Here is a 241,734-nt window from a genome sequence, read left to right as displayed (position 1 = left end):
CGGGATTCATTTTTCTTAACGTAAAAAGCCTTTTCATTGCACAAAAGAAAGTGCTAGGGCTTGGAGGGGAAATGAAGCAATGGGGTGGGTTTTGTTTTTTTCTCGCCGCATTCCTGTGTACAAAGAGATCCAACTTCCGAATCAGTTCAGCCGCTCCCTCTCCAGGAGTTGGCTCCGAAACTCCTGGCTTCTTCTTTCTTTTCTTTTAAGGGGGAAAGGAGAGGGGCAGGAGTGAAAACTACCTTCGCTGGTTAATTGCGCACCCAAGCGCCAACGAGGACCAGACCAGGGCCAGCACCCCCTGGGAGTGACCCGCTACGGTGTAGCCGCTGTGCAAAATTTTGCTCATGAAGTCCTCCCCTCAAACGCCCGTCCCCAGCTCGCCTGCTTTCTGTTCTGTCCCCGGGCGCTGCGGTGTTTGCTTCCTAGTCCCTTTTATTTTAGCTTCTGGGATAGAGTGCCCAGTACCCCCCATTCGATCACGTTTACTCCCTTCCGACACCCCCACCCTGACTTCCTGGGAAGGGGGAGGCTTATCCCTGGGAGATAGAGAGGAGGGGGCTGAGGATTGAACTGGGGGTGGGGGGTGGAGAGAAAGACGCCGGAGGGATGAACTACTTCGAGCCAAGAGACAGCTGCTAACCCAGGGGGAGAGAGTGAGGAGCCCCTGGGCCTGTGGCTTTTTCACAGAGACCCCTCGAATGTGGGAGAGGAGGACGCCTCCAGGATTGCTGAGTTCAGTGTTTCCCAATCTTTTCACCAAGACCCCACAATAGCAAATCAATTTTACCTCAGACCTGTCGGCACCTTCATCTGTATATAAGCGAAACAATAGTTTCACAAAACAATACTTACCCTTATGACCTGTGATTGCACTCTGATATTTTCTGTTCTATTTGTTTTGTTTCATTTTGCTTTTTAATACTGATTGTGAACCACTAAATTGCTCTGTTAAATGTACCAAATGAGTTGCAAATTGCAGTTGGAAAGACCTCACCCTGGCCACTCTGCCAAAAAGAGATGAGCAAATCCTGGAGAAGCAGAAACAAATCTCTAGGTCACACAGCCCCGTACATGGCAACTAGAACCAGCAGCCCAGCCCTTGACCCCCAGCTCCTGACAGCCCGCTCAGTACTCTCTCCAGGGCCTCATGCTACTCTGGAGCCTCAGCTGTCTGTCCCCGGAGCCCAGCTGGGAAGGGCCAGCCCCTGAAACAGCTTCACTTGCTCCCAGAAGTCAGGACTCCACTGCGTTTCCTGCAGACAGAGAGGAAACATATGCATTTGTTCCACAAGCATTTATCAAGGGCCCACTGTGTGCCGGGCCAGTTGCCTAGGTCCCCTGCACCAGTGATGATGAAAAGGAGTGTGCTGGGAACACCCCCTCCAGCGGCTTCACTCTGGACGTGTGCCTTCCTTGCCCCAGCACATCCAAGGGTCCATGTCCTTCCTCTCCTAAGATTCAAACGGAGGGTTCCATAACGGCCAAGGTCTGACAGCCCGGAAGTGGAGGTCAGGCCTATCTTGCCCAAAGCACCTGCCACTGGTTCCCCCTTCACCCCCAGGTCAGGAGTGCTCTGAGCCTCTGTCCCTCCACCAATCGGGAGCACTCAGAGGTGGGGAGAGCAACCACCATCTGGCTGAGAAGCCCTGGGAGTGATGCCCCAGCAGCCTCCTGCCACACACACACTGCCTCTGGATGCTCCTCCGGACCACGGCACCCATCCCATGTTCCCAGAGGAGACACCCCTGGGCTCCAGACCCCCTGTCACCTGCCTCTTAGAAATTATCTCCACTGGAAGTACTTTTATGCATCTGGGTTCTAAAGTAGAGTTTGTTTAAAGAAAGGTTCAGTTGGTTAAAAAACAATAAAATGTAAGAAACTGATGATACAGCTGCAGTGAGTTCATGCCCCCCTTGTGTTTCCTCATCACCCACATGATCAAATCTACGGGACTTAGCTCAGCACATCAGACTCTGTCTCCCCATCCAGCCCTTGGCAGGCACAAACATTGCTGCTCCAGAATGGTTCTGTGAACTGCGCAGACTGACTCTCATGGGCCTGGGATTGAGGCCCAGTTCTGCCACTTTACCAGAGGCTGGTCTCCCAGCCTCTATTTCCATACGTTAAAGGGGGAGGATACCTTCCAACACGTGGGGGCAGTGGGATAAAGCCGTCAGTACGGCACCACCCCCCACCCCAGCCCCTCCCACCCCACAGCCCCCAGTTAAGAAGGACTGAGTGCGTTCAACCTCGTTTCCCCAGGACCACATCCACTCCCACTCCACCACTTCCCGCTTGCTATTCCCATGGTCAGAAGGAACTCTCCTTCCTTGATGCCCAGAGCAGCAATCTTTTAAGTCTTATTATGAAATATTTTCAGAAATAAGATTACATTTAAAATAATAGATCGAAAAGAGAGTTAGTGCCCTATACCTGTCTTCCAACTTTGTCAAATCTTCATATTTTGCAAAATTTAGTTCCAACATATATTTTTTTTAACTAAACAATTCAGCTAAAAAATGAAAAAAAAAATTCAGTTGAGGTTCCTTATGTGGGTGCGTGCGTGCTGAGTTGCTTCAGTTCTGTCCGGCTCTTTGCAACCCTGTGGGCTGTAGTCAGGCTCCTCTGTCCCTACATACACCTCCCCCCTCTACCCCGGGCCAGGCCGTGCCCCAGCTCTCCCTTCCCCCTCCAGAGAGAACCCTGATTTGGGAATGTTGTTTCCTGCAGTTTTCACGCTTGAAAAGGTACGGATGCATCCATAAACAGTGTACGCTCTCTCTCCGCAGGGCTTTACACTTTGAATAAATAGTGTCACCCCGCGTGTATCCTCTGGCACATGGAGCAGGGTGACAGCCCACTTCCTGCCCACATCGCGATTTGTTTGTCTGTTGGTCGGTGGCCACGAGAGCCGTGTCTCCGTCTGGGCTGCTACAGCCGTGTTGCACTGGACATTCCTGTCTCCTTGTGCAAATGCTTGAGTGTCTCTAGGGCAGTGTGGGTCACACTATGGGCTCAGACATACTCGTGAGTCCTGAAATCAACTGAAAGGGTAAAGATCAGCACTTTCTAGAACTCAGAATTGATTAGGAAATAACCGGCATCACATGTCTTCAGGGTCACCATTACAGTGACAGTCCTGTGTCGTGAGTGGCATGCGGATTCTGGATCTCAGCGTGGGTCTCCTGACGATACCTGTTCAAAAGTGACCTAAAAACTCTACTCCGGAGTGAGAACTCAGAAGATGAACTTGCTGGATCTCAGGGAAGGTGCAGTTCGACCTCCTAGGAGTTGATGAATTACACTCCAAAGTGTCCTTTCTAAATCACCTTCTCATGGGTCACTAGAAGTATGTCTGCTGAGCCATGGCCCCACCAACACTTGCTGTTGTCAGGCTTCTTAGCCTGAAATTTCTTTGTTTCCCCACTCTCAGAGACCAGATTGGGGCCATCTTGAATTGTAATCCTCTCTTTCCTTTTTGGCCTTCCCCCTTAGACCATGAGTTCCTAGATAGACGAGGCTGTGTCTGAGTTAATTTGTGTCCCCACCAGGCCTGGCATGTAGCGAGTGTTCACAAAATCTACTCAGATTTGAACTCTCAAAGACTAGGAGGATGGGGAGAGTACAAAAATTATTGCAGGCGGGCTTCTCCGGTGGCTCAGTGGTAAAGAATCTGCCTGCTGCTGCAGGAGACACGGATTTGATCCCTGGTCCAGGAAGACCCTACGTGTCATGGAGCAACGAAGCCCGTGTGCCACAATTATTGAGCCTGTGCTCTAGAGCCCGGGAACTGCAACTCCTGAGCCCACGCATCGCAGCGATTAAAGCCCGCACACCCTAGAAGCTGTGCAAGAGCTGCCGCCGCGGTGAGAAGCCCGAGCACCGCAAGGAAGAGGAGCCCCTGCTCTCCACAGCCAGAGAAAGCCTGCTCACAGCAAAGAAGACCCAGGGCAGCCAGAATAAATAAAAACTTTTACATAAATAAATAAATAAATAATCCTGAGAAATAACAGGAGACTGTGGGAGCCCTGGCTCAAGGTATCAGACCCCCGGGTCCCAAGGCAGGAGGTGGGAGCTTCCAGGGATGCTGTAAGTGGTTGGAAAGGAGAACTGATGGGCCTGACCCCTCCTGAGAGGCTTCAGTGGGATGACCTGAAGCTGGGACAAAGATCAAGCCCAGGAAGGAGGCTGCCTCCATCCTCTGGGCAACTGGTTTGCCTGGTTCAGGCCCTAACCTCCATGGCTGGGTTCCTCCAGCACCACCTCCCAAGGGATCCTCTTCTAGAAGAAAAACAGAGAGGACGGGACACTCGGGTCAGAAAGCCCAAACTCAGGATTCGCAGGGAGCCAGTGACTGTAGGCGCCTCCTGGAGGGGAAACTGAGGCACTGAGCCTAGATTGAGGGGGGTGGGGAATTCCTTGTTAGCATATATTTTTTACCTTTTGAATTTTGGACCATGTGGATGTTTAACCTATAACCAAAACTAAAGATGCTCAAATTCTTACCCCTTTAGTTGCAAGCTCCAAGTCCCCTCAGAAAGACCTCCAGGAACCCACCTCCATCCTCCATCCAATCCAGACCTGAGGAGTCCAGGGAAGACAGGAGGTGGTGCTCAGACCCTCCCCCCGACTCAGAAGGAACTCCAGGCATGTGCTGAGGGAAGGGGCCACTAGGTCCGACTCCTAGGCCCTGTCACCAGCGTGCTCCCCGCCTCCCTGCCACCACACCTGCCTTTCTAGGCTTCTCCCCAGCTCTGCCATGTGACTCTGCAGAGAGTCCAGACCTCTGTGAGTCTCGGGTTCCTTCTTGTAGCCAGAGTTCACACCACCTTCCCAGACCTCACCCCTGGTGTTGACTGTTCTTGCAGCTTTCACTGGTCCTCCCTGACGGGGCCTGCGAGGTGCAGGACGGCCACCCCCATGCTGGCAGTGCCATCTCAGGGTTTGGGGCTGATAAGAGGCCGTCTGCAGGGCTTCCTCGGCCCTCGCCCCTGACGTAGCAGCCGGGCCGGGAGGGGAGGCAGAGTTGGGCCAGAAGGGCTGACTCAGTGCAGCAGCCACCCTGCCGGGTCAGCCGGGCACCCCACCCACCGCCTGCCGGGGTTCCCAGAGAATTCCTTCCCCATGCCATAAGCTGCCCTGGGCGGGCACCCCAGCCCTCAGCAACCACTCAGCCACAGCCAGGGCTGTCCGCCCGGCCAGACTTCGCGCACACACACACATACACTCACACGCTCAACCTCCCAGGGCGCCTGGAAGGAGACAGAACTTGTTCTGTTGGTCATCCTCCACCCCCACCTCCCAGCCTTCAGTATTATATCTATTCATTTCAGACATTTGCTGACCAGTGACCACAGGCAAGGAGAGGAAACGGACAGAGGAATGCAGCCAGCTAACCCGAACGCGCGGTCCCCGCCTGGGGAAGAAGGAGATCAAAGAGCCTGTGGCTGCCCGTCCCCCGGTCCCACAAGAGAGAGTCATCCCCTCCTTCCGCTCAACTGCCTCTTGAGAGCCAAGCCCCTGGTTCTGAAGTCCTGAATCCCGGGGCCTGATCTTTCCTCCTCCTCTGCCCTGAGGGGTCGCGAGCAGATAAGGCGACCCCTCCCTGGACAGACTGTGAAAAGCAGAAGTCCTGAAGCAAAGTCCTGGCCCCAGGCAGTGCTCTGCAGAGACGCTAGCCCTCCTCTCTGGACTTCAGTGTCTCTGTGTGTGGAGTAAGAATAGAGAGCTGTGTTCATGAGATCCTGGCAGGAAACTGGCCCCACGTCCCCAGTGGGTGATTAAAGAGAGGTTAGTGAGTGGACGGACTTGCAGAGAGCGGTGTGGACAGGGTTCAGGGCCCAGCCAGAGGTGGTGCAGCTCCCGGGAGCTAGTGACTGGGGAGAGTCCAGGCCTGGAAAGCAGCCAGTGGATCAATCACTGACCCTCTCCCCCTTCCCGTGCTCTGGTCTCTTTCCAGTGCCTCCCGCTGGCTCCGAGGACAAGGGAGCCTGGGTAACTCAAGCCACAGAGGCCAGCCTCTCAGTACACGGAGCAAGCATGGAACAGTGGACAGTGGATCCAGAGCGGGGCAATGAATGGAGAGTATCTGTTGACAACATAAGTAAGTACTTTGTGAAACATTTAGCTCAAGCAGCAAATATCTCTATAATTTCCCTTGTTGGCATAGTCCTCAGGGTTCTCAATAAAGAGAAATACCAATAAATCTAAAGAAATGACAACCTAATAGTGGAATTTCGTTTAATAGGATGACCAAAGAAGGGACTTTTTCTTAAAAAATGTATTTATTTTTAATCGGTGGTTTCTGCCATACATCAGGGCTTCCCAGGAGGCACTAGTGGTGAAGAACACGCCTGCCAACGCAGGAGATGTAATAGATGCGGGTTTGATCCCTGGGTCAGGAAGATCCGCTGGAGGAGGGCATGGCAACCCAGTCCAGTATTCTTGCGTGGAGAATCCCATGGACAGAGGGGTCTGGTGGGCCACAGTCCACGGGTCGCACCGTCAGACACTCGTCTGAAGCGACGGAGCACGCACACACGCCATGTCGACATGAATTTTTAGGAGGAGAGACGTTTATGAGACAGAAGATTTTATCCACAAAGCAGACATCCGTGTCCCCTCCCCAGTAGAATAATCAGCTGTTGAGTAGCCACTGGCCAGAGGAGGAAGTAATGGGTGCAGGGCTGGGCTGCACTCGCCCCCTACCCATTCTGAGTCAGAACTGGGGGGTGGTGGAGGCACCAGGGGAGGCTGATTACAGCTCCCCATTACCCTCTGAGGATGCCCTATCTTGGTGCCCGGGTCAGGACCTTGGCAGGAGCCCCGGAGAAGAGGGAGGCCTCTGGCCGTTCTTCATCTTTCCAGGCTCAGGGAAGGGGGCCCTGCCCTGTGAGGGGAAACTGTCCAGGCCCCTACGCTCCACCTGCCAGCAAGGGAAGCAGATCTGGAGAGGTGAGCTCACGTCAACACTGTGAGCCTGTTGAGAAAGGAGCTTAAAACCCTCCAGGGACCAGCCCCAGACAGGAGGGTGACAGCGGGGTGATGTCAAGTCCCTGCCTCCAGCTGCGCCCCACACCCACCTCGGCAGGACGGAGGCCTGGGGGCCGGGGATCCACAGCTCCAAACGGCCAAACGGCCGAGGGCTGAACCTGGCAGACAGGACCCACTCCTGCACCGGGCTTGCCACCCTTTGTCTCTGGAGCATTCAGAAGAGGTCGCGCAGCGAGGTGGGTGCCATGCCCTCTGGAGGGGGCGGGGAGAGGTCATGGTCGAGGCACTCCGCTCTAGGGGGAGAGGGAGAGAAAGGCTTGCTGTTTGCCCAGGAAGGCAACAGACACTGGGGCCCTTGTCCTGGGGCAGCGGGGGAGCTGCTGGCCAGATGGAGAGCGGCTGGGGGCTGGGGCGGGGGAGAGGAGGGATTCCAGGCCCAGCCATCAGCCTCTTCCTCCCAGCCCCCACCCAGCTCCCAGGCCTGCCCGAGACCCAAGGAAGGGCAGCCCCCACTCCCACCCAGATACAGAACCTCCAAAGGCAGTCCTGGGGCTGAGGCCTCAACGCTGCAGAAACCCCCCGCGTTTGGGCCATTGACGCTGGGCAGGCTTCTCCCTGGAGAGGCTCTCCTGGTCTGTGCCCACGCACACTCAGTCGTGTCCGACTCTTTTCGACCCCACGGACTGTAGCCCCCCAGGCTCCTCTGTGCACGGGATTCTCCAGGCAAGAATACTGGAGGGGGTTGAAACGCCCTCCTCCAGGGGATCTCCCTGACCCAGGGATCAAACCTGCGTCTCCTGCGTTGGCAGCCAGTCTCCTGGTTGGCAGTGAATAAACCCAGCCTCGGGCCTTCGGAGCAGTTTTCTGGTGAGGAGGGTTGAGTCCGGGACCCGACAAACACTGATGAAATCTGTGCTGCGTGCAGGGCCCTGCACAGGGCGGGAGAGTGAGAGCCCCCTGCGGGCCTGAGAAGCCTGGTCACCAGGCACCTGGCTCCCACCCAGCCCCTGACCCCCAGCAGACAAAGGGCTGGGCCTGGCAGAACCAAGCCCAGCAGCTCCCTCTCGGCCTGGCACTGCTGTTGTTCTACACCCTCTTTGTAAACGTAGCCACTCCCAGGAGTGTCCCCAGCACCTCAGCCAGCCCTCAGCCCTCGTCCAGGGTTGGCTTGGGGCGCAGTGAGGAAGGCCCGCCAAGGCCAGGCTCTTGGAGCAGGAGGAGCAGGGGCGGCAGTGTGGGGTGCGCCCGGGCAGAAAGAGAAACGAAAACCACCACCCACCGCTGACCTCTCGCGTCCACCCCTAGGTGGCGCTCTGGGTGCACTAGAGCACTTAGCTTGCGCGTGCATGGTAGCCGCTCGGTGGATTCCGACTCTGCGACCCCACGAACTGTAGACCTTCAGGCTTCTCTGTCCATGGGATTCTCCAAGCAAGAAGACTGGAGTGGGTTGCCATTCCCTTCTTAGCCTGCCATCCTCCTTTTGTAGGTGAGGAGTCTGCGGCTCACCGTAGCTAAGGAGACAATTAGCTGATGGACAGGGAGGGGAAACTCCGCTACTGAACAGGTCGTTAAAGGTTGCACAGCCAATAAGGTGTCTCCGTTTCTCAGATGAAGAAAGTTCAGGGAGGTGAAGAGATCCACCGAAAGTCACACAGCTAGCAAGTGCCAGAAGTGGGGCTTGCACTCAGGCCGGCCTGGCCCGGGAGCCCACGGCTCCGTCTTCAGGCTGCAGAGGGCCCCAGAGAGGGAGCCTGGAAGGATTCTGTTCTCGAAGATTCCTGGCAGAGGGCGGCTCCTCTGCCCTCGTAGACCTTGCCCCAAACCCCTCCTCAGTGGTAGCCGGGGAACCCTTGCAGTTGGGACAGGGACTCCACCAAGGCCTGTGCCTCCAGCCTCCACCTCCGGCTGCCACTTAGTTCTTTCCTCCGACTCCACCTTCGAGGGGCCCAGCCTGGCTCCCTCCATCCTGGGCCAGCCAGGCCTCTGCACCAGGGCCAGGTTGCCTCTGGGCACCACCGTCCACGGGCCACACACAGGCTGCACCTGCCCTGATTCCAGCAGCTTCCAGCGCCAACCACCATGATTCATTAGCTTCCTCTTGTCCCAGCAGACAAAATGCACAGCAGGAGGGAAATAGGTCAGACAGCAGGGAGGACTTCCAGGTTGTAAGGAATGAGAGATTCGAGAATTGGGAGCCAGAGGAGGTGGGGTCCTTTAAAAAAGGAATATGCTAGGCTGCCTGAGTGAGAATCCAAATTCAGGGGTTCCGGACTAATCCGCTTCCTCTGGCTCCTCCAGCTTCCTCCCCTCTGGGCCCGAGTGCTGGAGTGGGAGCTGGAAGCTTGCCTCCAGAACCTGTTCAGACCTGCAGCCAGGCCTGTACCTGCAGCAAACGCTGGTCCCGTTCAGCAGCAGAAAGAATGAGCACTCGCTGAACACGTACTACGGTCCCTCTCTGTCTCTGTCAGCTCATGTCACCTTCAGATGCCCCTAAGAAAGCTATGGTCCTCATGTCCACTTGACAGCAAGGAAACCGAGGCTCCAGGCCTTTTCTGGGATTCCCCATCTCCCCAAGATCTGTTCGTCCTTCAAGGTGAAGTTTAAACGCCCCACTTCTTGCCCAGGACCTCTGCCCTCTGCGGGGCTGCCCACAGGGACCACTGCCAATCAGAGCCCCGGCTCTCCCAGGCCAACCTGCCATTTCCTAGCTCTTGACCTGGAACAAATGACTTCCCTAGATCTGTTTGCTTACCTGCCAAGGGAAATGATGAAGCACCAAACAACAGAGGATGGCGGCGAGCGTTCAGTGAGGTAACAGACATAGGACCCTGCAACCAGTCCCTGGCACAGAGGGCGCTTAACAGAGGCAGGCTGCCATTGCTGATTTTATTTCATATGCTCTCTTATTGGTTCCTCATCGTCTTAACTCTGTAAGTTCAGCGAGGCCTCGCCTGGACATCTCAGCCTTGGTTTGGGTTCCCCAGACACAGAGATTCAAGGGCACACACATACATGGGGGTGACCAGAGTGAACCCCAACAGAGGACGGGAGAGGCGAGGCAGGGAGGGACACAGGCAGGCACAGCGGCGATGCCGACCAGCTCCCACTATGGAGCCCAGCCCCGCTGGGGAGCTCGGGGAGCCGGGTCAGGCTCTGATGTGCCCTTCTCACCCTCGCTGGCCTCAAGCCCCAGCCACGCGCCAGGCCCGTTTCCTGCACCTCTGAGCCCTGCTGACGGACCATCCTGGGCTCCTGCCTTGTTCAGCTAACAGACGGGGACAGGAGGCCAGGCCTTGGAGGCAGGGGTGCCAGAGGCTGAGGGCTGAGCCTGGGTGAGAGCCAGCTGGGCACGGAGATAGGCATCAAGAATACTCTGTGTATGTGAACGTGCTCAGTCGCTCAGTCGTGTCCAACTCTTTGTGACCCCGTGGACTGTAGCCCACAGATTCCATGGGGGCTCTGAAGCCCCCTCAGTCCATGGGGATTCTCCAGGCAAGAATACTGGAGTGGGTTGCCATGCCCTCCTTTGGGGGATCTTCCCAAACCAGGGATCAAACCCATGTCTCCCTCATTGCAGGCGGATTCTTTACCGTCTGAGCCACGAGGGAAGCCCTTGTCCTGGCCAAACAGGAGGGACTCAGTGGAGGTGCCGCTCGGAGGCTCACAATCAGAGCTTGGCAGGTCACTGCCATCAGGCACAGGAAGCGCTCCCCGGGCAGGGGGGCGGAGGGTGGGCAGCCTGACCCAGCTCCCCCTGCATTCTCAGAACCCAAGCCGCCATCTCTGAAGGCTCTAAGTCCAGTCCAGGCGGGTTCAGCCTAAGAGACAAACTGGGGAGAGGACTAAGGGGAGAATCGAGAAATATTTGGGGACAATGTTCTAGTGACTGCTACCTAACAAATCCTCCAAAACTTGGTCGTGTGACACAATGGCCATTTCATTTTGCTCAAAGTTCTGTGAGTCAGGGATTCAGGAAGTGCCTGGCTTCCCGAAGGTGGGTCTTGCTGGGGGTCTGCCGTGTGATTGCCGTCAGATGCCAGCTGGGGCTGGAGTCATCGCAAGGCTCCTGGGCTGGTGGTGCACGACGGCTGCTCCTGGCACGGCCAGCAGGGGGCGCCCCTGAGCTGCAGATGGGACCCCGTCCACGTGGCTCCTGACTTCTTACAGGGGGGCTGCTTGATCCAAAGAGAAGAGGTGGAACCTGGGTGGTCTTCTCTAACTCAGCCTCAGCAGTCACAGAGCATCACTCTCACGGTACCTGACGAGGGAGGCAGTCACGGCCCTTCCAGAACCAAGGGGAGAAGGACACAGTTCCCCTCTCCCTGGGAAGAGAGCCAAAGGGGCCATGATTTAGACTGAGCTCAGGTGACATCTCAGAGCAGGTCCCTCTCCCCGTGCTGCCTGGGATCTCACAGGTCACAGGCCCGGGGGACCCCAGGAGACCTCGAGGCAGCATCCCTCCCACAGATTCAAAGACTGGGGCTCTGAGATTGTGGAGCCTGGGCCCCTGCCTCAGCTCCATCTGGCCCATCTGCGACGGTGAAGGCCAAGGAGCCCTTGGGCCCTGAGCCCCAGGGTGGGTGAGCAACCTGGAGGGGTCTGTGTGGTGGTGGAGCGCGTGACCGGCGGTGTTTGAGTGCGAGTGTGTGTGCCCGCAAGGACACGTGCACGAGGCTGGAGCGGGGAGGGTCACTCCCCTCCCTGGAAGAAACTGCTCCATCCCTCCCTGAGGACCCGGGCTCTGCAGGGGTGACAGGAAGTCAAGGCAGCGCCACGGGGAGGACAGGGCTTCAGGGGGAGGGGCTGAGAGTCAGATCCTGGGGTCTTGGGGTTCAGGGCTCTCAAGAGGAGGGTGACAATCATCAGAAACCATGGACAGCTTCCTGGCGGCACAGTCAACCACGGAGACACCTGCAGAGACGGGGAGGGGGCGTGGGGGGCCAGGGAAGCCAGGTAAACACGTCATCTCCAGCTCCTCCCCCTGAGCCAAGAAGTAAAATGCCCCCCAGCACCCCGCCCGCCCCACAGTCCCCAGGGCAAAGTGCCCCAGGCAGGCCAGCACCCCAGGTGTGACAGCCTGTCACCAGCCTCTGCCCTCCCTCACCCATGCCCGCCAGGGCCCCTGCTCACAGGTGTGCACCCGCACCCGACAGGCTCTCAAGGGACTTCCGCTGAAGGAACGGGGCGAGGTGCGTGCTGGGGCTGGCTGTGGGCAGGGGTCCCCCCGCCCACTGCCCTCACTCCTCTGCTGGGCCTCTGGGCAGGGTGGCTGCTGCAGCAACCAGTGCCCACTCCAGGGGCCCACCCAGGCCTCAGGCACTTCCTGAGCAGCAGGACGTATCCTGGCCTGAGTGCCCCTGGAAGGAGGCAGCTTATCAAAGGGGAAAGGACACTTTGTTCAGGCCTGGTCACTTGCCCAGACTGGGGTGGCGTGTTCGGGGCCTGGCGGGTAGGGCAGCACACTGCCAGCGGGAGGGTCCCAGCCAGCGGGCTGGGGCGGGAGGTCTAGGGAGGGCGGATGCGCCGGCTCCACACTCCAGGCGGTGCCAGGACCTTGGCCCTTCCAGAAACGCGTTTGGGCGCCCCCTTCCCCTTCACAGTCCTGCCTTCTCTCCATTCCCGTCCTACCTCTCTGAGTTCTGCAGGGGCTTGGCATGCACTCCATTCATTCATTTAAGCAATGTGTAAGGGTACTTGGAAGGTACTAGTAAGGCTCTAGACCCTGGGGACAGAGCAGCAAACGAAACAGGCCACAGTGCCTGCCCTCGTGAAGCTCAGGTTCCAGTTGAGAGGCCATAAGCACGTAAACAAACTAAATATATGTGTCAGATGATGGAAGTGCTCTGAAGAAAAATGAAGCAGGGGAGGGGCACAGAGAGGGAGTGGGCTGGAGGACAGAGATGTTTTTTCTTTACATGGGGTGATTAAGAAGGCGACAGATGACAGCAAAGGACAGACGTCAAGTAGGTAAAGAAGTGAGTCATGTAAATTCCTAGGAGCAAAGCCGGGGAACACAGCGGGAACAGCAAGTGCAAAGGCCCTGAGGCAGGAGTGCGCTGAGCAAGCGCAGGAAACAGCAGGGGCCGGCCTGGCCTGAGCACAAGAGACAGCAGGAGGGCGGACGGGTGAGGGACGGGTGAGGCTGGAGACAGGGCCCAGGCGGCAAGCGGCCGTGGGAGGACTTGGCTCTCACTTGGGCGATGGAGATGCAGTGTAGGGCTTTCAACAGAGGAATTATTTATTATTAATATTAACTGTTTAGCTGTCTTTTTAACTATTTTTTTAAAGTCTTTTTTAAGCATTTATGTTTTAAAATAACAGTAGCTCAGGAATTCACTGGAAGTCCAGCGGTTAGGACTCAGCGCTTTTCACTGCTGGGGCCCAGGTTCAATCTCTGACCTGATCCGGGAAATAAGACTCTGCAAGCCGCACAGTGTGGCTAACAAGGAAAAAGCAACAGTAACTCATGTTACCTAGTGCTTAATACATATCAGCCACTCTTCAAAACAGTGAACATGTATTAGCCCATTTACTCTTCCCAATAATCTTCATTAAAGATGAGCACACACTGATACTAGGGAGGTCTCCACCATGAGATGCTGGCAGCGCCCCACCCCATGCTGTCACAAACGGGGGGCCGGGGGGGGGAATGTCGAATGTTCCTGGGCAGACAGAATGGCCCCGGGTGAGAAGCACTGCCTGAGGGTCTCCCGGCCCCCCCGCCTGCCTCTGTCCCAGCTCAGCCCCGCACCTCTCCCTACAACAAGTGTAACAGCCCCTACCTGCCCCTGCCTCCTCCACCGCAAGCCTCCTCCTAGATGCCACGACAGAGCCGCTCCCCATTCTATGGCCCTCGACGGCTCCCACCGCCCTGAGGATGCACAGCAAGCTGCTGAGGTTGGCACCGTGGCCCTGTGTAACCCGCCCCTACAGCTGCAGCTCTGTCCTCGAGGCCCTCGTGCCGCTGCCCTCCCTCCCTCGCCCAGTCTGGTAACTTGCGCTTATCCCGCTCTGTGCCGGCCACCGTGCTGGGCACGCAGACCTGGGGACAAAGCCCCTGGGGGCCTGCCTTCACGATGCGTCTGTCCAGGGGAGGGGGGAGCAGGGAAACGCATGGATCCCATTAGTTCCGTAGCCAGGGAGCTGTGAGGGCCCTGGAAGGGGAGGTGCCAGAGTCGAGCTGTATAGGATGGGCAGGGCTGTGAGAAGGAGCAGGGATGATCTGGGGCTGTGAGGGGCTCGGAACGAGTGGCTGTGATCTGGGCCCAGCCAAGGCACGAGATCGCACGTGTACAGAGAGACGGTCGGCAGGCAGGGAGCCAAGGACTGAGTTCACACACCGGCGGACTGAACAGGGAGACCAGGGAGAGGGGAGACCAGGGCGGTTCTGTCTGGGTCAGAGAGGCAGACAGCGGGGCCCCGGTGCCGGCTGGACACTCCCCGCATCCCCGGCGGGTCCCCCTGGCAGGCATGCCCTCTCCCCTTACTTCACCTGTCAATTCCCTCCTGCTCCTGCAAGCCCAAGTCACAGTCGGTGCCTCCTCCTCTTTGAGGCCTTCTAGGTTCCTCCCTGATGGAATCACTAGCTCCTTCCTCTGCTTTCCAAACCTGTGTTATAGCAACATCTTGCTCTGATTTTCATTACGGGGTTGCCCTGACCCCACGTGCCCACTGTGAATTTCCCGAGTACAGGGAGGCAGTCGTTTCTGCTTGGTCCCTGGACAGGTGAAATCGAACTGCCTTCAGCAGAGGCAGCCCCAGCCCTCCGCCACCCGGGGATCCGGGGGTGGGGGGTGAGGGGGACATGGAAATACCCACCGTTGGGCATCTGGCCCAGGAGCGCACCTTCGCGGGCGGGGGCACCCTCGGATGGAGGGGGAGGCCAGGACGCATTGGCGGGGCCTGAGCGCGCACAGGCCCTGCTGAGGCGCCGTCGCCCACGGTGGCCGGCAGGCCCTCCTCCGACTGCACACCCTGAGGCTGACTCTGCCCACCCGGAGGCGGCGGCGGGGGTGCGGCTGAGAGACTGCGCGCGGAGAGGGCCCGGCTGACCGCCGAGGACCGGCGGCGCCCCCTGGTGGTGGAGCCCCTCCGGTACTCCTCACGGCCCATTTCAGCGCCGCCCCGCGGCCCCCCCTCACAGCAGCCGCCAGCGAGGAACTCACCCCCCACCCCAGCAACCTCCTGCGCGGCATCCCCCCGCCTCACCCCCGCTCGCCCCTACGGTCTCTTCCCTATGCAGCCGCCAAGGGGGCCTTTTAAAATGTTAACCACTGGGCACTCGCTCTGATAAGCTTAAACCCCTCAAGGGACTTCCCTGGTGGAAGTGGCTAAGACTCCCAATTCAGGGGGCGGGGGTTCGATCCCTGGTCAGAGAATTAGATGCTGCAAACTTCAGTTAAAGACCCTGCCTGCTGCGGCTAAGACCTGCCACAGACAGATAAAGACAAACTTTTAAGATAAATAAAAATAAACTCTCAAAACCCGGATCAACAAAGGATGTGATCTCCTTCCTTTCTGATCTCACTCCCTCTCTGGCCACCCAGGTCTGCTTCCGGTGCCTCACACGCCCCAGGCCTGCTCCTGCCTCAGGGCGTCTGCCCCTGCTGCTCCCAGCCGGGCCATTCCCTGACGTCCCTGCCCTCCCTTCCTGGTGGCCCCTGCGTCCATAGGACCTCCTGAGAGAGTCCTCCCTGTCCCACCGTCTGAGACAGCTGCCCAGCAGCTTCCTTACAGCACCTGCCATGCCCGGATCCAGTCTCTGTTCAGCTTATCCTGCTAGCAATCCTAAGCGCTCAAAAAATGGAGGTTCAGAGTGTCTTGTTCAAGGCTCCCACCCCCCCGCACCCCCCACCCCGCCACGTGCCCTCAGAATGGATCCAGGGGCTGTTTCTCACCTCTGTCCCCCCCCAGATATACAGTAAGAGAGAGAGAAACAGAGGCCCATGTGCAGCTACCAGCAGTGAGACGTGGCGGAAGATGAGGGGTGAAGGAGACGGACGTCGGCACTGGGCAGCGGCCTGCAAGTTCTGACGCTCAGCTCGACGTGGACCTGACTAGGGCACCGCCAGCCTGACTGGTCCCTTTGCGCATATGAGAAAGAGGCAGGTCTCGGGGTTTCAGAGCCCCTCACCCCGAGCCAAGCCCCTGGTACAGGACCCAATCTGCAAGCGGTGCGCAGCCGCCCTCCCCTCGCTGTCTGCACACCAGGGACGGCAGGCTGGGTCTTAATCCCCAGACCAGGGATCAAACCTGTGCCCCCTGCAGTGGAAGCACGGTGTCCTCAACACTGGACTTCCACACAAGTCCTGGGAAGACAGCTTTCAGTGCTGCCCAGGCCTCGGGTCAGACCCACAGATGCATCGGCAGCATTCCCCGAAAGCCTTTCGGACACACCTGCCTGGCCCCTGGCCCCTTGCAGGGTGGACCTGTGCCTGGCCCCCTGCACGCGCACCCCAGGCCTTCCCCCACAGCAGGTCCCTGGGGCTTGTCACCCCTGCCTTCCCCGCTCATGAGCGTCAAGCCAGGCCCGTCCACAGAAGCTGGCCAAGGACCGTCTAGGCCCGGGGAGAGGCCTTCAAGCCTGCGTTGACTCAGACCCCGTTTCTGCTCCCAGCCTCACTGACCTTCCTCCCTGGGGTTCACAGGAACCCAGGGAGCTGGGTGGACCACACGGTGCCAGGACCCTCACTTTGACAGAGTGGGAAACAGAGGAGCAGGGAGCGGGGGTCCAAGGCTGAGATGCTCCCCAAAACTTAGTGCCACTTGGCTCAGGCGAGCAGCCAAGGAGCCTGAGCTGCCCGCAGGGCCCAACCTACCCTGACCCACCATGGTGCCCGCCTATGCCCAGGGGCCACTGCTGCTGCCCAAAGACACCGGGGGAGGGGGCACGGGGGCGTCTGGACTCCTCTGCGCCTCGGGGTCTCCCTCCAGCCTGGGCATGGCTGGCACCAGGTTTGGGGGCCTCCCAGGAAGGGGGAAGGCAGAGAAGCACCCTCTTCATGGGGTCTGTCCGTGAGGAGGGCTGCATCCATGCGGGAGACACCGAGGAGCCCATGGGCCGCCCTCCAAGGCCCCACGCTTCCCACCAGCCAACACCCTGGAGGAAGGAATCAGGGCCCAGGTGAGTCATCTGATCACAAGGCCACCTCCCAGCTGACTCAGGGGGACAGTCCACATGGCCCCACCCACCGGCCCCAGCTCAGGGCCTGAGTCAAGGATTCCAGGGGGTGGGCAGCCTGCCTGGGAAGCCCCGGCCCACTTGTGAATCACTAGCCATCTTGTCTCCAAGCCCCGCTCTGAGCCCCGGCTGGGGGTGGGAGGCAGGGCGCTCACCTTCACTGCTGGTCGGGTTGCTGGCCGCCCCTCACTGGCCCCCCCTGCACTCCCACCTGACAGCTGCTGTTAGCAATCACAATAATTACTCAACCAGCGGCCGTGTTCTGACACTGATCTTTAGCTCTGTACAGGCCTTGGGCTGGATCCAGTGGGAGCCCCGTGGAGAAGGCCAGACGTGTGTCTGTAAATAGCAGTGTTGTTGATAAGCGTTGGGGAGGTGTGAGCTCTCACGTGAACATGGGGCTGAGAGCCCGGACCCCAACAGGAGACTATGAACCAGCATCCCACAGGCAACCAGCCAGCCCTCCTGGCAAACAGCACCTCCTGGTGTCCAAACTGCACCTAGCCCTCCCCCACATTGGATGCCCACGAAGCCAGGGATGAAGGTGTGCATCCCACGAGTAACTCAACCCCACTTTCGCTTCTGGAATTCAGTAGAGCTGGAGAAATGTCTTCTTCTAGATATCTGGACCTCCCTGCACCCAGGGTCCCCAGAGGTACCCAGCAGTCCGCTTGGCAGAGTGGGCCCCGACCAGGGCAGCAGCGTGGGGCCCTGGCCCCGCACCCCTGTGGTACAGCTCCACTTACCCAGGGGCCCCTCTCCCGCCCCCAGCCCGGCCCCACGGTCTGCTTCCCTGGCTTTGTCCTGGGCCGGCTGGGCAGGGACTTCCTGCTGGAGAATTCCCGGATCCTCCCAGGAGGCCCCATGCTGGGCCTGGGAACTCAAGAGGAAGGGAGGTCAGGGCCTGCAGGCCTTGTGGCCCCGGGTCCTTCCCCACCGCAGTCAGGTGCACCAGACTCACTGTCTTCCAGCTCAGATGGGGCCCGCGGCTCTGCAGCTGGGGTGGCCTGGGCCTCTGGGGCCCGACGAGAATGAGACCAGACCCCAGGTACCCCGGGTACGCTGGGCTTGTTCCCGGTGCAGGACGAGGGGCGGGCTCCGCAGACAGACAGCCAAGGAGCCCAATGCCAAACTGAGTTTTATTAGTAATGTGACAGGCCTGACTTTGACGAGTGGGAGCAGTCTGCCAGGCAGGCCCACCCTGCAGATGTGCAGACACAGGTTATCTTGAGACTCCTTGGCCCCAGGGGCTCCTGGAGGTGCCCTGAGAAGCGGGGCTCCGTCCCTCCGCGCCTGCAGGGACCCCGGGCGGCGCTGGCTTCACTCTGGAGGCCAGTTTCCCATCTTGTCCATCTCCTCCAGAAGCAGGTGCTGGGGGTTGCAAGTGGGTGAATGCGGAGGCTTTGGCATCTCTGAGCTCTCCTCTCCCTGCTCGGTGTCCCCAGAACGTCCCACCTGTGCCTCCAGAGACAAGCACCCCAAGGCCACATTTCTGAAGCTGCCCCCAGGGGCCCGACCTCCCTGCGGCCTGGTGGGGAGCAGCCCCGGGTGGCCCGAACCCTCCCTCACCTCTGTCCTGGAAACCACGACGAGGGGCCTCGGCACCCCTCCCCCAGGGCCCCAGCATTCCCCAAAGGCTGGGGCTCGGCTTCTTTTCCCCCTCAGCCTGGTGTCCCTGAGGGCAGACAAAGAGAGGGGGGTGGTGATGAGGACAGGCCCCCTCGACACGCCCCCAGCAGGCTGCCCAGCCCCCAGTGAGGCGCCGGCCCGGGCCACCATCCAGAAACCCCCTGATGGCCTGCGGTGTGCTCAGGCCACCATAGGACTGCACCGCCCGGGACAGGGCAGGCCAGCTCAGGGGGCGGCCCTGGAGGGCGCAGGGGAGGAGAGGTCCCTTCAGCAGGAAAAGGCAAAAAAGCAGGAGCCCTACCAGAGCCAGGACTTGTGTGGTGTAGGGTGAGGCTCCCCAGAGCACCCAGGGACACCTGGCATGGCCTAAGGCTCAGGACGAGGGGTAGGCAAGGGTTCCTGGTGTTCATGACCCTCGAGGGGTGAGTCATAATCCCTGACACTGGAGTGCCCTTTGCAGTTGGCTGCCACACACTCTTCAGTTCATCTCATCTTCCAATGGCCACCTTTCCAGGTGAAAACACCAAAGCCCATATTCAAAGTCACAGAGCAAGGCAGGCCGCAGCAGAGACTCCGACTACAGACTTTGCTCCTTCCCTTTGTGAACTGCACAGTCTGCAGGGGGCAGAGGTCCACTGAAAGAAAGGGTGAGCTGATGAATGAATGGAAATTAACCCAGAAAGGAAATCGACACATTTTTGTCATCAACAGGTCTATCAGTGTGCACTCCCAGAAGCCTGGACAGGCCTAACCTTTAAGGCCAATGTCAAAGAGGGTGGGCTGGGGGTGGTCCCCATTGTTACCCCTGGCAACTCCCCTGCCACCTGTGTGTGTTTGTGGGAGGAGGTGTGGATGTGAATGGGAGACAGACTCCCTCCTCTTGGAGATGAGGAAACTGAGTCCCAGGGAGGGGGAGGGACTTGCCCGGAACCACACAGCAAGTGCGCGGCAGTGACGCCTTAGCAACGGGCCCTGGGCTAAGTGAGAGCCAGCCAGATGGAGAAGCGTGTGCTTAGGAGGTTGGGGTCCTGCTCTCGGAGAGACCACCATGGAGGAGGACTTGCGCCCTTCCTGCCCAGCAGGGTGCAGGGGTGGCTGGGGCCTGGGCCCGCAGCCTACAGAGAGGGGAGTTCTCCAGCCCCAGACTCCTGGTGCCCGCAGGCAGAGCGGGGTGGTGGGTGGGTGGGTGTACCTGGCCATCCACAACACCCGCCTCCTCCAGGGTGATCTCTGGCTGGGTCAGCAGCTCCTGGCCGTTGTAGCCGCCTGTCTTCCAGAGGCGGGACTCCAGCTGAACGACCAGAAGCTTCTTTAGCTCCACCTCCACAAAACCTGAGAGCCAGAGAGAGAAGGGCATGGGACAGGCAGGAGGGGGCAGCTGCAGCCTGCTGGGGATCTGAGGAAGATGAAGTGGCCCCAGCTCCCCAAACCCCACCCTGCCCTGCGTGGCCCCTGGTCACCCCCAGTCGGGCCCCTAGAGCCTGCCAGACTCCACCTCTCCACCGCCCAGCCTGTCCCAGGACTCTCACTGGGCTCCCTGCTCCCACCCTGAGTGTGAATCTCTTTACCTGCCTCTCGGGGGACAGTGTTCATTCCAGGGGCAGACATCTGCTCCACCCTGCCCCGCCTCCTCCAGCCATCAACTCCAGCGTTCCAATCCGGAGTAACACAAACCACGGGGGTTCAAGCCCCAGCTCTGCCACTGAGCAGTGAGGTGATCGTGGACAAATTACTTAACCCCTCTGGGCCCCAGTGATCTCACAGGGAAGCGGAGACAGTATAACAGGACTGACCCCAGAGTCAGAATGCAGTATTTCATGAAAAGTGCTTAGGAGAGGGTTTGGCCCGTGGTAAGGAAAATGTCAACGGAGACTTTACTGGAGGCTGTCATTCATTACCACTAAGCCGTCTGCTCGCCCCACCAGTGCAGTGAGGCGGCTGCAATGGGAGCGGGGCCCTGGGTACCGCCACAGCAAGTGCACATCTGACAGGAGCACTGGGGGTGCAGGGGGCGCCGCTGAAGGAGTCACAGTTCTGGGCTGGGAAAGGGTGCTGCTCGAGGAGCCACGGTCCCGGTCGCAAGCCGCCCCCCACGCCTCAAGCCTCCCCCGCCTCCCCGGCGCACACCCAGCTCCTTCTGCGGACCGGCGCCCGCGGGTCAGCCGGCCGGGGCGATCATTTTAGGTCCTGTGGTTCCCCCTGGTGGTCTTAACTGGTGTCGCATCCGAGAGCGGCTCCATCAAAGCGGGGCTGGGGGCGGGGTGGGGGGGGGTACGGGCGGCACACCCACCTGCTGTGTCCGTTGACCTGAAGGCCTTATGCAGCGGGGACTGGAGGGTGACGATGCCCGGGACGCAGAGCTTGAGGGCGCTGTCTTCCTCCGCTGCCGCCTCCTCTTCCTCGCCTGGCTCTTCTCGGGGCAGGCCTTCCTTGAGAGGAAACTGAGGCTGGACAGCCACCCCACAGGTGAGGGGGCAGCTGAGCCCGGCCCCCGAGCAGAAAGCAGGAGCGGGTGAGAGGGGCGCGCTCTCCCGCACCCCGCCCCGCCTCGGGCCGGGGCCCCACGGACCTTGGCCATGGCCCCTTTCTGGAGCCGCTTGTACAAGCCGAGGAGGCGGTTCCAGGGAGCTGCCCCCACCTTGGAGGAGGCCAGTCTTGGGTCACCTGTGGAGGGCAGTGGTCACTGGGAGCCCACAGCCAAAGGTGGAGAGATCGTCTCACTTAATCCTTGCTAATGCCCTCTGACAGAGATGCTATCATGCTCCCGTTCTACAGATGATGAAACTGAGATGCACGAAGGCTGAGTGACTTGCCGCCCTCACACCGCCTGCCGCGAGTGGAGCTGGGATCCAGCTCCGCTCAGACTGCCCTTCGTCCCCTACCCCCCCATCCACCCCGGGCCCGATGCCCTGGCTGTCCCCTGGGGCCTGTGGCCACCGCACTCACCATTGACCAGACATTCCTCTTCCCTTGTGAAGGCCTCGGGGCTGAACTCCAGTGGCCCCACGGCCCTCCGCGCGCATCCTGGCTCCACCGCCGAGGCCTGGGCAGAGTGGCCCCTGACCCCAAAGCACAGTCAGATGGGGGCGGCAGGTGGGGCCCGAGAGGTGGTGAAGGTCCCAAATCCCTGCCGAGGCTCTGCTCAGCTCCTCCACCCCCCTGCTCCCCATTGCTCCCTGCTCTGCCCTCTGGGGTCTGCATCACAGAGGGGGATGATCCCCCCAAAAGTAGGGTGAGGGCCGTGAGGAGGGGAGGGGCCCAGCAAGGAGCTGGGAAGTGATGGGAGGCCCAGCTCACCCCACACGCACCCTTCCTAGTCCCTGGCCTGTGCCCTTGGCCTTTTGGTGCCCCTATGCACTACCCCTCACTTGAGGAGGAGCCCTGTCTCTGCCTCCCTCTGCCTCTCCAGGTTCCTCTCCACCCTTGATGTGAACGACCATGCCCACCCAGTCCTCTGCCCACCCGAGGAGTCCGTTCCTGATAGTGAAATTCGCTCAGTTGTGTCCGACTCTACAACCCCATGGACTTTACAGTCTATGGAATTCTCAAGGCCAGCATACCAGAGTGGGTAGCCGTTCCCTTCTCCAGGGGATCTTCCCAACACAGGGATCTAACCCAGGTCTCCCACACTGCAGGTGGATTCTTTACCGGCTGAGCCACAAGGGAAGCCCAAGAAGACTGGAGTGGGTAGCCTATCCCTTCTCCAGCGGATATTTCCGGACCCAGGAATCAGACTGGGGTCTCCTGCCTTGCAGGTGGGTTCTTTAGCAGCTGAGCTACCAGGGAAGCCCCTGGTCCCTCCCCAGTTTCGGGTCCTCAAAGCTCAGGCCCACGTCCCCCTCCCTCCTGACACCCTGGCTTCCCCCAGCTCCTCCATCCTTGGCCCAGCCCCTCACCTTTCTGAGGTCCCCGTATTCCCTGAGGCCTCCCCTGTGGCCGCCTCTTCCCTCTCCTCCAGCTCAGACAAGTGGCCCAGCACCTCCTGGCTTCCTCTGGGCAGGACTGGCTTCACCTCTACGCCCTGAGCCATGACCTCCGCGGGGGGGCAGGTCTGGGCCCCCGGGTCCCCCATCTCCAGCCCCGAGGAGGGGCTGGGCTGCGGCAGGGCCCCAGGGCGGGCGAAGGGCAGCGTGGCGGGAGGCCTGGACTCCCTCCTCCCAGCTTGTCCCTGACGGTCGGGCATCACGGGGACGGCGTCCTGCCCCCCCAGGGGCCACGACCAGCCCCTCCGCAAGGCCTGGCCTGAGCTCTCCCGGCCGCACTTGCTGCCTACCAAGCTCCAGGAAAAGCAGAACATGGGGGAGCGGCCCAAAATTCGGGGCCGAGGGCTTGAAGCAGCGGCCTCCATCCCGAGAGGGTCCCTGACTCAGAGGGAGGGGCCGCAGCAGCCACCGCAGGACCAACTGCTTAAGAACAGAAGGAGGTTTCCAGTTGGAAACTTCCAGGAGTTCTAGAAGGCAGAAGGGGGGGAGGGGGGATTCGCTGGGCGCAGAGAGGGCAGGGGTTTGACAAGGCCTAGGGAGCCAGCTGGGGTGGGAGGGCTTGAGGGTTTGGGGAGGCCCCAGGAGACAGTGGGGGGGGCAGGCAGAGGAGTCCAGAGGAACCCCAGCTCTGAGGATGGGGTGGTGGCCCAGGGCTCTCTCCTCGCTGCCTGTCCTTCCCCTGCAGCCGCTTCTGTCCTTGGGAAGCACTCATTCCCCAGCAGCTGCCCTCCCCCTTCCCTCCCTTCTCAGCATCCAGCTGGCACGGGCCCACTGTGCCCCCCTTTCTGCGTACCTGCCCGGCAGATTCAGGGGGACGTCACATTTCCTCTGTGGAAACAACCAAGGTAGGTGCCTGGTGTGCACACTGAATCTCAATTTAGTATTATTCCTGGAGACCTGATTATAAACCCATCTCAGTGACCTTGGGAGAGGCTCCTTAAACCAGCTGAGTCTCAGTCTGATCCCCTGAAAGATGGGTGTGGCCCACTGCACCAACTTCCCAGGGTTGTTCCAAAGTGCGCTTATTTTTAAAATATTTTTTATTTATCTGCACTGTGTCTGAGTTGCAGCAAGTGAACTCTTGGTCGCTACGTGTGGGCTCTAGTTCCCTGACCAAGGATCGAACCCAGATCTCCCTGTGTTGGGAGGACAGAGTCTTAGCCACTGGACCACCAAGGAAGTCCGTCCAAAGGGCTTTTAAAGTGCCTGGCACAGAGTGGGGCTCAAGGAACCGCCCCATCCTGGCTGTTTTGCTGGCACTGATGGAAGGGAGCAGGGGACAGATCAAGAATTAGGGCTGGGAACCAGGGTGGGGGAAAAGCCGTGGGGGAGGAGGAGGGAAGCCACTTTCTCTTGCAGAGCCCAGACCCGCCTCAGGCCACGGGCTGCGGCTTCGCATCCGGCGGCCACCGAGCGACTTCCTCTAGAGGGAGCTGATGGGAGCCGGGAGCCGCCGGCGCCTCTATGATCGCCGCAGCCCCGTGGGTCCCCCAGAGCCGCGTTGGGACCGGCAGAGGCTGCACTCCAGACATCAGGGATCCACTGACTCCCCTTCCTGGAAGCCAGGCGTGGGGACACAACCCTGGGAACAGCCCCTGACCCCTCAGGATCTCTGACCTCCGCCCCGCTGGGCCATCCCGGGCCTGGGCCAGGGTCCGGGGAGGTAAGCCGGGAGAGTCTTGCCCATGCCCCCCTCCCTGGGCAGCCCCAGGCCCAGGGTGAGGTAGGGAGCCCCTGGGGAGCCCGCTGGGGAGGGGGACGCCACTGCGAAGCTTGCCTGGGCGGCTCCACCAACCCTTGACGGTGGGCCGATCCAGATCCAGCCAGGGCTCCCTTGGGCTGCCCCTGAGGCGGCGTCCCCTCTTGCCCTGGCCCTGGCTACCCGAGAATCGCGTGCCAAAGAGCCAGGTCCTTTAGCAGTCTGGGGGATGGGAGTGGAGGTCAGAGTCAAGGTCAAGGGCAGCAGGAGACCGTTCACAGTGCTTCCTGCTGCCCCAGGAGTCCTAAGACCAGGTCAGGATCTGCCCCCTCCTCCCCCCAACTCCAGCAGCATCCTGGGCCTGGCAAACCCAAAAGGTGGGCACAGCGGACTCTCCCCACCAGGAAGTCAGGCCACTTGGATGGGGGCAGAGGAAGTCCCAGGTCAGCTCAGGCCTCTGGCTCTGGGGCGGGTTCCAAGGCTCCACCTCATCCCCAGCCGTGAGCCCCAGGGGTAGTGGGAGAGGGAGTCGAGGTGCAGTTAGCATCCTTCAGCCCTGATGTCCTGGGGGGCACCGTGTTTGGGTACCAAGGGAGGGAGAAAGGCGCCTTGTTTGGGAAGCAGCTTCTAGGATGCGGGGTGCCAGGCTAAGGTCTGTCTTAAGCAGGCGGGGGACCGCAGGCTGCAGGAGGGGCGAGTCCCTTCTCCCTGTCCCTGCCCCCTCGACAGGGAAGGGGTGGGGCGCACAGGTGGGCCCTCCCCACCCTTCTCCTGAGGCCCTTTGGAAAATGGCCCCAGGCCTGGGAGAGGTGGGGTATACAGGCCCTCCCAGGAAGGAGGCGGAACACAGGCCCTCCGGGCGTGTGCTGGGGCCCAGGCTGACCCTCCCGAGGGGGAGGAGAGGGGCTTCCGCCTGGGCGATGGAGGCAGCTTTGGGGTGCGGGGAAATGAGGAGGGTGCAAACTGAAAGTGAAACAGCTTACGTCCAGGAAATACTCACTCTGCCCAGGGCTCACTGAGCTGCCGGGGGTTGTGGCCAGAACCCAGCAAAGGAAGAAAACGGGCCGGAGACAGGAGGGCGAGGGGGGCACGTGGTTTCCTCAGCCGCCTGCTAGGCAGGTGGGGCAAGGGCAGAGGCCGCCGCCGGCAACCGGGAAGCAAGCCTGACAGGAGCGCTGAGGAGAGCACGGACGCGTGTGGAAATTCAGTCACCCTGATGGCTTGACCAGCCCTGTGGCCTGGAGCGTTCCCCGAGCCTCAGTTTTCCCACCTGTGCAGTGGGCATGATGGTGCCTGCCCTGCCATGCTACCCCCGCGTCCCACACCTCCTCCCGCATGTGTGAGGAGGACACCACAGGCGCTCGGGATGTGTGTGGCTAACAGGCCCGAGTTGGAAAACAGGTGTGCTCTGACTAGCTGGGGGGAAGTGGGGCCTTCGGGGACGGCCTTCACGGGTCACTGGTTGGAAGGTAGCGAGTCTGTGGTGGATGTGGACCGGATAGGGTGCAGAGGGCCCCAGCGGCAGCAGAAGGAAACTCCGCCTCTGAAACTCACCTCCCCGGCCCAGGAACGGGGTAACGTGACTAGACAGCCGCTTGGGCACCACTGTGGCCTCCCCACCCCGGGGCCTGCGCTGGTCCCCGGCGGGGGCAGTCTTGGCTGCCTGGCCTTTCTCAGTCCCAGTCTTTCTTGAAGAGCCGCTAGTGAAGTGATAAGTTCCTGGGTCAGTGGGTCTTTCGGGAGGGGGCCCTCCCCGCCTCCATGGGCCGCCAGAGCCCCTGGCCCCATCTCTGCTTTCCCATCTGCCCCCAACACAATCTGAAGCTGCTTTTCTCCCCAGGACCTGAGGAATGGCTTCGGGACAAGGTCCAGGTCCCCCTGGGCAGGGCTGCGATGAGCCTGACCCCTCCTCCGCATCGGGTAAGGGTCTGTCTGCCCCCTCACCCACCTCATGACCACCGGGGCCAGCTGGGGGGTTGGCGAGAGCAGACCTGGACAGCCCCAGGGGCCCGCCTTAGTTTACCCGCCTTGCGCAAAGGAGAGAGCACCTCCCCACCCAGTGCTGGCAGCCCACCGGCTCAGCAGCTGGGGTGCAGGCAAGACCGAGCCCCAAGAGCAGCGCGGGGAAGGACACGTGGAGGCCGAGGGAGGGGGCGGTGAGCCTGCGGAGGACACCCTGCCCTCCCCGGGCAGCCGGGCGGGATGGGTGAGCAGGAGGGAAGGCATGGGGCGCGGCTGTCTTATCCCAGGCTGGAGAAATAAGGAAGTGAGGCAGCTTATCACCCGATCAGGGCTGCTCAACTGGGAGACGGGCTGTTAAGACTCTGGGGAGGAAGGAAGAGAGTGCCCTCATCCAAGGGGACCACCCGGAAGGCTGGCAGCTCTGCCACCCAGCACAGGCTGCTTCCTGGACTTGGGGTTCCGTCTCAGGCCACTCACCATGTCCCAATGTGACTTTCCTGGGCTGCAATTTCAAACTCTGTTTCCCACGTTCCCTAAGCCAAGCCATACGGCCGGGTGCCTTGGACACGAAAAGCCAGAGAGCCAGGCGCCCGGGAATCTGTCCTGGCCACGCTGTTCACTCCAGCCGCGTGACCTTGCGCAGGTTACGCAAACACCGTGCCTCAGTTTCCCCATCTGTAAGCGGGGTAGTCGCCTCCACGAGGCTGCTGTGAGAAGACAGCTCTACTCAGAGTCAGCCCTAGGTGTCACCCGAGGGCTAGAGGAGGGACAGGTGTGTCCCCCAGCAGAGGGAACCCTCCTCCCCAGAGCACTTCCTCCCTGACTCCCGGCTTTGGTCCCCAGAGGAGCAGGTAGCCCGGGATACCGAGGAGGTCTTCCGCAGCTACGTCTTTTACCGCCATCGGCAGGAGCAGGAGGCCGAGGGGGCGGCTGCGCCTACTGACCCAGAGATGGTCACCTTGCACCCAGAGCCTACCAGGTGAGCTGCGGCCTCCTAGACGTGCTGAGAGAAGCAGAGACTCATGCAGGGTCACCGTGCTGGCCCTGGCAGCTGAGCAAGCCTGGGGGCTTCTTCCGCTGCTGCCCTTTTGCATTTGGGTCACCGCTCCCATCCCAGAACCAGCACCCTTTTCAGCACAGCCTGCCCCTTGTGCCCGGGCCCAGCCCTCATGTCTGAGCACACAGTCAGGACTTCCCAGGAGCGGCGCCTGAGGCCAGGGCATCTCGGGCAGGAGCGCTTTGCTGCCAGCCCGAGCCCCAACTCACTGGCCGCCTCCTGATCCTCCAGCACCATGGGGCAGGTGGGCCGCCAGCTCGCCGTCATCGGGGATGACATCAACCGGCGCTACGACACAGAGTTCCAGGCCATGCTGCAGCACCTGCAGCCGACGGCAGACAACGCCTACGAGTACTTCACCAAGATCGCGTCCAGGTAGCCCCGGCCACCGCCCCTCCATGGCGCTGTCCCCACCGCACCAGGCCCTCCCCGTGAAACGGGAGACAGCTTCTCTGCTGGTGTTGGGAGATGTGTTTTCTTTCCCTGCCTCTGCTGTTAACTCACGCGTGGCCTTGGGCCCCTGTCTTTCTCTTCCTAAGCCCAGGCTCCTCATCTTTGTACACAAGGGCACAGCCTTCATGAGCCCTGACACCAACATGAGCTGGTAGATCAGGACTGTGTGTGGGGCGGGGGGCTCGCAGTGGGGTTGTTCCCAGACGTCCCAAGCACTGCTGGGACACAGCTGTCATTCTGATTTGGAGCTACATTTCACACCAAAGATGATTGTTGGACCTGGCTTCAGCCTACCAGGTCCTGAAAATGACTTCCTGATGCTGAGATCTGGCCTCAAGAGACCAGCAGCCTGGGCGAATCCTAGCTTCGCCATTTACTGGCTTCGTGACACATCCTAGCCTTTAGTTTCCTGGTCCGTAAACTAGGGCAAATATGCTTAGGATTGCATGCACTCTTAAAGGTGTCAGCCATTGTCACCATCTGGATTAAGGGAGTCAGTCTCGAGGTAGATTTGAGGCTGAGGGTGAAGGCAGGAACAGGAGATGGAATCAGTGCTCAGAGCTGAACACCCTGCCTGTGTCCTTAGAGGCCACTGCCCACTCCGCTGTGATTCCAAGACTGTCCTAACCTCCTCTTCTGTCCTTTTCTCTCCGCCGTCCCGGGCTGCCAGGCCAGCAGCAGCGCCCACAGGTAATCTCCCCGCTGCCTCCACCCGTCTGCTCTGCCCTCCACGCTCTGCCTTTGTGCCCCAACAGCAGCGCCCCACTCATCTGCCCTCCAAGCTTTCTCCTTTCACAGGGACGCGGGCTCTTCCTGGATCAAGGCCAGGCTGGGGCAGCCTCTGCCCCACCAGTTCACAGCTAAGCCATTTCTGCTTTCCAGCAGGGAAGGGCTAGGGGTGGGGCAGTCCAAAGGGATGGGAGGGGGAGGGAAGTCAAAGAGCCCCCCAGGGGTCTCCAGCAACGGTGTCTCCCCTGCCTGCAGCCTGTTTGAGAGCGGCATCAACTGGGGCCGCGTGGTGGCTCTGCTGGGCTTCGGCTACCGCCTGGCCCTCCACGTCTACCAGCGGGGCCTGACCGGCTTCCTGGGCCAGGTGACCCGCTTCGTGGCCGACTTCGTGCTGCGTCGCTCCATCGCCCGGTGGATCGCGCAGAGGGGTGGCTGGGTGAGTGCCTGAGCATCCGTCAACCCTCCCTGCCGCTGGAGCCGCCCCTCCCAGCCCCACCCCAGGCCCCGGGAGCCACCAGCACCCTCCGCCCATGACCCTTCCTTCTCTCCCGGCAGGTGGCAGCCCTGGACTTGGGGAACGCCCCCATCAAGAACGTAGCCATAGTTCTGGCTGTGGTTTTGTTGGGCCAGTTTGTGGTACGAAGATTCTTCAAGTCATGACTCCTGGAGGGGCCCTTCGGGGTCCTGAGACCCCTGTGTGGACTTTGGCCCCGGCTTGTCCCCTCACCTCCTCTCCAGCAGGGGTGTCCCTCTGCCCCCCATTAAGAGCACAGAAGCTTTAGTAAGTGGGCACTCCAGCTTTGGAGGGCCCCTGCCCAGGGGCATCCATCAGACTGTTGGGTACTCTAACATTGCATGGTGCTAACGGGCCCCCTCTCAGAGGGGGGCGGTGGCCTCTCCCTTAGCTCTCTGGGACCCCCTCAGCCCTGTCTGCTCGGTGCTGGGGAGACTGATAACTTGGGGAAGCAAGAGGCTGGGAACCACTTCTCCCAAGTCGCCGTTAACGATTTTAGCTTTTTATAATACCCTTAGGAGGGCACTCCTCCTTCCCACCACTCTGCCCAAAGCCAGGACGTCTGGGCTGTGGGGGTTAGTAGCTCTACCCTTCCCCAGAATTCAGCAGTTCTGGGAGGTTGAGCTTGAAAGCTGGGCCTGGAGCCCAGTCCTGGCCCTTCCTAAGCACCACATTCCCAGGGAACAGGACTGGGGTGGTGGGGCGGGGGACAAGGTGCTGCTCGGCTCCCGCCCAGTCCCTGCTACCCTCTTCCCCACCTCCGGCCGGCCCATACTGACTTTGCAGGTGGACTCTCAGGGATTCAGGGTGGGGTGGAGTGGGGTGCAGGCCAGAGCTCCTGAGGGCCTCTGTCCCCCCACGTTACCACTTGCTCCCACTCGTCACTACAAGCGCAGCTCGCCACACACCCCCACTCCAGGTAAGGAAGGGAGGGGTCTCGGCTGAGCACACTGCCCCGGCCCCTACCTCACCTGGACTACAGGGTTTAGGACTGCGGCTTGTCATTGTCAGGGAAAGGAGGGGTAGGGAGCGCATCTTGAAGTTTCTGAGTGAGAGAAGGGCTAGAAACACCACTAGGAACCCCAGGGTTGGGGCCCTCCCTTCTGGCCTGGGCACAGTGTAATCTGGGGGTATGCACAGGGGAACTGAGAATACTTGAACCCCACCCCCAACCTCTACCCTCCGAACCCCACACCTGCCTGAGCCCCTCCTGATGGTGAGGTCAAGTGCCTTGTCTATCTTGCACAGCTGAGGGATTCAGAGGTCAGGGGAAAGTTCTTGATTAAACCAAATGCAGGGAGGGGATGCAGAGGGAGCTGCCTGGCCACCTCCCACCCTCTGAGTGTGTCTGAAAATAAACTGCAACCCCCACTCAGACTTGATCCCTTTTGTCTTCTCCACTACCCTCTCTTCATCAGGCTGACTGGGGGAACCTGGGCATGAGTGACTTTCACCTGGTTTGTACTGACGGGTCTCCTCTGGAACCCCCAAAACCCTGTGGAGGGCTGGGTGTGTTTCTCCAGAAGGCTTTGGCCCCTTCCCACTCGCTACCCCCTTCTCCAGGAACTTTCCTCATTTCTTGGGGTTCCAGGCGAGTTTCCCATTCCCACAAGAAGTCAGGGGTCCCCAAACTGCTAGGCTCTGGCTGCAGAGCTGGTGGAGCAGCTGCCCTTGCCTGGGGACCCCCACAGGCCTCGTCTGAACTCTCCCTTCCGGGGACCACCACCCACGCTTGGCTCCACCTGGGACGCAGCATCGCGGCTCCCTCTTCGGCCTGTCCCCCACAGCTCGCACACACACAAGGCTTTTCATTCTAGGAGTTCTCTGCTGCATGGGAGTCCCTATGGGGAGGCAGCCAGGGGTGATAAAAATAACAAGCACGGAGGCGTTTAAATGTTCCAAACCAAGGAAGTCTTTCCAGTCCCGGGCACCCTGGTCTGTTTTCTGACACCTTTCCAAAAGTGGTCACACGCAAGTCCTAAAGGACTCGGGCTTCTCCTTCACTGCCCGAGGGCATCTTGCCAATCCCCTGGGCCCTCCGACTTGGTCTTCAAAGAGCCCATGTTCTGCCCGCAGTCGTTGAGAGGGGACCCTTGCGAGCTGTGGTGGCTGGAAGTGTGGTGGCGACAAGGCCCCTTGCAATTTCCTGCAGGAAAAGCTCGTAGACAGTTTTTATGGAACGCACTCTGCGGAGCTTTATCCCGAGAATTTATCATGCGTGCCCAACAATCAGCAGGTATAGCTATGGTGAGGAGGGTTGTTAAACTCCCATTTTACAGATAAGGAAACTGAGGTACCTGCCCAGAGTCACCGGGTAGAAAGGGCGGGGAGCTGGCACTGGCCATCAGGACACTGCCTCGAGGTTTCACGTGGAGCCCGGAGGGGTAAGGGCCGGGGCCGTTGGTCTCGAGCACAGGTCAGCCACGGGGCGAGGCGGGGAGGCAGGGATAGCCTTATCTGCTGCGCAGGCGGGAACCACGCGACCGCTGAGGACTCCGGGAGGCGTGCGGACTGCCAGGATCAAAGATGGCCGTGGCCGCCTCGGGCGCGCAAGCGTGCCCTCTAGTGGGCGGTGCCTCGGAGCGCACCGCCCACCCAATCCCGGAGGAAAGTTGGAATAAAGGTGGGCGGTGGCGGCTGCTGCGTGGTCTCCACGCTCTCCTGAAAGGCCTGGAGCGCAGCCCGGAAAGGTCATTTGGCCTGTGTCTAGGCTTCCATGGCACCCCGTATTCTTTCAAGATGAAAATGCCAAAAAAGAAATATAAATAACATTCTTAGGGGGGCTCTGGGGGTACAGGGAGCAGATGGGCTTTGTAGGTATTTAAGGGAAGTTAAATTCTTCTCAAGATTTGTGGTTCTTCTGAAACTGTTGCTTCGTCTCCTCCGGAGAGGTCTAGACTCCTTGGTCTGTGGTACCAATGAGATGAGGCAGTGGAGCCTGCCCACGGAAGGAAAAACTCACCTGCTCAGTTGTGCAGGGTCAGTATACATTCCTGCCCCGCCTTGCACCAGCGCCACCTCGCCCCCATCCTGAGCGTACCTTCATGAGTTTGCTAATTTACCTTCACCAATGGCTGATTCATGTCAATGTATGGCAAAACCACTACAATACTGTGATTAGCCTCCAATTAAATAAATTTTTTTTTTAAAATAAAGAAGGTTTATTTTAGGTCACTGGCGGTCCATCCAAATGAGAAAATCCTTCCTTTGCCCAAATCACTTGGTACGTTGTTTGCACAACTTTTTATGGCCTAACCATCTGTGTGTGTGTGTGCGGGCGTGCACCTAGTTGCTCAGTCGAGTTGGACTCTTTGCAACCCCATGGACTGCAGCCCACCAGGCTCCTCATGTCCATGGAATTCTCCATGCAAGAATACTGGAGTGGGTTGCCATGCCCTCCTCCAGGGGATCTTCCCAACCCAGGAATAGATGTAGTCATGTATGGATGTGAGAGTTAGACTGTGAAGAAAGCTGAGCGCCGAAGAATTTGATGCTTTTGAACTGTGGTGTTGGAGAAGACTCTTGAGAGCCCCTTGGACTGCAAGGAGATCCAACCAATCCATCTTAAAGGAGATCAGTCCTGGGTGTTCATTGGAAGGACTGATGCTGAAGCCGAAACTCCAATACTTTGGCCACCTCATGCAAAGAGTTGACTCACTGGAAAAGACCCTGATGATGGGAAGAATTGGGGGCAGGAGGAGAAGGGGATGACAGAGGATGAGATGGCTGGATGGGATCACTGACTCGATGGACATGAGTTTGGGTAAACTCTGGGAGTTGATGAAGGACAGGGAGAGCTGGCGTGCTGCATTTCATGGGGTCGCAAAGAGTCGGACACGACTGAGTGACTGAACTGACTGAACTGAGGTCTCCTGCACTTCAGGAGGATTCTTTACCCTCTGAGCCACCAGAGAAGCCCAACCATCTGAATGGCATTAAAATTAATTCATTAGTTAATTAAAATAAATAAAACAACCATATCCTGCTCCAGTTGTGCACACCAAGGATGTAGAGGCCCAGATCAAAGACACTTGTAAATCTGATTTAGTTCAATCTAAGCAGAACAGATTGTGTGTGTGTGTGTGTGTGTGTGTGTGTGTGTGTGTGAGAGAGAGAGAGAGAGAGAGAGAGTGGCATTATGCGAGATTGCAGGAGGTTTTTAAATGTCCAGGACCAAAAAATCAGCAAAACCCAGGTTATGGGATGTGATCACCAATTGCCAAACACATTAGAAAGGTGAACACCAGACTACTGGGGTATAAACATGGGGGAAGATGAGGGGTTCAGTCCACCAGGTATTAGGAACAAAAAGAAGCAGTCTGGGCTGTGGAGCCCCTGACCGGAAGCAGATCCCTGGCAAAGTGTATAAATGAATCAAAAGAAGAGCAGCCTCACAAGACCAAGATCAAGTGATGGGAAGAAATTGGACTTTTCTGAAAAAGTCAGTAGCTGAAGAGACGAAAGCCACAGAATCCCCCTCCACCAGGAGGGTGGGATTTGGCAACGGATGTAAGCAGGCACCGGTGGATGCCTATGAGTATGTGAGTGTGCTCCTGTGCTTGGGGGCGGGGTAACACGGGAATGGGCATCCATGTTGAAATCAGCATGGAAATGAACATACCACTCAGCTCCACTTAACCAACTCTTCCTTCGCAGTCTTGGAGTCATTCCTGGTGCCCAGTGCCTGAGGTTTTCTGCAGTCTGGCTAAGAAGACAGTTCTTCAAAGGTTTCTGCTCCATCACAGCACTTTTGTAATGACTGGCTGCATGGAAGCTGGGCTCACCAGCCTTCTCATATTTTGACTTGACTCCTCTTTGACCTGACCTCTGACCCTACGGAGAGCAATTTCTCCAAATCATTTCTAGCAGACTGTTGGGCTTCCTCAAGAGTGAGAACATTTTCGTGTTTAATCCCCAGGAGGACCCCACCAGCTGAATCTGGCATGGCCAGCATCTCTGAACTGTGGCTGTTGTGAATCCAGGCACAGGCAGCACTGGGCTGGGCTCTGGGAGGTGGGTTCCCATGTCTACTGAAAAAGATTTCCAGGAACCTAAGTAACACAGCTAGTAGGCTGTGTGCGAGAAGAGATGAGTGCAGGCTAAATCCAAATCCAATCCTGGTGAGGTGGGGGAGTCCGCTGGTTGTGATGTGTAGTGTAACGGACAAGATTATTTTCACATGACCTTGGCTGGCCTGAACAATGGAACTGGCTTGAATTAACCCCCTCCTTCCTTCTGCCAGTGACAGGAGCCACACCCAAGCTCAGCTGACCACTGGACTGGGGGCTAATCAGAGTATTCTGTGCTCCCCTCCTTGGCTGGTTAGGGACATGGTAATATTCACAGGCCAGAGGTATCCAGTTACCGGCATCCTCAGACAATTCCTGTAATGGGCTGGCTCCCTGAATCTAGATTGCGTGTGGTGCCAAGCAGCCTGGTGTTCCTTCATTGACAAGGCTGCTTTCCCATGCCAGCTCTGTACAAAGGCAGACTGATGGCATGAAGCCCTTTGGCTGGAGTGCACACTGTAAGGCAGGACCAGCTACCGCCAGCCTGGCTCACCTCCTCTTGATGAGGTGAGGGTCAGGGGGTGTGGCTGCTTCTCTTATTGACCTTGTTTTCTCTTTCCCCGGCAAAGTTGTGTGTCCTACAGTTTAACTCAAATCTGGCACTTGTCTGCCTGGAGAAAGCATCACATCCCACAAGTTAAGGGCTGAGCCCCTGAAGACTACTCTGACCCCCACCTCAAAGGCCAGTTGCAAGTTCAGATGCTTCTGACAGACCAGCTATAGATCAGAAGCTCCAACAACCCCTTTCTCTGGTTTGATCCATTTGCTAGAATGGTTCAGCGAAGAGCTTGCTTACTAGATTAGTTTAGGGACTTCTGTGGTGGTCCTGTGGCTAAGACACCAGGCTCCCAAAGCAGGCGGCCCAGGTTCAATCCCTGGTCAGGGAACTAGATTCCGCATGCTACAACTAAAAATTTGTACGTCTCACCTAAAGATCCCGTATGCAGTAACTAAGACCTGGGGCAGTCCAATAAATGATGCTTTTTTAAAAAAGAATTCATTTTTTAAAAATGGATTCCTAGTTTATTACAAAGGATATTAAAAGATACAAATGGGGACTTTCCTGGTGGTCCAGTGGCTAAGATGCCACACTCCTAATGCAGGGTGTCTGGCTTCAATCCCTGGTCAGGGAACTGGATCCCACACGCTGCAACTGAACATAGCATGCCGCAACTAAGGTAGAAGGTCCCGCCTCCTGCAAAGAAGTCCTGACTCAGCCAAGTAAGTAAATATTTAAAAATAAAAGGTTCAAGTGAACAAGCAGATGAAGAGATACTTGGGGCCAGGTCTAGAAAAGTCCAGGGCACAAGAGCTTCTGTCCCCGTGGAGTTTGGGGTGTGCCACCCTCCTGGCAGGTGGTCACCAACCAGGAAGCTTTCCCAAACCTCACGGCTCAGAAATTCTTATGGAAGCTTCATTACACGACTACTTGACTAATTTAACCTCCAACCCCTCTCCCCTTCTCCAGAGTGGGAGGATGGGGTTGAAAGTTCTAACTCTCCAATCAAGGTTGGTTCCCCTGGCAACCTGCCCCCATCTGTAGGGGCTTCCCAAAAGTCACCTGATTAACATAAACTCAGATGTGGCTGAAAGGGCCTTGTTATGAATAATAAAATGCAACTTTAAAAAAATGCACCTTAGTATATCGCTCTTATACTACTTAGGAAATGTCAAGGGTTTTAGGTGTTCAGTGCCAGGAATAAGGACAAAAACCAAAGATGTATTTCTTATTATAAATCACAATATCAGAAACCCAATTTCCACACTGTGTGATGCTATGGGATTTTTCTCGGCCTCGGTGCCTATCAGGGGGAGACCCAGAAGGATTTTGTCCATGAGAGACGCCTATTCCCTGCTGCCCAGGGCCCTCCAGGCACACAGCTTCGTCTGTGGGAGGCCCCCAGGCCCATGGCTGCCCTGAGTCAGCACCACGCCTGGAGCATCTCTGCTCCTCACCGCCCCATCTCTGCCTTCCCAGTCCCACTGCCACGGCCTGGGGTGTATCCTCCATGTTCCAGCTTTAGCTAGTGGCCCTTCCTTGGGTTCTACCCTGCTCAATCCCACCACCGCACTTCACAAAACACTGTCTTCACCATGTCGAATCCCCACTTCAAATCCACTGGATCCGCTCTGCTCATCACACAGGCCTCCTCTTTTGCCAATCCCTGGTGGAGGCACTGGGAAGTCAGTGTCTCTCTATCCCCAGGAGCTTCCACGCAAAGGAGGAGGTGCCAAGCAGTGATGATGACTCAAGTGAGAAGTGCCAGGGCAGGGCCGTGGGGTCCCGGAGGAGGTGCTTCAAGCCAGGTCTGGGGGCAAGCCAAGGAGGCTTCTCAGAGGAGGGAACAGACAGGCGTTTGAGACCTTCCCTTTCCTCTGACTCCTACCTGATGGTCCCAGTGCTGTGGGCTTCAAAGCCCCTCCCACTTCCTCCCTGTGCCCCAGTCCACATTTCACAGGGTCTGCTCCCCACCCACCTCCTCTCTGTTTCAACACGCTTCTTCAGACTCTGACATCAGAAGGGCAGCAGAATGTGCTGCTTCAAAATATGACACTTTGGTATTTTGAGCTGTCGTCATTTGAAAAACAGCAAGTACAGGGAAAGGGTTTCTCTGAATCCCCCCCTTCTGTCTAAAGACAGATCCTCCTTTAGGTGAACTGTCATAGATTCCCTTCCCAGGAGTTTCGTCAACCAGAGAAGACTTATTTCTCTTCAAAAAGGAGGCTCGAAGTCCACGTTGTATCAGACAAACTTTGTCACAAACTGTCGTATCTCCCATCTCTTCTCATAAGGGCCCGTTTACCTTCCTTAAAAGTCCTTTACTCTCCCCTGAGAGGCCTATATAAGCCCTCTCTATTAAGATGCCATTTAGGGACTTCCCTGGTGATCCAGTGGCCAAGACTCTGAGCCACAGTGCAGGGGGCCCAGGTTTGATCCCTGCTCAGAGAACTAAAGCCTGCATGCCACAACCAAAATCGAAATTCCAGCATGCTGAAGCTAAGACCTGACACAGCCAAAGAAATAAATTATTTTTTAAAAAATTTAATAAACTTATGAGATGGTATTTAATCCTGAATTGTAAGCTAAATCAGGAAGTTACTCATTTTTCCTTGGTTTATCTCTCAGGTATATAGGGGGTATATATAGATCTCCAGTTCTTCGGATCTTATGGTTAATGTTTTAACCATTAGGTTTTTAACCACTAGTTAGGAAATACATTTAAGTTTTGGGATCTGGGTATAAGTCTTCAGTCTGCTTCTTACATAGCTTTTGGGCCAGTCTCTTTAAATGTAAAACAAAATAAAAATGCATGCTTTCTTTCACTCACTCAACAAACATTTACTGAGTACCAGGAAGGCTCTATAAACCAGAATGGAATGGAATTTAGCTTGAGTATTTGTATTTGTCTTGTCATGTATAGGATTTAAGGGTAGAAACTTTTGAGTTGAAGCTACTGAATTTCATCAATATTGCTAATCAAAACATAGGACCTCATTGTAATCTTCAAAAATATTCTATTATTAATAATAAAATCTGAGTTTTTATTATGTCTGATACATTGCTGTTGCTGTTCAGTTGTTAAGTCATGTTCAACTCTCTGTAACCCCACGGACTGCAGCATGCCAGGCTTCTCTGTCCTCTACTGTCTCCCGGAGTTTGCTCAAATTCATGTTCACTGAGTTGGTGATGCTATCTAAACATCTTATCCTCTGACCCACTTCTCCTTTTGCCTTCAATCTCTCCCAGCATCAGGGGCTTTTCCAATGAGTTCAGCTCTTCACAGCAGGTGGCCAAACTATTAAAGCTTCAGCTTCAGCATTAGCCCTTTCAGTGAATATTCAGGATTGATTTCCTTTAGGATTGACTGGTTGGATCTCCTTGCAGTCCAAGGGACTCTCAAGTATTCTCCAGCACCACAGTTCAAAAGCATCAATTCTTTGGCGTTCAGCCTTCTTTATGGTCCAACTCTCACACCCATACACGACTACTAGAAAAACCATAGCTTTGTATATAGATCCTTGTCAGCAAAATGATGTCTCTGCTTTTTAATACACTGTCTAGGTTTGCCACAGACAAACCTAGGTTTGCTTCTTTCAAGGAGCAAATGTCTTTTAATATCATGTCTGCAGTCACTGTTCACAGTGATTTTGGAGCCCAAGAAAATATAATCTGTCACTGCTTCCACTTTGTCCCTTTCTATTTGCCATGAAGTGATGGGGCCAAAATACATATTATATGTACATGTACATACTATACTCTTTATGTAGTTTATCTTGTTTAATTTTCACAACTTTATGAAATATGCCCATTTAGCAGATAGAGAAATTGAGGTTTAGGATGGTTAAGTAACTCCCAGAGTCTGAGTGAAAAAAACAAGTGTAAATAAAACCCAAATCTGTTTTGTAATTGTCAGCTACAACCTAGCCCTTGCCAAGGGTATTTGCCAGCGACTGAACAAGGGCATCGATCGTCCGCCTCTGCAGAGACCGAACCCTGTGCTGCTGTGGCTGCTGACTTTCAGCGCACCCTGAAGGGAGTTCAGCGTCGACAGTGAGGCACGTTGTGCTCCAGAGAAACTGGTGAAACAGGCTTCAGATAGTTACATATTCTCAGGAACTGATTTCCCCTTGCAGCTCCTCATTTGGGCTTCCCTCATAGCTCAGCTGGTAAAGAATCTGCCTGCAATGCAGGAGACCAGGGTTTGATCCCTGGGCTGGGAAGAACACCTGAAGAAGGAAATGGCAACCCACTCCAGTGTTCTTCCCTAGAGAATCCCATAGACAGAGGAGCCGGGCAGGCCACAGTCAACGGGGTTGCAAGAGTCCAAGAGTCAGACACGACTTAGGGACTAACCCACCACCATGTTCTCAGGCCCTGATGTCATGACCGTTAGGCAGGCTGGTCGGCTCAATGAGGTGCATAACAGCACCGGGGACCTGAGTCATGTTTCCCGTTTTCTTGAAGAACATTCCTTAACCAAATAAGGAAAAATTTCTATACGCGATAGCATAAGGAAGGCGTTGCATGAGCTCATTCTGCCTGTCCAATCAGGTATCGCCAAGTACCCTGTAACTGAGACAAAGAGCTGACTGTATATGAACCGCCATACTGCTTCGTTCGGGGCTCTCCTCTGATTCCGCTGCGTCGGATGAGGCTTGAGCCCTAGCGCGCTAGAAATAAAAAATTCCCTTCTTGCCTTTGCATTACTGAGGTGGACTTGTTCGCTCTCTCCGTCGGTTCGGAGATACGGGCTCGGTGCATAACAATGACCCTCTTACATCTCCTCATATCTGGAGAAGCACTAAATCCCTTCATGACGACATCAGCTCCCCGTGATTAGCAGACAACTTTTTGTACTAATAAAATAAGTGCTTGATTGTATTGGACTCTCCCTTAACCAAAATCATATATATTGCCTTTCCATCACTACCTCTTTGGAGCAGTTTCTCAGAGCTATCTGGGGTGCTGTCGGCTGCAGTCCTCATTCTGAACCAAATAAAACTTAACTTGTAACTCTCACTTTTATGCACTTTTTTAGTTAACATATTAGAACCTAAGATTTCTCTGAGGTCTATGATCTTTACCATTATGTTATTCTGCTTTCTTTTTATTATAACTGGGAAATAGAGTTATTAGGGATAATAGAAGAAAAAACTAAAAATCACCACAATTCACTTTTCTTAACATTTGCCTAGTCCTTTCCCAATCTCTAAAAAATGTACATCCATAACCAATAACCATGTATCAGTTAGTTATTGCTATGTAACAAAACTATCCCAAAGCTTAGCAACTTAAAACAAAAATCATCTATTACTTCTGTGGGAAATATTGATTATTTTCCACAGATTATGGTGGAAGTGGACAATTCTGCTGACTGGGCCAGGCTTGGCTGCTCATGGTTGGGTACATCTGCGCCTTCATCATCAACCGGCAGGCCTGCTGCCGTCTGGCTTGTCTAAGATAATCTCAGCTGGGCCGACTCAGTTTCCTTCGTGTCTCATTCATGTCCCTCCGGCAGCTTAAGCTTGGCATGACCTCGTGTTCACATGTTCTTATGGTGGTCACAGAGGACCGAAAGAAGTAGCAGAATCACACTTTTTCTAGCCTTTACTTAGGTCAAGTCGGCTAACACTACAATGGCCACAGCAGGTCACATGGCTAAATTCTAAGTCTTCAGGAGGTTGGGGAGGGACTTTCCTGGTGGTCCACTGGCTAAGACTCCATACTCACCATGCAGGGGGTATGGGTTCGATCCCTGATCAGGGAACTAGATCTTGCATGCTGCAACTACAGGTCTCACACGCCACAGCAAAGACCAAAGACGCTGAGTGCAACAACTAAGGCCTGTCAAATAAATAAACATTTTCATTTATTTTATATATTTTTATAAATATACAATATATATTTTATATAAAATACATATTTTAAATAAAGGTGCAGTCAAATAAATAAATAAATATTTTTCAAAAAAGAGTGTGGAGAAATTGACTCTGCTTCTGTTACACAAACGCGAGAGTTAATTCTTAGGTTGATAAGGAGTCCTGGGCTCTCCAGAATGGGGTTCGGAGGAGAAAAGGACAAACTTTCTTTTCTGCATTGCTTTGTCTTAGTCACTTAAGACATTATTTTCTTGAAGCCCAGAGCTGATGATTACACAACAAAACTCATCTTTCCCAAGGGTATGCTTTTCCTTAAGTTCTGTGCTAACGATTATACAATAACAATGTATCTTGTTTGAGGCCATGTTTCTCCTTCTTAACAAGAACCTTCTGACTAATCTTGTTATCTTAAGACCTATGTTGTGGGAGCGGGTCTGGTCAAAGTATATAAGGCCTTGATAAGGGCGCCACTCTCCGTCCCCCTTCTGACGTCTATGTCAGAAGCTTTCTTGGTCCTTTTTCACTTTGAGGCATCCATCATGACATTAATCCCAAGGTCCAGGATCTTGTGAGCTACATCAGGTCTGAATGCAGTTCTTGAATGGAATGCCTATGATCTAAAAAGGCAAGTTAGTTATCTCATACACACCCAAAATACCATGGTGAGTCTGGACCAGAATAATCACAATAGACACTCCTCTGAAGAAGAATAAGGAAGAATAGTTGGTATACAGAAGTCACTGGCCCAGAACACAGCTGAAACTGTGGCAGGGAAGGGCCATTTCTGACTCCAGGGTGGATCTGTTTCTTTAACCTTTTTTTTTTTCCTTTGGTGCTTTTGTTATTACAATCATATATAATGGACTGCCTCAGGGAATCCTGCCCCTCTGCCAGACTGTTAAACTAAAAGTGCCTTTGTTCAGCTCACAGGCAGATCTGACAGGTGCCCACCTGTGATGGCTACAAGAATGAAGAGATTAACACATCCCCTCCTTGAAGTTAAACATTCCAAGAGATCAGTTCAGTCCGACTCTTCGCAACCCCATGGAGTGCAGCACTCCTTGTCCATCACCAAGTCCCAGAGCCTGCTCAAACTCATGTCCATTGAGTCAGTGATGCCATCCACACCATCTCATCCTCTGTCGTCCCCTTCTGCCTTCAATCTTTCCTAGCATCAGGGTCTTTTCAAATGAGTTAGCTCTTTGAATCAGGTGGCCAAATTATTGGAGCTTCAGCTTCAGCATCAGTCCTTCCAATGAATATTCAGGACTGATTTCCTTTAGGACTGACTGGTTTGATCTTGCAGTCCAAGGGGCTCTCAAGAGTCTTCTCCAACACCACAGTTCAAAAGCATCAATTCTTCGGTGCTCAGTCTTCTTTATGGTCCAACTCTCACATCCATACATGACCACTGGAAAAACCATAGCTTTGACTAGATGGACCTTTGTTGACAAAGTAATGTCTCTGCTTTTTAATATGCTGTCTAGGTTTGTCATAGCTTTTCTTCCAAGGAGCAAGTGTCTTTTAATTTCATGGCTGCAATCACCATCTGCAGTGATTTTGGAGCCCAGAAAAATAAAGTCTGTCACTGTTTCCATTGTTTCCCCATCTATTTGCCATGAAGTGATGAGACTGGATGCCATGATCTTTGTTTTTGGAATGTTGAGCTTTAAGTCAGCTTTTTCACTCTCGTCTTTCACTTTCATCAAAAGGCTCTTCAGTTCTTCGCTTTCTGCCCTAAGGGTGGTGTCATCTGCATATCTGAGGTTATTGATATTTCTCCTGGCAGTCTTGAGTTCAGCTTGTGCTTCATCCAGCCTGGAATTTCACATAATGTACTATATATAAGTTAAATAAGCAGGGTGACCATATACAGACATATACTCCTTTCCTGATTTGGAACCAGTCTGTCTGTTCCAAGTCTGGTTCTAACTGTTGCTTCTTGACCTGCACACAGATATCTCAGAAGGCAGGTAAGGTGGTCTGGTATTCTCATCTGTTTAAGAATTTTCTACAGTTTGTTGTGATCCACACAGGATTCCAGGAGATACTTGCAAGATAATGGCCTTTTAACTTTACTTCCTCAACTCCTCCCCCTCTCTGTTCTATAAAAGAAACTGGCATCCAGACCTCGACAAGATGATTATTTTGAAACATTAGCCTGCCATCTTTACGTCAGCTGACTTTTCGAATAAAGTCATTTTCTGTCCTAAACACCGCATCTCTCAGATTCATTGGCCTGTTGTGCAGTGAGCAGAGTGAGCTTGGACTTGGTAACAAAATCAGCTAGGCAAATATAGCCAGGTCCCCCTTCTCTGGGGATGGGGAATATTCCTTGATGAGACCTGGTTTTTCTCCTTCAGAGTGGCTCCCTAATCTGTTGCAGGAAGTGAACTACTTCCAGGGCCTAAGAGTGGGCTCTTGTCTAACAATCAAAAGACATGCAGAAAAAGCAAAAGACTTTATTGCGAAGGGGTGCCCTGGGAAGATAGCAGCAGGGCGAGGGAATCCAGGAGAACTGCTCTGCCACGTGGCTCACAGTCTTGGGTTTTATGGCGATGGGGTTGGCCTTGTAACAGGAGAGAAAAGGGCGGGGCACAACTTTTGAAAGAATGGCATAGCCCAAGGACACAATATAAACCGATTCGAATCAGGTGAGTCCAAGCTGCCAGAGAAGTCTTTGAACCTCAACCGGCAAGCTAATGACACGCCACAACAGCTCCAAAAGTGAAAGCGAAAGTCATACCCAACTCTTTGTGGTCCATGGACTATACCATGGAATTCTCTAGGCCAGAATACTGAGTGGGTAGCCATTCCCTTCTCCAGGGAATCTTCCCAACCCAGGGATTAAACCCAAGTCTCCCGCCTTGCAGGTGGATTCTTTGCCATCTGAGCCACCAGGGGAGCCCAAGAATAGTGCAGTTGGTAGCCTAACCCTTCTCCAGTGGATCTGCCCGACCCAGGAATCAAACCAGGGTCTCCTGCATGGCAGGTGGATTCTTTACCAGCTGAGCTACCAGGGAAGCCCTATGACAGTTCCAAGGTGCTGTCAAAAGACCAGGGAGTGGGTGGTGGCCCAGTTGCTGGAAATCTCTACCCCTTCCCCCAAACAATTGGAATATTCCTCCCACTTATTAGCAGATGAAGTTAACTAGCCCATAAAAACTAGCCATGCCACATTTTGTGGCTTCACTCGCCCTCTGCGATGGCCCACACTGTCTGCGGAGTGTGCTTCCCTCTGAATCCTAATAAACCCACTTCTTACCTATCACTTTGTCTCTCACTGAATTCTTTCTGTGATGAGATGTCAAGAACCTGGGCTTCACTAGGGCCTGAAACCATGGGCTTTGGCTGGGTTTGCATCCCAGCACAAGGGTTCAGGTCCCAGTCTGAGGTAGGCGGTTTCAGTTTCTGGGTTGTCTATGGCCAATGACTCCAACTCAGTGTCCTTCCTGGTGGCACGCGTCACTCATCCAGGATGGAGTCCAGTGAGAATGATTCTGGGAATTTGGTAAGACGTGTGGACTGGAGTCTCCTCTCCCCTTCTGCCCTTTCTTGAATGCTTCTGTTCTTGATAGCATTGGGCTCTACTTTCACCACCAGACATATCCACAACAGAGCATCATTTCCACTTTGGCCCAGTTGCTTCATTCTTTCTGGAGCCATTAATAATTGCTCTACACTCTTCCCCAGAAGCATACTGGACACTTTCCAACCTGGGGGGCTCATCTTCTGGTGTTATATCTTTTTGCCTTTTCGCACTGTCCAGAGGGTTCTCTAAGCAAGAATACTGGAGTGGGTTGCCATTTCCTCCTTCAGGGAACCACGTTTTGTCAGAACTCTTCACTGTGACTCATCTTGGGAGGCCCTGCATGTCAGGGTTCATAGCTTCATTGAGTTATGCAAGCCCCATTGCCACGACAAGACCGTGATCCATAAAGGGGAAATTGGACGTTGTCAAGCAGGAGATGGCAAGAGTGAACATCAGCTTCTTAAGGATCAGTGAGCTAAAATGGATGAGAATAGGCGAATTTAATTCAGACAACCAATATATCTACTCCTGTGGGCAAGAATCCCTTAGAAAAAATGGAGTAGACCTCATAGTCAACGAGAGTTCAAAACACAGTCCTTGGATGAAATCTCAAAAATGACAGAATAATCTGAGTTCATTTCCAAGGCAAACCATTCAACAGCACAGTAATCCAAATCTGTACCCCAACCATTGATGCCAAAGAAACTGCAGTTGATTGGTTCTGTGAAGACCTACAACACCCTCTAGAACTAATACCAAAAAAGATATCCTTTTCATCATAGAGGGTTGAAATGCAAAAGTAAGAAGTCAAGAGATACCTGGAATAACAGGCTATTTTGGCCTTGGAGTACAAAATGAAGCAGGGCAAAGACCAACAGTTTTGCCAAGAGAACACACCGGTCATATCAAACATCTTTTTCAACAACAAAAGAGATGACTCTACACATGGACATCACCAGACGGTCAATACCAAAATCAGACTGCTTATGTTCTTTGAGTCAAAGGTGGAGAAGCTCCATACAGTCAGCAGAAACAAGACCTGGAGTTGACTGTGGCTCAGATCATGAGCTCCTTATTGCAAAATTCAGGCTTCAATTGAAGAAAGTAGGGAAAACCATTAGGCCATTCAGGGATGACCTCAATCAAATCCCTATGATTATACAGTGGAGGTGACCAATAGATTCAAGGGATTAGATCTGGTAGACAGAGTGCCTGGAGAACTGTGGATGGAGGTTCATGATACTGTACAGGAGGCAGTACCTAAACTGTCCCAAATAAAAAGAAGTGTAAGAAGGCAAAGTGGTTGTCTGAGGAGGCTTTACAAATAGCTGAGGAAAGAAGGGAGGTGAAAGGCAAGGGAGAAAGGCAAAGATATACCCAGCTGAATGTAGAGTTCCAGAGAATAGCCAAGAGAGATAAGAAGGCCTTCCTAAAGGAACAATGCAAAAAAATAATCAAATGGGAAAGACTAGAGATCTCGTCAAGAAAATTAGAGATAGGAAGGAAATATTTCATGCAAGGATGGGCACAATAAAGGACAGAATTGGTAAGGACCTAAAAGAAGAAGAAGAGATTAAGAAGAGGTGGCCAGAATACACAAAACTATTCAAAAAAGGTCTTAATGAACTGGACAACCACAACTATGTGGTCACTCACCTAGAGCCAGACGAAACAAAGTTAGCAGAGGTGATGGAATTCCAGCTGAGCTACTTTTTTCCTTTTTTTTCCTTCTATTTTGGGCTGAGCTATTTAAAATCTTAAAAGATGATGCTGTTGAAGTGCCCCACTCCATATGTCAGCACATTTGGAAAACTCAGCAGTGGCCACAGACTGGAAAAAGTCAGTTTTTGTTCCAATCCCAAAGAAGGGTAATACAAAGAATATTCAAACTACACTGTAATTGTGCTCATTTCACATGCTAGCAAAGTTATGTTCACAATCCTTCAAGCTAGGCTTCAGCAGTACATGAACTGAGAACTTCCTGATGTACAAGCTGGGTTTCAAGGAGGCAGAGAAAACAGAGATCAAATTGCTAACACTCATTGGATCATGGAGAAAGCAAGGAAGTTCCAGAAAAACATGTACTTCTGCTTCATTGACTACGCTAAAGCCTTTGACTGTGTGTATCACAACAAACTGTGGAAAATTCCCAAAGAGATGGGAGTGCCAGACCACCTTATCTGTCTCCTAAGAAATCTGTACATGGGTCAAGAGGCAACAGTTAGAACTGGACATGGAACATCCTACTGGTTCCAAATTGGGGGAAAGAAGTACGTCAAAACTGTATATTGTCAGCCTGCTTGTTTAACTTATATGCAGAGTACATCATGTAAAATGCTGGGCTGGATGAATCACAAGCTGGAATCAAGATTGCTGGGAGAAATATCAACAACTTCAGATATGCAGATGACACCACCCTTATGGCAGAAAGTGAAGAGGAACTAAAGAGCCTCTTGATGAAGGTGAAAGAAGAAAATAGAAAAAAATGGCTTGAAACTCAGTATGAAAAACTAAGATTATAGCATCCAGTCCCACCACTTTTCAGCAAATAAAAGGGAAAAAAGTAGAAGCAGTGACAGATTTTACTTTCTTGAGTTTCAGAATCACTGCTTACAGTGACTGCCATGAAATTAAAAAAGACACTTGCTCCTTGAAAGGAAAGCTATGACAAACCTAGACAGTGTATTAAAAACCAGGGGCTTCACTTTGCTGTCAGGGGTCTGTATAGTCAAAGCTATGGTTTGGATGTGAAAGTTGGACCATAAAGAAGGCTGAGCGCCAAATAATTGATTCTTTCTAACTATGGTGCTGGAGAGGACTCTTGAGAGTCCCTTGGACTGCAAGGAGATCAAACTAGTCCATCCTAAAGGAAATCAGTCCTGAATATTCACTGGAAGAACTGATGCTGGAGCTGAAGCTCTACTATTTTGGCCACCTGATTCGAAGAGCTGACTCACTGGAAAAGCCCCTGATGCTGGGAAAGATTGAAGGCAAAAGGAGAAGGGGATGGCAGAGGATGAGATGGTTGGATCGCATCACCGACTCAATGGACCTGAGTTTGAGCAAACTTCAGGAGATAGAAGAGGACAGAGGAGCTTGGGGTGGACATGACTTAGAGACTGAACAACAACAAAACTTTATCTTAGGCTTGTGATTTGAAGTTGAAAGTTTTTAGATAATTTGATTACATTTGTCAACGGTACTGAAATCTTGACGATAACTTGACTTCCACATGTAGACTCTTGAATTAATACGTTTGGGGGAATTATTACATGATTAAGAAGATTTTTTTCTTGCTTGACTTGTAAATCTGTCCTATGAGGCATTTGAAGTGCTTGAAAAAAAGCAAGTATATTAAATTTGTAAATGTAGTTTAAATATTTAAGAGAAGCTAATTAACTAACTTTGTAAATGGCATGATTAATGTTCAAGCAAATCTAATATGTCAAATCCACTGACTAATTGAACATTAATCAAGGAACAAGCTCTTGCTCTAATTTTTACACAAAAATTATAACATTTCTAAATAGAACATCAAAGTTAGGTAAGTTAAACTTAAGAAAATTTGTTTGTAAATTTACAACTTTAATTAATTGAAAATTAATTTAAACAGAACCAACTACAGTCTTTTCTGCTCTCAGATGTGTCCCTAGGATACCCGCCTCCTTGGCACTCGACTACCTCCGTCTCTCAGTGTTGCCCTTCACCTGATCTGTGACAGCCCTTATTACTGGGAACACTTTCACTGGGCCCTGTCCTTTATGGTTATGTAACTTTTATCACAATGCACATTTGTGCGTTTGGAGAGCAGGACTAACGTGAGGAGTTTGACAAGTATCTGACTTTGAATAAACTCTAAAAAAATGTGACATCTCCCCCTCACCTTCATCATCTCTCTATCTGGAAGCATCCACAAGCCTCAAGAAATACTCACTGAGGACTTCCCTAGGGGTCCAGTGGTTAAGAATCCACCTGCCAGTGCAGGGGACATAGGTTCCATCCCCGGCCCAGGAAGATCTCACATGCCACATGGCAACTCACATGCCACATGGCAACTAAGCCCGTGTGCCCCAACTACTGAGCCTGTGTCCTAGGGCCCAGGAGCTGCCACTACTGAAACCGGGCACCTAGAGCCCATACTCCACAACAAGAGAAGCCACTGCAAAAATAAGCCCACAAATTGCAACTAGAGAGTAGGCCCTGCTTAGCACAACTAGAGAAAGACTGTGCTCAGCAACAAAGACCCAGCACTGCCAAAAATAAATGAATGAATAAATAAACAATTTTAAAATTTAGTTTTAAAAAAATGAAATATTCGTTGAATATCTTTTATCTTGACGCAGCATCTTCTAAGAGTTTGGCTTACAGAAAAACCTTATTAGAAAAAGCACTTTATCGTCAAAAATGTTTATCTGTGACAGAATTTCAAAGAGTTAAATATTAGAACTGTCTATTTCAACACTAGGGAATTGTTGAGCATTTTTAATTATTCCTTTATATAATGCTGCTGCTAAGTCGCTTCAGTCGTGTCCGACTATGCGACCCTGTGGACAGCAGCCCACCAGGCTCCTCTGTCCACAGGATTCTCCAGGCAAGAACACTGGAGTGGGGTGCCATTGCCTTCTCCCCTTTATGTACTACCTTGTTTCAAAAGGGCGCACAGAAGGCTAAGGAGGACAAGTCCGCCCAGGCAGTGGTGTAAGGGTGACCGGACGTCTGGATACCCCAGTCCTCTTCTTTCTCCATTCCTGGGCTGAAGGAAACATCTGAACATGTGGAATCCCAATGCTGGGCAGCCAGGACCATATCCACACCCGCCTAACGCTGGGTATCCTGGAGGTTGCAATCCTGCCCATCCACCACCTGCCAACCCTCCCTTTCCTCCAGGCCCTTTTCCCACTCCCCCAGGAGCACCGCAGGGGAATCCAGCCTTTCCCCCTGGTGGGCCCTGTCATCCTGTGCCACAGCCAGGATATCCAGGATGCCAGCCCTCAGGTCCCTACCCCCCTCCATATCCACCACCTGGCCCTGGCATGTGTCCTGTGAATCCATTGGTTCCTGGTGTAGTAGGACCAGGAATAGTGATTGACAAGAAGGTGCACAAGAAAATGAAGAAAGCTCATAAAAAGAAGCAGAAACACCATAAGCATGGCAAGCATTCCTCCTCCTCCTCCTCTTCCAGCAGTGACTCTGACTGAATACAGGGCCTGGACCCTTCCCTCAAGTCTCTCCAGTTCAGCTGTCCCATCAAGCTTCAGATGCCATCTTGTACTGGGGGAAATTAACTCTTACTACCCCTTCCCCTCAACCCCTGCAATCTAAGCCTCATTCTGCTGTTCAGCATTAACTAGCTAGGACAAATCAGAAAAGAATTGCCACGGGCTAACAAAGGCCATCTTCTCACTGCTTGGATAGAACTTTTAGCTGATGAGTTTGACAGAACTGTTTTTTGAAGATGGTAAGATTTGAGCTAAAATACTAAAGACAAGTCTAAGATCTGTAAAACGTGATTTTTTTTTTTTACTTTCTTTTGTAATACTTATGATTGAGGAGATGCTGTGGACCTTGAGTTATGGAAATGAAAAACGACCTGTACCTTTCTTATAATTGTAGCATGCTTGGGTGATTCAGTGGCAAATAAACATTTCCCAGAAAAAAAAAAAAACAAAAGGGCGCACAGCAGCCTAAACCAAAGAAAAAGGTAAAATATGCTTAAGGGCCTTCCTGGTGGCTCAGTGGTAAAGAATCCACCTGCCAATGCAGGAGACGGGATCCCTGGTCGGGGATGCCATGTGGTGACTAAGCCTGTAGGCCACAACTGTTGAGCCTGCGCTCTAGAGCCTGGGAGCCGAAAATACTGAGCCCACAGGCATCAGCTAGTGCAGGCCATACACCTAGACCCTCTGCTCCACGCCAAGAGAAGCCGCTGCTATAAGTGTGCACACTGCAAGGAAGAGTAGCCCCTGCTCGCTGCAACCAGAGAGAGTCTGTGGGGAGCAATGAAGGCCCAGCACAGCCAAAAACAAGTAAATAAATAATTTTTTAAAAACCCCACTTAAAACAAACAAGAAGTATAAGGCAAAAGGATAAAAAACAAAATCCACAAAGCGGGAGAAGGGCTAAGACTACCACTCAGTTCAGTTCAGTCGCTCAGTCGTGTCCGACTCTGCGACCGCATGAATCGCAGCGCGCCAGGCCTCCCTGTCCATCACCAACTCCCGGAGTTCACTCAGACTCACGTCCATCGAGTCCGTGATGCCGTCCAGCCATCCCATCCTCTGTCATCCCCTTCTCCTCCTGCCTCCAATCCCTCCCAGCATCAGAGTCTTTTCCAATAAGTCAACTCTTCTCATGAGGTGGCCAAAGTACTGGAGTTTCAGCTTTAGCAATACAAAAAATACATGTGCTAAAGTCGTATATCCTTGATCCAGAAGACTTGCTTTACGCTTTCTAGCAGCCAACATAACTCAAATTCAAAACTCAAAGGATCCACATGTCCAAAACTAACGTATTGCTTTAGAAAAGTTAAACTCTTCTGGAAAGCTAGATGATAAGAAGGTCCACCTTTGAGTAGAGAGAGGCCAAGTAAGAACTGGCGCCATCCTCAAGAGCTTTATGGAGAAAACACACTACCGAGCTTGAGCACCAAGCAGAAGACAGGTGAACAAACTCAGTGCCAGCACTCTAAAGATGGCTGGCACTCCCAGATCAGTCCAGGCGATCTGACACAGAATGAGTGAATAAAGGAGGTTCAGCTCAGCTCAGCTCAGTTCTCAGTCGTGTCCAACTCCTTGTGACCCCATGAGCCCCAGCACGCCAGGCCTCCCTGCCCATCACCAACTCCCGGAGTTCACCCAAACCCATGTCCATTGAGTCGGTGATGTTATCCAACCCTCTCATCCTCTGTCATCCCCTTCTCCTCCTGCCCCCAATCCCTCCCAGCATCAGGGTCTTTTCCAATGAGTCAGCTCTTTGCATGAGGTGGCCAAAGTACTGGAGTTTCAGCTTTAGCATCATTCCTTCCAAAGAACACCCAGGGCTGATCTCCTTCAGAATGGACTGGTTGGATCTCCTTGCAGTCCAAGGGACTCTCAAGAGTCTTCTCCAACACCACAGTTCAAAAGCATCAGTTCTTCGGCACTCAGCTTTCTTTATAGTCCAACTCTCACATCCATACATGACCACAGGAAAAACCATAGCCTTGACTAGACATATCTTTGTTGGCAAAGTAATGTCTATGCTTTTCAATATGCTGTCTATGTTGGTCATAGCTTTCCTTCCAAGGAGTAAGCATCTTTTAATTTCATGGCTGCAATCACCATCTGCAGTGATTTTGGAGCCCAGAAAAATAAAGTCTGACACTGTTTCCACTGTTTCCCCATCTATTTCCCATGAAGTGATGGGACCAGATGCCATGATCTTCGTTTTCTGAATGTTGAGCTATAAGCCAACTTTTTCATTCTCTTCTTTCACTTTCATCAAGAGGCTCTTTAGTTCTTCTTCACTTTCTGCCATAAGGGTGGTGTCATCTGCATATCTGAGGTTATTGATATTTCTCCCAGCAATCTTGATTCCAGCTTGTGCTTCTTCCGGTCCAGCATTTCTCATGATGTACTCTGCATAGAAGTTAAATAAGCAGGGTGACAATATACAGCCTTGACGTACTCCTTTTCCTATTTGGAACCAGTCTGTTGGTCCATATCCAGTTCTAACTGTTGCTTCCTGACCTGCACACAGGTTTCTCAAGAGGCAGGGCAGGTGGTCTGGTATTCCCATCTCTTTCAGAATTTTCTACAGTTTACTGTGATCCACACAGTCAAAAGCTTTGGCATAGTTAATAAAACAGAAATAGATGTTTTTCTCGAACTCTCTTGCTTTTCAGTCCAGCAGATGCTGGCAATTTGATCTCTGGTTCCTTTGCCTTTTCTAAAACCAGCTTGAACATCTGGATCACGGTTCACGTACTGCTGAAGCCTGGCTTGGAGAATTTTAAGCATTACTTTACTAGCATGTGAGATGAGTGCAATTGTGTGGTAGTTTGAGCATTCTTTGGCATTGCCTTTCTTCGGAATTGGAATGAAAACTGATCGTTTCCAGTCCTGTGGCCACTGCTGAGTTTTCCAAATTTGTTGGCATATTGAGTGCAGCACTTTCACAGCGTCATCTTTCAGGATTTGAAATAGCTCCACTGGAATTCCATCACCTCCACTAGCTTTGTTCGTAGTGATGCTTCCGAGGGCCCACTTGACTTCACATTCCAGGTTGTCTGGCTCTAGGTGAGGAATTACACCATCGTGATTATCTGGGTCGTGAAGATGTTTTTTGTACAGTTCTGCTGTGTACAAACGATGATGATCCAGTAAATGGGCAATTATTACTTGGGTCACAGAATGGGGTGTGGAGAAGGAGTGCTCCAGTGAAAGAATTAAGTGGGAAACTGGAGATGACAAAAACACAAAAACATCAAACTATGTGTAGAATATCATCAGTGTAAAATTCACTACGATAACATACGTTATTTCTGTATGTTAGGGATATCATTGCTGTTTTTTTAGGTGTCCAGTGGGAATGACACTGGGTAAAAGTATTTTGAAAGATGACTTACTTAAAATGTGACTAGGCCAAGCCTTGCAGCAGCGTCCGGGCAGCACGTTTCAGGTTAAGGCCCGGACTGCGGTACCCACGCATCCCACGCCACCCACAGATTCTCAGGGTCTTCCACACACCCCAGGGAGGACCGGAAGTCGGCTGGGGGCAGAGCCCAAGGTGGTCGGCTGGTAACACCACGTTTGACAGCTGGACAGGCATTGATAGAATCCGTGCAGAGGACATGCTGGCTGCATTCTACCCTCCTGTGCCCCCCTTGACCTCGCCTCCCAATGCTGCCTCTGCCCCAGGTGACAGTGGGTGTGGGTCCTGAGCCCCCAGGCTTGGGGTCACCAGGGTTCTGCCCCTTCGGTGGCCCCTGTCCATCTCCCACTTCTCAAGTTTCCAACCCTGCTGATCCTTGGTGAAGCAGGTGAAGGGATGACCCTGGGCCATACTGGACAAACCTCCAGTTCCAGGAGACTGACCTTGGATGGTGTAGCCATGGGCTTCAGATACAAAGGGTGGAAGCATCTGGACTCCCCTCAAGAGGCCCTCTACATAGACTTGAAGCCCAAGAATTTTGGAATTGTTATCACACTGAGTAAGGACTTTCCTCTGACCCACAGTTGGTCTAACTGGAAGGCTTAACTGCTTGTTTTCTAATGGATCTTCCTTCTGCCTTCCCCTTCTCCTGTGCTATGAAATGTTTCAGGGACTGGAAAGCTTCCAGAATGTGTCCAAGTAGATCTCTGAGCTCAAGTTTCTAATTTTTCTTTTTTCGGTCTGCATTTGTTTTTTCTGTCTGTATTTCTTTTCTGCTTTATATGTCAGGCAAAAGGCTTGGAATTTGCCAGTGTCCCTTACTGACTTCCCTGGTGGCTCAGTGGGAAAGACTCTGCCTGCCATTGCGAGAGAGGAGGGTTTGATCACTGGGGCGCGAAGATCCCCTAGAGCAGGAAATGGCAACCGGCTTCACAACTGAGCACGCACGCACACTTACTCTGGTGAGAGTGTTGCTGGCTGAAGCCGTACGTTTCTTGATCCCCCAGGAATGACAGAAACCATTGAGGGGCTCCTTGGCCCTGAGACAAGATATTTCTGCTCCTCAACTCATGTCTCCAGATTCTTATCTGTTAAAAGTGTGCAGTTTTTGAGCATTCTCAGTTACTGCCTTTCTTATACCTGCAGTTCTTTATAAACAGGATCACAGGCCTGGGACCAACTGGTAGGTTTCTAGGGTGCTGTCCACTGCAGTTGTCTTTCATGTCATCCCAAGCACACAAAGAGCTTCCCAGGTGACTCACTGGGTAAAGAGTCCACCTGCAATGCAGAAGATGCGGGTTGGATCCCTGGGTCGGGAAGATCCCCCGAAGGAGGGCATGGCAATCCATTCCAGTATTCTTGCCTGGAGAATCCCATGGACAGAGGAGCCTGGTGGGCTACAGTCCTTAGAGTTAAAAAAGAGTTGGACACAACTGAGCTACTGAACGCACGTGCACACAGGCATACAAAAAAGATGTGCTCACCAGGACCACACTGGTTTCCTGGTCTCAGTATATTCTGACTCCCCAGAGAAAGCATATTTCTCCAAATTCCCAAAATATAATAGATGTATGCTGGAAACTCCTTGGCTGTCCACTGTTTAGGACTCTGTGCTTCCATTACAGGGGGCACAGTTTTGATCACTGGTCAGGGAACTAAGATCCTGCAAGCTGTGTGGCATAGCCGAAAAAAGGAAAACAAAATGAGTCCTTAGTGCCTTTTGTTACTGTAATCATGTAACAGAATGATTTAATTAGACTAGATTGAGGGGGGACATTAAGAAGGAAGACTCCCTTGCGAGTCCCTCTTACTGTGAGTTCCCACGCCAAGAGTTGGAGAAAGTAGTTAAGAATGGAGTGATAAGAGATTCCCAGGACAGCATCTTAAAAAAGGAAAATTGGGAACTTCCCTGGTTGTCCAGTGGCTAAGACTCTGAGCTCCCAATGCAAGGGGCCTGGGTCCGATCTCTGATCAGGGAACTGGATCCCACATGCCACAACTAAGACCCAGGGCAGCCAAGTAAATAAATAAATGAAAACCAGAAATTCCGTAGACCTTTGAACAACATGGGTTTGATTCATTTATAAGCCAGTTCTTTCCTTAAATACCTCTTGCAGTACTTCTTGATCCGTGGTTGGTTGAATACGCAGATGCGGAACCATGGGTAGTGTGGCCTCACTCTACAGTTATAGGGGATTTTTGACTCTCAGAGAATTGGTGCCCCTAATGCCATGTTCAAGGGTCAACCATATAGACAAGACTTTATCTACCCGTTGTCTGTATTTCCATAGTGACCAGCAGAAAATTTTTATCTAAGAAGATTTTTTAGGTGAGAGTGGACGGCAGAAAAGCCAAAATCTGCAAAGTCTTCAGCTTGTTCTGCAGAGAAAGGACAGAAGGAAGGAAGTGAGTATCTAGAGCCTGCAGGAAGGAGCCAGCGGCAGGGACAAAGAGGAGGACAGTCTTCTTAATTGGGGCCCTGGGATCAGGGGGCTCCCCAGCAGAGTTGCCCTGATACCCTGATTTCTTGACATACTGACCATTTTCCTTGCTCACAAATAGGGTTTGAAGTTTATAAACCTGAAGTGTTAAGGCATTTGGAAAAAGGGGAGGCCTTGTGTGTCTGGGCTGGACAAAGAACCTGAACCCGATGGGTGAGTGCAGGAAGGTCCTGGGGCCACTGATCTGCCCTGCCTTCAACTTGAGCTGGTTATAGTAAGTAATTCCAAAGCAACATGAGTTCCATTGTTAAGGATATAGGCTCATTCTAAGAACATAGGATCCTCCTGGTTGATTTTACGATTGCCAGTGATTATCCAGCCTTTCTCTCTCAAGTCTCACTCTGGTTCACGGTTCCTATGAAGGAAGACTCAAGGCGGGGTCTCTTAACACCTTCATCAGGGCCCAATGGACTTAGGATTTCTAAGTGAGCAGAATGTAGCATGTAGTTTTTGCGTGCTCTGTTTCGAAGTTGCATCGTCAGTTTCCTTTGGAAATGGAAGCAGAGTTGAGAATGGCTCTTGGATCGAGAATCCCCACATTCTCAGAACCTCCATGTTCAAATAAGCTGCTGGTTCTGAATCCACTGGTCTCTGTTCTGACCCTGGACTGAGAATAGGTGTCTGCCTGGTGGTGACGGGACCTCTAACAGTCTTCCTCACCTCCGTCCTCTTGGTGAAGCTGAGGCAGAAGACAGGTGGACCCCAGGCTGGGCAGCCACAGTTTGTGAACAGATACTCCAAAACAGCAGGAGTGAGAGAAGAGCTCAGCCCTGCCCAGTTAAGAGGTGAAAGGCCACATAGTCCTCATTCTTGACGTCAAGGAGGCCTTCCTGACTACACATGCGCAGAAAGGCTCCTTGGTGGTCGAAAAGGGAGAGAGCGGCACCTTGAGTAAGTGATGTCAGCCTACTCCCAGGCCTCTGCGCTGGAGTCCGCCTGGGCTGAGACGTGTGTGCACACACGGAGGGCCCCTGAGATATACTAAATATGGACTTAGAACCAGGCAAAGCAAGATGACTGCCCAGAAGAAACCTGGAAGCAACGCCCCACGGAAGCGAGTCAAATACCCACAAGGGCGAGTCTCTTCTCTCTTGGCCGACCTGTGTGTCTGTCTACCCGTACTGCCCACCTCTGTGAGATTCATTTCCACACATTTGATGGGTCACGGCCTTGTCACTGACCACTGGTCCCTGTGGCCCCGTGATCAGGATCTGTTCCTCTCACTGCCGCAGCCTGACGTCGATCTCTGAACGGGAACCGAAATCTTGTTTCCAGGGGAAGGGGAAGAGGACTGGAAAGTTCTCTCAACAGGAAAGGCTGTTTTGGCCTTTGAAGATGGAGACCTTCCCTGGCTTCGTGGAGGACCAAGAGCCCTTGCCTGTTTAAGGCACTCCTGGTTGCTGAGGAGTTGGCCCTGGCTGTAGTGCAGGACAGATGTGCCCCTGTGCAGGACAGACAACTTGGGTTCACCCTCCCGACGGGTTTCCTAAAGGTGAAAGGATAACTCTAGCCACCAGACATTTAACAGCTGTAGCTTTATTGCTGATAAGGTTAACCTAAACATTAGACTTACACTGATTAGACTTTGGGGACTTCCCTGGTGGCCCAGCGGCTAAGACTCCCACCCCCAGTGCAGGGGGCCTGGGTTCGATCCCTGGTCAGGGAACTAGATTCCACAAGCCCCCAACTAAGAGTTTGCACGCTGCAGCTAAAGACTCCACGTGCCACAGCTGGAAGATCAAAGATCCTGTGTGCAGCAACTAAGACCTGGAGCAGCCAAATAAATAAATAAAAATAAATGTTTTTTAAAAGTGATCAGACTTTTGTTTAACAACTAAATCTAATAAAGTTATTGTTTTTATTAATTTTTGTCTCCACAGTCTTATGAGTAGAGGAGGTTGCCAACACTGACCCTTTCCTGGCTTAAGAATGAAAATCACACCTTCCAGAAAACCTTGTGTATCTGTTTAACTAGTGCCTCCAGCACTACAAATTATCAAGTAACCAATCAGAATCAGAAACTTTAAAAGTTAAAGATCACTTTCCCAGGATATATTAATAGTAACAATATCTGAGGTCCAGGGGTCTTGAAAAACTACTTAACAATAACCTTGGCAAAAGCAGCTTTATAATACTGAATAGTATTTGCTTTTCAGCAGCTATAGGAGAACAGAGAGACTTTTTTCCCCTTGCTGAGACTTTTTCACCAGCAAAGTCAGACTTGGAATTCTGGTAGTTCTGGTAGTTAGGACAGGAGGACAGAAAAGAAAGGCAAATCTGAGAAGCTCAAACTTCACCACCAAGAAAGGAAAAGGGCTGAATAGGATAATTATCAAACGGAACGTGGGGATGTAATGGAACCCTGTTTTCCATCTGTCAAATGTGGAGGATTCTTGTTAGGTAGAACGCACATCAAACTGAAGTCCCCGCTGATCCCAGCCATTCACAAGCTCTTCAGGTCTGCACTCATGACCGCTTCTCTCACTGCTGTACCAGTGGGTTTTGAGCCAGTGGCTGACCCGTAAGCCCTGGGTCTAGTGAGGAAAGGGGAGCAGAGGCTGGCTCATGGGGTGGCCCTTGGCCCGCTGAGTCCATGTGGAGCTTCTGCTCAGACCCTCTCCTGCCCTCCCCCAGGCTGGTATGGGGTCAGGAATCTCAGGAGGGACCAAGGGACTGGGAGCCAGAGATCAGCTCGTCTCTGTTGCCTTTCCCTTCTGTCCAGGATGTCCAGAGAGGGAGGTCCCAAACTTGTGTGCAGTCGGACCTTGAAATAGGTCTTCTGAGTTATTTACTTAAGACCCAGTGTTTTGAAGAGAACTCTTCCTGCCACCTAAGTAGACAGTTTTGGTAAAGAATATGCCTGCCAATGCAGGGGACCCAGGTTCGATTCCTGGTCCAGGAGGATCTCACATACCACAGGGCTAAGCCCAGCTGCCAAAACCACTGAAACCTCTGTGCCCTAAAGCCCATGCTCTACAAGAGAAACCACTGCGATGAGAAACCTGAGCACTACAACCAAGAATAGATCCAGCTCATTGCAGCTAGAGAAAGCCTGCGAGCAGCAGCAATGACCCAGCGCCGCCAGTAAATGAATTAATTTACAGAAATGAAGAGCAAAAGGAGTTGAATTATAACATACCATTGTAAATCAACTATACATCAGTCAATCAGTCAATAAGTAGACTGAATTGAGGTACTTCTGGGCAGTCCCCCGTCCCCAGGGAGCCATAACCCCTCACCAATTTGTCCGATTCCAGCTGCTTCACTCACATTCACCTTTACAGCCTAAAGAATTGCGAATTTGCCAACTCAGCTCTAAGCTTCCTTTTCTGTCTGTTACCTGTTGTTCACAGGAGGGAGAAGCCTGCTGGTCTCTCGGCCTGGTTTGACAAGCGGGGTCCCCCCAGGTGAGACAGACTGGCGTATCCGCACAACTATGCAATTTTCATTTCAGCGCTACCCACTAATCATTGCTGAGCAGCGCCCACCTGCCCTGGGCTGCTCTAAGTGAAGGATTTACCTGTCTGGATAACCTTAACGGGGAGGTGCTTTTATCCCTATTTTACAGTTAAAGTAATTGGCACGGAGAGGTTGATTATCTTGCCTAAAGGTCATCCAAACGATAATTTTTAAAAACATCGCTGCTTCTTTTCTGATTGAGGAAGTAATTCTTGTTCATGACAGAAAATGTGGAAAATACACAAAAACAAAGACATACGTTTATAAAATTACAAAATAACACGAATCATCTCTAACTGCACCCTGAGACATAACCCCATGTTAGTAAGGTTCTACCAGGTTTTTTCTTCTCTGAGTATATATATTTTTAAACATAGCTGGGATCATTTGGTACATCTGTTTTATAACCTGATTTTCTAAACATCCTCATTTGTGAACATTTTCCCATGGCAGTATCTACTCTTTTACGTCATGTTTTTTAATGCCTGCATTGCCTTATATATGTGCACTATAATGAATTTTGTTCTTAACTGATTCCCTATTGTTGGACATTTATGTAACTTCCAAGCTGTTATAGTTCACCAACTTGCAGATTTACAATGAGAAATATATCTGGCAAGCAAACAAGACTATTTCTGCAAGTTGGTCACACATCTTTTCCCTCTAAGAAAGTATGTGGAAAATCAAACTATATCACTGAATTCAGAAAGGGGGCTTTGGCCTTAATAAGCAGGGTCAGCAAGCCAGGTGGTAGCCTGTTAAAACCTGTTTGGATAAGACTGTCTACACTGCAGCCTTCCAAGCTACATCAAAGACCATGGATGTCAGGGTCTCCTCATCCATACTTTTGCTGACTAGTACACAGGGGTTTGTCTTCCTTCTACATAGTAGATCGTTTCCAGGTGAAGAGCTGGCATTTCCCCTAGGATTCTGTATTTCTAACAAAGTATCACATTTCAAAGGCTTTGAAGAGCTTTCTGCAAGTGGTATCCGGTGACTCCCGCTTTCTTCTCATGGCCAGAACCATACCCTGGAACCAGCTCTGACATGGGAGAGACTGGGAGATGTGGTCTTTTTATTTTAAAAATTTATTTACTTAGTTTTTGGCTGTGCTGGGTCTTTGTTGCTATGAGCAGGCGCTACTCTCCAGTTGCGGCGTGTGGGCTTCTCACTGCGGTGGCTCTGTGGAGCTCGGGCTCCAGCGCACGAAGATTTCAGTAGCTGTGGTGCATGAGCAAACCCGGGTCCGCTGCGTTGGCAGGTGGATTCCTAACCACCGGACTGCCGGAAAAGTCCCAGATGTGGTCTTTTTAGGTGAGCACTTGCTCACCCTGAATGCAATGTGTTTCTGTTAGTGTGAAAGGAGAGAGTGGTATTAGTAGGTGACTCAGATCACATTGGAAACTTAAAAAAGATTGTCCCATTAATAGTTGCAGTTCATTTTTGGTAGAAAGCGCAATTTCCACTGCCTTTCCACTATAGAAATATTTTCCCAAGGATGTTTTCCATGAAACCAAAATAACTGTAATATTAAGTGATGGACCTTAGCATTCTCCCTGGCTACAAAGTCTCTTTCCTAGAGTTTCCTATTCTGATTTATGAAAAAAGTGGCCTTTAGGAGGGGCCAAGGTGAGCTAAGAGAGACCAGCTCTTCTGCGTGGCTTCGCTTATATGCTTTTCTTTTACATTCAGCCTGTAATGTTATTTTTCTTTTTTTTAAAACCCTCCTGGATGCTTTATTTATTCTATTTTTTTTACTGCACTTCAGAGCTTGCAGGATTTTAGTTCCCTGACCAGAGATTGAACATGTGCCCCCGACAGTGGAAGTGTGGGGTCCTAGGCACTGGACCACCAGGGGATTTCCTGTGATGCTGTTTTAACTCCAGATACGAAGATCGAATACCTTGTAGATTTATGCCTATGTCAATATAAAGAACAAAAAAAAAATCTCCAAGATCCTGATCCAGCTGCAAGAAATCTTTTTGAGATATTCTCAGTCATCAAGACCTGGTAGATGGGGACCACCGCAGTGGTCCGATGGTTGAGGCTCCACACTTGCAGGGTAAGAGGCACAGGCTCAGTGTCTGGTTAGGGAACGAAGATCCCACATGCCAAAAAGAGAGAAAGATCTGGTAAATGAAATAAGAATGGCAAAATGTTTATTGCTGCAGTTAAATTTTCCGTGCAAAAGTCTTTTTTGGAAGTCTTTAAAAATTGAAAGATATTCAGAACATATAAAGTACTCCTACAATCCAACAACAAAAAAGCTCCATTAAAAAAAAAATGGCTAAAGGACTCCAAAAGAAGATATGCAAATAACTAATAAGCACATGAAAAGGAGCTAAACATCACTAATCATTAGGGGAATGCAAATCAAAACCACAATGAGATACCACTTCACACCCATTACGATGGCTATTAGGGAAAAATAGAAAATAGCGAGTGGTGGCGAGGCTGTGGAGAAATTGGAACCCTGAGCAGCGCTAGTGCAGCTGTTGCGGAAAATGGTATGGCAGTTCTTCTAAAAAAGTAAAGATAGAACTACCATATGATCCAGCAATTCTACTTGTTGGTAGATACCCAAAAGAACTGAAAACAGGGGTTCCGGTAGATAACTGCACACCCATGTTCATAGCACCGTCTTCAAAATAGCCAAGAGGTGAAAGCAACCCAGGTAGCCAACAGGTGACTGGATAAACAGTGTGATATACATATGCATAAACCGACAAACAAAAAAAGCGGAATGTTATTTGGGCTTAAAAATGAAGGAAATTGTGATACACGCTAGAGCACGGAGGAACCTCGAGGACATTGTGCTCTTGAAATAAGACGATCACAAAAGGACAAATCCTGTTTGATTCCACTTACATGAGTTACCTAGAGGAATCAAATTTTTTGAGACACAACATAGAATTGTTAGGGGAAGCACCCTGGCTGCCACCCAGCCACCCTAGCCAGGCACCCTAGTAACCATTTGCATGAGTTGCTTTACGACAGGAGATCCTGGTAAAGAACACGGAGCAAATAAGCCGCCACCAGCTGGAAGAGTCAGAAAAGTCTAAAGGAGACACCATATGTCCGACCACCTCCCCGAATCCTTCTCGCTGGCATCCATCTTGGCTGAACAAGGCATGCACCACCAGGAAGGACGCTGACTCAGAATGATTGGCTAAGGTCAACCCATAAACGAATCCCATCATGATAAAACCCGAATCTGTGAGCCAGCGGCACAGCAGTCCTCCTGGGTCCCCTCACCCCACTGCTCTCTGCCCAGGCGCCCCTTCCCAATAAAGCCTCTTGCTTTGTAGGCTCATGTGTCTCCTCCGACAATTCATTTCCAAGTGTTACATAAGAGCCCAGTTTCAGGCCCTGGAAGGGGTCCCCCTTCCTGCAACAGAATGGTGGTTACCAGGGACTCAGAATGATAGGAACAAATTGGTGATTAAGATTAAGTAGTTAATCCCACTGCTGCTGCTGCTGCTGCTAAGTCGCTTCAGTCGTGTCCAACTCTGTGCAACCCCATAGACAGCAGCCCACCAGGCTCCCTTGTCCGTGGGATTCTCCAGGCAAGAACACTGGAGTGGGTTGCCATTTCTTTCTCCAATGCATGAAAGTGAAAAGTGAAAGTGAAGTCGCTTAGTTGTGTCCAACTCCTAGCGACCCCATGGACTGCAGCCTACCAGGCTCCTCCATCCATGGGATTTTCCAGGCAAGAGTACTGGAGTGGGGTGCCATTGCCTTCTCCAAGTTAATCTCACTAGGGAATTGTAAGCAGAAAAAATATGGGAGACCCCTGTAAGTTAATGATTACTTAAGAAATCAGGTTTGCTTAACCACAAAACCATACAGGCTTGCTTAGCAACAAAACTAAGTGAGAGAAGCATGAGATACGCACCAAAACAATAAAACATTGGTGGCATGAGGCCCACACGCTGCCCGTGAGCTCAGCAAGTTAGTGATCCTAGGACACACTCCCTGCATACATTAGAAAAACAATAATGTGTGGATCTAGCTTGACCATGTAGGAACAAGAAAATTTCCCTGCCCAGCCTGGAGAAGGAGCTGATGGTGGAAGCATGATGTCTACTCAAGAAAGACAAAGGTCTTCTCCTCCACTGCACTTATCCTTTGATTATAAAACTGTAGCCCAGTAAGTTCTACCAGCCGGCTTTGTAAGCCTCAGTTCAGTTCAGCTCAGTCGTGTCCGACTCTTTGCAACCCCATGAATCGCAGCACGCCAGGCCTCCCTGTCCATCATTAACTCCCGGAGTTCACTCAGACTGACGTCCATCGAGTCAGTGATGCCATCCAGCCATCTCATCCTCTGTCGTCCCCTTCTCCTCCTGCCCCCAATCCCTCCCAGCATCAGAGTCTTTTCCAATGAGTCAGCTGTTCGCATGAAGTGGCCAAAGTACTGGAGTTTCAGATTTAGCATCATTTCTTCCAAAGAACACCCAGGGCTGATCTCCTTCAGAGTGGACTGGTTGGATCTCCTTGCAGTCCAAGGGACTCCCAAGAGTCTTCTCCAACACCAAGGTTCAAAAGCATCAATTCTTTGGTGCTCAGCTTTCTTCACAGTTCAACTCCCACATCTATACATGACCACTGGAAAAAACCATAGCCTTGACTAGACAGACCTTTGTTGGCAAAGTAATGTCTATGCTTTTCAATATGCTATCTAGGTTGGTCATAAATTTTCTTCCAAGGAGTAAGCATCTTTTAATTTCATGGCTGCAATCACCATCTGCAGTGATTTTGGAGCCCAGAAAAATAAAGTCTGACACTGTTTCCACTGTTTCCCCATCTACTTCCCATGAAGTGATGGGACCAGATGCCATGATCTTCGTTTTCTGAATGTTGAGCTTTAAGCCAACTTTTTCACTCTCTTCTTTCACTTTCATCAAGAGGCTTTTTAGTTCCTCTTCACTTTCTGCCATAAGGGTGGTGTCATCTGCATATCTGAGGTTATTGATATTTCTTCTGGCAATCTTGATTCCAGCTGGTGCTTCTTCCAGCCCAGCATTTCCCATGATGTACTCTGCATAGAAGTTAAATAAGCAGGGTGACAATATACAGCCTTGACATACTCCTTTTCCTATTTGGAACCAGTCTGTTGTTCCATGTCCAGTTCTAACTGTTGCTTCCTGACCTTCATACAGGTTTCTCAAGAGGCAAGCCTCACCAGTGTCCTATTCTAATAAATCACTTATCTACAAATCTGCTGCTCATTTAATTCTTTTCTGTGCTGAGACATAAAGGACTATGGTATCAGAGCTCTTCAGAGCGCCCCCCCCCCAATGACACCCAATCAGTTTCAAGAAGAAAAAGGGATGAGGAATTATTGCTTAATGAATAAGGCATTTCCGTTTGGGAAGATGAAGAAATTCTATGGAGACTGGATGGTGGTGATGGTTCAATAGCAGTGCAAATGCACCTGATGCCCCTTAACTGTGCACTGAAACATCATAAAAATGGTAAATACATTTTGCCACAACTTTTTCAAAAAGAGTGATCACTGGTTGGGTTCAACCATGAGAAAGTCTTCTTTGGGACTGTTCTTTCAGCGTGGATGCTGTGGAGCAAAGTCATAGCCAATTACAGCCCTCATGTGATATGACTGAGAAATCAATATTTGCTGCCATTTAAAAAGTAAATATATTTCATGTTATATTTTTTAACACCTTCAAAAATATTTATTATTTATTTGGCTGCACCGAGTCATTTGTTATAGTACATGGGATCTAGTTTCCTGACCAGGGACGGTACCCTGGGCCCTCTGTGTTGGGAGCTTGGAGTCTTAGCCACTGGACCACCAAGGAAATCCCGATGTTTTTATTTTACTATAATAAAAATATTTGAAACAAAACTTTTTTTTTAAGGAATGTAATACAGTTTTTGTGGGGTTTTTTTGCCAAGCTGTGTGGCTTGTGGAATCTTAGTTCCTCAACCAGATATTGAAACTGAGCCTTCAGCAGTGAAAATGCCAAGTTCTACCTACTGGACCGCCAGAGAATATCCATGAAAATAGTACAGGTTCTTTGTGTTTTTTTAAAAAAATGTTGAAAGGAAATACTTCTCTCAATCCTTCCCAGGAGTTTAGAATAAATTCATCCAGATTTTATATATGAATATATATTTTGTAGAAGGACCAACCTGAACCTTGTTTTTCCCCTTGCAGCAACTTCCTGCATCGTGAAAAGATTTCCAAGTCTTTCTATAGAGATCTACTTTATTCTCTTCATAGTGCTTGATATTTCACTAGGTAGATATGCCATATCTATTTGACCGATGGAGGTTTATCCTTTCTGATACTTTTGTTTACTTGTTTAGCGGCCCGAGTTAGGCTGGTTAGGGCGTATGCAGATAGATTTAAAAATTCTGAAAGAGTGAAGCCTGCCTGACTTATTCTCCCACTTGAGGGAGGTGGGAGGCGTTGTCACCCTTAAGAGTTTGGTTTCTGAAGTGGGTTTGGGTGCAGTTTCAGAACTGCAGGGCTGTGCACACTCCTCCCCAGCCCCACCCCCATAAACATTTCTGCTTTGTGTGTGTGAGCCCTCCCTGGTCATGGGAGTTGGTCGGTGTACAAAGCAGGGGGACTGCTTTTTTTTTTTTCATGCAAACTTTTGCTGCGGCCTCTGCCAGTCCTGACCCCAAAGTGCCCACCTCCCCTCTGCTCATGGCAGCTCCCCCCTCTAGCACTTGGGTCTGGGAAGCCTTGTTTCTGTGGTTTCTTTCCCAAAACCTTGCCATGCCACTCAACCAAGGTTTGCATTCCTTCTTGTGCTTAGAATATATTTGGCTTTGGGGCCCGGTTCCTAGCAGAGAAATCTCTAAGCGTTGGAATTTCCTGATTGATAGGAGTATCTTTTGTTAGCTTGAAGGGAGCCCCTTTTGAGCACACTGGAGTTTATGCTAATAAGGTGACTTAGGGTGGGGCCCCTAGATGGCCTCAGGATGAGGCTAGACCCCAGAAAGACCAAGCGATTAGGTCACACCTCTGAGAAGGGGGTGGTGCTAGATCTTAGGCTTCGTTAAAACCCTTGGACAGTGAGATGTGATGAGCTCTTCGGAGCAGGTGAACAAGAAGGCACCCATGTGCCAGGAGGGCGGCTCGGCTGAGGTCTACATGGGGCAGAAGCGCCTGCGCTCTGCCTATGTATCTTGTCTCTTATCTTTTAACGCCCTTTACTGTTTTTCTGAGTTCCAAGAACTGCTCTAGCAAATTAACCCAACCTCTCCCCTTCCCTCTTTCTTTCCTCTCCTTAACCCTTCCTATCCTTCCCTGTTTTTCTAGTCCCCCGGCCTGGACGCAGGAATCTGGTCGAAGGGCCCTCAGTCTGAGCTGAGGATTGGAGACTGATCACCTCCTCTTGGCAGAGAACTCGAATTCTGGTTCTGGTCTGGTCTGATTTCTGGTAGGGCTGAGTTCCAGTCCTCCCTTCTCTGGAGGCCCAGGGAAAAGTCCCATAACGCCTGGGCATCTGTAGGGGGCAGGAGACATCTGTAAGGCCACCCCTTTCGCCCCCCCTCTCCCGCCTCCTCCCCCTTCTTTCAACCTGGCTTCCTTTCCTCCCTTGAAATCTTTGATGTTAGTACTTGGATCTGAAGTTCTGTGTCTCTATAGGAGGTTTTCTAAGAGATTGTATTCTTATATTTAAGGGCTTCCCTGGTGGTGCAGAGGTTAAAGCGTCTGCCTGCAATGTGGGAGACATGGGTTCAATTCCTGGGTCGGGAAGATCCCCTGGAGAAGGAAATGGCAACTCCAGTATTCTTGCTTGGAGAATCCCATGGACGGAGGAGCTTGGTGGGCTACAGTCCACGGGTGTCGGAAGAGGAGGAGGTCTTCTGGGACAGAGCCCTTGACCTCTTGACCTGTCCCAAGTAGAGGAAGTGTCAGAACTGAGATAAACTGTGGGGTGAGAACTGCTTGGCACAGGAACACCCCACTCCACCCAATCCTCCCCTCCCCCACACACACACCTGGCGACCAGCAGTGTTGAGAACAGAGAAGGAAAACAGAATTTTTGCCTTGACCTTCCTTTGCTGTGCTGACCGCACAGACCTGACAGTGGCCCTCTCTGTGGGAGAGTCTTCCTAGATGTGAGCCCCGGCTTTTTGTAGCAGAGTTCCTCTTGCTCATCAGACACAAACAAGAGACTCAGTGCCACCCCCTACTCTGCTGAATCTGGCTGTGCCCCTCAGGCATCTTCCCCCTGGTGTGGTAGAAACCACGTGCGTCAGGATCATCTGAGGAAGTGGGGCCGTGGCCATAACGCTCCACGCATGAGGACGGGCACTGACCCCTCTGAGAAGAACCTCCATCAGGACGTGATGGAGACTCAGAGGAATGTGGTCTGACTCAGTTCATCCCTTGCTAACCAAGTCTTTGCTGCCACCCATGTGTCAGTGATGTGGTCTGAAGTGTCCGTTTAGTTGGTTTAGCTTCTGACGCCTTGCAGGCGGCGTGGTCCCTTCTGATGAGGGTGGGCTGTTTCTGCTTCTCCCTCATGTTCTGCTCAGATGTTTCCTCACTGGGGCGGGCAGCTCTCCTGTGCTCTGAGTGTGCCCTCACCTCCCTGGCACTCAAGTCATCGGCCTTTGTATTGAAGACCCTGCCCCTGGGAGTCTTACTTCTGTTGGTTCCTCCAGCCACATCAGGTTCCCGCTGACAGAAGGGTTAAGGCTGGTCATGATCCATTATCTCCCCTTTCCTGTTTTCAGTGCTATGAATGGAATTTTGGGTTTTTTTCCAACCTAAACTGATCATCCTCCTGGGAGAAGGGGAAGCACCCTGGGTGCTACACCTGCAGGCAGCTCAGGATGGAAAGCCTCACTCACAGGTGAGGGGGGAGTCTGCTAGACCCCCATGTTGTGGCAGCTCCTTCCCTTGGGCCATTTACAATGTTGAGGAACCCAGCGTGGAGCGCTAATTCAGATGAGTCTCTGTCTCCGCTTGGTCTCTAAGCCAGCAGGTGGGAATCTGATGGACCCCTCCACAGAAACACCTCGCCATGCGTTCCCCTCCTCTGGGTTAGCTGCCTGCACAGAGGGGACAGTGGCCCCTGGTCAGTCTGCAGGTGGTGAAGACGCCAAGGACGGCTTTGGCTCCCAGCCAGTCTCCTTTCCTGCTGGGAGCGGACTTGACTTCTGCATATCTGCTAACATCCCTGTTTCTTCCCCATGTGTTTCGTCCTGTCCTTTGTCTCCTCCCTCTTATTCTTCAAGTAGCACCACTACACGCTGTCTGTGGGTTCTTGGAGGTTTCCGTTTTGGCCCCATTCCCTGTCCTTACTAGTCAGGGTTGTGAAGATGCGTGCTGAAGCTGTCATTATTCTCTCTTGGTTGTACTTGATTATTCTGTTCTTCTCACATTGATTTTTGCTCAGGATCAGGATCAAGTCATGTGTTATTTGTCAGATGGTGAGAGAGGACCAGTAATAAGGCAGGGTGTTTCTGAGGACACAAGGCCTGAAGGGGAGGCATCAGGAGGACCCCTAGAAGCAAGGCCCCAGAGGGCTAATTTTGTTGAATCTCATGGATCCCAAGAAACCACAAAAGCTCTTAGAAGAAAGGATTCTGCAAATACAGTGTGTACAGTTAGGGATCCACTAGGAAGCCACCACTTGCTGCCTGGCAGAGAAGCTTCACTGGAGAGAGGTTTGTTTGTAGCTGTTCCTGCAGCCCAGAGGACTTCCACTGGCAAAGAGTCCTGTAGATGTGAGCAGTGTGAGAAAGCGCTGAGAAACAGACATGTGTTCTCACATCTGAGTGCTCACGCCAGAGAGAAACCCCACACCTGCACCCAGTGTGGAGAATGTTTCCAGGCTAGTGGTGTGATTGTCCCCTGCAGAGTAAAGAGTGTGAGTAATGTGGCAGAACCGTAGCCCTGGTCCCCAGCCTACACCGTGTGGGGACAAGTCTGAGTGCTGAAGGTGCGGAGGAAGCCACCACTCAAGCTGCCCATCCATGCTTCACAACAGAGAAAGCTCACAGGGGTCACAAGTGTGAAAGAACCTTCTGAGACATGAGGCCCTTTCTTCTCATCAACGAGCACACGGGATTATTGCTCAGTCACTCAGTTGTGTTTGACTCTTTGCGACCCCATGGACTGCAGCTTGCCAGGCTTCCCTGTCCTTCACTATCTCCCAGAGTTTGTTCAAACTTATATCCATTGAGTCAATGATGCCATCCAACCATTTCATCCTCTGTCATCCCCCTCTCCTCCTGCCTTCCATCTTTCCCAGCATCAGAGTCTTTTCTAATGAGTCGGCTCTTCTCATCAGGTGGCCAAAGTATTGGAGCTTCAGCTTCAGCATCAGTTGTTCCGATGAAGACTCAGGGTTAATATCCTTTAGGATTGACTGGTTTGATCTAAGGAAGTCTCAAGAGTCTTCTCTAGCACCACAGTTTGAAAACATCAGTTCTTCGTTGCTCAGCCTTCTGGGAAGGAATATATCTGCCAGGAGGGCCTTTCCTCAGGAGGTCACTCTAATTGTTGGTCAAACAGTCCACACAAGAGAGAAGCTGAACAGAACATAAAGAGTGTAGGAGAGATTTCAGAGAGAGATCACATCTCATCACACACCCATGTCCACACCCCAAGTAGGCCATGTGCATATCACAGGTGTGGAGGAGCTGTCATGTATATCATACTAACCTCTGGTCACTGCAGTTCACAGGAGAGAGAGGCCCCATGCGTGCAAAAGCTCCCAATGCTTGGTTTTTCTGAGTGTTCACTCTGAGGAAAGCCTTGCATGCATGGTGAGTAGGGAAAGCCCTTTGGGGATCGACCCCATGGCATTGCCCACCAGAGAATTTATACTATAAAGAAGCCTTAAGAATGGTGTAGAAAAGCCCTCAGCCAAAACTGGACTCTTGGGGCCCACCAGAGAGTCCACCAGGAGAGAATCCTGGAAGAGCAGACGTGGTCAGACACCTGCCTGATGGATCATCAAAGACTCCACTCTGGGGAGAGGCATCAGCCAAGAGGGAAGAGGGTGCAAAGGTCATCAGTAATCACGGAGACCTTCACTGACACGGCAGGATTCACGTCTCCCATGAGTTCAAATCCCACGAGGGTGATGAGCAGGGAAGGGGAAGAACGTTGAACCTTCCTCTAGCCAAGAACTGATGTCGGAGACGGCAGGACAGACAGAACAAGGAGTGGGAAGCCTCCACTGTGGCTCACCTGTCCCAGAGCAGACCAGTGAGCTCAGCAAAGGGCCAGCGAGCGAGCACGCTAGGCCCGTGGGCTCTGCCATTGGAGCGTGGAAGCCGCCAGACGGTCAGTACACGGACGAGTGTGGCTGCATTCCAGGAAAACTACAGAAACAGGCAGCCAGCCAGATGGCCCACAGGTCGTACTTTGCCAGCCCGTGATGTAGAGAAAGCCTTTGAGAAGCCTTAATGATCCAAAGGTGGAGTCATGCTTGACTGGTTCCTTCTGCAGAGAAATCCTACAAGAGCCTGATGAGCGGAGCAGAACCTTCCCAGAAGGGGTTCGGGGTCAGCAGGCCACATGTGGACGATCCTACCACCTGGGTTCTACCACAGAATCGCTGAAGGGCTGGTGTCCAAGGGCTTGTCAGAGAAGAGCAAGACAGGATATCTAAAAGTGCTTTCAAAATGAATGTGGTAACCACATAAAAATGGCGATTTATGTGAAAAGACCCACTCTTCAAGGATTTTTCTCTTTTTCCAGCTTTGTTATTTTTTGGATTTTGGTTTTTTTGGCTGCAATGTGTACAGTCTTGCAGTCTTAGTTCCCTGACCAGGGACTGAACCTGAGCAATGGTAGGGAAAGCCCAGAACCCTAACCACTAAGCAGCCAGGGAACCCCCTCCAAGTAGTTTTTGAGCCCCTACTCTGTGCCAAGCTCCTGCCGAGGTAAGTTTGGAAGAGTCATCATGCAGATAGTTTTAGAGTCAGGGACTGGGTGCTTTTACCAAGGGCATTAAAAAAAAAAAATTTACACTATTTATTTGGCTGTGCCAGATCTTTGTTGCAGCATGTGGGACCTAACTCCACGACCAAGCATCAAACCCTGGCCTCCTGCATGGGAGTGCAGAGTCTTAGCCACTGGACCACCTGGGAAGTCTCTCACTGAGGGGATGCACGAAAGCTTAGCTGGGGACCTCCAACATTTAGAAGTCAGGATGAGGAAATGAGGGAACCAGCGTGAAAGATTGTGAAAGTGTCCTGTGGAGTCGGGAAGCAGAGTGAAGGGAGTGTCTGAAGGCTGGGATGCTCACCCCCAAGTGCTGCCATCGAGTGGCTCAGGGCAGGACGTGGACTGGGACACCGGGTTTGTCAAAGGGTAGTATATTAGTTCCCTGGGGCCACCGTGACAGATCGCTACCAGCTGGTGTCTTAACGAGAATTTATCTTCACCATTCTGGAGGCCGGGTGTCCAAGACCAAGGGGCCAGCAGGGCCGGGCTCCTGCCGAGGCTCTAGGGGATCTCACTCTGCCTCCTTCAGCACCTGGAGGCTCCAGGTGTCCCTTGGTGTATGGCTGTAGAGCTCCGTTCTCCTCCTCCTCCTTCACAAGGCCGTCTATTCTTTCTTTCACTTATTTCTGGCTGCACTGGGCCTTCGTTTCTGTGCACTGGCTTTCTCTGGTTGGGGTGAGCAGGGGCTCCTCTTTCGTTACAGAATGTGGGCTCTAGATTACTCGGGCTCAGTAATTGTGGGGCGCAGGCTTAGTTGCCCTGTGGCACGTGAGATCCTCCCAGACCAGGGATGGAACCTGTGTCCCCTGCGTTGGCAGGGGGATTCTTAACCACTGGACCGCCAGGGAAGTCCCAACAGGGCCCTTTCTTCTGCCTGTGCCTCTCATGTGTCTCTTGGGACACTCACCATTGGATTCAGAGATCACCCAATAATCCAGGACAATCTCAAGATTCTTAATTATATCTGCAAACACCTTTTTTCCCCCCAATTAGTTAACATTCATAGGTTTCTGGGGTCGGGATGTGGAGGCATCTTTTGCAGGGCACCATTCAACCCACTCACTACAGGTTGTGTCAGTGCAAGGATGGTAGTGAAGCATGTGAGCTGTTCCAGAGAGAACGGGGGCAGAGGGAGTGCAGACGGCGCGCGTGTGTAGAGCTAGAGGCTAAGACTGAGTCACGCCTGCCTGATGAAAGCAAGGATCCTGTCTCACCCACCTCTCAGTGTCGGATGCGGTGCCCACACACACACACACACACACACGCGTTCTCAGGAGGAGGAGAAGGAGGCGGCGGGGAGGCAGTTGTGGCGCGGTGTTCCTGTTGCACAGCCGTGGCCTTTCTGGAATCAGCCACTGCAGTGGGCGTCAGGTCTCTAGACACCTGGAAGCCACACGAGCTTGGCTGGGGGTTGGGAGACAGCATTGGCAGGGCAGGTGGGCAGGAGCTAGAAGAGAACAAAGGTATAATGTGCCGGAGCTCCTGTGAGCACCTTGGGAAGCCCTGAAGCCTATGCTGAAGGCTTGCAGAGACTATACTGCCTTCGGTACTGAGGCGGTCATCCATAAAATAGATTGCATGTCCTCCTGCAGCCACAGAGACTTGTCCTTCCAGCCTACACCCACTTCCCCGGCTTCCAGGAGAAAGAGATGGTCTTACTTGCAGGACATCTACACTAGGTTTTGGATTCAGGCCAGTGTCCAGATCCCCAGTGGTAGAAGCCCACCCTGGATCTTTTGCACAGGATTGCTTAGACAGGGACTCAAACAGTGGTGCCCTTTGGGAAATGGTAATGTGACTCTCAGCCTTGAACAGGAGAGAATAGCAGGTCTTAAGGGGCCGTGGCCAGAGTAGGCCAGGTTGTGATGTGCAAAGATGGTGATGCCAGGATAAAATGACTCACTGGAAAGGGATAGCACCTGGAGGAAAATGGCTTGTGGGGAAAAATGTATTTCAAGTTGGTTGAAATGTAATTTTTTCAAAAAGATTTTCTGAGGCACACCCCCAAGTAAGTTGCATACCTTGTTCTTTCAATTCACTTGCTTGGGGCCCACCATCAGGGTTTGAAGGTAACTCCATGATGACAAGGATTGGCCACCATCCTGTCTAATACAGCTGATGGAACAAACTGGAGGAGAAAGGAAGGGAGAAACAATCGGCTTTCTTCTGCATCTTTGTTCTGAGCAGTTGCTAGGTGATGTCTAGGAGAACCACTGCCACCAGCTAGCTGCAGGAGCTGTCCTGTGAGCTCCGGCCCCTGCACAGCACCGGGCGGGGGTGGGGAGACACAGACGGAGGGTGTCTGGCCCTATTGGACTCTCTGACGATGGGCTGCATGCCGTCTTCCGGCCACAGGTTTGCCTTGCCGGTTTCTACCATCCCCAGCCATTGCTTGCCACCTCCCAGCTCTTCCCCTTCTCTGTCCTCATTCCCAGCCCGAGGGATGCCAAACTGAAAGGTGTCCTTTGAGTCCCCTCTCCCCTCAGTTTTCTCTTCTGTCCCTTTCAGCCAGCCCGAGCTGAAGAAATGCTGCAGGGACTGGTGGCATGTCACCTCCAGTACCAGCGCCAGCCCCGTGACCTCCTTCCATCCTCCCATCTTCAGATACACTGCAAGCCATGAGATGGATACAAACACTTCTACTTATTAAGAAACGGACTATTTCCTGTCATAGTAGTAAACAGAGATGTCACAGTCATCAGCGCTTCCAGCCCTTCAGGGCACTCAGGAAGGAGAAGAATACCTGCGTGATCGAGCAGTCATCAGCTGCAGCCACTCCCTACGGAACTCAGGACGTGAAAAATCACAGGATACTGGCCCCAGATAGCTGAGATGCACGTGAAAGGAATGATTTCAGTGAGCCCAGACTCTTGCATCTTCCCATACATAGAAAAGTGCTAAATTCCTTAATATTTAAGGAATATTAAGGTATCTGGTTTTCTTTAATTCATAAAAATGCTTTTGATGTTCAGACTACCTGCCCTTTGTAACAAACTTCTATATAACCTGATTCCTCCCCTCGCCTCCTGGGAGCAGTTCTCCCATGGTTACTTGAAATGCTGACTCCTGGGCTTGAAATCATAAAAATCCCCACTGAATAAAATGTAACTCTCGACATTCAGGTTGTGACTATTTTTAAAGTCAACCTCCTGTTATATACACTTCTTACTGAGGATAAGATAGGCCAGGCACTCAACTCTAATGTGTGAGCAGAGCATTAGGTCTCTGCTCAGCTGATCGTCCCATAATGAACATCAATTTCTTTTGGAACTGAATAGGACACACAAAGTCCACATGACTGGTAAAGCACAGATTTTAAAAAGATGTATAACCTATTTTTGGCTAAAGAAAGGGTGTAGAAAAATATCTATTTTTAATAGATAAATATCTAATCAAATAGTTACTTTATAAAGATCAAAGCCTAGCTCTAACCATGTCTTTTGAGAAGAAAAACAATGAGAGGAGAGTTGGCCTAAAGATATCAAGACTTTTCATGAAGCCACAAAATTCAGACAATGTTGAACTGGTACAGAGACAAATGGCCATCGAAACAGATCCACGCGTATGAACGCCTGATATAAGAGGTGGTATTGCAGAGAAATTGAGGAAAGGTGAATGTTTTGGTAAATAGTGCAGGGAAGAATGGCATTCACATAAAAATAACTTAAAATGAATCCCTACCCCACACCAAACTCAGAATTAATTCCAGGTGGACTAAAAATCTAAGGATTTTTCATCCATGGATGAAAAGCAAACCTACCAGGATCTTAGAAGACAATATAGGAGAATATGCTTATGATCTAGGAAGAAGGACTCATCTAAAAATTCACATAAAAGCATCAACCATAAAGGGGAAAACTCATGAATTAGACTACGTTAAAGTAAAGAATTTCTATATGAAACCAAAAAGAAAATGAAAAGAGAAGCCATAAATGAGAAAAGACAATTGCAATTCATGTAATAAAGAACGGGAATCCAGAATGTGTAAAAAGCTCCAATAAGTTAGAGAGTAAATAATTTGTTGTTATCGCTGTTAAGTCACTAAGTCGCGTCTGACTCTTGTGCCACCCCATGGACTGTAGCCCACCAAATTCCTCTGTTGATGGGATTTCCCAGGCAAGAATACAGGAGTGGGTTGTCATGTCCTTCTCCAGGGGAATCTTCCAGACCCAGGGATCAAACCCAGGTCTCCTGCAGTGCGGGCAGCTTCTTTATCAGCTGAGATACCAGGGAAGACTTCACTGCTAGTGCCACCTTGTTGTCATTCAGTAACTTAGTCGTGTCCGACTCTTTGAGACTCACGGACTGCAGCACTCCAGGCTTCCTTGTCCTTCACCATCACCCTGAGCTTGCTCAAACCCATGTCCATTGAGTCAGAGATGCCATCCAACCATCTCATCCTCTGTTGCCCTCTTCTCCTCCTGCTTTCAATCTTTCCCAGCAACAGGGTCTTTTCCAAGGAGTTAGTTCTTCATATCAAGTGGCCAAAGTATTGGAGTTTCAGCTTCAGTATCAGTCCTTCCAATGAATATTCAGGACTGATTATCTTTAGGATGGACTGGTTGGATCTCCTTGCAGTCCTAGGGACTCTCAAGTCTTCTCCAAAACCGCAGTTCAAAAGCATCAATTCTTCGGAGCTCAGCCTTCTTTATGGTCCAACTCAAACAACCATACATGACCACTAGAAAAACCATAGCTTTGACTAGACGGACCTTTGTGGGAAAGTAATGTCTCTGCTTTTTAATATGCTGCTCAGGTTTGTCATAGCTTTTCTTCCAAGAAGCAGGTGTCTTTTAATTTCATGGCTGCAGTCACCAACCACAGTGATTTTGGAGCCCAAGGATATAAAATCCGTCACTGTTTCATTGTTTCCCAATCTATTTGCCATGAAGTGCCAATAGTGCCACCTGGGAAGCCCTAAGAAGACTTGATCATATCTTTAAATATATAAAAAAGTGGCCAATAAGCATAAAGAAAGACGGTAGCTAAACTCTTCAGTAATCAAGGAAATACAAAGTAAAATCATCAGATACAAAAGCACATCCATCACTTAGCAAAAACTAAAAAGCCTTATCAGAGAAGGTGATGGCACCCCACTCCAGTACTCTTGCCTGGAAAATCCCATGGACGGAGGAGCCTGGTAGGCTACAGTCCATGGGGTCGCTAAGAGTCAGACACGACTGAGTGACTTCACTTCTTCTTTTCACCTTCATGCATTGGAGAAGGAAATGGCAACCCACTCCAGTGTTCTTGCCTGGAGAATCCCAGGGACAGGGGAGCCTGGTGGGCTATGGGGTCGCACAGAGTCGCACAGAGTCGGACATGACTAAAGCGACTTAGCAGCAGTAGCAAAAAGCCTTATAATACCTGCTGAATTAAAACTTTTATTATTGCATTTTTTTAAGAAGGTGTATAGCCTTGGAATATTTGAGAAGTATACATTTCATTGCTGACTGATATACCAATTGCAAAGTTTTTTCTAAGTGATGCTCCTTTGCTAGTTGGGGAGAGAGGAGAAAGTCCCACAGTCACTTTTAGGACTTGTCTCCAGAAGTGGAGTGGACTTCTTCATAACGCAGGGTTTTGTTGGTATGACGCTGCATTCGGCATGGCCTCCAAGTGATGCCCCAGGATCCTGTGACCCTCTCAACTCATGGTACCAAATATGTTATCTGAAAATAAAAATGAGGATGGTTCCTGTTTTATATACAATTTGAGATGAAAACCCTTGAAACGGGACCAGTCCTTTTAAAAATCAGACTTTGCCCCTTAAATTTCTTGGATCGTGGTTCTGTTCCTTACTCTATAAATGCTGACATATTTGATTTTTAATTTTTTTTTATTTTTTTACAATACTGTATTGGTTTTGCCATACATTGACATGAATCTGCCACGGGTGTACATGAGTTCCCAATCCTGAGGCCCCCTCCCACCGCCCTCCCCATATCATCTCTCTGGGTCATCCCAGTGCACCAGCCCCAAGCATCCTGTACCCTGTATCGAACCTTGTGAAATATATTTGATTTATAATGTTGCATTAATTACTGCTGTATAGCAAAGTGATTCAGTTATAGATACATTCTTTTTAAAAAAAATTATTATTATTTTTTTAATGTTTATTTATTTGGCTGTGTTGGGTCTTCGTAGTGGCATGCAGAATCTTTTGTTACGGTATGTAGTATCCAGTTCCCTGACCAGGGATGGAACCCAGGCCTCTGCATTAGGAACAAGAAGTCTTAGCCACAGGACTACCAAGGAAGTTCCTATACATTCTTTTTAAAAATATTCTTTTCTGTTATGGTTTATCACGTGTGTTAGTCGCTCAGTCTTTGCCCACCCCATGGACTGTGGCCCACCAGGCTCTTCTGTCCATGGAACTCTCCAGGCAGGAGTGCTGGAGTGAGTAACCATTCCCTTCTCCAGGGGATCTTTCCAACCCAGGGACAGAACCCACCTCTCCGCATTGGCAGGCTGAGAAGCCCGTATCCACCACACCAGCTGCTTAAATATTTTGAGGGGTGGTATTAAAGACTGAGTTTTTTGAAAGCAGGGATCCATTCTTAGTCATCTTGTATCCTCAGCACTTCATGTGAAGTCCCTGATTGAATGAGGGGCTGAGTGAGCCAGGAGCTTTCACGTGGGCCATGAAGCACCAACCAGGTGCCTGCTCCTGGGAGGAGTCAGACCTTCCTGCCCGCCCTCCAGCGCCCCCGGCCCCCTAACAGTGAGGGCGGTGCCTGAATCAAGCCGGTGCGATGGGCTGAGCGCACCTCAGCCCGCCACCCCGCACCAGGGAGCTGGGATGCTGGCTGGAAGGAGGACAAAGAAGCACCTTGAACCCGAGGAGTTGGGAGAAAGTTTACAAGTGTATTAAAAGTGACCTTTTAATACAAGGATGGGAGGAAGGGCTTCCCTCAGAGGAAAAAGGAGAAAACCTAGGTTTGAAACAAAGCACTCATCATCACCCCTACCCACGTAACCAGAGGGGCCCCGGAAGGCTGATCTCCAACCGCAGACGGTGGGTCAGGGAGCACCGGACCGCCCCTAAAATGCAGGCGGCGCCAGCCTCGAGCCGCGGAAGAAGCAGGTTTACGAGCCTTGAAACCCTGTGAGATAAGATGATATCCATAAAATCCAGGATTGCTAGAAAGTCAGAGTCTTTCTTCTCCAGACTGCCGAAAATAGAAAGTAGGAAGTGAAATTAACAGCGCTGGAAATGAGAGACGAACAAGGCCAGGCGCGCTTGTCTTTAAAGCGCCTTCTGCACACATTCCATTCCAGGTGCTGAACGAAGCAGTTTTCACTTCTTGTGTCACTTCATCCTCATAACAACCCAAGGAGATGGGTGCCCCAATCTTGTTTGACCGATGAGGAAATTCTGTTAGGTTGAGTAATTTGCCCAGAGTCGCCTGGCTGACTTAAGAGGACTGATTTAATCACTATGCCAGTAACTTTTAAACTTTTTGGGATGACCTTCAGTAAGAGATGTATTTTAGATCCAGAACACATATGTGTAACTGAAAGGAAATTTTATGAAACATGTACCCTTGCTAGCTACAGTGCTCTCTGATTCTATCCTTTCCATGTTATGTAAAAGCAAACACTGGTCCCGACCTGCTTAATGAGTTTCATAATTCATTAAAGGCACAGGGACACCCCTCCTGCCCCCACCCCTCCCAATGGAGAAACACTGTATTACTGCCTCCCAGAAGCAGAGAGGCTGGACTCTGAAGAGGGCTTTGCCAGGCTACCGATTGCTGGTCTGAAGTGTAAATACCCTCCTCAGATAAACAGTGAAGACTGTAAGTCTTCTTGAATCTCCTGGCCCTGATGAATTACATCCCAGCAGAGTGAGAGAACTGCCTCAGAGATCTTGGAGGAATTGCCACCAACAAAACTGGCAGTGGATTATGAACAAACCATTAATAAGCACTTATAAAGGGGCACTGCATACATTCACAAGGAACAGGTCTCTGTCCTGGTGGAAATACTTCTGCTGTTACTGTAGACACTTGAACTTCAGCAGAGCGTTGGACTAATATCCTAACAGCCCTCAGGGGAACATGAGAAATGTGGGATGGCTGGATTCCCCTGGAGATATAGTCACTAAGACTCTGTGCTCCTAACACAGGGGCCCCGGGTTTGACCCTGGGTTGGGAAACTAGATCCCCCATGCCGCAACTGAAAGATCCTGAATGCTGCAAGGAAGACCTGGCGCAGCCAAGTACATAAATATATTCTTAAAAAATAAAATCAGGCTTTTCTGGTGGCTCAGTGGTGAAGAATCCGCCTGTAGGAGACACAGGTTTAGACCCCTGATTGAGGAAGATTCCACATGCCACAGAACTAAGCCCGCGCACCACACCTACTGAGCCTGTGCTCTAGAGCCTGGGGGCCGCAGCCACCGCAGCCTGCACGCCCCAGAGCCCGTGCTCCGCGACAAGAGAAGCCACGGCAGTGAGAGGCCCGGGCACCCCACTAGAGAGCAGCCCCCACCCACTGCAACCAGAGAAAGGCCTGTGCAGCAACGAAGACCCAGCACAGCCAGAAAGACATAAATAAAGTTAGATTTAAAAACAAAACATTAAAAAATAAAATCTTTTAATACACAAAGAAATGTATTCCCAGTTGGCTGCCTATCCCAAACAGGGCTCAAAAGAGATAGTCCTTGCAGGGAGTTCTATGTAAAACCAAAAGTACCAAACAAGTGTGTTTGAATTTATATTTTTCATTTTTAACAAAAGCTTTATTTATGTATTTATTTCTGACTGTGCTGGGTCCTCATCATTACATGGGGTTTTCTCTAGTTGTGGCAAGTGGGGGGTTACTCTTTGTTGTGATGAATGGGCTTCTCATTCCGGTGGCGTCTCTTGTTGAGGAGCACAGGTTCTAGGCGCGCAGGCTTCAGTAATTGTGGGCCAGTAGTTGCAGCTCCCGGGCACTAGAGCACAAGCTCAGTAGTTGTGGCCCATGGGCTTAGCTGTTCTGCAGCATGTGGGATCTTCCCAGACCAGGCATCGAACCCAAGTCTCCTGCATTGGCAGGCGGATTCTTTACCACTGAGCCACCAGGGATGCCCAGAATGTATACCATATTTAAATGCATCTGTCTCCTCCACTAGAATGTGAACCCTCTGAGAGTGGAGAACTTATTTCATTTGCCACCTTTGTATTCTCGGGGCTTAGCCCAGACTCAGGTATTCATTTATTCGTTTATATTAATTTTTCAAACATAGTTGATTTACAATGTTGTATTGGTTTCTGCTGGACAGCAAAGTGAGTTAGTTATGCATATACATATATCCATTCTTTTTTTAAAGAGCAGACTCAGGCATTGAGATGCTTGTCAGTCATTCTTGGTGGAATGTGACCATCAATTGATCAATAGCTGCCTGAAAGAGAACTCCAGGGACATGGTCCAGGGCTCTGGCCCGAATCCTCTCATGTTCTACATTCTCACCAGTTACTTGGACGTGGGAATGGATGACATATTTATCAAAGTTTCAGGTGGCACAAAACTGGGACAGCCAAAGCACCGGATGACAGAATCAGGGCCCAAAAATAACTCAGCAGCCTGGAATGGTGGGCTGAATCAGGATGAAAAATAATAGAGATCTGTATTCTGCTTGAAGGTCTAAAACTTAACTTCCTAAACCCAGGATCTGGTTTAACAGCAACACATGTGAGGGACATGGGGGGTTTATGGGAAGCTAACAAATGAAGCAGCAACGCAGTGAGGTTGCTGACACTGCAGATTCAGCTTGGTCAACACCACAGAGAAGTCAGCGCCCCTCTACATGGTGCAGGTCAAAGGAGGCTGGAGGAACCGGCTTGGTCTAAACAGTCATGAAGGATGAGACAGACACAACTCTAGAGGCGGACAGTAGAGAAATTCTGCCCACGTCAAAATCCAAGATTTTGTTTAGTGAAGGACACCATCAAGGTACTGACTAGATGGAGGGCAGATTAGAAAAACATATATTAAACGGAATGAATACCTAGAGTATTTAAGGAACACTTGCAAATCAACAAGAGGAAGGCAGGAGGCCAAGAGAAAAGAGGGCATTTCACAGAAGAGGAAACTTGAACTGCTACCAGCTTCAGAAGAGATGCTGGGATGCACCACTAATCAAAGAAATGCAAATTAGAGCAACAGGATTTCTCTTTCTGGTAATAGCAGGATAACGCTCTCCAGCCATCCTCCTGCTGAAAACAACTAAGTAAACGATTCATGGGGTTGCAAAGAGTCGGACACGACTGAAAAAAAAAAAAAAAAAGCTGGACAAGATGTTGAAAACATCCCCTGTAAAGAACTGACAAGGAGGACAGCATCAATCTGTAGGTCACCAGTACCAAGGTAGGAGGAGCCCAGAGGCTGCTGTCCTGCTAAGGAAGGGCCTTTGTCCACTAAGGGAGGGCTGACCTTCCCTTCTGATGACATCTTAAGAAGAATGGGTCTCCATCACAGCCCAGGGCCTGCCCAGTGGGAAGTCAAACAGGAGACCCTTTCCCCCGAATAAGGCAGGATGAGGGTAAACTATTTAGAAGTGGACCAGCCTGCCAGAAAGACAGCCTGGTTCTGTTTACCTGGGTTACCCAGGATATCCCAAGCCTTGACTTTGTGTGGCTCAGTATTGACAAGGTACCCAGGGTCCTGGAAGAAGCAAAACAAATTCTCTATGGAAGAAATTACCTTCATCCTGGTGCTCAAATTATCCCTACAAACAATTCTTCCAATATAATGACTAGCATATAGTCAAAAATAACTTAGGGCACAAGGAAATCAGGCTCCAGCCTGTTGCCCTAGAAGCCCAAGTTCTGCTGGACTCCAAACCAGACACCTCGGGCACAGGTGGCACAGAGTGCTTGGCCATCAGCAAATGTGTCCAGAACCCAGGGACTGGTGAGGGGGTCACAGTGTGGGTGCATGTGTATGCCACAGAATGCAGCAAAGTTCCACCTGGAGGAGCTGGTCAGGTTTTCTGATAATCTTCTCACTTTCCCAAAAGTGTGCTTGAAGAAAAGTGAAAGTGTTAGGCACTCGGTCGTGTCCGACTCTTTGCAACCCCATGGACTCTAGCCTGCCAGGCTCCACTGTCCATGGAATTCTCCAGGCAAGAATACTGGAGTGGGTAGCCATTTCCTTCTTCAGGGAATCTTCCCAACCCAGGAATTGAGCCAGGGTCTCCTGAACTGCAGGCAGATTCTTTACCATCTGAGCCATGAAGACCACATGCTTGAAGAAGGGCCACTTTTTCTAATTTGCTTAAAGGTATCCTGTGGCCTAGGGGCAGCCCCATGCAAAGACTTTACACATTGAAACTATCTTATACAGGCTGTAAAATAATGAAGTGTATGATCTTAAAGAAATAGGTTGAACACATCTGCGAGAAATAGAAAACTAGAAAAAGATATGGCGGGTTTGAAAAAGAACCAAGCGGGACTTCTAGAAATGATAAATGCAGTAAATGAAATGAGAAATCATTCCAGTGAGATAACCACTACACCAATCAGAGAGACAAGTCCGATGGGAAGGAAATATTTAACACTGGCTAGGATTCGGGGAACTCAGATCCTTGGCCAGTGCTTGAATAGGAAACTACCTTTTGGAGAGGCACCTGGAATGCTTCGTGCAGTGGCACATATATGCCCTGTCACCTAACAGTACTAACCCCGGGGTCAGAGCTCAGAGAAACCCTTGCGTAAATTACGCCAGTGCGTAAATGACCTTGAGGGCCACCACCCCAGCCTCACACAGGCTGCAAGCAGCTGGGATGTGGCCCTCATGTGGCTGGCGGGGGCTGTATTAAGGCAGGTGTGGAAAGCAGGTTTTCATTTGGGATAAGTGATACTATAGCCTGTAGAAATTGAAAAAGGAAGAGGCTTATTTTTTTTTGCCATGCCACATGGCATGTGGGATCTTAGTTCACAGACCAGGGATCAAACCCACACCACTTGCCTTAGAAATGCAGTCTTAAGCACTGGACCACCAGGAAAGTCCCAAGAAGGCTTATCTTTAAGGGATTCTGACTAAATAGGAAGCCAAGGTGATTTTTTAAATTGAAATGATTACAAAATTCAATTTTAAAAATATTTTATTTGTATTGCTGTCATAGTATTAAAATCATCTGATTTGTTTTGTTAAAGTCAGTACACATTTGTTATAGAAAAAACAATCCAGATTATATGGCATGGCTCTTTTAGAAAAATAAAATGTCAGTACTTTTTTTTTTTTGGAATGGTGGTTGATCTTCTCAGAGTCTGGCAAAAATAAACTCATAGCCAAAAAGGAAATCTGACCAATTAGTTCCAGAGAGTTAACCTCCCAGGACTCTACTTATTTACATACATCATCTGTTTTTGCTAAATACATTAACAAAATCATCTTTCCATTCTTCTGTGTATACATTTGCAAAGTTAATGATTAACTTTAATTATTTAGTTAATTATTTAACAGCATTAAACATTTTAAAGTCCTTATAATAAAATGTAACCTACAGCCAAATCTGAGATGTGAAGATTACATATTAAATTTTTTTTAACTCTTTTTCTTGGTTGCACAGCATATTGGATCTTAGTTCCTAAAGCAGGGATTGAACCTGTGCCCCCTACAATGGAAGCACAGAATCTTAACCACTGGACCACCAGAGAAGTCCCTGAATCAAGTTTATATCAAATGACAAGTACCAACCAGTAACAAATAATCGGTCGGTGGATTGTTGATTAAATCCAGAGACCAAGACTAGTACCTTAAATAAACTCATACCACATATTTTAAATAGTGAATTGAGTCTACCTTATTAAAATCAAATCACCTAACTCCAAATGCTAGGTGCAATTAATGTTGACAATATTTAAAACAGTTGGTAATTCCTGAATATCCTGGCTCTTCCTTGGTAGATGATCCTGGAAAGAGCTTGACAGACAAGACGGGCAGACCCAGAACCTAACTTTCCTAGTAGGCACATCCCATCAGCCTGTCTGGGGCCGGGTAACATACACTGAAATATGTTGGCACCAACCGGCTTTAATGCTGCCTAGCTTCTTGATGTAAAATAATATATGTTGAGACTATGTTGGAAATTCCTTATTCAGGAATTAAATTCATACTTGTTTGCTTTGTTGGGTTTGGAATGCTCAGCTCAGATATCTTTTTATTAGATTCTCGGAGCTGTAGGTATTTCTCATAAGTAAGCTTCTTGTTGATTGCCTTTTTTTGTACATAAATGAAATCCCAAATTGGAAAAATGAATACTAATTTTTTTCTACTTAAAATGTAATTCTTTTCTAGTTTTATGTATTCTTTTCCCCTTTTCATTAACTATTTAACACATTTAATGATCCATAGGGGTAACTGGCCTGAACTGAAATTGGGAAAAAAAAAAAAAAACATATGTAGTACAAATGATTATTTTTTTCTCTAAAAATTGTTTTGAGAAATAATGGAGTGAATTTAAAAGAGCATGAACTTTACAATCATTGCGACCTGGGTCTTAACTGGGGTTCCCCAATCAGCCATAAATTAATGACCCTGTTGCCATTTCTGTTCCATAAAATGGAATATCACTGTCCTTATAGTTGTTATCAAGTGTAAAGCTAATGTGAGTAAAGCGCTTGGTGTCTGGGAGCGGGTTTTTGATATTATTCCCTTGTGTGATTCTTGCCAGGGTTTGATGGCTTAAGCATGTAACTCTAGTGGATTTTTTATTTTGTTTATTTTTAGACAGCATGATCTGGTGGATCATTCTGGCCCTTTAATCTATTCTTTTCAACATGATTTCATTTTCACCTGTACTAGAGACATACCATCATGAGTTAATTTATCCAATCTTCACAATAGCCTATGAAGGTCTGTCTCAAGGCCATCAACATAAGCTCACAATCCAAAATTAGAAAACCCACAAGGAAATAATCCACAGTGAATAAGAGTTTGCCTACATAAGAAACAGCAGGATTAGACTCTCAAAACACAGACAGCAGAGTTACAAGATTCAAGCTATAAGTATGATAAAAACAATTAGTCATAAAACAGAAATCAAATGCATGAAATAAACAGAATATTATAAAAAGATTAACTAGGTATCAATGATTACAAATAACTAATATAATTCAATATATAAATATAAACTCAATGGATGGGTTAAACAGGTTAGAAGTAGCTGAGATTAGAATTGGGCACTAGAAGATAAATCTGACCAAAGTGTCTAAAATGTAGACAAGAAAGATAAAGAGATGAAAAATGTGTAAAGGAGAGGAGGAGGCATGTGGATAGAATGAAATGTTCTAACAAATATCTGAAAAGAATTTGAGTAGGAGAGAATAGAGAGAATGAGGGGGAGCGGGGAAAAATGCTCACTTATTTACAAATGCATTCAACCACTATTTATAAGCACCTAATACGTGCCAGCACTATTAATACGGCTCTTAAAACAGATAATAAGATGATGAGAACAAATCATGATTGATCAACATCCAGAACTGATTTTGCAAAAGAATTCTCTCAGTCTCAGGAAATAAGTCTCAAGATATACTAAATCCTCACCCAGATATATCAGAAAGAAACTAAAGAACTCAAAGACAGGGGGATGGGGGGATATTTTAAAAGAAACAGGAAAGAAAACATGTGTTCCACAAGCAATGAATCCAGGACAAATAGCAAATTTCTCAACAGCAACTATAGAAACAAGAAGACAGGGCACTACTGCCTTCCTAGGTCTCAGACGAAATATCTGGCAACTTACACCATTACACCCAGGTAAACTACCATCTGAGAATAAAGATGACTTGAACAAACCCCCAGTATACAGTCGACTCCTTTTCAGGTTTACCTAAATCCTTACTGATCTTTTTAGACAGCTGGAGAAATATGAATATAGATTTAGTATTAGATGGTATAAAAAATTATTATTTTATTAGTGATAAGGAAGTTGTGGTTAAGTAGGAAATGTCTATTTTTATAAGATAAATACTCAAGAATTTAGAAGCAAAATGTCATGATATGTGTAATAACTTTTAAAAAATTACAATGAGATCTTATTTTACATAATGATATTGGCAAAAGTAAAAAAAAAAAAAGAAAAATCTGCAAATACCGAGCACTGAGGAAAACAAATGTCTAGATGCTGGTGGTAGAGGAGTAAATGGTCTAGTTGGAGAGTAACTTGGTATCAAGGTAATTTGATATAGCTGAAGATGCAATTTCCTCCTACCAAGTCAGATTTGTATCATAGAAAAATTCTCCCACCTGTGCAGAAGCCTATTCCAAGTGGTCCCAACGCATGCTAGTTAGAAGCTAAATGTATGTGCCCGCTACCTTTACCGTACATTTTTCCAGCCCTCTTCCCAGTCTCTTGTTTACTGTATCCTGACTGAAACCTATCACACAGATCTGTCTAGAAAAAGTCTAGAGCAAATTATTAACAAAGAACACAATCTTAGCATATAACTATGTACAGGAATACTTATATAACAGAAGAATAAGTAAGATATTATTGTCTTCTGATAGAATATTGCATCACCTGTAATGTGATCTAGTCAATTAAGTTTGATTTAAATCTAAACAAGCCTTTGGATCTAACTTGCAGTTTAAAGGAAATCTAGAGGAAAGAGAAACACGCTAAACACCCCTTTATGGAAGCAATCAGAGGCAGAAAGTGGGCTCTTTCATAGGAAAGCCAGCCCTGTCAATTTAGTTAATCAGTGTCATGAGAAAAGGGACAGTTCAACACTAAAAGAAGCTTAAGGGATACAATAAAGAAACTAATGCAGTATGTGGTTCTCGATTGGATCTGATTGGAAAACCAGATATTACTGGGATAATTGAGAAAATCAGAATATGGAATGGATACTAGGTGACACTAAGAAATCACTGTTTACTTTGTTAGATATGTTAACATTAATTTGGCTATGTAAGCAAAAGTTGTTTTTAAAATGTAGACACAAACATTTAAGATTAGAATATCAAGACATCTAAATTACGGATTTTTAAAATATAAAGTAAGTTAATTTTTTATTGAAGTATAGTTGATTTACAACATTTCAGGTGAACAGCAAAGTGATTCAGTTATACATATATATTTTAAAATATTTTTCTCCATTATAGATTATTATAAGATTGAATATAGTTCCCTGTGCTATACAGTAGGAACTTGCTGTTTATCTTATATATAATTGTGTGTATCGGTTAATCCCGAATTCCTCATTTATCCCTCCCCTTGCTTTTTGCTTTTGGTAACCATAAGTTTGTTTTCTATATTGGTGATTCAGTTTTGTAAACAAGTTCATTTGTATCTTAGATTTCATGGTAAATTAATTTTTTAAGTGAGGGTGAAATAAAGTCACTATGAGAAAAACTCAATGTTTATCACTTACGCAGTCTCAGTGCAAGATTCCTAAGGGATATATTTCAGGATGAAGGAAATAGAACACTGAAATGCAAGAGAGAAGAGCTTACAAATAAGGACTTTACATTTAAACAGATACTGATTGCATAAAGCAATAATAACATCAATATGGAGGATCTAAAAATAAGCCGTATCTGAATGCTGGACATATTAATGTACCATATGGAAGGGAGAGGGTCAGTGTAGTAGCAATCAGAGGCCCCTTTACTGTTATGGAAAAAGGTACATAAATAACCTCCTTTAGACTGTCAAGTATGCACATTAAAATAGAAAAGAACTTACTAAAAGAATAGAAGAAATAGGAAGTATAACTTCCAAACCATTAGAGAAGTAATAAAGGAAAAAGAGAAAATACAATCATTTCAAATGCAAGCAGGAAAGCAGAAAGTAGCAATTTAGGAAAATCACAATATAAAATATTCATTATAAGATAGTAACAAATCCAGATATATAACTAATTGCAATAAATATAATTTTCCATTTTCCAAGGATTGTTGTATTTAATGATTTTTAAATATAGAGCTATATAGTAAAGATATCCTTTTCATCATAGGGGACTGGAATGCAAAAGTAGGAAGTCAAGAGATACCTGGAATAACAGGCAAGTTTGGCCTTGGAGTACAAAATGAAGCAAGACAAAGGCTAACAGAGTTTTGTTCTTTTAAAATTTATTTATCTGGCTGCACTAGATCTTAGTTGTTGTGTGGGATCTAGTTTCCTGACCAAGGATTAAACCCAGGCCCCCTGAATTCAGAACATGGAGTCTTAGCCGCTGGACCACCAGGGAAATCCCACTAACAGGGTTTTGTCAAGAGAACACGCTAGTCATAGCAAACACCTTTCTACCCACCCAAGAGATGACTCTACACATGGACATCACCAGGTTAATACTGGAATCAGGTTGATTACGTTCTTTGCAGCCAAAGATGGAGAAGCTCTATACAGTCAGCAAAAACAAGACCGGGAGCTGACTGTGGCTCAGATCATGAGCTCCTTATTGCAAAATTCAGGCTTAAATTGAAGAAAGGAGGGAAAACCATTAGACCATTCAGATATGACCTCAAATACCTTATGATTATACAGTAGAGGTGACGAATAGATTCAAGAGATTAGATCTGGTAGACAGAGTGCCTGAAGAACTATGGAGAGAGGTTCATAACACTGTACAGGAGGCAGTGACCTAAACTGTCCCAAATAAAAAGAAATGTAAGAAGGCAAAGTGGTTGTCTGACGAGGCTTTACAAATAGTTAAGAACAAAGAGAAACAAAAGGCAAAGGAGAAACATACCCAATAGAAGGCAGAGTTCCAGAGAAAAGCAATGAGAGATAAGAAGGCCCTCCTAAAGGAACAATGCAAAGAAACAGAGAAAAACAATAGAATGGGAAAGACTAGAGATCTCTTCAAGAAAATCAGAGATACAAAGGGAATAGACCATGCAAGGGACAGAAATAGTAAGGACCTAAGAGAAACAGAAGAGATTAAGAAGAGGTAGCAAGAATACGCAGAAGAACTGTGCAAAAAAGGTCTTAATGACTGGGATAAACATGATGGAGTGGTCACTCAACTACAGCTGGACATCCTAGAGTGTGAAGTCAAGTGGGCCTTAGGAAGCATGACTACTAACAAAGCTAGCAGAGATGATGAAATTCCATCTGAGCTATTGAAAGTCCTAATGTTGTTAAAGTGCTGCACTCAATATGTCAGCAAATTTAGAAAAGTCAGCAGTGGCCACAGGACTAGAAAACGTCAGTTTTCATTCCAATACCAAAGAAGGACAATGCCAAAGAATGCTCAGACTACTGTACATTTGCACTCATTTCACATGCCAGCAAGGTTATACTCAAAATCCTCCAAGCGAGGCTTCAGAAGTATATGAACTGAGAACTTCCAGGTGTGCAAACTGAGTTTCAAAGAGGTAGAGAAACCAGAGATCAAATTGCCTACATTCATTGGATCAAGGAAAAAGCAAGGGAGTTCCAGAAAAACATCTATTTCTGCTTTATTGACTATGCTAAAGCCTTTGACTATGTGGATCGCAACAAACTAGAAAACTTAAAGAGATGGGAATACCAAACCACCTTACCTGTCTTCTGAGAAACTTGTATGTGGGTCAAGAAGCCACAATTAGAACCAAACATGGAACATCTGACTGGTTCCAAATTGGGAAAGGAGTATGACAAGGCTGTATATTATCACCCTGCTTATTTAACTTATATGTAGAGTATATCACGTGAAATACCAGGCTGGACGAATCACAGCTGGAATCAAGATTGCAGAGAGAAGTATCAACAATCACAGATATGCAGATGATACCACTCTAGTGGCAGAAAGTGAAGAGGAACTAAAGAGCCTCTTGATGAGTGTGAAAGATGAGAGTAAAAAAGGTGGCTTGAAATTCAACATTCAAAAAACTAAGATCATGGCATCTGGTCGGTATCATCATGTCATGGCAAATAGAAGGGGAAAAAGTGGAGGCAGTGACAGATTTTATTTTCTTGGGCTCTGAAATCACTACAGACAGTGACTGCAGCCATGAAATTGAAAGACACTTGCTCCTTCAAAGGAAAGTTACGACAAACCTCAGTTCAGTTCAGTTCAATTGCTCAGTCGTGTTTGACTCTTTGCAACCCCATGGATTGCAGCACGTCAGGCTTTCCTGTCCATCACCAACTCCTGGAGCTTGCTCAAACTCATGTCCATCAAGTCAGTGATGTCATCCAGCCATCTCATCCTCTGTCGTTCCCTTCTCCTCCTGCCTTCAATCTTTTCCAGTATCAGGGTCTTTTCCAAGGAGTCATTTCTTCGCATGAGGTGGCCAAAGTATTGAAGCTTAGCATCAGTCCTTCCAATGATTATTCAGGACTGATTTCCTTTAGGATTGACTAGTTTGATCTCCTTGCAGTCCAAGGGACTTTCAAGAATCTTCTCCAACACCACAGTTCAAAAGCATCAATTCTTCGGCGCTCAGCTTTCTTTATGGTCCATTGGCTATATTCCTTGTGTTGTATAATATATCCTTTTAGCTTATTTATTTTAGATATAGTACTTTATACCACTTAATCCCCTATCCCAACTTGACCCTTCCCCCTTCCCCCTTGTCACTGGTAACTACTAGTTTGTCTTTGTATCTGTGAGTCTGTGTCTTTACTAGAGTCATCAGTTTGATTTTTCAGATTCCACATTTAAGTGATATCATATAGTATTTGTCTTTACTCTGTTGTAAACAAAAGTGCTGTCACCCAGGCTTTGTTATTCCATTCATAGAGCATAGGTAGAAAAAATTTAGCACAATACTTAAGGGCCTTATGGTTTTTAGAAGGGCAAATGAGCACTGGCTTCAAATTAAAGTCACCAGTTGCACCAGCCCCTAACAAGAGTCACCCTGTTCTTTGAAACTTTGAAGCCAGGCACTGACTTCTCCTCTCCAGCTATAAAAATCCTAGATGGATTTCTTCTTCCAGTGTAAGGGTATTCGTCTACACTGAAAAGGCTATTCATTTAGCACAGCCATTTCTATGAATTAGCTAGAGCTTGTGCAAATCTTCCTTCAGCTTCTCCATCAGCACTTGCTGCTTCACCTAACACTTTTATGTCATGCAGATGGCTTCTTTTCTGAAACCTCATGAACCAACCTCTGCTGGCTTCAAGCTTCAGCTTCCTCACCTCTCTCAGCTTTCACAGAACTGAAGAGAGTTAGGGCTTTGCTGAGGATTAGGCTTTGGTTTAAGGGAATGCTATAGCTGGTTTGATCTTTTGAGACCACTAAAGCTTTCTCCACATCAGCAATAACATTTATCATGTCCAGAATTATTGGACTCCTAATTATGCACCAATATGAGATACCCTTGAATCTGTATTTAGTTAATCTCTTCACTTCCTGTATACTTGTATCTTATGGCAGCGTCCAGGGTACTTCTTACTCCCTGGTGTAAGATGTTTTCAGTTTAGAGGATTAGTATAATATTCTGGAGAATATCCAGATAATCAAGGTCATGTTAGCCTATATTGTGACAGAGAGAGCATGAGGGGGTGCAAGGGAGGAGCCCTGTTTGAAGGACCACGACTGGACACCAAAGTCTATTCTATGTGAATGTAAACTGTTTCTGATCTTCCTTGCTGATAGAGATAGGAAAAAATATAATTATGAGGTCAAAAGCCATATACTAGGGCTTCCCTGGTGGCTTAGTGGTGAAGAATCTGCCTGCCAGTGCAGGGACACAGGTTCAATCCCTGATCTGGGAAGAACCCCACACGCCTCAAAGCAACTAAGTCTGTGCTCTAGCGTCCAGTAGCCACAACTATTGAGCCCATGTGCTGCAACTACTGAAGCCCTTCCACCCTAGAGCCTGTGCTTTGCAACAAGAGAAATCACTGCACTCGAAAGCCCGTGCACCACAACTAGAGGGTAGCCCCTGCTCTGCAACTGGAGAAAAGCTCGCACAGCAACAGCACCGCCAGATCCAGCAGAGTCATAAATAAATGAAAATACTTAAAGATAAAGGCAATATACCAAGAGCCAGAGGCGATGTTGGATTATCAAATAGTCTACCACCATCCGCCATAGTCAATCTGATTTTTGCAGGAGCCATTAAAGTTACAGTTCAATTACTCAGTCATGTCCAACTCTTTGTGACCCCACGGACTACAGCATGCCAGGCTTCCCTGTCCATCACCAACTCCCAGAGCTTGCTCAAACTCACGTCCATCAGTGGTGCCATCCAACCATCTCATCCTGTTGTTCCCTTCTCCTCCTGCCTTCAATCTTTCGCAGCATCAGGGTCTTTTCCATGAGTCATTTCTTTCATCAGGCGGCCAAAGTATTGGAATTTCGGCTTCAGCATCAGTCCTTCCAATGAATAGGAACCATAGAAGTGAAAAAAATAAAAGGAAATATAACCATATAACCACCACATTCTTTGAAGTTATTTGAGGACGATATTAATCTCTGCCACTCTATGTAGGATGCAAAACTACTTCTAATTGATCTTGGCTTGTTAGGGGTAGACGATACTGTTTGGGGCACTTTTACTTGTCTTTTCCTACCATTATGGCTCTTACTCCATAGATCAGGGAACTGCTAGGAGGGTTCTACCAGAGTCTAAATAGGTCCTTTCTAACTATGCTCTTGGGAATTACTGATATCATCAGAGGATTTTGCCATAGACCCATGAGACTTACTGTGAGAAATACTTAGGCCAGGACTCCATTTATTACTCAGCTTCCCTATACCACTTACTACAGGTGCCATGATGTTGCTTTGGTATCTCAATACCACTGTTAGTTCAGATTCTAAAATCCACATCTCTTAAAAGATCCTGTTGTTCCTCCTTTTTCCTATGTACAGTTCCTTTAATAAATTACAATAGGTCCCATTAGGATTAGAGGAACTTCTAGTATGTTGTCATAGAGTTTTTTCTCAAGATAATTCAGTCTTCTCTGGGTCTGAGAACTGGCTTTGATCTGTCAGTTGAGTGAGGGATCATGATTCTTCTCTTCAGTAGCAAACATCACCCTTTGGCTCATTCACTCTTGATCTTTTTGTTTTGGCTATGTAGGTTGCGTAATGTCCTACCTGACTATCTACCTTGCAGCGGGAAAACCCTGACCTATTAGCTGTTGACACAGACCTCTATCTGCCTCTTCCCTCTAGTTTCCATCATGCTTTGCTGCCTATCATGGTAATTACACCTGCCTTGCCCCTGACAATTAAGTCAGGGCCTCTACTCTTTCAAAATTGTATCTCTCTATTGACACTGGGGACTCCAGTTCCACATCAGCCTCCTCTGGAATGAATCCTAGCTTTCAAAGAACAGTTACTACCGATAATCTCAACAATGTCAGTGCTCATCTCTAGCAGATTTCTTATTGCTTTATTGAGGGGAGTGGCCTCTGGCCTCCAGGAAACACACTCAACTGATGAGTTCTTTTTTTAAATTTCCATTTCTGATTGCTGACAAAGCAGCGCTTTTTTGTTTTAGTTATTTTTGACCATGCTCCATGGTATGCAGGATCAAATTTCCCTGACCAGGGATCAAACCCTCCCCCTGCACTGGAAGCCCAAAATCTTAACACTGGACTGCCAGAGAAGTCCTACGTTCTCTGACAGTAAAGCAAATTTATTCTAGCATGTCTACGTTTTAACTTTTCCAAGGAAGTTCTAGCATCTCCTCCTCTCTCACTATGGGGTGCTGCCTTCCCGAGTCTTCAAGGAGCTTTCTCAGTGATGTACTAGGATCAGTTCCAGGTGTCTTTGCCAAGATATTAAATCCTAAGTCACAGGAGAGTGTTTTTTAATTAACATATCCTTCCTTATCCAGTCTTATATTCCAGTCTTCTTGTTTCAGCGCCCTTAAGATCCCCTTTCCTTGGTACATGCTCCCAATTCCTACTGGTACGTATTAGCCAGGTCCTGCAACTCTTCTGGTGAAGAATTTCCTTTCTTCCAAAGTAGAGTCAGTGTTTCCCCAGCTGGGCCATAATAAAAGATCCACATTTTTAGCCTAGAAGTCATGTAGGAAGTTGCAGGGAAATCTTGAAGAGGGCAGGTATCACTTACAAGGCGCCTGTCTCAGATGCTGAAAGTGAAGGCTAAGAAAGAGTTGTAAATGGCCTGGTTAGACACTGAAGTTTTCTCAAGCCACAGCCAGCCTAAAAAGACCTAGTGAGTAATTTTCATTTTCTGGTTTATTTTTGTTGTTGTTGTTACCCATAATTATCAAGGTACCCAGTTTTCAGAACTTCCCTGGAAGTCGAGTGGTTAAGACTCTACACTTCCAAGGCGGGGGGCATGGATTTGATCCCCGGTTAGGGAACTAAGATCCCACCTGCCTGCAGCATGGCTACATGTCTTTAACGTACTGTTTCACTGTTCCTTACGTTACTGTACACATTTGTTACAGTTTAAAGGAAAACATGATTTGTACCCTAAAGGTTACTGCACAAAGTCATTAATGAGTTAATTCAGTGTTGAACAATTAGAGAGCTGGTGTTTTAAAGGCTTTATCTTAAGCAGAAAACCTGGTTGATTGTTATATACATATATGTATTAGAGTGTTTCAAGTACTGAAAGAAATTGGTTGGGGCTTCTAGATGTGCTGGGAATATATATACATATGTTTTTCTGTTTAGAACAATGATGTACAGACTCCCCCTGCCTAAAAATTCACTATCTAACATGTTTTTAGGAATGGATTAAATCCTCTGAGGGATGCCTCAACTAGAATATGAGATACTAAGAAGAATAAAATCATATTGTTATTACCTTGCTGTGAATATTGCAGTCCATTAGAGACACATGCTCAGCCACTGGTGATACTAAGATTGATCATCTGATATACAATTAATGCTCTCCCTCTTGAGATTGGAAAGTTATCTCTGTGGTGGCTCTATATGAATGTTTACTACAATCAATCATCTGGTTTTAAAACCAGTTGATAATCCTTGCCTGAATCAACAATTTCATTGGAGTTTGTTAAATTATGTTTTTCTGATTGTTTCCTTCACACTGTTTAGAAGAATTCTGTGAAGGTTTTCTTCATTAACTGGGACTATGTGGTTTTCTTAAAATAAACTTTTACTGGAAGAGCAAAATAATGCTTAATAGTCTCCCTTCGGACTTCCCACGTGTCTCAGAGGTAAAGAATCCACTTGTCAACCAAAAGATACAGGTTTGATCCTTGGGTTGGGAAGATCCGAAGAGAAGGAAATGGCAACCCACTCCAATATTCCTGCCTGGGAAATCCCATGGACAGAGGAGCCTGGTGGGCTACAGTCGATGGGGTTGCAAACAGTCAGACATGACTTAGCGACTAAACAATAACAATTTTCCCTTTAATTACCAATTTTCAAAGCAAAAGTTTTAAAAGTTACCCCAAATGGCAATGAGTGAAGAGTTCTTGATTTATTCTCATTTTGAGTATTACCATAAAATAATGAATTTCATTCAACCAATGTGTTCAATTTGATCATTATTCTTTTAGTTACTGAGATTGTGATAACTTTGTTCAGTGGGGACATGTTCATGTAGGCTCCTGGGTTCTTCTGACATGACAAACTTTTATCTTCTAAAGTTTTCTTGCTTCCTAACATAAAAAGGTGTCCCAGGTGCACTTTGAAAAATGCCTACTTCTAGATGTGGAAACAGCAATTTCTTCAACAAGCCATGCTTTATTTTAGTAGGCACTAGGGTTGCTCATTGTTTCTAGTCCATTTCAGTGGACAAGACCAGAAAAGATATATTTGAAAACTCGTAATTTCCTCCTGATTTTTCATTTTAAACATTATTACGTTTTCAGTGGGTTTCCTTGGTTATATAATTGTGTATCTTTTCTCTTACACTAAAAGCATCGATTCCTCAGGGGCTTCCCCAGTGGTCCAGTGATTAAGAATGCACCTGCCAATGCAGGGGACATGGGTTTGATCCCTGAAGGTTTCACATGCTGCAGGGCAACAAAGCCCAATTTCCACAACTACTGTGTGCCTACAGCCTGGGCTGTGCAACAAGAAGCTGCAGCAATTAAGAATCCTGCAAACTGCAAGGAAGAATAGCCCCTGCTTGGAGCAACTAGAGAAAACCCTCACACAGCAATGAAGACCCATCATAGCCCAAAATAAACAAATAAAAACACTGATTGCTCCTACTTTTAATATAACCATGTCTTTTGACCTATTTATTGGAAAATACTTTATTTTTAAAATTCCTGTATTGATAATACTTCAAACAACATAATTTCAGAGACAAGTTTAAAGCTTAAGAAAATTCACATATAAGGGCTTAAAAGTTTAAAATTTTAGTTAGGGATTTTTTTGTCCTTAAGAGTACATCCCATTAAGGATGGAAAGTCTTCAGAACTAACTCTCTTTGTGATTATATTGCCAAGTTGATAGGGTTCAGTCCATTTGTTCTCAAATTGAAAGAATTAAAAAATTTTTTTTGATTAGGTAATTAAATTACATAATTCAAAAACACACAGGCACTTCCCTGGTGGTCCAGTGGTTAAGACTGTGGTCCAGTGGTTAAGACTCCATGTTCCCAAAGCAAGGGGCCCAGGTTTGATCCCTGGTCAGGGAACTAGATCCTGCATGCCAAAACTAAAAAAAAACAAAAGAAAGATCCTGCATGCCAAAGCTAAAAACAAAAACAAAAACAAAAGAAAGATCCTGAATGCCACAGCTAAAACCCCACAGAGCAAAACAAAAGCAAAAAACCCCAAAGTACACCTACAGGAGTCTTAAAGCACATATGGTCATTTCTGTCCTTACCTCAACTTCTTTTCCCATTTTTACTGTTTTCTTATTTATCCTAGGAGTGCTTACTTTTGCAAACATAAGCAAATATTATACCTTTTTTATTTCCTCTCAGTTCAGTTCAGTTCAGTTCAGTCTTTCAGTCGTGTCCGACTCTTTGTGACCCCATGAATTGCAGCATGCCAGGCCTCCCTGTCCATCACCAACTCCTCGAGCTCACTCAGACTCACGTCCATTGAGTCAGTGATGCCATCCAGCCATCTCATCCTCTGTCGTCCCCTTCTCCTCCTGCCCCCAATCCCTCCCAACATCAGTCTTTTCAAATGAGCCATCTCTTCACATGAGGTGGCCAAAGTACTGGAGTTTCAGCTTTAGCATCATTCCTTCCAATGAACACCCAGGACTGATCTCCTTCAGAATGGACTGGTTGGATCTCCTTGCAGTCCAAGGGATTCTCGAGTCTCCTCCAACACCACAGTTCAAAAGCATCAATTCTTGGGCGCTCAGCTTTCTTCACAGTCCAACTCTCACATCCATACATGACCACTGGAAAAACCATAGCCTTGACTAGACGGACCTTTGTTGGCCAAGCAATGTCTCTGTTTACTGTCTCTCATACAAAACATAGCATGTTCTGTATTCATGTACTGCACTTTGCTTTTTACACTCAGCAATATATGCTGGAGATCACTCTAAATCAATAAAGAGAGCAATGAATTATTTTAGAGTCAAGTAGAAAGTTTTATTAACTTTGACCAGAACACCAACCAGAATGTGCTCGTAAAACAAGATTCTTGACTCAGTTCAGTTCAGTCACTCAGTTGTGTCCAACTCTCTGCAACCCCATGGACTGCAGCATGCCAGGCTTTCCTGCCCATCACCAATTCCCAGAGCTTGTTCAAACTCATGTCATCAAGTTGGTGATTGATTAGATGCTCTTAATGTGCATTAACTATTTCCAAATTTATTTCTCAATCTTTTAAAAAAGTGACTATATATACAAAAATTATAATTAATACAATTCTCTAGAATACATATGTATATTTGGCATTTTTATTCAGTCTACATCTATGGATACATGCATTTTTCTGTAAATAACCAAAGAAAGGCTCCCTCTTTTTTTAAACTCACAATAGCATTATCACAACTAAATTTTTAACAATAATTTCTGATATCTTCAAATGTCAGTTGTCTCATAAAGGTGATAATATATTTTTTTAAATCTTAAAAAATAAAAAACCATGATCCAAACAAGGCCCACACATTACGATTACTTAGTCTTTTAAAATCTTTTAAACAGCAGGTTTCCTTCCATCCCTTTTTTCCCCTTGCAATTTTTTAAGAAAACTAGTTGTCTAATCCCCAGAGTCTCGTACAGTCTTAATTTTGCTGACTGCATCACTGTGGTATGGCTTAACATGTTTCCCTGCCTTCTGCATCATCTGTGAATTGGTAGTTGTATCTTGAGGTTTGATCATATTCAGGTTCCATACTTTGGGTTAGACTAATAGGTGGTGGTAGTGTTCTCCAAAAGCAACATATTATACATATACATGGAATTTAGAAAGATGGTAACAATAACCTTATAGGCGAGATAGCAAAAGAGACACAGATGTATAGAACAGTCTTTTGAAAGTGAAAGAGGAGAGTGAAAAAGTTGGCTTAAAGCTCAATATTCAGAAAACTAAGATCATGGCATCTGGTCCCATCACTTCATGGGAAATAGATGGGGAAACAGTGGAAACAGTGTCAGACTTTATTTTGGGGGGCTCCAAAATCACTGCAGATGGTGACTGCAGCCATGAAATTAAAAGAGGCTTATCCTTGGAAGGAAAGTTATGACCAACCTAGATAGCATATTGAAAAGCAGAGACATTACTTTGCCAACAAAGGTCCATCTAGTCAAGGCTATGGTTTTTCTAGTAGTCATGTATGGATGTGAGAGTTGGGCTGTGAAGAAAGCTGAGCACCGAAGAATTGTTGCTTTTGAACTGTGGTGTTGGAGAAGACTTGAGAGTCCCATGGACTGCAAGGAGATCCAACCAGTCCATTCTAAAGGAGATCAGTCCTGGGGTTCTTTGGAAGGAATGATGCTAAAGCTGAAACGCCAGTACTTTGGCCACCTCATGCAAAAAGTTGACTCATTGGAAAAGACTCTGATGCTGGGAGGGATTAGGGGCAGGAGGAAAAGCAGACAACAGAGGATGAGATGGCTGGATGGCATCACTGACTCGATGGACGTGAGTTTGAGTGAACTCCAGGAGTTGGTGATGGACAGGGAGGCCTGGCGTGCTGCGATTCATGGGGTCGCAAAGAGTCGGACACAACTGAGCAACTGAACTGAACTGAACTTGGACTCTGTGGGAGAGGGTGAGGGCAGGATGATATGAGAAAATAGCATTGAAACATGTATATTATCATATATGAAACAGTTCGCCAGTCCAGGTTTGATGCATGAGACAGGGTGCTCAAGGCTGGTGCACTGGGATGACCCAGAGGGATGGGATGGGATGGGAGGGAGGCGGGAGGGGCGTTCAGGATGGGGAACACATGTACACCCGTGGTGGATTCCCGTCAATGTTTGGCAAAACCACTACAATATTGTAAAGTAATTAGCCTCCAACTAAAATAAATAATTTTTTTTAAAAAGCAATATATTTTTATTGTCTGGTTGTTTCTTTTTTTATGGTATTAGCCACCACTGACGCTCAATGTCTAGATCCATTAGCTCACTAAGGGTTCATTTACTTTTTATTGTGGCTAATATACCTAACAAAATTTACAATTTAAGCCATTTTTAAGTGTACAGTGGCATTAAATAATTCACGTTGTTGTGAAACCATCACCACTATCAATCTGCAGAACATTTCTCATCTATCCAAACTGAAACTAGGTACCCATTTAACAATAATTCCCCTTTCCTGCTCTCCCCAGCCTCTAGCAACCACCATTATACTTTCTGTCTCTATGAACTTGACTGCTCTAAGTCCCTCATATAAGTGGAATCATAACAGTATTTTTCCTTTTGTTCCTGGCTTATTTCACTTAGCATAGCGTCTTCAAGGCTCACCTATCTTGGAGCATGTGTCAGGATTTCCTTCCTTTTTTAAGGTCAAGTAACATTCCACTGTATATAAATACCTCTTTTTGTTCATCCACACATTAATCAGTGGACAGGCTGTAGACGTGGTACCATTTCTTAAAAGGCAAAAAGAGCTTATATGGAAACATATCAATAAACCTCAGCAAAATCATTAAAGTTGTCTGAATCGCAGGTAGAGTCAAGAACAAGAAGCAAGATCTCCACCCTCACACAAATTTGCAACAGATACATATTCTGAACTCAAACTATGGTTCCAACAATATTTTTCAGACCTCAGTGCAAGTGCAAAGGAAATTCCTATATTTCATTTAACTGTACAGTTGGAGAGCCTCCACCTATCCTTCAATTGGATGTGCTTAATTGGCAATGTGGAAAACAGTGAAAAATTCTTAAAGAGATGGGAATACCAGACCACCTGACCTGCCTCCTAAGAAATCTGTATGCAGGTCAGGAAGCAACAGTTAGAACTGGAATTGGAACAACAGACTGGTTCCGAATTGGGAAAGGAGTATGTCAAGGCTGTATATTGTAACCTTGCTTATTTAACTTACATGCAGAGTACATCATACGAAATGCCAGACTGGATAAAGTACAAGCTGGAATCAATATTGCTGGGAGAAATATCAATAACCTCAGATATGTAGATAACACCACCCATATGGCAGAAAGCAAAGAGGAACTAAAGAGCCTCTTGATCAAAAGTGAAAGAGGGGAGTGAAAAAGCTGGTTTAAAACTCAACATTCAAAAAACTAAGATCATGACATCCAGTTCCATCACCTAATGGCAAATATACGGGGAAACAATGGAAACAGTGACAGACTTTATTTTCTTGAGCTCCAAAATCACTCCAGATAGTGACTACAACCGTGAAATTAAAAGACGCTTGCTTCTTGGAAGAAAAGCTATGACAAACCTAGACAGCATATTAAAAAACAGACATTACTTTGCCGACAAAGGTCCATATAGTCAAAGCGATGTTTTTTCCAGTAGTCATGTATAGATGTGAGAGTTGGGCCATAAAGAAGGCTGAGCGCCGAAGAATTGACGCTTTTGAACTGTGCTGTTGGAAAAGACTCAAGTCTCTTGGACTGCAAGAAGATCCACCAGTCAATCCTAAAAGAAATCAGTCCTGAATATTCATTAGAAGGACTGATGCTGAAGCTGAAACTCCAATACTTTGGCCACCAGATGCGAAGAACTGACTTACTGGAAAAGACCTTGATGCTGGGAAAGACTGAAGGCAGGAGAAGAGACAACAGAGGAAGAGACGGTTGGATGGCTCACCAACTCGATGGACAGGAGTTTGAGCAAACTCCGGCAGTTAGTCATGGACTGGGAAGCCTGTCGTGCTGCAGTCCGTGGGGCTGCAAACACTCGGACACAACTTGAGCGACTAAACTGAACTGAATTGACAATGTAATGATATGATAAAAGGCGAGTATCTAGAGAATATAAATGATAGAACTCTATAAATGCCTTTCAAGTGATGAATATGCTCAATTAAAATCACATGCTCTTAGACTGATACCAGTTCTGGCAGTATTACCTGTGTGAAGACATTTTCAAAGATCAAATATAAAAAATCTCATTACAGATCAGCACTAACAGATGAACATTTGCAGTTGATTATAATGATAGGAAACACTGCTTGTAATTTTTTTTTTAGCTGCACCATGCAGCACATGGGACCTTGGTTCCCCAACCAGGGGTTGAATCCATGTCCTCTGCACTGGAAGCACAGTCTTAACCACCAGATCACCCCGGGGAAGTCCTAGGAAACAGTAATTTTGATCCCCAATTCAGCAGCTGACTTGTACAACAAAAATTTGTACTCAATTATTTTGAATGTTGTTAATAAATACAAAGAAATTGTGGAAATTTGTTTTCCTTAATTTACGTATCTATATATCCTTGATTTTGCCTCTTGGCATGTAAAGCCTGCTATTTACTATGCGATCCCTTATAGAATAAGTTTGCCACCCCCTTGTCTAGAAGAACACTTGTCAATACATCCAGCTGCTTGTGATCACTCCCAAGTTCTATTCCTGTCTCCCACTCATTAAATGGCCTCTAACTCAAGCCAAAACTCTAGAAATCATCCTTGGTATTTTACTTTCCCACAATCTCTGTATTAAGCTGTTAAAATGCTGTGTGTCAGTCCTACCTCGAAAAACAGTAACTTTAATCCATCTCCTTCTCTCCGTATCTGCTTTTACTGACTTCTTGTCTGCACTAATGAAATAGCCTAATTGGTCTCCCTGCTCCCGCTCTTGCCCTCTGTATAAAATTTATTTTTGGCTTCATTGAGTCTTCGTTGTTGCATTCTGGCTTTCTCTGAGGTGCACGGTCTTCTCATCGCCGTGGCTTCTCTTGCTGCTGAGCGCAGGCTCAATAGTTGCAGCACACAGGCTTAGCTACACCGAGGCCTGTGGGATCTTCCTGGACGGATGGAAGCCATGTCCACTGCATTGGCAGATGGATTCTTTACCACTGGACCACCAGGGAAGTCCAGTGAAAGTGTGAAGTCACTCACTCATGTCCAACTCTTTGCAATCCCAGGGACTGAAGCCCACAAGGCTTCTCTGTCCATGGAATTCTCCAGGCAAGAATACTGGAGTGGGTACTCATTCCCTTCTCCAGGGGATCTTCCTGACCCAGGGATCGAACCCGAGTCTCTTGCATTGCAGGCAGATTCTTTACCATCTGAGGCACCAGGGAAGCTACTTTACATTCCTTATTGCCTTCTCAATGCATTTAGGATCAAATCCAAATTCCTTATCATAATCAAGGCTCCATATAGTCCAGTCCACCTCTTCAATAACATCTGCAATGAACTGAATGTTTATGCTTGCAAAATTCATATTAAAATCCTATCCCCAAAGTGGTGTTATTAGAAGGCTGGGCATTGGTGAGATTAGGTCATGAAGGTGAAGACCTCATGAATGGGATTAGTGCCCTTTAAAAAAAGAGACTTCAGAGAGCTCCCTTCCCTTTCCATTGTGTGAAGATACAGCAAGATATATGAGTCAGGAAGCAGGTCATCATGACACCAAATCTTCTGGCACTTGATCTTCAGACTCCAGCCTCCAGAAGTGTGAGAAATGATTCTTTTGTTTATAAGCCACCACATCTGTGGTATTGTTAGAGATGCCAGAATGGACTAAGACAACATCTCATTCCTCTCCAGGTCCCCACTCTCATCAAATACACTTCCTAGCTCTTCCTTGGCCTTTACATCTGCTGAACACTTAACTGGAACCACTCTCCTTGGCCTGTTTTGCATGTCTGGTGTAGTGGGAATTCCTAATAATGTATTTTCACAGCCTTGAGAAATTTCACAGAAATAGTACCTGGAAAAACAGCATGTATTAAGAAACTATATTGATGATTATTTTTCATGTCTTTCTTAGAATTACAGCCTTGTTACAAACCCCAGGTTCAGACCCAGAAGGGATTATGACTGGGATCGTGAACGCATGGACCTTGGAATGCCTAGTCCGCATTAGGCACGAACGCTGCCCGTGCACTTGCTAATGGCTCCCGAGACCAGGAAGGGAATGGCCTGGGGTAAACACAAGATCTGGACTGTGTCAGTGTAGTCCGTGATGTTTAGGAATATGTGATTGATACGGCATGTGTGTTGAGAAAGATAAGATCTGAGAAAGTCTTGTAGTCTGCAGTTACGAATAAAAGCTGGACTCAGAGTAGACTCTGCACCTCAGTCCAGTAGAGGCCACAGGTCCCCTGACCCCTTGCACCAGATTTCATGTTCTGTCTTCATTCTTGTCACTCGCTCCTGGACCATTAGGGCAACAGTCTGGGTCTTTCTTTTGCTTTGCATACTAGATAAATATGTATAGTATACCTTCCTTTCCTGTTGCTCTCCATCTTATTGCCTGTTGTATTTCCTTTCATCTATGGAGTATGTACACGATGGTTTAAACATCTGTCTCTTAAAGCGAAAACACAGGCCCAAGTCCTTGTGATACTTTCTGCTTTCCTCATCAGTACCCAGTACACAGTAGACGCTTATTGTTGAAGGAATAAAGAGGGAAGAATCTAAGTGGTTTGGGGGTTAGGAAAACTGGATATATAAAACTAAGGGTCACCAGTATTTAAATGCTTTAACTCAAGAAAAGTGGATAAAAATCATCCAGGAGTGTATCAAGTTAGAAGACAGGGGAAGAGCCCTGAAAAACTAGCATTTATGAGAAAGGCAGTAATTAAAATGATAACACCTAATCCTTACCGAGTGCTGTATGCCTCATTTCCCTTTTAGTTGAAAACACTTTCCCTTTATGGATGTAAATGCTCCCTGAGAGAACTGATCCGAGTGTGGGGAACTGACGCTCTCAGTCTATAATAACAGCTGACATTTATTGAGTTTACTAAGGACAAGGCACTGTTTTAAGCATTTTACATGTATTAATTCTCACAATCCCATGAACATATTAACTATTAATGAGAAACTAGAGACAGAAGAGTGAAGACATGGAATAGAGAGGATAATTAAAAGAGCAAAGGCTCTGGCAAGGGGCCTAGCCACGGACAGTAGAAGGGACATGTCCTCCACTATAAAGAGGATAAGACAGAGGCAGAGAAGTGCATGTTTAAGTGAGTTTAAACCAAAACCTTTCACCACGGAACTCAATTTCTCTATAATTCTAATAACTTGATAAAAAAAATTCTAACATGGAGTTTTAATGGGCTTCATAGGAAGTAATAAAGAGCTGTGTGGAATAAGGAGCGGGAGGAGGCAATTCTGTCGTACGTCTAGACATCTATCAAGTGCCAGGTATACCTGAAGCTTTACAGATCCCGAGATGGGCAACATGTGGAGACTGTATGTGTGGACCTCTGTTCTTGGGTGGGCCCCCTTCCCCACTCTTCTGTCCCAGAACTTCAATTTACCCTTGAGGATTCCAGGACTTGTTGCCTCAGTGAAATGCATGGTCACAGTGCTCTTGCCGGAGGGTGGCCCTGAGGCAGAGTCCACTCCTGGAAATTTCATCTTAAGACAAGAGACACGAGACATAAGACTGATTGGGTCTTCCTAAAACATATGACCTGAAGAAACCCCCCGTTTCTGCTCCCTGAAGCCCCGGAGCTGACCCAGGTGTCATCCTTCCAAAGGCTGGTCTTTTAGCCCTTCTGTTCCAGGAGCCACTCTACATCCTTCAGACTCCTGTTTTGATAAGGCTAGTCAGAGCCAGCTTCCATTACTTGCAATCCAAGGATCCTGGCCAACAGATACACCCACTTACAGAATGTGCGCCAAAGAATGACAGGTGGGTGGCATGGCAGTAGATCCAAGGGTGGCAGCCTCCATCCCTGACCCTGTACCCAGTGTGGTCACAGTCCTAATAGTGGGGATGGCTCTTTAGAAAGACTGACAGATCCCAGCTAGAACTCACCTTCTCAGCCACAGTCATAGTTGTAGCCCCTTTAGGCTCCATACCTACTAACTTCCGAGGTACCTGCTTTGGCAAAGGCTGCCAGTCTTGCCTCTACGGTTCTCATGCTCACCATTTCCACATCAATTCGGCCACCTATCCCCACTGCCACACTCTGGCAACGGAGGTCTTTGTGAAACCTCTGGTGATCTATAATAGGTTCTTTACTCAGCTTCCTTTGTGCCACTACAGTAGCTTGTACTGTCCCCCATCATGGACTTACTATACCACACTGTCATTATGTCTAGCTTTGGTAGTAGCTGCAAACTCTTCAAGGTTAAGAGTGTAAGTCAGGGTTGAGTACAGTGCTTTGCAATAAATGTTGAACAAACCAAACAATACACATAATATATGAGGTCAGGAGGCAACATTATAAAATCATGTGAACAATCTCTAAAATAATAAACAAAAAACAAAGAACCAGTTAGAAGGTACATAACACCCCACCCCTCAAAACAAAAAAGGCAGGTGAGGACTGAGAATCTGGTCCACCAATGTCCAGGATTGTGTTCTCTGCATCAGCATGAAACTATCTGGTTCTTCCCCCACTGACATAACCCAGCTGCATAAGGAAGACATCCAGGTCTTCGCAACTCTTTTCACATGTTCTCTCCCATATAAATGACTCAATTCAGTTCATAGTTAGCTTAGATTTCATGGCAAAGTTTATTTGAAGAAATAAAACTACGACAATCTCCCCATTCCAATATCTACCCTTCTGTGTGTGGACCAAGGGGCTGTAATGTGGGTGAGGATGGACAGGGAGGAGGTATGGTCCCACTGTGCAGTTATTTCTCTAGTTTTCAGCATGTGCCATCTCAGCCCTGAGTCCCTCTAACCTCGGCCTCTTGTTCAGAGCAGTGGCACTACCCTGAGAGTATTTTATTTTTAGGTCAATGGCCATCTCCTGAGTTCACTGATCACACTTCAGTCCCTGTGATCAATATGAGTGATAAGTGGTGGTCAAAGGTAGACAAGAGGCACAGACTGTGGAGGGAATACCTCTATTAAAGAGGGTTCTAAGTGACTCATGGAATTCTCAGTTTGTTAAAGCGCTCAACTACAACATACAAAATAAAGGTGTTGAAAAAGTACCTACTGGTGAGAAAGTAATTTATAGACTGAAGGGTTTCCAGAAAATCATAACAAAAGAAAAGTATATAAGACCTTTACTCATAAAATTTCAGCAATGATGAGGGAAAAGTAAAGCTTAGAGCTTAGTCTCTGGATTACTAGAACTCTGAATCAAACACATCTCTAGATGGAGACCAGCTCCCTTAACTTCTCATAGAGACTGAATTAAACATTTATCATAATTTTTCTTGCTCTAACTCCTCTCTCATCAAATAAAACTTCTAATCTGAAATTTAATCCAGTTTCCTGTATGAAAGGATCGATTACAGGCAACTGATCAGTATATCTAGGGCCTGTAAACCAGTCTCCCGGAGGATAGTTAGCAAAAACCTGGAGATGAGAAATCAAGTTTTCAAATCTGTCAGGTTGAGGCCCACATCCAAGAAGAGATCCATAATATATCTATCCTTGTGGAATAACTAACAAGATATGACGTTGCTGCTAGTCCAGTGGTTAGGACTCTGCACTGTCTACTGCAGGGGTGCAGGTTCAATCCCTGGTGGCATGCTACGAGGTATGGCCAAGAAAAAACCACCAACACCAACATCAAGATACAGGATTAGGGTACTGTGGTAGTGAGGGGTAATAAGTATCCATCAGCAGTAGTGGCTCCCTTGTCCTGAAAGTTAGCATATGGCCTTAGCAATCACTTGTAAGTCCAGTGAGCAGTGGCCCAGCCCTGACCCTTGCAGAGGTCCCTATGGCGAAGGAAACAGGCATGGACTCTGAACCGGCGACCACAGTGAGGACAGGCATGTAGGGCTCCAGCATGCGTCTTCATATGCTCTGTCAGGTGGTGCTTCAGCTTGAAACGCTTGTTGCAGATGCCACAGCCAAAGGGTCGAAGGCTGAAGGTCAGCATGATGTGCCGGTCACGCTTTGGCTTCACTGCAAAGCGTTTCCCACACAAACAACCAAAGCGTTTTCCATCTGCAGGGGGAGCGCCACCTAGCTTCACAGGCCCATGCACAGCCTGCCCTACTCCCCCAGGTCCCGCACCCCCTGATAGGATTTCATTCCCATGAAGATCCACTGGTTTCCAGGATGGATCACCTCCTCCAGATGTTGTCCCTGCTCCTGAGGGCAGCAGGAACCCTAGTTCTCCATTCTCTTCAGTGTTCCCTGCTGGAAACACTTTGGTCTCCTCCTTTGCTCCTACAGACTGACTTCCGCCTCCAGCTATCTCCTCCTTGGACTCAAAGGGTTCCTGCTTGATGTAGAAGATTTTGGGGGGCAATGCAGTATGAGGAGCAGGAGGCTCAGGTGGGGCACTCTTGCCCTCTGGAACTCTGCAAGGAATAGTGGATGTGGGCAGGGGGTAGGATATAGGAGGGGGAGGAAAACTCCCTGATCCTCTCTGAGGCTGAGGAGTCTGACAGGGTGCTGCTGACCCTTGGTCTTCCTCATCTTCTTCCTCATCTTCCTCTTCAACCTGAAGCTGTAATATATCTCCCAGTTCACTCCCCTCCCCTCCAATCGAGCTCTGGTTAGAAGCAGAAGACTGTGCCGGGGTCTGGAAAGGAGAAGAGCGGATGGACCAGCCTCCTGTGGTGGAAAGAAGTGTGTGGAAAGGGGCTACTCCTCGGGACGAAATCCCACCACCTGCGTTTTCCAGTTCTCTAAGGATCTCTGAGCACTGATCTACCACTTGCCACATCTGCAGGCCACTGGCCACAAGAAGGTGCGCAGGGAGAGCATCCAGGGGCAGACGGAGGTGCCCCGAATAAATGAGCTGGAGCAGCCCCTCGAAGGCATCGGCTTCGATAACGCTGGGTAGGGTGAGACGCGGTGCATCCCCCAGAAGTAGTTTGTCGTGGAAGTAAGGAGAAGCGGCGGCCAACACTGCTTTGTGGGCCCTCAGTTCGCGGCCCTGCACCAGGAGAGAGACGTCACAGAACTTTCCCTCCAGCCTGTGGCGGTTCAGGGCCTCCAGCAGCAAAGAACTGTGCTGGGGGAACTCGATCTGGATCGTCCGTGGGGCTGGGTTGCAGGCTGGGGAGGGGGCTACAGGAGGCAAAGGCGTCGAGGTATCCATGGCCTCCTGGGGAAGAAAGAGATCCCAGAGGGTCGGGTACAGGAGGTGAGAGGGCGGGGGAGAGCCCCTGCGCGACGAGGGCTGTGGAGGAAAGAAGGGGTCACAGAAGCTGTGGATAAAGACAATCGTATCTCCCCAAGCAACGTCCGCCTCCGCTGCACCCCAACGTGTGGAACTTTTCGGTAGCCGGTGGTTCGGGCAGAACAGTCCCACACACTCCCCCGCCAAGAAAACGAAAACAAACCACAACAAAACACCAACCGGGGATTGAACTTGAAGGGCCTGTGGCGAGGAGGAGGTCCTTCAGCCGCGAGCCGGATCCCGCCGGCCCGGTCGGCTTCTTCCCACCGTTCCGCTCCCCAACTCACGTGCCCGCAGAGTCCAACTCCCTGGCAGGTACCCGGGGACCGCGAGCGCCAGCCACTTGGCCCTTCCTGTCGCCACGCCCCCACGGGTACACACGCGGTCCTGCGTCCAGAGCGGCTCTGCAGCAACCGCGCCGCCTCGGCCGGAAGCCGCCTCCTCCCCGCCGGAAGCGGACCCCCGGGGAGTTGGGCGGGGCCAGGGAGGCAGCCAATCGGAGGGCGCCGGCCTACAAGCCTCACGTCGATTGGTCATGCCGGCGAGAAGGCGGTCCTGGCGGGAGGCAGTACACCCGGCTGGGGCCGCAGAAGGGATGAGAATGCGCAGGCGGTACCGAGGGTGCCACCAGTGAGCCGTGCCAGTGATTAAATGTAACGCCTGCCCCCGATGGATGCTGAGATTAAGAGGACACCTAGCGTATTAGGTATTGTTCATATCACCTTCTATCCCACGCCCCCTCCCCCGACCCGCCACCAGCGAGGTAGGAGTTCCCATCCTTTCCTCAGGGGAAGCCGAGACGGCAAGTGCTGGCTCAGGGGCCGACTCCACAAGGCTGAGGCACCAAGTTCTTTCCTCCGTTCCGTACGGGAGCACTTTAACCAACAATGAAATAATCTTCTCTTCTAGGTAATTACTTTTAAGGGACATGTAGATGTACACTTGTTATTTTTTATCAGATACTGCTGCTGTTCCTTAACCTCTTTTCTCTTGGGGTTAAGTGGCGCAATGGTGAGACACATGGGGGAAATTTGGCCTGTGCAAAAACCCCTACTCAAAACAATCTTGCTAGTTGGGAGAGCGATATTCTAGGGCCAAGACTATGGCGTCACACAAGGATACAGAATTTCTCCCAAGCTGTCAGCTTCCTCAAAAAGCAGTTCCTGTCACCATGCTGATCCTCCGGGAGGTCCTAGACTAGGAAAGTCAGCACCGCGGTAAAAGAACAATCTCCGTTTATTAAACATGATTTTTCTGTTTCACCACACACTCCAGAAAAAAAGGAAATGGGGCTGGGAGTGGAAGGGGCAGTGGTGGGGGAGAGAGTAGGCTGGGGGTGGGGTGGGGTGGGGAGGGAGAACGAGAAAACAAAATAAAACAGGTAGGAAGAACATCTCCCTACCCTTATTGGGGGAGAGGGAATCGTGGTGGGGAGGGGGCCAGGAAGCGCTGTACAGAGGGGTTGCCCCCAGCCCACACACACACACCCCGGATATGTACAGTACAAATCCCAGATAATTACAACAGCCAAAGAAGAGAGGAAAGGAGGTCCAGGGGTAGGGTCTGAGGTTGGGAAAGCAAGGAAGGGCACAGGGATAAAATTTCACATATTTACAACTTTTATATAAGTATAAATTTGGCCCCGGCTGGGTGTCTGTATGTAGGGGTATGGGACTGAAGGGGAACTGTCCATACAAAAGAAAGAAGGGTGGAGTCTGAGAAGTCTCAATACCAAACGCAAGAAGGGATGAGGGGGCAAGGCTGGGTAGAGGACAGCAGTCAGGGAAGAGGGGGTGCCAAGGAGGACCTTCTCTCCTCCTATGACTGACCCACCCCAAACCCCATCCATCCTACCTCCCCTATCCCGCCAGAGAGCTATGTACAGAGAAACACCGAAAAATTGTGGAGCTGGCGCTGGCGGGAGGGAGAGACGTGGAGGGAGATTGGGGGGGTGGGGAGGATGAGAGGGAAGCCCAGCCCTGTCCTACCTCCCCCAGGGGACAGAGTCATGGAAGGGGGCCCCCAACACCCCTCCTCCAACACAGGTCCCCCTGCCCTGGGGGAGAGAGACATGGCTTTTCCTAGAGTAAGTTCCCCCCTCCCCCTGGGAGTAGAGACCAAGAGGTGGGGGGCAGGGGGGCTGTGTGTGTCAGGGTAGGGCAGATCAGCTAGTCTGTCCTCCCCAACATACACCCCACTCCTAAACCCTAACCCCTCCCCTGAACCTCAGTTCCACCCCACCCAACACACTGGGGGAGGGGGGGGCCTGAGCCCCCTCACCCCGCTCTGGGACCAGCCAAGAGCAGATCAGGTATGGGAAGAAAGGGAGACAAGTCCCATTCCCCCTTTGCCGCCCCCTCCCTGCCCGGCGGCCCCTCCACCCCATCTGGGTTCTGGGTGGGGAGGGAGAGTATTTGAGAGTGGTAGGAGGAGAAGGAGTTTGTGCGTGCTGAGCCCCCCCAGACGCTCCTGAGAAATCAAGGGGTAATAGGACCCCCTCACCTGGGGCCCCTCCCCATAACAAGGGGGACAGGGGAGGCCAAAATGGGGCGGTGGAGGGGAGTTAGATTGTCAGCTCTGGTTACTGCTAAAAAATCACCCTGAAGTTGAAAGTTTGGAGGTGCCGCACCCCCAGGGTGGGGGTGAGGGTCTGTCCCCCAGTGCTCAGGGGAACGATGAGGCAGAGGATGGGGATAGCACCCCGGAGTGAAGGGGTCTGTGTCCTGGGGCAAGGGTCCTGGGGGTCACAGGGGACAGCACCCCAGCAGGAAGGAAAAGGGGGCAGCTGAGGGTCCCCGCTCTCCCTCCCAGAAATGGTGCAGTGCGGGTGGGGGACTGGTGCCCCACAAGGAGGCGTTCAGGGAGGCGATCCCGCTGTCCCTCGGCGACGTCCAGTCCTGGTGGTCGGTGCCGTTCCAGGGTGGGGTGCACAAGGAGGGAGGAGGAAGTCTGAGATGCTGGGTGGGCTAGTGGTCTGCGGTGTTTCGGAACTCGCCGTTCTCAGTGATCTGCAGCCGGGGTGGGGGAGGTGGGGCTGGGGGGGCCAGGCCGTTCCAAGGTGGGGCCAGCGTCACACGCGGGTTTGTTGGACCCAAGGGGGGAAGCTGCCTCTCCTGCAAGATACCAAAGAGGAGAGCGCGGACTTATTGAGACGCTTCGCGGGGGCCTGGCTGCCAGCCCCCAAGCAGTGGCCTCCCCCAAGAGCTGGCCCACTCCACCAACTGTCCCACCCCCTTCCCCCAGGAGACCCCTCCCACCCACATCCTCCTCATTGGTTCTCACCTGCAGGAGAAGGTACATCTTCTGGAATCAGGGAGAAGAGACTCTCACCCCGACTCCTAACTGGGGCCTTCAACCCCAGGAGTCACACCAGGAACCCATTTCAAAAGAGGTCAGTTTCCTCTCTCACCCCCAAGCTAACCCTGGCACGTTCCGCTGCCAGGGGCCCCTCCCAGGCCACCGCCAACCTGAGGTGGGAACTTAGTGCAGAGGGAACAAGGAAAGGCAGTACAGCAAAACCTCATTAATCCAAACCCCCATGGACTGGAATTTTTTCATAATTTGAACAAAAACCGGGCTTGAGTTTTCCTTTATCTGTGAAGAAAGAATGTGCTAAGCAAATTAATAGTAGAAACATGTCTGTGGGAGGGAATATTTAATCTATACCAGAAAACAGGCTTTTCAATCCTATCCACTCATTAACACATGCTCCCTGAGGGCCTGGAGTGGAAAAGCCTCGTCCATGGAGTTCTACTTACTGTATATATTCTGAAGACATGCATTTCATTAAACAGATACTGTCATTCAGTTTTGTCACTTATTCAGAGTGGCCATCTCCTCAAATACAACATTCTAAATTAGAGAGGTTTAACTGTACTGGGGTGAAGGAACGGGATTCAGGGAAGTAATGTGGGAAGGGAAAAATCCTGTGGGAGGGCTGCCTCTCTCTCACGCTGATATCAGAAAAGAAGGACCAGGAGCTCCTGCAGAGACGCAGCATGCCCCAAGCTCTGCGTCCCCAGGAAGCAGAGGGACTTTGTTCCTCTCCACCCCCACGTTCCTTTCGTTCCCTCACCCTGGGCTCCCAGTTAGAAGGTGAGGGGGGACTCCCACCCCTGGTCCTATTCTACCCCTTCCTACCCTTCCTGGACCAACTCCTGTCTCCGCCCCTCAGCTCTGGCTTCTGTTCCTCTGCTGGGAGCAGAGAAGAACACCATGTAGTCTATGCTTCAGGTCGCTCATTTGGCTTTTAAAAATACAGACATAAAGTTAATTTTTATGTTAATGGTTGAGTTGCAGAGGGACCAATACCTGAAGGGGATTTAGAAAAAGTGTCCAGATTATTTCCTGGGATATAGGGCATTGAAGCCTAGCAACCAAGCTGTGTCTGACCAAATCGCTAAAGACGTTAAAAACATTCCAGGCAGAGGCTCCTGGATTAGTTTTCCTCACCTCTCAAAGGTCACCCAAACCCAAGATTTAAGCAAAGCTGCCCTCTTAGCTACTGAGTATCTCCCACACTTTTCCAAGAGTCAGTGAGAGAGGAAGTCACGTGCAGTAGGGCATCCTGAGTGGCGGGAGAGCAGGGGAAGGAAACCTCAGACTCCCTTCCCTCTGCTTGTCTGCATGCCCCCTACACCCCCAGGGACCCAAATTTAGAAAGGAGATAAATTAGGGTGCCATTATTCATTTTACAAAAGAATTCACCACAGGAGTCCTTTAAATGGTGAGGTCCCCTGGTGCCTGGCAGCATCTGTTTTCAGCTCACTAACTAATTTGACAGAGAGGCTGGGCAGGCAGAGAGTTAAAATTACAGTGTGAGGAGCCACTGCCCACTGCAGATCCATCCTGCAGAAAATAAAGCCTCTCAGAAGTGATGTCACTGGTTGACAGGTTCCCATTTACTGGCTTTTCAGGTAGGATTCTTTGTCCGGGTAGCAGGAGAAAGGGAGTGAATGGCATTAGCAGCCCCCAACCTAGCATCTCTGCCTGAAAGCAACACGGCTACCAACCCATGATCTTATCTAAGAAGACATCTCCTGCCACTGCCAACTCCCACACCATGTGGGCCCGTCCACGTCCTAACATCCATCAGGGTCTCCTTTCTCGATCCTTCTCCTTGCTTCACTCACCCTTACTGTTTTGACATCTGAATGGCACCCTTTCCAAGCCCCCCAAAGTCTCCCTGCATTAACTACACACTTAACTCCCACCCAGCAGGGCCGAATAGGAGCCCCAGATGCTGTCTATCTCACAGATGTAGGGAAGGAGGAAGATCAACAGGTGAGGGGTGGAAGGAAGGAGGGCTCTCCACAGAACCAGAGGGAGGGAGAAGGAAGAGGAAACCCCAGCCTACCTGCTGCAGCCATCACAGCCCCTTTAGCCAGCGCCCCCCTAACCCAGCGTCACCACCCCTCCTTAACAAACCCTACCCCCAACGTCCCAACCCCCAAGGACGCTTTGGTGAAATGGGGGGTGACAGACATACACTGGAGAGGTTAGAGGAGGAGGCAGGGTCAGGGGGAGGTGCGGGGAGGTTGTGTGGGGAGGCGCTGTGATCTAGGGATGTGCAGGCATCTAGGGTAAAGCGCTTGGTAGCGGGCAGGGGTCCCTGAACGGTTCTGGGAGGCGGCAGGGAAGTGCTCTGGGGCAGTGCCTGGGAAGATGGGTCTGTGCAGGTGTCCGGAGGGTCACATCTGGGGAGGTCCTCAGGTGTGGGGGGCAGCCGTGAACCGGGGAGGGGCTCTGGAGAGTCAGAGGGAGTGGGCTTCACGACCAACCTGCAGTGGTCCGGAGTCACCTCCCCCTGTGTCCTCCGCCCGTGGTCAAAGCGGAACCAGGAGAATTACCTGATGAGGAGCTGCAGGGGGAGAGAGTGGGGTCAAGGGGTCAGGAGCCTTGGTGGTTCTGGGGGGGAGCCTGGAGGTCAGAGCAGAGGAGAGAGAAGCATGGGTGGGCAAGTGAGCTGAACTGGGGGGTGGGAAACAAGGGGTTAGAGGGCGGGAGGGAAGTCCTAAAAGCTGGCTGGGGTGAGAGAGGGCGGATGGCGGGAGCTGGGGTGGTCGGGCAGGTGTGAGGACCAGAGGGGGAGCAGGGCCAAAGAAGGCAGCCTGGGCTTTAAACAGAGGCAGGAGGGGAGGGCTCAGAGTGTGGGGCCGGGAGATGGGCTTCAAGATCCCAGGAGCTGGGAAGAGGCCTAGCGAGCTGTCAAAGACAAGGAGAACTGAGGGGCCCAGGAAGCAGTGGTGACGAGCACCCCCAGGGCACCCGCTGGAGCCCGGGACACAAGCACCCCTGGTGCCTGGGGCTCTGCGCTGGTGAAGCACTGCCTCCGGCTCCCTGGCCTGAGAGGCGCTTGGGGAGACCTTGCTCTCTGACTTACACGGGGGCCAGCCCGGAAGGGGCCGGGGCCAGGGCCAGGACTCGGGCCTGGGGGCAGAGAGGCTGAGGTTCTGGCTGGAGGTCCTGAAATGCGGCCGAGCAGGGGAGGCAGGGTGGGGAGGCACGGGGGGGGGGGGTGGGGGCTGACGCTGCTAGGAGTGACGAAGGCACAGACGACGGGATGAAGATGGGGTCGCGGGGACAGCCGAGAACGGCCGCCGGACGAAGGACGACGGGAGAGACGGAGGCGATGGGGCCGGGGTGGCTGGCGCGGTGACCTCACGAAGGACAGTGGGATGGATGGGGATGGGACACGGAGAAGATAAATGACATTGTAATTTCCACCTGAGCGTCGAGCAGCCTCTTCTTGGGTTCGGGTAGCGGCTCAGCCATGGTGGGGTGGTCCCGGCGCAGCTCCTCCTCCACCAGCATCAGCCTGAAGGGACGGGCTTCAGTGGGGTTAGTGGCGGGCACAGGCGGGGAGCCTGCCCAGGGAGATCCCAACCCTGGGAACCCTGCTACTCTCTCAAGAAGCTTTGGCACTTTTCTCCCCTGCACTCAGAATCCCTCCATTCCTTCGATCCCCAGAGACTGCCCATCATTCACCCGGCTTCAGGAATGCTTGCATCTCCCTGCTGAGGATGGGCCTCTGTGCCCCGGGGACCCCACCCACCAGGCACACAGCACTCAGCACTCTATCCATGAGCAGGCCCTTCCACAGACGCTGCAGCTGAAGATCTGCCTTCATTCCCTATGCCACCTCACGGAACTGAGACTGCCTCCAGGGCAGCCCCTGGACACCCCTGGCCCAAGAGGGGTCTCTACAATCATAATTCCCAGCTTCTCTCTCCCTTCAAAGAAGGTTCTCAAGGTGATTTCTCATAAAGGATATCACAGCAGTGGTTTTCCAAAAAGTTTCAAGTCAAGCTTTTCTAATTAATATTCCTGAAAAATACACTGAGAAGGGATGGCAGTGGAACTGGCCCTGGTTGGAGTGGGGTGTGGGGTCCTACCGAGCTCTCAAGCTAACGGACCCCCTTGTTGAGACACTTCCTTTGGAGCTCAGGGCTTGGCAGAGCGCAAGGGAGAGTGAGCATCGTTCACTCCAGGATGGAACACCTCTCCAGGATGGGAAGGTCAGGGGCCACTGTGGCTAAGGGACCTCTGCTTAGATTTGGGGTGAGCATCATAGGCTGGAGTCCCAGCCTAGGCCAGTCCAGACACACAGAGATGGTTGGACAGTAAGAAGTACACTTCTAAGGGCTTCAGACATTACTAGGAGAGAGAGCAAAGTTTAGTAAAGGGACATTTAATGCACTAAGCATGAGATTTCTCTCCATCTGGTAAATGGTGGAGGAGGTGGCATCCCTAGGAGGGGGGTGGGCTTTCTTCCAGGTGTCCTGAGCTGGGGGAGTGGGTGGGACTGGAGGCAGGGTTCGCTGACCCTCTTCAGCCTCAGGCTTTTCCTCACAGCCCTCCCCGGGCCGCTCCTCACCTGCCGATGATGCTCTTGATCTGGGAGTCCTTTTCCACCTGCTGCTGCCGTAGCCTCTTCTCGCTCTGCTCCAGCCGGGCCTGATACTGCATCAGGATTTTGCTGGTCTGCTCTTCCTGGGACAGCAATCTCCGCTCATATTCCTCCAGCTTCCGGTTGGACATGTGCAGCCGCTCCTTCAGCGAGTGGATCTCCTCCTCATACTCCTTCACCTGCCCGCCGGGCACAGGACCCCGCACTGTGAGGGGGTCTGGGCCTGACCGTGTACCCAGCCTCTACCCTGCCTGCTAAGCACAGCACCGTGTGGTGAGGGATCCTCACCAGTCTCCTCCAGCCCTTCCCTGGCCTCTTGATCTCCCTCTCTCTCGCACACACACAAACTTTTAAGAAAGTCATCCTATGTGGCTGAGGCTCTGTCAAGATGTAACAAGACCGTGGACTCCCCCATCCTAGCGGTACACACGTGCCCTCACGTTGGCACCTGGACTCAGGAAAACCCACACAGCAGCCTGGCCAGACTCATGGACACAGGTGGAAGGCATTTTGTCCTTGGTTTGTCAAATGGTGCTGGAAATAATTTATAATAAGCCCTAAAGACATTCTCTTAGCTCAAGTCTATCTACATCAATCCCAACATCTATCTTTGCTCAGAGACTACTTCTCCCCAAAAACATCTCTGCTCCTCCAGTTGGAATCATGTGTCCTATATGTATAATTTAACCCTGCAGTCTCCCTCTTCTTTAGGGTCCTTGTAGCAATGGGTCCCAAACAGCTTTCTGCTAAGTGAGTAAAGGCCAGAGCTTCGGCTTACTTTTGCCTGGGGCCACCGGCAGCTGAGAATCTGGACAGTCTTCCCTACGTGTGCCACTTCCCTGCACTGGACCTCTGATGGCTACCCCTCTGTCACTGATGGCTACCCCTCTGTCACCGGTGCCTATGGGACAATGACTGGGGAAGCCGCGCATGGCTCGTGGTATAACTGCCCTGCCTTTGCCCAGTGGATCGGCTCCCACTGCTGCTGCAGTAACTTCCCTCCTGAGAAGTCACAGGACCCAAGGGCTTACGCTCTCCCTGGGGAGGAACATGGATGCAGTCTAATACAGAGCATGCCTCCCCCGACAATCTACCATGTGTGGAACCCACAAAACAGAGCTGAAAAGGGCTTTTCGATGGACTGATCGTATCTTGGATCCCCTGAGAGACTGAGGGCTTCTCCGAAGGGATCGGGTCTTTGTCCTTTCTTCTCATAACTACTTGGCCCCAGGTGTTGCCCTTGGAAGGGACTAGAAGCCTGCCTTGTGAGTAATGACAGGGCTCGGGGCAGGGAGGGCCCCCGTACCCTGTCCAGTCGGCTCTCATCCATAGACTTGGAGTACTCCTTGAGTTTGTACTCTTCCCGCTCGATGTGGGCACTCTCGATGTCAGCCGACAGGTGAGGCATGTTGGAGACCCAGGCCACCGTTCGCTCGGAGGCCGGCATCGTGGGGTTCAGCGTGGACGGCGTCTGGGAATGCTGGGGCAGGAGGGGAGAGGGAAGGTGGAAGGAGGCGGGCGCTTTCAGAGGCAGGGAACACGGCCCAAGGAGACTGGGGTCCCCCCACTGATCCCCTCGTGAATGCTGTTCTCATCACATCTCTCCTGGGAGCCCCAAGAGGACAGGGAGGCCTATCTGTTAACTGACAAGCACACAGTGCCCAGAATAGCACGAGGAGCAAAGCAGGCCCCGTATGCACTTTGCTTAATGGACGAAAGGTGAGGAAACTGTGACTTCAGTCCACAGACTGTCGTGCTCCCCTCGAGCCGTCTCCTCCTCCCCTCCCGCTCGCTGCCCCACCGGCCCTCCCACCTGTCCTACCTGCTTGGTGATGGAGGGCTTGAGTCCCCCGCCGCCACCGCCGCCGCCGCCGCCGCCGCCCCCGCCACCCCCGATGCTGCCCTCCTTGCTGAGGCTCTGCTGCCGTGGGCGGGCAGGGCCATAACTCGGCTCTGGCGACTGCAGCAGGTTCCCACTGGACGGCCGAGGTTTCTGGGCAGCACTGACTGTCAACTGCTGAGACTTGCCCCTCTGCAAAGGGGGCGGCTGGCCCCCACCGCCCCCGCCACTGCCCCCACCACCGCTCCCGCCTGCAGGCCCTGAGGGGACAGGCCTCTGGGGACCAATGGTGATCTGGGGAGGGGACAGCATGTGCTGCAGGTTGTCCTGGAGTGAGAGCTGCCGACGGGTGAAGTCAGTGCCAGAGGGTCCAAACTCATCACTGTAGCTGTGGCTGTGAAGGATGGAAGCGGCAGGGGGCTTAGGGACCCCTGAGGAGAGGTCCTCGCTCTTGCTGTAGCCATGGAACGGGGCAAAGGTGTCCCCTGGGGGCTCTCCGCCTCGGTGGTGGTGGTGGTGGTGGTGGTGGTGGTGGGAGGAGGGTGGGCCGTGGCCGCCGCCCCCTGCGTGGCCCCCTGGGGGGCCTGGCCCATCAGCGGCCATGTGGAAGAGAGGATTCTGGAAGGAGAGGGGGATGCGCAGTTGCTGGGCAGGGACACCGTCTGTGGTGACGCCCATCTGGCTGAGGCGCATGCCAGCCGCCGTGATGGACGAGCCGCTCCCCTGGGAGAGGCGGCCAGCAGGTGCAGGCCGCAGACCCAAAGCCGCGGTCAGGGAGGCCTGGCTCGAGTGCAGCAGGTCCCCAACAGCCGCCAGGTTGGACACACTGCTGCTGTTGAGGCGGCCGCCGGGCCCATCGCCCTGCAGGTCCAACATGGAGACGCTCTTGTTGACACTCAGCATCTTCTGCTCCGGCTCTGTGATGTCTGAGCTGCTCGTGCAGTAGGCGGGGGAGGACCGGGCCAGGGGTGGGCGGCTGACATAGAACAGGTCTTTCCCCCCACCAGGCGGTGGTGGTGGGGGCTTCTCCTTGGTTGGGGAGGGGAGGCGAGCCATGTCCATAGAGCTGCGGGAAGGGAAGGGAGCACACGAGTGGGAGGTCAGAGTGGGCCACCGGCAGGTGAGCCTCTGTGGTCAGCAAAGGCCCAGGGTGAAGAGGGGGCCACAGGGAGAGAGGGCGGCAGGCGGGATGGCAGAGGTGCGAGAGAAACAGGGTGGGACGGGCCTCCAGCAGCGGGGGCAGATGGGGCAACAGGAGGAGGGATCAGGTCAGGTCTGGGCAGACGTGGGGGAGATGAGGGTGCATGGAGAAGGCTGGGAGTGGGCGGCAGACGGCAGAGAGAAGAGGGCGGGGGAGCGCAGAGCCCCTCACCTGTTGAGGCCTCGAGCCATGAAGGACTGAAGGTCGATGGAGCTGGAGAAAGATGCAAGAGGGGCGAGCACAGGCAGAGAAGGAGAGAGGGGGCAGAGGTCGGACGCGTGGAGGTGGGCGGGGTGGCGGATGGGAATGGTGTCATGGAGAGGAGGGGCAGGGCGGGCAGTGCCCGGCGGCGGAGGGAAGGCCCTGCGAGGGGGGGCCGGAGCAGGCAGGGTCTGCGGGGTCCTGGCGGGGACTAGGACAGAGCCATCTGAACGTCCTGACACCAGGTGGGTGGTCCCAGTGTCCTGGCCGAGCCCCAGCCTGGGGCAGGCCGAGGGCCCCCAGGCTGACAGCGCGTGGAGCTGAAGGGATGCTTTTGGCAGGGGGTGCTCTGCGCTGCTGGCTTCCTCTGACTTGAACAGGCTCTAGCCTAACCACTGACTGGACCTGTCTCCTTACAGTTTTCTCTAAGAAATCGCTTCTCTTTCCTTTCTTTCAAGTCCTCGAGAGAGGCACACGGACCCAGGAGTGTATCTGGGACAGACGTGTGGGCTCTTAGGGCACAGCCGGGGACTCCCGGGGCTCACCTGTTGAGGTCCCGCATCATGTAGCCCTGCATCTCGGCCGAAGGGCCCCGCAGCACCACGGGCTGAGGCCGGGGCCGCTCGCTCTGCCGGCTCGGCTGCCTCTGGATGTTGGGGTTCCTCAGTGCCGTGCTGATGTCATTGAGGAGCCGGGGCAGCGGGCCCAGCTTCAGGAGGGCTTCCTAGAAGGGGGAGGCTGTTACCCAGGGGCCTCAGAGTTCAGAAGGGGGAAGGTGTCTGAGCCCGGGAAGTGGCCATGACGTGTCCAGCATTAGAAGGGTGGCAGAATCTGCCCAGGGGATGGTCTCTGGGCCACAGGAGCCTCTGGAGACCTAAGGACCTGCCAAGGGGCCCGTGCTGACCTTGCTGAGCTGGGGCAGCACCTCCCACAGCAGGGCATGCAGCGTGGAGAGCTCTCGGCCCAGGTCGATGTAACCCTCAAAGCTACTGCTGTTAGTCAGCGTGTCCAGGTTGGAGATCTCGTACAGGAACTGCTGCATGGAACCCCACTCCAGCTCCAGAAACTCGTTCATGAAGCCCAGAAAGTCCTCCTTTGAGGTAAACCTGGCCAAAGCATCCAGAAAGTACAGGTCACACCCAGAAGGCCCCAACCCACGCCTGACTCTAGGGACTCAGGAGACCCTTCCTGCCAGCCCCACCCGACCCCCAGCCTGAGGTTTCCCTCACTTGGAAAAGTTGGCCAGGTTCTGGATGACCTTGGCGATGAGCGTGAGGGTTCTCGAGGTTTGCTCATCTGGGTACTCCTGCATGAGCCCGAAGAGGCTGGGTGACATGATGGCCGGGCAGAGGAAGCGCAGGAAGAGCGAGGCGCTTATCAGCCGGTCCGCAATGTCCTCTCGGCCCCTCTCTGCACAGCGCAGTCGCCAGGACGCAAACACCTCCTTCAACTCCCTCGGGAACACGCTGGCAGGGAGGGACGGGGAGACAGAGAGAGAGAGAGAGAGAGAGAGAGACCGGGACTGAGCCCCAGAGACCCTCAGCTTCCAGGGAACATGCTGAGGGAGGTGGTAGGAGGTGAGGGTGCAGAGACAGAGGTGAGAGTGACAGGGCGTGAGGGAGGGCGCGCAGGAGGAGGGCAGGGGGCTGAGGAGGAAGAGGGCTGCGGTAGGGGATGGATGGCGGAGAGAGGACTGGAGGGAGAGGAGGTGGGGGACAGGAACACACGGGAGAGAGACAGCGCATGTGCCAGAGAGATGAGGAGAGCAGGAGAAGAGAAGACGACACCGGGAGAGACAGAGATGGGAGAGAGATGGAGGGTCACTCGAGGTACAGGGAGCTCGGACCCCCCCAACTCTTCTGGATTCCAGGGAAATGGGGATGGAGGCACCCCAGGCATGGCCCCAGTCCCTGGAACAGCTCAGTGTTCACGCCCCCAGCTCCCAGGCCCTCCTCTGCAATGTCCCATTGACACCTTAAACTTCGAACCATGGAAAGTAGAGCTGAGCGTTGCTCCCACACCTCCAACCTCCGCTGAGTTCCCCCTCTTGACTCCCTGGTTCTGTCAGTGAGGCCACTGGTCACCCAGCCACCAGCCTCACGGCCTCAGGACCCCCACGGACACAGCCCTTCCTTTCCAATCAGCTGAGGACACCCACTGATCCTCTCCGCAGAGGGTCCTTACAGCGGCCCCTTTCTACTTTTCCTGCCAGATCCTGACTTAGGATCTGATTTCCATGCCTGACACAGTAACAACAGCCCCCAACTAGCCTGGACTTCATCTCCCTATCCAGCTGCCTCTGCACCCATCTCTACCGAAGGCCTAACCTTCATGGTCACGATACTGTACACCATCATAGGCGTCCCCTGACCTACTGAGAACTCAGGCTCCCTTACCGGGCAGTGAGGCCTTCACACGCTAACTCTCCTCACCCCGTCGGACCACGTGGCCCTCCGTTCCCCACTGAAGTGAGCCACACGCTCCACTAAACCACTTCTGCCTGCTGCCCCAGGACCTCTTGCCCTCACGCATGGGTCTCCACAGCCTTCTCCCGAGGCAGCTTCTCAACCCACCATGTTCTATAGGTCAGAACCTGGCCCATCTTCTAAGCCCGGCCCAGGAACACCTCTCCCATGAAGCTGCCTCTGCTCATCTCCAAGCTCTGCCTTCTCTGACCTTATGTGTGGAGGCAGGATGGAGGGTCCCTTCCTTGGAACTTAACATATACTACACTGCCCCTTGGCTTTCTGCATCTCTGATATCCTGCCTGCTCTGGTGCAGGGCCTCTGAGGGCAGAGGCCAAGCCTCGCAGCTCTCTGTCTGCTCTATAGCACTGAGCGCAGCACTCTGCCTACAACTGGTTCTCGGGTCTCTTTGAAGATGGACAGATGGGTGAACAGATGAACACACGACTCCCCCAACCCCGGCCCCCCAACCCAGCGTTCCCAGTCTCACCAATGGGAGTTGACCACCTTGCACAGGGCCAACTCACAGCACATCCGCAGGTTGGCCTGGTGCTCAGCCAAACTGGACGCCGTGCACTTGATGGGGTCCACCTCACAGTTCTCCTCCGATTCATACAGAGCACGGATGAATTCCCCTGCAGGGTTAGAGGCACAGTGGGGGTCAGTCACACTTTCAAAGGGCAGAGACAACTAGGGTTTGGGAAATCTCAGAATCAGGCTAGAGGCTGGGGACTCTGGGTCTGGAAGCATCAGGCTGAGGCAAGGTAGACTTAGGGTCTGGAGGAGCTGTGTTTAGCGTTGGGCCGGGTGTCTGTAGGTTTGGGGAGAAGGCCTGCAGGGGGGCTGTACCGATGGCATCCTTGAGGTATTTCTGACCAATCAGTCTCATGTACTCTTCTATGGCTTTAGTGGCGAGCGTGTTCTCGCGGAATATGAGGTGTTCTCGTTCCATGAACCGGTCCACCTCGGACATGGCCATGTCTGAAAGGAAGTCCTGGAGTCCAGGAAGAGCCAGGGGTCAGCCTCTGTTCAACCCAAGCTCATGAAGACACACATGCCCTTCCCTTACTGTCCCCACAAGCGAGTGCCCATGCCCAGGTGGCCTTGTCCTGAGGGCCCAGCACTCACCTTGGCCTTGCCCGTACTCTGCAGGATGTGAACCAGAGCACTGGCGACCTCCTCCTTGCCCTTGACATTCAGGGCAGGCTCCAACACCGCACAAAGCATCCGATAATGGTTGGTGACGTACTCGGCGAACTCCTTATACAGCTCCATGGGCAGGATGCTCATCGTCTGGTAACGCGCCTTCAGCCGCACCGCTGGGCAACCTCCTTTGCCCTTGCCCCCTGAGCCACCCCCAGAGCCCCCTCCCCCACCCGATCCCCCCATACCCCCAGAGCCCCCACTGCCCGTCGGCAGGGTCACAGGGTACCACTGCTCTGTGAAGTGGCGCCCGGCCAGGGTGGCCACAGGCACAGTCACCAGGCCAACATAGCCTGCCTTGTCCTTCTTGCGCTTTTTGTCTGAGTCACGGTATAGGTGCAGCCGCAGGGCCCGGACGGCCGGCAGGTTGTTGAACTCGAAGTGCTCACCCCAGAAAACGGTGTCCCCCGAGGCCGAGCGGGGCTTAGAGGTGGTGCGTGCATACAGCATGTCATCTAGGCAGAGCTCACAGTAGTATCGCTTCTTGGGGGGCAGCTCCCGAGCCTCTATGATCCACAGCTTCAATACGTTGTCCACCCGGCGGCTGTTGTCCTGGCAGGGTAGGGTGGGTGAAGGGGAAGGGCCAGAGAGCCAGAGACACCAAAAGAGGAGAGACAGTCAAACACCCAGTCTCTGAGACCAGCAATCACAGGGTTAAGAATGTGTGTGTGGAACTGAACCTTGTCTCCCTCAAATTCGGTCTACTCGGAACCTGGGAATGTGACCTGTTTTGGAAATATGGTCCTTGCAGATAAAATCACATTGACATGTGGTCAATACTGGATTAGGATGGACCCTAAATCCCATGACTGGGGTCTATGTGGAGAGGGAAATTTTGAGACCAGATATACACGGAAAGGAGATGAAGATGGAAGTAAAAATTTTGCAGATGGAGCTATAAGTTAAGGGATGCTGGAGACTTCTGGCAACCCCCAGACGGTATAAAGGGGAAGGGGAGGGTTCTTCCTAGAGCTTCCAGAGGAGCAAGGCCCTGCCAACACCTTGATTTTTGACTTCTGGTTTCCTGACTACCAGAGAACAAAATTCTGTTATTTCAAGCAGCCTGGTCAGTGGCGGCTGTTACAGCAGCCAGAGGAAGTCGGTACAGACTGAGCTCATGCGTCAGTTGGTGGGACCTGCACTGGGAAAAGACTTCTAAAGTTGTAATGATGAACCCATAATATTGAGGTGGGATCTGAACAGGAGAACTGAGGAGTCTTTCAAAGACAATCAGAAGTTAACTGGAAAAAAAAAAAGGCATAAATGCAAAAGGTGAGAATCTACAGTTAATGCAAAAAGGGCCTGGAAGCTGACGATGACCAGTGAGGCTTCAGTGTGAAAAGAGCCTGGTATCTGGACTCTGCAGGGGGGAAGATTGCAGCATCTTGGGTCTAGTTTTTAAGGAGGACATTGACAAACAAGGGTCTCCACAGAGGAGCTCACTGGAAGCTGGGACACAGAGATGGAACTGGGAGCATTTCTCCTGGGAAGAACACAGACTCACAGAATTTTTGAGCCAGAGGGACCTTAGAGATATTCTACTTCAACCCCATTCCTACCAGTTGTACAGAGAAGAAACCATGGTCTCGAGATTCAGCTATGTGACCAATCTATGTGTCCTACAGAAACACTGCAAGCGGGGGCTGGGTGCCCACCTGTCAGGGTATTAGGGGGACATCCCTGCTTGCAGGGAAGATGCACTGGAGGACATTCCAGAGCCCTGTCAGCTCTCAATCTATGATTTCTATGGAAAGGAAACATCATAAGGCAGAAGAAAACAAAAAGAGACAGGGGGACTCCTCCTACTCCTCCACCTGCCCCCCACCCCTCTCACCCAGGCCCCCAGCCCCCTGGACATCACCCCGCCCCGTCTGGAGCCCCAGACATGCAGTACCTTGTTGGGCTTCACTGCCCGCTGCAGGTTCTCGATCCATTTGTCCCTTTCAGCGGCAGAACGACAGGCAAAGCATTTTGTTCCTGATGACGTTGTTACCTGAAGAGGGGTGTGGGGTCAGAGGGGCTCTAGAAGGGAGAGGACTCCCAAGGCTGGGATCACCCCACCATCTCTTCCTCCCGGCCATTCTTCCTTCCTCCCAGCCCCAGAGGCTTCTGTTTGCCTGACATCCCACCTCTGCCACCTTCTCCAGGCCTCTCTGCCTCCCTCTCCTGGACCCTGACCCTTGGGCCCACCCCAGCCCCACACACCCAGTACCTCAAAACAGAACTCCTGGCCCAGAATGGAGCTGTGCACTGGCTTGATAATGGAGTCTTCATCCAAGTTGAGCTCCAAGGCCTCGGCCGCACTACTAGGACTCAGCAGGGACTCGTGAGAGTGCGACTCCTTAAAGCTCTGCATCAGCCGGGCCCTGGCAGGGTGGGGGACCAGGAGCGGGGATCAGGGCCCAGCCTGCTTACAAACCCAGAGGGCTTCATTGCCAAGTGGGCTCTAGGATGGCGGAGACCTGGGGCAAGCACTCCTACATCCACTTCCCACAGACACAGAAACCCGGCCTGTCCAGGGAAGGACACAAGAGGTGTGAGACAGAGCCCCTCCCCACAGTCCACCACCTACGGGGTTTTGAATACTGGGAACACCTAGAAATATCTCAAGCCAGAAATGACCCATGGCAGGGAAAAAAGGAAACAGGTGGGCTTTGGACAGTTCTAGATGGGATTTCTAGGTGATCACCCCTCTAAAAGACCCCACAGCTGTGGGAGTCTTGATTCCTGGGAGTCAAGAATTAGAAGTACGAAAATGTTGTTTTGGGCCTGCCACATAGGTACTACCTAAAAAGCACTTAATAAATCCAAGAATGAACGAGGTAACAGAACACATTTTAGCAAAATTGAGGGAACGAGTGAGGGAAAATAGTAAGAAATACGAGAAGGCTGTGGGCAGAAAACAGAACAGGAGCACGGGTCTGGGAATGAGAACTAGGGAGGGAGAGGTGGGGAAAGGAGAAGACAAGGAGGGAAAGAGAAGAGCAGAGAGACGGGGCGGCAGGAGGCGAGCAGGGGCCCCGGAACGTGGGCTGAGGGCACAGGGCGCAAGCCGGGGGGAACTTGGGAGCACCCCTCAGGAGAGCAAAGGCCCAATCGCTGAGGCTGAGGGGAGTGGAGGCCGGAGCCACAGGACGCAAGCTCCGGGAGCCAGCGAGGGGCTGAGGAGTAGAGAGCAGTGGGGAAGGGAGGGGGAGCTCGGGTGTGGGAGCCTCCGTGGAGCTATTTATAGCAGCCCCGTCATCTTGGGCTCCATTGCCGTCAGCGCGACGCTCCCCCGGCCCCCCGCCCCCGCGGCCAGGAATACCAGGCCCTCACCCCCTGCCGGCCCCAAATCCAGCTCCAGGGACACGGAGGGGGAGGGGAAGGTGTGACTCACCTAGCCCAACTCCCTACCTGCCCTGCCTCGGGGGCGGCCAGACGGGGGTAAGGAAGGACAGGTTTCTCCCCTGGGAGGAACCGGGTGAGGGGGGAACCCAAAGAGGGACCCCAAGAAGCAGACCCCAGGGGCAAACGAGGTTTCCTTCCAGCCCAGCCCTGGCGACGGTGCCCTCTGGCCTGTCTGCGGCCTTCCTCCTCAGGCTCAGTCGGTGATGAACCCTCCAGCCCCTCTCCCCCGGCCCCGCCCCGGGCTGTGGACCTGCACACCTGTGCTGCCTGCCCTCCTCCACACACGCCACATGCACCTGCCGCCCCGCCCCGCCCCGCCCCCCTTCCCTGGGACCCTCCACGCAGGATCCTCCGGTCCCTCCCAGCCCACTGCCCCTTCCCCATCCTCTCCCGGGCTGTCACTCCATCTCTGTCCTTCTGTGCAGCTCCATCCACCCCAGCCTGGAGCCCATCCTTCCCCGGCCAGGAGAGCCCCTCCTTGGCTTCACCTTCATCCCCTTTCCAGCCAGCTCCCCGTCCTCCCCCCCACTCCCCACCTCCTGCTGCTCCTCCATTCTGGCCCCTGCCCCATAACACCTCTCAGTCAATCTGAGGCCGTCAAGCTCTACACTCTGATAGCCCCCACAGAATGGGCAGTGGGTACTCCAGAGCCCCCTACTCTGCATCCAAATCATCCCACCCTGGTCCAGCCCACTTCAGACCCCTTACCGGTCATGGTCAGCACTTCGGAAGCGAGGCAGGATCTGGCGGAAGCTGCTGGTCCGGTCAAGTTTGGGTTGTGACTTCGTGCGTTTGATGGAGCTTTTTAGCCTCCGGCTCAGGAAGCCTTGCTGGGTTGGGGGAAATGGTGACAGGGGTGGGTTGGGGTAGGGTCAGTTCCACCTGCTCACTGCTCAGCTGGTAAAGAGCCCCTGGATGAAAGTGGGATGGGGGGAAAGGGAAGTCTCCAGGGTGAGAAAAAGGGGACAGGAGCCCTGCTACCAGTTTGTCTTCCTTTGCTCCCACGGGTGCGAGTGCACACACAAACACACACACACCAGCCTAGAGAAGGTGGGAGGGCTGGTCTGAGAAGCAGGGGGGGCAGAGCCAGGAAGGGGGAAACCAAAGAGGTGGGGGGACACGCACGCACAGACTCTTCCTCTCCTGCCCCCTTTCTCACAGTCCAGGGGCTCCAGCTGGGACTGGAGGGGAGGGGACCAGCTGAGCCACATCTGGCAGGGCCTTCACTCACCGAGGGCCGGAAGGGTGCGGCGGGGGCGGCCTCCATGCTGTACTGCTTGCCCCCTGGGACACTCTTCCTCCTCGAGCGACCCAAGTGGTATTCTGGAGGGGAGGAGAGGGCCGGCAGGGATGTGGGAGGGGGTCACTGCAGCCCCGGGTCCACCCTGGCCCCAGCACATCTGCCCCCTCCCTCTGCCCCTCAGCTCCAGCCTCACCTACCCCCCGGGAAGCAGCAGGAAGAGCAGCGGCGGCTGAGAGGCTGGCGGCGGGAAGGAGGGGGCAAGGAACCTGAGCCGGAGCCCCCAGAGGGGGACGGGGTGGGGGGCCTCAGGCCCATGACTGGGGTTGGGGATGGCAGTCAGCAAAGGGGCATGGCTGAGAGCATCAGTAAAACTCCAGGAATAAAGGACACCGAAGAGCCACGGAACCTAGGTTCTTGGTGCCCACACCCCCAGGAAGGGGTCAGCTGAGGGGGAAGTCGGGTTAAAGGTCATGGGCCAGAGGCAGGCTTTCCTCCTCTTTCAGCTGGGCACATCTTCCCCCCGACCCCACTCCTGGAAGCCCTGTCTGTCTGGAGGGCCAGGACTGCCTCCCATGACCCCCTCCCTGGCCTGGAGGGGGAGGTCCTGGAAGGGACCTGTGCGGAGTGGAAGCGGAAGCAGCCTGGGGACAGCAAAGGGCAGGGGGGAGGGGAGAAGGGGCTGGCTCCACGTGCACTGCAGAGGCAAGGAGTCAGAAGGGAAGGGGGAAGGGGAAGGGGAAAAACGAAGGGGAGCAGGTAGAATGGGCAGTGGGCACTCGGGAGACTCCCAAGTGAGGGCAGGGCGAGGAGGAGGAGGAGGAGGAGGAGGAGGGAAGGTGAACGCGGAGGAAGCTCGGATGGCTCTGAGTCTGGAGGGGTGGCAGCTCGGAGGAGGGAAGCTGAGGCTCTGCTGCCAGGGAATTGAGAGGGGCTGAGGAGCTAGAGGAGAATGAAAGTGGGGGGATGCCAAGCTCGGGCTCCAGCTCCAGAATGGCTGCCCAGGCCTGGGCTCCCCCCTCAGCCCCACAGTCACCACTGCAGCCAATGGGGGGGCAGGTGCTGCATCAGGGGCGGGGCTATCATCTCCACAGCAACAAGAAGCTACAGGCTGGTGGGGGGGACCGGAAGAGCCGCCTGTTAACCCTCTAGTGTCCAAAACAAGGGAGGGCCACAGCCACAGCTTCACTGTCAGCTTCCTGAACTGCAAATCGCCTGCTAACTGCCCGGCTTCCCTATGCCTCTAAAACCCAGGTGTTAGGAAATCTACACACAAAAATGTGGATCCCATGACATGGAAACCCTTGTCAGTCCCTCAGCAACACATGTGTGGAGCACAGAAACATACACTGAGCTGTGTGGGGAGGGGGACACATATACATGATAACCACAATACGAAAAATAAAGAGGAATCTAGGTGCTTATGAGACATGCAGAGAATGGTGAGTTAGCGGTGCCACAGGTCTGCATCCTAAGGCCCTGGGGCCCACATACCCCACAGGACACATGCTTAGACATATGTGAGCACTGCAGCAGGGGAGTGCATACTTGACCCTGACGCCCATGAGAGCTGCTGGTGTGGACCTGGGGCAGTCATGTAGGCAGCACATTACAGAAAAGGACATTTAACCCAGAGACCCACACAGGCCCCCACACAGGGGAGGCCACTTTAACCTTTAAGACACGTGCTTTTGTAAACCATGATTCTGACTGCATCAAGGTACCCCCATACCCCCAAAGCACAAGCATCCTTCATTCACAGGAAAAGTACAACCACACCAGTCTATTTCAGGACAACCCCTTCTTCCCCAGCCCTTTCCTGACTCCAACACAGGAGTCCCTGATTGCTACCAGGATAAAGAAAAATCAAGGAACTAATGCATTAACTACCCTTCTGTTACATACTCAGCAGTGCATCTAAGGGTTCAGGATATTTCCTTCCTAAGTCTTTGCTTTTCTCAGGTCTGCTTGCCTCATTCTCTGCCAAATAATGCAGTTCAACCATTATGTTCATATAAAAGTTTCTGTAATAAAGGCAGAAAGTCTAACTTCAAATCCACTAAAATTCTGCTTTAGAACTAAAGAATTAACAGAAGGAGAATGGATTTGCTAATTGGTTTGCTTGATTCTTGGAAGTAATGTAATCTTACACATATAACCAAGTACTAAGAGGCACAAACTCATATTTAAGTCAGAGGTACACAGAGACCACACACGCATATGCTTACAAAGACCCTCACTGCCACAATGAAAAACACACACACACAGGATATCCTGTTCTTAGTGCTGCATGCAGTGACATGTTCAGAACACATGCCACAGGCCCATGTCCACGCAGAGAGCAAACCCGAAAAGCACACACTGAGATCCTGGGCCTCCATGTCCCATCCCTGCACGATGTATACACGCATGCATACGCATAACAGCCACCTACACAGACCCGTAACACAGGCATTGTGCGCACACCCACACATGTACACACCCTGTATACACACACAATTGCACTCACTCACACACACAGCAAGGGCTTGCAACCTCTCTAATCTTGTCATCACTCACAGAATCTCCCCCAACCCTCCAATCCCCCAAACCGTTAACCTTCCCTTTGGCCTTTCTCCCCTGTCACACCCGCTGGCAGCTCTCAAGGGGAGCCCCGGAGGAAGGCTGCCAAAGCAGGTGGAGGAACAGAGCTGGAGAGGAACGGGCACCTCTACCAGCAGGTCCTGCTGCGCCAGGCCTCCCTGGGAGCCGGCCTCTAGGATGGCCTCTCCTGAGCCAGCCAAGCCCCATCCTACAGGCCCACACAAGCCCCAGGCCCGGCCGCCACTCTCCTCTCAACAACAGCTTCACAGAAGGCCTGACTCTCTTGCCCCTGCGCTGCACCCCCACTCCCAGGCCCCCTCTCCACCAGCTCCAGCCACTTCCCCACCTCCTCTCTCCTCTCTTCTCAACCTGCTGCCACCAAGTCCCACCTGCCCAACCCCTCCAGCCATCAAGTCCCACCTGCCCAACCCCTCTTCAGCCATTCCCTCTCCTTGCCAAGCCTCTCTCAGTCCTCCTCTCCCCCAACTCCCCGCTTTTCCTTTTTACCCCACTCTTTCCCTTTTCAGCTAGCTTTCCTGTCTCCACTCCTTAAGGGAGCAGGGGCTCACACCTGCTAGCCCAAAGGTGTTTCATACATGGTAGGATTCCAAAGAACACACTCACACACATTTACTCTCTCCCCCCACTTGCATACCACCCACATCCAGACACGCCCTGGACACCCATGCTGGGACTGACACAGATACCCAGGCCAGTGATGGAACACACATGCAAAGACACACACCTGCCACCAGGGACACAGACATCCTCCTCATACAGCCACATATCCCCACACACAGGAGACTGACAGAAGGCGAGCCCCAGCCGGGGACATGCGTTCTCAGGGTCAGAGGTGACAGGGACCAGTGCGGCCAAGGGCTGCCCCCCAAGCAGCGGGCAGCCCAGCAGAGCCCTAGGTAGGAAGCAAGCCGAGGGCAAGACAGGCTGCAAAAGGCTGGCTGCACATGTGCACGCGAGGAACGGGCCCCCGTGTGCACATGGCACTAACCCACAGGAGACACAAGCCTGGACACCGACACACACGCGGACACTGGGGCTGCCGCCTCCACCGAGGGGCTCCAAGACCACCCTACACCGGCCGCCCCCACACGCTCCGGAGACTGGCCCCACGAGGCCAGTTTCCGAACCCCCCTCCGCTGCCCCCCTCCAGTTACCATAACTCCCCCCACTCGGCAGATGCAGCGAGAACATGCGGAGGGAGCAGCAGCAGCAGCAGCCGCCGCCGCCGCCGCCGCCGCGGCCTCCCCACCCCCGCCCCGCGCCCACGCACACACGCGCCCCCACGCACACACGCGCCCCCACGAGCGCGGCGCACCCCCCACGCGCTCCTCGTCCGCCCGGCCCCGCCCTTACCTCGCACCGCCCCCCGGGGGGGTCGGGGGGGCTCCCCGGCGCGGGAGGGGCGCGTGCGGCAGGAGAGGGGGCGGCGCGGCCCGGCTCGTGCCGCCCGGCGCGGTGGGGGCGGCGGCGGGGCCCGGGACGGCCGGGACGGCCGCGCGGTGACGGCCGCGGGAACGGCTCCCTCCGCCGCCGCTCCCGCCGCTGCCGCCGTTGCCCGGGCCCCGCCGCCGTTGCTAGGCGACCGCTGCTGCCGTGGCCGCCTCTGTCACGAGCCCCGTCGCCCGGAGACAGCGCGAGAGAGACGCGGGAGGGGGGCGAAGGGACCCCCAAAACCAACCGGGCCTCCCACCATCCCTTCCTGAGCTGGACCCCCCATCCAAACCACGGAGCAATGAGGGGCGGCGGCTCCACCCAGGAGAGGAGGAGCCCTGAATGCCGATGCCCCTTGAAGGTCCGGCGACCTCTCCTGGGCTCAAGAGTCCACAGCCTCTACACATACCTTCTCGGACCCAGGCCCCCAGGGTCCCAAAACTTCCAGGTTCCTTGCACATTCTCCACTCCCTTTACACATTCCACGTCCCCTTGAGAACCCCAAACGTTCACCAGCCATCAACTCTTTCACTAAACACTCCCCCCAAATATATATACCCCTGGACCCCATCCCAGCCCCTACTGAACTTCCAACACAAACACCTCCACACACCATCCCCAGTTCCAAACATACATGAGTGCCCTCCTCCCTAACACACGAGACCCACACGAGAGACCCCAGACCCTGAGGAGTGACAGAAGATAGAAGGGGAATATATGGGCAGAGACGCCCACCAGCAGATATCTAATCAACATGCCCCATGAGCAGGTGACCATTCTGGCCTGGACACACAGCTATGCACACATGGACAGAAGCCTCTCCCAGGCATGGACACGACTGACTCTCTCTCTCTCACACACACACACACAGATGTGACAGACATCGCACACATTCTCTATACACATTCCACCACCACCAGCAGCACCACCTGGCTTTGCCTCACAGAAATGTGCTACCCACACGCCCCCATGGTCAGAAGTTTCCATGACAATGACACACAGCCCTGGCCAGCGATCCACCCAGGGTCCCAGAATTGGCCCCCAAGAGCAGTAAGGCCTGAGCCTATCATAGAGAGCTGAGGGGAGCCAAGGGATAGAGACAGGCCACTGGCTCTACGGAAGAGAAACTGGAAGCCTGGATCCCTGAGGGGAGGGGGCTGTTGGTAGAATAAAGGGGTCACCAGGGGTTGAGGGGATGAAGGACCTGGACCCTTGGTCCTGGAAGGGGGACACAGTGGTAGGGGGCAGTGACAAGGGGGCTTTCTGGGGGCTGAGGGCGTCTCTCTGCACCTTGGCTGCAGATCTCTGTTCTCTGCCTTCATCTCCCCTCACTGTTCCCATGGAAACCTTTTAAGCGAACTTCTCAGGAAGACAAAAATCTTTTTTTAAATGACTAAAGAGGGGGGTGGAGGGGGGGCAGAAAGAGGGAGGGAGGGGAAGAGACAGATGGAGAGAGGGAGAGTTGGAGAGACAGACTGAGCACACAGCTCCACAGACAGACAGAAAGGAGATGAGATGGGGGTCTGACGGAGTTCCACCGAGAATACAGGGGAGAGGCAGACGACCCAAGAGCGACAGAGAAAATAAGAGAAATCACGGAGGAAAGCGCAAGAGGGTGACAGAATTGCAGAAAAATAAAAACAGCTGATGAGAAAAAGAAAAGGGGGCAAGAGGGAGGGTCCATAGGCCAGAAGGTCTGGGAGAAGAATCAGGGGCCTGGGGGGTGGGGCAGAGGTCTGGGGGCAGGGCGGGAACTAGGTCATTCTCTCCAAGATCCCAGACCCAGGCAGGGGATGGGCAGGGGCAGCCACACTCGGACAGGAAGCGAAAGATCTAAGCAGACTATTTTTACAAGCGCCGGGGAAACAGTCAAACTTCGCTGCTGGAGAAGAAAAAGAGAGCGAAACAGCGAGGACCGCTGAGGCCTCTCACCCACAGCCTGCGTCCCGCTCAGACCCTACACGAGGGCGCCGGCTCCGCCCCGGCTCCCACTCGGTGCGAGACTTCGTCTCCGCCTCCTCCCGGCCCCGGACACCCCCTCCCCTGAACCCAGGCCCCCGCAACCCCCTCCCCGCGCCTGTCCGGGGCACGAGAGCCTGCTCGGCCACCGTACCATGCTCGCCGTGGGGCCGCCCCTCCACCGGCACGGAGACCGTGCGTCTCAGCAGTTTGTTGCGACTGGACTCGCTCCTCCGGTCCCGGATCAGAAGGGGGTGTATCTAGGGGATGCGGTGGAGGGGGGGCGTCAGACCTCGCGGGCCCAGGCCGTCCCTCTTCTTTCTCTTCCCCACCAGAGTAGGACAAGCCTCCCTTCCCACCAGTCTGACCACCTGCCCCCGCCCCACCGTACTCTTTTTAAGTGTCTCGGGGTGAGTAGATTTCTCATTGCCTTCTCTCTCCAAGTCTGCTCCCTCATCCCCTCCTGTCCCACCCTCCTCTTTTCTTCCACCATGTCTTTTGAAACACCCTCCAGGGAATCCCCGCAACTACACTGGTCTTTGCTGTTCCCCAAATCCACTTTCCCCTTGACCTTCAGTTCCTCTATTCTCCCTGTTTTCCTCCCAACCTCCCACCGCCCTCACCCCCTTCCCTCCCTCCGTGGCTGTCACGGGGGTAGCAGAAGCTGCATTTATAATCAGGATCCACAGCTTGTCTCCCTCCCACGGCCAGGCTTGCGGCCAGAATGGGACCCAATCTCCCCACCCCCTAGAGGGCCTGGTCACCTCCCCCCAACCTTTCATTGCCTTCCATGGCCACCCCTTCAGCCTAGCTCACCTCCCTTTAGCCATTACCTCTCCCTAAGCCTCATCCCCAATTATCCCTGGCCACCTCCTTCCTAACCTTCCCCTCTCCACCCCGCCAGTCTCCAACCCTTCAAGAACCACCCACCCCACTAGTCCCAGCCTGGGCTCCACAACCCAGCCAATTCCAGTTCCCTGTGGCCCTGCACACTGCCGTTCCAGGACCCCCTCCACAGCCTTCCTACCTCAGTTTCTAGCCACCAGTCCTCTGGACCTGTCTGTCCCCATCTCTTTCATTCCTTCATTGTCCCACCCACTGTCCAACCTCTTCATTCTCACACAGTCTCCAGTTTCCCCCATTCATCCTACAGACCCCAAACGCTTGGCCACGACTAGTGACCATTCAAATCGGCCCCCAGTACCTAACACTTGGACTCCCTAAAGCACCTTTCCCTTGAGTCACCATGTCCTCCCTGGACGAAACTTCAACTTGACTCTGTGCCTGGGAAGCTCTCTACCCAGGCCTCTCTCCACACTCACTTGCCCCCCAGATTCCTCGAAACTCTGGTTAACCTCAACTCCAGTTCTAACCCTGCCTCACTACACCCTTCCCGACAGCTTTTGGGCCGTATCTCTCACCACCTCTCTGGTCTTGCAGGTTATCCTATCAGTCTCTAAAGCTTACCTAAGTCACCCCCACCGCCTGAATCACACCTCTGGGGATCCACTCTTCATAGGCACATCTTCTGTTTCCTCCGATGGATGCTCTACTGCTGACCTGACTCCAAAATCAGAACCCACACTCCCCTGGGCCTCCAATCACACTGCATGCCTGCCACCTCCCACAAGGATGCTCTTCATTTCACATCTTCCACTTTGGCTGGTCCTTGCCTCTATCCCACTCTGACTCCTTTAGACAACTTCCCATGTTCCCAGTTCCCCTCACCCCCCAGGCGTCTCTTCCCTCATATTCCTTCCCTGTGTCCCTGGCAAAAGCCCTCTCAGCATCTCTCTAAACCCTGATCTCAGGCTTCCCTGTCTTCACCACCATCCAGGCCCAGACCTACTGCTATCATCTCTCCTTGTACCCTGCAGCCCCTTCCCAGTTCCCTCAGAGACCCCACTCTGAGTCCATACACTCTGCCCCATGCCCAGGAAAGGACGGGGAGTGATCAGTGATTAGGCTTGCTCAGTATGGAGAGAGGAGAGGGAGCTGTTCCCTCCAAAGTGATCCCCGTGTCTTCACCCTCCTCCAAGCCCTTTTGTTTCCCTTTCCTAGCCTAACCTATCTCTCAGTAGGAGCAGGGTGAAAACAGAAGGTACCCCCAAATCTTCAGAACCACAGCTCCTCCCCATCACTGCACATGGCCCTCAAAGACCCCCTAGCCAAGGGGAAAGAACCCCTGCCCCTTCTGACATCTCAACCCAAGTTTCAAGGCCACCCTCCTCCCACCACTTGCCAGTATCTTCCCCTTTGCCATCTCTGTGTCTCACGTCCCTTTGCAAATGAAGATTCCCCCATCCTTCTCTCACATTTTCCCATGCTACCCAGAGATCTCTTCCCAGCCTGCTCACCTCGTCCTCATCCAGCATGAGAAGCTGGTTCCCCGAGATGATGCAGAACCGAGGGTTCCAACCAGGACGATCATACGGGGAGTGAACGTATTGGGCTCGGTGCATAGGGGGTCCCCGCACATCTAGGGCAGAGATACACAGAGACCGTAAGGGAAGCTCTATGCACTCAGGGGACAGAGGAGCCCATAAAGGGGAGCAAGGGCCCCCACCCACCTTGAGGAGATCATAGAAGGGGGTGAGGCCCCTGGAAACTATAGAGGAACAGAAGATAAGCTTCTCTGCCTGGGGCGGTGGGAACTGAGAGGCTCAGTAGACTTGGCAGAAGAAATACAGAGGAGTGGTTCAGAGGGGAATGATATCCTGACAGAGAGAGTATGAGTTTGGAGGCAGAGAAAGGGGAAGGAGCTCTCCATCCACCTCTGAAAAATCAAAAGTCTGAGGGTCCAGTAAAACTGGCAGAAGAAAAATACAGGGAGGTTGGTGGCAAGTGTCTCTGGGAAGAGGGAGGGCAACCAGATAGCTGCAGAAGACAAGGATTTGGAAGGTGGCCCCACCCATCTGCGAAAGAGTAAGGAAGCCTACAGAGCTGTGGGAAGAAGGATGAGGATGTAGGAACATTTGGGTCATGAGACTAAAAGCTAAATGTCTAGAAAAGATAGGGAGTGAGGAGCTGACTTGTTCCCAGGGTCAGAATCCTGAGAGGGCCTCCTCTCCTGCCTCTCTGCTTTCCTTCACTCCCTCCTCCCCAGCCCAGCCCTGCTTATCCTTCAGGGAAAGAGCTGCTTCTGCTGGTGGGAGAGGAAGGATGGGTCTTGTTGGTATCTGGCTGTGGAGGGGTTGGGGACTGAGGAGGCAGGAAATATGCCCTTGTTTGCATGTATACTGAGTTGATCTCTTCTCCTACTCCATGCCCAGAGGTCAAAGAGTCAATACTGCCCCCCTATCCCACCTCCCCAGTCTCCATGGACAGGATGGAAGCCAACTCCTCAAGTCGGAACCTCCCTAAGGCACCGTGAGAAGCCTGAGGAAGGAAGAGAGGAGGGCAGAATGAAAGATCCAGGCCTGGGACATAGAGGCTGGGGACGGGGACAAAATCCAAAAGTAGTAGGCTAAGGATCTACTACAGTAGACTAAGGGTCGCCTCTCCCGATTCTGCTGTTCTTCCACACCCCTGGGCATGCAAAGTGCCTCTCCTTTAAACCCCAGTGCTGCACACCATCACGGGGACATGTGGGCAGGCCCTATAGAAGTCAGAGAGAAATCAAATTGGTGACATCAGCGTGATAGAAAATAAGTTAAGGAATGAGGGTGACAGAGAGTTTAGAGGAAAAAAGATCAAATCCCCTTACCTTTCCAGGATAATTAATCATGGGAATATTGCAGGAAAAGAACTGGCCAGTGAACTTCATTCCAACTAAAAGCTATGAGTAGCAGAGTGTTAAAAAGTCTAGCCCCTTTCTGTCTATAAACATGGTTCAAATTTACCCAATCTGCAGGTCAGAGACAAGAGGTGAACTCCCTGAACACAGGTATGCAAAAGCCCCAATCCTCTTCAAACTCTGTGTCAGTGTCACCTCAGAGACATACCTTTTAGATAAAGAGATCACCAAAACCTAGGCTCTGAGACTGCAGATACTGCAGGAAACGTGCCCACTGCAGTCAGACCCTGAGGACTCCCAGAGGGGACATCTGTTGATTCACATCATCATTATAGGAGGGACTGGGTCAGACAGCAGCCACAGGGAAGACAGTTAGACTTCAGGGGACACCCTCCTCCTGGGAAGGGGGAAGGACACCGGGAACTTCACTTAGGAGCAACTCCGGAAATGCACACATACACAAACATTGCCTGGACGTAGGATGATTCTGGGAGGCAGATGCAAGAGACAAACAGACACAGTTAAGAAAGAGGAAAGATTTACTAGGATGAACAATTCCATGGGGCTCAGATGGGGATCTCTTGTAGGTCCTGTTCCAACTGTCAAAACTGGTGTCTTTGCTCCCCAAATCTCCAACAGCCCATGAAGGAGAGGAGACAAGAAGAATGGGTGATAAGAGATGGGGTCTTAGGGGAAAGTAAGTAGGCACAGACTTGTGGTGATAAGATAGGGAATGAGGTGGGAAAGAAGGGATGGGGTGGAGAAGAAATAACAGGAATGGATCTAAGAGAGGAAGAGTCAGAGATGATGGTAAATCTTTAGGGACAGGGAACACACCAGAAGGGCCCAAAGGAAGTGAGGGGGACATAACAGGGAGACTAAGACGAGGGGGCCAAGGAGGAGAGGGTGAAGAGGTGGTAGAGATATAAAGGACTACCAGGTGGAAGAGAGGGAGAGAGAGAAGGGACACCAGAGCAGGCACTGATACAGGGGAAGGACACAAGGGGGACTCATATAAGGAACGGACACCGTATGTGGGGAAAGATATAGGTGGTGGACACCAGAGGGAGGGGGAATGGAAATAAGGACTGGAGGTGGGGGAGGGGTGAAAGTGGTGAAGTGAAGGAAGTGGATAAACCCCCAGGGATTAGGTTTCAATGTTCAAGGGCCTTAATGAGGGCCTGAGTCTGGGGCAGGGTCTTAATCTGCCCCCTACTCCCAGCACTCAGTTTTACTTGTATTGCCCGCCCCCTCCTCAATAAACACATACCTAATTTGGCCCTCCCCCTGCCCTGGTCTCTCCTCCCCCAAACCCATTCCCCATTCTCTCTCCTGTCTTCCCTCCATCTGGACCCTCCATTCCCCGCCCCCCCCCCACTGCCTCCCTCTCTCTCCATCTGGCCCCCTCTCCTCTCCCTCCATCTCCTCTTTTTTTACCCCCTACCATACTCTGAGACCCCACCAAATCCTACCCCTCATCTTCTTGGCTTCTTTTTTCACCCCTATGTTTTAATTTTCTTCATTTTCCCCTCCTAGCCCCTCTCCTAAGACTCTGTCCTTCTGTTTCCTTGATATTTTCCTCATCTCTCAGTTCCCACCTCCAAATTATTTCTGCAGCTCGTCCCCCAACCCTACCCTTCTATCTTCCCACCTTCTCTGGCGATCTCTTTTCCCTTCATCGTTTCCCCCTCAGCCCCCTTCAAGGCCTGTTTCTTGGCCCCTCCGGTCCCTATTTACCCCTATCCTCCAATCCCTCCTTCCCCATTGCTCCCATCCCTGCCTTCCGAGTCCTCCTCTCTCTTTCCATTTCAGCTGCTCCCCTCCCTGGCCCCAGCTCTGCCCAGCCCCCCCCGCCCCTCCCCCCTTCTCTCCCCCAACTGGTCCTCCCCCTCCCCTCACCACCGTACCTCTGAAGGGGGCATAGGACATCGCGGGGATGCTCCCCCGATGGATGGAGGCGCGAGACCTGCTCATCAGGCCTGGGGGGGAGGGGGCGGGGGGGCCGGGGGAGAAAGAGAAGAGAGAAAGAGGGGGAGAGAGAGGGGGAGAAGGAGGAGGAGGTGGAGGAGGAGGAGGAGAGAGGAGGAGAGAGGAGCAGAGAGAGGCAGAGAGGAGGAGAGAGAGGAGGAGGAGGAGGAGAAGAGGAGCCAACGGCAGCAGCGGCAGCCGGGAGAGGGAGAGAGAGAGAGAGAGAGAGGGGGGCGGGGGAGCGAGCGAGAGGAGAGCAGGAGGAGGAGGAGAGAGAGTCCCTGCAGCCCCCACCCCTACTCAGTGAGAGCCAGGGAGGGAGAGACCCCGACTCAAAAACTCTCCCTACAGAAAAAGAGCGGTTCTAAGGATGCAGACCCCAGACCCTGATATGGGGAGGCTCCAGACACATAAAGATACCTTGCCACCTGGGGTTGGGGGGGTGGTACAGGGGATAATTTGAGGCACAAATCCTAAGTCTAGAGGAAAAGAGGCCCCAATCTCAGAAAACAGATCCCAGACCACCCCCACCCCAAGATGGGTCAAAGGTCAAAATCTGAGCATTCAGTCTCAAAAAGGTTCTTCATAGCTACAGAAATCTTAAAGACACCAGACTTAAACTGATTTCAGGGACTGAGATCTAAGACCTAGACTCAAAGGAAAAGATGAGACCAGATTCAGAAAGAATCCAGACATGAAATTAGGTCTTTGAGAACTCAGACCCACTGAGAGATATCAGAGACCCCAGACTTAGATCTCAGAGAAAAGAAACTGCAGACTCAGAGGCTGATAACTCAGACACAGAAACTCCAGACCTTGGTTGGGGGGGGGGGGGGGCAAAAGAGACACTCTACTAGCCCAGAGATGAACTCAGAAACCCCAAACACATAAAAAAGAATTTTTAATACCTCAGAGAGAGGGTGATTGCAGACCCAGAAACCTCCCCCTGCAAACAAAAAACAAGGACACTCAGTCCTAAAAAAGATACAAATACCAAAAGACCCCATAGAGATCCCTCAGAGACAAACTCCAGAGACAGAGATCTCAGGGAGACCTCCAACCCTAGAGTGGTAAGTATGAGATAACTCAGCCTGGGAAGTTATACCCACCCAGCAGACCAGAGACCCCAGACCCAGGGAGGAGGGAGAATACTAGGTAGGGAAAGTGGCAAAGCCTTTTTCTCCCTGCCTCCTCCCACCTATTTCTCCTCTCATTGGCCCCTCCATTTTTGGGTCACAGGATGTGCTTGGGCCCCAGGGAGGTTATGTAGGGCAGGTCCTGGCTCCTAGGGGGATGGGTTAAGGGAAGGAGACCCAAGGCTGAGACGTAGACCAGACCCAGAGAGTGAAATAGGAAGGGGGTAAGGGATAAAAGGACCATCACTACTTCCTGGTGTCTTCTTCATACCCCCAACCTGCAGCCCTCCTCTCCCCCACCTTCTCTATCGATTCACAAGTCTGTCTGCAGTTTTGGGGCTTCAGTTAAGGCTGAGGCGCTCCATTTTAATCACTGTCTATCCCACTTACAGGGTCTTAATCCGTTCTTTTAAAAATGCATCTTTCCACCTAGTCGTGGTCTTGCCATGCCCTGCCTGCCTAATCACTTCCCCCTATAACCAGAGACAGTTGGTTTCTCAGATTATACTTGTGCATTCCCCAACTCAAGAATCTGTCAGTCCTAACCAAAATGGCAGGGGGCGCTCTCTTCACCCTCCGGCCCTGACGTTCAATCTCCTAAGACCCTGTCATTTCTTAAGGCCTCAGGAACAGGGCTGTTACTAGGCACATTCCGGGGTTTAAGGATGAGCCCCCACTCCACAACCTGACGCATCGACTCTGCGGGGTCTCCAGCCCCCCTTTCCCAGCGCCAGGGCTCTCATCATGTGGCCTGCGGGGCGGCCCCGCGATTGGTCTCTTCGCGTAGTTCATTGAGGTACCGCTGCCTGAGGCGACCCGCCCCCTCACGTGACAGTGGAACGCCGCTGCGGCTCTCCTCAACCTGCAATTGGCCGCTTCCGGTTTACACGGAAACGGGCGCTCCATTTCCGTGCACGTCTGCAGATCCTGGTGTTGATTGGTTGGATCCTTCCTCGCCCCTCCCACCCCCGGAGGCGGGACAAACCGGGCCACGTGGGAGCGAGGATTGGCTGGCTTTGGAGGTTAGGGTAGTCCGGCTTCTACTGTCACGTGGTCTGCGCTGTTTTCTTATCACGTGGCTGCTGCCCAGGTAAGAAGAGGCTGCTCTTCTTGGCTTTGGGGTTCTTCCTCCACGTAACGTGTGGTCTCTGATATTCAACCCTCCTCTGCCAGCATAGGCTGCATGAGGCGGGGGCGGGCTCCCGCATTCCTGCTCGGCGGAGGGGTGAGTGATCGGCCCCGCCCCTTCCGGTCCTGGAAGCTTCGCCCATGACCCGTACCCCAAAACCCAGAGGTTGGCCTCCGAGGAGAGAGTGAAAACCGAGTCTTTGCCTTAAATTTTCCAAGCTTCTCTTGGTTTCAGTAATGTTTTTCTTCGGGATGCAGAAGAGGGCGGGCCCGAGTGTTTATGCAAGCGAAGTGTTCCCGGGGTGCAGTTTGCTGGGGTGTTTATGAGACGCCGAATCCACCCCCTGCTCTTAGGCCGCTCTGCTCCTGTCGCTGTTTTGGATGCCGATACTGCTGCCTGCAGCCTTTCGCCTTCTGTTGCTACCCCGAGCCCTGCTGTCCATGGCTTCAGGAAGTCCCCCGGCCCAGCCCTCGTCGGCCTCGGGCTCCGCCTATGTCCCCGGCTCGGTCTCTGCGGCCTTTGTCACCTGCCCCAACGAGAAGGTCGCCAAGGAGATCGCCAGGTGGGGACTTCAGTGTGAAGCGAGGAAAGGTGCTTATGAAGGGAGAGATGGGGGAGCGCCTCCCGCTGCTTCCTGCCTGTCTCTGGGCTGCCAGTGCAAAAATCCGGGTCATGGGGCCTTTAAAAGGTGCTCTCTCTTCACCTTCAGGGCTATGGTGGAGAAGCGCCTCGCAGCCTGCGTCAACCTTGTCCCTCAGATTACATCCATGTGAGTCAATTAGGGGTTGGAGGGTTAACCTAACTCAAAGAACTGACTAGCAGTCTTTTACCTTGAGGGAAATCTTTGCCCTCGCAACACTCTCTTCCTTACCTTTTCAGCTATGAGTGGAAAGGAGAAATTGAAGAGGACAGTGAAGTGCTGATGGTGAGAAATGTTTCTTACCCGACAAAAACTTAATTCCCTGACTATTTACTTTGACCCCTATCCCTCATCCCAGATCCTGGAATCAAGTTCACCCCCTGATTCAACCATGTTTGTCTTCACCCCTCAGATGATCAAAACCCAAAGTTCCTTGGTTCCAGCTCTGACGGATTTTGTTCGGTGAGAACTTTGATGTGGGTAGAGGTGAGGGTGTAAACTGTGGGGTGAGCCTTCCTGGGCAGTCTGAGGGGACAGACTCCTTTGGGTAAGTCTTTGCTCCCCTATCGTTTCCACAGGTCTGTGCACCCTTATGAAGTGGCCGAGGTGATTGCATTGCCTGTGGAGCAGGGGAACCCCCCGTACCTGCAGTGGGTGCGCCAGGTGACAGAGTCAGCTCCTGACTCCAGCACAGCCCCGCTGTGATGAACCTTTGTTCTTGCCATGGTTTTCCTCATAAATTTCAACACTCCTATCTTGTGATGACTGGACTCTTTAATAAATCCCATTTTTAGTTCTCTCTTCCATTTTACTTTCTCCTTGTTAAAAAGTGAATTTGGTTGGGAAGATCAGAAGTGCTTCTAGTCCCTTTCTTCTCGTTTTTTGGAATGATTCAGGGCTGCTAAGTTTGTTTATTTATCTTTATTTCAATGATACAGAGCCCAGGATCTGTTCTTCTCCCCTCCTCAGTCTCCGTCCCCAGGGGTTAAATAATTTTTAAAAATATTTAAAAAGCTGTAACAAAATAACATCAAAGGAAATGAGGGAATGGTTGGGGGGAAGGTCAGGAACCGTGAAGGGAGTAGAGGAGAGCGAGCCTCTTCCCCAACCCCCAACCTGGATTCCAGCCTGGATAGTAGGGGGACATACCCCCCTAGTGCCCCAGGTACATCCCAGCTGTAGGTGAGGTCAGAGGTCAGGGTATGAAAGTGCCGGTGTGTGTCAATGGGCAGTTAGGCAGAGGCAGGCTGTTCAGAAGATGCCCCCACCTCCCCACTCAACCAGGTACTGCACAGAGCCATCAGGCCGCACTCTACGAGCAAGGACCCGGACGGGATCCCCACGGGACAGGTAGCCGACCCCACCTCGGACTCCACCCCCAGCCCCAGGAGACAAACTACGGCACAGGGGAGAAGGGGGTGCTGAGCGTCTGGGAACACCTGGGGAGGGGGCTGGGACTGAGGAAGATGAGGCAGTCATCGAGTGGGGGGCACTTTTAGGGAGGTCTGTGGGGAAACCAATGTGAAGTTCCAGGGGTGACCTAGGTAGAGAAAGCAACTGTCAGTCCAGATGGAGATAAAAGACTGACCAGAAATGGAGGCCGTGTGGGTCAGAGGAATAACAACAACGTTTAAGGGACCACGAAGTGAAGAGGCCAGAGGCATCACAGGCAAAGGAGTAGAATCTCACCTGTCTGGGGGCTCACCATCCCCAGAGGCCCCTGCGGTGCTGGCAGAGGGGTGGAAGGAAGCGAACATCCGGATGGGACTGCTGGGGTTGGGAAGGAAGAAAGTCAGGACCCAAAGCCGGGGAATAGGACCCTCTCCCCCTGGGAAGGGCAGAGTGCAAACACTATTCTCAAGGAATCTGTCCCTAGAATACTGGGGAGCAGACCCTGGTTCTCGAAGTCTCTAGGTAAAGAAGTAGGCAGCCAAAGGGGAGAGGGAAAAGAAGTTTGGGTGAGGAGATCCAGAAGATTGTAGGCAACTGGAAGAGGTTCCAAGGGAGTGTATCTGGTTGGAGGGAGGAGATGCACTGACCTGGGCAGGCAGCGGGCATCTGTGGGCCTGAAGTTGTAGCCGCTGCTGCCCTGGTAACTCTGGTTAGGGCTGGAGGGTGGTGGAGACACTGAGGCCTAGAAGGAGCAAAGGACTGAGAGATCATCCTTGATTCCTTCCCACACCACCATTTGCCCACAGGTGCCCCTGCCCCTGTACCTGCAGTGCCCTTTGCAGACGAGCCCGCTCCCTCTGCTCCTGGGGCTCGGGCTGGTTGCGCACTGCTGAGGGTGGCCCCAGCTCCTCCATTTTCCCCTTCTGCCTCCTCCTCAGGGGCTCTGGCTCCGGCCTCCGGCGCTTCCCCAGGGGACGTGAGACCCCTCCCCCAGGGCCCTGCCCTGAAGGGAAGCTGTAAGAGGCCTCCTTATCCCCCCAGCCCCCTCCCGGACACCCCAAAGACCTCCCTGTTTCCATACATACACCCTGAGAACTTCCCCATCCCCCCTGGACCAGTGACCTGGTGGGGGCTCCGTCTCCAGGAGGGGGCTCCACAGGGGGAGGGATCCGAGCATGGAGACCAAACAAGCATTTCCTCTTCTTAATCTCCCTCCCTGAAATGAAACTGGGATGAGGAGAGAAATGATACAGGGTCAGTGCTGGAGAAAAGGGACCCTCCTATGCTGTCAGTCCTTCTCAGAGGGCATCTTCCAGGTGAGCTGCAGCCCCTCCCTCTCAGGCTGCGTCTCCACGTCTCCATCTCCTCCTGAGCCTCCCTCCAACTCACCGGTCCTTGTGGCTGTTGAGAGCGGAGAGGAGCTTTGAAGACCGTTCTCCCTTGGGGGTTTCTGAGAGCTGGGGGAGAGGATAAGAAATGGGGTCAGGAGAGCAGTGATTCCCTCGCCCATTTTTCCACATCTCCCTGGCCACCCTGACCCCGAGAGGTTCACCACCCCTTACCTCTCCAAGGAGCAAACTGTCCCAATTCTCAGAGGTGAAGGGGAGGATCTCACGGTCAAAATCAAAGTATTTTTTCTTACAGCAAACACTGAGATGGTAGAGGACAAGATGCGCCACGTCGACCCTGGAGAAACACTGGCTTGTCAAGGTGGTGAAGCACTGCAAAAGCCGGGGGCAGGCAGGGGTGTCCCCCAGGTAGGGGGCTGGGGCCTGTAAAGTGAGAAACTGAGGGTGCCGAGAGAGGAGTGATGCTGAGATCGTGCCCCATATCCAGCTCACCAGCGAAGCTGTAGCCTCCGGACCTTCTCAGGGCCCCCCCGACACACACAGCACTCAAACTCATAGAACCTGGACGTAGGCAAGAGGGAGAGAATACACCTTTTACAGGAAACTACACCTGCCCACGGGGGTGGGGGTGAGGGTGTTCCGAGCAAGGATGGGGCTAACCGGTAGGCAAGGCTTCAGAGCTCAGGAAGACAACCTGGTCTGGGATGGGGGGCAGAGCTCCTGGAGGGTCTGCCCAGGCTCACCTGTCCCCGTACAGGAGGGGCTTGCTCAGGCACTGGGTGCAGGCCTCGTGGAACCACTGCAGGCAGCTCCGGCACTGCAGCATCTTCAGGTTCCACCTGAAGCGAAACGGGACCAGTGACCCCCCAGACACACCCTCCTTAACTGCCCCAAACCCTGCTCACCACTCTCCCGCCCCCTTCAGCACTCCTACCACCCTGCCATTCTCCTTTGTTCCCACCCCCATCACTTGTTCCCTAGCCCCCCGCCCCTCACTACTCACTCCCCAGGGCCACCACAGTAACAGTAGCTCTGCTGGCGGTTGCTCAGATGCCCAGCGTCCCAGTCCAACCCCTTCAGTCCATATGGCAGGGAGAGCTTCATGCCCAGCATGGCCCGGGCGTAGGGGCCCTTCTTCAGCGCACCCCCCCTCTGCAGGTGGAACAGACAGGTGGCCTCAGGGGTGGAGGAAGGAAGGGTTCAGGAGAGGCTGAGAGTTGGAGGTCCCACAGGGAGGGGCCCTTACCTTGGTGGCGATGGCAAAGACGCACTGGCGGCAGACCCAGGATGCGCCCTCTCCCTCTCCAGGGGCTGGGGCCCTTGGAACGTGGCAGTCCTGGTGATAAGCTGAATAATGAGAATATTGACAGTAGACCACTTATTGCATTGCGTACCTGTGCGCGCTAGGTATTGGGACAAGAGTCTTAACCCCATCTCATTTTGTTCTTGACCATGGTCCTGCTAAGGTGGGTGTATTATCTTTATTTTAAAAGCAGGTGAGGCAGCTGTGATTCTTAGAAGTTTAGGGACTTGCCCAAGGTCAAATGGTTAGAAAAAGCCGTACTGGAACTACCCTCTGCCTGCATCTGGGACTTCCTTGATAGCTCAGTTGGTAAAGAACACCTGCAATGCAGGAGACCCTGGTTCAACTCCTGGGTCAGGAAGATCCCCTGGAAAAGGTATAGGCTACACACTCCAGTATTCTTGGGCTTCCCTTGTGGCTCAGCTAGTAAAAATTCCACCTGCAATGTGGGGAACCTGGGTTTGATCCCTGGGTGGGGAAGATTCCCTCGAAAAGGGAAAGACTACCCACTCTAGTATCCTGGCCTGGAGAATTCCATGGACTGTACTTTTCATGGGGTAGCAAAGAGTCAGACACAACTGAGAGACTTTTGCTCACTCACACCCTCTGCCCGCAGAGCTCATGCATCCCATCCCAAGGCTGCCCCTCCCTGTGCTGGCAGGGAGTGAGGTTACAGGCTTGTGGAGACTGCTCAGAGCAGTGGCTTGGGGACTCAGACCAGGACAGACAGTATAAGGACCAGAGCTGGAGAGAAGGATCAGAAGCACCCTGGTAGACCTAGGGCAAGCTAGACCATTCAGGTGTCCTGCCCTCTCACCCACCATGGCGACACTTCTCACAGCTGACCAGCCGGTTCCCAGGGACCACAGTCTCAGAGCGACATACACAGCAGAGGAGTTCCTCCCCAGGGAGGGCCGCTGTGAGAGAACAGAGTGTCAGAGGGCCTGTCCTCCAGCCCCTTTCTGTCCCCCATGCCAGGTTTGTTTTCCCTTGGATCCATTCTCAGGCTTCTCACCAGGGCTAATGTCTTTCCATAGAACCAGAAACTGGGAATCATCCTCAAACTGAACCAAACACACCTCCCGAGCACTGTCCACCTGGAATGGGTGAGCACAGAAGATGGAACAGGAATCAGACTAGATAAGGGGAATGAGAAAAGGTGACAGGTCAGAGGTCATACCTTTTTGATGGTCCCCAAGTATAGCAGCCCATCTGTCCATCTGGCCAGCACATCTTGACCCTCCCAAAGTCGAGGCCGGGGGCCTGAGGTGGGAGCAGGAGAAGCTGGGTCCCAAAGTGGGGGGGCACCAGAGCGGCTCAGCCGGGGGGGCTGTGCCATTGCATCCTGGGGGGGCCTAGTTAGAAGTGAGATGGTAGGAGAAAGTTACCAATATTGAGGAACTAGCCCCCATTTTCTTTGCCTGTTTTTCTGTCAAAGACTTGAGCAGGTGTGCCCAGCCTCCATTTCCCTGAGACACCTGGGTAGGAAACCCCTGGGCACCCCTTGGGCCTTCCTGACTCCAGCTCTCCCAACAGTCACCACTGGTTCTCTTCTCCCCACCGTCCCCCCACCCCACCAACCTAGTTCTCTAGTTTCCCAGCTGCCAGAGCTCCCCTGGGACGTTGTATCCCGGCCTTGAGATTTTAGCAAAAAGGATGGTTGCAGAGGCAAAGGTTGCCACTCAGTTTCTACTGTCACCTTCTACCGCTGTTTATAGAGGTATTACAATTGGGGTGCTGTTTCCCAGAGACGTGTTTTGCGAGCTTTTTCTGGAGATGTTTTCGAGTGGAAAAGGTTGCCTCCGGGGCCCCCGTGTCTCATTCAGAACAATCATCTTGGTGCTAGGTTATGTCAGGTCACCCTCAAATTCGGGGCTCCCTGCCCCCGGGTTAGAGAACTTCCCTGAGTGCCCCGGGAGGGGGGCGTGTCCCAGTCCGGGTCTCTTCTCCCCAGGACGGCGAGTCGGAGAGGGGGCTTGAGTCGGCCCAGCCCGACCCGCCGCCCGGGCGGCGCGGCTCTCCCGCCCGCGCCCTGCGCGCCGACCCCCGGCTCCCTGCCCCCCCACGGGCGCCTCCCGCCGCCTCCTTACCAGTGACAGCTGGGGCCGCCGGGAGCCGGGCAGAGGCAGACGTGGGAGACTGAGGTGAAACCCCCGCGCGGGGAGGGCACGGCTGGGCGTCGGGGGGGCGTGCAGGCAGAGACCTGGGGGTCCCCAGGCCCAGCCCCTCCGTCCCGGCGGCTCTGGGGCGTATGACGCAGCAGCCAAAGCAGCGGCAGCGGCAGGAGGAGGCGGCGGGGGGAAGGAGGGGAGGGGAGGGGAGGGACAAACCGGCTCGGGGGGAGGGTGGAGGGAGGGGAGGGCGGGGGGAAGGAGGAGCCGGGGGGGCGGGCACCTCCTCACCCCACCTCCCTCACCGCCAGCGGGCCTGGAGGGCGCGGAGCGAGTGGGAGCGTCTCCGTGGATGGGGCGGGCGGGCTCGCGGACCCGGCGGGAGAGGGAATCCCCGCAGCCCCTTCCTCCGGAGAGAGGCCTGCCCTCGGGGCAGGAGGGAATCCCCCGCTAGGCCGCCGGCCGGGCCGCCGCCCCGCGCCACATCCGTTAACTGCCCCCGGCCCCGCAGGGTCACTCCGGGCCCCGCCCCGCGCTCTAGTTCACGACCCCGCCCTCCATTCACCCGTCCCATGGCCCCCGCCCCGCCCCGGCCCCGCGGGCTCCGCCTCCTCCCGCCTTTGCCCCGGCCCCCGCGGGCTCCGCCTCCTCCCGCCTTTGCCCCGGCCCCGCCCCCCCGGAGTTAGATGCCCCCACCCCGCCCACTGTCGCCGCGCCTCTGCGCACGCGCGACCCCTCCCGCGCGCGCGGCACCTGGGAAGACCCAGCCCTCTGACGGGGCGGCGGCCCTCGGCGCTTGGCGCGAGGGAGTTAGCCCATGCGCCCCGCCCCGCGCGGCCGAGGCGGGTGCACCGACTAGAAGAGCTCGGACCGAGGCGGTGACGCCGCCGAGAGCCAGCCAATGGCGGCGGGCGGAGCTAGCCCCGGCGGTTCGAAAGGGAAGGAAAAGAGCGGGAGGAGAGAGCCCGCAGCTTGTGGGCGGACGCGCCGGCCCCGCCCCGGACTCCCACCTTTCCGCACTCAAGAGTTCCTGCCCCGGGCGAAGGTGGCCTGTGCCGGAGGAAGCGGAACTAGTGACTGGACACCTGGTGCGCGCAACCCCCCGGACGTGGATAGGGACGGGAGCAGGGCGGGGGCCACCCTGACTCTGGAGTGACCCGTTAGAAAAGCCGGAGCCCTGTCCCCGTGAGACACAGACGTTTGGCAGAATGGAAGAGCCACAGCTCCCCCCTTATTGGACAACCGCTAATAAAACCTTTATTTAAAAACAACAAAAAATTCTCTTCTTTATTTGATAGGCCCAGGTATCAGCGCCCACTACCCCCCTCCCCCCCTCCCCCCCGTGTGTCTCACACATACACACACACAATCTAGATCCATCTTCATTTCTTGTTGGCCTGGGCTGTGCCAATAACACACTGGTTCACCTGCAGGCAGGGGATTTAGACAAAACAGGATAAAAAAATTTTCAGAGCAACCAAAAGTTTTCCCCAAATCACCTCTGAACCCTCAGTGTTAGGGCTGCCCCTCAGAGTCCTGAAATAAGGGCTCTGAAAGCAGGTTCAGGCTGGTCTCAGTTCTCCCGCGCCCACTGTCCACACTAGATCTGGAAGAGGAGGAAAGGCCAGAGAAGGGACAGAAGCCCCTCACAGGAGCAGAGAAAGGCACTTCTAGACACCCCCAAAGCCCTCCCACCACTAGTGCTCAATAAGCTAGATAACACATCATCATAAACGTAGGAACCAAAGCTCCTTAGAAAATTAATGATCTTCAGTCTAGGGCAGGAAATGTACAAGATGAATCTGGAGAAAGGACTACTGAGAACTTGTCTAAAGGGCACAGGAGCCAAGTTGGAGCTTCCACTGGCCAAAGGCGGGCAATTTGAGCATCAGAAAGAATAATGACTTCAAATGATATATTCCAAAAGTACAAGATGTTACCTCCTGGATAAAAACTCACTGGTCACCTTTGGAAGTTGCCAGGATACCAACTTATAGTGAAAATTGATGAAGAATATAGCATTTATCCCATCTTACCTATCTGGATTGAATTTCAGAATAACCAAATAGATGACAAGGGAGAGTTCTCAAGAATTGTGATTAATAAATGTAGAACAGCTGAGAAAATTAGAAAATCACGGAGGCCTGACATGCTGCGATTCATGGGGTTGCAAAGAGTCGGACACGACTGAGCGACTCAACTGAACTGAATAATAGATCTGGGGCTCCCACAGTGGCTCAGTGGCAAAGAACTGCCTGCCAATGCAGGACAGGTGGGGTCGATCACTGAATTGGGAAGATCCCCTGGAGGAGGACATGGCAACCCACTTCAATATTCTTGTCCGGAAAATCCCATGGACAGAGGAGCCAGGTGGACTACAGAGTTGGACATGACTTAGTGACTAAACAACAACGAACAATAGATTTAGATAGCGTCGCTGATAAAATCATCAGGGGAGAAAGTTGAAGGGAGTTTTTAAATGGACAGATTGGGCTGACAATACCCAAATGCAATGATCAATTTTTATATCATTAAAGGTGAAACAACTAGGGGGAGGGGGAAAAAATGGAACAACTCAATACTAGGTGCCTCCTGATATGATGCAATAAAATGTATCATACCATTTTCTTGCCAAGAAATTAGAATCTGATTCAAATCAAGCCTCCAAACCTAATTACAAGAAAAAAATTGTGGAGGAAAGAGGAAGCAACGGCCAAAATCTAGAATATGATATGTTCTACAGGACAAACCACCCCACTTCAACAAAAAATGTGGGGGTGAGATTATTACAGATTAAAAGAAACTCAAAAGACCATGTCAATGAAATTAAAAGGGTGGTCCTTGCTTTGATCCCAAATGGAACACATCCTAATGTATAAAAGGCATTTGAGACAGTCAGGGGAAATTTAACATAAACTGGGTATTAGAGGATCAAAGAGTTCATGTTTTGGGGTATTAATGATGTTGGTAGAACTTTAATTGAACTTGTAAGGTAGCAGGGGAAATCCTGATTAAAGCAGAAGACCACGGCAGGGCGCTAAGGTGGCTGATTACTCCCACAGCAGCAAGAGTGCACAAGAACACCTGCAATCCGAGGCCCTGAGCAAAGCCAGAGAGCATCTCAAGGCTGTATCCTCAGGAAAATGAGTCATCAGAGGAACATATTACTCTCCAAGGCAGTCTGTAAAGAAACTTCCTGACTTAACTCTTGTAGAGGGAGCTTAGTTTCTTAGAGAATTCATAGCCTGAACACAGCTGATCCTTGTGGGGACTGGAGCCTGAATTCACGCTGTGTTTCTGGAATAGCCTGAAAAACCTGTATGTCTTTGATCCAGGAATTCCATTTCAAAGAATCTCTCTCTGGTTAGATGTAACCAAACAAATATAGAATGATATGTACAAGGTTAGTCAACATAGCCTTGTGTGTAATAGTAAAAGGGTGGAAAGAATCCAAGTGTCCAGTAGAGGGAACTGGTGGATAAACTTTGGTGCATCCACAGAGTGGAGTCCTAGGCAAATGTAAAAATAATGGGATGATCTCTGTGCTGGTGGGGAATCATACTAGGGCTGTCTGATTTTTTTCTTTTCCCCCTACTCTCCCTGGCCACCACCCCATCCTTAGGGCTGTCTTGTCAATCAAAAAAAAAAAAAAAAGGCAGGACAACATATAATACGTGAAAGAGAGGGGAAGAGATGTCTTCTGTAAGAAAGAGGGAAATTCCATGCATATTGCTTGTATTTGCAAAAGAAACACCGAGAGGAGAAGTAAAAAGATAAAACATGAGAACAACTACTAGGACAGGGGGAGACTCTGGTGGGCGGGGTGGAGGCTAAATCTCACTTGTATACAGCTTTCTACATAGTTCTGACCTTTCAACCACCTAGTTTTAAAAACTTAATTCAATCCCCCCAGAAGTCAATAGTTAAATGCCTGGCAAATATACATCCTTTCAGGATGCACGTGCCGCTGGCCCCAAGGACCAGGGTGCAGATGCCTACAGTCAGCAGGAAGCCTGACGGGGACCGGGCTGCTAGTGACCGCACCTTGGAGGCGAAGCGTAGGGAGTTGAGGGACTCGGAGACGTTCTCTTCTAGAGGAGAAATGTTCACAAACATGAGCCTGTGGACAGAGGAGAGCGGGGCAAACCCCAGAATCAGTGTCCAGGTCTCCACTACGTCGCTGCCCCTACCCTGACCCTGACATGGTGGCTCCCAGCCCTCCCCTTCTGCTCACATCTTGGCACTGCCACCCAGAGAGTTCTGCAGCAGGTAGGTGAGCTTACTGTTCCGGTAAGGCACGTGGGACTCCTACAGGGTGGAGAGGGACAGGCGGTTAGGACAGGGCTGGGGACAGCCAGCACCAGCTGCTTCCCAGGGCCCACCTGCCCCCACCCCCATTCCTACCTTGTTGCTCAAGGCCATGATGACCAGCCCCAGCGTGGACAGGCTGCTGTTAATGGCCTGCGTTTCCCGAAGGCGTTCCCGCTCCCCAGGGCCAAGTGCTAAGCCAGGGTCTAGCCGCTCACTCCCAGCCAAGTCCACCAGGCTGAGGGGGGCCGCACACTGCAGGCCTCGGCCAGCATGCTCCCCAGAGATCTGCAGCTGGAACACGCTGTGACTACGCGACGAGCGCTCATTCTGGGCTGTGCGGGCCACAGCCCGGTTCTGGCGGGCTAGATGGAGCAGGGCCTCCACCTGGGGATGGGGCGCAGCAAGAGGTGCAGTCAGGCAGTGGTGAGCACGTAGCCAGGTCAGGCATGCATGCATGCCTGCATGCTCAGTTGCTTCAGTCAAGTCCGACCCTTTGCAACCTGTGGACTGTAGCCTGCCAGGCTCCTCTGTCCATGGCAGGACACTGGAGTGGGTGGCCATGCCCTCCTCCAGGGGATCTTCCCAACCCAAAGGCAAACCCCCATCTCCTATGTCTTCTGCACTGCAGGCAGATTCTTTACCCACCGAACCACTTGGGAACCCACAGGTCAGATATGGCAATAAGCAAGACCCAGCACCTGCCTTCTTGGTGCTTTTTTCTAGTCAGCAAAAGACTAAATAATTAAAATACACAGTGTATCTGAGAGTATCAAGGAATTAAAAATAGAAAAGCAGTGTGTGATGGTGAGGGTTGCAATTTTAGAAAGGATAACCAGCAGTAATTTCCTGACCGTCGAGTAGTTAGGACTTGGCACTTTCACTGCCAGGGCACAGGTTCAATCCCTGGTTGGGGAACTGAGATCCCATAAGTCATGCAGTGCAGCCAAAAGTTAAAAAAAAAAAAAAAAAGATGGTCAGGGATGGCCTCAACACCTTAAAATCTTTAAGGTGGTGAGGGAGCAATCCAGCCCTGCTGGGAAAGGAAGGTAAGACCATGTCAGGCAATGGAGAGAGGAGGTACAAAGCCCCGATCCAAGGGTGTGATGAGCAGGCTGAGGAAAAGCCCGGAGGCCGGCAGGGATGTCCTGACCAAACAAGCAGCGTGGGCGGAGATGAGCCTGAGGTCGCTGTGCGGGGCCCAGGGTCGCCTGCCTCAGGAGGCGCGCCACTGCTCTCCATGCCTTGGTTCCGTGAAGGTGGACGCACCTCACAGCCCGCCAGCCAAAGCCAAACGTCTGATCTACCGTCGCCACTCGCCCTTCCTTATCCTGGCCCGCTCCCCCAACCTCCGTCCTGCATCACTCTGCCTGCGCCCAGCCCTCCGACCCCACGGCCAGGCCTAGTGGCCCTCAGCGCTTACCTCCCTCTCACAGGAGACCGGAACATAGCGCGCGTTGGTGACAGTGAGCTCCTCGCTGCCTGGCCCTGCCCGGCGAATCTCACACTCACCCCCCTGGCCCTTCCGGGTCCCAGTGGCCAGCAGGTCTCGGACAGTCTCATTGTAGATCTCTACGTAACTTGCCACAAAGCTGTAGGTCCAGCCCTGGCCACTTAGCTCCTGGGCCACAGAAAAGAGGTGTCGCAGGGCCCGAGGGATCAGCCCCTCCATCTGGGGGTCTCCTCCAGGCCCACCCTCCATGGTGAAGGTCTTGCCACTGCCTGTCTGGCCGTAAGCAAAGATGCACACTGGATAGCCATCCAGGGCTGACTGGACAAGCATGGAAATCTCCTCAAACACTTCATCCTGTCCACTCCCTGGTGGGAACACTCGGTCAAAGGAGAAGTCATGGCGGGTAGGGCCAGCTGGTGCCCCACTCAGGGTCCCACGCCGCTCATCAGACCGGGAGAGGCTGAGGCGGGTTGGAGGATCAGAGGGTCCACAGGGGCCAGAGGGAAACTGGAGGAAGCCAGGGGATGGGGTGGACTCCCCTGGAAGGACGGGGCGGACCCGGCAGAACACACGGATGTTGCCTTTGAGTTCCTGGAGTTGGTTGTGTAACCTCCGGCGCTCCATCTCGAGCCCGTGGAGACGGTCTTCCCGCTCAGCCAGTACAGCCTCCCGGGCTGCAGCCTCCTGGCGCAGAGATGCCACCTCTTCCTGGCTGTCCGACAGAGAAGCTTCTGAGGTCTGCAGCCTCCTCTGTCCAGAACAGAACAGACATGGATGGTGAGACCCAGCAACCAAGAGTAAGAAGTTTCATGGTGGGACTGGGGGTGGGAGGTGGGCTGGCCCCTGACCCCAAGGACTTCAGAGTCTGGTAAAGAAGAGATAAGTGAATGTTAATCGTAGTATTAGAATAAGGAGTACACAGAGCACCAGAAAGGGCACAAGGAAGAGAATATCTAGGCTGACACCCCAAAGCGTGAGAGTAAACCAAGACAGGATGGGGTGCAGATAGAATATTCCACAAAGAGGGATGTGCACTTGCCAAACGCCCTGAATTGAGAATCGAGTCATTTGAGAGACTGCAAGTAACTCATTCTAGTTGGTGCTCACCAAGGAGCCAAATGGATGACAAGCAGGAGAGAGAATGCATGGGGACCTTTATCAGTGAAGATGGACAGAAACAAAAGAGGTGGAGACGCAGAAGAGACGCAGATGGGAGAAGGGAGGGTTATAGAAACAGTCAGAATGGGGTGAAGTGGGGCAGGAAGCAAGACAGTCAGAAGTGCGCAGAGCGGGGACGAACAGGGAGCAGGGTGGGGGACGGTGCTGCTGGACAGAGGCACTCAGGACTTCAAAGCCCCAGGTGACTTCTGGGCTACCTAGAGAGAAGGATGGCGTTAGCGGAGAAGCCAGCCCTCACCTCCTGCTCTCCCAGCCGGGCAGCCAGTCCCGTGCGCTCCTCCTGCAATCTCAGCTGTTCCTTCTGGAGCTCTTGCACTAAGCCCTCCTGCGTGCCCAGCCGCTCTTCCAGCTCCAGGACGCGGGCACTCAGGTTCCCCAGCTCCCGCTGGCCCTGCTCAGCCTGGGCCCGCACCCTGGTCAGCTCCTCTTCCAGGGACCTGCGCTCTGCCCCCAGGGCCAAGGCCTGCTGCTGGGCCTCCTGGAGCTGGTCCCGCAGCTGCTGGTTCTCCTGGTCCAGCACCTGCTTCTTCTCACGGCAGCATTTCAGCTCTGCGTTGAGGTCACATAACTGCCCCTTTAAGTCCCAGGCCGGACGTTTGGGTTTCTTCCCTCCCACCATGGGAGGTGCGGCAGTCGCTAAGATGGACACAGAGAAGACAAAGGTCAGGGCAGCCCTAGCTCTGTCTCCCTCCTCCCTCCTCGCCTTAGGGCCTCCACACCTGAGGCTCTGTCTCCTCCTTCAGGCAGGGAAAGGACCAAAAGGACTTCTCTGGCACTCACCACCTCCTCTCCCCAGCCCAGCCTCTCACCGAAGATCTTATTTGTCACCTACTTCCAGGTTTCTGGGCGGGAACAACAGGACCTGGCTTCTGAGTCTTTAGCACTAGAGAACCAGGAAGGTGGCATCAGGGGCGATAACACCAGGGTCCCTCCACCTCTACCCGACTCCCTTCACCCGAACCCCTTCTCAGCCCTGGCTCTCAGACACTATTACTACCTGGGGCAACAGCCGTGGAACATCGGGGTGCTGGCTTCCTGGGAGCTTTGGGCACTGTTGGGAGACAGGGGAGAGGAAAAGCAGTCATGACTCGCAGGCCTGGGAGTGTGTCCAAAGACAGAGGAGCTGCTTTTTCAGAAGATTAGAAATAAGATAACCTTCCTCTTCCTCTAAATCTGACCAACTCCTAAAGATATTCTTCCTAGGACCAACGTGCCAAGAAACAAGTTGGACCAAGACAAGGGAAGAGGGCAGGGCGGGGGGTGGCGAACAATGTGTGAAGTGTGCAAGTATGTGTGTAAACACACCGGGGAGCACGCCCGTATCTGCTCGCAGACCCACAGAGCACCCCTGGAAGGACTCGCAGCTGCCCCCAGGGAGGGGGCTGGGTGGCTGGGGAACAGAGGCAGGACGGAGGCTTCTCCCTGCATAAGAACTCCTGTGCCTTTGGAACTTTGAAACCAGTGGAGCGTGTTACCTATTCAAAATCAGCTAGGATTGAAAGAAAAGACAAAGACAGACGTGAGCTGAAGAGAGCTGTGGGCCGGCTCTCTCTTCAGCCCTGGAGCCCACCTGCGGTCTGGCCTTGCGTCTGGGGCGCGGAGCTGAGGGCGGCTGCTCTGGGGTGGGTCGTGCTCACTCTGGTGCCCAGGCCTCGTGTTCTTTTCTGGGGAAAGACAAGGGTCGGGTGGGGTCCACAGCTCCGTCTGTGATGGTTTCGCACACATGTCCACGGATCTCCAAACCCAGCTCACCTTTTCCGGCTCCAAGGCTTCCTCCATCTGGTCGGGCCCCCTCTTCAGCCTGCGTCCCGAGAGAGGCAGCCGGGAAGCAGCCTTGGCTAGGGGTCTCTTCAGCTCTACGTTCCCCTTCACTTCCAACAACGGGGACCTCTGCTGGGAAGAGAGAGGACCTTCAGACCACACCCTGAGGCCCAATGTCCCAGGAGTTCCCCTTTATGGCCCCCGAGCCTGACTGTCAACATCATCTCCAACAAGCATTAACTCAGTACCCCTGGGGCCACATGCTGGGGCTCTCAGATGAGGTGCCAGCCAGAAACCATGGAGGGAGGTGGGACATGACACAGTCCCTAAGGGACAGGACGGACAGACACATGCTGGACTTCAGCTAACTCTAAGGGGAGGACCTAAACAAGCGGCAAAGAAACCCTCCTTTTGGAAGGCAAAAACTCGGCCTGCACATGGCACGGCTGAGAAACCGATAAACTCTTTTAGTGAGAGCTGACAATCATAAACAAGGGAGTGACTTAGAAAAGAGACCAGGCTGAAGGCTGGGTGGGAGGAGTAGGTAACATTTATTGGGAACACTTTCAAACATTTTATCTGTATCAACTGACTTAAACCTCACAGCAGCCCACCCAGGAGGTGCTATTATTAGCCCCATCTTGGAGATGAGGGAAGGAAGGCTCTGGGAAGTAAAAGAGCTGCTCTAAGGTCATTGATGAATAAAAGGCAGAGCTGGGGTTAGAAGCTAGACAGTCTGGTTCTGGAGGCTGTTTTTAACCACTGGACCACACAGTCTTGTAGGGCATTGATGCCACGCCATGGAGTTTAGGTTTGGGCCCTGCATGCATGGAGAGTCAGAAACAATTTCTGATCAGGCACGTAAAAAAATATACGAAAGACATTATTATAAATTATAAAAATGAGGTGGAAGTGGGCTGACTGGCAAGGGGAAGATAAGAAAGTAGCAGCATGACCAGTTTGGAGAGCACCAAGGACAGGGATGCAGCGGGGGTAAGGGAAAGGAAGAGCCTCTCCTCTGAGTAGCCCAGCTCAGGGTCTGGATCGCGTCCAACCTCTGCTTACTCCTGCCTTGGGAGACCAACCATCCTGGTTTGCCAAGGACTGGGGTGTTTCTTGGGACACAGGACTCTCAATGCTAAAACCAGGTCACTCCCATGCAAACTGGGACACATGGTCACCCTCTTCTTATCCCCCCTCAGGAAAGCACCACGGATAGATCAATTTCTGATTTTCACTATGGATAACTGTTAATTCCAAGGCCAGTTTCTCTCTGCCCTTCAGTTTACTTCATTTTCATTCAATATTTACAAAATGCCTATTCAGTTCAGTTCAGTAGCTCAGTCGTGTCTGACTCTTTGTGATCCCATGAATCGCAGCGCGCCAGGCCTCCCTGTCCATCACCAACTCCCAGAGTTCACTCAAACTCACATCCATGGGGTCAGTGATGCCATCCAGCCATCTCATCCTCTGTCGTCCCCTTCTCCTCCTGCCCCCAATCCCTCCCAGCATCAGAGTCTTTTCCAATGAGTCAACTCTTCGCATGAGGTGGCCAAAGTACTGGAGTTTCAGCTTTAGCATCATTCTTTCCAAAGAACACCCAGGACTGATCTCCTTCAGAATGGACTGGTTGGATCTCCTTGCAGTCCAAGGGACTCTCAGGAGTCTTCCCCAACACCAGAATTCAAAAGCATCAATTCTTTGGCGCTCAGCTTTCTTCACAGTCCAACTCTCGCATCCATACATGACCACTAGAAAAACCATAGCCTTGACTAGGCGGACCTTTGTTGGCAAAGTAATGTCTCTGCTTTTGAATATGCTGTCTAGGTTGGTCATAACTTTTCTTCCAAGGAGTAAGCATCTTTTAATTTCCTGGCTGCAGTCACCATCTGCAGTGATTTTGGAGCTCCCCAAAATAAAGTCTGACACTGTTTCCCCATCTATTTCCCATGAAGTGATGGGAGTGGATGCCATGATCTTCGTTTTCTGAATGCTGAGCTTTAAGCCAACTTTTTCACTCTCCTCTTTCACTTTCATCAAGAGGCTTTTGAGTTCCTCTTCACTTTCTGCCATAAGGATGGTGTCATCTGCATATCTGAGGTTATTGATATTAAAATGCCTATTACATGCCAGGAAATGATCTGGATTCTGGAGTAACAGGCGTGGTCCCTGTGATCAGGATGGCCACAGGACGGCAGGCAAGTAAAACACAAAGAGATGATTAAATCTTACTGAGTGCTATCAGAAAAGGATCCCGAAGGAGGGAGTCGGCATCCAGTTTAGATGGGGAAAGCGTTAGACACAATCCTACAAAGTATTTTTAGGCTGAGCCTTGAGGATGAGAAAGAGTTGGCTTGATGGGCTTGGGCCAAGGAGGAGCATTCCAGGCAGAAAGGAGAGGGATGTGCAAAGGATGACGGATTCTTCTTTTCGGCTGAACACAGGGATGCGCAGAGACAGTGGGCAGAGGGGGGCAGAGGCGGGAGCAAAAGGCTGCAGCAGCTGGGGCGCCAGCACGGAGTCTGGGGTCTACTGAAAGCAAGAGGACTAGGACATTTTCAGTCAGAACAGTATGATTCAATTTGTACTGAAAAGTGAACTGTGGATTTCCCTGGTGGTCCAGCGGTTAAGACTGTGCTTCCACTGCAGGGGGCTCAGGTTCGATCCCTGGTCAGGGAACTACGATGCTGCATACTGCACAGTGCAGCCAAAGAATAAAGAAATTAAAAAGGTTTAGGGGCTTCCCTGGTGGCTCAGTGGTGAAGAGCCTGCCTACCAGTGTGGGGGACACAGGTTCCATCCCTGGTCTGGCAGGCTCTCACAAGCTGCGGAGCAACTGAGCCCATGAGCTGCAGCTATTGAGCCTGTGCTCTAGAGCCCAAGCTCCACAAGAGAAGCCACCACAATAAGAGCCCCCACACACCACTAGAAAAAAACCCCGAGCAGCAACAAAGACCCAGCACGGCCAAAAATAAACAAATAAATACAATTATACAAAAAAAAAAGATAAACTAAGGCATATTTTTAAAGTTTTTTTTTTTAAGCGAACCGTGTCCAGTGCAAAGAATGAATGGAAATAGAAGATGAGGGTTATCACAGCAGAGGGATGGCATCATTCCCTCATCCATCCATTCACCATGGGTCTGTCCCACTAGGTTTGTTGAATGATGCTCTGGACCAGATGCTGTTCTAGGCCCTGGGGCAAGAGTAACAATGTAAAGTCCCTGCCTGCCCATAGCTTACTTTCCAGGGCAGCCTTTCCAAACTGGGGTACAAGAGAAAGCTCTACAGAAAATGAACAGTCTTCTCAATTTTCCCAAGAATGTAAACAGCTCTCACCATTCTAACGGCTAAACAGAGAAGTTAATTCATTAGATACAAAGATGCCTTAGGGCATTAGAGCTTAATTCCCGAGGAACTCAGTAGAGAGGGGATATTCTAAGAGTCTGCGGGCTAAGCAGAGGTAGCATGGGGCTGGGGAGCAGAGCAGGCAATGAAGGAGACGGAGTCTGGCCGACTCCAAGAAGCCTGCCCTGCTTCCCAAGATCACAGGAGGAAAAGCTGTGCTTGTTTTTCAGTAAAACTTCTCGTTTTTAAATGTTGATTCACACGCAGTTGTGAGAAGTAACACGAAGAGATCTAAGAGTACGTGAAGGCTAATTTTTAAGAAATGCTAAGTTTAACTTCAGGAAAGTGAGGTTGAACTACTTGTGATACAAACAGATTCAAGGATGCTCAGGGAAAACTCTGAAACAATCTGATATCCTGTTGTTTTTTTTTAAGTTTATTGGTTTATTATCTTTCCTTACATTAGACTGTGAGCATCACAAGAATATGTCTGTTCTGTTTACAGCTACAGAACCAGACTGTCTAGCACAATGTCTGCTATATGGTAGGACTCAATACAGTTTTAAAGGAATGAAATTAGATGGCCACTAGCAGTGAAAGTGAAAGCGGCTCAGTCGTGTCTGATTCTTTGCGACCCCGTGGACTATACAGTCCATGGAATTCTCCAGCCCAGAATACTAGAGTGGGTAGCCTTTCCCTTCTCCAGGGCATCTTCCCAACCCAGGGATCTAACCCAGGTCTCTCGCATTGCAGGAGGATTCTTTACCAGCTGAGCCACAACAGAAGCCCAAGAATACTGGAGTGGGCAGCCTATCCCTTCTCCAGCGGATCTTCCTGACCAGGAATCGAATCAGGGTCTCCTGCACTGCAGGTGGATTCTTACCAACTGAGCTATGAGGGAAGCCCGTCCACCAGCAGGGATTCAAACTACTGGCTCATATACAAATAAAAACGAAAAAAAAGAGGTTGCATTCTTTTTCCTGCCACTTGCAGAATTTTGCACAAAGAATACTGATTTTAATTTTTTAATTAAATGTAGTATGAAAATTAAATTTTTCTTTTCAGTATTTCAAGGTCAAACTTTCAATTTCATCATCAGCCATGCCCATTGTTCTCCCTACACTAATATAGTGGATCACCGAAAGACCTACCTCCTTGGAATTTGTGTGGGTTCAGAAAATGTGTTCAAAGGTTTGTTTACTCAGGACAACTCCAAAGAGCACAGTATTTAATTTTCTCCCAGCTTTACACAATAAGCTCCTTCCATAATATCACCTTCCATAACATAAAAACAGATTTTCATTGACCCCTCCTATACCACTTCCCGGTTTGGAGGTGGGCACCCTACTGCTAACTTATCCATGTGCACGTCTGCTCCCACCCCTCACCCACTCAAGAGCACCCAGGCAACCCTTCCTTCTCCACACCATCACTTCCCCTTTCTCCTGGGTCCTTCCAGTCAGTATACAACACACGCTGTTACTGCTTCCAACCAAAGAGTTTTTCTCTCCTAAACCCAATCAGGATTTCAGTCCCACCATTCCACCAAGACTGCTCTCAAGGCCACAAGCACCCTGTGTTGATTGCTCCCTCTTACTAAGTTCACTTAGCTCCCGGGAGACCATCCTCTGCTGGTTTTCCTACCTTTCTGGTAGATCTTCTTCATCTCCCAAATTTTATCAGTGGTCTTTCTAATCTCTATGTTCTAGGCCACTCCTACGGCTTTGCACACCACTCATATGCTGCCAACTCCCAAGCTTACATCTCCAGCCCAGACTTTGACTCTGAAGTCATACTGCCTTCTCAATGTCACCACTTGGAATCCTAGTAAACATGCCAAACTCTGACCGCCTGAATTCTAATCCTTTCAACCTTACAGCTTCCTCCATCTCAACTGATATAACTCCCTTTCAGCTGCTCAAGCAAATACATCTAAAGCCCTCTCATTCTTTTATATACCACAAAGTCTATTGTCAGCAAATGTGGCCAACTCTATCCTCCAAATAGATCCAGAATCGGACCACTTGTTACCACTTCCCCTGCCACTCCCATGACTCAAATCGCCATCATCTCTCACCTGGATTATCACACTCCACTGGTTCTCAGCTAGGGATGACTTTATCCCCAGATGTGTAACAATGTCTGGAGACACTTTGACTGGCATGATTAGGTGGGGTTTGCAACTGTCACCTAATGGGTAGAAGCCAGGAATGCTGCTGAACATCAGCCAATGTATAGGACAGCCCTCCACCCCCAATAAAATGTCAATAATGTTGAAATCTGAGAAAACCTGCCCCATTCCTAACAGCTCTCCTTCTTTCTATCCTTGCTCCTTTACAGGCTAATCTCAATGCAGCTGCTAGAATGGTCCTCTTAAAATGTAAGACAGATCTTGTCTCTCTTTGCTTGAAACCATCCAGTGATTCCCCACCTCACTCAGAGAAAAAAACCAAAGACTTCACAGTTGCCTGTGCAAGAAGTCTGTTATCGGACTTCCCTCACCACAACATTCCCTCTTGCTCATTTCAATGCGGCTTTGCTATACAACTCTAGGGACTTTGCTCTAGGGGATTCCCTCTGCCTGGAATGATCTTAATAACCCCTTGCCTGTTTCCCTCACTTCCTCCAAGTCTTTATTCACCTCTCACCTTCTGCATTGGGAGCTTACTAAGACCACCCAATTTAATTGTCTCTCTTGCCAGCTGGCCTCCCCTCTTCCCCTCTTAATCTGCTCAAACTTTTCCTTTTCTCGGTAGCCCTTAAAACCTTAACAGCATTAGACGATTTACTTATCACATACTGTCTGTCTCCCCAAAGAATGGCAGCTTCATGACGACAGGGATCTCTGCTGCATTCCAAGCACATCGTTAGGTGTGATGTAAATATGTGATGAATAAACATGAGAAGGCTTCTATTCTTTTTCACTGTCACAACACACTACTCCACTCTCTGGCTGGCAGGATACAAAAACTATCTCTTTGTAGCAACTTGACTTTGGGTAAATCTGAATGCCAGACACTAGTAAACAGAGGATTCTGGCAGAAGCCCTTTTCTGGCACCAGAAGTCAACACACTCTCACTGTCACAAACACACTTCTCTCCGCCGGAGGGAAGAGGCTGCAGGAGGTCGTGGGGTGCCGCAGGGCACTGATGAGAGAAGACCAAGTTAACCGGTCCCACTGAGCAGAGATCTCTGCAAAACCTGGGGAAGGAGAGATAATGCAAAGTCCTTCAGTTCAGAGTAGTACTCCACCCCTCTTCCCTTCTGATGCCCACAAGCGGCTGCAAAGAGAGACAGGACACGAAAGGGCATTAGCAGGGATTCGGCTTCAGTCACCGTTTCCCCAGGGCTAGAGGCCATCTCGGAACTCACACTGAATGAACGGGAGGGAACGTGTTCAGACAAGCCTGAAGATTCGAAACGGGAAATCCTGGATACATGAAAGTGAGGAAGGGTGCTGGGGCTCCCTGAAGTTGCAAGAAGGCAGGCCAACGTGCCCCCGCCCTCCGGGGCCGCTGCCTGCCTTCTCCGCTCTCCACTCCGCATCACTCCCACGGAGCGGGCCACGCGGATCTGGGCCCCGCCGGCCGGACCGAGGCCTCCGGCCGGTCAGCGCGGAGGGGTGCGGCAGCCGGCTGTCGTCCCCGCGCCGCCCGCCACTCACCTGCGGCTCCATGTCCGGCTCGGGGCCACTCACGCCGGGCAAGCGCGGTGAAGAGGACTCCGAGCCGGGGCTCTGGGGACCCGCGTTCTCTCGCGCGCTCGCGACACGGAGTACGCGCGCTCCGGAGCCCTGCGCTGCCGGCCCCTGCGCTGCCACACCCGCCACTTTTGAATTTCAACGGCCGCCACCCGGGCTCACCTCGCTCGGCCCGCAGGGGCCAATCGTCGCCGTCGCCACAACCCAGAGCCAATCGCAGCGCCCGCCGCCTCCCGAGGCCACACCCCGCCTTGCCGCCACCGCCTCCTTCCTGCTCCCCCCGCCCGCCGCGGCAGGCGACTAAGCCCCACTTCCGGCACCACTTCTTCTCTCCTCACCCCACCCCTCCTTCAGCGGGAGGCGCGCGGCGCTGGCGCGCGGCGCTTCCGCTCGGCTCCCGGCCGCCGCTCGCAGCGTCAGAAATAACCAGGAACGCGCCGCCGGAGCGTAACTCGGGTGGGGGCGGGGACGCCGGCTCAGGGAGGCGCGCCTGCGCAGAAGTACCTGTGCGGGCCGCGGGGCCGGACCAGCGCCTCCTAGCGGCGGCGGCAGTAGGCAACGGGTGCGCGAGCCAAAAACTAGACCGGTGGTGTTGCGGCTGGTGCGCGACGTCTCCAAGCCGCTGAGAACTGATCCCCGAAGCCGGATCCCGCTTGCTGTTGTCAGAGTGAATGATTCTGCTCATTTCCCCGGTCTGTTTGGCGTTTCTCACCATGTTTAAGGACCTTGAGTACTGCTGGCCGCTGCATGGAAGCCCGACGGTGGGAATTCGAGGTAGAGAGGAGGAGGATTTTTCTCTGCGGTCACCGTTTCGCCTTACCTCCTCTGTGTACCTGGGTGCTGTTACTGGTGCTGGAGAACTGACTTGAGTGTTTCCGAGGGTAGAACCCACGGAGGATTTACTGCTTCCTTTTATGGAATACTTTAATGCTTTTCAGATAAATCGCTCCATTTACTGGGCTCTTAATATGTGTCAAGTGCTTTCCATTTCTTATCCGCAAACCAGAAAAAGGAGACAGGTTCAGAAAGGTTAAGTTGACAAGTGCACAAGTAACGAATCACACTGCTGATCGGAAGTGTGATTGAATCTAGATTCCACTAGCTTCAAAATGCAAGGTATATCGCTTATCTCAAAATACTTCTAATATTCTTAGTAACAGCAACAACCCCTGACCTGTGAATAATTTGCAGTGTTTCTACCACCCTCTACATCCTGGGGGTAGGCTGGACAGGGATTTTATTTATGAGACTGAAAGCGGATTCCTAAGGGATTTGTCTTATGCATAATTGGAGACACAGTTCAGTTCAGTCCCCCGGTTGTGTCTGACTCTTTGCGACCCCATGGACTGCAGCAGCCAGGCTTCCCTGTCCATCACCAACTCCCAGAGCTTACTCCAACTCATGTCCATCGAGTGGGTGATGCTATCCAACCGTCTTATCCTCTGTCGTCCCCTTCTCCTCCCACCTTCAGTCTTTCCCAGCATCAGAGTCTTTTCCAATGAGTCAGTTCTTCGCATCAGGTGACCAAAGTACTGGAGTTTCCTCTTCAGCATCACTCCTCCCTGAATGAATATTCAGGACTGATTTCCTTTAGGATGGACTGGTTGGATCTCCTTGCAGTCCAAGGGACTCTCAAGAGTCTTCTCCAACACCACAGTTCAAAAGCAGCAATTCTTCAGCACTCAGTTTTCTTTAGAGTCCAACTCTTATATCCACACATGACTACTGGAAAAATCATAGCTTTGACTAGATGGACTTTTGTTGGCAAAGTAATGCTTCTGCTTACTAATATGCTGTCTAGTTTGGTCATAGCTTTTCTTCCAGGGAGCAAGTGTCTTTTAATTTCATGGATGCAGTCACCATCTGCAGTGATTTTGGAGCCCCCCAAAATAAAGTCTCTCACTGTTTCCATTGTTTCCCCATCTGTTTACCATGAAGTAATGGGACCAGATGCCATGATCTTAGTTTTCCAAATGTTGAGTTTTAAGCCAGGTTTTTCACTCTCCTCTTTCACTTTCATCAAGAGGCTCTTTAGTTCTTCACTTTCTGTCATAAGGGTGGTGTCATTTGCATATCTGAGGTTATTGATATTTCTCCTGGCAATCTTGATTCCAGCTTGTGCTTCATCCAGCCCAGTGTTTCGCTTGATATACTCTGCATATGGGTTAAATAAACAGGGCAACAATATACAGCCTTGACTTACTCCTTTCTCAATTTGGAACCAGTCTGTTGTTCCATGTCCAGTTCTAATTGTTCTTGCCTTGAGAATCCCATGAACAGTATGAAAAGGCAATTGGAGACACCAAACTGGAATTCAAGCCACCTATCTTATAATTCAGTGCTTTGACTTGAATTCAAACTTGTGCTTGTGGAGGGGAACAGACTGTGTGGAAACACAGTGTCTCAAAACCCTGTCATCATCCCCCAACCTTTGAAATCCTAGGAAACCTACAAGGAGAAGGAGCCTGAAGAGTGAGCAGTGATGAAGGAAACCAGAGAAAACCAACACTGGATGGGTAAAGAGGATAGGATGCCTGATGAACTATGGACGGAAGTTCGTGACATTGTAGAGGAGACAGGGATCAAGACCATCCCCAAGAAAAACAAATGCAAAAGAGTAAAATGGCTGTCTGGGGAGGCCTTACAAATAGCTGTGAAAAGAAGAGAAGTGAAAAGCAAAGGAGAAAAGGAAAGATATACCTATTTGAATGCAGAGTTCCAAAGAATAGAAAGGAGAGATAAGAAAGCCTTCCTCAGTGATCAGTGCAAAGAAATAGAGGAAAACAATAGAATGGGAAAGACTAGAGATCTCTTCAAGAAAATTAGAGATACCAAGGGAACATTTCATGCAAAGATGGGCTCGATAAAGGACAGAAATGGTAGGGACCTAACAGAAGCAGAAGATATTAAGAAGAGGTGGCAAGAATACACAGAAGAACTGTACAGAAAAGATCTTCATGACCCAGATAATCATGATGGTGTGATCACTCACCTAGAGCCAGACATCCTGGAATGTGAAGTCAAGTGGGCCGTAGGAAGCATCACTACAAACAAAGCTAGTGGAGGTGATGGAATTTCAGCTGAGCTATTTCAAATCCTAAAAGATGCTGCTGTGAAAGTGCTGCACTCAATATGCCAGCAAATTTGGAAAACTCAGCAGTGGCCACAGGACTGGAGAAGGTCAGTTTTCATTCCAATCCCAAAGAAAGGCAATGCCAAAGAATGCTCAAACTACTGCACAATTGCACTCATCTCACATGCTAGGAAAGAAATGCTCAAAATTCTCCAAGCCAGGCTTCAACAATACATGAACCGTGAACTTCTAGGTGTTCAAGCTGGTTTTAGAAAAGACAGAGGAATCAGAGATCAAATTGCCAACATCTGCTAGATCATTGAAAAAGCAAGAGAGTTCCAGAAACAACGTCTGTTTCTGCTTTGTTGACTATGCCAAAGCCTTTGACTGTGTGGATCACAACAAACTGGAAAATTCTGAAAGAGATGGGAATACCAGACCACCTGACCTGCCTCTTGAGAAATCTGTATGCAGGTCAGGGAGCAACAGTTAGAACTGGACATGGAACAACAGACTTGTTCCAAATAGGAAAAAGAGTACATCAAGGGTATATATTGTCACCCTGCTTATTTAACTTACATGCAGAGTACATCGTGCAAAATGATGGCCTGGATGAGGCATAAGTTGAAATCAAGATTGCCAGGAGGAATATCAATAACCTCAGATATGCAGATGACACTACCTTTATGGCAGAAAGTGAAGAAGAACTAAAGAGCCTCTTGATGAAAGTGAAAGAGGAGAGTGAAAAGTTGGCTTAAAGCTCAACATTCAGAAAACTAAGATCATGGCATCCACTCCCATCACTTCATAGCAAGTAGATGGGAAAACAGTGGAAACAGTGAGAGACTTTATTTTTTGGGGGGTCTCCAAAATCACTGTAGATGGTGACTGCAGCCATGAAATTAAAAAAAGACACTTGTTCCTTGGAAGAAAATCTAAGACCAACCTAGACAGCATATTAAAAAGCCGAGACATTACTTTGCCATCAAAGGTCCATCTAGTCAAAAGTATGGTTTTTCCAGTAGTCATGTATGAGTGTAAGAGTTGAAGTCTAAAGAAAGCTGAGTGCTGAAGAATTGATGCTTTTGAACTGTGGTGTTGGAGAAGACTCTTGAGAGTCCCTTGAACTGCAAGGAGATCAAACCAGTCAGTCCTAAAGCAGATCAATCCTCAGTTCATTGGAAGGACTGATTTTGAAGCTGAAACTTCAATACTTTGGCCACCTGATGCAAAGAGCTGACTCATTTGAAAAGACCCTCATGCTGGGAAAGATTGAAGGTGGGAGGAGAAGGGGACGACAGAGGATGAGATGGCTGGATGGCATCACCGACTCAATGGACGTGAGTTTGGGTGGACTCTGGGAGTTGGTGATGGACAGGGAGGCCTGTTGTGCTGCAGTCCATAGGGTCTCAAAGAGTCGGACACAACTGAGCGACTGAACTGAACTGAAAGAGGACTGAGAAGGGAAAGCTGAGAAGATATTTGCATCAAAAGACATTTATCAAAGTTTAAAAACAAAATGTTAGAGTAGGAGAGATATGGACATTAAGGAGGAAAGAGTTTACTTAATTGATAAGTTTACTTATCTTAATCAAAATATTCAACATCCATTGATATTGAAGAAAAAACCATAACTTGATAAAAAATCTTCAAAAATCCAACAGCACACATCACGATAATAATAAAATATTGAAAGCCTTCCTTTTAAGATGAGAAAAAAGGCAAAGAAACCTGTTCTCAATAATCCTAGTCCTTACGATAATGAAAGTTTTAGCTAGTCCAATAAACAGTGACAGCAAATATATAGGGATTGGAAAGAAACAAGAACATCAGTATTTACAGATGAAATTTTTTGTGTGTAACAACCCCAAAAGAAAATTCATGTAGAATTGGCAATTGAGTTCAGTAAGATTTCTAGTTCAAAAAAAATACAGAAAAAATATATACATAAAAATCTTGCATTTCTCATCAGCAACCATCAGTTAGAAAGTGTAACTTTTAAAATATACTGTTTGGTTACATGACTATATATATATATAAGAGTCAAGCTCTGCACCTGACTTTGTACTCTATGTTATACTGCAATAAAAATTTTAATTAAAAATATACCATTTGCAATAGGAACAAAAATACAATGAACTTAGGAATAAATTTAACAATAGGAATGCAAACCCTTTGTGGAGAAAATGATAAAACCTATTGGAAGATGTTCTAAATTAATGAAAAGATACATGATGTATTTACAGAGAAAGACTTGATATTATAAAGATGTCAGTTCTCTCCAAGGCCTTGGTGTTGGGCCAAGGGGGATGATAAGGCCTGTGATACCTGGTCCTGCTAGAGTCTGTCCCATCTGAGTACCGCAGGAGGAGGCTGAGTGGGACAGCCCTTGGCAGTCCTTTCCCCCTCCTCAGAGATCCTTCCTGCAAGCTGAGGAGGATTTCTTGCTTTGGAAATCACGTTCCTGAACTCCACATCCCCTCCTCCCGCTGCTTCTTTTCCTTGCTTCTCCGAGGGATTTCTTTCCACCTGCCAACCCTTTGCAGACCTCTTCGCAGATGGCAAAGTGTGCAGTGAAGTTACCTTATGGTTACCAAAGGCGAAAGCTGGGGAGAATAAGTTAGGAATTTGGGAGCAACATATCCACTCTATATCTAAAGTAGATAACATATCCACTGATAACATATCAGTTCAGTCTCTCAGTCATGTCCGACTCTTTGCGATCCCATGAATTCCAGCACGCCAGGCCTCCCTGTCCATCACCAACTCCCGGAGTTCACTCAGATTCATGTCCATCGAGTCAGTGATGCCATCCAGCCATCTCATCCTCTGTTGTCCCCTTCTCCTCCTGCCCCCAATCCCTCCCAGCATCAGAGTCTTTTCCAGTGAGTCAACTCTTTGCATGAAGTGGCCAAAGTACTGGAGTTTCAGCTTTAGCATCATTCTTTCCAAAGAACACCCAGGACTGATCTCCTTCAGAATGGACTGGTTGGATCTCCTTGCAGTCCAAGGGACTCTCAAGAGTCTTCTCCAACACCACAGTTCAAAAGCATCAATTCTTTGGCACTCAGCTTTCTTCACAGTCCAACTCTCACATCCATACATGACCACTGGAAAAACCATAGCCTTGACTAGACGGACCTTTGTTGGCAAAGCAATGTCTCTGCTTTTGAATATGCTGTCTAGGTTGGTCATAACTTTCCTTCCAAGGAGTAAGGGTCTTTTAATTTCATGGCTGCAACCGCCATCTGCAGTGATTTTGGAGCCCCCCAGAATGTTGAGCTACTATATATAAAGTAGATAAGCAGCAAGGTCCTACTGTATAGGGAACCATATTCAATAGCCTATGATAAACCACAATGGAAAATAATATACAAAAAAAACAATATGTATGTAATAACTGAATCACTTTGTTCAACAACAGTAACTGACAAAACATTTTAAATCAACTATATTTAAAAAAAGAAAGAAAAGAAATTTTAGAGGAAAAGAAATCATGCTTCTAGCCATGGAAGCCACTGGGTATGGCCTTGCAGCCTTTTTTCTGTATGTGTTGTTGCCTAGTTGAAATCCCAAAGATAAGAACAAAACAGAGAAGCACGCAAATGAAAAAATGCTTAAGACTCTTCAGATTAAATGTAGTATATCTATAAAATAGACTGTTCTTCAGCCATAGAAATAAAGTACTCATACATGCTACAACATGGATGAACCATGAAAACACGCTGAATGAAAGGAGCAGACACAAAAGGCTGCATATTGAATGATTCCATTTATATGAAATGTCCAGAAGAGGAAAATCCATAGAGACAGGAAGTAGATTACTGGTTCCAGGGACCAAGGGAGGGAGGAATGGTGATTGGCTAACGGGTTTCTTTTTGTGATGATGAAAATTGTTCCAAAATTATATAATGGTGATGGTTGACCAGCTCTGTGAATATATTAATACTAAAAACCAATGAATCATACATTTTAAAAGGATGAATTTTATTTCTCAAAATTGTCATAAGAGGGTCACTCAGGTTTCAAGTATAGTTCATCATTTCTTTTTTTAAAATAATTATTTCTATGCTTGTTTGGCTGCACGAGATCTATTTTGCAACACTTGAGATCTTCAGTCTTTGCTGCGACACGCAGCTTCCCTTGTGGCTCAGCTGGTTAAGAATCCACCTGCAATTATTTCCCAGGAGACTTGGGTTCGATCCCTGGGTTGGGAAGATTCCCTGGAGAAGGGAATGGCTACCCACTCCACTATTCTGGTTTGCAGAATTCCACGGATTGTATAGCCCATGGGATCACAAAGAGTCGGACACAACTGAGTGACTTTCACTGGTCACTGGTGGGATCTTTAGTTGCAGCATGTGGTATCTAGTTTCCTGATCAGGGATTAAACCCTAGTCCCCTGCACTGGGAGCACGGAATCTTAGGTACTGGACCGCCAGTAAGTCCCCAGTTCATCATTTCTTAAGTGCCCACTCTGTCATGCCTTGTGCTAGGCTCTTGGGCAACACCGATGAAGGAAATAAACGTCATTTCTTTCCTCCCAGAGCTTCCAGTTTGGGAGTGAAGGAGACACAAACAATAAAATGTTACCTACCACATGGTAGAAGAAAGACAGGCGCTGGAATCAGATCACCTTGCTCAGAAGTAAGGAGGTAAAGAGAGATTTCCAGGGGAAGTCCTCATCTCAGGTGGGAGCAGCAAGATAAGTAAGAGTAAAGGGAAAAAGCAGCTTCCATTTTGCAGGAGAGGAGATGTGGGTACAGATCAGGGGCTGAGGTCCCCAAGACGGGTCTACTAGCTGTATGAGCCCAGGAGGAGGCTCTTTGAGTCTGAAAGGACTCAGCCAGAGGTGGTTGATCCCACTTCCCCCCGCCCCCAGATTTTTCTCTATCCCAGATAACCAAGGCATAGGTAGATACTAGTCCTATGATGGGGAAGCCGTCTCCCCCCATAGATAGTTATAGAGAGCAGTGGGCCTTGTGATATATCCTGGAGAGGAAGACCACCGCCTCGGGTCTGCAGACCCAGTTGCCAAGGAGGCTTCATTCACCACCACCACACCCTCCACCTGTGTGGACCGGCCTCCCAGGACCTTCCCAAAAGTTGAAAGTCTAGGGAAGACATCCCCTTTAAAGTATGTGTAGGGAGAAGGCAATGGCAACCCACTCCAGTACCCTTGCCTGGAAAATCCCATGGACAGAGGAGCCTGGTAAGCTGCAGTCCATGGGGTCGCTAAGAGTCAGGCACGACTGAGCGACTTCACTTTTCACTTTCATGCATTGGAAAAGGAAATGGCAACCCACTCCAGTATTCTTGCCTGGAGAATCCCAGGGACAGAGGAGCCTAGCGGGCTGCCGTCTATGGGGTCACACAGAGTCAGACACGACTGAGGTGACTTAGCAGCTTAGCAGCAGGGAGCCATCTTCCTTTGTTGGGTCTAATGCTCCTAGAAAAGCTGAGTAATAATAGAAAAGAAAAATCAGTTCATTGCTTAATTTTTTTTTTTTTTGCAAGATGCAGATTCAGTGTAAAAAAAGCTTATCACGGCCGGTTGTAGCATGGAGCCCGGGGCTCCTCCAGCATGCCATACTGTGCTGGGCGCTGAGAATACAGCGGTGGATGGGACAGACAAGGTCCCTGCCTTTTCCGAAGATCTTCCCCAGTGAGGAACACAGTAAGTCCCCTACATACAAATGAGCTCTGTTCCAAGGGCACGTTGATAGGTCCAGTTTGTTTGTTAAGTCCAACAAAGTTAGCCTAGGTACCCAACTAAGACAGTCAGCTATGTAGAACTCTGCTGTAATAGGTTTATGATACTTTTCACACAAGTAATACATAGAAACAAATATGCACGAAGAATAAAACATTTTTAATCTTACAGTACAGTACCTTAAAAGGCATGGGTAGTACAGTACAGCAGCTGGCATACAGGGACACGTTGGTGTCTTTGAAAGTTCACAACTTGAAGGTTCGTATGTCGCAGACTTACTGTCACAGGCAGAGGAGCAGAGAGGCAATGATAAAACTGATAGAGGAATGTGACCTCCTTAGCGCAGCATGTGCAGCAGTGTTGGTTACTGCATCACTCCAGGCAAGGAAGGCCACAGCCAGGCTCTTCAAGTGCCTGGGACTGAAAAGGGCTGGAGCAGAGAGCAATCTGGGGAGATGGGGCTGGAAAGGGTAGCAGGTGGCCTTCACCCTGCCTGTCCCTGGCTGCTGGCATTGCTCCATGGGCCCTACTGGCACCGAGGAAAGTCACCCACCTGCCTTACAGTCTGCACTTCATGCCAGGTTGTCCCCTGGGGGTGGCTCTGTGCCAGGAGCCAGCAGGGGAGAGCCCACCCATGACAAGGTCATGCAGGACTCGAGGGACTCCCTGGGCCATCCGACCCATGACAAGGTCATGCGGAAGAGTCCTGATAAGCAAGGCCTCAGGACTCAACGGACCCCCTGGATCTGCTCGAGCATCTACCCCCAAACCAGAATCTGTCTGTCTTATTTTATGTCTTTCACCAGCTCTTCTGACATTAGCAGGGGGCTGTCCCTGACCAAAAGAGTTAACTTAGGGCTCTAGTTGATATATCTCCTGGGCATGAAAGGAGTGTTTCAAACCCTCTGTTAGCTTTCTAGCTTACTTGGCAGGTTTATCCAGACTCTTGCAACCTTGTTGAGCCTATTCTTGCTGCCAAGTTCTCACATCCCTTATCCATTGTGTTCCTGGGAGTGCATATCGTTAAGATATAGAAGTAATAAGCAGCAGCTTTAACATTAGCAACATTAGACTTTGAGTTAATAAGTTCTTTCTTTGCTGTAACCTGCTGAATCTTTGCTCCATAAAAATGTAACTCTGTACTTTAAGGGTGACACAGGCTGAGAATTTAAGAAGAAACACTTTAAAGGAAGATTATTGTTCTGGCTGACCAACATTTATCAAAAAGAGGTCATGGAATATCAACAGGCCTCTGGTACAGAAGATGATGTACAGAGAATAAGACTCTTACAAGAAGGAACCTGATATTGATAAAAGTTATTACTGATGGAATGTTGAGTTGACTGCATTTTTCACCTTGCTGTATGTATAACTCAGGGTATAAAAGCCCCGAGAAGAATAAAGTAAAGGGGCCTCGCTCACTGAAGCTTGGCCACCCCGTGTCGTTCTTTATCTTTATATCTTTCTTCATTCGCCGACGTCGTCCATCCTGAGGATATCCCTGGACTCTGCTGAGGCTGGACCTCGGCAGCTCTGCCTGCCTCCTCCTCAGACTTTCAAGACCTCAGCTCTGCAAGCCAGCCAGCCCTTCTCTTCAGCTGATGTGGCCGCCTCCCAGGTTAGTCTCTAGTCACACAAGCAGCTCAAAGGATGGACTTGTGCTTAGTTGCTCAGTCGCGTCTGACCGAGAGCACACGGGCTGTAGCCCACCAGGCTCCTCTGTTCATGGGATTCCCCAGGCAAGAATATTGTAGTGGGTTGCCATTCCCTTCTCCAGAGGATCTTCCCAACCAAAGGATCTAACCCAGGTATTGTGCAATGCAAGCAGATTCTTTAGCGTATAAGCTACAGGGAAGTTACTCAAAGGATGGACAGACCTTGTATTCTCGCTGCTTCCTGCTGGTGACTGTGTGTAAAAGGCAGGGGTGCCATATCCTTGGGGGGGAAAAAAAAACAGATCACATTCCAAGGCAGTGATTCATGTCCTAGACAGCTCAAGATAATATATGGCTGAAACATGGGTTGATGTATGTGCACATTATCAAATTTCAAGTGATCAACGTAACATGGCCAGAAAACAAACAGCCTTTACTTTTCCTGTGTATTCTGAGTGAGGCTGTGAAGCTCTGTAGTCACTCTCCAGAGAGTCACCAGAAGCCAGGAGTCAAACATGATGCACCTTGGGTAACGGTGCACCGGCACTAAGTATGGGGGATCTGAAAGAAAAGAGATCTATACTGTTCCAAGTCAAACACATCCCAAAGAGCCATGACAGCGTGTTTCCTTGCAGTGGTGGGAAGTATAAAATTATCCAGGAGCCTGGGTTTCCCTAGCGATCCAGTGGTTAAGACTCAGTGCTTCCAAGGCAGGGAAGAAGGGGGTTTTTATCCTTGGTCCGGGAACTAAGATCCCACATGCTGTGTAGGGTGGGCAAAAAACTTATCTAGGAATAGCACATTGGACAATGCAAACCAAGAAACAATGATTCCTGGACGGAATGGGAAGAGATGATGTCTGGAAACCACAAAAGAAATCACATGTACAGGTTGGACAGTTTTAAAAAAATATGTAAGTACATTTTTTTTTACCCATTAATATAAATTTTCATCAGTATGTCACTACGCTTCACTTGGGCTTAGGTATTTTGTGGGTGTATGCTCAGTCTCTCAGTCATGTTGACTCTTTGTGACCCCATGGACTGGAGCCCACCAGGCTCCTCTGTGCATGCGATTTTCCAGGCAAGAATACTGGAGTGGGTTGCCATTTCCTCCTCCAGGGGGTTTTCCCCACCCAGGGATGGAACCCGAGTCTCTTGCATCTCCTGCATTTGCTGGGCGGGGAGATTCTTTACCACTGAGCCACCTGGGAAGCCATGTCTTTTGTAGCAATTTTAGAAGTCAATTTGTTTATAGATTTTGCCCGCACACTTTAGGCATGACCCTGCCTTGACATGTCCAACTGCAGCTTAACCTTCTCCCCACCACCTGCTACTCATTTTGCCCCTGTCTCCCGCTTCCATCAGCCTCGCCAGAAACCTAACACTCTCCCTCCAACCCCCCTCTCTCCACCACCATTGCCTGCCTCCCGTCTCTTCCATCTCCCTCTCCTGCAGATTCTACCTGCTGCTCATTCTTCCTCACCTTCGACCTCTCACCTGGACTACCACAACTGCATCCAGCTGCCTCTCCCATCCTCTCCTATTTCCTGCTGACTCTCCATTTGGCAGCCAGTGTGATCTTTCAAAAGTGCAAATACTGGGACTTCCCTGGTGGCCCAGTGGTTAAGACTCCAAACTCCCAAAGCAGGGGGCAAGGGTTCCATCCCTGATCAGGAAACTAAGATCCCATACGCTGCACAGTACGGCAGAACAAAACCAAAACAACAATAAAAATTAATTTAAAAATAAAATGAAGTGCAAACTCCTCAATAATGACATGAAAAAGTCAGGATTTCTCTGGCGGTCCAGTGGTTAAGAATCTGCCTGCCAGTGCAGGGGACATGGGTTCTATTCCCGGTTAGGGAAGATTCCACATGCTGGGAGGCAACCAAGTCCATGCTCTCCAGCAAGAGAAGCCACCCAATGAGAAGCCTGCATGTCACAACTAGAGAAAGCCCACACGCAGCAACAAACACTCAGCACAGCCAAAAATAAATAAATACAAATTTTTGAAAAAGAAAGTCAAAGCAACGGCATTGTTCTGTGTTTGAGTATGGGGAGGGAACTTTAAGAATCCACTTGATTTAACATGTTATGGGATAAATTGTTTAACACCATAATCACAAATTGGTATTTTTATTGTTGAATAAACTGCCCCTTTGGGAAAAGTTTTGTAAGCTCATAGATGCCCTGTTTATCTCAACTGATACAAATTTTGAACCATCATTAACTTTCACAGTGAAAATTGTAATTTATCTAAACAATGTGTTGTAAGAATTTGGAACAATTAATCACATAATAAAAGGTCTTCACAAACTTACTGGCCCTAAGAGAATTCCTATTTTCTTCCCTTTGGATGCCAGAATCTTGAGAGCAGTTTATGTGCAAAGTCAAGGTGCAGTCACTTTGAGACCTGTACTTAGCTTTCCAAAGGTTTCCAAATCTAGTTAGTGAATCCTTTACTGGTTAAAAATGACTTCCATTCTTCAAAGAAAACTTCACATATCTGATCTTACATTTTCTTTAAAAAGACCCTGCATATTTTTTGCTTTCAACATGGCTTAACCGGTCCAGTGTACCAGCTCATCACGCCCACCTGGGCAGACTTCTCAGGGGCAAATCCATCCTCACTGTAGAATCCCACTAAGTAGTTTTTTTGGCCACTCCAGCCATGCGGGATCTTAGTTCGCCCAAGCCATGGATTGAACCTGGGCCCTTTGCAATGGAAGCACTGAGGCCCACCCACGGGACCACTGGGAATTCCCAGAAGCTTGTTTTAATGCCTCACTCAAATGTCACCTTCTCTCTCACATCTGGGTCTTCATATTTAAGGCTTCCAACAGTGTTCTCCCTTCTCTTTCCTTCTTTTTCAAAGTGATGAAATAAGTACAAAACTGCAGAGCAGAGCCATAATGAACCTCACAGAATTACCACCACCTTCTTCAACACTATTAATCTGCTCTATTTTTTAATGAGTAAAACATGAAAGACTCAGTGGAGTACCCTGCATATGCCTTCCTGATCCCCTTCCTCCTCCCGCAGAGGGAACCTCTAGCTTGAATGCAATGATTATCACGCCCATGAATGTTTTCGTACTGTTTCTACATATCTGTGAAAACATTGGCAACTTTAATCGGGTCAAACTGAACTTATTAGACAACGAACTGCAGTTTAGTTTCAAGTTCACACTGTGTTTGTCTGTTGCCCTTTTCCTTTATAAGTTATCTCAGAACTTTTTGCTCACACTTAAAGGCCTTCTCTTTTTCTGCCATGCTACACAGCTTACAGGAGCTCAGTTCCCTCAAAAGAATTTCATTCCCACATGAAACAAATCAGAGAAGTGAGTGAGATCTTGCTGTAGAAGTTTCAGTACAAACAGTCAAATTTTCCATTCTGTGGAAACTAAAATACCACAGAGAGGAAACACAAGGTTGCTTTTTTAAAAAGATAATCTGGTAGATAGGTTTCAATAAATAACCAAGAAGTATGATTTTGCAAAGCCCAAACAAACTTCACTTGCATTGGGCCTTTTACTTGAATTGATTGAGGCCAGGAGAATGAACTTTATGGTATTTGAACTGATGACACAATAGCCTGTTTCAAACTGAAAAGATGCAAAAGAGCATCTGTGAAGTCTTTCAGCCGCTTCATCCCTCACCACACACTTCCTGTCTCTATAGGCAGTGAAGTCAATTTCTTCCAAGCTATTTAAGTGGGACGATACTCTAGGTGGTCTTCGGCAACTTGCTTGGTTTCTCCAATCAAACTTTTATTTTTGAGACTTCTATATTTTGAAACACTTTGAAAATGAGATAGCTCCTTTTATCTGCTCTATAGCAGTGACGTCCAGTGGAACTTTCTGAATTTTGGAATGTTCTCTATCTGCACTGTCCAATACTATAGTACCCAACAGCCACATGTGGCTACTGAACATTTGAAGTGTGGCTAAATTTGATAGAAGAACTTAATTTAAAGATTTAAATTGAAAACATAGAATTAATTAATTTTGGGGGGTGAGGGGCAATGCCTTGCAGCGTGTGGGGTCTTAGTTCCCTGACCAGGAACTAGCCTGTGTCCCCTGCACTGGAAGCATGGAGTTTTAACTACTGGATGGCTAGGGAATTCCCCTAAAATCAATTTTATTTTAAAATTTTTCCTCTAGAATTAATTTTTCCCCTAGAATTAATTTTAACAAATTTAAATTTAAATAGGCACATTTAGGGCTTTCCTGGTGGTCCAGTGGTTGAACCCACCCTGCAGTGTGGGGCTCATGGGTCTGATCCCTGCTCTGGGAAGCTCTCACATGCTGTGGAGCAACTAAGGCCCTCACCACAGCTACTGAGCCCACGCTCTCAGCCTGAGAGCTGAAACTGCTAAGCCCATGCACCGCAACCACTGAAGCATACCCGCCCTAGAGCCTGTGCTCCGCAACAAGAGAATTCACTGAAATGAGAAATCGACACACCGAAACAAAGAGTAGCCCCTGCCCGCAGCAACTAGAGACAGCTCCCGCACAGCAGCGAAGACCCAGCACAGCCAAAAGGGCTGAATAAATAAAAATGATATTAAAAAAGACACATGTGGCTAGTGGTCACCATGTTGGACAGCACAGCCCCGTAACCTGCAATTACATGAATAGACCATGAATCGTTTTTCCCTTCTTTCATTTATGGATGCTATTTCCAACTTCTTCCTTTTTTTACATATATATTTACACTGAGATACCTGACCAGTTATTTTGGGACAATTATGTCATAGTCTGTGTTTGGGTGGGAAAGAATTTCCAGACATGAGACAGAATGAGAGGGAAATAAAGTTTATTAGAGTTGAGAGACGCTGTTAGAAGAGCAGGCTGGTTCGAGGGAGAGCTGACCCCAACTTATTTCTATATAAGAAAATGCTGCAATGAGCATACTTTCCTATGCCTTCTTATGCACATATGGGAGAATTTGGATATAAGTTTATGAGTGGAATTATACTGTCAACTCTACTAGATATTGCCAAATGATCTCCACAGTGGTTTTTCCAGGTTACACTCTCATACAATGTAAGAGGGTCCCTATTGCCCCATAACCTCAGAAAGGCTTGATATTACCAGGCTTATCTTTGCCAATATGATGGATGGGAAATGTTACCTCACTGTCATTGTTTTTGCGGGCGGTGGGTGGGAGTATATTTTGGCTGTGCTATGTGACTTATGGGATCTTATTTCCCAGACCAGGGATCGAACCCATGCTCCCTGCAGTGAGGATGCAGAGCCTAATCACTAGACTGCCAGGGAATTCTTTCCTGTTATTTTATTTTTCAATAGTTTATTCATTATATTTCTAGGTTAGACATATGACACAAACAAAATATTAAAATTGTATTTCTTCAAAGCGCAGTGCGGGGGAAAGGTAGTAGGGAGATGAACACGGTCTTTGAATATTAAATCTTTGCTTTGGTGGAGAAAGCAGCTGCTCTAGAGGCAATGAAGTTGGTTCATCTTAAAGTCCAAGGTTTTGCTCGTGAAGGGCTTTTTCTCGCTGAAGTTATCACTGACTTTTTTCACAGGGGGACACCACTGTGGTTCAAATGAATCTTTCAGTTACACTTGATAGCTGAATTATTAATATCCCTCTGGAAGTCAGTAACGCAGCTTCCATTTTATTTTGCATTTTCACGGAACCTACCTTTAGTCTCCTCAGCTCCGCCGTAGAGAAGCCAGCCCAGACCTTTGCCGAGGGCCTTGGCTTGCCAGCACAGCTAGACCATCCAAAGCTCAGAGCCCCAGCTGCCAAGAGGACCACCCATGTACACTGGGGTTTTTCCCCTCACTGTTACTTTAAATTCCATTTTCTCTTTCTTCTTTGAAAAGTTGTCTTTCATCCTGTCTTCATTTTTCTCTTTGGTTGCTTGTCTTTTTCATACTGGTTTGTTGAAGTTCTTCATTCTAGATTGCAATTCTTTCTTGGTTATATGCCTATATATGGTGTCTATTATAATATGCTTTTGATTATTCATTTAATTTTTGGAATAGTAATATATTCACAAGTATTCCAAAAGGTACACAAAGATGAGCAGGCAGACTGCCATGAGGGTGTGGTCACTCACCTAAGCCAGACATCCTGGAGTGCGAAGTCAAGTGGGCCTTAGGGAGCATCACTATGAACAAAGCTAGTGGAGGTGATGGAATTCCAGTTGAGCTATTTCAAATCCTAAAAGATAATGCCGCTAAAGCGCTGCACTCAATATGCCAGCAAATTTGGAAAACTCAGCAGTGGCCACAGGACTGGAAAAGGTCAGTTTTCATCCCAATCCCCAAGAAGGGCAATGTCAAAGAATGCTCAAACTACCACACAATTGCACTCATTTCACATGCTATCAAGGTAATGCTCAAAATCCTTCAAGCTAGACTTCAACAGCACGTGGACTGAGAACTTCCACAAGTTCAAGCTGGATTTAGAAAAGGCAGAGGAACCAGAGATCAAATTGCCAACATCCGTTGGATAGTAGAAAAAGCAAGAGAGTTCCAGAAAAGCATCTACTTCTGCTTTACTGACTATGCCAACGCCTTTGACTGTGTGGAACACAACAAACTGTGAAACGTTCTTCAAGAGATGGAAACACCAGACCACCTCATCTACCTCCTGAGAAACCTGTATGCAGGTCAAAAAGCAACAGTTAGAACCGGACATTAAACAATGGACTTGTTCAAAATTGGGAAAGGAGTAAGACAAGGCTGTATATTGTCACCCTGCTTATTTAACTTTTGTGCAGAGTACATCATGAGAAATGCTGGGCTGGATGAAGCACAAGTTGGAATCAAGATTGCTGGGAGAAACATCAATAACCTCAGATATGCAGATAACACCACCCTAATGCAGAAATCGAAGAGGAACTAAAGAGCCTCTTGATGAAGGTGAAAGAGGAGAGTGAAAAATCTGGCTTAATACTCAACATTCAAAAAACTAAGATCATCACATCCAGTCCCATCACTTCATGGCAAATAGATGGAAAAAATGGAAACAGTGACAGACTTTATTTTTTTGGGCTCCAAAATCACTGTGGACAGTGACTGCAGCCTTGAAATTAAAAGACGCTTCCTCCTTGGAAGGAAAGCTATGACAAATCTGGACAGCATATTAAAATGTAGAGACATCATTTTATCAACAAAGATCAAAGTTATGCTTTTTCCAATAGTCATGTACAGATGTGAGAGTTGGACCATGAAGGCTGAGCGCCAAAGAATTGATACTTTTGAACTGTGGTGTTGGAGAAGACTCTTGAGAGTCCCTTGGACTGCAAGGAGATCAAATCAGTCAATCTTAAAGTCAACCCTGAATATTCATTGGAAGGACGGATGCTAAAACTGAAGCTCCAATATTTTGGCCACCTGATGTGAAGAACCGACTCATTAGAAAAGACCCTGATGCTGGGAAAGATTGAGGGCAAGAGGAGAAGAGCAGCAGAGGATGAGAGTGTTGGATGGCATCACCAACTCAATGGACATGAGTCTGAGCAAGCTCCAGGAGATAGTGAAGGACAGGGAAGCCTGGCATGCTGCAGTCCATTGGATGACATAGAGTCCGATACAACTTAGCAACTGAACAGCAGCTCTTATGGCTGGATCTGATCTCACCCATACTCCCTGGCTATTCCAACCTCTCTGTGGCTCTGGAGAACCCAGTGGACTCCCTGAATGTCTCCTATATCCCCGACCTAGCCCCCAACCCAAGCTGTCTGAACGTTACATCTCTGACACTCATTCACCATCTTGCTTGCACACCACGCCCACGGCAGGCCCACGGCTCTCAACTCAATACCATCAAGGAAAGAACTAAAACTGCAAACTACTCTCTGTCTCCCTGCCGGTTCACCTTGATTTGCCCAGGTATCTGCACTGGACACCAGTTTGTACCGACTTCAATGAGTTCTTCTATTTTGTGGCAGTTTTGAAGCCATTCCCCCACTCCCAAGGGAAGCCTCTTTGATGTCTATCTCACTGTCACCTCCTGGCTTTCTTCTTCAATCCCCAAGACTAGAAGGGGTGGCTTCTCTTGCGTTCCTTTCATATCATACCCTTGATTTCTGGCTCTGGTTGCCACTTCAGAAGACAGGAGCCCCTTTTGGAAGCCGTCCTTTGAGGTAGATGCTCTGATTATCATCATGAACAGGTGATGAAATCGGAAATCAGAGATTAAATTACCTCTCCGTTTTGTAGAAACTTGGACATAGAGCTCGATCTTGATCGAGTTAAATAGGAGCTAAATGAATACAGAAAATGATTTCTCTGTGAGTGCAATTTCAAGTCTATTGTTTTGCTGAAAAATCCTATTTTGAATTTCAACACATTAGCTCTTTTCTCCTCTTTCTGTTCTTTCTGAAACAATCTTAATCTTCTCACAAGCAGGATAATGCCACAACCAAGGAAGGAGGAGGCCACTTCGTTGCTGAGGGCAAAGAGAAGAGCACATGAGTAGCTTCTTCACACAGTCCGCATCCCAGCTCCCCGGTTCCATCTGACTTCCCATCTGCAGAGTCTAGTGAATTTTTATATAATCCTTTGATTTTCTGCACGTACACATGTGTCAATATGTGTGTATGTATGTGAGTGTGTATCGTATGTGGGACAGCACTGAAAAAAATGAACTCTCTAATTATTTTTCTAAAACTTTTTTTTTGAGACTTTGGCTTTTAAACCCCAAAGTCAAAAACTGAATAAATGATGATCTGCATTCTACTCTATTTCCTTTCCTGAGATACTAAAGCCAGGACCTTTGTTTTTGCAATGGGAGTAGGGGCACACATAACAGAAAATATGACAATAGGTTCATGTATTTAAAACCTTCCGCCTCCGAGATTTAAGTCAATGGCAAGAGGCTTGGAAAAGAGAACAGTGGTGGTGACCCAACCCAGCTCCCATGAGCTGTCCAGCCTGCTGTTTTCTCCTTCAGCTTCTTTGAGCCATCACCTGGGCTTCAATGACCTCCGAATGCAGCAAAATGCAGCCAAGATATTTCTGAGTCTCAGCCATATGCCTGGCAATGTTTTATGCACTTTCATATACCTTACCTCATTTTTTCCTCAAATCAATCCTTCAAGGTACAGTTACCAAACCAAACTTAGGTCCATTTGCCCAAAGCACAGCAAAGTCAATCTACCGACTTGGGGTTGTGATGAAGGAAAGGACAGCATTTGTTGCAAGACTCCAAGCAAGGAGTATGGACAGCTCATGCTCAAACAACCAGCCTCCCGCGTGGCTTTCAAGGAGGGGTTTTTTAAGGCAAGGGGAGGAAGAGGGCTGTGGGTGCATGATCAGCTTGTGTACATTCCTCTGGTTGGTCAGTGGTAAGGTAACAGGGTGAACTTTCAAGAATCTCAAACATCAACCTTCTGGTTCCAACTGTTCTGGGATCTATGTGCTGGTGGTCAGTGAACAGTTAACTTCTGCCTGGTGGGGCTTTAGTATCTGCCAAACAACTCCAGAGTATGGCTCAGGATAGGATTTATAGCCCCTGAAGAGGAAATAAATGTCCTCGCTTTTGTATTACGGATCGAGTTTTTATTACCTTGTCTTGCTCTACTGCTTTCCTTTGTTTCTGCTTTTTTTTTTTTTTTTTTTAATTTCTCTGTTGAAATCTGCTGTCTGATATTTGGGGAAGGTCTAGGATGGACAGGGATCGCCAGGGGTCGCAAAGGGTCAAACATGACTGAGCGACTGAGCGACTGAACTTGAACTGAATTAGGAGGTTAAGCCTTTTCTTTTTTTTTTTTCAAACAAATAAGAGTCAAGGGACACAGCAAGAGGTAAGGGGTGGTATATCCCCAGGAAGGCCCTCCAGTGTCCTGCTTAGTTTCAGTAGATATTACTAGTCTTAGTTTTTAATGATGAGGGAGCCTGTGCTCAGCCTGAAAGATGTCAAATAACTTCTCCAGAGCACCACAGCTTTGAGGTGGGGAAGGAGGTGGGATTCAAACCCCATCCTCTGTGATGACAGACCTCACCATTCTTTCCCTACATTAAGGTACCTCTTCAGAGAATAGGCTGACACCACATGGGGAGAACTCCATAGAGATGAGTAATTTCTTCCTTGCAGAACTTCTTTTACATTTTACCTTTATGTATTTGGAAGAAACACAAGATGGAATCAAGATTGCCAGGAGAAATATCAATAACCTCAGATATGCAGATGACACCACCCTTATGGCAGAAAGTGAAGAGGAGTGAAAAAGCCTCTTGATGAAAGTGAAAGAAGAGGGTGAAAAAGTTGGCTTAAAGCTCAACATTCAGAAAACGAGGATCATGGCATCCGGCCCCATCACTTCATGGGAAATAGATGGGGAAACAGTGGAAACAGTGTCAGAATTTTTGGGGGGGGGCTCCAAAATCACTGCAGATGGTGACTGCAGCCATGAAATTAAAAGATGCTTACACCTTGGAAGAAAAGTTATGACCAACCTAGACAGTATATTCAAAAGCAGAGACATCACTTTGCCGACTAAGGTCCGTCTAGTCAAGGCTATGGTTTTTCCTGTGGTCATGTATGGATGTGAGAGTTGGACTGTGAAGAAGGCTGAGCGCCGAAGAATTGATGCTTTTGAACTGTGGTGTTGGAGAAGACTCTTGAGAGTCCCTTGGACTGCAAGGAGATCCAACCAGTCCATTCTAAAGGAGATCAACCCTGGGATTTCTTTGGAAGGAATGAAGCTAAGCTGAAGCTCCAGTAATTTGGCCACCTCATGTGAAGAGTTGACTCATTGGAAAAGACTCTGATGCTGGGAGGAATTGGGAGCAGGAGGAGAAGGGGATGACCGAGGATGAGACGGCTGGATGGCATTACGGACTCGATGGACATGAGTCTGAATGAACTCCGGGAGTTGGTGATGGACAGGGAAGCCTGGCGTGCTGCAATTCATGGGGTTGCAAAGAGTCGGACACGACTGAGCGACTGAACTGAACTGTGCTGGGTCCTCGTTGCTGTGTGTGAGCTACTCTCTTGTTATGGGGCTCAGCCTTCTCGTTGCAGAGCGTGAGCTCCAGGGCACCTGGGCTTCAGCAGCTGAGACATGTGGGTTCTAGAGCTCGGGCTCAGTAGTTTGACCCATGGGTTTAGTTGCCTTGTGGCATGTGGAATTCTCCTGGACCAGGGATGGAACCTGTGTCCCCTGCATTGGCAGGCGCAGTCTCAACCACTGGACCACCAGAGAAGTCCAAAACTTATTTTTTCAGACAAGCATAAAAGTGAGTTCATTTAATATGGTTGTAAACTAAAGGGATCAGATTTCAGCCACTGGAAAAAAACATTGAGGCCCCAGCTCCCTTGCCGTTTGTTAGAAGGAGCTCATACTAGGATGGGTCCAAAAGTCACCCAGCCTGGAGGTACTTTGGAGAGCATTTCCTATTCTTCATTTCAAACTTAGGTTTTCAAAGCATATGAGTAAAGAAAATAATCCTTATTACAGATTTAAAAAGTTCTAATATGTATGTTTCCTCCAGACCAGTGCATGATTTTAACTGCCTGACAGGTTTCACTCTTTTCAAGTGCAGTTTCAATGCTGTCAGACCTTATTGGTCTGGAGAGGAAGTCTCTCAAACATCGAGAACTCAAAGTTCCTCTTTTGGTTCAGTTTTGGTTTTCTGTTGATATGTAACAAACTGTCCCAGAACATGATGTCTTAAAACGGTGACCATTTGATTGCTTCTCACAATTCAGTGGGTCAGTTCTGGCAGGTCGCAGGTCCCCTGCCATCCCTGTGGTGTCCACGGGGCTGGAAGGTCCATCAGGGCATCTTCCTCCTGCGCTCAGAGTCTCAACTCAAGGGCTTCAGTGGCCAGGGATGACTGGAACCCCCCACCTGTGGTCACACCTCTGAGGCCTCAGTTCTCAGTGCTTTGCTGTGACCTCTTCGTGCAGTCCCTCCAACAGGGTAGACAGGCTTTTTACCTGGAGACCCAAAGCTCCCAGAACAGGGACTTGCCTGATGCTTCAATGGCTAAGACTCCGAGCTCCCAATGCAGGGGGCCCAGGTGTGAACCTTGCTCAGGAAACTAGATCCCATGTGCTGCAACTGACTCCCGACACAGCCAAATAAATAAATACCAACGTTCCCAGAAGAGGAAAAATAGAAACTGCTGAATTTCTTAAGGCTTAGGCTCAGAACTGGCACGCAGTCAAGTCCACTCTATGAAATCAGGTGACAGGGCCAGCACAGGCCAGCACTGTGCTCTATGAAACCAAGGAGAGGGGCCTACATGAGGTCGTGAATACTGGGAGGCATCCACTGGGAGTCACTGATGTCACAGGCGTCCACCCACATCAGTCAGTCCTGCAGACCTGTCTTCCCCTGATATCTCTGGATGAGCCCACAAGAGACCTCATCAGTTCAGTTTAGTTCAGTCGCTCAGTCGTGTCCGACTCTTTGCGACCCCATGAATTGCAGCACACCAGGCCTGCCTGTCCATCACCATCTCCCGGAGTTCACTCAGACTCATGTCCATCAAGTCCATGATGCCATCCAGCCATCTCACCCTTGGTCGACCCCTTCTTCTCCTGCCCCTAATCCCTCCCAGCATCAGAGTCTTTTCCAATGAGTCAACTCTTCACATGAGGTGGCCAAATTACTGGAGCTTCAGCTTTAGCTTCATTCCTTCCAAAGAAATCCCAGGGTTGATCTCCTTTAGAATGGACTGGTTGGATCTCCTTGTAGTCCAAGGGACTCTCAAGAGTCTTCTCCAACTCCACAGTTCAAAAGCATCGATTCTTTGGCACTCAGCCTTCTTCACAGTCCAACTCTCACATCCATACATGACCACAGGAAAAACCATAGCCTTGACTAGACGGACCTTAGTCGGCAAAGTGATGTCTCTGCTTTTTAATATACTATCTAGGTTGGTCATAACTTTTCTTCCAAGGAGTAAGCGTCTTTTAATTTCATGGCTGCAGTCACCATCTACAGTGATTTTGGAGCCCCCAAAAATAAATTCTGACACTGTTTCCACTGTTTCCCCATCTATTTGCCATGAAGTGATGGGACCGGATGCCATGATCTTCATTTTCTGAATGTTGAGCTTTAAGCCAACTTTTTCGCTTTCCTCTTTCACTTTCATCAAGAGGCTTTTCAGCTCCTCTTCACTTTCTGCCATAAGGGTGGTGTCATCTGCATATCTGAGGTTATTGATATTTCTCCCAGCAATCTTGATTCCAGCTTGTGCTTCTTCCAGTCCAGTGTTTCTTATGATGTACTCTGCATAGAAGTTAAATAAACAGGGTGACAATATACAGCCTTGATGTACTCCTTTTCCTATTTGGAACCAGTCTGTTGGTCCATGTCCAGTTCTAACTGTTGCTCCCTGACCTGCATACAGATTTCTCAAGAGGCAGGTCAGGTGGTCTGGTATTCCCATCTCTTTCAGAATTTTCCACAGCGTATTGTGATCCACACAGTCAAAGGCTTTGGCATAGTCAATAAAGCAGAAATAGATGTTTTTCAGGAACTCTCTTGCTTTTTCCATGATCCAGCGGCTGTTGGCAATTTGATCTCTGGTTCCTCTGCCTTTTCTAAAACCAGCTTGAACATCAGGGAGTTCACGGTTCATGTATTGCTGAAGCCTGGCTTGGAGAATTTTGAGCATTACTTTACTAGCATGTGAGATGAGTGCAATTGTGCGGTAGTTTGAGCATTCTCTGGCATTGCCTTTCTTTGGAATTGGAATGAAAACTGACCTTTTCCAGTCCTGTGGCCACTGCTGAGTTTTCCAAATTTGCTGGCATGTTGAGTGCTACGTGTCCATAAACATCAGCTGTGGCCACCATGAAGTACCTACTGTGTTCTTCCTCTTCCTTTCTGCGTCTCTGCCCATAGTTCTCAAAGCCACTCAAGGAAGTTTTGCTTTCTGATCCTCATATCACACTAACATCCATTACCACTGGAAGTAAATTCTCTACTATAATTGATTTATGCAATGCATTCTTTAGAATTCTGGTTGATGAACTAGCCAATGCCTTTCTGCCTTCACTTGGGAAGAAAAATAATTCACTTGAACAGTAGTGCCTCGGGGTTTTACTGAGAGTCCTTCTGTTTATCATAAATCTTGAAGGCTGATCTGGGTGACATAAAGTTCCCTAAAGGTTTTAATTTGTTGCATACATGGATGATTTGTTTCTTTGCGCTCTTTCTCAAGGCTCCTCACAGTAAGACAGCATCCAGTTTGCTAAAGCACTCAGCCCTAAAAGAATAAAGTTACCAAAGAAAAAGTGCAGTTTACCCAAATCCGGATTCAATATCTGGGCATCTGCTTTTAGAACCAGGACTACACCTAGATCCAAATAGACTTCATGGTCTCCTAAGTTTCCCCAAACCCAAAACTAAGTGCCTACTGGTTTTCTCTGGATAGCTGGTTATTGTCAAAATTGAATTTCAGTTTCTCTTATGGCCAAACCTCTGTATGTTTTACTCAACAATAATGACCTCAACACAATTTTATGGAAACAACTGGAGGACATAGATTTAAGACTTTAAAAGAGAGTCTGATGAACCCACAGGCCATTGCTGCTGTTGCTACTGCTGCTAAGTCGCTTCAGTCATGTCCAACTCTGTGTGACCCAACAGACGGCAGCCCACCAGGATCCCCTGTCCCTGGGATCCTCCAGGCAAGAACACTGGAGTGAGTTGCCATTTCCTTCTCCAACGCATGAAAGTGAAAAGTGGAAGTGAAGTCGCTCGGTCGTGTCTGACTCTTCACGACCCCATGGACTGCAGCCCCCCAGGCTCCTCCATCCATGGGATTTTCCAGGCAAGAGTACTGGAGTGGGTGCCATCACCTTCTCCACACAGGCGATTAGGCATCCCAATTATTGGATTCCCTTTCTCTTTTTTGTATATGAAAACTAAGGAATGCCCTTGGAGTATTCACCCCAAAACAGGGGGACCACTGTCGACCCATAGAGTATTACAGCCAGCAATGGGCCACCTTGCCCTAGAGCCATTATGGTTAATGCCTTTTTGGTCAAAGCCACTGAGAAAATGATTGTGAATCTCCTTTAACCATTTGTACCTCATGCAGTAGAAAGCCTCCTGAATTCTCATCGCACTGAACATTTCTGGGCCAGAAAGCTCACCTCCTGTGACGCCCTTCTGCTACCTGATCTCATGTTACCTGTTTATGTTGTAGTCATCTTAACCCTGTCACTGACAGAATCCCTCGTGACTGATGGACCATCTCCTTACTCCTCTTGGTGATCTTGAAATTCCTCTAGGTAACGCTGATTTCTTATGGTTTACTGATGGTTTTTGTTGAAAGGTGACAACCATAAATATTATGCTGGGCTGCTATGACAATTCCTTTCGTGTAAGGCCGGACCGGGACCATGATGGGCCGCCCCTCCTCGCTCCCGCAGGCGGGGGAAGTCCCTAACGGAAGGAGCCGCCCAGATCCCGGGGACCAATGACAGCGCACCAGCTACAGCCGCCCCACCCCAGCCACGTAGAAGGACCTATCAGCCCGCAACGCCTAGGCCTGGCGGCCTATCCGAACCCCCGTCCATGAACCTGACCATCCCTCGCAATGAACGTATATAAACCGCTTCTAAGACGGTCTGGCGCCGACTTCCTCAACCTGCCTCCTTCGGATCCAGGAACCCCACCCGGTAGCGCTTCACCATTAAAAAGCCTGTTGGACACTTTTTTGGTGTCCTGGTCGTCTTTTTACCTAACATTTTGATGTTGAGGCAGCATGTTTACCTATGGCCAACAGGCTGAATTATATAGTTTTACATGGGCTTGTTCTTCAGACAAGGACAAAATTTATATGGGTGGTAGATATGTTTTCAGAGTAGTTCATGATTTTAGAATGCTGTGGTAGCAATGTGGCTTCCCTACTTCAGAGGAAATAAATTTTTAAATGGCTTTATGTTCAGAAATTATTAGGTGCAGTACTTTTACCTGCTGCTTTAGCTTTTGGGAAGATTCTAGGGTGTTCTGAACTTGACCCTTTGGAAGTTAAGGGAAATCACCTTACTGATATTTCCACAAGAAATACTCCCCTTAAAGTGACTACCGGCTACTAGACTTCTGTCATGATCCAAAGGAATATTTCTCCCAAATGATAACTTAGAAACCCTGGCTAGAGAAGTCCAACCAGTTGGCCTCAGATAAGGAAAAGCAAGATTTGGAATTCAAAAATTGTTGATTTGATTCTGAAAGTCCCACTCCTCACTACTATATGTGGATTAACCCACTGATTTACTGACAAAATGATAGCATTCAGGACTCAATATTGGTGATGAAGCATTAACACCACCACAAAAAGTGCCCACCTCACTTACCCCATTTGTCAGAAGTATAACCCAGAGAAGTCTTTTCAACTGTTCCTACATTTGAACTGCCTGATGGACCATTCAAGTTCTGGCAAATGGATTTCATACAGCTTCCTCCATCTTATGGATATATGTTTCAGTCATGGCCTGTACGTTTTCATGCTGGACCAAAGCCTTCCCTTGCAGATGGGCTACTGCCTTTTTTGTGGCTGAAGTCTTTTTGGAAAAGATTATCCCTGCTCAGGGCCTCCTCTCAAACCTCATTAATGATCAAGGAACCTACTTTATTGGCCGGATACTTCAACAACTCGCCTGCACTTTGGCCAGTTTTACAACAATTTCACTGTGGTTACCACCCTCAATCCTCTGGTTTAATCAGATGCACTACTGGCATCATTAAGACTCAACTGGCAAAATTTGTAGAGTCCCTGCAAATACCTTGGAAGGACCCTCCAAAGCATCATCATTGGTCCTTCCAAGCCTCAGATCCACCACTTCTGGAACTCATAAGTGCTCACCCTTTGAGACACTTTCAGGATGCCCAATGCACTTGGCTTCTGCTTCTTTTGACCCACAACTGATAAAAGGAGAGGCTTTCCAATATTGCAAAGGCTAACTGCTTCTATCAAAAATAACTGTGCTTCGGTAGAGCAATCTTTCCACAGTTTGTTTTCAGAAGAGGACGAGCTTATGCATCACACCTTGCCATCTGGAGATTTTATCTCTTGAAAAAGACAGCCTTCAGAGGAAGGCTCTTCAACATTGCTGGAAAGGCTTTTATCAGGTTTTTCTAACCAACCTTTGTGCTGCAAAACTCTGAGGAATAGACCTTTGGATTTACCTGACGTACCTATAGAAAGTACTGAACCCTGACCGGACCTGTAGGTCACTTGGCGACCTGAAAGTAAAGACTCCCAGAACTGATGCAGGTGAGATCCAAAGAAACAGTTTTCCCAAAATATCTGGATGAAGCCTGTTGAAAACTTTTCACCAAACATTTTTGATGACATAGAAGATCTCCAGTGTCTACGATCTTGGTAACATATGGACTTTTGATAAAAGGGACATGGGAGTTCTCTCTCCTGACCCTCCTTATTGCTTGAATGTGACCTTGATAGGTTTTCAATCTGTGCATTTTCCCTCTCATATAAGACACTACACCCAGGAAAGGTCCTTTCTGGTATCGAAGGACAAAAAGCTGTTGAAGTTAGAAAATCTGTTCCTTGATCAGCAGTGCTTTCAGAGAATGACCTTAACCAAAAGGGAGAAATGGTTAAAAAAAATTTTAAAATAGAAAGTGAAAGTGAAGTTGCTCAGTCATGTCTGAATCTTTGTGACCCCATGGACTGTAGCCTACCAGGCTCCCCTATCCATGGGATTTTCCAGGCAAGAATACTGGAGTGGAAACCTCAATTAAATAGTCAGGAGACCAGCAGGGGGAGCTCTCACATGCTGCAACAATGCTGCTGCTGCTAAGTCGCTTCAGTCGTGTCCGACTCTGTGTGACCCCATAGACGGCAGCCCACCAGGCTCCCTTGTCCCTGGGATTCTCCAGGCAAGAACACTGGAGTGAGTTGCCATTTCCTTCTCCAATGCATGAAAGTGAAAAGTGAAAGTGAAGTTGCTCAGTCGTGTCCGACTCCTAGAGACCCCATGGACTGCAGCCTACCAGGCAAGAGTACTGGAGTGGGGTGCCATCGCCTTCTCCGACAATAGCAGAGTCTAACAGGAAGAAGAAAGACTCCTCTTCCTTCCTGGCAAGGCCTCGGTCAACGAAAAGTCATAGATTCTCTGTTTTTTATAACTGTCCCAACTTCCTTTTGTGCTCTACAGGAGAGTTCTGAGATGTGTGTTTTACCTCATTTTCCCAAAGGTGTTCCATAGCATTAAGCCTCAGTTACAGTTAGCTTTACAGCTGTTTTCTCTTCCCTGTCTCACTTTTCTACTCCTCTGTGCTTCCAGTGAGTACTTCCACTTGAATACTTGGTTTTAGGGTCTCTTTTGGGAGAACTGAAACCAAGACATTCATGTTAAATTTGAAAAGCCCCACGCAAAGAGAAGAAATCGCCTAATCAGCTTTTTAGTGCCACATTCTTAAATATACGCAGATAGTCAAGGATCATCAGAAGTTTTAAGAAAAATCTCTAACTTGAAATACAGAGATTAGTCAAAACAAGAATAAGAGACTACCTAGAGGCGTGTGTTCATGCTCACTTGTTCTGGCATGTCCAACTCTTTGTGGTCCTATGGACTGTAGAGTGTCAGGTTCCTCTGTCCGTGGGATTTTCCAGGCAAGAATTCTGGAATGTGTTGCCATTTCCTCCTCCAGGGCATCTTCCTGACCCAGGGGTGGAACCATGTTTCCTGTGTCTCCTGCACTGGCGGGCAGATTCTTTACCACTGAGCCACCTGGGAAGCCCCCACGTCAGAGGAAACAGAGAGTGAAGAGGGGGAAGAAAACTTGCCAGAGTATCTATTATGGACATCTTCAAGAGAGTTAAGAAGCTATAAATTTATGAAACAATCACAGAATACTATAAAAAATAATATTCAAAGGACACAGCAGAGCTCTTGAAAATAAAATATATAATAGTAGAAATGAAAAACATAGAGACTTGGAAAGATAAAGTTGGTGAAGTCTCTCGGAAAGTAGAGAAAAGAAAAACAATATGAAAAATGGGGAGTGAGAGAAAGGATTTAAAATATTTAGGAAATCAGTCCAAGAAGTCCAGTATCTGATTCTGGGAGTTATATAAACAGAAAATAAAGAAAACAGTTGTGGCTTCCCAGGTGATCCAGTAGTTGAGAATCTGCCTGCCAATGGAGGGGACGTGGATTTGGTCCCTGGTCCAGGAAGATCTCACATGTCACCAGGCAACAAGGCCCGTGTGCCCCCAGCTACTGCAACCCGCACGCTCTAGAGCCCATGCTCCTCAACAAGAGACGTCACCACAATGAGAAGCCCACACATCTTGACTAGAGAGCAGCTCTCACTCACCGCAACTAAAGAAAGCTCTCGTGCAGCAGTGAAGACCTTCAGTTCAGTCCAGTCGCTCAGTTGTGTCCAGCTCTTTGTGACCCCATGGACTGCTGCACACCGAGCTTCCCTGTCCATCACCAACTCCCAGAGCTCGCTCAAACTCATGTCCATTGAGTCGGTGATGCCATCCAACCATCTCATCCTCTGTCATCCCCTTCTCTTCCTGCCTTCAATCTTTCCCAGCATCAGGGTCTTTTCCAGTGAGTCAGTTCTAGAGCTGATAAAAATAAACATTTTTTTTAAAAGAAAAGAAAACAGTTGGAAGGATATAACCAAAGACACAATTTAAGAAAATTTCCAGAACTGGTGGATGAGTTTCTAGAAAGACGAGGCCCAGTACATTAAACAAAATTGGTTCTAGAGTTATACTGGGCTTCCCAGGTGGTGCTAGTGGTGAAGTACCTGTTGCCAATGCAGAAGACATAAGAAACGTAGGTTCGATCCCTGGGCCGGGAAGATCCCTTGAAGGAGGGGATAGCAACCCACTCCAGTATTCTTGCCTGGAGAATCTCAGGGACAGGAGAGCCCTGGCAGGCTACCGTTCATGAGGTTGCAAAGAGCTGGAAATGACTGAGGCTACTTAGCATGCATGCAGAGCTATATCATTTTGAATTCACCACTGTGAAAAAAGAGATCTTAACAACTTCCAGAGAGGCTAAATCAGGTTTTGTTTTTTTTTTTTTTTGGCTGCACCACTCAGCACGCGGGATTCTAGTTTCCCTGCTGCTAAGTCGCTTCCGTCGTGTCTGACTCTGTGCGACCCCATAGACAGCAGCCCATCAGGCTCCCCCGTCCCTGGGATTCTCCAGGCAAGAACATGGGAGTGGGTTGCCATTTCCTTCTCCAATGCATGAAAGAGAAAAGTGAAAGTGAAGTCGCTCAGTTGTGTCCGACTCCTAGAGACCCCATGGACTGCAGCTTACCAGGCTCCTCCATCCATGGGATTTTCCAGGCAAGAGTACTGGAGTGGGGTGCCATCACCTTCTCTAGTTTCCCTACCAGGGATCAAAACTGCATCTACAGTGGGAACACAAAGTCTCAACCACTGGACCACCAAGCAAGTTCCCTATAACAGGTTTTACATGAAGTATCAAGAGCAAGAATGCCATCCAATGAAATCAAAAACACAGCAGAACAATGTCTCCAAATTTCTTAGGAAATTTTTTTCCAATCTAAGATTCAATACCAAACCAAACTATTAATTAGTTCATGAGGAGGATAAGTACACTTCCAGATGTACAAAGTCTCAAAGCATTTGCTTCTCGTGTATCTTTGCTCTGGAAACTTACAGGATGTGCTCCACCACAACTAGGAGATAAACAAAAAATAATTCTTGATATGCGTGAAACAGGAGATCGAACACAAGACAAGAGGAAGAGAATTCCCAGAAAGACAGTGAAAGGAGACTCCAAAGACCACAGCTGTTCAGCAGGCCATCTGGCAGCCAGTTCCCATAGGAGCTGGCCAGAGGCTTCAAGAGGAAATTTCATTCAGAAAATGTGATAGATGACTTGATGTGTTTGAACAAATCGAAGAGAAATACATACTAGGAGATATTTGGAGGTTGAATTAATGGTAAGAATATAGAAACAATACACACAAAGGCAATTCTTAGGTCGAGGGGAAGGAGAGTTTATTTAGTGAGTAATGCATGTGCACTCGTAATATGTTAATGATGAATATCCATTTAAGCAAAATGAACTATATAGTACTAACTCTGTGTGCTGACAGATGGTAACTAGACTTACCATGGTAATCACTTTGTAATGTATAAAACTATCAAATCACTATGTTCTATGCCTGAAAGCAATATAATATATTGTATGTCAATTATAATTCAATAAATAGTTTTTAAAAATGAGCTATGTTGCAATTGAGAAGTGGATGGATGGGTGGGAGGAGGGATGTTTCCTAACCATTTGAATCTTTAGACTAAGTACATGAATAATTGATTAAAAAGGACAATGTTGATTAAAAATATAAAAGTATGAAATTGATACCAAAATTAACAGCTAAATGAAATAAGATTGGGACTTCTAAGCTGAAAATGAGGTACCAGTAGGGATCAGCAGTCTACTGATTTTTTTAAAAGTCTCATAAAATTATTTGACTTTGTTTTTCAGTTTCTTCACTGAAATTTTTAAAAAATTATTTATTTTCGGCTGTGCCACCCAGCATGTGGGATTCTGGTTCCCTGACCAGGGAGTGAACCTGTACCCTTTGCAGTGGAAGGGTGGAGTCTTAACCACTGGACCGCCAGGGAAGTCCCTGCAATTTTTTACTGAAGTATAACATGCTTTCCCAAAGTGTACATGTCATAAATATACAACGTGATTTTGATTTTGACACCTATTTTTATACTGGTCTGTTGTTGTCAAGATGTATTGTGAATATTTTCTGTTACTTTATGAGTTACCTAATTTACTTTTAACTATGCTACACAAATAAAAACAAGACCAAAATTATATGTTTTGTATAAGAAACACATCAAATACAAAGCTATATTTAGGTTAAGGATGTAAAAAGATATACTATGAAACTCTGATCAGAAGAAAGCAGAAGGGCTATATTAATACGTGACAGATAGACTTCACAGTAAGGAATGTTACCCGGGATAAAGAGGAGTCAACTCATGAAGAACATAACAGTCCTAAATATTCACGCATTGAACACAGCTCCAAAATATGAATAGCAACACTTACAGAACTGAAAATCAAAATAGACAAACCCACAGTTATAGCTGGAGGTTTCAACACTCCTGTCTCAGTAATCAATGAAACAGGTAGACCGAAGATCAGCAAAGATAAAAAGACCTGAACATGCTCAACAAACTTGACCTAATTGACATTTATAGAACATTCCACCAAACAGAAAAACAACATTCTTTCCAAGAGCACACGATGGGTTCAGAAAGATCAATCATAGTCTGGGCCATAAAACAGCCTCAGCAATTTTTAAATAACTGAAATCATAAAAATTATGTTCTCTGACCACAACTGAATTAAATTAGAACAGTGTCCGGAAAATCTTTCAAATATTTGCAAGTTAAACAACACACTGCTAAATATTAACCCATGTATCAAAGAGGAAGTCACACAGGAAAGTAGAAAATATTTTGAATTGAATAAAAATAGAAACACAATATATCAAAATGTGTGGGGTATAGCCAAAGTGGTGCCTAAGTGGAAATTTAAGTATTAAACTAGAAAATAAGAAAAGCTTCAAATTATTAATCTATGTCCCTTAAGAGACCAAAAAAAAAAAAAAAGAGAGAGAGTAAATTAAATTCAAAGTGAACTGAACAAGTAGGAAATAAGGAAGATTAGAGAGGAAATCAATAAAATTGAGAACAGAAACACAAATGAGAAAAATCAGTGATACCAAAAGCAATTTATTTGAAAAAACCATTAAAATCATAGAAACCTATAAATAGACACATCAAGAAAAACTATGATTAAAAATCTGTAGGAGCAGAAATCAAATCAGTGCTGGCCCCTGGCTTCATGTTACGGGAGGGGACTGACTGCAAAGGAGCGGGAGGAAATTCTGAGGGGTCTGGAAATGTTCTATATGTTGATTGTGGTAGTGTCTGTGATTGTACGCATTTATCAAAATACATGGAACTCTACACATAACAAGGGTGATTTTACTGCCTGTAAATTATATCTCAATGAACCTGAAGTAAAACAAAATGTAACAGTGCATTTTCGTATTTTACGTAGAAGGAGAATTTCATGAAATTTTTGTTTTGAATGCATGTGTATTCTGCATTGCAGTAAGAAAATGCTTTTTATCCCATCAATTGGAGTTAAAGAAGAAAAAGCAAGTCATTATCTGAGAACGGGCCAAGGTCCTCCCTGTCTTGGGACTTGACAAGAGTCGGTCCCTCTGCCTGATCACTGAGATGGTTCATTCTCCAGCTTCAAGGGAGCCTTTTCCAGGCCACTCTGTCACGAAACCCAATGCCTCTCTGCTCTCTGAAGCAATAATTCTCTCCTGCTGTTTATTTATTTTATATCACTTACTACAATCTGTGCTTATTATTTCTATAGCAGTACACTGAGTCTGTGGGCTTAGAGGTTGTAATCAGATAATAGCTTTATCCTTTGCCACCACTGTTCCTGAGAACCTGCCCTGTGGAGCTACTTCTTTTTCTGCCTCTGAACAACTCAGGAAGGCCACAGAACGTATCTACTCACTATCTCTATAAAAAGCCCTTCACACTTCATTTTAAATTACATTTCATCTCTAGGCCAGCTATCACTGGCATTGAAATAGGCGATACGTGGACCCCTGGGCTGGACAGCTGGTGTTTGTCAAGTGGAGTAAAATTCAAGCTTTGTTCTCACCCAGACACTCCAAGGACAAAGCTAGTGGCAGAAGCTGAAGTAACGAGATTAGGTGCCCACCCCTGAGGTCAAGGAAAACTTCCCTGTCTGCACATGGGCAGGAAGGCTTCTTGAGAGTCAAAAGGGGCGAGGAGGGGGACCCACTCTATCATAGGTGTGGACATGCACCCACATGCTGCTGTGGTAGAATCCATCTTAGCAGAAAGTTGCACGCCCCTCTTGCGGAGGGCCCAAGGATAGAAACATGCAAAATTGGCCACATGTAAACAAAGACCACGGCTTCCCAGGTGGCTCAGTGGTAAAGAATTTGCCTGCCAATGCAGGAGATGAAGGAGACGGGGGTTCGATCCCTGGGTGGGGAAGATCCCCTGGAAGAGGGCATGGCAGCCCTCTCCAGTACTCTTGCCTGGAAAATGCCATGGACAGAGGAACCTGGTGGGCTACACTCCATAGAGTTGCCAAGAGTCAGACGTGACTGAACGGCCGTGCAACGCATGCTCGCAAAGACCTGGAAGGACTGCCCTACATAAGAGATTGAAATTACCTCTCTGCCGTGCTCCTCATTCAGGACACCTCCACTCCTCTCCGGCTGTGTATTTCTGCCTTGCTTCTGTCTCAAATAAACAAACAGTTTCTCTGTGTGCTTTCCCACATGTTATTATGCTGTCTCTCTAATAATAAACTTAGTCTCTAATAATAAACTTTGTCCCTGTTTTCAGTTTTTGCCTCCTTGAAACATTCTTACTTTCAAAAAGAGGCAGGGGTAGGGGTGGGGGGTGGGGCGGCGCCTAAGGAGGAAGCCAGGATGACTTTGCTCCTATCCTTGAGCCCTGGTGGTCCAGTGGCTAGGATTCTTGGTCTTCATATAGGCTACCCAGGTTTAAGGGGCTTCCCAGCTGGCTCAGAGGTAAAGAATTTGCCTGCCAATGCAGGAGACGCAAGAGACACCAGTTTGATCCCTGGGTCAGGAAGATCCTCTGGAGGAGGAAATGGCAACCCACTGAAGAATTAATGCTTTTGAATTGTGGTGCTGGAGAAGACTCTTGAGAGTCCCTTGGGCTGTAAGGAGATCCAACCAGTCCATCCTAAAGGAAATCCATGCTGAATATTCATTGGAAGGACAGATGCTGAAGCTGAAGCTCCAGTACTTTGGCCCCCTGATGTGAAGAGCTGTCTCATTGATCTTGATGTTGGGAAAGATTGAAGGCAAAAGGAGAAGGGGGGAGCAGAGGATGAGATGGTTGGATAGCATCACTGACTCAATGGACATGAATTTGAGCAAACTCCGAGAGATAGTGGAGGACAGAGGAGCCTAGCATGCTGTAGTCCATGAGGTTGCAAAGAGTCAGACATGACTTAGCAACTGAACAACAGCAAGAACAACCCAATTCCTGGGCAGGGAACTGAGATGTCTCTTCAGAACTGCTCACTGCTCTCTCTCCCAGATAAGCTTGACTTGAAAAATTGTGCTGAGGAACAAAGACAGTGCAGCTGGCTTCTTTGCGTGTTTCTTTCTAGCCTCACTCAGCATCCCTCCGTACCCATCAAAGCCAGAGGCAGGGAGGCAAGGGGAGGAAATGCTTTACTTAACCTGCACAGACCAGCAGTGTTTTGATTTCCTCTGGCTGTTTCAGACGTTCGGATTGACTTCTGCTCTGTGGGATGTTTGTGGGTTTGTATAGCCTCGTGATTGCTAGCTACCTCTTACCTACACTCTATATCCCAAGCTTTGAATTTACATAGGTGTTGAATTGGCTGCAATTCTCCTCACTTGCTATTTTCTGGGCCCTTTGCAACATGCTCTTGGCAGCTACTCCATCAAAAGGTGGAGCTTTTTTGCCACACTCCTGGAATCTGAATTGGCCTTATAACTGGCTTTGGTCAATAAAACAAGGTGGAAGCAACCTTATGCCAGCTCTGAGCTGAGGCCTCAGAAAGCTCTGCACACTTCTGCTCTCAATCCCAAAACACACTCAAGGCTAGTCTTCTGGATCACTGGCCCTGTGGCCCAGGCACCTCTTATTGCTGCATCCATGCCCAGGCAACCTTCAGAAGCAGAGCTGTTCAGCTGCTGATCACAAATATAGGCGTGAGCTTTGCTGAGATTACAAGAATTTCATACAGGAGCCCAGCTCATACTACTGACTCACAGAAGGGTGACCTAACTGTATGGTTGTTTCAAGACATTAAATTTTGGGGTACTTAGATACACAGTGTTAAATAAAACAAAGTGGACTGAGAAAATTTGAAGATCTAATTGGCGTGATTCAGTGATTCATGAAATGCACAGCACCCTATCTAACAAAGAGGAGTGTGCTCAGGGAATTCCCTGGTAGTCCAGGGGCTAAGGGGGCTTCCCTGGTGATGCTAGTGGTAAAGAATCTGCCTGCCAAAAAAATGCAGGAAACACCAGAGACATGAGTTCGATCCCGGGGTCAGGAAGATTCCCTGGAGTAAGACCCTGCACTTTCACTGCTGGGCGCCGGTTTGACCGCTGGTTGGGAAACTAAGATCCCACAAGTCCCACAGCATGCCCACCCCCAAAAAACAAACAACACAAACAGAAGTGTGCTCTGAGGAGATGCGCAGGATGGAAAGATTTTACAGGCAGAAGGAGGGTGAGGCAAGGAAGTTAAAAGTGAATTTTCCAGGGACAATCCCCTTGCCTTATGGGAAGGCAGCGGGTCTTATCAAGCTGATTGCTTCACAAGGGTTGCTCAGGTAATTTCAGAGTAATTGGTTTTAAATTCCACTCCTGGGAGAAACTGAAACTGCTATATTATCTCATGGAAAAATCTGAACAAAGCTTTTAGCCATCCCAATACTAAGTCTTGGTGGGACTTAGCATTCACTGTACTGTGCTCATTTACTCGGTTGTGTCCGACTCTTTGCAACCCCATGGACTCTAGCCTGCCAGGCTCCTCTGTCCATGGGAATTCTCCAGGCAAGAACACTGGAATGGGTCACCATGCCCTCCTCCAGGGGATCTTCCCAACCCAGGGATCAAACCCAGGTCTCCTGCATTGCAGGCGGATTCTTTACCAGCTGAGCAACCAGGGAGGTCCAGGACTTAGCATAGGTGACTCCATTTGGGACTTGGGGTTTCTTTCTGAAAACAGCAATTAGCTAACTGATACAGTCTGTTAAGAAGCTGTCTGTGCCAGGTGGATTTTAGTTAAAAATGTGCATGGCATACTCTATCTTGCTTTAATTTGTGTGTGTGTGTGTCCTTATGAGTCTTTAAACTTTATTTATTTATGGCTGTGCTGAGTCTTCATCGCTGCCCTTGGGCTTTCTCTAATTGTGGCAAGTGGGGGCTGCTCTTTGGTTGCAAGCAGGGGGCAATGCATGCTGTACAATGCATTGCAACTGCCTCTCGTGTTGGGGTGCTCGGGCTTCATCAGTGTGACATGTGGGCTCAGCAGCTACAGCACGCAGGCTCCAGAGGGTGGGCTCAGTACTTGTGGCGCACAGGCTCAGTTCCTCCACAGCAAGCGGAATCTTCCAGGACCAGGGATCAAAGCAGTGTCCCCTGCATTGCAAGGCGGATTCTTAACCGCTGGACCACTAGGAAAGCTCCTTATGATTTTTTTCTTAAAAAATCCAAATAACAGGACGAGAATTATTGTTTATTTTGGTTTTCCAAGCCAACTTTTCTTGGCATAGGCTCTTTGACTCCAACCTTGTGAAGCAGAGATTATTATCTACTTTATGAATAGCTAATTGAGTCCGTGAAACTTAAAAGATGTCTCCAAAGTTACTTAGCAAGACGTAGAGCTAGAATATAAACCTAGGCAGTCTGGCTCCAGAGTTGACGCTATTAAACATCATCTACTCTGTTCCCTGTCACACTGAGAAGCATTTCCTGGTATGTGTGTAAACCAGTTTGAGAAGCACGGGCTTAAAATAATCTTTATCTGCACACTGTGACCTCTAGCCTTTACTTTCCCAAAGTTATTTCGAAATAACAGGCAGCGCTCCCCAAAACATAAACATCTCTTTCAAATCAATACGAAAAATATTGACAACCAATAGAAAACAGGCAAAGGATATAGATTATTTATGGGAAAGGAAATTCAAATGGTTTTTCATTTGATTGAAATTGAAATAGTTAATTTCACTCATAACTTAAAAAAAAAAAAGCCATTTATCTATTTAATTTATATTGGCTGCTCTAGGTCTTGTTGCTGTACCCAGGCTGTCTCTGGCTGCAGCGAGCAGGGCTGCTCTTTGTTGCGGTATGCAGGCTTCCCATCGCGGTGGCTTCTCTTGTCACAGACGATGGGTTCTAGGTGTGTACAAGCTTTAGCAGTTGTGGCCCACAGGCTTAGTTGCCCCGGGGCACGTGGGATCTTCCCGGACTAGGGATAGAATCCACATTCCCCTGCACTGGCAGGTGGACTCTTAACCACCCTTGTAGGGACCACAAGGGAAGTCTCTACTCCCAACTTTTACAATGTAACTTAAAATAACAATGACACGCTTTTTTGTCCATCAGATAGACACAGATAAAGAAGCCTGATAACGAGCTCAGTTGGCAGGAGCTAAGGAAGGAAATTAGTACTGTTCATACTGTCCACACATTGTTGGTTTTTTTTTTTCCTTGTCCATTCCAGCTGGCAATGAAAGCAAAGAGTCTTGACTACTGGACCACCAGGGAATTTCCTGTCCACATGTTGTTGATGGAAGGGTACAATGCAACCTCTACAGATGGCAATTTTAAAATATCTACTGAAATTAAATATCTACATATCCTTTGACCAAGCAATTCTGCTTCAAAGAACATACATCTACGCTGGACTTTTTGAGATTCAAAGGGAGTGCTCTTACAAGCAAGAACTACCCCAGATATCTGCAGGTACAGCCACCCTGACTGTGAATTACACACAAGCACCTTCATTGCACCACCGTGTGTGTTGGTAAAATACTAGAAATAACTCAATTATGTCTCAATAGATGAACTGTTAAATAAAAGTACCCTTATCCCTACAGTAGAATGTAATGCAATGGTTAAAAATGAGACAACTCTGTAAATATTGATTTCAAGATATGAAGTATAAAAAATGAAGACAAAGCACACTGAGCATGATATACTAGTATTTATGTATTTATACAGAATATATGTAAATCCACACTTGTATAAGAAGGCACTGTCTCTGGAAGCTAACAGACCGAGGTCTGGGGGCTCTGAAATTGTACAATTCCGGTGGCCCTTTCTAAGAAAAAGAATGCCAAAAGTACAAATATAAAATTAAGAACAATGCCTGGGAAGGGCCCAAGCAAGCAAGAGACCCTGATGTGTTAGTCGCTCAGATGTGTGCAACTCTCTGCAGCCCCGTGGACTGAAGCCCACCAGGCTCCTCTGTCCTTGGAATTCTCCAGACAAGAATACCGTAGTAGGTTGCCACTTCTCTGGGGGATCTTCCCAACCCAGGTATCGAACCCAGGTCTCCTGAATTGCAGGTGGATTCTTTACCACCGAACCACCAGGGAAGCTCACGAAGGGACTCTGATACTGAAGCGTAATTAGCTTCACAGTCAGTTGAGTTGAGTTCAGTTCAGTTCAGTTGCTCAGTCGTGTCCAACTCTTTGCGACCCCGTGGGCTGCAGCACACCAGGCTTCTCTGTCCATCACCAACTCCCAGAGCTTGCTCAAACTCATGTCTATCAAGTTGGTGATGCCATCTAACCATCTCATCCTCTGTCGTCCCCTTCTCCTCCCATCTTCAATCTTTCCCAGCATCAGCGTCTTTTCCAATGAATCAGCTCTTCACATCAGGTGAACAAAGCATTGGAGCTTCAGCTTCAGCATCAGTCCCTCCAATGAATATTCAGGACTGATTTCCTTTAGGATTGACTGGTTTGATCTCCTTGCAGTCAAAGGGACTCTCAGGAGTCTTCTCCAACACCACAGTTGGAAAGCATCAATTCTTCAGTGCTCGGCCTTCTTTATGGTCTAACTGTCACATCCATGCATGACTACTGGAAAAACCATAGGCTTGACTAGACAGACCTTTGTTGGCAAAGTAATGTCTCAGCTTTTTAATATGCTGTCTAGGTTGTCCTGGCTTCCCTGGTGGCTCAGAGGTTAAACCGTCTGCCCGCAATGCAGGAGATCTGGGTTCAACCCCTGGATCGGGAAGATCCCCTGGAGAAGGAAATGGCAACCCACTCCAGTATTCTTGCCTGGAGAATCCCATAGACAGAGGATCCTGGAGGGCTACAGCCCATGGGGTCACAAAGAGTCGGTCTGAGCGACTTCACTTCTTCTTCTTCTAGGTTGGTCATAGCTTTTCTTCCAAGGAGAAAGTGTCTCTTAATTTCATGGCTGCAGTCACCATCTCCAGTAATTCTGGAGCCTGAGAAAGTAAATTTTGTCACTGTTTCCAATAAATTGCCTCTATTCGGAAAGAGGGCTTCTCTGACAGCTCAGTTGGTAAAGAATCCGCCTGCAATGGAGGAGAGCCCAGTTCGATTCCTGGATTGGAAAGATCCCCTGAAGAAGGAAAGGCTACCCACTCCAGTATTCTGGCCTAGAGAATCCCGTGAGGTCATAAAGAGTCAGACAGGACTGAGCACCTTTCACTTTCACTTTCATCTGGGAAGATGCAGAAGAAACCAGTAAGAGTTTGGCTCCTGAGAGGTGAACTGGTACAGAACAGAAAAAAGAAACCCCAAAACCACAGGGGATGTGCCTTTCTCCCTTTGGGATTTTGCACATATGCTCTCTATTCAATAGGAAGAGTTCCTTTGTAAATATTTGCAGTGTCAAATCAATACAATTCCTAAATAATCAAAACAGATCATAATTTCTCAGTGTAGTTGCTCAGTCATGTCCAACTCTTTGCTATACTCCATGGACTGTAGCCCACCAGGCTCCTCTGTCCATGGGATTCTCCTGGCAAGAATACTGGACAGGGTTGCCATTCCCTTCTCCAGGGGATCTTCCCGACCCAGGGATTTAATCCAGATCTCCTGTATTGCAGGCAGATTCTTTACCATCTGAGACACCAAGGAAATCCCGGTGTTTTATAGGTACCAACAAAACAGTTGTTTACAATGAGAAAGCTCTATATTTAATAATTTATTAGTTTCTCTAATTTTAAAAGGATCCATTATTTGGCCACTGAGTAAGAATAGGAAAAGACCTCTTCTAGGCCTAATATAAACAAACACACAATAGAGCAACCTAGTAAGATCATGTAGGACATTTATATCTCAGAGACACAGAGAAATCACCTTCCCCCCTAGAAGGCCATGATTAAGGTTTAACCAAGCCAGCTTTTAATTTTTAACTGCATATGCCTTAAAGAGCCTCCTCAATATTTAGGGCGAGATTTAATTTCTCCAGTTATCTAGGTACTCTCAAGTATTTCTCAGAGAAAGAGTTTCTCGGAGAAACATACATTTCTTTCTTTAGGGATTTCAGTCATTTTTAAGACAAAAAAGAAGGTACGTACCTTTGTTGGTTGGTTGAGCTAAGGATAATGACAATCGTTTTTTAAACGCCAGTAGCTTCTTTCCATCGTAAGACGTAATAAAATCTAGATCTTATAAAATTGGCCTTAAGGTTTTATTTCTCATATACTATTGATCATCTTACTGCACCTTCTTGCTAATTTTTTTTTACAGCATCCTGTTTTTCTTTCATAGATACTCTAGCTTATCTATGAGGAAATTTATTATAATTTATGAGGCCTTTCCCTCTTCTCTGTTTCCTCCACGTTTTTTTTTTTTTTCCCAGCCACAGACAGAGCCCGGACGTTCACAGATCTCTGCCTGTCTCGTGTGTCCATCCACACATGTATCTGTCTATCTCTGGTGGCTCAGATGGTAAAGAATCTGCCCACAATGCAGGAGACCCAAGTTTGATCCCTGGGTTGGGAAGATCCCCTGGAGAAGGAAATGGCAACCCACTCCAGTATTCGTGCCTGGGAAATCCCATGGACGGAGGAGCCTGGTGGGCTACAGTCCATGGGGTCACAAGAGTTGGACACGACTGAGTGAGTAAAGACAACAACATCTCAATGGAAGGAGAAAGGCAAAAGGTGTGTGTGTGGGGGTATCTCTCATGTAAAAAGTCCAAAATACAGTTCTACCTGAAGTGGTCAGTCCGAGTGTGGCTGTGAAGTGCCAAGCAAGTGATGGCACACAGGAGTGGTCCTTGGTGCTCACTGGGGGCCATGGCAGACCAGTTACCAGGCTCCTGAGACCAGCCCTGCATTGGGAGGGGTGGGGAGGGCACAGGCCAGCCCTCCTCCCAGTTAGCAGGGAGATGGTGGGATCCCTCCGTGGTCTTCCCCCTGGGAGAAACAGGAGCCCTCCTTTATTTCGAAGTGCGCCGGAAGGTCGCTGGCCGCCACAGAGCCTGGGGCCTGCAGGAGCTGCTTCCCGGAGTCAGGGCTACTGTTCTCTGCCTCCAGAGGCCCAGGGAGCTTGCGGGCCAGGCTGCTGCCTGGGTCAGGCAGGCTCCTGTCGGGCACTATGACTGAGGAGCAGAACAGACCCACCAAGGCGCTAGTGTCCACGTGGAAGCCGTGCCTAGTCTGCCTGGTCTGCAGGTCATCCAGGTTGGAGTCTGTGGATCCAAGCGGTCCTTGAGCTCAGTCTCTGACTGGACTTGGTAATGCAGACAGCAGGAGGGGCTGGGGAAGAGATGGGCAATCCCAGGCATCTGCGGGGCGTGAGCCAAAATGTCCAGGTGGTTAGACTGAGGCACCTGATGGGGGTGGGGGCGGGGCCAGGAGGGGCAGGGACTATGGGGAGGGCGCTCCCCCAACCCCCATCTGTAAAGGGTGTGGTCGATGTGGCCTGAGCGGCAGACTCAGATTCTCCAGCAGAATGGAGTCAATGAGGGTGGCTGGTCTCCAAAATCACTGCAGCTGGTGACTCAGCCATATAATTAAAAGATGCTTGCTCCTTGGAAGAAAAGCTATGACCAACCTGGACAGCACATTAAAAAGCAGAGACATTACCAACAAAGGTCCGTCTAGTCAAAGCTATGGCTTTTCCAGTAGTCATGTATGGATGTGAGAGTTGGCCTGTAAAGAAAGCTGAGCGCCAAAGAATTGATGCTTTCAAACTGTGACGTTGGAGAAGACTTTTGAGAGTCCCTTGGACTGCAAGGAGATCCAACCAATCCATCCTAAAGGAAATCATCCTGAATATTCATTGGAAGGCCTGGTGCTAAAGCTGAAACTCCAAAACTTTGGTTGGCCACCTGATGCGAAGAACTGACTCACTGGAAAAGACCCTGATGCAAGGAATGACTGAAGGTGGGAAGAGAAGGGGACGACAGAGGATGAGACGGTTGGATGGCATCAGGGAGGCGATGGACATGAGTTCGAGTAAGCTCCTGGAGGTGGTGATGGACAGGGAGGCCTGCCGTGCTTCAGTCGGACACGAATGAATGACTGAATTGAACTGAACTGGAGACAAGGGAGTTTCCACCACGGAGGATGGGTGCCTGTGACCGGGACCGGAATCCTTGGCCCAGGGGCTCTGAGGTGGGCTGGGGGGTGGGGGACTCCTCCTTGATTCCAACCAAGGGCCTGCTGGACAGGGGCCTCTCTTTGCCAAGGGGCTGCTGGGGGCAGCTCAGTGATGTCACAGATGATGGGTCCAGAGCTGGCAACAGCATCCGGGGAGGAGAGGCTGGGGCTGCTGTAGGCCAGGCGGGAGCCTCGTAGGGGCTGTCGTGAACCTGCTCCAGGGAGTATTGCCAGCCATTCTGGGGTTTGGGATGTGCCGAGCTGCCGTCTTCAGCACCACCGGGATCATTCTCATCACCTGCAGGATCCAGCTGGATGTGCCAGCCAGATGAGGATGTAGACGAGCCTGTCAACAGCTTTCTGCGGCCTGGCATGCTTCTGCTGCAGGCCGGCCACCTCCTGCCACAGGGGCTCGTCATCGGCTTCATGCAGGGCAGGTTGGAGTCCGTGCTCTCCCACTTCCTCTTCATCCACGGAAAGGCGGTCAGCAGCCTGGTGACACTGTCCTGGTGAAGCTTTATGTCCTCATTCTTCAGGGTGGACACGCAGTCACTTCCCTCCTGACTGTTCTCCAGGAGCTACTCCTGGCCATGCAGGAAGCACAGTGCTGGCACTCGGGGTCATCGACTCTGGCCTGACCCGGCTGCCAGTCTCGATGAGGACCACTGCCGGGGTCCTGCCCCAGCTTGGATCCAGGGAATCCGAAGTGTGACAGCGTCAGCGAATGATTTAGAGAGAGATAAGGAAAGAATGCTGTAGATAAGAAAACAGAGGAGAGAAAGAGGCTGATATTCCTTGGTTTACATAGAAAGCCAATAAAACTCCGAGACAAGGAGTTTGCCCTGTTCACGGAGGCCACAGGTGCCCCTTCCCGGTCTCCCGAGGGAGTGAAGACGCAAAACGTCTTCCCGTTCAGGTCTTAGAAACCCAGGCAGAAGGGTGAATGCAGGGAGCCTCCATGCTCCAAGGGATCAGCCTGAAAAAGAAAGTAAGAGAGAGAAAAAAAGAAAAACACGGGGTGACCAAGCTTCCTCGAGTGAGGCCCATTTTTTTATTTTCAAAAGCGTCTTTTATACCTTTACTTGTACATAGAGGGAAATGAAAGATGCAAAGTCATACAGTTCAGTTCAGTCGCTCAGTCGTGTCCAACTCTTTGCGACCCCATGAATCGCACCACACCAGGCCTCCCTGTCCATCACCAACTCCTGGAGTTCATTCAGACTCACGACCATCGAGTCAGTGATGCCATCCAGCCATCTCATCCTCTGTCATCCCCTTCTCCTCCTGCCCCCAATCCCTCCCAGCATTAAAGTCTTTTCCAATGAGTCAACTCTTCGCATGAGGTGGCCAAAGTACTGCAGTTTCATCTTTAGCATGATTCCTTCCAAAGAAATCCCGGGGTTGATCTCCTTCAGAATGGACTGGTTGGATCTCCTTGTAGTCCAAGGGACTCCCAAGAGTCTTCTCCAACACCACACTTCAAAAGCATCAATTCTTCGGTACTTAGCTTTCTTCACAGTCCAACTCTCACATCCATACATGACTACTGGAAAAACCATAGCCTTGACTAGATGGACCTTAGTCAGCAAAGTAATGTCTCTGCTTTTGAATATGCTATCTAGGTTGATCATAACTTTTCTTCCAAGGAGTAAGCATCTTTTAATTTCATGGCTGCAGTCATCATCTGCAGTGATTTTGGAGCCCCAAAAAATAAAGTCTGACACTGTTTCCCCATCTATTTCCCATGAAGTGATGGGACCGGATGCCATGATCTTCATTTTCTGAATGTTGAGCTTTAAGCCAACTTTTTCACTCTCTTTTTTCACTTTTATCAAGAGGCTTTTTAGTTCCTCTTCACTTTCTGCCATAAGGGTGGTGTCACCCACATATCTGAGGTTATTGATATTTCTCCCGGCAATGTTGATTCCAGCTTGTGTTTCTTCCAGTCCAGTGTTTCTCATGATGTACTCTGCATAGAAGTTAAATAAGCAGGGTGACAATATACAGCCTTGACGTACTCCTTTTCCTATTTGGAACGAGTCTGTTGTTCCATGTCCAGTTCTAACTGTTGCTTCCTGACCTGCATACAGATTTCTCAAGAGGCAGGTGAGGTGGCCTGGTATTCCCATCTCTCTCAGAATTTTCCACAGTTTATTGTGATCCACACAGAGTCAGCCAAACATTCCAGCAGTTTTGCCCTTATCGAAACCAGGATTTTTTCTGCAAACTTTTCCCATAGACAATGTTGTGTACATTATCTTCTGGCCTTGGAGACCTGTGGACATTTTATGGCCCTCTTTTGATAAAGGCTGCCCAACCAGAAAACTTATTTTCCCTTGAAATGTTTTTTCTTTATATTTCTAATCTGTGTCAGCCTCAGAAAATGTTAAACAGAGTCACATTTCTCTAGGAGCAAAGGTACAGTGAGTTACAAGAAAGAACCAATTAACTCAAAAGTCTGATGTGGTTAATTTCAAGGCTATACTTGTTTTTCTTACTTTCCAACTATGTTAACTAACGCACTCCCAGGTGCACAGTGGATAAGAGATATGGGAACTCAGCAACAAGCATTGGCCCAATAATGAAATCCTACACCAGCACTACTCTAGTAACTTTTAACTCTTTGAAAGGCTCTATGTTTTAGGCTTCCTGTGCCTCTCACAGCTGGGGGGCTGTAAACAATCACATGCATAGTTGTAAAAGTCTGGGGAAACCTGCCAAGCAAGCTAGAATGCTAACAGAGGGGGTTTGATTTGAAATATTCCTCTCATGTCCAGGAGACTTATTAGCTAGAGCCCTAAGTTGATTTTCTCCAGAGAAAGGTGGTTGGGGATAGCCCCCTGTATGTCAGGAGAGTTGGTGAAAGTCATGAAACAGTAAAACAGACAGATTCTGGTTTGGGGGTAGGTGCTTGAGAAGGGGGGCCCCTTGAGGCCTGATCTTGCCTTTGCCGGTCAGGCCTCTTCCTCATGACCTTTGCCATGGGCGGGATTCCCCACGCTGGCTCCCAGCAGACCACCTTCTGGAAGCCACAGGGATCGAGCCCCTGCATGAGGCTGGCCGCGCCTTGCTCAGGGACTCAGGCAGCCAGCCGGCCTGGTCGAGCATGTGGACACAGCTCCGCATGTCTGTCAGGGGTCACTCAGGAGGGTCCACGGCTTGACCAGAAAGGCCGCGACATTGCTGGGCCCACTTGAGGCAGGGGCCTTCACTGGGATGGAGATCCGTCTGAACGGAGGCCGTGCAGCCACTGCCGGTGGCGGCCCTGAAACCGGTGGAGACCGCGTGGCCGCCGCCATCTTGCAACAGGCCGGCTCCCACCAGCTCCGCCGGCGCTCCTCCTTGTTGCTTTTTATTTTAATTTTTTGTTCCTGTCCAAAATCTCCCTTCAAAGTCTAGTGATCTTGACTGAAAACTCCTGCTTAAAAGCAAGCCACCCGCAAGCTGGCGGGCCACTGTGGTACCCAGGTGGGAACTAGTAGCCTTAGTGTGAGTTACTGAGAGACAATCCAGACTTTAAAAGTTTTGAATCAGGGGCTTCCCTGGCTGTCCAGTAGTTAAGACTGCCTTGCGATGCAGGGGCTGTGGGTTTGATCCCTGGTGCAGGAGGGATCCGAGGTGCTAAGATCCTACCTGCCTTGTGGCCAAAAAACCAAAACGTAAAACAGAAATAATATAGTAACAGATTCAGTAAAGACTTTTAAAAGATTTTGCTTTGAATCACATTCAAACGTCTGTATCTGTGGGTATTTTTTCTTGAGGGAGGCAGTTACCACCAAGCGTCAGACTCCTGGGTGATTGAAAATGGATTTCCTGTCTTCTGGGACCCAGCTGGGGAAAGGAGGCTGCAGGTTCACTGCTTGGGATATAGGCCTTCCATCAATAAAAGTCTCTATATTCAGTATGGAGCCTCGTCTCTGCTCTCCGTTGGGTTTGAGGTCCCCAAAGCCAGGTTTGTGTGGTTTGGCCCTGTTTTGCAGAAAGTTTTCACTTTTGTCTCAGGCTCAAAGGATTTGTTAAGAAAATAAGCCACTCATTTTATACAGATAAATAATACAGATATTTATTAGAGAATTATCTAACTTACTTTCAACATACTAACATTAAAAGAAAAGATAACTAGAAAAAGCAGAGAATATATCACCAAATTGAGTTTTGACCAACATCCAGGTTTAAACAGTCCCATGTCACAGCACATCTGGAGTCCCAGTTGGGAAAGGGTCCCAGGAAGCGTGTCCCGCTCCATGGGTGAGCCTTCAAAGACTGCCATTCAGGGTTCCCACTTATAATCCCAGGATGGATGCAAACTGATATTATCATAAATCTGTGACCAAGTTGCAAGCTTGGTTTCAAGTTAATGATGCTGGTTTTGCCATGTAAAACTTTGAATGTTGCTAAGCCCTGACCTGCCTCTTGAGAAACCTATATGTAAGTCAGGAAGCAACAGTTAGAACTGGACATGGAACAACAGACTGGTTCCAAATAGGAAAGGGAGTACGTCAAGCCTGTATACTGTCACCCTGCTTATTTAACTTATATGCAGAGTACATCATGAGAAATGCTGGGCTGGAAGAGGCACAAGCTGGAATCAAGATTGCCTGGAGAAATATCAGTAGCCTCAGATATGCAGGTGACACCATCCTTATGGCAGAAAGTGAAGAGGAACTAAAAAGCCTCTTGATGAAAGTGAAAGAGGAGAGTGAAAAACTTAGCTTAAAGCTCAACATTCAGAAAACGAAGATCATGGCACCTGGTCCCATTACTTCATGGGAAATAGATGGGGAAACAGTGGAAACAGTGTCAGACTTTATTTTGGGGGGCTCCAAAATCACTGCAGATGGTGATAGCAGCCATGAAATTAAAAGACACTTACTCTTTGGAAGAAAAGTTATGACCAACCTAGATAGCACATTCAAGGAGAAGGCAATGGCACCCCCACTCCAGTACTCTTGCCTGGAAAATCCCATGGACGGAGGAACCTGGTAGGCTGCAGTCCATGGGGTCGGACACGAAAGTGAAAGGTGAAAGTGAAGTCCAAGAGTCGGACACGACTGAGCGACTTCACTTTCACCTTTCACTTTCATGCGTTGGAGAAGGACATGGCGACCCACTCCAGTGTTCTTGCCTGGAGAATCCCAGGGACGGGGGAGCCTGGTGGGCTGCCATCTACGGGGTCGCACAGAGTCGGACACGACTGAAGCGACTTAGCAGCAGATAGCATATTCAAAAGCAGAGACTTTACTTTGCCAACAAAGGTCCATCTAGTCAAGGCTATGGTTTTTCCAGTGGTCATGTATGGATGTGAGAGTTGGACTGTGAAGAAAGTTGGACTGTGAGCACTGAAGAATTGATGCTTTTGAACTGCGGTATTGGAGAAGACTCTTGAGAGTCCCTTGGACTGCAAGGAGATCCAACCAGTCCATCCTAAAGGAGATCAGTCCTGGGTGTTCATTGGAAGGACTGATGCTAAAGATGAAACTCCAGTACTTTGGCCACCTCATGCGAAGAGTTGACTCATTGGAAAAGACTCTGATGCTGGGAGGGATTGAGGGCAGGAGGAGAAGGGGATGACAGAGGATGAGATGGCTGGATGGCATCACCGACTCGATGGACATGAGTTTGAGTGAACTCCGGGAGTTGGTGAGGGACAGGGAGGCCTGGCATGCTGCAATTCGTGGGGTCACAAAGAGTCGGACACGACTGAGCGATTGAACTGAACTGAACTGAAATACAGTGGACTTTCCAGACCTCCTGTTACTGATTTCCCCAGCAGCAGGTGACAGGTACACTTCCACTTTCTTGGGACACTTTCCTTGGCCCCCAAGACCAAACACTTACTGATATCCACCTCTGTAATCACTCGATCTCCACTGCCTTTCTCATCCTGACATTAAATGTTGGAGCTGTCCAAAGCTTGGTCTTGAGCCCTCTTCTCTTCTCACTTTGCTACCTTTGGAGAGCTACTCCTTAAGAACTGGAAATTTTAGCATTCGCCTTTCTGTCTGGATTGCACCAATAATCCTGAAGTTATTTTTGCATACAACCTTGACTCCTTTATCCCTTCATCCTTTACCAGCAAAAAGCCCTAACTCTGCCTCTCTGCTATTGCTTTCACGTGGCTGAGCATATCTCAAGGGAAAGCAAACTACACAACCATGCTGGCTGTGCATTTCTCACTTTGAATTTACGTTAAGTCTCAAGTAGACTTCATACTGGCTGACAACCATGCTACATGTCCCTGATCCAGTGGTCTTCACCTTGAAATGTGCAGACTCCAAGGAATACCCAAAGTCCTTGCAAGGGACATGAGGACTCGGCCGGTTATGAAGGTATTCATGTTCTGTATATCCATCTCCTAAAACTAATTTACCTCAGAACTTCTGCGCATATTTTCTCTCCTTCTCTTTTACCATCGCCCATTTGCCATTCTCCCAAGGTGGGGAAATGTAAAAACATCTGGCTTGCTAAACAAAAGTACAATTTGAAATATTGTTTTGGAAAGTAAACAACTCTAATGATTGAGTAATGAATCTGTTAGCAAGTGAGGTTGTTTTCAATTCTTTGTTTTCAACAAAATTAAAAGATAATCTAATTAAGTTTTTAGTTTGATACGTTAAATTTTAATGTATTTTAAAATATATTTATGATGGCTCATGATATGATTTTTCACATATAGTTCAGAATGAATTGAAAGAAGTGAGTGTTGGGTCTTCCCTGGTGGTCCAGTGGCTAAGACTCCAAGTTCTCAATGCAGAGTGCCCAAGTTCGACCCCTGGTCAAGAATCTAGATCCCACATGCCACAAATAAGAGTTCGAATGCCCAAGTTGCAACTAAAGATCCTGCATGTCGCAACAATGATTGAAGATCCCACATGCTGCAAATAAGAGCTGGCACAGCCAAATAAATAAATGAGGAGTGAGTGTCATTGCTATTATAAATTTACATTGCCATTCCCACTTTCTTATTTATGTGAACAAGAACTCTCAGCCTTTATTTTTATGCAAAAAAAAAAAAAATAGAAAGAGAATGTTACTGAAAGCTGACTCATTCCAGCAATTTGATTTATGATTCAGGGATACATGAACTGTTACCTAAAGCAACTCTATGTGCCTGAAGCACAGTGAGGTCAAACAATACTGAAAAATTGTGGAGTTTGGAGCAGAGAAAAGTTTACCATCTGTATGTCAGTGCTCAGTAGTGTCCCATCTCTGCAACCTCATGGACTGTAGCCAGGCGGACTCCTCTGTCCATGGAATTTTCCAGGCAAGAATACTGGACTGGGTTGCCATTTCCTACTTCAAGTGATCTTCCCAACCCAAGGATCATATCTGGGTCTCCTGTGTCTCCTGCATTAGCAGGCAGATTCTTTACCACTGTACCACCTGGGAAACCCTAGGTTTATTGCAGGACCTGGCAAACCAGAACTCCTCAGGCTTTCAAGCAGAGCTTTTTTTTTTTTTTTTTTGGCTGCCCCTCTTGGCAAGGCTATGGTTTTTCTAGTAGTCATGTATGGATATGAGAGTTGGACTATAAAGAAAGCTGAGTGCAGAATTGATGCTTTCGAATTGTGCTGTTAGGGAAGACTCTTGAGAGTCCCTTGGACTGCAAGGAGATCCAACCAGTCCATCCTAAAGATCAGTCCTGGGTGTTCGTTGGAAGGACTGATGTTGAAGCTGAAACTCCAATACTTTGGCCACCTGATGCAAAGAGCTGACTCTTTTGAAAAGACCCTGATGCTGGGAAAGATTAAGGGCAGGAAGAGAAGGGGACGACAGAGGATGAGATGGTTGGATGGCATCACCGACTCAATGGACATGAGTCTGGGTAGACCCCGGCAGTTGGTGATAGACAGGGAGGCCTGGTGTGCTACGGTTCATGGGGTCTCAAAGAGTCGGACACGACTGAGCGACTGAACTGAACTGAACTGAACTTGGCATGTAGGATCTTAGTTCACCGGCTAGGGATCCAATCTGTGCCCCATGCAGTGGGGAATTTCAATCACTGGACTGCCAGGGAAGGCCCAGCAAAGCCCTTTGAGAGGGAAGATGAGGAAGGGATGTGGTTAGTTGTTGCAAACTTCTTGGTGTGGAATGCCTTGTTCTTTCCGCTGTCCACGTAGATTAGGTCACAGTCAGGTCATGATGTTCCTCCAAACCTCGAACAAAACTGATACTATTCTCTGGTCAGGTCAAGGTCAGGCTATCCTGTATCCTGGAAGCTATAGGCAACATTCTTTTGCAAAAGGTGCAGAGCCAGCATGATTGAACCTAGGCAACAGAGCACTAAAGTAAAAGTAAAAGGAACAGATCTAGTATGGAGTCAGCTTTGTTCTTCCCCATCACAGAACTGGCTAAAAACCCTTTAAAAGATGCATTGTGCATAACATTTTATATTTATGTTTAATAAATCTATCAAGCTGTACATTATGTGATTTCGATCAATTTGCTCTGTTGCTAATAGTTCAATCCAAAAGTTTAAACATTAAGAGTATTATGATTGAAAGAAATGAAAAAGAACTAACTTTTTGAAAATATATTTGGTTACAGAGAAATACAGAAAGATCGATACAAGGCTTTCAGATATAACATACATTAAGATAAAGTTATGTAGTAGAAATGAATGAGATATGAATTCAAGGAAGAAGTAAATAACGTACAATGTCCAATTGTTGAAAAAGAGTCTATTCATGATTTTTAAACGGATGATGTTGAATATCAAAAAGCTATGGCTTTGGGACGCCCTTGGCAGTCCCGTGGTTAAGACTCAGAGCTTCCCCTGCAGGGCACACAGGTTTGGTTTCTGGCCGAAAAACTAAGATCTAGCATGGAGCACTGCACAGCCAAAAAAAAAAAAGTTACAGCATTTAAGTTCTATTGGTCATATTTAAAAGACTATTATAAAGTTTTATTTTTAAATGTCAATATTTGTGATATTAAAATTTTTACATTGTTTGTAGTTATTTAAATTTACAAGGAAAGAAATTAGATGTGAAGTAAAAAGTGTGCAACAAGTCACACAGTTTTCCGAAAGGCTTCATGTATGGGTGTGAGAGTTGGACTGTAAAGGAAGCTGAGCACCGAAGAATTGATGCTTTTAAACAGTGGTGTTGGAGAAGACTCTTGAGAGTCCCTTGGACTGCAAGGAGATCCAACCAGTCCATTCTGAAGGAGGTCAGCCCTGGGATTTCTTTGGAAGGAATGATGCTGAAGCTGAAACTCCAGTACTTTGGCCACCTCATGCGAAGAGTTGACTCATTGGAAAAGACTCTGATGCTGGAAGGGATTGGAGGCAGGAGAAGGGGAAGACAGAGGATGAGATGGCTGAATGGCATCACTGACTTGATGGACGTGAGTCTGAGTGAACTCTGGGAGTTGGTGATGGACAGGGAGGCCTGGCGTGCTGTGATTCATGGGGTTGCAAAGAGTCGGACATGACTGAGTGACTGAACTGAACTGAACTGAAGCAAAAAAATTGAAGACTGAGCCCTATATGTAAGAGGACACTGCATGTCAACACACAAAAAAAGTTTGAAGGGACATAAGGTATCTGCGTTACTAAGGACTGACACAGTTCTGGCACAGTGTATCAGCTATATAAAAAACTGCCCCAAAACTAGCGGCTCAAAACAGCACACATTATTTCATGATTTCTGTGGGTCAGAAACCTGGGAGAAGCTTGGCTGGATCCTCTGCTTCAGGGTCTTTCACAAAGTTGCAATCAAAGTGTTGCCAGTGATCTCATCGGAAGGCTCAGTTGGAGGGAGACCTGCTTCTAAGCCTTTTCCCCAAGTTGTTGTCAGGATTCAGTTCCTTAAAAGTTGCTGGACTGAAGTTATCCGTTTCTTGTTGACTACTGCCCAGAGGCCACCCTCAGCGTCTTGCCATGTGGGCCTCTCCAAAATAACAATTTGCTTCATCAAAACCAGCTGTGCAGAGTGCCTACAAGACAAAAATCTTGACTTTTAATCTCAAAAATGACGCTCCATCACTCTGCCATATTCTATTCATTACAAGCAAGTCATTAGATTCAGCCCACACTCAAGGGAAAAGGGTTCCATATGGGCATGGCTGTCAGAAGGTAGGGACCACTGGGGGCCATTTAAGAAGGTTGCCTACTACACACAGCATGACCATAAGTCTAAACATCTGCTTTTATCATTAATACTATTCAAATTGCAAGGAAATGTGTTTCCAGACCTCTTGTCCCCTGTCACTGAAGCAAACGGCGATAGTAACCAAATGCTGTGAAGATTCATGGATTGTGACCCTGCAGATGGATACTTGTTTGGGATGCAAGGAAAATTTAGCAATGATAGTGATTAAGTAAAAGACAAATTAATTAACTTGTTAAACCTTCTCTCTCAGTCAGTAGGAATGCAATCCTTTCTTACATAATGATGTATCCTTTCTCAGTAGGGCTACAGTTGTACATGGTGGCTGAGGGATATTTCCCTTGTACTAAACAATTAATATTAGTCTTCAGTTTGTGTGTGTATATATATATATGTATACATTTATGTATATTATATATATTATGTGTGTATATTATGTGTATATGTGTATATATATGTATATATTTATGTGTGTGTGTGTGTATATATATATATATGTAACAAACTTGGCACAGGAAGCTACACTGGCGACTAAACAGACATATAACACTTGAATTACAAATAGTTTTAATTTTATAAAAAGTATTTCATAACATTTAATTAAATTTCAGAAAGTTAAATTTTCATGTCAGCTTTCTGTAAACAATTTTTGTTTATTCAGTATGATTTGCAATTAACACTTTAATTTTTTAATTAATCATCACAGATGTCTTATTTCTTTATCTATTTATTTGTTTTTGGCGGGGCTGGGTCTTCGTTGCTGTGAGTAGGCTTTCTCTAGCTGTGGCGAACAAGGGCTACTCTTCACTGCGGAGCTCCGGCTTCTCATCACAACGGCTTCTCTCGTTGCGGAGCACAGGTTGTAGGCATGTGGGCTTCAGTAGTTGTGGTGTGAGGCCTCAGTAGTTGCGCCGGGTTAGTTGCTCCACAGCATGTGGGATCTTCCCAAATCACGGATCAAACCAGTGTCCCCACCATTGGCCAGTGGATTCTTAACCACAGGACCAGCAGGGAAGTCCCTACACTTTAATTTTAGTAGACAATTCAAATATTAGAAAAATAACATTTGAAAGCATGAAAAAAATTTAAATTTTACATTAACTTCATTTTATGTGTTTAGGAAAATATATTCAATGTATTTCATAAAGTTTGAAATCAGTTGCATTTAACTTTTAAATTCTTTAGCCCATTATCATTATTAGAACATAGGTTATGTGAAAACGTCAACAAACACTATAAATAATGACTTTGCAAAAATGAAGAAAATATAAACAGTTTGAAATATGTATTTATTAGTTTGTAACTAATACATGTCTTTTTAAAATTGAAGCAATATTGGTTACGTTTCATGCGTACAACATTACATTCCTACTTCTGTATACGCTACAGTGTGCTCATCACCAGAAGTTTCTCATTTCCATCTATCACCTTGGAGTTGCCACCCTTCTCCCACCTCACCTTCCTCCCATCCATTCCTCGCTGCCACGGCTTTGTTCTCTGCATTTATCTGTTTCTTTTTATTTGGCCTGGCTTGCTCGTTTATTTTGTTTTTTTGTTTGTTCTTTATATTCCCCATATGAGCAAAAATCATACAGTATTTGTCCTTCTCCATCTGACTTATTTCGCTTAGTGTGAAATCCTTAAGATCCGTATTGTCTCAGGTTGCAAGCTTTCATCCTTGAAAGGCTGGCGGTATTCCACTGAACGCGCACGTGCCACATCTTAGTTACCCTCTCACCCACCCACGGGCACTTAGGCTACTCCCACAGCTTGGCTATTGTAAATGATACTGTGATAAACATGTGAGATGCATATATCTTTTAAGTTGGTGTTTTTATATTTGGGGGATAAATACCCAAAAGCAGAATAGCTGGATTATATGGTAATTCTAGTCTTAATTTTTTGAGGAATCTCCATACTGTTCTCAATAATGGCTGTACCAGTTCACATTCCCCCCAAAGTATACACAGATTCCCTTTTCTCCCCATCCTCATCAACATTTGTTATTTCTTGCCTTGCTGATAATAGCCATTCTGACAGGCATGGTGATATCTTGTGATTCTGATTTGTATTTTCCTAATAATTAGTGATGTTGAACATCTTTGTCATGTGCCTGTTGGCCATCTGAGTGTCTTCTTTGGAAAAATGTCTATTCAGCACCTCTGCCCATTAGGAAAAAAAATTGAGTTGTGTATTTTCATTGTTGAGTTGTATGAGTTCTTTATATACTTTGAATACCAAGCCCTTATCAGATATACAATTTTTAAATATCTTCTCTCATTTTGCAGGTTGTCTTTTCATTTCTGTTGATGGTTTCCTTTGCTATGCAAAAGCTTTTTAGTTTGATACAGTTTCATTTGTTTTTTCTCTTGTTTCCCTTGCCTGAGGTGACATATCCAGAAAGATAATGCTCCAGTCAACGTGAAGAATACCGTATAGTTTTTGTCTAAGAGTCTTGTGATTTCAGGTCTTACATTCAAGTCTTTAATCCATTTTGACATTTTGAGTTGAGTCTTTGTGAATGGTGTGAGGTAGTAGTCTAGTCTCTCTCTCTCTCTCTTTTTTTTTCTTGCATGTGGTTGTCCAGTTTTCCCAACACCATTGATTGATGAGACTATCCTTTCTCTAATAATGCACATCTTTATTTGGTTACTTGTCCAACCTTATCTGGTCCACCAAAAGAATACCTAGGTACATGTGATAATGATTAAATGAGGTCATTTTGATATTGTCTCAGTTGTGTTGTCTTTGTTATGAAGGTAGACTTATCAAAGGTAAGAGTAAAGAACATACCTAACAGTTTATTAGTTTGCTGATTAACTTTAAAAATGTAGACCTATTATATATAAGCCTCCATTTGTACTCTAGCTCTGGGGCACCTTCTTTTCTCTCTTCACATCGACTCACTTGTGCCCAACTGATGACATTACTTCCTAGTTCATGGGAGAAAGGGGCAACAGAAAAGAACTTTCTCCACTTCCCACCTTCTCCTGCATTTCTGGCCTTAGACTCTGTCTCCTTCCAGGCACCACAAGTTCAAGTGTCTATCTAAGGCCACTCTCTCCACTTGCGCACTGAATCTCAGTCCTTCTCAGCCAAGGGCATCACTCCTACAATTGCGCTCTCTGGTCCCTGCCCCTCTGTACGTTGTCGCTCCTATCAGTGTGTGAAAACACCGAGATTTTCTTATTTTAAAAATCCTTCCCCTTGAGCCTGCATCTCTGTCTACACTATGCAACATTTCCCTCCTTCCCTTAATGGTAAAATTATCTGAAAGGATTGGTTGTACTCTTGTTCTCTTCCTCATCTACTATTTTGTCTTGAATTCTCTCCATTTCTTTCATTAAGAGATGGGTTTATAGACTCACAGACACACAGAACAGACTTGTGGTTACTGAAGATTGGGGGACTGGGGGAGGGAAGAACGGGAGTTTGGAATTAGCACGTGCAAACTATTATACATAAGATGGATAAACAACACGATCTTACTGTATAGCACTGGGGGCTATATTAATATTCTGTGACAGACTATTTAATGGAAAAGAATATGAAAGAGAATATATATATAACTGGATCACTCTGCTCTACAGCAGAAATTAACACAATGTGGTAAATCAGATATACTTCAATACATTTTTCTAAAACAGAGGTGGGTTGGGAATTCCCCTGGTGGTCCAGCGGCTGACTTCACACTCCTAACGTAGGGGGCCTGGGTTGGATTTCTGGTCAGGGGACTAGATCCTACATGTTGAGACTAATGATCCTGCATGCTGCAAGTAAGACCCCATGCAGCCTAATTAATTCATTAAAAAAGAGGTGGGTTTGTGAGGTCCATACCTCCCCTCCATGAATCTAAGCAGGTTTGTAAGTGTCTTATAACCAACAGAAGGAAACAAAAGTCACGCTGCATGACTTCTGAGCTCATAAAAGATGATATAACTTCTGCCTTATTCACTGCAACATGGCTTTGGAGCCGTGAGTGCCATGTAAGAATTTTTATCTCAAGGTTTCCATGCCATGAAGAAACACAGGCTGCTTGGAGAGGACACGTGTAGGTGTTCTAGCCAACAGCTATAGCAGAGAACCAGCTGACAGCCAGCATCAACTGCCAGATGTGTAAAAGAAAGTGATTCCAGATGATCCCAGCTCTTATCAGTTAAGTCACCCGCCTCACCATGTTCTTTCTGATACAGTATTCTATACCAATTTTGGTGGTGGTATGTTAGGTGGCAAAAGTAACTGGAGTAGCATAGGTGTGCATATGTGTGTGTGTGTGTGTGTGTGTACATACATAGTAAATTCATATATTTCTTAGTTTTATCTGCTGAGAAGGCCTAGAAACAATGGCATCATAGTAGCAATGAGAACATCTGGCACCTAGATCCTGGTTTCCAAATACTGCGCTGCGCTGTGCTTAGTCACTCAGTCATGTCCAACTCTTTGTGACCTCATCAACTATAGGCCACCAGGCTCCTCTGTCCATGGGAATTCTCCAGGCAGGCATACTGGAGTGGGTCGCCATGCCCTCCTCCAGGGGATCTTCCCAACCCAAGAATCAAACCCAGGTCTCTCGTGTTGCAGGCAGATTTTTTACTGGCTGAGCCACCAGGGAAGCCCAAGAATACTGGAGTGGGTAGCCTATCCCTTCTCCAGGGAATCTTTCCAACCCAGGAATCAAACTGGGGTCTCCTGCATCGCAGATGGATTCTGTACCAGTTGAGCTACCTGGGAAGCCCCTTTCAAATACTATCTTTTGTTAAAAGAAGCCAGAGCCCCTTGGAGAAATGGTTGATTCTTGGGCTAAGTCAAGAAAAGAGCAAATTGAGCCTAGACTGCCTTTTGTACCAGAAAGTAAGGAAAGAGACTGGTCCAAGACGACAGAGCAGAAGGCTGTGCATTCGTCTTTCTCTGCCAGAGCACCAAAATCACAACCAGCTTTTGAACAACCATCAACAGGAAGACACCGGAACCTACCGAAAAAAGATACCCCGTATCCAAGGACAAAGAAGCCGCAACGGAATGGTAGGAATGGCACAATCACAACAAAATAAAATCCTTTTGAAGAAGGAATTCACAGGGCCTGGACCCCACATGAGGCCTGTTCGTGCTGATCACGCTCGGCCACCTCTCCAACGGACTCTGAACTCTGTGCTTAGTGCCTATGGAAACTACAGCAGAAGGGTAAGCCCCCCTCTGGACAAGGGAATCTTGAAGATCACATCCAGGTTACTCATCGCCTAAGAGAAAACTCTAATCAGTAGAGGGGTGTACTCTAATCACCCCTGCCTCCGGACAGGTCATACATTTTTTCTGTATTTATCGGAATGTAACCACAGGCTTATAGATTATTAACTGTTTGAACACATAACACATGAATGATGGGGTTATTGTGATTGTATTTATCTTTCCTTTGTTTATGTAAGTCTCAAGGATTTGGGGTGGTGGGTTCGGACACTACACATGGGGTATAAAAGATTTCCACAAATGCTGGTCGGGGTCCTTGGCTAAGAGGAGGCTCTGCCTTGGGCCGCCGGTGTAATAAACTGCACTCCACTATCTGCATTGTCCTTCTGAGTGAGTTTGTTTCCCGGAACGCGTGGCTATAACACTATACCCACTGAGTGGGTGACCCCAAAACCAGAGAACATTAATACCAAAGAAATTCTTACACTGTTGTGAAGGTTCTAGACCCCACATCAGGCTCCCCAGATGGGGGATACAGCCAAGGTATTGGGAATCCCAAGGGAATCTGACTTTGAAGGCCAGTGGGACTTGATTACAGGAGCTCCACGGGACTAGGAAAAACAGACTCCACTCTTGGAGAGCACAAACAAAACCTTGTGTGCACCAGGACCAAGGGGAAAGAACAGTGACTCCAGCAGGAGACTGAGCCAGACTTACCTGTGAGTGTTTGAGGCTCTCCTGCAGAGGCGTGGGTCAGCAGCGGCCTGCCATAGGGACAGGGGCACTGGCAGCAGCAGTCTTGGTGTTGCCAAAATCTTGGTTCTTCGTGGACCAAGGCCAAACAAATCCAGACAGAGTTATAGAGGAAAAAGAAAGAGCGTCTCTATTACTTTGCCAGGCAAAGGGTGAAGACAGTAGGCTAGTGTCTCAAGAACTGTATTTCCCTTCCCTGGTGAGTAGGGAAAGGTTATGTAGTCAGGCAGGAGTATGTGATAAGGATCAAGGCAGTCACAGTCTTGTATTCTTCTTTCAGTTTCCAAAGATGGGGTTGCCGACAAGATTAGGGTGTATGCAGGGTCCTAGGTGGTCCATCTCTTAATCCTGCTGAACCTCTGCCTCAGGTGGTCTTGTTGCTTCTTCCCCTTTGATTAGCAACTGTTCTGCCCTTCGGAACTCAGAGGTCATGAGTTCCAGGCCAGAGTTCTGGCCAGAGTTCCAGTTCAGGCAGGCCAGAGTCCTGCCTCCAAGGAATGGGGAACAAAAAGGCCTCTGTGTCCTGGAGTCCCACAGGGCTCTGCTTGATGTCACTGGGAGATGCATCTCAGTGTAAGTCCCCTTGGAGGTCTTTTCCAATAGCCCTACGATAGAGCCTGTAGACTCCAGGACCGGGCCACCTCAAGCCAAACAACCAACAGGGAGGGTGTGCAGCCCCAGCCATCAGCAGACAATTGGATTAAAGTTTTACTGAGCAAGACCCTGTCCACCAGAGCAAGATCCATTTTTTTTCCCACAACCAGTCCTTCTCATCAAGAAGCTTGATGCAAGCCTCTTATCCTTACCCACCAGAGGGCAGACAGAAAAAATAAGAACTACAGTCCCAGCAGCCTCCAGAACTAAGACCACAATCACAGAAAACGAACCAAAATGAAAAGAAATAGGAATATGTTCCAGATGAAAGAACAAGATAAATCCCCAGAAAAACAACTAAATGTAGTGGAGATAGGCAACCTCCTAGAGAAGAATTCAGAAGAATGATAATGAAGATAACCCAGATCTTGGGGAAAGAATGGAAAAGATGCAAGAAATGTTTACCAAAGACCCAGAAGAACTAAAGAATAAACAAAAAGAGATGAACAATACATTGCTGCTGCTAAGTCGCTTCAGTCGTGTCCAACTCTGTGCGACCCCATAGACTCTCCCCCATCCCTGGGATTCTCCAGGCAAGAACGCTGGAGCGGGTTGCCATTTCCTTCTCCAATGCATGAAAGTGAAAAGTGAAAGTGAAGTCACTCAGTCGTATCTGACTCTTTTGGCGACCCCGTGGACTGCAGCCTACCAGGCTCCTCCATCCATGGGATTTTCCAGGCAAGAGTACTGGAGTGGGCTGCCATTGCCTTCTCCAGAACAATAAATCAGAAGGAATCAATAGCAGAATAACTGAGGCAGAAGAACTGATTAGTGACCTGGAAGAAAGAACGGTGGAACTCATTGCTGCAAAACAGAATATAGAAGAAAGAATGAAAAGAAGATAAGACAGCCTAAGAGACCTCTGGGACAACATTAAATGCCCTAATATTCACATTATAGGGGGTCCCAGAAGGAGAAGAGAGAAAGGACCTGAGAAAATATTTGAAGAGATCATTAGCTGAAAACTTCCCCAACATGGGAAAGAAAACAGTCAACGAAGTCCAGGAAGCACAGTGAGTCCCAGGCAGGATAAACCCAAGGAGGAACATACCGAGACACACAAAAATCAAACCGACAAAAATTAAAGACAAAGATACATTATTAAAAGAAACAAGGGGGGAAAAAACAAATAACATATAAGGGAAATTCTATAAGGTTATCAGCCAATTTCTCAACAGAAACTCTACAAGCCAGAAGAGACTGGCATGATATATTCCAAGTGATGAAAGGGAAGAACCGACAACCAAGAATACCCAGCAAGCGTTCAGATTTTGTGGAGAAAGCAAAAGCTTTCCTCGCAAATGGTTAAGAGAATTCAGCACCACTAAGGCAATGGCACCCCACTCCAGTACTCTTGCCTGGAAAATCCCATGGATGGAGGAGCTTGGTGGGCTGCAGTCCATGGGGTCGCTAAGAGTCGGACACGACTGGGCGACTTCACTTTCACTTTTCACTTTCATGCATTGGAGAAGGAAATGGCAACCCACTCCAGTGTTCTTGCCTGGAGAATCCCAGGGATGGGGGAGCCTGGTGGACTGCCGTCTATGGGGTCGCACAGAGTCAGACAAGACTGAAGCGACTTGGCAGCAGCAGCAGCAGCAAACCAGTTTTACAATAAATGCTAAACGAACTTCTCTAGGCAAGAAACATAAGAGAAGGAAAAGATCTACGAAAAAAAAAACAAACCAAAACAATGAACAAAATGGTAATAGGATCATACATATTGATAATTAAGTATAAATGGATTAAATGCACCAACCAAAAGACATAGACTGGCTGGGTGGATAGGAAAACAAGTCCCATATATATGTTGTCTAGAAGAGACCCACCTCAAACACTTACAGACTGAAAGTGAGGGGATGGGAAATGGTATTTCATGCAAACGGAAATCATAAGAAAGCTGGGGTAGCAATACTCATATCCGAAAAATAGACTTTAAAACAAAGACTTCAATAAGAGACAAAGAAGTAGACTATGTAATGATCAAGTGTTCTATCCAAGAAGTGGTAACATCTATAATATATATGCATCCAACATAGGAGCACCTCAATATGTAAGGCAAATATCAAGAAACATAAAGGGGAAAGTTGACAGTAACACAAAGTGGGGGACTTTAACACTTGAAATACTTTGAACTATTTTAAAGTATTTATTTTAACTACTTTAAAAATACTTTAAATTTTTAATACTTTAATACCCCACATTCATCAATGGAGAGATCATCCAGACAGAAAATCAGTAAGAAAACACAGGCCTTAAATGACACTTTGGACGACTTGGACTTAATTGACATTCATAGAGCATTCGATCCAAAAGCAGCAGAATACATCTTTTTCTCAAGTGCACACAGAACATTCTCCAGGATTGACCACATACTTGGCCACAAGGTGAGCCTTGAAAAATTTAAGAAAACTGAAATCATACCAAGCATCTTTTCTGATCACAACACTGTGAGATTAGAAATAAACTATGAGAAAAAACTCTAAGAAACACAAACACGTGATGGCTAAACAATATGCTACTAAACAACCACTGGATCACTGAAGAAATCAAAGAATAAATTTAAAAAATACCTAGAGACACAAGAAACTGAAAGCGTAATGGTCCAAAACTTAGGCAAGCAGCAGAAACTGTTCTAAGACGGAATTTTATAGCAGTATAATCTTACCTCTAGAAACTAGAAAAATTTCAAATAAACAACCTAACCTTATGCCTAAAACAACTAGAAAAAGAAGAAGAAGCCCAACCTAAAGTTAGTATGAGGAAGAAAATCATAAAAGATCAGAGCAGAAATAAATGAAATAGAGACAAAGAAAACAATCACAAAGATCAATGAAACTAAAAGCTGGTTCTTTGAGATGATAAGCAAAATTGATAAACCTTTAGCCAGACTCATCAAGAAAAAAAGAGAGAGGACTCAAATCAGTAAAATTAGAAATGAAAAAGGAGAAGCTACAACCGACTCCAAAGAAATACCAAGGATCATGACAGACTGCTGTGAGCAGCTGTATGCCAATAAAATGGACAACCTAGAAGAAATGGACGAATTCCTAGAAAGGTACAGTCTCCCTAGACTGAACCAAGAAGAAATGGCAAATATGAACAGACCAATCACAAGCACTGAAATTGAAACAGTGATTAAAAACCTCCCAACAAACAAAAGTCCGGGACCCAACGGCTTCACAGGTGAATTTTGTCAAGTATTTAGAAAAGAGTTAACACCTATCCTTCTGAATCTATTCCAAAGAGTCACAGAGGAAGGAAAACTTCCCAACTAATTTTACAAGGCTACCATCACCCTAATACCAAAATCAGACAAAGACCCCACACAAAAAAAGAAACTTATAGGCCAATATCACTGATGAACATAGATACAAAAATCCTCGATAAAATACTAGCAATCCATATCCAGCAACACACTAAAAAGAGCATACACCATGATCAAGGGGGATTCGTCCCAGGAATGTAAGGATTTTTTAACATCTGCAAGTCGATCAACGTGATACACCATATCAACAAACTGAAGAATAAAAACCATATGATCATCTCAACAGATGCAGAAAATCTTTTGACAAAATTCAGCACCCATTTATGATAAAAACTCTCCAGAAAGTGAGCATAGAGGCTACATACCTCAACATAATAAAGGCCATACATGACAAACCTAAGCTAGCATCATACTCAATGGTGAAAAGCTGAAAGCATTCTGGGAACCCTAACACCAGGAACGAGACGAGGATGCCCACTCTCACCACTTTTAGTCAACATAGTTTTGAAAGTCCTAAATGCAGCAATCAGAGAGGAAAAAGAAGTTTAAAAAAGTCCACATTGGAAAAGAAGTTAAACTGTCACTGCTTGCAGATGACATGATACTGTACATAAAAGATCCTAAAGATGCTACCAGAAAACCGCCAGAACTCGTCAATGAATTTGGTAAGGTTGCAGGTTACAAAATTCATACACAGAAGTCTGTTGCGTTTCTATACACTAACAATGAAAGATCAAAAAAGAGAAATTCAAGAAGCAATTCTTTTACTACTGCATCTAAAGAATAAAATACCTAGGTATAAACCTACCTAAGGAGATAAAAGACCTGTACTACAAAAACCATAAGATGCTGATGAAAGAAATCCAAGAAGACATAAACAGATGGAAAAATATACCATGTTCATGGAGTGAAAGAATCAATTTTGTCAAAATGACTATACTACCCAAGGCAACCTACAGATTCAATACAACCCCTAGCAAATTACCAATGGCATTTTTCACAGAACTAGAACAAAAAAAAATCTCAAAATTTTAATAGAGAAACAAAAGACCCTGAATAGCAAAGCAATCTTGAAAATGAAAAACAGAACTGGAGCAATCAGGCACCCTGATTCCAGACTATACTACAAAGCTAAAGTCATCAAAACAGTATGATATTGGAACAAAAATAGAAATATAGACCAATGGAACAGGATAGAAAACTGAGAAATAAGCCTATGCCCTTATAGTCCATTAATCTGTGACAAAGGAGGGAAGACAACACAATGTTGGAAAGACAGCCTCTTCAACAAATGGTGCTGGGAAAACTGGACAACCACATGTGAAAAAATGAATGGACTTCCTGGTGGTCCAGTGGCGAAGACTCCTCACTCCCACGGCAGGGGCCCTGGGCCCAATCCCTGGTCAGAGAACTAGGTTCCACGTGTCCCAACTAACAAATCATATGCCGCTACTAAAATCTGGTGCTATCAAATAGAGAAATAAATTAAAACAAATGAAATTAGATCATCCCTTAACTCTATACGCAAAGATAACCTCAAAATGGATTAAAGCCCTAAATGTGAGACCAGACACTATAAACCTCCTAGAGGAAAACATAGGCAGAACACTCTCGGACATAAATTACAGCAACATCATTTTTGATCCATCTCTCAGAATAATGGAACTAAAAGCAAAAGTAAACAAATGGGGCCTACTGAAACGCAAAAGCTTTTGTAGAGCAAAGGAAACAATAAACAAAACAAAAAGACAATCCATAGATGGGGAGAAGATATTTGTAAATGTGACCAATAAGGAATTAGTCTCCAAAATTTACAAACAACTTATAACACTTAACTAGCATCAAAACAAACAACCCACTAAAAATATGGGCAGAAGGCCTGAAGAGATATATCTCCAAAGAGGATATACAGATGGTAATTAGGTACATGAAAAGAAGTTGAACATCACTAGTTATGAGAGAAATGCAAGTCAAAACTACAGTGAGGTATCACTATACCCTGGTCAGAAGGGCTATCATTTGAAAATCTAAAAGCAACAAATGCTAGAGAAGGTGTGGAGAGAAGGGAACTCTCCTGCACTGCTGATGGGAATGTTAATTGGTATAACCACTCTGGAGAACTTAAAAAACTAAAAATGGAGTATGGAGTTTCCTTAAAACACTAAAAATAGAGCTACCTACAACTTCACTCCTGGGCATATATCCAGAGAAAAACATGGCCCCAAAAGATCCATGCACCTTAACGTTCATCGCAGCACTGTTTGCAATAGCTGAGACATGGAAGCACCCTCAGTGTCCATCAGCAGAGGAATGGACAAAGAAGATGGAGTACACATATACAATTGAATATTATGCGGCTATTAAAAAGAATGAGATAAGGCCGTTCACAGCAACACGGACGGACCCAGAGAGTGTCATACTGAGCACAGTAAATCAGACAGAGAAGGAGAAATACATGACATCCGTTACATGTGGAATCTAAAAAGAAATAACATAAATGAACTTATTTACAAAGCAGAAAGAGAATCACAGACTTAGAAAAACAAACTTATGGTTTCCAGGGGGAAAGGGATAGTTGGGACTTTGGGAAAGTCAGGTATACACTGCCACATTTAAAATGGATAACCAACCAAGACCTATTGTGTAGCACATGGAACTCTGCTCAATGTTATGTGCCAGCCTGGATGGGAGAGGGGTTTGGGGGAGAATGGATATATGTATGTGTATTGCTGAGTCCCTTCGCTGTTCACCTGAAACTATCACAACATTGTTAATTGGCTATAACTCAATACAAAATGTTTTGGGGGTTAAAAACATAATAAAATGTAAGAAAAAAGAAAGTAAGGAAATGATCAAATAATGTTGAGGATATTGCAGGACACAGAAGCTAGCCTGAAGGACTTTCCCATTTGCCAAATTGGGATAATTTCTTTAAAACTTACTTTCTGTTTAATTCATTTTGCCAAACGCACACAGTGAGAACTTTAATCTGACTAACTGTACAGAAATTAGAATCTGTAGCAAACATAACAGCATATACCTAAGTCTCTGGCAAGCTGGATCCTCATCAACAAATCGCCAAGATCCCCCTAAAAATGGCCGTCTGAGAGGGAGGTCTTAGGAGGAAGAAGCAGAGATCTGCCAGTCGCCCAAGAAACTGCTTCGGGTGGGGGCGGGATGGCGGGGGAGGCACCAAAAGTAGAACTTATGTTACTTGGATCTCTGATCACTACACACAAAAGAGTTGTCTCTGATTGCTGGCCAAACTCAAAGTGTTGTCTGCCCAAATCTCTAGTTGTGGGCATCCTGTCTGTATCCGCAGGGGATTAGTTTCAAGTTAAGTAGTTCTGAAGCTTCCTTCTGCTTTTCCAGAACATGCAGTATAAACTTGGGGGGTGGGGGTGGGGATGAAAGTGGGGCAAGGTAGATAAAGTCATAACTGCTGATGTCACCAGTGCAGAGTCTGAGGTCCCAGACTTCAGGACCTTGCTTCAGGAGGCAACAAGAGAGGGTGCCAAGTCACCAGCAAAAGAGTCCAACCGCCCTAAGCCTCAGTACTGTCAAACAGTGCCCCAGAGATATAGGGAGTTCAACAGCAGTGGCCCAAGGTCTCTTCTAAGCCGGCAGGGGTCTGGGAGTCCCAAAGGCCAAAAGGGAACTTGTTCACATTCTGTCACTTTTTGCAGATGATAGCCAAGGGCAGCAAGACTTCCATGATGGCTCAGTGGTAAAGAATCCACCTGCAATGGAAGAGACACAGGAGACGTGGGTTCAATCCCGGGGTCAGGAAGATCCCCTGGAGTAGGAAAAGGCAACCTGCTCCAATACTCTTGCCTGAAAAATCCCATAGACAGAGGAGCCTGGCAGGTTACAGTCCAAAGGCTCACAAAGAGTCGGACGTGACTGAGCACACACACACAGCCAACGGTCAGCAGGTGATCCTTCCCACCGAGCTCTTGAGATACAGGTGAGGATGCTGCCCTTCACATTCTTCATCTTCACCCTCATCAGCACCAGGATGTCTCACTGCTTGCCCAGCTTGCACAGGAGCTCCTCAGTGGTGCCGGATGACAAGTAGAGGGGTCCAAACCACTATCAGGGAATTGCTTCCCGCTTCTCTCTCCCTGCACCAGCTAGGAACCCATGGGGCACTGCTGCTGTAGCAGCTCAGATGCCTGTGAACTTCACTTGCACCAGTAGGCCCATGGGCTTCCCATTCTCTCCTGTGGGAGTGGTAGGGGCTGATGGGCATGAATCTTGGAACCTGGAGATGCCCAAATTTGGGATAACTCTTGCATGAAAATAATGATGATAATAGTAACTGATTATAGTTAATGAAACAAAATAGAAATGCATGGGCCCAGACAATATAAATACATATGATAATAATGGATTACAATTCATTGAATAAAATAGGAATCCGTGAGTTCATATTGTTAGGTAGGTAAAACAGGGAAAAGGAATCCGAAATGGTGGTGGCCACAGACAAGGAAGGGAAAAGCCCGCAAAAATGAAACAAAAGAAGGTCCGAGGACCGGAGTGAGGACCTCAGGTAAAACAAACAACACTCCTGGCTGGCCCAGTTTACACAGGACAGGCCCAGGGAGAGAGAAACATATAGAGGAGCCAGAGCCAGCTCTCTCTCTCCCCCACGCGCTGGGGTGCTCTTCTCCTCATGTCTTTAGATCGACGTGCCCTCACGCCTCAAAGATGGATTTTCCTGCTATCTTCTAAATAAAATAGAGCTGCAACACTGAGCTGTAACACTGATTTGTCAAAGAGCTATAACACGGTCCATTAGAGACCTGAGAGCTATAACACGGTCTATCCAAGACCTGAGAGCTGTGACTCGCCGAGGGGGCTTTAATGTCCGTCACTCCAAATCTTTGTTGTGACGAGACAAAGAATCGAGGAACATACACTCGCGTGACAATATGAAATAAATAAAGAAAGAAGAAAGAAATTCCTCTTTATAGTAGACTGTTGACTGAAAACTGAAGAAAAAATGATGGAATTAAAAAAAATCACCAGTTAACAAACATCGTCATGCTTATTCTGATGAGAGTCATCAGTGAATGATGATGCAGCAGAAAGGGGGAGATCTGATGAAGTGCCAGATACTTAGGAATTACAAAGGGACAGTCATGGCTTTATGGTGGAGAAACCTGCCAGACTGGTTTGGCAGCATCAAGAGTGAGATGGTTTCATATCCTGTAACTTCTGATATGAGGCAAGGAGAGGGGCACATTATTTCTCTCTTCCCCTTACATGCACTGAGGTTTGTCTCTATAAGAGACATCTTACAGAAATGAAAATCTTGTACTCTTTAAAAGTGATTCATGGAAGATGGAGAAATACAGAAGTACTGCTCACAAGTACTGTGGAAAATTCTGAAAGAGATGGGAATACCAGACCACCTGACCCGCCTCTTGAGAAATCTGTATGCAGGTCAGGAAGCAACAGTTGGAACTGGACATGAAACAACAGACTGATTCCAAATAGGAAAAGGAGTACGTCAAGGCTGTATATTGTCACCCTGCTTATTTAACTTCTATGCAGAGTACATCATGAGAAACTCTGGGCTGGAGGAAGCTCAAGCCGGAATCAAGATTGCCGGGAGAAATATCAATAAGCTCAGATGTGCAGATACCCACACCCTTATGGCAGAAGGTGAAGAATAACTAAAGAGCCTCTTGATGAAAGTGAAAGAGGAGAGTGAAAAAGCTGGCTTAAAGCTCAACATTCAGAAAACAAAGATCATGGCATCTGGTCCCATCACCTCATGGCAAGTAGATGGGGAAACAATGGAAACAGTGGCTGCCTTTATTTTTTTGGGTTCCAAAATCACTGCAGATGGTGACTGCACCTGTAAAATTAAAAGACGCTTACTCCTTGGAAGGAAAGTTGTGACCAACCTAGATATCATATTCAAATGCAGAGACATTACTTTGCCAACAAAGGTCCATCTAGTCAAGGGTATGGTTTTTCCAGTAGTCATGTATGGATGTGAGAGTTGGACTATAAAGAAAGCTGAGTGCCGAAGAATTGATGCTTTTGAACTGTGGTGTTGGAGAAGACTTGAGAGTCCCTTGGACTGCAAGGAGATCCAACCAGTCCATCCTAAAGGAGATCAGTCCTGGGTGTTCATTGGAAAGACTGATGTTGAAGGTGAAACTCCAACACTTTGGCCACCTGATGTGAAAAGCTGACTCATTTGAGAAGACCCTGATGCTGGGGACGATTGAGGGCGGGAGGAGAAGGGGACGACAGAGGATGAGATGGTTGGATGACATCACTGACTCAATGGACATGGGTTTGGGTGGACTCCGGGAGTTGGTGATGGACAGGGAGGCCTGGTGTGCTGCAGTTCATGGGATCGCAGAGTCGGACATGACTGAGTGATTGAACTGACTGAACTGAACTGCTCACATTGAAGGAGACTGCAGGTATGTGACAACCAAATGCGATATGTGATCCTAGAACAGAAAAGACAGAGCCATTAATGGGACAGCTGATAAAATCTGAATTGTACCTATGAACTGGATACTCGTTACTTTCCTAGGGCTGCCACAACAAAGTACTGCAAACAGGGTGGCTTAAACAGCAGAAATTGATCATCTTGCAATTCTGAAGGCTAGAAGTCAGGAAACTAAGTGTCAGTAGCGTTGGTTCTCTCTGAGGGCTATGACAGAAGAGTCTATACCACGCCTCTCCCGTGACTTCTCATGGTTTGTTGGCAATCTTTGGCATTCCTTGACTAGTGGAAACAGAAACCCTATCTCTGCCTTCATGTTCATATGATATTCTCATGATATGCAGGTCTGTGACTAAATTTCCCTTTATAAGAACATCAGTCATATTGAATTAAGGGTCCACTTACTGTAGAATGATTTCAATTTAATTTAACCAATTACATCTGCAACAACCCTATGTCCAAATAAGATCATATTTGGAGGTACTGGGAGTTACGGTTTCAATATTTGAATTTTGGAGAAACACAAGTCAGCTCATAACAGATAGTTACATTGGGGTTGAGAGAAATAAGCAAACAGAGCCAAATGTTGACAAATGGGGAACTGGGGGGAAAGGACACCAGAGTCCCCAGTACTGTTCTTAAATGTTTTCTGTAAATTTTAAATTGCTTCCAAAAAATTTTAAATTCAACAAAGTGCTAGGTTTATGTATTACACAAGATCCTAGTTTTTTTTTAACCATATGTCCAATTCAAGCTTTATCTATTTAAATCTTGTATTTGTCTCCCACTAACAAATCTTTATTTCACTCAAACTTGGAACAATAAATCTGCCACACTGATGTATCTTACTTGCCTAATTAATTCAATGGAAAAAATCAAAATCATTAGTAAAGAAAAATGTAGGGGTTACTACACCTTTTTAAATATTTTTAAGGTTTAAAAATTGCTTAAAGTTTTAAATTTCTAGTAAGAAAACATTATCTGAATGAATACCCCCATGGCAAACCGCTGTAAAATGTTTTCAGCTGCATTTGGGGCAAAGGGGCAGAGATTATCTTCAAAGCACCCCAGCTTTCTTCATGAGAAGGTCAGAGGTACACTGGTTTGTATTATTGCAACATCCATTAGGTGATCTAAGTTGCTTTTCCTCCAGCAGGGCTTTATGTCAGAAGGGCATTATGCTTGACCTCCAAATTTGGCTGACAATTTACTGATGAGATTCATAACCTTTGGGTTGCTCTAATATTTTGACATATTTGCCGGGTTCTGGGCCACATCATGGAAGGCCACTATAACTTCTGGATTCTGCATGGCTGCAAGGACCTCTGGATCACTAAGAATTTCATTGAGGCCAGGCATTCCTGGCATTCCAGGCATTCCCCCTCCCATTGCTCCAGGAAAATTACCAGGCATTCCCCCAGGAAAGCCTCCTGGAAAAGAGCCATACTGAGATCCTGATTGTCTTTTGGCTTCTTCCTCCCTCTGGGCTCTCTCCTGTTCGTCCCGAGCCTTCTTAACCCTTTCTATTCTTTCTTTGATCTCACGCTCTTCACGTTTTCGCTCATACTTCCTCTGATGTTCAGCGATTTTCTGGGCCCTTGGTTGAACTTCCTTCAGCACTGCACTAGCATCTTCATCATAATCCAGCTTCCAGGCAAGGGCAAGATCATGGGCAGCTTCTTCCCAATGGCCCAGAAGTCTGTGTGCTTTCCCTCACCACTTGTATGGCTGAGCTGAACCTCAGGATTTATTTCAATAGCTCTGTCACAGTCTCGGATGGCAGCATTTGGCTTCTGTAATCTGATGAAGACACTGGCTCTCTTGGCATACAGAATAGCCAAACGAGGCTTTAGCTTGATGGCATCTGTGAACAAGCCAATGGCTTTCTGGAGTTCACCATCATTTAGGGCAGCAATGGCAGCCACTTTTTTTTATCATTTGCCTGATCCATCATCTCCTCAGTTATCTCTACATTTTCATCTCCCATTTCTTGAGGTGCATCAGTGTCTGGTTCAATCACACCGTCACTGTCGATTTCTAGATCACTTTCCTCACTTGGTGGTTCGTCTGTCTTTGTTTTCCTCCACTTTCTTACTATCTGTTTTTTCTTCCTTGGCATTTTCTTCCAATTTAGTTTTATGAGCAGCAGGTGGTATTTTACCTCCCCCATGCTCTCCACCCACTCCCTCAGGAAGCGCATTTCCTCTGTGTGCAGAACGCTGGGGTCCTGCTTACACATTTTCACGAAGGCTCGAAGCTCGCTCACTTTGCGGGGGTCCATAGTCTAGTGGTGGCGGGAGGCGGCAGGCGCGGCGAAGGAGGCGGCCCAATTCCAGGTCTGGGCGCTACTTCAGCGTGATGGCCTAAAGGGGAAGATCCTGGTTTTGAACTGACCATGAGGAAGGAACTATAAGGAGATGATGAAGGTGTTTGGGTGGCATTATTGCAAACTTATCTGAGACACAGTGAGGGTATCAGAAGTTGATACATTATATTTACACAGCATTTCATGATTTACCCAAAAGAAAATCTTATTTTATTTGTCCTTCATGACATCAGGTGACTTGTCCAAGGTTCTGCTCACACAACTGTTAATGTTAAACTGAAGCATGTTAACATTTTTAAGTTTATTTGAGCAAAAATGCATGGAATGGTACTGCGTCAAACCAGAAGTGGTTATGAACACTCCTCAGACCTGTTGCTATTGTTGTTAAGTCACTAAGTTGTGTCCAACTCTTTTCAACCTCATGGACTGCAGCACACCAGGCTTCCTCTGTCCTTCACTATCTCCCAGAGTTTGCTCAAACTCATGTCCATTGAGTTGGTGATACCATCCAATCATTTCATCTTCTGTTGCCCCCTTCTCCTGCCCTCAATCTTTCCTAGCATCAGGGTCTTTCCCAATGAGTCGGCTCTTCGCATCGGGTGGCCAAAATACTGGAGCTTCAGCTTCAGCATCAGTTCTTTCAATGAATATTCAGGGAATTGTTAGGTCTCCTTGCTGTTCAAGGGACTCTCAAAAGTCTTCTCCAGCACTGCAGTTTGAAAGCATCTATTCTTCAGCGCTCAGTTTTCTTTATGGTCCAACTCTCACATCTATACACAACTATTGAAAAACACATAGCTTTGACTAGATGAACCTTTTTCAGCAAAGTGTTGTCTCTGCTTTTTAAAATGCTATCTACGTTTGTCATAGCTCCTTTTCCAAGGAGCAAGTGTCTTTTAATTTCATGACTGCAGTCACTGTCTGCAGTGATTTTGGAGCCTAAGAAAATAAAATCTGCCACTGTTTCCATTTTTTCCCCATCTATTTGCCATCAAGTGATGGGACCAGATGCCATGATCTTAGTTTTTTTCATTTTGAGTTTTAAACTAGCTTTTTCACTCTCCTCTTTCACCTTGATCAAGAGGCTCTTTAGTTCCTCTTTGCTTTCTGCCATCAGGGTGGTATCATCTGCATATCTGAGTCTGTTGATATTTATCCTGGCAATCTTGATTCTAGCTTGTGATTCAGCCCAGCATCACACATGATGTACTCTGCACAGAAGTTAAATAAGCAGCATGACAATATATAGCCTTGTCTTACTCGTTTCCCAATTTTGAATCAGTCCGTGAACACTATGAAAAGGCAAAAAGATATAACACTGAAATATGAACTCCCCAGATCGGTAAGTGCCCAATATGCTACTGGAGAAGAGTGGAGAAATAACTCCAGAAAGAATGAAGAGACAGAGCCAAAGGGAAATAACGCCCAGTTGTGGATGTGACTGGTGATGGAAGTAAAGTCCGATGCTGTAAAGAACAACCTGGAGTGTTAGGTCCATGAAGCAAGGTAAATTGGAAGTGGTCAAACAGGAGATGGCAAGAGTGAACATTTACATTTTAGGAATCAGTGAACTAAAATGGACCGGAATGGGTGAATTTAATTCAGATGACCATTATATTTACTACTTCGGGCAAGAATCCCTTCGAAAATATGGAGTAGCCCTCATAGTCAACAAAAGAGTCTGAAATGCAGTACTTGGGTACAATCTCAAAAATGACAGAATGATCTCTGTTCATTACCAAAGCAAACCATTCAATATCACAGTAATCCAAATCTATTCTCTGACCAGTAATGCCAAAGAAGCTAAAGTTGAATGGTTCTATGATGACCCACCAGACCGTCTAGAACTAATGCCCCAAAGAGATGTCCTTTTCATTATAGGGGACTGGGATGCAAAAGTAGGAAGTCAAGAGATACCTGGAGTAACAGGCAAATTTGGCCTTGGAGTACAAAATGAAGCAGGGCAAAGGATAACAGAGCTTTGCCAAGAGAACACACTGATCATAACAAACACCCTCTTCCAACAACACAAGAGAAGACTCTACACATGGAGGTCACTAGATGATCAATAATGAAATCAGATTGATTATGTTCTCTGCAGCCGAAGATGGAGAAGCTCTATACAGTCAGCAAAAACAAGACTGGGAGCTGACTGTGGCTCAGATCACGAACTCCTGATTGTAAAATTCAGACTTAAATTGAAGAAAGTTGGAAAACCACTAGGAGAAGGCAATGGCAACCCACTCTAGTACTCTTGCCTGGAAAATCCCATGGATGGAGGAGCCTGGTAGGCTGCAGTCCATGGGGTTGGGAGGAGTCGGAAAGGACTGAGCGACTTCACTTTCACTTTTCACTTTCATGCATTGGAGAAGGAAATGGCAACCCACTTCAGTGTTCTTGCCTGGAGAATCCCAGGGACAGGGGAGCCTGGTGGGCTGCCGTCTATGGGGTCACACAGAGTCGGACACAACTGAAGTGACGCAGCAGCAGCAGCAGCAGGGAAAACCACTAGACCATTCAGGTATGACATAAATCAAATCCCTTATGATTGCACAGTGAATGTGACAAATAGATTCAAGGGATTACATCTGATAAAATGCCTGAAGAACTATGGACGAAGGTTTGTAACACTGTACAGGAGGCGGTGACCAAGACTATCCCCAAGAAAAACAAATGCAAAAAAGCAAAATGCAAAAAGTCCAAAAAAGGCTTACAAATAGCTGAAAAGAGAAGAGAAGCAAAAGGCAATGGAGAAAAGGAAAGATATATCCATCTGAATGCAGAGTTCCAAAGAATAGCAAGGAGAGATAAGAAAGCCTTCCTAAATGATCAATGCAAAGAAACAGAGGAAAACAATAGAATGGGAAACGCTAGAGATCTCTTCAACAAAATTAGAGACACCAAGGGAACATTTATGCAAAGATGGGCACAACAAAGGACAGAAACGGTATGGACCTAACAGAAGCAGAAGATATTAAGAAAAGGTGACAAGAATACACAGAAGAACTATACAAAAAAGGTCTCAATGACCCAGATAACCACAATATTGTGATCACTCACCTAGAGCCAGACATCCTGGAATGTGAAGTCAAGCGGGGCTTAGGAAGCATCACTAGGAACAAAGCTAGTGGAGATGATGGAATTCCAGTTGAGCTATTTCAAATCCTGAAAGATGATGCTGTGAAAATGCTGCACTCCATATGCCGATAAATTTGGAAAACTCAGCAGTGGCTCCTGGACTGGAAAAGGTCTGTTTTCATCCCAATCCCAAAGAAAGGCAATGTCAAAGAATGTCCAAACTACCGCACAATCGCACTCATCTCACATGCTAGCAAAGCAATGCTCAAAATTCTCCAAGCAAGGCTTCAAGAGTACGTGAACCAAGAAATTCCAGATGATCAAGCTGGATTTAGAAAAGGCAGGGAAACCAGAGATCAAATTGCCAACATCCATTGGATCATAGGAAAAGCAAGAGGATTCCAGAAAAATATCTACGTCTGCTTCATTGAATACATTAAAGCTTTTGACTCTGTCTCACAACAAACTGTGGAAAGTTCCTCAAGAGATGGAAATACCAGACCACCTTACCTGCCTCCTGAGACATCTGTATGCAGGTCAAGAAGCAACTGTTAGAACCGAACATGGAACAACAAACTGGTTCCAAATTGGAAGGAGTCAGACAAGGCTGTATTTCGTCACCCTGTTTATTTAACTTATATGCAGAGTACATCATGCAAATGCCGAGCTATATGAAGCATAAGTTGGAATCAAGATTGCAAGGAGAAATATCAATAACCTCAAATATGCAGATGACACCACCCTTATGGCAGAGATCGAAGAGGAATTAAAGAGCCTCTTGATGAAAGTGAAAGAGGAGAGTGAAAAAGCTGGCTTAAAACTCAACATTCAGAAAACAAAGATCATGGCATCTGGTCCCATCACTTGATGGCAAATAGATGGGGAAACAATGGAAACAGTGAAGAACTTTATTTTTGGGGGCTCCAAAATCATTGCAGATGGTAACTGCAGCCATGAAAGTAAAAGACGCTTGCTTGCTCCTTGGAAGAAAAGCTATGACAAGCCTCGTGAAATGAAGTGAAAATTGCTCAGTTGTATCCAACTCTTTGCGACCCCATGGACTATACATTCCATGGAATTCTCCAGGCCAGAATACTGGAGTGGGTAGCCTTTCCCTTCTCCAGGGGATCCTCCCAACCCAGTGATCGAACCCAGGTCTCCCAAACTGCAGGCGGATTCTTTACCAGCTGAGCCACAAGGGAACCCCAAGGATACTTGAGTGTGTAGCCTATCCCTTCTCCAGCAGATCTTCCTAACCCAGGAATTGAACCCAGGTCTCCTGCATTGCAGGCAGATTTTTTAACAACTGAGCTATCAGGGAAGCCCATGACAAACCTAGACAGCATATTAAAAAGAGAGACATTTCTTTGCCAACAAAGGTCTGTCTAGTCAAAGATATGGTTTTTCCAGTGGTCATGTATGGATGTGAGAGTTGGACCATAAAGAAAGCTGAGCACAGAAGAACTCATGCTTTCAAACTGTGGTGTTGGAGAAGACTCTTGAGAGTTCCTGCAACAAATCCAACCAGTCAATCCTAAAAGAAAACAGTCCTGAATATTCTTTGGAAGGACTGATGCTGAAGCTGAAGCTCCAATACTTTGGCCATCTGATTCGAAGAACTGACTTATTGGAAAAGACCCTGATGCTGGGAAAGATTGAAGGCAGGAGGAGAAAGGGATGATAGGGGATGAGATGGCTGGATGGCATCGCTGACTCCAATACTGATGGCTGGATGGACATGAATTTGAGCAAGCTCCAGGAGTTGGTGATGGACAGGGAAGCGTGGCATGCTGCTGTCCACGGGGTCGCAGAGTCAGACACGACTGAGCAACTGAACTGAATTGTTTTTCCATGTCTGGTTCTATCTATTGCTTCTTGCCCTGCATACAGGTTTCTCAGGAAGCAGGTAAGGTGATCTGGTATTCCCATCTTTTGAAGTCTTTTCCACAGTTTGTTGTGACCCACAGCCAAAAGCTGTAGTGTAATCAATGAAGCAGAAGTAGATGCTTTTCTGGAATCCTCTTGCTTTTTCTATGATCCAAAGGATGTTGGCAATTTGATGTCTGGTTCCTCCACCTTTTCTAAATCCAGCGTGTATATCTGGAAGTACATGGTTCATGTACCG

General features: G+C 49.0%; 8 protein-coding genes, 2 long non-coding RNA genes and 2 pseudogenes across 40 annotated transcripts; 4 read left to right on the top strand and 8 right to left on the bottom strand.

Moving 5' to 3' along the window:
* Positions 1-6,268: 6,268 nt before the first annotated feature.
* On the bottom strand, positions 6,269-8,255 carry LOC138425734 (uncharacterized). Its single transcript, XR_011251364.1, has 4 exons — positions 8,131-8,255; positions 7,785-7,925; positions 7,086-7,289; positions 6,269-6,519 (listed from the first exon to the last, which is right to left on the bottom strand). It is a non-coding gene; the product is annotated as an uncharacterized lncRNA (long non-coding RNA).
* A 10,042-nt stretch (positions 8,256-18,297) lies between these two features.
* LOC138425732 (gametogenetin-binding protein 1-like) lies at positions 18,298-23,244 on the bottom strand. Its single transcript, XM_069563998.1, has 6 exons — positions 22,702-23,244; positions 21,752-21,864; positions 21,375-21,469; positions 21,096-21,246; positions 19,998-20,137; positions 18,298-18,547 (listed from the first exon to the last, which is right to left on the bottom strand). Exons 1-6 carry the CDS (start codon positions 23,151-23,153, stop codon positions 18,497-18,499), a joined length of 1,002 nt encoding a protein of 333 aa, XP_069420099.1. The 5' UTR covers positions 23,154-23,244; the 3' UTR covers positions 18,298-18,496.
* A 796-nt stretch (positions 23,245-24,040) lies between these two features.
* BAK1 (BCL2 antagonist/killer 1) lies at positions 24,041-30,577 on the top strand. The gene is made up of 6 exons (XM_069563999.1): positions 24,041-24,451; positions 26,328-26,407; positions 27,293-27,428; positions 27,738-27,881; positions 28,944-29,124; positions 29,244-30,577. Exons 2-6 carry the CDS (start codon positions 26,338-26,340, stop codon positions 29,346-29,348), a joined length of 636 nt encoding a protein of 211 aa, XP_069420100.1. The 5' UTR covers positions 24,041-24,451; positions 26,328-26,337; the 3' UTR covers positions 29,349-30,577.
* An 18,275-nt stretch (positions 30,578-48,852) lies between these two features.
* Positions 48,853-51,072, top strand: LOC138425731 (proline-rich protein 13-like). Its single transcript, XM_069563997.1, has one exon. It carries the CDS (start codon positions 48,957-48,959, stop codon positions 49,380-49,382), a length of 426 nt encoding a protein of 141 aa, XP_069420098.1. The 5' UTR covers positions 48,853-48,956; the 3' UTR covers positions 49,383-51,072.
* Positions 51,073-56,836: 5,764 nt separating this feature from the next.
* ZBTB9 (zinc finger and BTB domain containing 9) lies at positions 56,837-108,637 on the bottom strand. Of its 10 annotated transcripts, XR_011251358.1 has the most exons (5): positions 108,362-108,628; positions 91,829-91,974; positions 72,747-72,853; positions 71,944-72,172; positions 56,837-60,123 (listed from the first exon to the last, which is right to left on the bottom strand). XR_011251358.1 is itself a non-coding variant. In XM_069563995.1 (2 exons), exon 2 carries the CDS (start codon positions 108,098-108,100, stop codon positions 106,712-106,714), a length of 1,389 nt encoding a protein of 462 aa, XP_069420096.1. In that variant the 5' UTR covers positions 108,101-108,106; positions 108,362-108,637; the 3' UTR covers positions 105,574-106,711. The 10 variants fall into 10 exon arrangements, 3 of the variants coding, with proteins under 3 accessions (XP_069420096.1, XP_069420095.1, XP_069420097.1); XR_011251357.1 differs by lacking the exon at positions 56,837-60,123 and having other exon boundaries at positions 70,460-72,172; positions 108,362-108,632; XR_011251362.1 differs by lacking the exon at positions 56,837-60,123 and having other exon boundaries at positions 70,460-72,172; positions 108,469-108,619.
* Positions 108,638-109,399: 762 nt separating this feature from the next.
* Positions 109,400-139,349, bottom strand: SYNGAP1 (synaptic Ras GTPase activating protein 1). 6 transcript variants are annotated; one of them, XR_011251356.1, is made up of 19 exons: positions 139,268-139,349; positions 135,982-136,103; positions 133,779-133,884; positions 127,622-127,713; positions 127,099-127,220; positions 125,213-125,366; positions 124,895-124,993; positions 122,926-123,552; positions 122,647-122,791; positions 122,288-122,432; positions 120,562-120,798; positions 120,237-120,438; positions 119,878-120,056; positions 117,913-118,996; positions 117,397-117,570; positions 116,058-116,269; positions 114,908-115,011; positions 113,962-114,041; positions 109,400-111,294 (listed from the first exon to the last, which is right to left on the bottom strand). XR_011251356.1 is itself a non-coding variant. In XM_069563993.1 (19 exons), the coding sequence occupies exons 1-19, from the start codon at positions 139,332-139,334 to the stop codon at positions 111,148-111,150; spliced, it is 4,047 nt and encodes a 1,348-aa protein (XP_069420094.1). In that variant the 5' UTR covers positions 139,335-139,349; the 3' UTR covers positions 109,400-111,147. The 6 variants fall into 6 exon arrangements, 3 of the variants coding, with proteins under 3 accessions (XP_069420094.1, XP_069420093.1, XP_069420092.1); XR_011251354.1 differs by having other exon boundaries at positions 114,908-114,998; XR_011251355.1 differs by having other exon boundaries at positions 114,908-114,998; positions 116,058-116,263.
* A 1,985-nt stretch (positions 139,350-141,334) lies between these two features.
* CUTA (cutA divalent cation tolerance homolog) lies at positions 141,335-143,039 on the top strand. 5 transcript variants are annotated; one of them, XM_069563899.1, is made up of 7 exons: positions 141,350-141,554; positions 141,638-141,758; positions 141,947-142,155; positions 142,303-142,362; positions 142,473-142,518; positions 142,646-142,695; positions 142,812-143,039. In XM_069563899.1, exons 3-7 carry the CDS (start codon positions 141,974-141,976, stop codon positions 142,936-142,938), a joined length of 465 nt encoding a protein of 154 aa, XP_069420000.1. In that variant the 5' UTR covers positions 141,350-141,554; positions 141,638-141,758; positions 141,947-141,973; the 3' UTR covers positions 142,939-143,039. The 5 variants fall into 5 exon arrangements, with proteins under 5 accessions (XP_069419999.1, XP_069420000.1, XP_069420002.1 ...); XM_069563901.1 differs by having other exon boundaries at positions 141,434-141,554; positions 141,638-141,689; XM_069563897.1 differs by having other exon boundaries at positions 141,441-141,554; positions 141,643-141,689.
* Positions 143,040-143,139: 100 nt separating this feature from the next.
* On the bottom strand, positions 143,140-148,985 carry PHF1 (PHD finger protein 1). Of its 2 annotated transcripts, none has more exons than XM_069563894.1 (15): positions 148,368-148,985; positions 147,458-147,632; positions 147,293-147,374; positions 147,099-147,194; positions 146,221-146,321; positions 145,978-146,126; positions 145,718-145,813; positions 145,467-145,535; positions 145,188-145,311; positions 145,015-145,082; positions 144,748-144,852; positions 144,450-144,639; positions 144,273-144,367; positions 143,923-144,003; positions 143,140-143,773 (listed from the first exon to the last, which is right to left on the bottom strand). In XM_069563894.1, the coding sequence occupies exons 2-15, from the start codon at positions 147,614-147,616 to the stop codon at positions 143,485-143,487; spliced, it is 1,704 nt and encodes a 567-aa protein (XP_069419995.1). In that variant the 5' UTR covers positions 147,617-147,632; positions 148,368-148,985; the 3' UTR covers positions 143,140-143,484. The 2 variants fall into 2 exon arrangements, with proteins under 2 accessions (XP_069419995.1, XP_069419997.1); XM_069563896.1 differs by having other exon boundaries at positions 143,923-144,000; positions 148,368-148,951.
* A 659-nt stretch (positions 148,986-149,644) lies between these two features.
* On the bottom strand, positions 149,645-164,598 carry KIFC1 (kinesin family member C1). Of its 12 annotated transcripts, none has more exons than XM_069563882.1 (13): positions 164,103-164,291; positions 163,238-163,639; positions 162,515-162,627; positions 157,081-157,218; positions 156,899-156,992; positions 156,326-156,379; positions 156,161-156,211; positions 155,567-155,964; positions 154,120-154,899; positions 152,793-153,083; positions 152,623-152,696; positions 152,433-152,508; positions 149,645-149,815 (listed from the first exon to the last, which is right to left on the bottom strand). In XM_069563882.1, the coding sequence occupies exons 2-13, from the start codon at positions 163,266-163,268 to the stop codon at positions 149,771-149,773; spliced, it is 2,145 nt and encodes a 714-aa protein (XP_069419983.1). In that variant the 5' UTR covers positions 163,269-163,639; positions 164,103-164,291; the 3' UTR covers positions 149,645-149,770. The 12 variants fall into 12 exon arrangements, with proteins under 12 accessions (XP_069419983.1, XP_069419984.1, XP_069419989.1 ...); XM_069563883.1 differs by having other exon boundaries at positions 163,811-164,267; XM_069563888.1 differs by lacking the exons at positions 162,515-162,627; positions 164,103-164,291 and adding an exon at positions 164,301-164,553 and having other exon boundaries at positions 157,081-157,221.
* Positions 164,599-164,718: 120 nt separating this feature from the next.
* On the top strand, positions 164,719-174,376 carry LOC138425703 (uncharacterized). The gene is made up of 3 exons (XR_011251329.1): positions 164,719-164,912; positions 172,729-172,888; positions 174,074-174,376. It is a non-coding gene; the product is annotated as an uncharacterized lncRNA (long non-coding RNA).
* Positions 174,377-206,532: 32,156 nt separating this feature from the next.
* LOC138425908 (heat shock factor protein 1 pseudogene) lies at positions 206,533-211,058 on the bottom strand (annotated as a pseudogene).
* A 24,084-nt stretch (positions 211,059-235,142) lies between these two features.
* Positions 235,143-236,504, bottom strand: LOC138425021 (hsc70-interacting protein pseudogene; annotated as a pseudogene).
* Positions 236,505-241,734: the final 5,230 nt, after the last annotated feature.

This window comes from Ovis canadensis, chromosome 20 (assembly GCF_042477335.2).
Source record: "Ovis canadensis isolate MfBH-ARS-UI-01 breed Bighorn chromosome 20, ARS-UI_OviCan_v2, whole genome shotgun sequence".
Taxonomy (NCBI): Eukaryota; Metazoa; Chordata; class Mammalia; order Artiodactyla; family Bovidae; genus Ovis; species Ovis canadensis.
This window is presented reverse-complemented; position numbering and strand designations above follow the sequence as displayed.

Excerpts from the sequence above, each read along its gene's own strand:
- ZBTB9 (XM_069563995.1), bottom strand. The coding sequence starts at position 108,100 with ATGGATACCTCGACGCCTTTGCCTCCTGTAGCCCCCTCCCCAGCCTGC.
- PHF1 (XM_069563894.1), bottom strand. The coding sequence starts at position 147,616 with ATGGCACAGCCCCCCCGGCTGAGCCGCTCTGGTGCCCCCCCACTTTGG. Across the intron at positions 147,195-147,292 it reads ATGGAAAGACATTAGCCCTG|CGGCCCTCCCTGGGGAGGAA; the intron begins GTGAGAAGCCTG and ends GTTCTCTCACAG. Across the intron at positions 144,640-144,747 it reads GGAGACGGAGCCCCCACCAG|CTTCCCTTCAGGGCAGGGCC; the intron begins GTCACTGGTCCA and ends GGCCTCTTACAG.
- CUTA (XM_069563901.1), top strand. The coding sequence starts at position 141,648 with ATGAGGCGGGGGCGGGCTCCCGCATTCCTGCTCGGCGGAGGG. Across the intron at positions 141,690-141,946 it reads CATTCCTGCTCGGCGGAGGG|GCCGCTCTGCTCCTGTCGCT; the intron begins GTGAGTGATCGG and ends CCCTGCTCTTAG. Across the intron at positions 142,696-142,811 it reads GCTCTGACGGATTTTGTTCG|GTCTGTGCACCCTTATGAAG; the intron begins GTGAGAACTTTG and ends TCGTTTCCACAG.
- KIFC1 (XM_069563881.1), bottom strand. The coding sequence starts at position 163,268 with ATGAAGCTGCCATTCTTTGGGGAGACAGACA. Across the intron at positions 162,628-163,237 it reads ATTCTTTGGGGAGACAGACA|GTGACAGTTGCAAACCCCAC; the intron begins GTATGTGATAAG and ends TCTACCCATTAG. Across the intron at positions 156,380-156,898 it reads GACGCAAGGCCAGACCGCAG|TGCCCAAAGCTCCCAGGAAG; the intron begins GTGGGCTCCAGG and ends GTCTCCCAACAG.
- LOC138425732 (XM_069563998.1), bottom strand. The coding sequence starts at position 23,153 with ATGGAGGCCGCTGCTTCAAGCCCTCGGCCCCGAATTTTGGGCCGCTCC. Across the intron at positions 21,865-22,701 it reads AATACGGGGACCTCAGAAAG|GGGCCACTCTGCCCAGGCCT; the intron begins GTGAGGGGCTGG and ends CTTTGGGGTCAG. Across the intron at positions 18,548-19,997 it reads CGGGTGTTGTGGATGGCCAG|CACCTGCTTCTGGAGGAGAT; the intron begins GTACACCCACCC and ends TGCAACCCCCAG.
- BAK1 (XM_069563999.1), top strand. The coding sequence starts at position 26,338 with ATGGCTTCGGGACAAGGTCCAGGTCCCCCTGGGCAGGGCTGCGATGAG. Across the intron at positions 26,408-27,292 it reads TGACCCCTCCTCCGCATCGG|AGGAGCAGGTAGCCCGGGAT; the intron begins GTAAGGGTCTGT and ends TTTGGTCCCCAG. Across the intron at positions 27,882-28,943 it reads TTCACCAAGATCGCGTCCAG|CCTGTTTGAGAGCGGCATCA; the intron begins GTAGCCCCGGCC and ends CCCTGCCTGCAG.
- SYNGAP1 (XM_069563993.1), bottom strand. The coding sequence starts at position 139,334 with ATGAGCAGGTCTCGCGCCTCCATCCATCGGGGGAGCATCCCCGCGATG. Across the intron at positions 125,367-127,098 it reads CGAAGTGCTGACCATGACCG|GGCCCGGCTGATGCAGAGCT; the intron begins GTAAGGGGTCTG and ends CCACCCTGCCAG. Across the intron at positions 124,994-125,212 it reads GCCAGGAGTTCTGTTTTGAG|GTAACAACGTCATCAGGAAC; the intron begins GTACTGGGTGTG and ends ACCCCTCTTCAG.
- LOC138425731 (XM_069563997.1), top strand. The coding sequence starts at position 48,957 with ATGTGGAATCCCAATGCTGGGCAGCCAGGACCATATCCACACCCGCCT.